This window comes from Embiotoca jacksoni, unplaced genomic scaffold (genome assembly GCF_022577435.1).
Source record: "Embiotoca jacksoni isolate LCO1_2020_lvr unplaced genomic scaffold, fEmbJac1.0.p SCAF_23, whole genome shotgun sequence".
Lineage (NCBI taxonomy): Eukaryota > Metazoa > Chordata > Actinopteri > Embiotocidae > Embiotoca > Embiotoca jacksoni.
This window is the reverse complement of record NW_027185374.1, coordinates 12,784-220,222: the sequence shown is the minus strand read 5'-3', so window position 1 is coordinate 220,222 and position 207,439 is coordinate 12,784. Positions and strand designations below refer to the sequence as shown.

Genomic DNA, 207,439 nt, shown 5'->3' with positions numbered 1-207,439 from the left:
AAATTGTTTACCTCAGTGTCAAATAAAAGCCACATTTAATTTCCTGTAATTACAGTGTTGTCACACTACAACAGGAGAGTTCCAATAAGGGTGAATACTATATCAACTTTAATGTAGATTAAACTAATTTCCGAAGTGCTATAATTAACAGAAGAGAACTGATCTCTACAAGCAATGAGCTTCAGTATTTATACACTTTTGAATTGTTTGCTGTATTGAGGCAGACTGCGCAGGCTAATCATAACTATGCTTCCATCTCAGGCTTCCAAAACCAATAATTTGAGAAGCTATGATATTTCTAATGAGCTCACATAAACATTTTATCGCTCCCCTTGGTTTAACATATACGCTACTGTAAATCTAATCAGACAGGTATTTTCCAGAAGATCTGATGTCACTCGCCTGAGACTACACTTGTTCGTGGCAGCAGAGGGCTGGTCGAGGGTAAGTATGTCATTAAACGTGCTCAGTAAGAACCACCATAAACGCCCTCAGTGAGGAAAGGCCACATCACTTCTTTGAGACTCAGCATTACACTGTGATGGCCCAGAATCATCTTTCTCTTTCTTTTTTTTTTTTACATAAAAAGTACTTTCTTTAAATTCTTTTCAGGTGAATGGTTTTGTGGAAACCATTAGATTAACAGGTTTATTATGTGCATCGAAGCCATATTTTTGGAACATCTATCAGTTTAATTTTCCTTTCAGAAGTCTCTGAACATATATCTGTTTTTTCATTATAAGAAAAAATTAAAAGGCAGTCAACTGCAACTGTAATCCATGAGGGTAGTCAGTGCGTATTTCTGTTGAATGATGCTGTTTCCATGCCTTGGTATTTGTTGTCTCATAACTATTACTCAGTATTCTCCTGCAGGTGTCTGCAATCAGAATCTCACTGTTTGCAAACCCTCATTCAACTCACTGCAGGCGTAAAAGCTTTGCATCAGACTGCTTCTCTATTAGTCCCTAAGATGAAAAAGAAACTCACTGGTGAGAGCTACTCCACAGGCAAACAATTTTTCTCATATTACATTTGCACTCATGTTTTTCATTTCATTTGTATTAGTCCAGGGTAATATATCAGCAACCTGCATCAGGTTTCATTTTCACTGGTCAGTGTTTCATTTGCAGAAGCACAACAGTATTGATTTCATTGTTTAACACATCACATTGACATCTTGAAAGGTTTCGGCATCGTCAGCTGCAAAACCATTTAGGAATGCATCTGACACGATGCACTGACCACGTAAGTTATTTGATTATCTAAATGAAAGTGTATTATGTTCTGCACATTCCATAGATTTTTGATCTGCCTTCTTGTAAAGAAGTGCAGATGTTAAGCAGCAGACGATTCTGTAAGATAAAAGTGGAAGAAGTGATATGGGGGGGTGGGGGGCATTTTTGCTGACTATATTCGGCGGGTTCAAAGCATCATCCAATTCTGCTATTTATTATAAAGTCATATTTAATCTATGTAATTATTGTCATGCAGTTTCATGTCGCTCTCCGCCTGAATCAAAGTGCTCCAAGGTGCACCTACGCAGCGGTTTAAACGTCGCTGCTGAAAAAAAAGAAAGAAAAGAAACTCATTCAGCACACAATATCGCTTCTGGAACATGTTTTTCCTCTTCTTGCGAATCTGACATCAGGGAGATTACCTTTTCCCTCTCTGAACTGAAAATATCTCTCAAACAGAGATAGCGCTCAGAGGGGTGGGCTGTTAAGCCATAGCATTATGCACGCACATTCTTATTCAAATGAATGTGTTTGACCATTTTCTGCAGGATATGAATCCATTAAAATATCCCATTTGAACCGTTTCAGGACAGACATCTGCTTTCAGTATGGTCTTCAGAGTAATATTGCATCTATGATGTGCTTGGATGGCTGTGGTTTATTCAGTTTTTCTTTCTTCGCTTTTCTTTTCTCTTATTTATGTTTTGTTTTTAGGTTTTAGTCTTTCTACTATATCTGATGTCAGTCGACAACTTTGATTCTTAGTAATACCAAAGAAAATCTATTACACTAATATTTTAAAACAAAATTGAAGCACTTGCAATTGGGACATAAATATGGAACATAATTAGCCTTAATTTGTCTTCAACTTTCATTTGTCGGTACCTGTATACAGAATACCCGATAGGGATTTCCCTATTTTTAGACGAGGAACGTGTAGACGATCCCCGTTTTAAAGGTCGAGGCAGAGGGGGAAATAGAAGGGGGAACCGTCTGTAATGCTGTCATCGAAATGGTTGGGTGTAACTCGATACCAACATGCCAGTACCTCACCGGTTGACAATCAGAGCTGGGAGTCAGATGGATGGGACACGTGAGTTTTAGGAATCACTCTGATTACCTAAAACACATGCAAACTATACTGGTGACTTTTGTCTCTCCAAGTTTATCTGCAATGAAATTGCCGGTAAATTTGATTGTGGAGCAGCTGAGAGGTCACGTTGAATATCATACTGAGTTTATTTACAGCATCCTACAAGCATGATACATGATTTAATACTATATTTAATTCAATATTGAAGTGGAAACACAGCAGCATCATACTGAAACAAACCGGACTGAACTGTTGATTTTTACTCTCCAGCTTCTATGCATGTTGGTGTATATAACTAAAATTGTTTAAAGAGGAAGTGCCCAATCTGAAGAACTTTTCTTCTGCACTGTATGCGATCCTTTAAGCAGTTTTGAGTGTTAAGGAAAATCTATACCAACATTCATCTTGCTTCCCCTCCATATCTCACAGAAGTGGTTAAATAATAAATCAAAAATACTCTCTCAGTTAGAGTAGCAACAAACATGAGCTAGCTGGATGATACTTGGCACTACGTTGGTTTTGGGATAATGAGCACAATTCTGTGTAAATGCTAATCTTAAACAGCCATCGAACGCAACACGTGGGTGTAGAAATTGGTGATTAGCCAGAAAATTCACAGCAGGTCACTGCAGAGTATCACACAGGACCGTGGGGACATGGGTGAAGGAGAGCGCATATATCTGACGGCAATTATTTGTGTGCACTTGAGTGTAGGCGGTGGGGAGGAGGGATGATGTTTGTATAGGCCGGTGTATGTGTGTGCCTGTAAATCTAAATTAAACTTGAAGTTGCATGTGTATTTGCATGTGCATCTGCTGAAGGAACATTGTTCCGCTGCACAATGCACGCCTTTGACATTCCAGCTCCACCTGTCAGCGTGAACAATGGCCCTTCTCCGAGGCTTTGACATGTGTGAATCTGCTGCTGGCCAGCAGAGATAGCAGTCCTGCATAGGACATGTGTGGGTGGACAGCCTGCGGAGTCCTCCCTGACCTCCTTCATGATCTTTCTTTCAGACTGCAGAACTTCGACAGGGGCTCGGTGGAAAACATTGCTGAAGCGGTAGCTGCACTGAATGAGTGCCCCCTCGCTAATCAAACAAACTGACAACTCATACCAGGGATTGATGCAGACACCTTTTTAGTGAGGCAACAGCGAGATGCATCACCCTTCCACATTGCATCAAAGTGTGCCAGAGTTTAAATGTCATGTTTTTTAGCTTTACTTTTAACTTCCCAGTCAGCTCATTTTCATCAAACCAGAAAGAAAACAATGTGAAAATTGCATTCTTTTGTTAAGATTTAATTTATGTGTACTGCCACTGTAACCTTTACAGTTACTGAAAACGTATTTTTCTGAGTTTGTAGTGAAGGTGACTGTGAAGGTGATTTCGGCAACAACAGCATTGATTCCCAACCAGGGCTGCTTGCACCCCGGGGACACCAGTGCTGTGACTGAGGGGTACATGGGAGGACTGCAGTGGAACTCAAGTCATTCTAAGACTTAAAATTATTGATCCTAGACTTTTTTAAATATACATGTTAATAACATCTCAACACAATCGAAATTGAGAGTACAAGAAAGTCTCAAAAGTTTCTGAAAAAAAAATACGTTAAACGCTTGAAATTGTTTGCGAAAGGTATTATAACAATTTCTGCCATTTATTCCCCGTTACTTCTAAAAATTACTTTTGCTAACTATTCCAGCCATTTCTCCATTTTTGCATTAACAGTTGAAATTGTTAGTTAAGGAGTGGATAAATAGCTGTCAAAACTAAAATCAGATGGAATAATAGGATTAAAGTAAAAGATGCTTGATTGCACTATAAGAAGGCAAACTTGCCCAAACCAACCTAACCATTGACTGTTTAGTTGTGTGAAAAAATATTATAATAATATCAACTTCTCTGTAATTAATTATGCTTCATCAAACCAATTTTAAAATTGAACATTAAAAGGGACATTAAGGGAAGAAAATGTGAAAAGTTTTGAGACCACTGCTGTGCAGTTTTTGCTAAAGTGACAAAGAGGCTTTAATCACAAGGAAGGCTTTAGATAAAATCCAGAAATATAATCCACAGCTGAGCTGAAATTAAAGGGCAGATACCTCCACCCAACAGCCAAACCTTTTTCCACATCAGCACCGGCTCACAACCAGGCTACATGTTGCTATCAATGCCTTCCTAGTCTTCATCTATTCGAGTTTTGTGATGTGGAAATCATCACTCTCTGAGAACAAAGTGTGTATGCTCATTTCAAAAAGATTCAAAAATGACAGCTGGAGCAAAGGAGCCCAATCTTAACATGAATCAACCCACAGGCTTCCATGTGAAACCTCAGACCTGACATTTGAATTAAATATGTCATCTTAATTATAGCTCTCCTACTGTGCCAGCAAATGTGTATAGGACTGTTCTATGTGTGCGGAAACTTTCATGTCACTCAGACTAATGGTGTAGGAGTTGAATACTTTCAAGCTGTGAAAATTTAACCCTTAAATATAGCACCCATTAAGCCAATTTAGAGTTCATTTTTAAACATAGGGCGCAGTGACAAAATACATCACACTTTCAAGTTACATCAAAATAAGAGCAGTAAAGCATTAAGACATGCTGTTTTCCAGACAGACTGTTAACTTTTTTATTTACATTTTCTTTAGATCGCACCCACCTGTCAAAAGTGTAAATTTACTATGATGGTTGTTTTTGTTTAACCTCCTGCCTGTTGCTTCATCCCCCTTCATCCATTACTTGGTGGGCAAGCTCATTCCGCTGAACCTCTGGGGAGTGGTGACGGCTTCTATAAAATTCAAACCCATTACAGAAACATGACCTCCAGCCGAGCAAAGCTTCTCAGGTCCCGGAGTTAGCAATATGAGACTAAGAAGAAAAAAAATCAGGCCTTTGACACAGTCACTGCTTTTAGAAATCCTGCTCAGTAGAAGGCTTTTATATGGTTGATATATTACCTCACAATTATACAGTGTGGTTACAAAAGTTACACTGATGCCATATAAAGACCACAGGCAGAGATGGAAATGAACAGCTCTCATGATTAAGTTGCTTTTATATTCACTACCATACTTCTGGAGTACCTTGAAAGTGTCTGTGGCTGCAGCAAAATATAGTGACTTTACACTGAAATTTATGGCATTATAAGTCTGTATCAGTTTTGAATACCTTCAAGTTTTCCATCCATTTTGTTGTGTTGTCTGTACACCTTTCATTAATCTACAATTTGTCTTTTCTCCTGAAGACCCTGCCCATTTTCATTATTTAAAAAAACCCACAAAAAACAACAACCTTCATTGTGATATATGGTTCTGTACCAAGGAATAAGCTACAATGCGGTCTACAGTATAAGTGAGAGAACTGGGGATGAGGGCGTTATATAAGATGGGCTTCAGTCTACAGAGACTCACTGCGCCAAGGCACAGCTCATCAAGTCAACATTTCATACATATGTCCCTTTAATAGGCACGTTTCCTCAACTGCACAGAAGGTCTTTGGAGACTATTACTGCGGTCCAATTATTTCCACGAGGGTGTTTACAATATCAAATCATCGTCGTATCATTACCCCAGATTGTGCAGGTCAAGTTTGAATAATTCAAAAATGAATAATTAATGTCTGGTTGTTTCTATTTTTGCTGAGTTTTCTTTTAGGATGATGCAACGTCTTCCGTGTTCATGAGATAAAATATTCAGTGGCCTCTTCTGTACTTTCGAAGCTTGTGTCCACAGGGGTCTGGATACCTGCCCCTCCCCTGGGATCCTTCAGTAAAGGGATGTATGTATCGCTGTGACAGGAGCGCATGGCGTTGTCCCAGACCCCCGCGCCGCAAACATGTTTATGGGCGCCAGGTGCAGCCTTTAGCTCGCCATCGCCGGTGCGCAGTGCCATCAGTTCAATCTCATGCTTGGCCGCAGTCTCCAGCACCTGTTGCTTGTTGTAGAACATGACAAAATTGTTGATGATGGGATGTATAGGCAGGGCTATGGCGATGACCCCACACAGAAAGCTGATGGCCGCGTTACACCGACCTAAAGTGGTCTTGGGGTAGACGTCTCCATACCCCACAGTGGTCATGGTGATCACAGCCCACCAGAACGACTGTGGGATGCTTGTGAACAGTGTCTCTGGGTGGTTCTGCTCCATGGTGTAGCCCAGTGCAGAGAAAAGGAAAACTCCCACCCCCATATACATGAGGAGCAGCCCAAGCTCTTTGAAGCTGCTCTTCAGGGCAGATGTGAGGGTCTGGAGTCCAGAGGAATGGCGTGCCAGCTTGAAAATGCGCGCAATGCGCATTATGCGTAAAGCCTGCACCGCCTGCTGCACGTTAGCCAACTCCATTACCCCCGCGCCGAAAGAGATCAGAATAAGCACCACAAAGAAGGGCATGATCGCCATGAAGTCGATGATGTTCATGAAAGCCAGGACGAATTTGATTTTATTTGGGGAGGAGATCAGACGAAGGAGATATTCAATTGTGAACCAGCCGATGCACACCGTCTCGATGACCTCCAGAGTTGGGTGCTCAGTGAGGTGACCCTCCGAGTCTTCCACCTGCAGGTCAGGGATGGTCCCGACACACATCACCACGGAGGAGATGAGGATAAAGATGAAAGAAACTATAGCAATTATGTGCGCAGGCAGCGAGGAATCCGGCTTCTCCATCAACCTCCAGAGGCACATCTGGAAACGCTGCCAGCCTCCTGCCGACGGATCTCCTTCTCGGTCCACCAGAATAGTTTTCACTTTCTCGGCAATCTCTGCAAGTTCATCCTCCACCTCTCTCAGATTGCTTTTACAACATTCATCCAGAAAATCGGAGCCGATTTTCCAGAACTCCATCTCCTTCATGAAACAAATTGGACAGATGCCTCGTTTCATGTGTATCTCCCCATAAAAATACAACTCAATAATGCACTTAAATGCCTCTGGGTCTCTGTCAAAATAAAATTCTTCTATGTCGGGGTCGTAATCGTCACACAGTAAATATATTTCTTCAGGAGACTTAAGTGAACAGTCCACCAGTTCTGCCAGCCGAGTGTCCGGGTAGCGATTCAACACGTCCCCATGTAACACCTGTTTCACTCCGCCGATGTTCACAACAATCTCTGTCTCTTCACTTGCTTCAGAGCCGTTGCAGTCTGCATGCCGCGTCCTCTGGGTCCCCCACATTATGTTGACAAGTCCGCCACAAAACAGCCCAAATGATCGAGATTTCCACTCAACTGTTTACTGACAAAGTAAACGCAAGTCACCAGAGGCTCTGGCGCCGTGCGCAAAGCCTCCCAAGTCTTCTCAACTCTGCGCTTTATTGGAGATAATAAACAGCCTATGTTTGCTCAGAGGTGACTGCAGCTCGAAGTCTTCTCAGTGCCATGCAGCCGTGTTTGGCAGCGGACAGTGCGCCTGTGCGCTTCCAGAAAGTTGGCATTGAAGTGCGCGTCATGTCAAGTGAGCCGCAACAAAACCAAACTGCGACTTCCGGCCTTAAATTAAGAAATAAAATACGTAATGAGTAACACGAGGATACTGTAGGATGAAAGTGTATTTCTCTTTCAAGACGATGACTAATTTAATTAAGTATGCTATAATCAAGCATTACATAAATATGAAATTACCTAGAAATTGCACAGCTTTCTACTAAATGTAGGCTACTTGTTTACCTCACCACTGCTTTGCCTAATACGTATTACTTTTGTCAACTTTGTTTACAGGCAAGTGCAACTGCTTCATTAAAACGTGTGATTGATTAACGGGGAACAACTTAAAGCAACCTGGTTTAAGTTTAAACTGTGCTCAAGGTTCTCTGTGGTTATTGTCAGTCCCTTCTACAGCTGACTATTTCAACATAGGAATAATGGGATGTCAGCAAATGTAAAAATATCATTGTGAATAAATTGGTCTGTAATTAGGCTCATTGCTATTTGACCTAAAGCGACAATTTACTTTAATATTCATGAGTAAACTCACAATGACCCTAAGTGGCCGATGCTTTTATTTTTGTGACTGACTTGTCTTCCGGTCGTGCTGTGCGCGTCTGTCGGTGTCTTGACGCAGCGCAGTGCAGCCAGGCGCAGCAGATCATAAATCTCGGCGACATGGGATGAATTATGAAGAAGCAAACAAGCACATCAGGGATGCGTGCTCCGCTGGGTTTCCGTGGCAGCTGAAAGAGCAACAGTTGGTTGACGGTATCGATTTCAGGCAGCGCCAGTCACCTTGAATTATCCCTTTTTGAACAATAATAGCCTGTAAAGCATTTTCCCAGTAGCCCAACTCAAGATGCATCAATCATCCATTTTGAATTCATCATCATGTAACTCACGAAACTAATTAATAATCACTCAATCTAAAGGTGAAGACTATAACTAGATGTTGTAAAAACATAATGATTTGTCTGATGGTGTTCCAGTCAGTGGATGTTAGGTTAGGTTAGGTTAGGTTAGGTTAGGTTAGGTTACTGTAGTAATGTGTAATGTAGCCTGTTGTGTTAATTCAGTGGGATTTCCTTAGATTTTTAGAGTATTTGTGTATCCGAGTATTTTTCTGAATATTCACGCTCATGGTAAGATTTCTTCCAGCCTATCAGTTCTGCAGTAGTCTCTACCCTCTGTTGACTGATGAAGCCAGACTGGCCTTGCATGTGTTGTTCTCTGTCTCTACCTAGTGGCAACATCTTCACAACACAGGAGGCTACCTAGCAGCCAAAGGCTTTCATTTTTCTGGTGCAACCCACAGAGAACAAAAAGTAATTAATAAGTGATCAAGAAAACAATATACAGTATAATACATTCCAGTGTTTGTGTTGTAAGCCTCCGTCAATTCTTAAAGAATAAAACAACAACTGAGGTAAAAAAAAACCTGCAATGCAGAGGAGACAAACTTGGGTCTTGAGTGTTATATACTTTCTACAAGACTGATGCAAGAACACAAACTCAGCACCTAAAAAAACATATAGATTATGTTTATGAATACTGACAATAGATTGAGGAACAAAAGGACTTGTTGACTTGAGAAAACAGTTATCAAACCGCATTAAAATATTGCTTTTCTATTATTCTATTATTATCTTATTGCTTCTGTATGCTGCTGTAGCGAAAAAATGTCCCCTCGGGGATTAATAAAGTAACTACCTAACCTAACCTAACCTAACCTAACCTAACCTAACCTACCCATTTCCTCTGAAACAAGTAATGTGACAAAGTTTACTTTCAAGTACTATAGTTGAACTTTGCCTGTTACGTGAACTTTACTTGAGTATTCCAGTTTTTATGACACTTTATATATCTACTCTACTACACTGGTGTGTGAAATGTACTGCAGACTGCTGGCTTTGCAGAGTAAGATGATACACCTGTGAAAAACAATGCACCATTAAAGGTAAAATAATGCAAATCCAACAAATGATCTTTATAATATGTAGTAACTGACAAAGGCCGCTACACTGTTTAATGACTACTTCTAATTATTTTTTTAAATTTAGGCTATATTAACATTTTGCTCAAAATATCTTAAACTTGTAATCTATATTTTGGTTATTTATTTGTTGCTTCATTGTTTGTTTGTTTTGTGTGTGTGTTTGATGTGAAATAATTACCCCAACACTGCAATTTTCTTCCAGGATAAATAATATTCTCTGTCTGTCTATGTTGCTTTGTGACTACCCACCTACTCAGCTAAGAAGTACTTTTATGATGAGGAAAAAGGTTTTAATACTTCTTCCACCACTGCAAGGTATGGTAACTTAAAACTTAAGGTAGGCTGACTTTGGCGCAGTTACATCCAGGCTTACTCTATTTAATTCAATTCAATTTCATTTGCATGGTGCTGAATGTTGTATCGTGCCCACATAAGTCATCTAAATTCAACAATTCCCACATGAGGGATAGATGGATGGAAGAAAACTGTATTTTGGGAGAAGACTCAGAGTCATCTTCCTCCACTGGTTGGGGTGAGGGGAGAGCAGAAAGAGAAAAGAGCAGCATAAAGAAACATCAGAGCAGAAACAACTCCAGCGATTCCTGCAAAAAGAGAAGCAGCACCAAACGATCTCCGTGGTGCTGGTGTGATGGACACGTCCTCCTCACGTCCTCCTCACGTCCTCCTCATCAGCATGCAGGAGTGAATCAGCCTCTCATCTCCGGGCCAGGCAATACACGGCGCACGCTGATTGGCTGAGGCTCCGCGTCACCACCAGTGGACCAATGAGCGCGGGCCACGGTGAGGGTTCGTTCCTTTCGATCCGCTTCAGAAGGAGACGCAGCGGAACCGAGCTGCTGTTGTTCCGACTGAGGAGACGAGTCCGCAGCAGCGACGACCATGAGACCACTTTTACTTGGTGAGCGACAACTGCAAACACGTTTTCTCTTTATATGAAATGCAACGTTTGTGGATTTGTTCGAGATCTGTTCGGTACGTTTTAAATGCATTTTCGCCAGTCTGGTTAGCTTGAGAAGCTAAGTTAAGGTGCAAAAGAGCAGAGCCAGGCCTCCGCTGTCTCTGAACACATTCATCATTTCACTTGCTGTAAAGAAATGTGGACTGTATGTAAGGAGGTGCACAATGTCCTGTCTGCTTATTTTATTGTCTGCTTTTTATTACGTGAGCACGCACAGCTGGAAGTAGAAACCTCCTGTCTCCTGTCCTCCTGTCTCCTGTCTCCTGTCTCCTGTCCTGTCTCCTGACCTCCTGTCTCCTGACCTGTCTCCTGTCCTCCTGTCTCCTGACCTCCTGTCTCCTGACCTCCTGACCTGTCTCCTGTCTCCTGACCTCCTGTCTCCTGACCTCCTGTCTTCTGACCTGTCTCCTATCTCCTGACCTGTCTCCTGTCTCCTGTCTCGACTCCTGTCTCCTGACCTCCTGTCTCCTGTCTCCTGACCTGACTCCTGACCTCCTGACTCCTGTCTCCTGACCTCCTGACCTCCTGTCTCCTGACCTGTCTCCTGACCTCCTACCTCCTGTCTCCTGACCTCCTGACTCCTGTCTCCTGACCTCCTGTCACCTGTCTCCTGACCTGTCTCCTGTCTCCTGAACTCCTGTCTCCTGACCTCCTGTCTCCTGACCTCCTGTCTCCTGTCTCCTGACCTCCTGACTCCTGTCTCCTGACCTCCTGTCTCCTGACCTCCTGACCTCCTGTCTCCTGTCTCCTGACCTGTCTCCTGTCTCCTGACCTCCTGTCTCCTGACCTCCTGTCTCCTGACCTCCTGTCTCCTGTCTCCTGACCTCCTGTCACCTGTCTCCTGTCTCCTGACCTCCTGTCTCCTGACCTCCTGACCTCCTGTCTCCTGACCTGTCTCCTGTCTCCTGACCTCCTGTCTCCTGTCTCCATGGTGTCCTTTCAGGGGTGCTGAGCTGCTCTCTGGTCCTGACTGTCCAAGCCTTGTACTCATCCAGTGATGATGTTGTCGAGCTCACCTCCTCCAACTTCAACAGGGAGGTGGTCCAGAGCGACAGCCTGTGGCTGGTTGAGTTTTATGCTCCCTGGTGAGTCCATAACTGTGGTGGGGACAAGTGTCCTCGGATCAACCGGTGACCGATGGTAGTTTTAAATAGGAGCGTGTGGAAGTTGAGTCTTTGACGGTTCAGTCAGCTGTTGTCGTTCTCTTCTCTTCACTTGATGTTGGAGATTGTGGAGTCTTGTATGCAAAGCTGGTCGCTCCTCTTGGGTTGAACAGCAATTACACACAGCACGATGTCCTGAAGAGAAAAGACGTCCACAGGGATCAAACATTTCAAATCATGCATACACACTCGGGTGTTTAATAGACGAGAAGCAGTCATTTCTGTAATAAACAGGCAGCCGGTGGAGACGTACACAAATACAAGGTGTTACTTATTCACTGGATCTGAATATTGGCTCATTTGTTTCTGTCATTAATAAGAGTGAAAAAAAAAAAAAGTGTGATCTATTCAGCAGGCTTTTTAAATCAATTGTTTTCTATTTCTCTCATCTCAACTGCTTGCTAACTCAAAGTCTGTGTCTATTATAAAATTACACTGGCAGATGTAAAAGGTTCTCAACCTTTTGTCACTGAGATGAATTGAATCTATTTTTCACTCCCTGAATCTCCTGGTTTTCGCCGCAGGTGTGGCCACTGTCAAAATCTAGTTCCTGATTGGAAGAAGGCGGCCACCGCCCTCAAGGTAAACAAATCATCTTCACATCTTTTAGAAGTTGGACTGTGGACTGGCTGACTGACAGGCTGTTGTCTCAGGCTGCATCCACACGATTACGTCTTCATTTTAGAGCGTGTCACTCTCTCGTCCACCGTACTCGGGCGTTTAAAAAAACAAAAACAACTGAGACTTTTACCGATTTATTTATTTATTTATTTTTTTTAAAAAAAAATTTAGTTTTGGAGCTCAGGGCAGTCGTAAACTGAGAATATTTGAATATGATGATGCAGACACTCAGATTTGCTTCCTGTTTGGGTCTTATCTGTCATGACATGTCCTTCCTTGATTCATCATGTGATCCTTTCCCTGAATAACATCAGCCTTGACTGCCACTGGTTAATTCAACATGGACCGCATTCTGAGTGTATACCTCCTAAAAATAAAATAAAATAACAGCTGTGTGTCAAGCAGATGTTTCTTGACAAGCTGACTGCAACATCTTGTTTCTCTCCAGAGTTAAAATAATACTTGATTTGTGATTTATATGTTGAGACTGCAGAGCCCAACCTGTTTGTTGTGACTCTTCCTCAGGGTATTGTCAAGCTTGGTGCTGTAGATGCCGACCAGCACAAGTCACTGGGTGGTCAGTATGGAGTCAGAGGGTTCCCCACCATCAAGATCTTTGGAGCCAATAAGAACAAGCCAGAGGAGTACCAAGGTACAGATGAAAATTGTGCAGCTGGAGTTTTGAAATGTGTATATTTGAAGTGATGTCTACAGTCAAAACCTCGAGATCTATTAAGAATGATCTTTGAGAGTGTAAAAAATAAAATACAAATTATTGTTGTAGTGCAGGTTAGAGAGGAAACGGGCAAACATTCTTTATTTAATTTGCTTTCAAAGTGGAAACTTTCCGACTGAAGTTAATAGGAAGAAAACTTTTCAATTACAGTTTTATTTTATGCTGCCATAACTGAAATCTACATGTTCTTCACATCTCAGGAGGACGCAGCAGCCAGGCCATCGTGGATGGAGCAATGAATGCTTTGCGCAGTCTGGTGAAAGAGAGGCTGAGCGGCAGGTCTGGTGGCTCTGGCTACAACAAACAGGTAGAGGAAGTCGTGAACCTGGCCAGTTGTTTTTTTATTGTTGTTGTTGCAGTTATGCAAAGTATGAAAGATAAAACAAAAATGAGTGAATGTGGTTCAGTAACACATGACTGCCTTCTAGCAGAGTGGTGGTGGCGGCGGCAGCAAGGACGACATGGTCGAACTCACTGATGACAACTTTGACAAGATGGTGCTGGCCAGTGATGATGTGTGGCTGGTGGAGTTCTTCGCCCCCTGGTGTGGACACTGCAAGAAGTGAGTATTGCACCCGACGACAGTCCATCACAGTACGAGGAAACGGTGGCAAACGATGGCAAACTGTGGACTCTCTCTTTTAAAGGAACTCGCAGAAGAGATGATATATCTGCCTCATTTCTGCTGCCACCCCAATAAAACGGAGGTTAATGGAAATTTGTTTGTCCTCTCTAAAAACAAAAGCCCAGTAATTGAGGATAAACCACAGACGTAGCTGAAAACACTTCTTTGGGACCATTACCTCGGTAGAATTGAATCCCTGTTAAAAGTATTCAGTGAGGTCTGAGCTGTTTCAAACCAAAACCATGTGAATCCAGTTTGCAACATCTCTACATTTGAAAACGGGACATTTTCTATGTGCAAAGTCAATATCTCACAAGCATTGAGTTAAAAACACATTTGCAGTGTATCATTATAAATTAGTTTCTCATTTTCAGTGACACGTGTCAAGCTTTTTTTTTTTTTTTTTTTTTTAACAGCAATCACATTAAAAGAAATGGTGCCAGCGTCATACTTTGTGAACTCTGCACAGTGGAAGGAACTCCTTGCATATATGATGGAGAGTTTTTCTTTAACCGTCACCTTTGTCCACAGCCTGGAGCCTGAATGGGCAGCTGCAGCCACAGCTGTTAAGGAGCAAACCAAGGGCAAAGTTCGCCTCGGAGCCATGGATGCTACTGTACACCAGGTTGTGTCCAGCCGCTACGGGGTGAGTTAAAAGATCAGCAACAACAACTACTCGGCACAAAACATTTCTCATTGCGAAATAAGGGAGTATGCTCTGGCTGCCTATCCCGTTCCCATCAATTCAGTTCAACTGAATTTAAATTAGTTGTCAAGTGAGATGATCACTGGCCACGAAGCCTTGGAACAAGAAGTTATATCATCGTTGCATGCGTTTGAAATGAAGTGATTGCCGTTCATTAGACTCTCAGATGCTCTTCTTACTGGTGGTGCACACTGAATCAAACTCTGCTGCCTTTTAGTAGAATATGTCTGCTAATGTTCAAGCAAAGCTATAAAATTATGTTTGTAGGATGGAGTCAGTCAGGCCATACTAATTAAATCACAACTTTGCCAGAGGAAATCCAACTTCAAAGTCAAAACTGTGACTTTGTCTTTTAATCTTCATTTCTTGATCCATATCACCCCGCAACAGTGAGAAATTAAGACTTTTTTTTGTGTGTGTGCGTCTAGATCCGTGGATTTCCCACCATTAAGGTATTCCGCAAAGGAGAGGAGCCCGAGGACTACCAAGGAGGTCGCTCCCGTGGTGACATCATTGAGAAGGCTTTGGATCTGTTCTCTGACAACGCTCCTCCTCCTGAAATGTCCGAGGTCGGTACACTTGTGTATTTCTATCACGCAGTCATGTATTAATGTGTGTAGTGCTGTTATTAGACACGCATCTGTAGAGAATGTCGTAATCCAGAAGATTATCCCTTTTTTTTTTTTAAACGTGTATTTTAAAACTGTGCTGCTGCACACAGCAGTGATTCAACACAACATCCAAAACGCTGTTACAAAGTGCTCCTTGATGTGCTGCACAATCTCACACTTGTTTTCAAACTAGACCTAAGAGGGCAAAACTGCACACTTAAACTCCCAATGTAAATGTTTGTCTCCCAGATCCTCAATGAAGACATCTTGAAGAAGACCTGTGAGGACAGTCAGTTGTGTATAATTGGTGTCCTGCCACACATCCTGGATACAGGTGAGAACACGCACACGTCTGGCTTTGACATGACGGATCGTTTGGAAGTTTGACCTTAAAGGACACTAACCCAAATCCCTGATACAGCACAGTAATGTAATGATACACAGACGCCAAGTATTAAGATTTAAGAAAGGTTTTTATGACTTTTTGTCTGCGTGACAATGAGATGAACAGACTGAAAACTATTGTGTGAAAACTCGATCAAATAGATGTTAAACGGTTTTCTGCGGGGACGTGATTTGCGGTAATAAATTGACGTAGAAGTTAGGACAACAAAATGTTACAAATCTTCATGACAGCGTTGCATCACGTGGCCTCTGGTGATTCCAATCTACAAAGTGCACCAATTTTTACAGCTAGATGTTTTGTGGAGTCATTACGACCCTACAATGCAGCTGAGGAGTGCATTACAATTCACAGGACATTTTACATCTCCACCTCTTAAGTTTTCGGGATCAATCTCAGTAGTACGTCTCAGAGTAGTTGTAAGAGGCAGTGACTGTTTGTCATGACTTCCTCACCACAACCCGTCTTTGTATCTCAACAGGTGCAGCTGGTAGAAATGGCTACCTGGAGGTGATGGTAAAGATGGCTGATAAGTACAAGAAGAAGATGTGGGGGTAAGGACCCGAGGCCGGCCGTGGATCATTATTACAGTTTGTGGCTGTGACTAATGGCTCACTCTCCCTCTTGTCAGCTGGCTGTGGACTGAGGCCGGGGCTCAGATGGACCTGGAGGCCTCTCTGGGTATTGGTGGATTTGGCTACCCCGCCATGGCTGCCATTAACACGCGCAAGATGAAGTTTGCGCTGCTCAGGGGCTCCTTCAGTGAGGTCGGCATTCACGAGTTCCTCAGGTAGGGAGGTCACAGTCGCTGATGTTTCTTCTACACCACGACAAGAATCGGAACAAAAACACACCTCACACGAGGCTGAATGGAGACACTCACCTGGCTGGTCCTCTTTCCAGGGAACTTTCAGTGGGCCGTGGCTCAACCGCCACATTTGGAGGCGGCGCCATGCCCAAGATTCATGCTGTTGAACCCTGGGACGGCAACGATGGACAGGTGAGTGGGATCATCACAAGTCTGCGGCCTTCAACCAAACGGCGCTAAGCAGTCCATATAAGTCACGCAGCACATTTTAGTCCGCCTTTATGCACGATCTACCCCTACAAGTCGTACACTTAAACTGAACAGATCAAGACCTTTACACACCGAAGGTGTGAGGAATAAATGACGTGACAAATGTGGAATACTTGCCTGTAAATATTTCACGTCAAAACTATTCACAGCAGCGATGCGGATTTGCTGCCGTTTTTCAAAAAAAGGTTTGAATCGATGAACGTTATTTTCACTGAAGAATATTTGCGTTCTGTTTGAAAGTATTCATTGCAAAAACAACAATATATATTGTGTGTGTGTATGTATGTATATATATATATATATATATATATATATATGTATATATATATATATGTAGTTGTCATTTTCAACTTGTTATGACAGATGAATGTATATGCGAGTCCCCAAAACAGCAAGGCTTGTGGTGTACTCCCAGTTGGCCCTGGTCCAAGGTAAAGCACACCATAAACCAGCAAGAGGAGCTGGCAGAAATCCTTCTAAAATTAGTGGGGATGAAGCAATTTGAGGTTGAAATGCATCTTTTTGTGTGGTGTCTGCCTGCGGTTCTACAATGAAACCTTTCCAGCATCTTACCACCTCTGTACTGCAAATATGCACCATGTCTGCACTATTATGTAACAGGGTTGTTAAATAGCTCTCAGAAAATCCAGATAAGAGATTCCTAAATTGTCTCCATCTCTGCTAACAGCTTGTCTTTTATTTTCCACTTTATGTCATCCTCAGCTTCCTGTGGAGGAGGACTACGACCTCAGTGACGTAGACCTGGATGATGACTTTGATAAGGATGAGTTATGAGTCCAAACAGGGCGGGGATCTGACCCAGACCGGCTCGCTCGGATCTGATCTGGTCCTGCACGACCCGCCTTCCCTCTCCTGTGGACGAATGGGAGGCCCGGTTGCCCGGTTACTGAAATACTCCAGAAAAGACACAAGAGACACCTGCAGTTTCTCACATCATCTTTCAGTCACGTGGGGACGGGGAGGGAGGGGATCGTGCGACGTGTCCCTGCTGTGAACTCTTTCTCACATACCTGCTGAACATCAGGAGCTGCATATTTATACAGCCGCCACCAGCTGAGGAGAGGAGGGAGGAGGTTCTGAATGTCACATTTCAGTTGTTCATTCAAGTCTTTTTCAAACATCGCTCCCTCTCCCCTCTTCAGCCACCGTCAAGCACCTATTTTAAGATGTGGACTTGTCAAATTAACACTTCAATGTCCAACCTGATGTGATTAAACGTGTTTTTATTTTGTTTTTTTCTCTTTTTAAATACCAGTGAATGAGAATTTTGGTCGGTTTGCATAATATCTGTTGACGACAAGGGGATACTGTGGGACTTCTTGTGTAGATTTTTCTTACACGACTTTATTTCAATTGTTTGAAAACAAAATGACATTTTTGTTACAAAAATAAAAAGTAATAAAAACAATCCCAACCTCCTTATTCACATAAACTGTAACAATATCAGAAGACGCATAATCACTGAGCGCATGCAATACCGAAGGCATGGAGAACTCGCTCGAAACGGCAACCTGTGCCTTTTAAACGACTTGATATCCTGAACAACAATAAACCACATTCCAACAGTTAAAGGATTAGTGTGTAAGATTTGGGGGCACCTGTTGCTGAGGTTGCAGACTGCAACCAACTGAACAACCGTTGTCTCACCCTTCCTTTCCAAGTTTGTCAGAGTATCTACGGTGGTTTGTGAAAAATGTGAAAGGCCCTCTCTAGAACGAACGTTTGGTTTGTCCCACCTGGCTTCTTGTAGAAACACGGTGGGCTCCATGGGCACGGACCTGGTACTTGTGTAGATATAAAGGACTCCTTCTAAGGTAACAAAAACACTTGTTTTTAGTTTTAAGTGATTATAAACTAATGGTTATGATTATTATATACCATTTCTGCCAATAAATCCCCCTAAAATCTAAGTCGAATCAAATTATACGAAGTGATTTAATTAGTTTCCTCTTGGTGTAACACAAAAGGAGGCGTAACACTTGAAAGCATAAAATCCAGTCAGTATAAATATGTGATATGGCACTTCACTTACAGGAAAAGGCTAACAAATATTTGAAGAAAAGAGCTTTGGAAAAGCACAACAACAGAATACCTAAACTGAAAAGCACTAAATAGTCCACAGAGAAGGAGCCACACAGACCAGAGAAGTACACATTAATGTAAACATTAAGACACGGAGTGTTAAAAGGACGGGTTTCTGGTGAGAGGGGGAGTGTGCGATGACGACCGAGCCTCTCTCAGATAAGCAGCATAAAGCTGGACGGATGTGCTGTCGAGTGTGATTCTGTCTTTGTGTCCTCAGAACTGACGAGAGGCTCCCTGATCCGACTGCAGCAGTCTGACAATGGACGGGTCGCTCTTGGCACCTTTAATGAACTCCTCCAAAGACAATCTACCTGTGGAGTGGACACCAAAAAAAGAATTCACCAGCTGCCAAACACGTGACATCGAGGTGAGTCATGCAGCAACCATGCACAGAATTCAATTAAGAAGAAGAAGAAAAAAAAGAGCCTCTGATGGTCCTTTTGAGCTCATGTGACAAACATAACCACCGCTGCCCCAGATAACACAGCGCAGGCAAAGTACACAATGTCTTTTAAAATGAATTCAAATGAACTTGGTTAACATTGAGTCACTCATATCTGTCAAGTACCATCAGCCAGCAGAGGGTGGCGCTGTGCGATTTTCATGCTATTCCAGAATTTGCTGGGAGTGTTGCCTGGCACATGCTGTTTTTTTTTTTTTTTTAATACATACAAATGCTGTTAATCAACATAATATTAATAATTGGAAATTGCAATTCTTTTTAGTAACTAATGTCAGTGTAATTATTCAGAAAGACATTAAAAATAATAATTAAGGCCACGTTTAAAATTGCCACAAAACCAGTTTGACAGAATTTATCTACAAAAACTAGTCTTTCTATTTCCTCTTGTGAAAGCTCCATTAAAAAAAAAAAACTTTGAGCAGATCTTGACTTGGAATTGTTTATCCAAAAACATGTTGATTTTATATAAGCTAAAATCCAACTGCAACAGCATTTAAAACTATAATAAACCATTTTTTTCAAGTATTAATTGAAAACAGAGCATTTTTGTATTTAAGCACTGATTACCTTGAAATTGACAGGATATTCCAAATGATTTTGCAGCAGTATAATAACCTTGAACCCTCTGAGCATCTGTATACTAATAGAAAGTGATGCAAGGATTAAAAATGACATCTCTGTCAACAAGTATTCCTGTGGCTTATGAAACTTTTTACAAGTATAAATAGTCCAACATGACACTGCGTTTTTAAGTGACCGCAACTTTGTGTCACATGTTATCGGTGAAATCTTAAAAAGGAGGGTTGACAGAGATTTGGTGGATGTACCCTCCACTGCAGCTGCAGCTTGTAGCCGTAGGCCGGGTCTGCGGCTCCACGTGACGTCAGAAAACTGAGACACAGTTGTGACCTTCAGACTTTCAGGAACCTTCTGAACTAAACTGAGCTTCCCGGTGCCACATCAACAGCTCTAAATATCGTACCCACCTGTGACAAATACACTCAAAACAGTTGAGACTTCTTAGCACACATCACATGGGTGTAACATCACCTTTTCACCCTAAAACGTCAAACCACCAGCGTCAGGGTGGATCAGCGGGCTAAGATTCAAACCACAGAGGCTGTTAACTGTCCTCTGAGTCGTGGTCATGTTTTGTCATGTTGTTGTATGATATATTATTTCTCTCTCCTCTTTTTCCTCTCTTACATCTTCCTCTGACTAAGTGGTACTTAGTGTCTAATGTGAAGGATTATGACATAACTAATCTTTCCTGATGTATTTTCTTCTTTTTGATGTGGCTGTTGCAATGACAGATATTATCACACTTTACACAATTTAACAGAGTAACCAAACCATATTGGTAAACTTATTTTTTCCAATTTCAATTTTTTTCTGGTCATTATGAACGACCAGCAGACTCATTAGACATCCACAAAAAGCTTCAAACAAAGGTTCCTGTTTTTGTGATATTGCTTACATGTGATCTGGTTCATTTTGGGTTCACATTGTAATTTTGCTCGCACGCTAAAGAACTTTGCATGACATATCTACGTCCTGTCGTCATCCCCTACGTGGGCTGCGTCTCCCTGACATTGATTGGTTTGTCGACGTCATGGGTCTGACGCAGGTGTGTTGACAATTCGGCCAGTAGGTTTTCCGTTATAATGTAAAAAAAAATTTTATTTGTAGCCTCTACATTATTATTATTTTGGTATTACTACCACCAGATTGGAATTAAATACTGAGTCTGCTCTTCTCTCTGTGGGCGACTGTGGCTCACTTTGACTTCTCTTCTGGTTCTTTTCCCTCTCTAATTGGTCCAAAAGTGCAAACAATCCAAAAAGTGTTTTTACACTGCACACGAACCAAATCATGGTTCACTTTAATCCGGACCAAGACCGTCCTTTTGGTCGGACAAAATTTTGCTCCTTTGATCTGGACCGTGGTCCAAGGCACCTTTCACACCTGCCGGTCGGACCAAACGCAGTCGCTATGAAAGAACCCTAAATCTCTATATTTATTACCTGTGAGAAGACTCGCAGCGAGCCGCAGGCATCACTCATATTTTCACTATTCACGGTGAATGCGGTTATGATATTGTTATGATATTGTTTCACAGAAGGATTTACATGTATATATATATATATATATATATAACATGGTGACAACACACCGCACTTACCATCATTGTCAATGTCCATTTGTCTGAAGATCTTATCAGTCCTTTTCTCCGGTGTTGACTCATCCTCAGGCATCTTCATCACTGATGACACCATCTTGTAAATTGCCTGCACAGGAGGGTAATAATGACTGCTGTGACATGCATATTGATTTTTAGGCAGTAAAGATGACCGCTAACTGTTCCTACATTACATATTGTTTTACATGCAGTCTTTTGTCTGGAGGCTCTGACCTGTTTTCTGTTGCTGCCTGATAATGACGGTGCTCTGCAGTTCCAGTAAGTCTCTCTGAGCGAGCTTATCAGATGCTACTCTGGCTCTATTTGTGTATTTTAAAGCATTTTAGATCAAGTAAAGGTCTTTGGCGCTCATGACAGAAATACATTTTGCTGAAAAACAGAGCACATCCTACAGTAACAACAGTACTGATGCTTTAATGGGTTTTTTCTCACATTCATTTGTATCTACAAACACAACAGACTGAGCCAACATTGATATGACCCTGCAGGCAGCTCTGCTCACCATTGGAAGAGTAAATATAGTCGCAGTGATAAGAAAAACAGAAAGGGCAGCCTCCATCCACGATGGAAGGTGAAAATATCTGGTGGATTCAGACCTGCAAATGACTACTGAACCCTAAAAAAGCCATTAACTGTCAGCTGAGATGAACTCAGAAATGGAGCTGAAACTGTCTATTCATTTTTCATCCGAAAATTGTACTATTATTGAAATCTTTAGTTTATGAGTGATATCAAGCAAAGGTTCCAAACAATCTTAAAATGCAAGTTGCTCAGATGTGAAGCTTTGCTGCTTTTGTTTGCCTTATGTGATTATAAACAAAATATCTTTATGTTTCGGACTATCGATAGAACGAAACAAGACTTTTAAGGATATCACCCTGGCCTATAGGGCTGAGCGACATTTACAAAGTAAATAATCTTGATATTTTTTAGCAAATACCTTGATGTTAATATCAAAGAATTGAATAATGGTGCTTTCACTAAGATTTAAAAATAATTCTCAGTAATGTGGATATAACTGTAGGTAAAAGAAAATAATAGAACAGCCAGAACAGACAGGGAATCTTAGAAAATGACATCTCTATATTATAATATTGATAGATTTCCCAGCCCTAAATTGCAATGGGCCTTTTTCACAATTTTCTTACATTTTATAGTAAATTTAGACAAATAATCATTATTCGCCGATATATTCCAAATTCAAATCTGTAAAGCACGTTTACTTTCTTATTTTACTATGTATCTAGATTTGGGTCATTAATCTCTGCCAATCCAAAAAAGTGTCAAAGATATTTTCCTTTTCTCTTCAGATTTTAAACCAGTTTAGTTCATATTTTTATTACACAAAACCAGTAAAAGCCTTCCTCACCTCTAACATCTCTGTCTACTATCAACTACATTCTAAGGTCTGAAAAACCTGAGTTGTATCTCGCAGCATAAGACTGATCCTGACTCAGACGAGATAAGAGACTCAAGTACACTTAAGAGAAAACACACGAAAAAGACTCAATCCCGTAGTCTGAGTCATACAACACAGTCGCCCTCACCTGAACTATCTCCAGCATCTCTGCCCGGCTGATGTATCCGTTCCCGTCCAGGTCATACATGCTGAAGGCCCAGCGCAGCTTCTGCTCCAGCCCGCCACGAGACGTCACACTCAGGGCAATGATGAACTCCCTGAAGTCAATGGTGGCATCACCGTTGGTGTCAAACGTGCGGAAGACGTGCTCAGCGAACTTGGACGCATCTCCGTAGGGGAAGAAGTTGGCATAGATCTTCTTGAACTCCTCCACGGTCAGGTGGCCGGTGGGACAGTCCTTCAGGAAGCCTCGGTACCATTCCTGCAGCTCGTGGTCGGTGAACTCGGTGTTTTCTCTCAGGTCGTTCAGGACCTCGGGCCGCAGCTTGCTGTTCTGTTTCCCCATGGCACAGCACTTTGACGGGCAGGCAGAGAGCTGGGCTGCTGTTCCGACCTTCTCCTTTCACTTCTCCACTCTCCTGAGCTTTTACTCTCCACGTCAATGGCTGCTCAGCTTCCTCTGCTCCTGCAGGGGACCAACAACCCTCATTAATATTGTTGCATGAACATCATAAATGATTCATGGTTTCAATAATTCCTCTCCATTTGCAGCGGTGTTTCATCATGAAACGTGTTCAGAAGATGCTTCTCAGGCAAACAAGCTGAGGGAGAAAATCTGGACAGTTCAGACAGTGTCCATGGACAAGAAAAAAATAGAGATAAGATGATGGCTCAGTTGTTATCAGGACACAATGTGTGTGTCTACGTATGTGTTTAGTGTCGGGGGTGGCCTGGTCTCCGTGGATACAGTATTAATGCTCTGGCACTGTGATAATTTATCGACCCTTCACTGCATGGTGGAGGGACAAGTGTCCTGGGGCACTGTAATTCTCAATAAAGCCACTTTCTAAAAGGTCAGGCTGATGCTGACTGTTGTTACTGAGAAGGCCAGACATTCACCTCTACTATAATCCGCAACCTTCACGGCAAAATTAATATTCTAATTGATTTCAAGCAGGTGGAATTCATATTCTGATAACAGGGAAACACAAATGATGGCTAAAAAATACCAACGCAAAAAAGGACAAAAACATTTGACCACCTGGGCCTATTCACCTTTGCTTTCTGTGGTTTGTCTAAATTCTGTTTCCATGGTTATATTCTGCAAGATCTGTTTATTCATGTATGCAGGGGTATTCATGATTGGGGATATGAGGATGCATAAACACAACACATCCAGAATAAAACCCTGATAGCATAACAACTATTAGATGGGACACCATGTGCATGCAAGTCTGTGATGAAGCAGATGCAAACATGTGTGTTGGGAAGCAAAAAGGTTATGACACTTGCCGAGAAAATGTGTACTGCGCATGTCGCCCTGTTTGCAGACTTCTTTTAAAAAAAGAGCAAATGTCTGTTTCATTTACAAGGAAATGACAAGTAAACTGTATCTGTCTGTATCATATCTTTCAGCCTTGACAAAGGCCACGAGCTGTTCTATATCCTACAAGTGTTGCTGGAGTTTTGACCTATATCATTTTTTTCTTTTGTTCCAGAAACCCTGATCTTGCATAATATCCTTTTAAATAACCTCAAACATTTTGCGCAGTCACCCCAGGAGTTTTAAGTTTTAGCATGTGCCCCCGTGTGACAGAAAGGCAAAAGAAACAGATCAAGTGTCATAAAAAAAACGAAGAATGTTATATGTAACACAAATTATAACAGATAAAAGCAAGTGTCTTTGACTTTTCTGTAAAACTGGGGAAGAAATTGGCTAAAACCTGAGCTAATTTTTTACATGCATCTAGTAAAAACGTGTGAGTGGGAGGGACAGAAAGAGAGATGTGCGGGGGTAGGGAGGAAGAAAGAATGGAAAAAGTATGACACATAGAAGAAAAACTATTTCCAGCCATGCTATGTGAGCTGCTTTACTAATACCAGCAGTTCAATTACATAATAATCCTTCTGAATAACACCTCCACTCTTCAGTGTTACCTATAATGTATTTATGGGAGGGGGAGCTGTATTATCCCCACGTTCGCTCTCTTTCAGTTGCTGAGATCCCACCGCTGCCGTCTTCCTGGCATCAGAAGGATTCTATCGGGCAAAGAACAAATGAGAGTGCCGAGAATTTGGATGAGGTCTTCTTCTACACGCACTCGGCCTCACTACTAATAACTGTCAGAGCTGTAACATCCTGCAGTTTTATGAATCAAAGGAACAGAGTAACATGAGAGGCAGGCAGGTTTGAAAAATAGCCAGTGAGAAAAAAAACTCCGAACAATTCTGCTCAGGCTTCTGGATGGAAAAGAAATAAATTAAAGCAGGTGCACATTCATAGAATTAACTTCTTCATGCATGTTACATTATAAAATTCAAAAGCCACAGCATTTCCATTAATGTATGAATTGGTAAAAAAAAAAATCCCATCATACCGTAAGGCTGTCATTATCCCGCAAGAGGCATGTTATTGTCTCACCATGATCTCCATTGACTGAACAACATTTATGCTCCCAGTACTAGTAGTTTTCCATCCAGTGTGCTAACATAAGTTTAAAAAAAACTTTTCGGCATTAATATGCAAATGTGTGCAGCATGGCACGCAAAAATGTAATACGATCATCTATATGGAGCACCTGATATGAGAGCATGAAGTTTCTACCACGTATTGTTCTTGAGTTATCCACAAATATGTGTCAGAGTCATAAGGTCATGGAATAACCAGAGTCCAGAAGTTTTGATGACATAATGCTCTGCATTACATAAACCATGGCTGCGGGACTAAAAAAAAAGTTACGCTATTAGGATTGCATTTAAGGTAATTCACAAATCAAATGTTAGAAAAAATGTGTGAAAAAGATGACAGATGACAAAAGTCCAATCACACTATTGACAACTATTTTCAACACTAAACAAAGCTCAGGCTGATGGGAATGTCATTCGTTTTGCAGGTTGATCACAGACCAGGCTGCTGGACGGATTCAAATTTTGACCAAATGATGATGCTCGATAAGATGTCAGAGATACAACAACATTTTTCATCTGGAAGGGAACAGGAATGTGTGGACCATTTTGCCTGACCGTCCATCCAGTTGTTGTCCAGACTTTTTGCTCAAAACCACAAATGTCCTCTTGGTGGCGTAAAAGGAAAAGTCAGGGAATCCCCAAAGTCATGCAGATTTATCCTCTGGGAATAAATTTCATGAAAATCTGTCAGATAAATTAGACTAAAGTGATGGACCAGGTGACCAGCAGAGTCATCATTGCTATCCTTTGAGCGATGCTGCTGGTCTGGCTCCACGGTTAATGACATCATCTTAATACAGAGCCAAGGAGCTCTATTGCATTTTAAAATAATAACATACTGCTGCATCACAGGACTTTATGATGTCTTATACAACTTTGTAGGAAGGTTGTGAACTTCATGCAGAAGAAGTGACCAACTACTACAGTGATTCCCAACCTGTGCTGGGCTCCACCTGTTGCTACTCAAGAGTCTTAAAACTGAATTCCAACTGGCCCAAGTTCAAAAAGATATAATTTAATATCATTAAAATCATTTGAATTAAGGGTGCTGACCCTGTTTCAACTGGACTACGTTATAAACCACACACTCCCCTACACGCTTGACCACTGTTCTTCCGCTCTAATGTACAACAGGATGAGGAAGCGACAGCACCTCCTCAGCTCTGGGTCACATGGACTTTTCCAGGACAGCTCAGTGTGCAGGCTGAGCCGGAGCAGACACAAATATGGGCGTTGCTATTTATTCCGTCAAACACACAAAGCCACATGAAACCGAACAGATTCCAGGCCAGAGAACCGAAAAGTGCTGCCCTGATGTTTCAAGAAGCTCTGAGGCAAAATTAGGTTTACTTCCAAGAGGATATACTCAAGATTTGGGCAAAAGACATTCAAACAGTGTGTTCGAGCAAAGACAAGTATCCAAATAAGGCTGTCGATTGCAAAACTTTTAAAGATTCAAGTGACCTCCTAAATGCGCACATTTTAAGCCTGAAACAAAATGTGTGCAACTCCAATTACGCCTCATTCCATATTCTTTTTTGCTTTTTTAAGATAAAAGAAAGTCGTGTGATCCATTTTATCGACCAGTCAAAAGTTGCCTTATGTGATTCCTACTCCGGCACGCAGGCTTGTATCTTAACAGGATGTTTTTAAAGTTTTCACAGCTGGGGGCCTTTTTTTTTTAAGTTGCTTCCGGGATACATTTTGCAATTCAGTCAGAAATAACTGCAAGATATCACTCTGACGTCCTTCGCAGAGAAAATCACATTCTCCCTGCCTTGACTGCTGGAGTTGCAGAGTCAGTTTGTAAGCTGCGAACGTCACTTGATACACAACAGCCCATCGAGATTGTCGTTCCACGTTCGGTGTTTGCAATTCCCCTCGATTACACAGCAACAGTCTCTGTCCTTGTCCCCAACCCCCATAGCCATCCCCGTTCTGTACAGTCCTCTTTTTCCAGTGGGCTCAGCGCCTAATGAGATTGTTTCACACAAGCTCCAGTGCAGCATGGATCCCCCCCCGAGGCTACAACGGGGTTCCTGTAAACCGCTGACCGGTTTCACTACCGTTTGCCATTTTTAGGTCACCTCATTTCCTGCGTAATGGTGTCACACCAAAGAAAGTTACTCTTTTTACCTGATGCTCATTACTTCATGCACAGCAGAAAAGAAACCCTAAAGACAGGCAGAAAAAGGAGAGATGAAGGGGCGAGATACGTACGAGTACTTGAGTGCACATTTGGGCAGTTGAGCAGCCAAACTCCCAGTAGTGCATCCATACAACGTGATACAAGGCTGATGGAGCTCATTATGCTTCTGATGGTGCACCGGTTAGTGAGTGAAGGAAGCAAAAGACAACTGGTGCCAAAGTTTATATCTGAATGTAGAAAAGAAACAAAATAAAAAGTCCTTTTTCAAGTAAAAAGATCGCTGCTTCCAGCTTCTGAATTGTGAATATTCACCAGTTTTCTTTGTCTTTAAAAGTACACAGAATTTTGTTAAGTTTTGAAGTATTGGTCAGACAAAACAAGACCCATGGAAATGTCACTTTGTATTCTGGGAACTCTGGTAATGACAAACTGATTCATTAAAAAAGTATCAGCAGCAGATCAGTTGATCATGAATATAATCATTCAGGGTTTGTTAATCGGCTAGATATTTTTTTGGTTTATGTCCGAGGGTCATCTCAAACATTTCACATCATTAACTCTGCGGAGAAAATGTTCGTCACGCTCTCTGCATCGTGCCTCTTTTAAACTGACTGTAAGTAAAACAAACCAGTGGGGTTCAATGCACAGAAAGAAAGCACACTTCCCATTTTCGTGGTGCGTGTAGCCTGCTGTGCAGTGGATGAGCAGAGCAGAGTTAAGAGTCTGAAGTACTGAGCACCGACTGGTAACTACGACTGCATCAGGTGGGTGAAGAGTCGGTCCGAGCAATGAGCAAAGACAAAGGAGAAAATGAGCTCTCCAGTTAAGATCGCTTTCAGCGCTGCTTTGTGGTTGTCTCTGAACTTGTGTCAGAGAAAATCAAGCAGTGGATCGGGATGAAGTCCCCTGACACATCAGTAGTCAAGGCAACTGGATAATAATGCTGAGGCTTATGAGAGGGAGGCAGTGTAACTATCAATCTGGGGCACACACAGGACAGGAGATATATCGAGACTCAAGAGAAACAGGAACACAAATTCTGTGTGTTTTGAATATTATCTGTTTTCTGCTTGACAGTACAAACAGGTCTACTAAATGTAGCTGTTTTGTCAGCACAAATTCACAACTGTACAATGATATTTACTTTAATAGCGAGTTTGTAAGAATAAGCTGATGAGTGGGCTTGTTTAATCATATATTTCTTCACATGTTGGCTCTCGTCTTGTTATTAAAAACTGTGAAATAAAAACAACGATTGTGGTTAAAAGTAGTAGAATGAATTAATGGCAAGACAATGTTTAGGGGATGGACGGTCTCACAGCAGGCAAAGGAACGTGACATACCGTTACCTGCAGGCCTGTATTCATCAACACTGAGTCTTTACATCACATCGTTTTCTCTTAAGAGGTAACTTTCAGCAAATTCATGTAATGATTTGTATGTACTTATATCATGTTCTACATATTTCTGTTTCCAGAGTTAAAACTTCATGCCAGCTGTAATTGACTTTGCTTCTTAGTTAAGTTTCACTTTATCTGGGAATCTTTTGCAAGAACAAATACATGTGGCAAGAGCAAGGCAGATTCATGCCAACAAAATAATCACACACACACACACACATTGCCACATCTTTCATTATTATATTGATTCATTATTGTATTTCCTTGTTCATTTTTCCAAGAATCAATGCTATGAAGAGTTTTGTTTATTTTATGTGTACATTTTGATATATTGATACAGGAAATCTGCTTATAGATATTGTGATAATTATATTGCCCAGTCCTACTTTGTCTTGACTATATATATATATATATATAGAAAATACATGCATGTTTATATGATTTACTTTTATTAAAGCGTTGTTTACAGTATGTTTCAAGCTACACGCAAAACTTGCACTGGCTATAATAAATATATTGCTGAGGCTGCAAACGGCTGAGTAATATGTGGAAACACTTTTAATATACTTTGTAGTGTAGGTGAGATGTGGGTGTGGGTGAGTCCTCTATGGGTGTAGTCCTTCTGACACCCTCCTCTGGTCTCAGCAGTCCAGAGTGGACAAACCGCCGAGGCACAGTGGACTTTACAGTTGTAAGTAATGTAATCATAAACTCATATAAACTCACCTCTTTAAGGAGTTGTTTCTGAGTCCTCCGGTTTAAAAAGTCCACTTTTTTCTTACTGCCTACTTTAAGGGCTTGTCAACAGCCTAAACTTACAGGAGTGTAAACTAACAGCTCCTCCTATTGACAAAACCTCCAAGAGGAGAAATTCAAGATGCTCGAGTGAGTCTGACACTTTCTGGAGGAAAAACAAAACAAAACGACTTTTCAGCAGAAGAGCGGGACTGTCGTTTAAAACAGCCTGAGTTCATGTAGTCGGTCCGGGCTGCCTCCACTTCTCGGTGCAGCGGCTTTATCATTTAGTGGAAGATGTGGCACAGAGCTCGGTTTTCATCCGACTCGCCCAAGTGACTAGTAAAGGGGTTTCTTTTCTTTTTCAGAGCAATTCAAGTTACCTGGTCTGCCTATCTGAAGCACTGACCACACTTTATGATAAATTCAGACGTAAGGAAATACCAGGGTGAACATAGTCATTGTTTAAAATGCATTTTTAATATGATTTTCTGATGGAGAGTACTTCAAATCCCCCCCTCCCCACCGAATGGATCCGTCCACGCTCGCTGCTTCCATCGTACAAACAGTCGCAGCAGCGTCCTGTGGAAAATTATCACTGCAGACTATTATTAGCACAATATCTTAACTAAAGGCTCACATTTGAGGAGAAATCTTGAAACTTGGGCAACCACGTGGTAACTGCACGTACCAAACACATATTATCAAGCTGAAATACATTTTTAAAAAACACAAATTGGAGGCTATGATAACATTTAAATACAATTCTTGAAAAAAGAAGGGCAAGAATGTTGAGAATATTTTTTGGGCACACCTGTTATATTGTAAATCCTGAAGGAAATATACAGAGAGTTTAGGTGTTGATATCATACCTCTTTGTTGGACAGTCCTTTTAATTACAGCCTACAAACACCAGCATAATTACAGTAAGTGTATTTTAATCCATCACAAGTTCCTCTAATGTTGTGAGACCAGTTGCGTAGCCTAATAAAGTATTAATAACCTAATTATAACCATTTTTTTCATAGATGCCTTCTCTCTGAGCCTCACTAAAGATGCCCACTCCTCCATCAGCACCTATCACAGTAACTTCTCTTGTGTCTAAAGTGACACTGTCGGAAGGATGGTGTGCATGTCAGCATTTCAGTGAGTGGATAAATAATTAACTGTGCGTGCATGTGTGCGTTTGTGTGTGCCTTCCTGAAGCCTGACACCTGTTTCTATAAGCACATGGAGTGCTTATCTCGACCTCAGAGTGAGTACAATAGAGGAGGAGGGGAGGAGGGGAGAGTTTGAGGCAGTGATAAAGTAGTCTGAGGTTGCTTTTGCCGATTTGCAACTTAATCCCACCATATTACTTTCACCCCAAACTTGAATAAAAATGTGTTTCTTTAATTTTGGTTGTAATACACAAAACAATATGCATACACAGATTCACTCCTTGTGGTCTTGAAATGTTCTTTTACTCTATGACATCAGAAATGATTTGACCTGAAGCAGCCTCATAATGAGATGTGTTTTATTTTTTACGTGATATACTGTATAATTCCAAAAACTGTATCAAAGGCATGATGTAGGTCTTTTCTAAGAGAGCCTTTGTCATCCACAATTACTCCAGCAACGACAGGTTTGTGTCAATATAAAAGCAGAAAATGTCCATTTTATTAGCTTTTTTCCAAAACCTTTGCTCAGATGAAGACAATGAAATGTGCTTCACATTTTAGAATAAAGTTATAAAGTAAATCCTGATGATCTAAATGTAGATTAACATTTTACAACTCTTGTAACAATGGAAATGTTGTTTTGACATCTTCAAATGTTGACTGCATCCATGGATGGTTGACAAATTAAATGAACTACCAATATATTAAATTGTGTATATGTAAACATGTATTTAGCTTTTCAAGGACACTACAACTGGAGCCCATGTATTTACTGTAGGAGCACTGAATTATTTTCTGCAGAAATTTTAAGATCCACTGGAGGCCACTAATAGCCCTCCAATCTGCTTGTGCTGTAAGTGTTGCTGGTTAGTTATGAGTAACAGGTCTCTCCTGAGCTCACCTGATGGCTGGGCTTCATGGGATGAGACAGATCTGTATATTTGCAGTGGGGGTGTTTGGGGCATAGTTTCCTGCCAACCAATTATTTAAGAGTATTCTGCATTTGGTTGTTGTGGTGCCATGTTGTGTCATTTCACCTTACTGCAGAAAGTTCATCCACACACACAGACTGCACCTTAAATATTTGTTTCTTTTGCTGTCCAGCTAAAAAAAAAAAAAAAAAAAAAAAAAAAAAAAACGTTTCCTTGCAAAGTGTTAGAAAATAATTTGTGATACTTTTGGTTTTATCTGCCAACAAAAGTAAATGAAATGTTACTGCAAAACAATTTGTTTTTTCTGTATGTTACCATGAAACCTTTTACACTTCAATTATCTTTTCTTCATCATATAAATTCAGTATTTCCTTTGTAAATCTGAGGGGGGAAAAGCATTAGGTCATCATTATTGGACACTGCACGCCTGAGCACTCTGTTTAGCATTCAGAGATTATCAAGTTTATCTTTCTTTTAGCAGGTCTCCCTGTGCAGAGCAAGATTTTTCATGTGTATTTTCTGGTTACTTCACTACAGCACTTTACTGTGCAATGAGTGTCCCAGCAGGGTTTCATACTGTTCTCAAAGATTAGATGAACTGAAGTTCATGTTGAGACATGTTGCAAAAACTATCCAATTTCTTAAAAAACCCTTGCTGAATCCCCAATTTTCATACATTTTGTTGACCCAATGTAATTCCTCTGTTGCATGAGTACATTTAATCTTCCACATGATTTGTGAAAAGCAGTCCCTGCAGCTGTAAAAGCAGCACACTCCTCAAATATTGATCTGTCTTTCTTTACATTAAACACAGTGAGGGGCATTGCTCCCCTCTTATTGTCCTCTGTCAATATTGAGGGAACAGGTGCTACTGGAAACAAGGTTTAACTCGATAGCAGTACATGCCTTTTAATGGTTTTAAATGTGGGGCATGATGTACATTTTTCAGTCTGCTCAAATCAACTTATTATAGCCTATAACTACAGGGTAGGTGACACATTACTCATACTACTTTCCCGAGACTCTGGGATACAGACTCTATCAAAACTAGAATTACAGAATTGCAGTGTTGACACCTGTCTTTCCAGACTTCTTCTTGAATAAGTTCTCCAAGTTTTGTCACTTGATTAAAATCAGCACAGGCACATATGCTTTTGTGAGCAGTGGTCCAGACTGGTTTGAGATTTTTTTTTTTTACACACCTAAAAGTTGAGCAGAGCGCACAGAAAAGTTTTTGACAAATTATTGGAGAACAGAAAGAAGTAGCACGGAGCCAAATCCGTCAAGTAGGAGTTGTGGGGAGCGACGATTGTGTGGAAAGAAACTAATGTGCTTTCAATACCCTGTAAGCGGGCGCATTGTCATGTTGGAGAACCCTGTTGCCATGGCGCCACAGTTCAGGTTGTTTGCACCAAATGTGCTTGCTCAGACGCCTCAGAGCATCACAGTAGAACTCCGTTTTGACGGCTGCAGACAGTAGAGTCATGCGATAGCTGTACTGATTACCTACATTATGCTGTAAAACCTCAAGCTATCTTATCATATTTGCACTACTTCACTTTTTATTGTGCTGTGTTGATAGTGGCAATGCTGAGTGGACTTTTCTAGAAGTTTCTAGATGTAGTGACTGGGAATAAAGTGACTGAAAAGCCCTGACATTGTAGTGTTCATCTATTTTTTGTCAACACAATTGTAATCATTAGTCTTTAGGAGCTGAACTCAAACCAGGAAACTCCCTTTAGTTTATCTAGAACATGGGACTCACTACTGTTCTTGTCAGGTAGGAATTAGTCGTACATGCAGCTCTGAGCTGACAATATTAACTATGATAACACATTTTGGCAGATTTTTTTTAAACTTAAAACAAGCACTAATGCTGAAAATAGGGAAACATGTAATTGTCTGTGTCCTAATTGCAAACATATACGCTACATATTTGCCCAAAAGTTGCATTTGAAGAGCCCCAAGTCCTCGTTGCCCCAGTTCCAGACTTATTATGAAACAAATTTTGACCCCAGTTATGACCCTTACCACTTATGTCAGCCTGAACATCACAGTTGATTATGTATACAGTACATTTCCTGCTGTTTTTAACCATATTTGGTTGATCCATTTATATTAACGCACTCTCCTGTAGTCACCTGAAGACAGTCTGATGTCTGATGTGATGTAATATAAAATATATTAATTATTACTATCAGTAGTATTGTCAATACAAAAATACAATCTAACTTAAAAATGTTATATATGTATTGCTTAAAAATTATTATGCATTGTGCATGTTTCCAAACACCAATTTGATATTTACCAACTAAATAACTAAACACCATTTAAAGTTTCTGCCCTCCTCAGTTTTTATTGTACCGTGCTGATATTTAATCTAAAAAAATAAATCCAAATAAATGGAATAAAAAATAATTGTTTGTTTAATGAGTCTTTTTCAGGGGTTGAATCCATAAGCAGTAAACACTTTTCTGTTGATTAGCGATAAAAATTAAAAAGGTTTTGGTGCAGCAGTGATGCTTTACAGATGCCATGTTATCATGTTATAGGCATGTGGATCCTGCTGTCAAAGTGCAAGGACTCAACAGAGGCGATAGAAAATGGACGTTCAACTGGAAGGTGGTTAAAAGAATTTGTGTGCGAGTGTGTATTTGCTCACGTGGGTAAATTAGGACAAGCTGCTTCTCTACAATCCTGAGCTCTTCTTGAAATGGGAGTCAATGAAAAACAGGAGCTCGCTGTGTTCTGTCATGCATAAAAAACAGTTGAGTCAGTAACAACACTGATGAAACAATGCATCCCTGAGAGGATATCAACACCAATGCTTTTAGTAATAATATCTCCTGTGCAATAACTATTAATCATTTATATATCATAATTTAAAGCTGGGAACAGGCAGATATTTTTTAGATCATTGTGCAACAGGTCCTTTGTTAGCACATTATATTTCAAGTGGTTTAAGAGAGCACTTCAATTCTGTATCTCCTGTTGGCTCTGTATTCAGGCTTTAGAAAATAAGGTCCTTCTCACTGATGGTTCTACAAATGTAGATTCACATCCCTTTTCAAAATTATATCAGTAGCAGAAAATCCAGGAGAAAAGGATGATATTCAATCATCGGCAACAAGCAGCACCTTTGGTTCCGTTGCACACCTGCAGAGATCCACATGGAAGCCAGGGATAGTGACAGATAGTGATGGGCTAATGGGGAGATTAGGATGACCTTTAGTATAGTTTCTTCATTTGAGAAGTATAATTGTGCGTAACAATTTTGATCCTCACCTCTATAGGAGAAAATAGCTGTGTACATTCATGCACAATATGTACTATGCTCCTGAAATTCTTTTTTGTGCTCATAATGAAATTCAAAGATTCCTGCACATGTAAATCTCTCGTGTCTTTTTATCTTTGATGTATTCTCTCTGCTCTTCTGTCGTGAGAAACTTTGTTCTGTCTTCATGGAAAGGTTCTATCAGTGGAGTGAGGTTTGGTCTGAGATGTTATCTGTCAGTTCCTGATAAAGCTGAAGAACAATATGATTTAGAGCGAACATGCTGCTTTATGACACAGCGATAACCTGTGCATGACTTCATTGTGTCTGGACTTTCAGCCAGTGTTTACTCAACCAGATTGACTAATCGGTCAGTAAACTGGAGGAGAATGTATTTCAAACTGTATTATGCCGTTAACAGTGTTGCAGGTTAATTCTTTTAATTTAATTTTGTTTGTTGGCTTTTAGTGGCAGCAAGATCCAGTCATAGTCTGAGTATCAAATACATCATATCAGGTTAACCACATTGGTCAGTGTGGTCATATAGAATATTATGCATGATATGCATAGCATCTTTGGAGAAAATCGAAATCCAGCATGGTCTTTTTTTTATCATCGTTTTGGAAAATAATTATTTATGCAAATGCTTAAGTTTACTGCATGCATGAAAACTGACTTTTGGTCATTCAATTAATCAATTTTGTTGATGCCAATAAAAGGCCAGGATTTTCTTAGGATCACTGAGAGTTAAAATATGTATGCATCCTTTCTAAAAGTTGGTACATTAGCATAATGGGATAAAAACTTTTGTGAGTGTAATTAAAAAGGGTCACACCAAGACTTTGGTAACTATGTTCATAAAAATAGTTTCCAAAAAGCAAATTTTTACTTTTTAATTTTCATAAAAAAAGATTTAAAAAAAAATAAATGAAAAGAGCACCAAAAAATCCACAGAATATTTAACTTGATAAAAGGTTTAAATCTTGCAACAGACCTAAGTCACAACAGAGTAGCACTTTTTGGAGATATTTCTGGGAGTCAGCATGACTGGTCTTAGTCTCGTGAAACTGCTGAAGTATTTTATTGCCATCCAGCACATAAACATCCTCAGGCAACATAGACAGACAATGTTCTGTTTTAAAAAAGGTACAAGAGGCAATGAAAACATTCAGAGACGGTTCCTGATGTGTGCAATTGCAGTGCAGCATCGTGGCGTGCACAGAGCAGGAGGAAGCTTTAACCTTTGTAAGTAAGGATTGGAAGAAATGTCGCTGGATCAACATCAGCACTGGAGTTACACGTTTTTGTGATTAATGGCACAGACACACCTGTGGATTTTACGTTGATAGCAACTCTGACCATATCAGTTTCTCTTATCCCTTATAGGAGCAATGCCCTGCCCACTATAGCATGCTGGCTGTATAGTTTTAGCAATAAAATGTGCAGTATTTAAAATCATTTATCATTTATCTACCAAAACAAAAGTTACTTGCAATTTCAGAGCACATTGAAAGGCTGATCATCATGTTTTCAAGACAATACTTAAGTTTTATTTAATTAAAAAAAAAAAAAAAAAAAAAAAAAAAAACATCTTGTGTGGTTGTCTGTTGTTTGATCTCATTGTTAGATCAAATCTAAAGGGAAAAAAATGAAATTCTAATTGTGACTTGAGGAGCCGATAATATTATTTAAGGTCCAATAATAAGCACACAACGTTGTGATCATTTTCCGATTGAATCATTTTGACTATATGCTATAGCAGCATTCAAAGCTTGTTTGGAAAACTACTCAGCACAATAATTCATACTGTAGGGTTGGGAAATGTGATTAAGAAGTCTACAGATAAGCACTGATTACACAGAGCAAAGCATTTGGCTGATAATATCTGAACTTCTGTATCTCCTTCAGATCGTTATGTGTATGTTATCATGCAGATCATGCAGTGTAATCCCCGTCAGGAGGCCAAATGTACTTTTCAGACTACATTTTAACAAGAGGGAATACATAAATACCACCCGTGGTCTCTGCGGATTAAACTATTGAACTTTACGCTGAACGATTGATTGGGCAAGAGTCCCTCCAGCGACTCTGCTGGGTTTCTGCACATGTCTGTCTCCATGAGGGTCACAGGGTTTAGAATCACTCTCATGGGTTGTCATTTCTTTGGAAATGGTCAGGTAAAACGAGATCGAAATTGCTCTGATCATCATAAATTGACTGTGGCCTATTTCCATTCTCCAGCTTCTCCATCTCAATGTCTTGCTTCTTTTGATTATTTTTGTATGTCATCACCAGATTTCACAAGTTCATAGATAATTGAATTGAGACCATGTTAGCTGCAGCCCACGACAACTTAACAACAAAAACATGGAAAGACAAAGGGCACCAACTGAAAATGGTTTGCTGCAAATACAGAAGCAGCTACAGAAAAATAAATTCGTAAGTAAATGATCAAGCATTCATACTGTTTGATGATTTTCTAATTTCATGTGCTCAGACTGCTTCTGGATCTCTGCAAAAATATCAGAACATAAAATAACAGCAAGGATTGCATGCTGCAATTAAATTTTAGCACTGAAAGCAGGTTTATTTAAAATAAATAAAGGGACTACGCTATGATAATACAGAGACTGTATCACAGCCCAGAGTTGGAAACAAATTTATCACAGTATGCTAATTTATCTAATTTGAATACAACTGAATGGACATCTACACGTAGCCTCTATAAAGTCCATATCACATCAAGATGTATTCGCTAACATTCGATAAACAATTTTTAAATCACAACTTTTATTTGTTGTGCGGCATGATTGAAGTACGTGGATCTTTTCACCCTTTTTTAGATGTGTTCCCTCAAAATATCATCTTTTCTTGGACAGTTAATGATCACGTGATCATGACTGCAGATGCACTGATCCTGTCTGAATGCTGCTCAGCTGCAATGAGGCTTGAAGGGATGAATCTGAGGCTGTCAGTTAAGAGGACTCTGCAAAGAACACTTGTATCACCATTTAAGAATATTTGAACTAGAACAGGCATGATTGCTTTTAAAACAAATCACCTATATTTATTAAAATGTTTAAAAATGTAGAAGTGTTACCCAACTGTGTGAATTGCAGAAGACACAAAGTGTTCAGAAGCTCAGGCCCCCTTTGGACTCTCTCTGTTTACATGTCTGCCAGTGCAAACACTGTCGGTAGCACAAACTTTTAAAAAGTACTGATCGTGATACATTGCAACAGGCCATTACACAATGTTCCAATGTAGTTATGGGATCAATGTACAAAAGAACAAAATTGAATGAAAAAAACCTGCATGTTTTATCAAACTTTGAATAGTAAAAATATATATTGACAAATACTTCAAATAAAGTTTGATAAAAGAGAAGGCTTCAGCCGACCCGAGGTTATCGCTGTTTGTTATTTTTTGACAGGGCTGTACCTGCCACAAATTGAACTGCAGCCCCAATTCAAACAGCAAATCAAATTCTGCATGAACCTTTGAATCTTTGTAGATCGAAGTTCATTGTCAAAGTTTGGCAAATGTTTTCTCTGTTCTCATTTTGGGCAGTGGGAGCAGAACAACAAGCATCTAACTCTAATTCAAGGTACTGTAAATACTATAATTATGATTATTTTTACTGTAAAGATCAGCAGCATTCCCATTTCAAATACTGAGTCGGGTCGTTTGATAAATGTACTTAAATATATCATACAATTTATGGAAAACTGACCAGAACTAACTACCGATGAAAAACAGCCTGTTGGGTAACTGGTGCATTTACACATTTTTTTGTATCAATGTGCACTGTCTCTGTTAAATTAACCATTAAATGAAATGAGCAAACCAATGCTAAAGGGCTAATGCAACATTTACAAAACAAAGGAAGTGTTTCTTGAAGGTGTCTTTTGGTGAATATTATCAGCGGATAAAGCAGCTGATAAATTTATCATCTTTTTTTACGCCAAGTGGGACTTTGTGTTGGGAGCACGCTTTGATCACTCAGTGTTCAGTAACGAGTGTCTATCAGCGACCGGATTCAGACTGGAGCTGTTCACTTGTTAACACGACTAATTGACTTTACTTTTTATACAGCAGAAGTACAAGAACATTAACCTGTGCATTGTGAATTAATTTAATCTGTGTAATATTCGATTAGTTCCATCCGTGGGTCCAGAGAACTAAGAAAGATTTGATTTTTAAAGTCCAGACCAGCTCCTTTAATCTCAGCCTTTTCAAAATTAATATTTACAGTGAATAGCAGTAAATCACAAGAAATAGAGTGATTCTTTGTGAATAAACGGCTTATTATTCAGCTGTAACTAATTTTACTAATGAATGGACAACTTTACAAATCAGATTTATGACTGTAAAGAGTAAAATCAGAGTGAGCAGTTATCGTGACCATACAAATGCCCTTCACAAATATCTGAATTACAATAAAAGTGGTTAAGTATTATAAAACCAGATAATCTGATAAGGTTAACCTTAAATGTTCTTTAATCAAAGAATATTATCCAAAACCCAACATAACTTTAAGTATCCATAAAATGTATCTTTAAATCGAGGTAAAAGAAGACTATTTTAAGCCTGTGATTTGATCTACAAGTGTCTTTCTAAACCTTTTGCCTTTGTCCCTTCACACAGGAAGGTGGGGTGGACTTTGAGCGTTCAAAGCGCTGTTGGTGCCTCCCAGTTTTCTGACAGAGCGCAGCTGAGGGTATAAAAGCCTCAAGCTGAAGCTGAGAAATCTCGAGTACTCGCCAACCCCAAGGGAGAGAGCTTCAACGAACCCATCATGGGGGACTCAAAACTTCTGCTCCTTCTCAGCATATCTGCCTTGGCTTGTGAGTAATTCTATATTTTCTTTGACATAAAAAAAAGGTCTTAATAGTGTTTAAATTTATTTATATCAGAAGTAGCAAACTTTTGCCTGCAAATACAAAAAATTCAAAATTGTACTTTTTTTATAAGCCTTAGAGGTTATGTTATAATAAACTCACAAATGTATTAATTTGTCAGAAGTGAAATGCTATTTACCTATGAGTGGAGTCATGCTACAGTGATAATTATAACCTAGGACCAATGGATGAGTGCAGTTGCAGTACATTTTATTTTATTTAACAGACATTCAGATTATTTTCAGTTGGCTTATATGACTAAAAACGAAATAATGTGATTCTCTTTGAACAGTTGCCCAAGATGAAGATCAGCCAACCTGCCTGCGTAAGTTACAACTTGCTGTTGCCATGCTTATGCTAATAAGTTGAATCTTATTGACATCCAATGTCCAAAGGCTGATTATATGACTATTACATGCAAAACTGTCTCCTCATCTCTGTAATCTCATCACTTATAGTGGCCCAAAGGTACAAGACCCTCCACAAGTACGAATACCAATATGAAGCTGAATCTCTGAATGCCATCAACGGAGCCTCACAGCTCAAGAACGGACCCAGGGCCTCATGCAAGGTGTGTAAAACATATTTTGCAACAATCCTTAGTCATCAGGTTTTCTTTTTCAATCTCATAAATCTCAGAGAAAAACTGAAACATGTACTTTCTGTCACAGGTTGAAATTGAAGTGCCTCAGACTTGTAGTTTCATCATTCGCACCACTGGCTGCAGCCTGAGTGAGGTGGTCGATATGGACGCAGAGGGTAACCCTGTGTTCAGTCCTGCTCCCAGCTCTGACGCCTTTTCTGCTGAAATGGAGCGGTATGTTACCCCATGGAAATTCCTGACATAAATTTTTTTTTTTTTTTTTTTTTTTTTTTTAATGTTTTTACCAACGGTGAAGTGTTTTTGAAGAGTGTGCACTTAAAACTAATTTAAATGTCTTACATTTTTCTTTTAGGTATCCTCTGAAGGTTGTGGTTGAGGGTGTGTACGATGTGAAACTATACCCCGAGGATAGGGAGACAACAACAATCCTGAACATCAAGAGAGGGATCATCTCCGCCCTGGCTGTGCCTCTGCTGGAGGAAGACAAGAACAAGAACATGGTACGATGTTTCGCCAAGAAAATGCAGAATATTTATCAAGGCACCTTAAAAAACATTAATATGACACTTTTTGATATTTACAAAATATTTTAGAAAAGCTTTCTATACTATGTCATAAACATGTATTTAATCATATTTAATATCTTCATTTTAGCCTACGATCCACGGGAAGTGCAAGACCTATTACACCGTCAATGCTAGAGAAGACATTGCAACCGACATCAGCCTGGACAGGGATTTGTCCAGATGTGACAAATTTGTCCCAATGAGAGATCACACCAGCCCCCTGGCTCTCATCTCTGGCATGGTAAGGCACTCAAAGGATACAGTGTAAGGCAGCAGCATAAAAGTTTCATACAAATCATAAGAGTTTATAGAAGAAAAAAAGAATGACAGCTTTGACTTTTTGCTGAGCTCTGCAGTCATTTTCCTATAATAGAAGCAATGTTGAAAAAAAAAAAAAGTAGACAGCTACAGAAAATATAAATTAAGCAGAAATATGGAAACTTTGTACCTATATAATTTTCAAAAATTCACAATGCTAACATTATCATCTGTCTGTTTGAAGCACTACCCTCTTGCTCAGCTGGTCAGAAGCTCCCAAACCTGCAACTACAAATTTGACAATGAGAAGAAACACATGACCTCCGGGTCCTGCACTGAGAACCACATCCTCATTCCCTTCTCACACAAGTAAGTCAAACCTTGCACCAGTCTCTATAAAGTGCTCTGATATGTTAGTGTACATACTGATAAGTATTGTGTGATACATTTATGGTATTTTTTTATCATGTGTTTTCCTCCTCCAGGGGAGAGTATGGAGTGACCAATGTTGGAAAGCAAGTGCTGACTCTCGTTGAAGTTGCTCCTCACAATGACAGAGTCTTTGACCGCAGTAGGTCCTTTGTTTAATGTGCATGGTTGTGATTCGAAGTTTATTCTTTTAAAATTGTCACTGAAGATAGCACTGAGTCATCGTAATGCTCTTCCTTGTGTTTCAAGGTGACATTGTCAAGGGTCTTCACATGGAGGTTGTTGAGGACAAGAGTGTTGTCCAGGATAAAGATGCAGCTCTGAATCTCCTGAGAGAATTGGCCACTCTGGCCGAGACCGAGGGCGAGAGGAGGGCCCACCTCTTCCACAAGCTTGTCACCATGGTCCGCGGACTGAAGACCGAAACTCTGAGTCCCGCCATCACCGAGGCTCTTTCAGTGTCCCGCGTCCTGACCTACCAGGTTCTGGCCCAGTGCGGAACCCCTGAGTGCAGCAGCGCCATCATGCAGATCCTCAGGACCTTTGACGCCGCCTCCCTTGAGGTTGATGCTTCAGTTTTTGCGATGGGACTCATTTCCAATCCTTCTGCCCTCCTGATCAATGACATGCTCGAGATGGCCAAATACAAGCCCAGCAAGTCCATCATGTATGCTCTCAGCAATGTTGTCAAGAGGTAAGTGACATTAACCAGACTTTATTCTAGGTACAATTTCTTCATCATATTTTAGCTTGGAGTCTTTCAACTTTGTGTAAAAAAAAGTTACACAGGTTTTAATTTAAAGGCTATTTTTTTTTTTTTTTTCGTTTTCAACAGGTTTTACAAAGCTGAAGGAAAACTGACTCCTGAGATTTACTCTGTTGCTGAGTTCATGGCAGCGCAGTTGGGTGATTGCTCTGGAGACAAGGACAACACTTTCATGACACTGAGGGTAGGCATCTGACCTAATAGCTCAAAATGGAAATGACTGACAAAATATTGACTGAAATAAAAATGTTGAACTCCTTTGTAGTAATTGGAATCCAAAGTTTGATGGTTATTTAACCTGAATTTGGCAAAATAATGCACATAAAAACAGAAAGACAGATAGGCCATTGCCACAACTGCCAATTTCAAACAAAAACATCAAAACTTTACCTAATGAAGAGTATAACGGCTTTTCTTGAATTTTAGGTTATTGGAAACATGGCTCCCGCTGTTGTACCAGCAAGTCCTGCACTGAGAGCCGCTGTGATCCAGTGTGTGAGCCAACCTGCAGCTTCGCTGGCTGTGCAGCAGGCTGCTGTCCAAGTGTACAGGCTGACTCCCGTCCCCGAGGAGGTAAGTCAGATAATAAGCCTGATATATTGTTGGAATTATCGTTTCTATTGTATACTCACCCTTTTTTTTCCCCTCCTGATTACAGGACAGGGAGGTGTTTATGCAGGTTGTTTTGGACAGCACCAGCCCCATGCAAAAGCGCATTGCAGCATATCTGGCACTTATGAAGGACCCCCAGCCAAGTGAACTGACCCAGCTGGCTAATGCTCTCCCCAAAGAGCAGGACAGACAAGTGAAGAGCTTTGTCATCTCCCACATTACCAACATCTTGTCCTCAACTATGCCTGAGACCGAAGAGTAAGTGAAGAAAAATGTTACTAAATAGTTTGCGGGTGTCCTGATTTGATGCCTAACTGTATTTTAACTGTATATTTATCTGTCCCACAGGCTGAGACAGAAGATCCGTGATGCCTTGCAGGGTAATGAGATTGGGCCCATTATGGACCCCACCAAGTTCTCTCGCAACTACAAGATTGGATCTTTGGAGGGCAACATGATCTTTGAGGGTACCAGCTACCTGCCCAAGGAGGTCATGCTTGAAATGACTCTGAAGGCATTTGGCTATGACATTGACATGATGGAGGTAAACATGTTGAGCCATTTAACCCAAAATGTGCCTTAAGACACATCTTCAGCAAGTTTTAACTGTGAAAAATGTGTCACCTTTGCAGATCGGCATGGAGGGCAAAGGATTTGAGCCAACAGTTGATGCTCTGTTTGGAAAGAATGGATTCTTCCCCGACACTGCCCTGAAGACTATGTACTTTGTCTCTGACAACATGCCAAACAGAGTCAGTGAGATCCTGCAGAACATGATGCCTGCTCTGAAGAGGAACAGGATGAGGAGACAGGTATTTACAAAATTCTTCTGTGTACATTAGTAGACCAAAAACAAGTGATGTATGGTGATAAATTGTTTTCATCAGGCAAACATTTTAAAGTGATTGCACACGTTTCTATTCAGGCCTCCCAGAACTTTATGAGAGACATCGGGAGAAACCTCAACAAACTGGTGAGGGAACTGAAGGCCGCAGAGTCTCCAGAAGCAACGGTTTATCTGAGACTTTTGGGAAATGAGCTGGGATATCTGAGGACCAATGAAATGGAGGAGATGGGCTACTCTGCTGCCATGATGATTGACAGCATGCTCAAGATGTTCCCAACTGATGTAAGTTATTTGTTATTTTTATTGATTACATTAAACAAATGCTCTAATTTAGAAATTTCTTGTGTATAACCTAAATATCCAATGTATATTTTAATTTCCCACAGTTAATGAAGGCACTGATGACCAAGGCTGACAACACAATCTTTGCCCACTACATCTTTATGGACAATGAGTTCTTCCTGCCTACTGTCACTGGTGTGCCTCTGAGGATTGCACTCTCTGGTACTTTCACTCCTGGTGTCAAGGGTGGACTTCAGATTGCTCGTGACATGGTAATTATCAAAAAATGGGTTTAAATGTGACCAGTAATTTAGTTTTTCACCGCATCAGCTCAGTTGTTAACCTTTCTCCTGTGTTTCCACACAGAGCAAAGTGACCTTCATGCCCTCTGCTGGCATTGAGTTTGTAACTCAGGTTGGCTCCCACATCCCTGAATATGTCAACTCTGGATTAGAGATGCACACCAACCTTTTCCATGAGAGTGGGCTCAGTGCTAAGATCTCCATGGCACGTGACAATGTTAAGCTGACCATCCCTGCTCCAACAAGCCCGACCAAGCTCATCAAAATTACGTAAGCTAAAGCATAATTTTGAGATATGATGGACTTTTCACAAACTTAAAAAAAAAAAAAAAAAAAAAAAAAAAAACTGACAGTGGCTGTTATGCAATTGTTGCAATGCAACTTTTAACCTAAGTTAAAAATATAAAAAAGTTAAAGTTAGCTATGTTTTTCCTGTTGCTTAATTTTTTTTTTTCTGCGTTTAACCAACTTGAATTAAAAAAGAAAAAAGCTAAAGTTACAGTTTAACTTTTCTACATTTAAACTTAGAAACAACCTGGTGGCTGTGACTGGAGCAGAAGTCAAGACCATCCCACCAATGGTGATGGACAAGGTTGATGTCACTGAGTGCACTCCCGTCTTCGCTGGAATGAAATACTGCACTGCCATGTTGTACACTGATGCTTTGTCTCAAGAGACAGCCCCATACTTCCCGTTCACTGGTGACAGCAAGTAAGTAAGACTTTCTAAATCACCATCAAATAACTGTCTCTGATTAAATTACTCAACTGAGAAAATAATGTCAAATTAACCTAATAGATTCATCATGGAGCTCCACCCTACTGGTGAAGTCACTGAGTACACAGCCACTGTTGCCTACGAGCTCCTTAAGGAGGGAGAAGAAGGCCGGCAGAAGGTTGACTCTGTGAAGTTTGTTCTAAAGTCTGAGGGTAATAAAATAGTGATTTTTATCATATTATCTCAGGCTCAATTTACAGAAGCACAAGTTGTATAGGTGTTACTGTATGTAATATTACTCTGCTGGATGGTCAATAACAGGTGCAGAGCCCACTGAAGCCAGAGCAGTCATGAAATACAACAGAAGGAAGAACGTCATCACAGCTGACATTCAGATCCCTGACTATGATTTGGAGGCTGGACTTAGACTGGGTGTTGTTGATGGAAACACCAAGGGCAAAGGAACTCACTCCATCTCTCTTGACTTAATCAACAAGAACATTCCTCAGCTTTCCCTGGTTGGCCGTGCCAAGTAAGAAATCAACTATTAATCCTTGTGATATAACATTACCGGCACACTTTTGATCCAGAGTATGCTGGCTAACTGTTACATCTTTCAGTCTGAAGGCCATGAGGGAAGGTATGCTTCAAGTCCAACTTCTGGTCCCCTCAATCAATGCTGATGCCACTGTCACAGCTAACATGAAACGTGATGAAGAATTGGAGCTTGAGCTGAAGAGTGAAATCAAGATCTTGGATGCCACCTCTAAGCAGAAAATTGCAATGAAATATGGTAATGTAGTTTTCTAGTCACCTTCCTTGTCAAAGTATTCCATAACAATTCCTTTAATAGTGAGTTATATTTGAAAATAAAATGTGGGTCACATCTTAAACGGACAAGCATCTATCATTGTAGCTAACATAACATAACATAACAAAACACAAGGGGTTCAAAACACACACAGGGCATTGTTGACTATTTAAAGGCACTTCAGTTTGATGGGGCAATTAGTGAGACAGAATAAAGATGCTGATAGCTTCTGTAAGCCATTTACAGGATACAATGCAGTAATCAAACTTGTCATTTTGTCTGACAGAAAATGCCAAATTTGATTACTTGTAAGTTAAATTTACCTCTGGTTTAAATGAAACCTGGAGTTGAGATGATTCTCTGGATCTTCTTCACTGCTCTCTATTGTTTCAGATGCTAGCAAGATGGAGGTTGAGTTTAAGTCTGATGTGAACACTAAAACCACCATCTTGCCCAATGCTGACTTTGTTGAGAAGTATGGCAACAAGCTTCTTGACATGCAGGTTGGGCAGACTGACATGAAAGTCCGTCACATCTTCAAGAAGTTTGTGGAGGTATAAATCTTTGCTCAATTAATGACAATTTCTTTGGTAAAAATGTGAACCACACATATAACACAGCTTTTCTTTTTTTTTAGGCAGCAAACAATTATATGGAAAAGTATGGTGCTGATTTCCCTTACATTCAGAACTTCAGAGTGCCTGATATGCCTGAGATTTCCTTGCCAGAGACACTATTCATGAATACGTAAGTGTGAACTTCTCCAAGGTAAATATCAAAATTATCTGAATTTTTTCCATTACATTTATATATTTACTTTTGTGTTTTCAACAGCGAGGCTAAAGCTGTCTACCACTTCAACAATGATCGCTTCACAATTACTATCCCCATGCCTCTTGGTGGAAAATCAACAGAGGAGCTGAACTTCCCACCAGTTTTGACCACTCCCAGTGTGTCTCTACCACAGTTTGGTCTGGAAATTGTCTCCATGGAGATCCACATCCCAGAGCTTGTTGTTCCCGAGAGCCTCACTCTGTCTATACCTCTTTTTGGCAAAGCTGAGGTTTCAACTGTGCTGTCAAGCAACCTGTATGACATGGAGGCCTCAATGGTTGCTGGCAAAGATGTTGTGGAAACACCAAGCTACTCAGCTAAGTTTGATGTGAAAGGAACCTCCCCCATTGACATCCTCTCAATTAAGATAGAAGGTATTTCAATGTAAAGATCATTACTACATTGAGAATTTGCCACATCATAATCCTTAATTTACAGTAAACGTGATTTATTGTCTTCGTGAAAAGAATTTCGGTTACAGTTTTCTACTTCCACTCATGTAAAACAATATGACTAAACAGATGTTACAATGTTAAAGTGATTTCTGATACTTAACTACAAAATCAGAGGTATATTTCTATTGTGTTCTATATACAAGCAAGACTCACGCTATTATGTTATTTGTCATAAATTATTTTGTCTTCTATTGTTTTACAGGCTCTGGAATGATGGTTACCACTGATTCCCTCAAGGCCCAATTGAAAAGCGCTTTGGTCCATAAATTAATTGAAGCCAGTATTAACATTGTCGAGGAGGCAACCATCACAGACAAATTCAATTTGAGATCAAGCAGCAAGATAGAAGCCACAAGTCCATTTGGTCTCAATGTTGCCATGGAGCACACTGGTATGGCTGGAGTCAACACTGAAGAATTGTCTGCTGAAAACAACTTTGAGGGATTGTTCAAGGCTGGACCCATCTATGGCAAGACCATTTCAACCCAGTCATTTGCCATCTTCCCATTCAGGCCAGAAGCAAAGATTGATTCCACTGTTCAGTTGGACTCTTCAATTGTTAAAGCCCAGAACACGATTGCAGCAACCCTGGTCGATGGCGAATTCTCAGTTGTGTCCAACACCAATGCCTTTGAAGACATCATCACCCATGTTACCGAGCTTTCCTTCAAGGACAACAAACTGTCACTGAAATGCGATGCAAATGCTCTTGCTCTTGGTTTGAAGATCCGCAACCAGGCCGAAGCTTCGGCTTGTGCCAGTGAAGTCATCATGAGGATGGAAACAAACGCAGAACATTCTGAAAACCGTGTTTACTCTCTGTTGACTGCCACTCTGGATGTCAATGGTGTGGCTGTAAACAGCGATGCCAATGTGAAGCTTCTTGAGAACGAAGCTAATCACAAGGCCACTCTGAAAATGAACAAGGATGGTTTGACCACAAGTGTAACAACTACCCTCCAGAGCCCCCTGTCCTTAGAAAACACTTTCGCTGCTGGTCTTGATGCTACAAAGGCTACTCTGTCCATAACCAACAAGGCGGCAATGGGTAATATCAAGGTTGACAACGCTAACACTCTGGACCTTACTCTCTTTAGCCTTGACTTTAACTCAAAAGCTGAAGCCATTGCAAGTGAGTATGCCTCTTACACTCATGATATCACCTTTAACCTCAAACCCTCCACTGCTTCTGCAAATGTTAACAACAACTTAAAACTTCTGGCCGCCGACTTCATTAATGAGGCACAGCTGCAGGCACAGCTTTACAAGATGGACCTGACTGGAAGCCTGAAAACCATCTACGGTGAAGAAGAGATCAAGCACATCTATCAAATCAGTTATGCTGATATGAGTGCCAACGCAAAGTGCAGCACCACTGGAAAACTATTTGGAACTCACATGAGCCAGAACACCGAACTTGAAGTCATCGGCCTTGCTGCCAGGTTCAGCAATGATGCCCGCTTCAACTCACAGCCAATGCGCTTTGACCATACCATCCGTTGCAGCATTGTTCCTTTTGATTTCAACCTTGATGCCATCTTCAATTCTGATGGAGACGTGACCATGTATGGAAAACATAGTGCCCAACTTTATGGCAAGTTCCTCCTTAGAGCACAACCCTTGGCTTTTGCCAGCACACATGAATGCAGAGCATCAGTGACCCAACAGCTAGAAAACGGGTTTTCCCTTGAGACCATATTTGACAACAAGATGGATACTGTTCTGTCACTCCCGGAGCAAAAGACCAGTTTTAGGATGAAGTCTAAAATGAACGATCATGCCTTTAATCAGGACCTAAATGTTTACAACACTGCTGAAAGAACTGGAATTGAGGTTTCTGGCACCATCCTTACAAACCTCATCAACACAGACACAGCAGAGAACCAGGAGTTCACCATATCTGGCTTCCTCAAGTATGACAAGAACACAGACAGTCATATAATTCAGTTCCCTCTGATTGAAAATCTGCCTGCCTTCTTGGAAAGCATCAAGGGATTGGTTGTGCATGTGGCAGAGGCACTGCAATATTACATCAACAATGAAGAGATGAGGGCAAAACTTGAGGCTCTTCCCCAGCAGCTAAGTGACTTCGTTGCTCAAATGGATATTGAAGGCAAGGTTATTCAAATGAAGCAGTATTTCAATGATTTTACCCAAAACTATGTTATCTCCATGGATGATGTTGAAGCCTCTTTGAGAAACCTGAAGATTACTGTTGAGAAACTACAGGCTGATCTCACTGTTTACATCCAACACGTTTCTGGTATAATGTGGCAGATTGGTGTTAGTGGCACCTTCCCTGACGCTCTTGTTCAGAAGTTGCAGGCCATTGACGAGGAGTATGAAATCAAGGCTACGGTTGTATTTCTGATTGACACCATAACAGAGATACTCAATCTGATTGACCTGGAGAAACTGAAGGGCAGCAGCATTGCATTCCTGCAAGATATTGATGCCATGTATGAAATCAAAGCTGACCTTCAGTCAATCATGAGAGATGTTAGACAATCAATTGAGACCAGTGACATGGCGGAATTTGTTGCTGAGTTGAAGAGATTCACCTCATCTATTAACTTTAAAAATTTAATTAAAAAACTGGTGAGTCCAATTCCCATGGAGGTTCTCGCTGAAATAACAGATTATATTAAGGAAAGGATTCAGGACCTCGACATCCTTGGTAAGATCAACACATTCTATGCCAAGCTGAGAGAGTTGATTGTAAAGTTTGAGGCTGACAAAATGGTTGAAGCCATCTTGGAAAAAGCTGTGGAGCTCGTTCAACAGTTCAAAATTGAGAAAACCATCAGGGCTGTAGTCAACATGGTGAAGGACGCAGACATTCCTACCAAATTCATGCAAGTCTTCCAGGATGCCATCAACTATTTGAAAGCAACTGAGGTTAAGGATATAATTCATCAGCTCAATATGTATATTGAAACTACTGTGCAGAAATTGAAGTCATTGGATTACAATGAATTTGTGGATTATGCCAACCAAATTATTGCAGAGTACACCATTTATCTTAATGACATGATCAAGACTCTTGAAATTCCCCAAAAACTGGTGGCTTCACGAGATTTTGTCAACGTGGTCATCTCCTCTGTTCAAGGGTTTATGGAACATCTGAGAGAAATCAAAGTTTCAGAAATGATCAAATCTGTAAAGGCTTTCATTGACCAGGTTGTGCTTGATAACCTTAAGAGTTTTGTTGAATTCATTAAGGAGGGATTAAAAGATCTGGATATCAAATCAGAGATTTCCTCTTATCTGGACTGCATGGACAAATACTATACAACGTTTATGGACATCATCACCGACTTGTTCACCTTTTTTGTTCAGATGACTAAGATGGTGGTACCAGGCCAAAAAATCATCCGTGAGATTCAGCAGATCATTTATGGGCTCTTTACTGAACTTAAGAAAGCTGAGATCAACACACCATCCTTCACCATTCCTCTTACAGATCTTGTTATGCCTTCCATGAAATTCAACATGGGTAACCTGAAACAGTTTGAAATCCCAACACAGCTTGACATCCCAGAATTCACCATCCTTGGCTTCTACACTGTCAAAGCCACCACAATTTCCTTTGATGATATCAAGCAGAAAATCATTGCACTTCTTGATTTAATTGTAAACTTTGAGATCAAAATGATTGATGTGGATGCTTTCTTTGGAGACCTGACTCTGAACTACCTTCCTGCAATGCCTGAGATAACTTTGCCGGAAATCAATCTTGCTGACATCTCATTCCCTACCATCCCACAAGTTCCTATAGAAAAGCTTGTTAAGTCTCTTCAGGTACCTGAGATCAAGCTGCCAAATATTCCAAGTGAGATCATGGTCCCATGCTTTGGTAAACTCTATGGCGAGGTCAGATTCCAGACTCCCATCTACACTGTCAAGACGTCTGCTGAGTTCCAGAACTCCACTGAGAATGAAATGACACCTCAGTTCACTGGATTCTTCACTTCCCAGGGCATTTCTCCAAGCTTGGAAATTCTCAATTACAAACTTGACTCCACTGCTCGCATTGCAATCCCAAAAATGAGCCGTATTGTCTTTGCAGAGAATGTTAAACTCAACCATGCTGCTCTTAGAGTTGAACATCAGACATCTGTAACCCTCTATGGCCTTTCAGCTCAGGCCCAAGCAAAGACTACAGTTAAGGTAGCCACGGCCCCTTACACTGCTAACTTTATGAACACAGCCTTCTTTGCTCGGGAAGGAGGAATGTCTGCCTTTCTTGATACAACTTACACTCATGTAGTGGACCTTCCAATTGTCGATTTCAAAAGTGAGGCCACTGTAACCCAGAAATCCATTGCTCGCCAAGATGGCTACACCCTCACTGTCACAGCAGACAATTCAGGCAATGGAAAGCTTAATGATCATAATGGAAACCACATCAGCAAGTTGCATTTGTCACTCACCCCCGGCATTGTAACCCTAACTTTCTCTGGTGACACAGACTCATCCATCCTAAAGATGAAACAGCTCATTAATGCTGAACTTGGCACCTTTGCCTACTTTAAGTTTGATGTCCGCAATGAGGCCGAGGCACCATTCATCAAGAACAGTCTTCTTGTGGCATCTGGACTTGCCAACCTTCCTGATATGAAGGTTGAACTGAAAGCAAACCATGACACAGAACTGTATGGTGCAGTCAGTGGAATCCTGTCCAATGCAATCAACAGCATAGCCCGCCCTGGTGAGTTTGTCTTTGAATTCCAAAACAAAGGAAATGGCAAGGTCAACATTTTCGAATCCCTAACAGCTAAGATAGATCTGCAGAATGATTACTCAGCCAACTTCAAGCCTGATGGCCAACAGATTAACGCATTCATCCTGGCTCGCCTAAACCAGTACAAAATGTTCTCCAACTTTACTCTTAAAAATAATATGAATGAAGCTGGCGTCTTTGTTGCCATGGAAAGTGAAGCCAATCTAGACTTCCTAAAATACCCCATGAGCATTCCTGAGATTTACCTGCCTTTTGTGGACTTCCATACTCCAGCTATCAGTGATCTAAACTTGTATGAACAGACTGGACTGCAGAACTTTCTGACTACCACCGAGCAGTCTGTTGATGTGGACACCAAGATTGTTTACAAGAAGAGCCAAGCTGCTCCCCTTGTTGATATGATGGGTCTGATCCAGATCCCCGCTGTGGGTAACCTGATCTCAGAGCTGTCTTTCAAGTCTACCATCATTAATCTGAATGTCAATGCTGGACTGTTCGCTGAAGATGATCTAATATTCCGTCTTGGGGCTACCACAGCCTCAGTGTTTGAGGGTCTAAAAGCCAAACTTGATGGCACCACTAGTCTGACCACCAAGAGAGGAATCAAGTTGGCCAATTCCTTGTCCCTTGAAAATCATCATATTCAAGGCACTCATGACAGCACCATCAGTATGAGTATTGAACATTTTGAAGCTGCCATCTCTGTGGCTACAGTTGCAAAGATTGCCCTGCCTATACTCAACCTGGAAGCAAACCAAAATCTGGTTGCAGACACCAGAACCAAAGAAAATGTTGTCTCCACCTTGAGGATGAAGGGTGATTTCAATATCCCCATTATCAAGGCTGTTGGATCGGCTGAGGCAGACCACAGTCTGAAGTTGGAGGGAACCTTTGAGTATGTTTCCATGGAATCATCCACAAAGGCAAACATGGATGGCACAGTGATGGACGACTATCTGGCTTTAGGAATCCTGGATAATGAAGCTAATCTCTACCTGAATAATAACGGTCTGCGCTCCACTTCCAAGATAATTGCCGATGCTAAACTTAACTATGGCACAACCAAAGTCTTTGGCATGGATGTAAATGAGAATCTGGCCATTGAAGCCTCCCTGAGCCGTGTGTATGCAGTGCTGAAGTATACTGGCAACAACGAGGCAAACCTGTTCAATTTCAACACCAAGGGGAAACATATTGCCCAAGCTACCATTGACTTCACACCTACCTCTTCTTTGACTGCTGATATCGAGATTGACATTTCCCAGCCAAGCAGCCTGGGTGACTTCACCATCTTTGAGAAAACTATTGCTGAAGTGACTGCTACCTGGCAGAAGATCTCTACTAATGGCAAGTTCGTCAGCCCACTGTACACCACAAACATGGCAGCTGAAGTGGAGGGCAGTACTCCTGTCTTCAAGGTCACCTTTAAGTCCTCTGCAACCTCTGCTATTGTAGTCTTGGAATATGACATGGTTGGTGAGTGGATGAAAATCCCCTGAACTTATTCATCTGTTTTATATTGCACTAAATGTAGCACTAAATCTCATCAAATATTTTCTTTCAACAGCTTCTACTACTGTAAACGTTGAGGATGAAGCTCTGAACATGATTAGCAGGGCTGTCCTGACGCATGCTGACCTGGCCATGGATGTCAACCATGTCATTACCCAAGCTTTGAGGTAAAAGTATGTGTGTGTTTACAATATATTCAACAATTGTTTACAATATTCACGTATTAATTGATATCTCCTTTACATTTTAGGAGAAAGCGCCAAGCTGACGACAGGTAAATATTCATTTACATAAATGTGTTGTGTTTGTTCATATCCTTTTGTATATAATTTAAATGTATTTGTATTAACTAACAGGTTTAGGAAGGTTAAGAAGCAAACAAAATATTTCATTTGAAATGCTTTCTTTCTCTTCAGTGCCTCTCGCCATGCATTGAACGTTGACATCACCAGTCCTACTTTCACTGATGTGAACCTCCGTTATGCTGCACGCAGAGATGGTATCAGTGCCTCAGTATCTACCCCATCCACTGGCTTCCTGGGCCTTCAGTTCAATGGCAGAGTCCCATCTCAGTTGAGTGCAAGGGTCTATGGCCGGTATCCTGTGAGTATCAATACATTGCCTCTTTGGAAAATTATGTAATGAAATCAAAATATTGCTAAAATATAATTTTTTTCTTCTTCTAGTCTGCCCCAGATGTTGATGTTGACATCTTGGTCATCAGATCCTCTTCTAAGGATGCTGATAAGATGAACCTGCAGATTGCCTACAACATGGAGGCACCCAAAGCAATGCTCTCTGAGCTCAAGATTAAACTTCCTTCTATCATCTATACATTCACACAGTTTGCTGACAAGTACCAGATCACAAGCAGCATGTTGGCCTTGAAATACTCTCTCGTTAACCAGATCAGAGATGCCTATGATGTTGCAATCAATTATGATGTTCAAATGAGCCAGTTGTCAATTTTCTTCAGGAACATCATTGTTCAGTATCAGAAAACTGTCCAAGTCTTCCTGGATGCAATTATTAAGGTCTTAAGGGAGACCCGGTTTAAACTTCCTGGGTCTGATGAAATGACCACTCTCCCAGAGGTCCTAAAGAAGCTGACCAGCAGTATTGCTGCCATGGTAGATGGAACCATCCATACTATCTACGAGAACATGGAAGTCTACTATAATGCTTTTGTGGAGAAGATCAGAAGTGTGAAAGTACGAATGCCAGTTGGTGATGCAATCAATGTAGGCCAGATCATGGACCAGGTCAAAACAACTTCCCAACAGATCTTTACTGGAGCAGTTGACTTTGTGAAAAATATGGAGAGTCTTGACACAATGCTAGTGAAGCTGGGTGAGACCCTGAAGGCTGTTGTTGAGAAATCTCAGGAGTTTGTTGACTCTGTCAAGTCTGACTATTTAGATGCAGTGCTCATCAATATCAATGGACTGTATCGCAACCTTGTCGCAGCCATTAAGAATGGAGTTGACCTGATCTCGACTTTCAACGTGGAGGAGTTCAGCATTGTGTGTGAGTCCCTTATGGTCATGTTTATAGATTTAATAGACCAATTCAATAATGCAGTTAATAGTTTGCTGCCGCAGGCTTCAGAGGAAGCTCAAGCCTACATGAAAGTTACAGATGGAAAGCTTGTGATTGACCTTCCATTTACCTTCCAACTGTGAGGAACCCTCACAGATTGAGGCCTAAGTCCATCTGAAACACTACCATCTGTTCAGGACAAATGTTTGGAAAGATAATGTACAATTAGCTCTTTAACAATATTTATAAGAATGAGTTTAAGATAAACACCTGTTATATCATTTCACTTTGGTTGGTTTAGTGTGTACAAACATTGAACATGTAACATTTTGCTGAAACTCACCTTCAAGCAAAGAGTGAAAAGCATCAATAAAAGTCATTACTGCAATCCATTAATGTCCGATTTACTGCTTCATGATGTGTTTTTTCAAACCCAAACTTTACATAAATTAGAAAATATCTTCAATTACGCAAAGAAAAAGTATTGCATAGTGTTACACTAATGTTTGTATAAATTAAAGAATTGTATTCAGAGAATTGATCATTACTTTCAAAATAGCTTAGGATTTGTAAAAATGACTTATTAGGCGTCTCCGATTTACTGCCTTGTGTTCCAACTGACATCAAGATCAAAAGTTTGATTATAAAATAGTTTCATATCATTGTCAATGCATCAAAAGCTTATATTAGCGCTAGCCTCAGTTAATAGGGCTATAGTTAGCCAAACCACTGTAGCCAGTCTGACTAACCAATAACTGAGCTGTTGACCCAGCTAACAATGATGAAATGTTCGAGAAGCGTTTTTCAGCAGGAATTTTTGTTGTTGTTGTTGCCAGAATCTTCTTCTTAAAGATTCTGGGAACATTAATAAAAGTTGGTACTAAAAACATTTAAGGAATTATGGCACAATTTTCAGACAATGTTATGAAAAAAAATTTAAGAGTGTTAACGCAATGTATTTTAGAGCGTTTCCGTTTTAGGAAGAACATTCTGAGAACAACAACACTTCCCACTGAAAGTGTTAATGTAAAACATATTCTCAAAACATTTTAAGGACATCAAAATTATAGTTGGGTAGCCATCAAACTAAATAGTTGCAAACTTATTTAAATTTACGGAGCCCAAAGTGGTAAACAGTGGTTGGTCAGTGGAAAATGGCATATGTTGTTGCAGGAGTGGTAAGTATAAAGGAGCCTGCCAAGGCATTAATCGAAACCTCTTCATAAGCGTCTTTGTAAATAATAAGTACTACAAATGCCTAATTAAGGTCTATGTGATGTTGAGTCGGACCTAATGTAGATTCCATAAATTTAAATACCTTTGCAACTATTTTTTTGTCGGATAGCTCTGGCCTGATTAGACAGACTGGCTACTATGGCTAACCGTAGCCATGTTAGCTAAGGCAAGCTTTAATTTAAGCTTCCAATGCATTGTCAAATATATTTGAAATTACTTTACAATCAGACATAACACAAGCAGCCTAACGTTATTCAATTATTTGATAAAGCAACATTCCTTAATAGACTCCAGCTCGAGATGACTAAAGCTGCTCGACTTTTAACTAAAAACAAGAAAATAGATCACATCGTGACACTTTGAGCACAACAACACTGGCTACTGATTTGTTTTAGGATTGATTTTAAGGCTTTACACGGCTAAACTCCAGAATATACTCTATTTCTATTTAGTGGCTCTCCCTCTATTAACCAGTGCAAAGCCTGAGGTTCCATAACAAAAACCCGTTGGTTATTCCTCGATTAAAATTTAAGAGAGGGGGCTTTGCCTTTGTTGCCAGGATACCTAAACTCTGAAATAATTTACCGGAGGAGCTTTGACTCACAAAAATCCTATCATCTTTTAAAACAATTTTTAAAAGTAATTTTTATTGTTTAGCAAAGTCATTTTAATAGTTTTTGTATGCATGACAAATTTCTATTATTATTATAATGTATTTATTATTGTATATGTATTTCTTTATTTTTTTCTATCTATCTGTGTTTATTGTTTGCTCTATGAACTTTGTATGACTAGTTTTGAAGGGTACTCTGCAAATAAACGTGTTCATCTAAGGGTACAATTTTCTAAAATACACAAGAAATGAAAAGACAAAAGACAAAATAAGTTTAAGTACAGTTCTAAAGTGTATGTATGTATATATGTTTCTGAGCTGTATATATGTCTATTTATGTTTTATATGACTATTTATGTCTGATTTTGTTTTTGCATGTTGAGAGAGAAGTTACAACTGGAGTCAAATTCCTTGTATGTGTTAAACATACATGGCCAATAAAGTTAATTCTGGTTCTGATTCTAAGTATGTTATTTACAGAAACTCTAAATGGCCTTTCTTCCTTTCAGGACAGGGCAGACACAGATCAATTGAATATTGTTTTTATTGACATTTAGTGGTTAAAACTGAGACTTGTCAGTCAAACTACATTATATACTGAATGGGTCCACATCAAAAACTATTACAGTTTGCCATGATGAACCTTCTTAAATTAGATATGAACAGCTTTTATAATAGGAAGCATTGACTTCCCTGAGCGGTCAAATCAGACATTTGAGTTCCCCTGTTGCTGATAGCTGTAAGTTTATTAAGAAAGTTTAACATACAGTTTACTGCTGCTATCTGGGAAGTGTAAATACATAATGTACGATATCTTATCATAGACATATTTATCTCAATTCAGTTGTTTGGGAGTGGGAGATTATACAAATAATGTTTTAAATCTTAAAATATGAATAGTATCATTATTGAGGACTTTTATGTTTATGTTTCAATCTTTATGACAATTACATACTGGTGGCACTGATAGCAATAAAAACTCAGGGTATTATTCTTTAAGTCCCTAAAAACTTGACTTTATGTTAACTTAATTCAATGAGAGTATAGTTTTTTATTTGTCAGATAATCTGCTTCATTGTTACTGTTCAGTTGTAGTTTGATCAGATCTGACTGGCATAAGCTAACAACCCGGCAGTTGATCCATATCATTTATTAATGCACAGAACTAAAGAAACAACAACATAAAATGTGTTACAACCAAAACTGTCCTCTTTTTAGCAGAAAATCCTGTGTTCCTACAGGCCCATCATTCATTCTAAATGTGGCTCTAATTTGTCTGACTACTAGTTTTGTAAAATTTGGGTCATCATGGTTTGTACATTCTTGCTATCTGTGGACCAGTTGTGCCTCAGGATGATTTCCCAATGTCTTTGCTGTGGCCTGTGTGCTCAGATCATGTCCACACAGCAAACAGAGACTGTAGTCCAATGCTCCTTCGACAAGATGCATGATAACGACCTGTCCACGTTCAATGTAATAACTCCTTATCATAACAGTTTTCTGGGTTGTGCTTTTGTATGAGGATTTTAACAGCATAGATTATGTAATGTATGGTTCCCCAAACTCACACACCAGTTAAAACTATGAAACTGAAATTGTGGGCAATGTTTTAAATCTCTTTTATGACTGTTTGACTGATTAATTATGTTGGGATTTTAGGTATACTAAACTATAATGTACAAGTTATAGAATACATAATATTGATAGATTGTAAAGCCTCTCATGCAAGAAATAAAAAATAAATTCTTGGCTTTTTCTCTGGAATGATATGCATCAGCAGTGATGTAGATTATGTGAATTGTTCTGTTATATTTAGACTAAAAACATCTCTGTTTACTGGAATATGTTTACACATTTCAGAACAAAAAGACATTCTAAAACTAAAATCGTATTCATGGAAGGTTTTATGAAACTAGTTGCCTTTGTCCCTCCACACATATGCACAGTTTGGACTTTGGAGCTGGGACAGAAATGCATGTAATTCCCATCAACCCTTCAAACACCTCTGGTATAAAAGACCTACATGGAGGTTGAGTCCTCAGTCTCATCTGAGGACTCACCAGGAGGGAGTTGCAGCATGTGCATCATGTGGAACTCAAAGCTTTGTCTTTTAATACTCCTAATCTCACCCACTTTGACATGTAAGTATGTTTTATTGTTCATCTTGTTTTGATTTGGATATCATGAATTTCATAATATAACAATATTAAAGTAAAGAAGTGAGCACTCTAGTTTCTCTTTTAAGTAAAATAGTTCACTAGGATCTGTTTCGATTGTCTTTACAGATGCCCAAGAGGAGCATGCATCCTGTCTGTGTAAGTTTGGCAACCTGTATGTACTGTAGATAGTAATTCTACCTTGACAACAGACAATAGTTTTTAACAGTTTAGAAGTACATTGAAATTTGGTGTGAGCACAGGCAAACTGTATTTTCTCTCATTTTTTTCATTTGCATAATATGATGTCATATTTATTTAGCAGTTTTAATTATGGTTTGATCGTTATTGCAAACTGCTGCAGCTGTTGTATTGTCATGGCATGCAGAACACTGTTTAGCAGATTAGATTCATATACGGGGGAATCTTGATCCTTATGGCATTTATTATTATTGAGCATATCAACGTCACCGCAGACACATTTATTTCAATATTTTAGCGCTAAATTCACAGGTCTCCCGCAGCTGGCGGCCCATCCCCATCCATGCTTCTGCTGCTGGTACCGTTGGGTCTCGTTTAGGATCGACGACCAGGGTGCAGTGATACAACAGCTGTCAGCTTTGGCAAACAGGATCTTTTAAGTTTTGTCCGGGTTGAGAGATGTCTGAATTTATCCTTACTAGTTTATCAAAAATACTTCTTATGAGCAGAGAGAGAGAAAGAATAAAACAACGGCGTTGTCGGTTGCAAGCAATAATTTAACTCAATTAGTCGCAATTAAAAGTATGTGTTCTTAACTTGGCTTAAAGTTTACTTGGGGTTAGTAAAAATATAGAGCGTGGTAACTCTAAGATGATCGGAAAGTGTGAGATTAATTTAAACAGAGAGGGACTAATGATAAATATTAACGTTGATCAGAAGAGAAAAAGCCCCTGCTCGAGCCTGAGGTTTACAGTTTTTATGAATGGCCAGGCTGGAGGTGGGGTCAAGTGTCAGATGACCACTCACTGAGCTTGCTCTGAAGAAAGGGAGAATGCTTCCTTTAAGAAAAGGCTAATTATCATTTTTGATACGGCTAAGAATAAAAGTTCATTATTCGTCCACCATGACGAAAGTTAAACACTTGGTGATATCGGTTACACAAATACTTAATACAAGTTTATATTGTTAGCTAATATGAGTAGCTAAGGACAGGCAGAGAGTATGCAGATTAACTATATAAGCAAGGCTTTTATGTCAATGATATGTACAAGTGTTATTCATTTGCATGACAAACAAACAGAGAATAAAACATTATATGTATATGTATGTATTCAAGTTTCAGCTTGAATACTGAGTTTGTCATTGTGGAGTTGTGACACTGTTCCACTATAGAGCAGCAGACATTAGTTGTCTGGATAGTTTCCCCTTGTGGGACTGATGGAAGGGTCAGAGGTCAGCTAGTTCACAGCATGAGGCAGATTCAAACCCAAGCCGATAGGGGAGTTTATATTTGTTTATTCGGCCTGGTGAGTTTTATGACGTGAAGGCTTTTTGGAGTTGATCTGTAGATCTGTGGTGTCTTGCGTCACAAGTTCTTATAACGTTAGGATGACCTGATGCTCTATGCGCTAAAGAGTATGTCTTGCTACAACTGATTTAAAATCATGATCTTTTCTTAAAGTAAACCAAAGATACAAAGCCTTTCACAAGTATGAGTACGTGTATGAAGCTGAGTCCCTGAACGCCATCAATGGAGCGTCAAATCTCAGGAACGGCCCGAAGGCCACTTGTAAGGTACATGTCACTGTGATTTAACAGCTAAATTTCATTATGTTAGAATTCTATTAAACCCATTCAACAAACATCCTTTTGTTTCTAGATAATATCTCAACGAAATGCATTAATAATCTTTTAAAACAGGTTGGAATTGAAGTACCTCAGGCATGTAGCTTCATAATTCGCACCACTAGTTGCAGCCTGAGTGAAGTTGTTGACTTGGACCCAGAGGGCAACCCTGTGTTCAGTCCAACACCCAGCTCTGATGCCTTTGCTGTTGAAATGGAGAGGTAAGTTACAGCACGTATAAACATTATTCAATGACAAAAATTGTAGGAAATGATGATAAAAGTCTTACATTTTCTGTAGATATCCTCTGAAGTCAGCAGTTGAGGGTGTGTACGATGTGAAACTATACCCCGCGGATAGGGAGACAACAACAATCCTGAACATCAAGAGGGGTATCATCTCTGCCCTGGCTGTGCCTCTGCTGGAGGAAGACAAGAACAAGAACATGGTAATTCTCCAGCTTAATACTGTACACCTACAAAAGCAGCTCTGAATTTTTAATTCTCACATTCTTGTAAGAATTGTTTCCTCAAATACAATAAAATACTGCAAGGTAAAGTGAGGTTCTGTATTGCTTTTCACACCTATTTCAGCCTACTATCCACGACATGTGCAAGACCCACTACTCCGTCAACTCCAGAGAGGACATTGCAACCGACATCAGCCTGGACAGGGATTTGTCCAGATGTGACAAATTTGTACCAATGAGAGATCACACCAGCCCCCTGGCTCTCATCTCTGGCATGGTAGGATATCCAGGGAACATGTGTGTTGGTTTGTTTTACTGGGAAATTACATTTTACAGTGAATTCTTCCAGCTTCACACACTTAAAATCCAGTTAAAAAGGTACAGTGCTATTTGTGTGTATTTGTGTGTGTAATTCTGTTCGTAGGACATATAGTCTCTATGCAGTAAAGAGTAAAATCAAACCACAACAATAGCCTTTGCATACAAAATAATGTAAAAGGCATTAAAAAAAAAAATCTGTTGAAAAGCAGATTTTTTTTGTGTGTGTCTTTCAGCACTACCCTCTTGCTCAGCTGGTCAGAAGCTCCCAAACCTGCAACTACAAATTTGACAATGAGAAGAAACACATGACCTCCGGGTCCTGCACTGAGAACCACATCCTCATTCCCTTCTCACACAAGTAAGTCAAACCTTGCACCAGTCTCTATAAAGTGCTCTGATATGTTAGTGTACATACTGATAAGTATTGTGTGATACATTTATGGTATTTTTTTATCATGTGTTTTCCTCCTCCAGGGGAGAGTATGGAGTGACCAATGTTGGAAAGCAAGTGCTGACTCTCGTTGAAGTTGCTCCTCACAATGACAGAGTCTTTGACCGCAGTAGGTCCTTTGTTTAATGTGCATGGTTGTGATTCGAAGTTTATTCTTTTAAAATTGTCACTGAAGATAGCACTGAGTCATCGTAATGCTCTTCCTTGTGTTTCAAGGTGACATTGTCAAGGGTCTTCACATGGAGGTTGTTGAGGACAAGAGTGTTGTCCAGGATAAAGATGCAGCTCTGAATCTCCTGAGAGAATTGGCCACTCTGGCCGAGACCGAGGGCGAGAGGAGGGCCCACCTCTTCCACAAGCTTGTCACCATGGTCCGCGGACTGAAGACCGAAACTCTGAGTCCCGCCATCACCGAGGCTCTTTCAGTGTCCCGCGTCCTGACCTACCAGGTTCTGGCCCAGTGCGGAACCCCTGAGTGCAGCAGCGCCATCATGCAGATCCTCAGGACCTTTGACGCCGCCTCCCTTGAGGTTGATGCTTCAGTTTTTGCGATGGGACTCATTTCCAATCCTTCTGCCCTCCTGATCAATGACATGCTCGAGATGGCCAAATACAAGCCCAGCAAGTCCATCATGTATGCTCTCAGCAATGTTGTCAAGAGGTAAGTGACATTAACCAGACTTTATTCTAGGTACAATTTCTTCATCATATTTTAGCTTGGAGTCTTTCAACTTTGTGTAAAAAAAAGTTACACAGGTTTTAATTTAAAGGCTATTTTTATTTTTTTTTTCGTTTTCAACAGGTTTTACAAAGCTGAAGGAAAACTGACTCCTGAGATTTACTCTGTTGCTGAGTTCATGGCAGCGCAGTTGGGTGATTGCTCTGGAGACAAGGACAACACTTTCATGACACTGAGGGTAGGCATCTGACCTAATAGCTCAAAATGGAAATGACTGACAAAATATTGACTGAAATAAAAATGTTGAACTCCTTTGTAGTAATTGGAATCCAAAGTTTGATGGTTATTTAACCTGAATTTGGCAAAATAATGCACATAAAAACAGAAAGACAGATAGGCCGTTGCCACAACTGCCAATTTCAAACAAAAACATCAAAACTTTACCTAATGAAGAGTATAACGGCTTTTCTTGAATTTTAGGTTATTGGCTCCCGCTGTTGTACCAGCAAGTCCTGCACTGAGAGCCGCTGTGATCCAGTGTGTGAGCCAACCTGCAGCTTCGCTGGCTGTGCAGCAGGCTGCTGTCCAAGTGTACAGGCTGACTCCCGTCCCCGAGGAGGTAAGTCAGATAATAAGCCTGATATATTGTTGGAATTATCGTTTCTATTGTATACTCACCCTTTTTTTTCCCCTCCTGATCACAGGACAGGGAGGTGTTTATGCAGGTTGTTTTGGACAGCACCAGCCCCATGCAAAAGCGCATTGCAGCATATCTGGCACTTATGAAGGACCCCCAGCCAAGTGAACTGACCCAGCTGGCTAATGCTCTCCCCAAAGAGCAGGACAGACAAGTGAAGAGCTTTGTCATCTCCCACATTACCAACATCTTGTCCTCAACTATGCCTGAGACCGAAGAGTAAGTGAAGAAAAATGTTACTAAATAGTTTGTGGGTGTCCTGATTTGATGCCTAACTGTATTTTAACTGTATATTTATCTGTCCCACAGGCTGAGACAGAAGATCCGTGATGCCTTGCAGGGTAATGAGATTGGGCCCATTATGGACCCCACCAAGTTCTCTCGCAACTACAAGATTGGATCTTTGGAGGGCAACATGATCTTTGAGGGTACCAGCTACCTGCCCAAGGAGGTCATGCTTGAAATGACTCTGAAGGCATTTGGCTATGACATTGACATGATGGAGGTAAACATGTTGAGCCATTTAACCCAAAATGTGCCTTAAGACACATCTTCAGCAAGTTTTAACTGTGAAAAATGTGTCACCTTTGCAGATCGGCATGGAGGGCAAAGGATTTGAGCCAACAGTTGATGCTCTGTTTGGAAAGAATGGATTCTTCCCCGACACTGCCCTGAAGACTATGTACTTTGTCTCTGACAACATGCCAAACAGAGTCAGTGAGATCCTGCAGAACATGATGCCTGCTCTGAAGAGGAACAGGATGAGGAGACAGGTATTTACAAAATTCTTCTGTGTACATTAGTAGACCAAAAACAAGTGATGTATGGTGATAAATTGTTTTCATCAGGCAAACATTTTAAAGTGATTGCACACGTTTCTATTCAGGCCTCCCAGAACTTTATGAGAGACATCGGGAGAAACCTCAACAAACTGGTGAGGGAACTGAAGGCCGCAGAGTCTCCAGAAGCAACGGTTTATCTGAGACTTTTGGGAAATGAGCTGGGATATCTGAGGACCAATGAAATGGAGGAGATGGGCTACTCTGCTGCCATGATGATTGACAGCATGCTCAAGATGTTCCCAACTGATGTAAGTTATTTGTTATTTTTATTGATTACATTAAACAAATGCTCTAATTTAGAAATTTCTTGTGTATAACCTAAATATCCAATGTATATTTTAATTTCCCACAGTTAATGAAGGCACTGATGACCAAGGCTGACAACACAATCTTTGCCCACTACATCTTTATGGACAATGAGTTCTTCCTGCCTACTGTCACTGGTGTGCCTCTGAGGATTGCACTCTCTGGTACTTTCACTCCTGGTGTCAAGGGTGGACTTCAGATTGCTCGTGACATGGTAATTATCAAAAAATGGGTTTAAATGTGACCAGTAATTTAGTTTTTCACCGCATCAGCTCAGTTGTTAACCTTTCTCCTGTGTTTCCACACAGAGCAAAGTGACCTTCATGCCCTCTGCTGGCATTGAGTTTGTAACTCAGGTTGGCTCCCACATCCCTGAATATGTCAACTCTGGATTAGAGATGCACACCAACCTTTTCCATGAGAGTGGGCTCAGTGCTAAGATCTCCATGGCACGTGACAATGTTAAGCTGACCATCCCTGCTCCAACAAGCCCGACCAAGCTCATCAAAATTACGTAAGTTTAGTAGGCGTTCTTGATTGCAGTCACGAGAAGATTGTTTCCTGTGTTCAGTACATCAAGACACAAGTGCCAGTAATGATTGTAACAGTGACACTAAGCGTTCAACATCATCTAGAAGGACAGTAAACTATGAACTATTCACTTCTGGTTGTGAGGCAACTGTTCACTGAGTGAAAGTAAAAAAGTAAAAAGAGACAGTAATTGAAAATAAACAAGTTATACAGTAATTAAAGACAGCTTCAATTGCATGTTTCAAAGAATATTAATTTACAGAGATACCTTCAAGTTTAATTTCACCAAGAAAGCAAATAAAATGTTCCAGGTGAAGCTACATGTACCTGATACTGGATCTGAGCACTAAACTTAAATCACATTATGCTGCTTATGCTGCTTTTCTTTTGAATTTCCATCATAGAAACAACCTGGTGGCTGTGACTGGAGCAGAAAAGAAGACTATCCCTCCAATGGTGATGGACAAAGTTGATGTCAGTGAGTGCACTCCAGTTTTTGCTTTAACCTCAAACCCTACACTGCTTCTGCAAATGTTAACAACAACTTAAAACTTCTGGCCGCCGACTTCATTAATGAGGCACAGCTGCAGGCACAGCTTTACAAGATGGACCTGACTGGAAGCCTGAAAACCATCTACGGTGAAGAAGAGATCAAGCACATCTATCAAATCAGTTATGCTGATATGAGTGCCAACGCAAAGTGCAGCACCACTGGAAAACTATTTGGAACTCACATGAGCCAGAACACCGAACTTGAAGTCATCGGCCTTGCTGCCAGGTTCAGCAATGATGCCCGCTTCAACTCACAGCCAATGTGCTTTGACCATACCATCCGTTGCAGCATTGTTCCTTTTGATTTCAACCTTGATGCCATCTTCAATTCTGATGGAGACGTGACCATGTATGGAAAACATAGTGCACAACTCTGTGGCAAGTTCCTCTTTAAAGCACAACCATCGGCTTTCGCCAGCACACATGAATGCAGAGCATCAGTGACCCAACAGCTGAATAACGGTTTATCCCTTCAGACGCTTATTGACAACAACAAGATGGATACTGATACACAATGGCCTCAGCCTGACTGGGAAGGTGGTTTTCACAAACACCGATTTCACCATGGACATGCAACCCATTCTTTCCTATACACTAAGGTAAAACCTTAACTATTGTTTGTGATATATTTTCAATTTTACTGTTATCCTTTGACTAGCATTTTACTTGTATTAAACAAAAACAAAACGTTTCATGAAAAAATCCATAACTACTTCCTATAACATAGTTGTTTCTTGGGTGAAATTAATATTAATATGGAAAAGTGACACATTCTAGCTTGTTTCTACAGTGACTCCCGTTTCACTCTGAATGTGGACATAACCAGCCCCGCCTTCACTGACATGAACTTGCGGTATGCTGTCCGCAAAGATGGAATAAGTGCTGCAATTTCTATTCCGTCCACTGGCTTTCTTGGTTTTCAGCTCCATGGCAAGCTCCCAGCACAACTGAATGTCAGGCTTTATGGCCGTTATGCTGTAAGGACCTCATACTGCTATTATATTTGCACAATTACAGCACAATTATGACAAGTTTTGCATAAAACATTTTGTATTGTTTTGTTGTTGTTTTTTGTTTGTTAAACAGTCTGATCCCAGCAAGGACGTTGATATCTTCACAATCAGAGCTTCTAACAAGGATGCCGAGAAAAAAATGACTTTGAAGATGATCTTCAACATGGATTACAGGAAAAGCATCCTGCCATTACCTCTTGTTTGTCTAACTTTGCTGAAAAACACCAACTATTTAGACATGCTACTCAGCTAAAGAATACCATTATTGACACTATTGAGGAGGCCCACAGCATTGCAAACAACCATGCCCTCACAAATGTGTCCATCCTCTTTAGGAACACTGCTGTTCAGTACCAGAAGATTGGTCAGGTCTTCCAGGATGCAATCAAGGTCCTGAAGGAGATCCAGGTCAAACGGCCTGGCTCTGAGGAGAGGATCCTTCTCATTGAGGTGCTCGAAAGGTTGACCGTTAAATGTGGTATTATGTTAGAGAGAGCAATTAATATGGTGGCTCTTCATTGTGCAATGATGCAATATTTGGCATTATCAGTGAAATCCAGGTTACAATACCCATTGGGGATGTCATGACTGGAGCCAAAGTAATTGAACACATTAAGGAGTGGAAAGAGACTATGCGTCATTCTGTTGTTTATACATATATTCAGTTCATGGACATTTTAAAAAGTTTGTCCTCTGAGAAACTGGATCACACCCTAAAATCCTTAGTTGACAAATCTCAAGACTTTGTTGACAACAGCCTAAAGTCTGATGTCCTTGATACCATTGCTTACTACATTAATGCTTTCTATGACAAACAACTAAGCTTACTGAAAACAATCACCAAGTATGCAACCTCAGCCATGACCACTGAGTCTATCAATGATACCATGGATTATATTCTGAATACTATCAGAACCACAGTGAATCAATTTAACAGAACTGTTACCGACTTTCTGCAGCAGACTCCTGCTCAGTACAGGTCATATTTAAAAGTTAAGGATAAAAAGCTGGGGATTAATATTTGATTTCACCTTCACCAGTAAGTAAAACAAATTAAATATCAAACAATTTGATTGTTGCAGTGTTATTTAAATACAAAGGTGTAAGTGTTAAATACTTTGTTTAAAAGTAAATGGAAAAATCTAGATAAACATAAAGTATCTTGTCCAGTTTTGCTTAAAAATACACTGAAAAACTGTGAATGAGCATACAATAATTACATTACATGTAACATCAGCACATTACATCTGTCTGTATATCATATGACTTGCAATTCTAATTCTTCCTTTTACTGTTATAGTGGTGTGAAATGAAGCCTGTTTAATGATCAACACTGTGCTGCAGTCTTTTTTTTCTCCAAATGTATAATGTCACTTGCTTAAGCATGGACATGGAAAACCAATTGTAGATTTCTGGAGTCTATAAACCACAATGTATGGATGCACGAACAGTTAATTCAAGCTAACCATTTTTAGCAGGTAGCAATTGAAATGACATGATCATGTTTCACTCTGTGCAAGTAAATACAATTGAACTGAATTGGACTTAAAAATTAATAAGCCCATTAATGTATTTGTCTCAAATATAAAATAAAGTTACAGTTAAGACAAAGATTACATTTACCTGAACATTATTAAAGGGGGACTTCATGGATTTTTAAACAGGCTCTCTATCATAAGAAAATATGGAATGGGAAGCATACCTCTTACTTTAAAACTCTGATGTTGGCACATTCGCTTTCTACACATTAGATAAAAGAAGATAAAAACAAAATGCCTCCAAATCCTCAAATGTAATATCTATCAGCAACCAGAGGGGGTCACTGGAGCATTTTCTTTACAAGATATATAACACAATGCTCCTACTACATGACCTTAGCAGTTGATATGCTGTTGAATCAGTCTGTGCCAAAAATAGACTGGAACCAGAGCTTATTCTTGGGGCTGAGGTTGATAAGTACGTCACAGTGGACAATATGGCTGCTTGTCTTGTGGTCAGTATTATAGAGACACTCGTTCATTACTCATTCGCACAGCAGCAGGTCACTTTGTAAAACTGGATGGCAGAAAACCTACGGTACACTGATCATCAGTAGTTCTAGCGTAACTTAGGCTAACTGTCTGTTACAGTGAAAAAGATGCATTCCAAATTATTCGAAGAGGCAACTGTACAAATCAGTATTAGATGCAAAGGGGTAACTTAAGGTATGAACTTGATATTAATATTGGGACCTAACTGGGCCTCCAGGCTATACAACTGATATCATTGTTGATTTTGCTGAACTATATGAAAATAAAACTAATTTTATAAAATATTATGTGTATAAAATGAGTCTAAACAAGTCGAGGCAAGATTTATATCAAATCTTTGAGGGTTATTGTCAGAAACTGAAACCTTTGATCCATGACTGTCTTTCCTTAAGAGTACAGGAACATGTTATCAAGTAGATCCTAAAGATATTGGAAGATACCAGACAGTGAAATGTAGGCCAATGTTTTCAAGGGGCTGCCCTGTGTTCTTTATCAAGTACATGTGCCTTTAAAAAGTCTAAATTACTTGTGAACAAATACTTTAGAATTTCAGACATTGCACAGGAGTAGCCAGCACCTCTTCTTATGTAATATTTCACAATAAATGAAACCCCTAGTAAACAGTAAACCTGCAGAGTGTAAACATAGGCATTCCTTTACTAAGCCTGTACTCACCTGTGAGTATTTAATAACTACAATTATCTATCAACTGTCAGGAATCAACATGTCTGCCTGGCTTAACTGTGCTCCACCTGTTGCACACCCTGATCTGGTGTTGCACGAACCGTGCAGAGTCACTGTCCACAAGTTCAGCCTTGGCCAAGGCAAAGCAACTGCAAAGATGTTCTCGTGAGGCTAGTTTATCTCCTGCTGTTAGACTTCAAACTGTTCCCTGACACTAATGTGGCAAGCTTCATTAGGGTTCTTGTAAAATATTATCTTTTTTAAAAAGTTGCAGCAGGTTTTTACCAACAGCACGTGCACAAATTATGAATTTTCAACATTATCACAAGAAGCATTTCAAATCTTCACACTTGAGTTGTACACTTAAGATGTGAGTCTGCCCAGACACACGTATTTCCAAATCATTGGGACAACTTCGAAGTGAACACCTTGTTTAAACAACAAACCATACAAAAGCCTTTTGACACATTTGCTCTGTTCTTAAACCTGTCCTGACGAGGACTGAGCTTACAGAATTTAGTCCTAATGTGATCGTGTCACGGCCTGTAGAACGACCCGTCATGACAGACAGTGTCATATGTCATCAGAGAAATAAACACAGGCAGAATTCATAACATTAATTATGTGGATATTTAAGTAATTAGGTCTTAAAAGTGTAAAACAGGCGAGTGTAATGGGTTTTTAAATCTTATGTAATTTGTGGCATTTCTAATGTAAAAAATATTGGAAGGCAGTGAAGAGTTCAAGAGACCAGAGATCTGGTTTTGGTTTGGTGAGAAGTGGATAGACTACACGTAAAGTTCTTACAGCTGCAAAATGTCTGTGAATACATTATCAGGCTTTAAGGGTTTGGAAAATGAAAAGACACATAACTGCCGTTGTAGATTTTCTCGCAAAACTAGTAAAAATATTATCCATCTATTCCTTCAGACGTCCCCCAAAAAAAGGGTCACATGCACAGCACCAATGGAAAACACTTAACATCAGCAGGAGGTCAATGTAGCCTATTTGTTCTTTCTTATGACCCCAGCCATGTTGTGTGCACTTTCTGAGGAAAAATCTTAAATTAAGTTGTGCTTTCTTTATCCACAGCCTAAATCACATGTGCAAAAATCACTTCATACCAAATTTCGAGAAAATAAAAGTGGCTTTGCCTTGCTAACCTGGAATTTTGACTTGTAAGTTTTTAGCTCGCAGCCACATGTACCAATACAAGAGGCCCAATCTGGTTCTGTGCTGAAAGAGACTCGGAACCGGTGCACGTTACCGGTACATGTGGGCTACGTTTTACTCTTTGATACCGTGACGCATTACGCAGGGCTGCATGGCACTAACCTTTTCCTGTTGTCGTTGTATCCAATCTTTTACTCACTGTAGAAATTCAGCTAATACTTTAGGATTTGCTGATGGCAGCTGACACACATCAACATGTGAAACGGTAATGGCACTAAGATGTTATCTCACAATGTCAAAACATAAAGCAGATATGCATTTACAAAAAATTTCCAAAACTCTCATTGGTTTTAGCATGCTGAAGCAGCCCACCTAAACGTAGGTTGTTTGGTGGTAGCATACAAGTCCTGCATCTTTAACTCTTCACATTAACATGTCGAAGTAATTCAAAAGTAAAAAAAAAAAAAATGTCAGCGCTTACATTGACTCCTGCACATCCACCGTCTGAAGAGGACAGATGGAGATGCCAGGTGAGCAACCATGATAGCTCCCTAATGCTAAATTAAAACAAATGGCCCAAATTAAAATAGAAATCTGAAACACGCACTCATGATATTAAGTTTACTTGTTGTTTACACCTGGTCGGTTGTTCCAGAAAATGCTGTAGGAATTGTCACTACATGTAGTTCTTCGAAATACATTTTCACACTGAACATGAGTAAAGCGCTCAAACTATGCTTAGTTGTCATATTATTAGGTTTACCTAACTCATACAAATCCAGCCTCAGCAACTCTGCAATAAGACAGCCTACAACAAGAAGGTTATAATGTTCAGTCGTTGAATGGTGTTGAATTGTATTAAATTCTACTGGGAAGTGCTGAGAATATTTTGTTAACCTGTCAGTTGTTGTATGCGTTACCTTTAGCCTTGTGTACCACATAAATTACCAGTGTAAAAAGCCATATAGTTCATTTAGCATCTAGTGTCCATTGAGGACACTTGGGTCTACAATATACCTAATATATGGAAACACATTTACATTTTTAAATGTACCAGTACCAAATTATAACAAATCAAAAGTTTTGTACAGTAGATCTATGGAAAATCTACAAATATTCATTTATATATTTTGTCATGTTTGACAGCAATAGTTCTTATCTGGTATAGTGACGGCAGATGCTTTTTGTTTTTATCTCTTTTCTCTGCTACTCTCTGTTTTTCAGTCTGCTTATCTTTGCTTTGTGCCAAGTCCAGAAGTTATGACTCCTACTGGATCAACAAGACGCTATCACCTCAGTCACGAAGGTGAGCTGATTTTGCTGAGTGCTTTAAAAGTAATGATGGGTCTGGCTCCAACTAATCCAGAGCTGTCCGAACCCAGCCAGTCAAAACACAATCAGTCTAAAACAGACCTTTGGATTCTTTTTTGTAAATCAGTTTTAGACAAAAAATATACTCCCTAAACTTACTCGTATGAAGGTTTGTGTAAAAGGTTTCATATTAATTCCCAATTTTCTGCTGACTATACACTGCATGTCACATTTTTGTTTACTGCTTTGCTTTTTTTAATATTATCCCTTAACCCTTATTTCTTAATGTGTTTAACAGTCATTTCTCCCTGATTATCCTCTATATCCCCGGTTCATATTTATCAGAAGAAACATCACATCCACATTGGTTTTCAGGACCACCTGACACCACGTGAAACCTACTGATTTTATGAGGTCTCACTCCTTTCACAACACAACTGAGTGAGCTCAGTGTTTGAAGTTCAGCAGATGATCAGCTTCTCAGACTGAACTTTGACTTGAGCCCAGATGTTCAGGAGACAAAGAGGCATAAATTGGGGTTTTTATTTATCCATATTGTGTGTATCATAACACTGGATTTCTTTTATTGGAGAGAAAGCAATGCAATTATAATTGGCCTGTTTTTGAAAGAAACAGACTGCCTTTAATGGTAGATTGTTTTGCCATATTTATAGAACAAATTTAATTCATTAAAAGTAAATTATAGATCATGTATATACCGTTCTCATTGATTGATTTATGTTGCAAATACCTATATTACATCACACAAAAAAAATTCAGATTTGTAATTGCCCTTTTTAATTGTTCCACTTTTTTTCTTATTGAAATTACTTTTGATCATGGCTATTCGCTCCAATTGCAATAATATATATTGTACATACTGTAATCACTGTGCAGTGCTGTTACTCTTGTGCAACATCAGACAGTCTTATTGTGTGTGATTAACTTATCTTGAGTTCACTTCTGTTGTAACACTGAATACATTGCTTTCATAGACTTCTCTTTTGAGGTGAAAGGTGAGCCAAGAACCTTAAAACACCAGAGTTGAGACTTAAATTTTGTAATTAACAAAAATTAATAGACAAAGTTAAAAGTGGATACAAAAAAATACTTCAGCTTTTCTTTACATGTTCAGCTTAAACAATGGCACAAAGGACTGAAACATTAAATACACTGCGTTTGAAATTAACTTCTTTGCTTGAGGACAGCAGTTTGAGGCGACGTTATTCGCTACTAGCACAGCACACCTAAATCTTTGACCAAACTGTTAGAGGTTGAGTTGCATTGTGGGTAATGAAGGAGCCAGGGTTGACAAAGAAGAACGTTGTGTGACATAAAAAAGACAGAAACTGTTATCCTTTTTTAAAAACTGTGTCTGTATACAGCATATATATAGTAATGCTTTTAATGTACACTGTATGCTGAAAATAGGGTTATTGAGGACATTTTGTCTTGTCATAGCAGGAAAAGCACAGCTGTAACACTAATGAATACTCCATTCAGGTGATCCATTGAGCCCTGTCTGTCCAGATGTATTCATATTCGTATTCAGCCCTTTTATATTGCTTATGCGCACTATTTCTTTATATTGGCCTAAAACACATACAGTGTGTGTGCATGTCATAAAAGACCTGAAGCTTTAAGACGAGCTCTAATATGTGCTGATATCCCGCTCCAAGTAGCAGCACAAAAGCAGCAGGTGACTCAGGTTTTGATTTTGTGTTCATATGGTCCATATTGTTTGGCAGTCATGGGGCAAAGGTTAACTTAAGTGTCTGTAAAAGGCCTTCATGTATGTTTTTTTTGGATTTGTTGAACAATGATTTTCAATGTGAAATTACAACTGAGAAACAGTTAAAATTATATCAAGTGACTTGAAGACTTTAGTTAAGTTACAATGAAAGACAGAATGACGCACAACTAAAATCACGGTCGAAAAAGTCCCTGATACTGCTAAATTAGTTTATTTGTATGCTGCCCTTTGAGCAAAACTAACAAGCAATCAAAGTTAGTGATTGGTGATATATTAGTTATTATATGACATTGATCTGATTGGAAAATGTTTTTGCCAGATCTTTATCTGTACATGTAATTTTTTTTTAACAAAAAACCTTCACATATTAATTTTGTCATTCTCCAGTAATGAGTTCAGGCTAAACCAAAGCCCCAAATGATAAAACATGAATCATTTAACTTAATTACACTGACCACCCCCACCCAGTGCTGACAGACAAGTCTTTTTACCTTTGGCCTGCCACAGGGACTGCTCAGACTTTGGAACTAGGGCAACACATTTGCAAGTCCCAGTAATTACATACAGTAAGACTGGAGAGCTATAAAAGCACTGAGACGAAAGCCAAAGATTTAGTCTTCACAGAAAGAGGAAGACTCTCCTTACCGTAAGGCTACCAGGAGCTAAGCCCATCATGTTGGGAGCCAAGCTCTGCCTTTTGCTGCTTCTGGGGACGCCCTCACTAGCCCGTAAGTATTATGGTTTTATTTTGAAGGTAATAGAATTTGAAGACAATTTTGTATTTTGTGTACAAATCTATTTAAGAAAAAAAGTTAGTGGATGTTTGTTCCTAGTATTTAAAAAGAGTTGACAATTTCCTGTAAGATGGGAGACTTTTGTGATGGACAAACTCATTACTGCAGTATTTGATACTTGTGCCTTTTTTCAACTAAAATAGTACATTATAAACATGAACTATGGGTTATACTTGTAAATACTGAGTTATGTAATTTAAGTGTTTAATTGTTTTCAATTAATTTTAAGAGCAGCTCATGTTTGCTTTTTATAACTTTTTTTCTTCCTTTACAGAGCAAGATGTGGTTGAGGAACAATCTCCAGTTTGCTTTTGTGAGTTTCTTTTTAAATCATTTGTTGGCATTATTCTATGAATTACTGTAGACATTTTATAAAATGTGATTTAACTTGAAATTACAAAACAAAAAGAGCAACCTTTGAATCCTCACTGATAATCTTACCTGTCATATTTTAGCTTTTATTACATAAAAACATGTACTGTGTATAAAACATTAACATTAAAGTGTTCTAACTGGTGGTTTAAATACTTTCTAGTGGCCAAACGATACAAGAACTTCCGACGATTTGTGTACAACTATGAAGCCGAGACCTTTAACGGTGTGAATGGAGCTTCGGTTGATAAGAGCGGCCCCAAAGTCTCCTGCAAAGTATGTCTCTCAGCCCCTGAAGCATTACTGGAAAAGCAATACTCTCATGACTCTGAATATAGAGCAGAAGTACCAACACGCATGTTTTATCTGCTGCACAGGTTGAGATTGATGTGCCCCAGACCTGTAGCCTCATCCTCCGCACAACAGAGTGCTCTTTGAGCGAGATCTTTGGCACGGATGAAGAGTTGAACCCAATGTATCGTCCTGCTGCTGGAGCTGAGGCTTTCAGAGCTGCCATGGCGAAGTAAGTCATGTTGTTGTTTTTCCAGGGACGATTTTTAATCATTTTGTTCATTGTTTATTGTTTAGTTTGAAAACTGAGCACAAAAATTCAGGAAATAAAACGAGAGCATGAGCTACGTGGCAGGTTATAAATGATGATCTGTCCACGTCCACAGAAACCCTCTGAAGATCGTAATTAAAGGACAGACTGATGTAAAGCTCTACCCTGAGGATGACGAGCCTCTCAACATCCTGAACATCAAGAAGGGAATCGTCTCTGCTCTCATGGTGCCTGTGCTGGAAGAGGAGAGGAACAAAGAAATGGTACCTCATTATCCTGTTTATAGTTTTATTCATTCTTTGTTCGATATTTTTGTCAGTTTGTAGTTACCAATTTATTCAGGCCAATCTGTTTGTGGTGTAAAGTCTGGTAAAGATAAAAAAAAAAAAAAGTTGCACAATTAACAGATAAGCTGCCCCGGTCACAGGTGATAAATACACTCCTGTAACATTATGTTCGCACAATGACAATCTTTAGCTGAAGGTCAAAGTCCTAGATAAGTTTATCTTGGTATTGGCATCACCTGGTCCATAATGAAGTAATCTTTCAAGTTCATTGATTATCTGATTGAAGGAGATAAGTTAAAGGACAGAAAGCACATTCACAACTCCAACTTGCGTAACTTTGTTTTTTGAATTGTTTGAACATCCTCAGTATTGATGAAACCTCGAATCATTTTCAGCCCACCGTGCATGGAGTGTGCTCCACCGACTACACCGTCAACTCCAGAGAGGACATTGCTACTGATGTGACTGTCAACCGGGATCTGTCCAGATGTGACTGGTTCTTTGCCAGGAGGCAGAACACCAGTCCTCTGGCCCTCATCTCTGGCATGGTAAGAGCTCAAGCAACAGCTTATCATCATCACAAAATGTCAACACCCACTCCGCACTGGAAGACAATCAGCTTTGATAAAATTTTAAAAGGCACCTACTCAGTGCAGCCATATCATATATAAGGAGTTATATTTTAATGGTATAAACCAGAAAATAAACTCTCCTATTTAAAATGTATTATAAACTGTTTTCCAGGACTCTGATTTTCTTCATCGTGTGATAAAATCATCTGATAAAACACGAATGTCGTCTTGTTGTCTTTCTACTGTCAGAACTACCCTCTGTCCAAGATGATCAGCAGCACTCAGACCTGTAACTACAAGTTTGACAACCAGAAGAAGCACATGACCCGTGGAACCTGCACAGAGAAACACATTTTCCTGCCTCTCTCCCGGGAGTACGTTTTTTTTCACTCGTACATGCCTCCAAAAAGCATTTAAACTTTCGATATGTGTGTTTGAATAATTTTGTGCCTGATATGAACATTTAATTCTGTGAAATTTAACATTAATACTTTGGGATTTTGCTCTTCTTTTCTGCAACAAGGAATACGTATGGAATCACTGCTGTGGTGAAGCAGACTGTGACTCTGATGGAGACTGCCAAGATCAACGACAGAATCTTCGACCACAGTGAGTTTTTCCGTTTTTAGGATATGATAAAAAAAAATATATTCACTTTGTCCTATCATTTTCTAATTGTTTGTGCTGTAATTCTGTGTAGATGAGAACATCAACTCCCTGCCCATGGATGTTGCTGAAGAGAAGTCCTTTGTGCAGACCAAGGACTCTGTCATCACTCTCATGCAGAAGCTGAACACTTTGTCGCAGACCACTGAGGGCGAGCATCGCGCCGGCCTCTTCCGCGGGCTGGTGTTCGAGCTGCGCGGCCTGAAGGCTGACATCCTGGCTTCTGCTACTGAGGAGATGATGGACATTTCCACCCCTCTGACATTTCAGGCACTGGCTCAGTGTGGTACCCAAGAATGCACCAGCGCCATCCTGAAGGTTCTGAGGACCTTTAATGATGATGCTCTTGAGGTTGATGCCGTTGTCTACGCCCTGGGACTGCTGCCAAACCCCTCCCGCCTCATAGTGAGTGACTTGCTGGCAATGGCTCAGTACAAACAGAGCAAACCCATCATGTATGCCCTGAGCAATGCAGTTAGGAGGTAAGTGAGCTCACGCATCATCTTTTTTAAATCTGAAGAAATCTAAAGAGCAGTGAGTGGTGGTTTCCTGCTGGAAATTAGCATCTAATCCCCAATGTCTATCTTTGTCTGTAGATTGTACAAGGCCGAGGGACTCACCCCAGAGATCACTGCTGTCTACGAGTTCATGTCTTCCCTTCTGGGTGCAGACTGTGCCGGAGAAAAAGAACTGACCTTCCTGACCCTGAGGGTAGGTAACCGGCCGTGAACATACACCTCTTAATATTAAACTTTCTGTTGCAAATTCCATTTCCATGATTTACCTGACTTTCCTTACTATTCCATGCAGGTTATTGGTAACATGGGAGAGGCAATTGAGGCTGCTGACCTTGCTATTACGACCACCTTGCTGAAGTGCATGAGACAGCCTGCAACCACTTTGTCTGTGCAGCTGGCTGCCATCCAGGCTTTCAGACGCATGTCTGTGACAGATGAGGTAACTAACATCACCTTCCATATGAACATTATCCTAGTTTCAATATAAAACAGTGGGAATACAGTGAAAACTGAAGATGAAATCATTGTTTTTCTGTCCAGATTCGCTCCAATCTCCAGAGGGTCTGCCAGTACCCCAAGGGTGCCGTGCAGAAGCGCCTGGCAGCTTACCTGATTCTGATGAGGACTCCTCAGGACAGTGACATTGAGATGGTGAAGAAGCTGCTTAAGCAGGAGCAGAACGTGCAGATCAAGTCTTTTGTGACCTCCCACATCTACAACATCATTTCCTCAACTGATTCAGAGACCCAAAAGTAAGAATGGAGCATCTTTGGACTTAATGCTTAATTGGAAATACTGTGAGGATTTGAGGACCCATCTGTTTACATTATACCTTAACTGTTTTATCATTTACTCTTTACATCAGGCTTGGTAAGAAAATAATGGCTGCTCTGGAGGACACTGATGTTGCCACACACAGCGACTACACCACCAAGTCCCGCAACTACAAGCTGGGCATGGCATATGAGAACTCACTGGCCAACATACAGGGCAACGTCATTTTTGATCCGAGTAGCCAGTTGCCAAGAGAGGCCCTGCTGGAAACTACCCTGGAAGTTTTTGGTTACAGCATGGATATTTGGGAGGTATGTAATACTGGAGGTCATAATATTAAATTATTTATTCTTACGTATCCCCAGAAACACATTACATGCATTGTTCTTTATATCATTTGCTGTGTTCCTACATCTTATCCATCTGCGACTTATCAGAGCTAAAATACATTTGTAAAATAATGTTTTTTGGCCTTTAACAAACTAAACCTGCACTGGTTTGGGATCTAATTGTTGTTGTTGTTTTGTTTCTTAGTTTGGCATGGAAGGAAAGGGCTTTGAGCCAACCATTGAAGCTTTGTTTGGAAAGAACGGCTTCTTCCCTGACACTGTGTCTAAGGCTCTCTACTTGGCTGAAGACCAGATGCCACCCAAGGTCAGAGAAGTTCTGGAGAAATGGGTTGCTCCACTGAAATCTGGAGAAAAAAAGGTATATCTTGTGTGTCGTTGTTTCTTTTAAACAATCTGAGTTGTTTTTAACATTTCCACTGATGCCATCGTAACTAATACTATGACTCTTTCCTTAGGTCCCTGAAAATCTTGTGAAGGAAATTGTTCGCAACTTCAACAAGCTGGTTAAAGATCTGCAGAGTCAAGAGACCCCTGAGGCCATGGCCTACCTGAAGATCATGGGAGTTGAGCTTGGCTACATCAAGAACAGCGACCTGAAGTTTATGGCTGACAATGCCATGATGTACGCAGATATTATCCTGAACATCCTTCCCAGAATGGTACCGTTTTGTCTTCCTTTTAGCCTTTAAAATAACGACTGTCTAGCTCTTTTTCTTTACCACAGCAAGAGAGTAATAACATGGTTGATTCTCTCTGACAGGGCATTGCTAACCTTATGTCTGGCGCTGACAACGAGATGTTTGCTCATTACATCTTCATGGACAACAAATTCATGATGCCAACAGCATCTGGCTTGCCTCTGACATTTGCTCTGTCTGGTACCTTCACTCCTGGTGCAAAGGGAGGCCTTCGCATGACTCCAAACATGGTAAACTTTCCATCTTTGTCCTCAATCTTTCCTTATTGATCTATCAAAAAAAGAAAACGAACTGCTATTTTTAGTGTTGAATTGCTACTGAGTAAATGTTTAAATTCCCGTCAACTGTTAGTAAGTAAAAAATTGTAATTATTATAAGTTTGTGATATTGTAAAGGTTGTTATTTTATATGTTTTCAAAGCTGCATCCTATTAAATTTCAATGTGATTTGTTTGTGTTCACAGAAAGAGCTGGTGTTCATGCCCTCTGTTGCAGTTGAGTTTGTGACAAAGATGGGAGTCAGTCTTCCTGAATTTGTTGCCTCTGGTGTTGAGATGCACACCAACATGTACCATGAGAGCGCTCTCAATGCCAAGATCACCATGGAGCAGAACCAGGTCAAGCTTTCCATCCCTGCTCCACAGGGCACCACAAAGCTCTTCAGAATCAGGTAACAAATATCATAAAGCATCTTACATATAATAGATTAAATATTGTAAGTTTTAGCAATAGATAGAAAATGCTAGTCTTTGTTTTTTAATGTGTTTAATTAATGTTCAAAAAAAAAGATTTTAAAAGCCACTTGTAAGGACTTTAGTGATACCGTTTTAACATTTGGTACCATGTTGCATCACACGTGTTCTTCAAAAAAAGTTATTAGAAATCTAAAAAATGTTTGCTTTTCTTCTTTGAAATAGCAACATGGTGGCGATTATGGGTGCTGGAAAGGCCACAATGATCCCACACACAACAGGTGATGTGAACTGCGGCCCTCTCTTCTCTGGAGTCAAATACTGCACCGAATTCCTTCGTGCTGACACCCGTGACAGGTCTCCTTACTTCCCCCTGAATGGACAGACTGTGTAAGTTGTAGTTTGAAGTTTATTTTTTCAGTATTATTATATAGCTGATTACAGCTGATCACATTGTTAAACCCAAAAGGAACTGTAATAATGGTGCCTCACTCATATAATGTGACATATTTCAGTTTGACAGAGAATGTGGTCAAGTAGAGTTGAAAAGTAGATGGGTTAAATAAAGATGTGAACACTGTCATCCACCTCACTTTGAACGTTGAGGAGTAACACATTTTTGACAACAGGCCAAGTAGGGGAGGAAGGAAAAATTCAGAAAAATCTGAGGTGTTATTATTAGTTGGATTTATATGCATACACGTACTGATATACAAGAGAGTGCAGTCAAATATGATCGAAAATTTGTTTGAAAACTGAGAGAGCTTTTTTCTTGTCACCCTAGGTTTGCTGTTGACATCAAGCCAACTAAAGAGGTCTCTGAGTACACCGCCACCATCGCCTATGAACTCCTTAGCGAAGGAAAAGACGGCCGCCAGAAGGTTGACTCCTTGAAGATGACCCTGAAAGCTGAAGGTATGAGCGTCGTATTTGAGAAAAATACATTATTATATGAAGAATTTCCTTCTTTTCCTTCTTTCTTGTTTTTCTTTTTAGTGATGAAGCTATACTTACTCTAACTCTGTGATTTTAGGCGCTCAGCCCACCGAGGCTACAGCCACCATGAACTACAACAGGAACAGGAATGTTTTCACCACTCAAGTCCAGATACCTGACTTTGATGTTGAGGCGGGCGTGAAGGTTGGCATGACCGACAGCAGCACCAAAGGCAAATCCATCACCTTCGAGATCTCCAACAAGAACGTGCCCCAGCTCTCTCTGACTGCCCGTGCCAAGTGAGTAAACTCAGCAATATCTTTGTTCAAACACTTCAACAAAAGATGTCATTTAGTTTAACTTACGTAGTGTACTTCCACTAATGTCCACATTTAACAGTCTTAATGCAAATGTTTTTCCACACAGACATTAACTTCTCTTTTTTTATTAATCACAGGCTTCAGGCGAAGACTGATGGCATGCTGCAGCTTCAGCTGTTAGTCCCCTCTCTCAGGACTGATGCCGCCGTCACTGCAACCATGAGCAGCGCTGAGGGACTCACCATCAGAAGTGATGTCAAGCTCCCAGAGACCTCCTCCATCCAGGCAGTCACCTTTAAATATGGTACGTCTGTTAAAAACAATGGTGATACTGAATTTGAAAGATTGATCATTTTTGGTATTTTTCCCAACACTTTCTCAAATATAAAATTAAAATGCTAAATCTTTTGTATTCCAGATAAAGAGCAGGTTGAGGTTCAGGTGATGTCCAACATGAATGCTGATACTGAGGTGCCCCTGCGTTACATTGAAGCCCTCCAGGCCTGGCTCAGGCAGTTTACAGAGGATGTTATGGACCAGCAGGTTATCAACACTGACATGAAACTACGTCACATCGTCAACAAGGGAATTGAGGTGAAAAAAAAATGATTACTACAATTATTTTAGCAGACACTGATTTAATTCTTAATTTCTAGTTTTGTCAGACTATAGCACGAGAAATGTTGTGTTTCTTTATCAGGCCGGCAATATCTGGATGGACAAGATCCCAGCTGATGGTCCCTGTATTGAGAACCTGAGGAATAATCTAGCAAAGATCGAAATGCCATCAATGCCAAAAAACCTGTTCATGAACCTGTGAGTGAAACACACATTTGAATTAGCATCTATATAATTATTATTATTACAAGAAAATTTCAACTTTATCCTGACTAAATCATAGAATAAGTCCAATATTTAGTCTGTGGTTAAATGAATATTGGAAGTTTAACAAGTTTTCTGCTTTTGTCATTTCACCAGTGAAAGCACATTCAGATACCAGTTCAACCAGGACCGTCTGACAATCAGTGTCCCTCTGCCTCTTGGAGGCAAATCATCTGAGGAGCTATGGATTCCTTCAATGGTCACCTCCCCACGCATTTCCATGCCTCAGATGGACATGGAGTTGGCCCCACGGGACATCCAAATCCCAACCTTCACCATCCCCTCTGAATATGACCTCTCCCTGCCTCTGATGGGAATGGTGGAAGTGTCTGCCAAGGTCAACAGCAACTATTACAATTGGGAGGCAACCATGTCTGCTGGTAACAACACTGCAGATTCTCCTAACTACTTGGCCAAGTTCAATGTCATGGCTGACAGTCCAATCCAACTTCTCTCCTTCTCAGCAGAGGGTAATTTATTTTCTATTCTTTAACATTCATACAACACATTTGTTATTTAACGCAACAGAAGCTGCATATGAGTTGATACTAATTGTTATTTTACTGATTTGTCTGTTTTAAAGGAGCTTCAAAGATCACTGACACAGCAGACAAAACTATGGAATTCACCCTCGATGGTTCCATGAAACACAAGCTCATCAACTCAGGTTTTAGTGTGCTGGAAACCATTGCTCTCACAGACAGTGTGCTAACAACAGGGCGCTACAACGTGTATGCTGTCGCCCCCGCGGGCCTTGATACTTCTCTGACCATTACCACCCAGTTCACCCTTGACTCCAGCATGCTTTTTGGAGATCTTAACACAGATGGAAGTGTGTCCATTGGACCCATGACTGCCAGCACCACCTATCTCCACACCTTCTCTGTTGAGCCAGCGAAGAAAGAAGCAAAAATGGAGAGCACACTGAGGATGAACTCTGACATCCTGAAGGTTGCAAACAAGATGAAGGCGTCTTATGCAAATGAAGAACTTCTGTTTGAATCTAACACCAACATGAACAGCGACCCCATCAAGCACACCACCAAAATTAACCTTGGCTACAAGGATGTCAAGCTTTCCATCCTGTCCGATTCTGTGACCAAGGCCGATAAGAGAATGCTTCGTAACCAGATGGAGTTCTCTTCCTCTGCGGGACAGGCCAGCGTCAGGATCGAGAATCAGGCCGATGATACTGAGAACCGCGCCTACTCTTTGCTTACTGGGTCCCTGAACCCCTCTGGCTTGGAGATCAATGCTGATGCCTCCATGAACATCTTCTCAAGCCTTGCCTCTCACAAGGCAACCTTTGCCCTGAACATGAATGGCCTGACCACCAGCTGCACAACAACTGCTCAGCACAGCCCACTGACATTTGAGAATGTTTTCCACGGTGGAGTTGACACATCTGGTACCACCATGTCTCTCACAACAAAGGCAGCCATTAAAGACAACAAGGCTGAGCTCAATGTTGAGGGGAAAATTGCAAGCACTGAAGTCTATCTGAACAGCGTCTTTAAGGGTAACCTCTTTGACATCAACAGCTTGAACAGAGTGAACCTCAGACTGAACGAAGATGGCCTGATCCTCTCCAACAGCATGGTTGGATCCTTCAATGAGATGAGAACAGAAAATGCCCATTCACTGTCTCTGACACTGAGATCTTTTACCCTCCAGTCCAAGACTGACAACGTCCTTGACCGAAGAAACTCCTACATGCATGATGTCTCAGTCAACATGGAGCATTTTACTGCCTCAGTTATCGTGAAGAACGACCTGAAGATCATGGACATTAACTTTGTGAATGATGCCCAGTTCAAGGCAGAGCCCTACAACATGGAGCTGGCTGGAACCATGATGGGAGTTTTCTCAGAGGAAGAGCTCAAGCACGCTTACGAAATCAAGTTTGTTGGCATGGTCCTCTCTGCAAAGTGTAATACCAACGGTAAACTCCTGGGATCTCAGATGACACATACCACCGATATGGAGGTTGATGGTCTGACCATTAAGTTCAACAATGTGGCCAACTTCAACTCACCATCTCTCCGTCTGGACAGCACAGTCAAAACTGTTGCCGCTCCCTTCATTCTGAATATCAATGCCATTTTCAACTCAAATGGTGCCATGTACCTGTATGGACAGCAGAGCGGTGAGATGTACAGCAAATTCCTCCTGAAAGCAGAACCCATGCTGTTCACACAATCCTTTGAGTACAGAGCCTCAACCACCCATGACCTGGAAGGCAGGCCCACCATCAAGACCAACATGGACACCAAGTTCAACAGCCTGGTGGGCTTCCAAGAACAGAGTGTCACACTGAAGATGACATCTCAAATGAACGAGCACACTTTTGATCACGAAATGAGTGCCTTTAACAATGCTGAAAGAATGGGTATTGATATGACAGGAGCAGTCTCAACTCCCCTTTTCAGTGAGGAGAGTCAAGATTACGCCATCTCTGGATTTGTGAAATATGACAAGAACAGCGACAGCCACTTCATCCAGATCCCATTCATTGAGCATCTGCCCGCAGTCATTGAAAATATGAAGACCACAATGATGAGCCTGATGGACAACAGCATTGAGATGCTGAAAGACATCAACACTAGGTATGAGATCAGTGCCAAGTTTCAGAGCAAAGTGGCTGAATTGAAGGAGGTCATTGACAACTTTGACTTCAACCTCTTTGTTCAGGATGTGAGAAAGTTTATCAACTCTATGGAAAATTACATCACCAACCTGACAGCCAAGTTCCCAACTGACAAAGTCATGAATCTGCTGAAATCTATCAAGGACACTATAATGGCTTGGATCAAGAAAAATAACATTTCTAACAAGTTCAATGTAATTTATGCCAAGATAGAAGAGATTCTCTCCAGCTATGAGGTTGAAAAAATGATTGGAACCATCATGGATGAGGCTGTTAAAATTATGAAGCAGTATCAGGTCAGGGAAAAGATCCAGTCTGCATTCAACGCTCTCAGGTCAATTAACATCCAGCCTGTGCTGAAAAAGGTGATGGTACCGGTGCAGGAGCTTGTGAATGAGCTGCATTCCTTTGACCTCAAACAGCTGATTAATGATATGAGTGACTATTTCGTGAGACTGGTCCAGAAAATTAGATCTTTTGATTATGACACCTTCACTATGGAGTTGAAAGAGAAAGTGGCAGATATGAGCAAGATTCCCTGCTTTGGAAAACTTTATGGAGAGTTCAGAGTTACATCACCTCATTACAAACTCAGGACCACTGCTGATCTGGAGAACACCACAACTACATCACTCACACCAGAATTCAAAATGAACCTCAACTCACAGGCTTCCTCTACTTTGAGAGTCCTTGACTTCACCATGGATGCCAGTGCACATTTTGCTGCCCCCGAGATGAGTCGTCTGTCCATCTCCGAGAACATCAAGGTTGATCAGTCATGTTTCACACTTGACCACAAGGGAACAATACATTTCTATGGCCTGTCAGCTCAAGCCTCTGCTGAAAGTACTGCAAAAGCCACAACTGAGCTCTATGTTGCTGAGCTTGTCAATAACGCATTATTTGCCATTGAAAATGGAGTTTCTGCCACAGTGGAGACTAGCTACAAACATGACCTCAACATGCCACCCCTGAACATCTTCAGCGAAACATTGATGAATCAAAAGACAGTTTTCCTGCTTGAAGCGAGCACTGCCCGTCTGACCATTAACAATCTGGCCAGTGGAAAATATGCAGTCCAGGACTTCTCAGATGAGGCAACCCACAAGAGTGAAATGGAGGTGGTCATGGATCTCCACACAACCCGGGTGACCTTCGCTGGAGAAACAAACACCAGCCACTTGAAAACGAATCAAAATGTTGTTGCTGATATTTGCATTTTCCGCCACGTAATTATCAATGCCAAGGCTGAGACAGAGACACCTTTCATGAAGGACAGCGTTGCAGAGCTCAAGTTCCAGGCTAAGCTTGAAGACCTGAAGATTGATTTTACTGCCTCTCACAATGCAGAGCTGGTTGGTCAGGTTGAGGGAACTCTCTCAACCTCTGTCCTTGCTTTGGTCAGTCCTCAAGAGCTTATGTTCGATACCAAGAACAAGGGAAATGCCAAGGTTTCCCTTCCATTCAGGCTGTCTGGAAAGATGGATCTCCAGAATGACATCGCTTTTACCCTGAACTTTGAAGTACAGCAAGCTAGCTGGACAGGTCTGGCAAGATTCAACCAGTACAAATACTCCCATTACATCACCATGGACAATGGTGACAGAGAAATTAACATGTATTGCCAGATCAATGGAGAGGCAAATCTTGATGTGCTGAAGGACCCTATCACCATTCCTGAATTACGTGTGCCATTTGTTGGTATAAGGACACCAAGAGTGAATGACTTCTCACTGTGGGAAGACACTGGCTTGGGCTACCTCCTGACCACAACTCAGCAGACGCTGGACTTTAACTCCAAGATGAAGTACGTTAAGAACCCTGAGATGATCACCATTGACATCAATGTGGCTCCAGTCATCGATGCCATCAACACCAACATCAATGCACTGGATAAGAAAGTGGTCAACAGCATGGATTGGGCTGCTACCATCCTCGCTTCATCTTATGACAAAGCAAAGGCAGAGTATGAAAAGTACAGCAATGACTTGCCTAAAACCATTACAGTCCCTGCCTACAGAGTTCCGGTGATGAACGTTGAGATGTCTACATTCACAGTTCCCCTGCCTGATTTCACTGTCATCACAATGCCCTCTCTGTCTTATCGACCTGGCTTCGTCAAGGTGGTTCTTCCAGAAATGTCTCTGCCCCGAATTCAGAACATCAAGATCCCAGTGATGGGTGATTTGACCTATGAGTTCTCCATGAAAACAGCAATGATCACACTCAAAACTGACGCCAGCATCCTCAACCAGGAAAGCATCAGCATCAAACTCGATGCTCTCTCATCCTCTGAATTTGAGATCCTGAATGGAAAGATTGGGGGCAGCACCAATGTCAACAAAGTGGGTGGATTTAAAATGGTCTCTGTCCTGTCTGGACAGCACTCAATGCTGAAGGCAAACCACGAGAGCACCATCTTCGTAACTTTTGAAAATGTAGATATCTCCATCACCAATTCAGCAAAGGTCAATCTACCTCAGATGACCATGGAAATCAACCAGGAGATCACTGGAAATCCCGAGGAAGGCCTTGTTGTCTCAATGTCCACTCCAGCTGCAGGACTCATCGCAGTTCAGACACAGACTAAGCGGCCAGCACAAGTGAAAGCAAGACTCTATGGTCGCTACCCGGTAAGAGAACATCTGAAAATCTGTTTCATAACAAATGCAGATTTTTATTTAAATGTCGATTGTGTTTTTGAAATAATTAATGGTTCTGTTTGATGTTTCCTCTTTTCAACAGTCTGAGCCAACAACAGACATTGATATCTTGGGTCTGAAGATGTCTGTAATGAACTCTGAGAAGCTGAACGTTCAGACCACCTGGAACATGGAGATGCCCTACGAGGTGATGCTGGGACTGAAGAGGCAGGTGCCCGCAGTCGTGGAAATGGTGTCTGATCCTGCTGTCAGGACATACAACAAAATCAACAGGCATGTTAGAAGCCTTGAGGGTTCCTTCGAACAGGCTAGAAAGCAGGGCAAACTGATTTTCAGGAGGGCTGTTGACAACCTTGCAGCTGTAAATCCTTCTGATGTTATGACAACTGTCACAGATAAGGCCATTTTGATCCTCAAAGAGTACCAAAGAAAAGTTGAAATTGTTCTCGATGCTGTTGTTAAATTCTTGAGAGAGACCAAGTTCCAGATCCCCGGTTATGAGCAGAGGCTCTCTGGGCTCGAGGTCTATCAGAAATGTAATGCTTTTGTCACTGATGTATCTGAGGAGGCCGTTCAAAAGATTCCAGAGTACTTTTCTTCCATGTTTGCAACAGTCCTTGATTCTTTCCAAGCCATTGAATTCACACTCCCTGGCTCTAAATACATTGTCAATGGAAGAGAAATCCTTGATGACTTGTTGGTAGCTTTGAGGAAAATCCAGAATCAAGTGATTGTTACTGTGAGGAGACTTGGAAACATCCAGCTGGAAGATATCATTCAGAAATTCTCAGCATTCATGCAGTTTACCACTGACCAAAGTGAGAAGTTTCTCCAAACTCTAAAATCTCAGAATGTACACAGGCTCACCACCTTTGTGACTGATGTATACAATGATGCTATGAACTCTCGTGTCCTGGCTGAGGTTGTCAAGCAGGTTGAAGAGGCCCGCGGAATTGTTATGGAATATCTAAATGCTGTGAAAGCCAAACTCCAGAACATTGTGGCTGACATGTCTACTGAACAGCTTAGAGCTGACATCCAGTCCTGGATTGATTCGCTGGTAAAACGCATTAATGCTTTCCACAACAATGTCGTAAGGACCCTCAAGGAAAAAAGCAAAAGTGTTGAACCATATGTGAGAGTAGGTGACAGACAGATGGAGATTGACATTCCTCTGCCATTCATTGCCAAATTCAACTAAGTGACCATGGCTGACAAAGATATAAGACAGTGTTTGTATGGACTATCTCTGTTTTGTAACCGACAAGACAATAGGGAATCTGTTGTCATAACAACCAACAAAACTGTATGCTAACAATGACCTCTGCAGGTATGATGCTTGTCTAACTGGCGTTTTTCAATTGAGTAATTTTGTTTATTATTTCACAGTAGACTCCCAGTTGTTCAGAACCTGCTCTGCTCCCTTTGTGTCTTGTACTATTTAAAACTTATGTGGGCATAAATAAATAAATACAGTTTGTACTGCATACATGTCTGTGCGTTTCTCAAATTCAACACGACTCTCTAAAAACCTAATTTCTTAGCAATCTTGTAAAAGTACGTTTCAGCTATTGTACTGTGATACACAGTAGTTAGATTTTAATATTCTTCAAAGATTTGTGTAATTCTTTTATCCAAGGTATTAAAATCAACTTGCATACACCCATTAGTCATTTGTATCCTCAGTTCTATATTTAGATGAGACGCAAATAGTTTCTGTGACACACATGCTCTCTTTTCACAAAACAATAAGTGCAGATACAGAGCCATTTTGAACGTTGCTAACAATAGTAAAAAGCCAAGCCCTAAAATGTGCTTGCCCTTTAGAATAGTTGACTTCTTCTTTTTCCAGTAAAAGCTGTTGTCTATGTGTCATCACACGCATTGGTGACATAACTACAACAATTAACTCATAAAAATGCAAAACAACAGTGCACAGGATAAAATCACCATTACAAGTATATGTTTTGCATTTACAATCGTATGTAAAAGTATTGAAATATTATAAGAAAAAACTGATTGTCAGATACTTAAAATTTGAAAAGTAAACATATAAATTAGGAAGTGGCCTCTCATTACTGTTATACTACTTTATACTGTATCCAATTTGGATATAATTATTAATGCTGTAATTCATTATTTTAACGTATTTTATTGTTGCCGGTGGCTGGGTTGTAGCTACTTAGAACTATTTTTTTACTTTGCTAAAGTAAAATGCACAAAATATAAGTGTGAATTATTGTCAAAAGAAAATGCTACAAGATGAACAAAATAACTGATGCAATGAATTCACAAAATATACCACACCAGTTGTAATAATGGCCAACGGATGATGTTTCTTTCCAATATGCTGGAAATAGTGGTAGCTGCAACAGAATGATAATGATCTATCTTTAGTTGGAGGAAAACGAGGCAAAACAATGGAAAAGTGGAGATGGTGACACACATTGACTTTTTTATTGACTTTCCCAGAACAGTTCCATTTGTTCCCTTACATTCTGTATTGTTTTTCCTCCTCAAATTTCCATTGTTTCAAATGTACCATTCTACCAAACAAAGTACCGTGTAATTGCATGAACACTGTCATAATATGATAAACTCTTACAAACATATCAGTTTGGCAAATTCAGTATTTTTCTTCTGTGTTTTTGTAAATTAAAAGAAGATGAAAACTGCACTGTCTGATCAGTGGATAATAACCTGTAAATCAGAGGCACATGAGGGGGGCCACTGTGGGAAAATTAACCAGTCCAGCACAATGCATTCCTGCCCTGTAAGTCAGCAAAAAGCCCAGCAACAGAAGCAGGGAGGAATGTGACTTTTATGCCATCGTAACTCTGGCTGGATTTATGAAAGAAAGAAAAAAACACTCTTTGAAACTCAGATGTATCTGCCCTTGGTTGCTTTCTGAATTGCAGAATAATGACATGTTTAAGGCTAAATCAGTCTCGTTTTTTTCCCAGTAAACATTAAAAGAATAACTCAGACAGCAGAACAATCAGGGCTTTACCCTGGATCCCCAGTGTAGCAACAGTCTCTGCAACTGATGTTCATAGGTGTCATCTGAACAATCATGCAAAGGGACAGTTACAGAATACTTTGTGTAGACACAGATCAAACATGAGCTGAATTTATTTAGCAAGTATAAAGTTAATTCGAATCGATTTATTTCTGTTGCCAATAAAGTTTTGGACAAAAGAAAATGGAGGTACATTCACTGTCACAATGGAAGACATTAAGGATGAAAATCAGTATTTCATGTGTTTCTCAACTAATCCGGTTTAACTTTTGTTTTGAACAGAAATCATTACTACTTCACATTTGTTTTTTCTAGTATTTCAAAGGGAACCCCTTTTTTTAAGTTTATGTACTTATCACAAGACTGTGCTGATAATAACATAGCATGATTAACTTCCACTGAAGTTTTTAATTGCCATTAGATGGCTTAATCCTATATGAGCGTGTGCTATTGGCTCATAAGCAATAGTTTCATGACCCTTTTTGAAGAAAAAAAACACGCTTGACTGAGCAAAGCACTCACATGCCAAACCATCTCACATGCTTAATCTTCTCTTTGAAACATCACCCACATAACTGGAAATGAAGCTGTAGCTAAACATAAAATGTCCAGCAGGTCATCCAAGTCTTTGAGCTGCGTCAGCCAGACGTAGCCTGAACTGTGTGTTCTTCAAATGATTTGGTTCAGGTCAGCTGTAAGGAAAAGTTGTTGTCTAGCTGTACTTCTTCCTTACAGTTCACAAAATCTTTGTATGAACTATTCAATGTGGCCACAGCTAAGTATAAAACATGGGGTAAAAGCATGCTCAGCAAAATTTAAAAAAAACCCACAGTGAATGTCCAATTTAACCGAGTACTGTCTACCTGATAACTTGAAAACCTACACTCAACAATATGGTTAGCCCTTTTCAAGACCGGCCCATGTGTAGTCTCCTAAACCCGGGATAACATTTGGCCCGTTACATGCCAACTAAAGAAAAAAAAATCAGGCATTTAATACTGCGGACTCAAAAAATAACTTTTTGAATGTGGTTCTAATAGACAAACCTGAGGCAACTGATTTCATTAACTGTAAACATAAGCTAAGCTTTGTCTAGTCAGAAATGGCGTAAAACATCACGAGTACAGAACACTGTGAGCATTGACTTGCAGCTTTATAAAACCTTCTGTGAATAACTATAGTGTCCAGATGCTGTGCAATTTCACAAACTTGATACAGTCATGTTACAAAGTGGACATAAATAACAGTGCAATTTTTCTGCTTTGCTTATTACAAAGTACAACCTCGGCACTAAGGCAGTGGCCCACACAAACACTTTTACACGTAAAAAATATGAGCAATTTAAATTTTGGCTGGCAAGCAGGCCTGTGGAAAGGCCGTGTCAACGTGAGAGGGGGCAAAAAGTCGCCCAGTGAAATGTGTCCTTTTTACCCCTCCACCAGCAGTCAGACTGGCATCATGTGACCCACAAAGAACATGCTGTAACCGGAGCATTTCACACACACGTCGATATCAGATGATATTCGAGTGCGTTGAAAACGTATTTGCAGTCATTCGTTTTGGTTTAGGTTCAAGCAACCATGGTTACTAGGGAGTGTCCACACTGTGGTCACTGCCCACACATGTCCAGACACTGTCCCAGGCGGAGGAAGCATCCTGTCTGTGCGTCACGGCCCTGCAGACAAGTCAGTTCACATCAAAACACAGCATTTGAGACAACCACCTGATGGTGTTGTTCGTTTTTGCAAAGCTGCCCGTGTTGCCGTTTCGAATACTTCCCAGATGCCATCCTTGGTTTTAGCAGAGCACTCCAGATAGTCATATGCGCCAATGCGCATGGCCATGGCCCGGCCATCCTCTGCTTTCACCGGCTCCAGCTTTAACCGAGACAACTCGTTCTTTACGTTCTCGTCGTTGCGCAGATCTTTCTTGTTGGCCACTAATATGATGGGCACATTCGGGCAAAAGTGCTTCACTTCAGGGACCCACTTCTCGGGGATGTTTTCCAACGAGTCGGGGCTGTCCACGGAGAAGCACATGAGAATGACATCGGTGTCCGGGTAGGAGAGTGGGCGCAGCCGGTCGTAGTCCTCCTGTCCAGCTGTGTCCCACAAAGCGAGCTGGACTTGCTTGTTTTCCACTTCGATATCCGCCACGTATGTCTCAAAAACAGTCGGGACGTACACCTCAGGAAACTCGTCTTTGCTGAACACAATCAGGAGACATGTTTTTCCACATGCGCCGTCCCCCACCACGACAAGTTTCTTCCGTATGTCTGCCATTCCTGCCTTTCCTCTATCGCTCCTTCAAATGTTACATCCAAAACAAAGATGTGTCCTCTCCCTTTGCTTTTATACGCTCAATGACACTGGACATACTTGTCCGACAAGCCGAACCCCTCCAACAACTCCAGAACCTTTACCAGGAACCACTGCGATCTCTTTATAAAGCGCAGGGTGGTTTCCTAAATATAGCAATCCAATCGGAAATAGGGAGATGAGATCACAGTTTGTAAAGGAAGAGGTGATTGGATCTCATCGGGTTTCCTTATGTAGGAGGGCCATGGACCACGAGGACCCACCCGATCCAGGATCAGCCCAAATCAACCAGTTCTCCCTGCATGATGATGTCTTACGCGGCGTTTTTGTGTAATTCTTATTTTAACCACTCCTCCTATTTAAGCCTTTGTCCTTAAAAATACATCCCATAACCGAAACATTATTTTAGCCTTTTCTACGTGTAAACACACGCAGCTTCACAAATGAATGAGCGCGTGTTCCAATAAACGTTCATTCAAACAAACACGCTTCACAGGTTCCCGGCTCCTTCATCACATATATCGGATGCTGGAAACAATAAGCAGAGTTGTGTTTTGTGTACAAAAGAAAGGCTCGTTTCACCGACGCGGTCCTCCGCACGGCCGCGCAGTTCCCGGTGCTTCCAGCAGGGGGCAGCAGCAGCGGCGGAGACACGGAGCGGCTCCCCGGACCAGCGCGCTCTCTCTCCGAGGAAACAAACAAGACCGAGTCGGTGACGGCGTGTTTCAGCAGAGACCTCCACACGACGACGCGTGAGTCCTCCTCCTCACAGACCTCCTCCTCAGAGATCTCCTCCTCAGAGATCTCCTCTTTATTTGTTCTCGGTCGAAGCTTTGAACGAGTGATTTGAAGGCGGTGTGAGTGTTTCCTCTTTTGTTTGTCGGCTCGGGCCCCTCTGGAGGAGCTGGAGGAGCTCGGAGGAGCTGAGAGGAGCTGGAGGAGCTGAGAGGAGCTGGAGGAGCTGGAGGAGCTCGGAGGAGCTGAGAGGAGCTGGAGGAGCTGAGAGGAGCTGAGAGGAGCTGAGAGGAGCCATGTTGTTCTGTTGTTCCGAGTGTTTGGTTGATGTTACACACAACTTGGCCGCTAGCGCCTGTTAGCTCCTCCGTTAGCCTTCGTGGTTTTATTTGGCTCGTCGTGTTCAGAAAATGTTGTAATTCGAGCGGAGAACCTGATTCGTTCCGCCGGATGTGGAAGTTCACGTGTTTGCTGCCAAACGGGAACGAATCCGCGGATTTGACTTCGATGTTTCACCGACTCACAACAAACAACAGGCCCGCTGCGGGAGCGTTAGCTGGTAGCATTAGCTGGTAGCATTAGCTGGTAGCATTAGCGGTTAGCATTAGTTGTTAGCATTAGCGGTTAGCTTCGGAGATCGTGATCACTGCCGTGGACGAACGTTAGCTAGCATGTGTTGATGTGACGGGAAGACATTCAGACTTGAAGACATTAAAAGACTTGAAGACATTCAGACATTCAGACTTGAAGACTTGAAGACTTGAATGTCCCCCAGAGTTCCGACCTGCTCGACTCGAAGCTTCAGTCTGAACATCTGCGCAGAGATCCCGTTAAACAGGTTAGCTAACGTTAGCTCGCTCGTTAGCAGCGGACTCGCTGGCTCGGTTAGCTGGTCAGGCTAGCACACAATGAGCAGCCTGTTAGCCGGAACAGCGCGTGTGTGTTTATATATGTTTATATGTGTTTATATATGTTTATATGTGTTTATATATGTTTATATGTGTTTATATATGTTTATGTGTGTGTGTGTTTATTGAGCTGTTTAATCATCATCGTAGCGTTAGCCTTATGCTAACCAGCTAGCCGTGTTGCTCCTGAGCTAACGACGGCCATTAATCGTTTTGTTCCGTTTCATCAGAAAACTTCACGTCACTTCCGGTTCGACTTCAAAGAAGAGTTAGTTAGTATCAGAGTTAGTTAACATCTCGGAGTTAGTTAGTATCAGAGTTAGTTAACATCTCGGAGTTAGTTAACATCTCTGGAGTTAGTTAGTATCTCGGAGTTAGTTAACATCTCGGAGTTAGTTAGTATCGGAGTTAGTTAACATCTCTGGAGTTAGTTAGTATCTCGGAGTTAGTTAACATCTCGGAGTTAGTTAGTATCGGAGTTAGTTAACATCTCGCAGTTAGTTAGTATCGGAGTTAGTTAACATCTCTGGAGTTAGTTAGTATCTCGGAGTTAGTTAACATCTCGGAGTTAGTTAACATCTCTGGAGTTAGTTAGTATCTCGGAGTTAGTTAACATCTCGGAGTTAGTTAGTATCGGAGTTAGTTAACATCTCGCAGTTAGTTAGTATCGGAGTTAGTTAACATCTCGGAGTTATTTAACATCTCTGGAGTTAGTTACCATCTCGGGAGTTAGTTAGTGTCTCGTAGTTAGTTTGCAGCTCTGAGTTAGTTAACATCTTGGGAGTTCGTTAGCATCTCGGAGTTAGTTACCATCTCGGAGTTAGTTAGTATCTCGGAGTTAGTTAACATCTCAGACTTAGTTAGTATCGGAGTTAGTTAACATCTCGGAGTTATTTAACATCTCGGGAGTTAGTTACCATCTCGGGAGTTAGTTAGTATCTCGGAGTTAGTTTGCAGCTCTGAGTTAGTTAACATCTCGGGAGTTAGTTAACATCTCGGAGTTATTTAACATATCGGAGTTAGTTTGCAGCTCTGAGTTAGTTAACATCTTGGGAGTTCGTTAGCATCTCGGAGTTAGTTAACATCTCTGGAGTTAGTTACCATCTCGGGAGTTAGTTAACATCTCGGAGTTAGTTAGTATCTCGGAGTTAGTTGCGTCCCAGCGAAGAATTAAATTGTTCCGTTTAGATGAACGAGTTCCTCCTTTTCATCGGTTCTCCTTCAAAACAGGGTTTGTTTACAGGGCTTGTTTACAGGGTTTGTTTACAGGGTTTGTTTACAGGGCTTGTTTACAGGGTTTGTTTACAGGGTTTGTTTACAGACTCGCGGAGGAGTTTAAAGGCGACCATGGTCACATACTGAACATTGAAGCTTTCATTACAGAAACCTCATGTTGTTCCCACAAAGATTCACACAGTCATAAAAAGACATTTTAATCAAATAACTGACTGTTCTGTGTCATAGAGGAGCTGCAGTAGACTAGGAGACTATTCAGTCATTCTTATATAGATCTATATATATAGATATGTATATCTATATATGGTAAACACAGCAGAAAAAGCCTATATCTTTAAAAAAAAAAAAAAAAAAAAAAGACTATATATTTGTGTTTCTAAACTCAATACTGGTCAACTTGAGTGACGCCTACTTGTCTAAATAATCATGTTTTGTTTTTTTAGGCTTTCCCGTGGAATGAGCGTTCCATGCAGCATCCTAGGTATGAATGACGTGGCCTGGCAGGAGACAAGAGTTGGGATGCTGCATGCAAACGGTGCTCCCGAGTCCGGGGTTGTCCGAGTTCATGGCGGCGTGCCCCTAACTACGGTTGGTGGAGCTGGGCAGGTTCCTGGAGGACCACATTTACAGGGCATGGACAGGGGCGCTAACCCTACCCCAGGTACCCCGCAGCCTCCGCTGAGTGGAAGATCTCAGGATGACGCCACGGTCGGATACTTCTTTCAGAGGCAGCCTGGAGAGCAGCTTGTGGGTTGTACACCCAGCAAGCATCGCTGGCCAACTGGAGATGCCAATCATGTTGATCAGGTAAATAGGTCTAATCGGGAGACCAGCCATTGCAATGATATTTAATGTGGTGCAGGTTAGATGGACAGACATTCATCCCAAAGCCCCCACCAAGTTTCACTGAATGTTGTGTCAATTATTAAACCAGTTGTTTTTTGTTCACTTGTAATACTTTGTCAGTGGTGGTTTGACAGAGGACTTGTGAGCTTTTGTTTGTTTTGCTTCTGGGGCGATCAAAACAAAACATGAATAACCTGTGTGCTTTCTGTGGGTACATGTTCACAAGTTAGGACTGTTCCAACAGACGTTGAGGTACTGCCAACCCCAGGAGGCAATGAAATGAAGAAAATCTAAATGAACATGAATTCAAGAACGTGCTAATTCTAAATTGAACTCCGCTTGATACCTTGTTAATGGATTTGCACCTGCTCCATAGCATCGACTCGTTTAAGATGTTGTGTTTGACCAATAAATAACTACCATGATTATTACGGTTTAAGTTAAATCATCTAGATTAATTTATTCAACAAGTTTCACAAGATGAAATGGGACACAAAATATTGAAAATGCAAACATCAGAGTAAGTGCCTTTATCTTCCAAAGACTTCCTGTGTTGGATCCTCTTGTTTCTTTACTCGAGCTTACTCACTCCTCAGAGCAGAAAAAACAAAGCTGAAAGGTCTTTAAATAATGTTCCGCATATATACACACACCATTCAAAGTCATTTATCCCAGCACACACTTGGTGAGAGGTGGAGTACACACTGGACAGATCCCCAGTTCATCACAAGGTTTTGTTAAGAAAACAATAGCATTGCATTAGATTACTGCAACCTCCTCCTTTACAGCCACAAATCCTTGATCGGAGGGCTTTGGTCATTGTGTCAGCGCAGCAGGGGTGTGAGTCTCACCATGATAACGGACCCACAGTTGTAGTATGCTCTCTGACAGAATTATAAACTGTTGCGCAGTATTTTGGCATCTGATAATACAAAAAATCTGGATGTTTTTTTTACTCAGACCGGACTTCCTGGATTGGATTTGATCTTCTTATAAGCAATACACCCACTTCACCTATCCTGTAACGCCAGTAAACTATTTACAAAAAGGCCCCAACTGATTATAATATTTGAAGCTTGGATCTTCTGGGTACAAAGCATCACTGCAAAAAAAAAAAACACAATCTTCTGTGATATTCTGGTTGCTAACTTGTCGGGGGAAAAAAATGTTTTAAATGAGCTCACAAAGTATTCAGTTTCATGAATTTTCCCTACAGAGCAACAAGGTTAATCCTCTCTTTACAAATCTTCATTTGGGGTTTGTGCAAATTGTGTGTTTTAGATTTCTTTGTTTGGATCCAGTAACTGTGCAAAGGTCCCTGTTCCGTTTGTTTGTTGGGTCCCCATTCCCCAAGCATGTCGGAGACCTTTGCTCAACAGTCTCCATGTACACAGTTGAGTGGGCATAGTGTTGTTGCTTAGCTTGATGAAAAGAAAGATGCTTACTTAGAGGGAGCTTTTCTTGTCCAGAAAATTACAACTTTACTGCTCTTTTTTTTTTTTTTTTTGCGTTGCAGGTGATGAAAACACTTTAATAGTAAAGTCAGAGTGAACACCTTTTATATTTCACACGCTCTTACAATCGGGACTGTTCACTTTGAAATCCTATGTAAAATGTTCCTGTGCTGAGTAAAAGTCTTTTCTTGTCTGATCGACCATGTGAAATGATGCATTGACCATATTTCATATCAGGCTCTTTTTATTTCACAAAACCAACATGTTAATTAATGTAAAACTAATCAAAATAATTTGAATTGCCTGTCTCGTGGCCTTGTAACAAGTCCCTTTATAGCATTCTATTTACAGTCTAAGATTTTTATTCAAATAATGTTAAATTAAATCTAGTTCATGAATTGTATCTCAAAAACCTTTTTCTTTCCTTTGTCTCAGGTCCGTGCTGCGGATGAGATGAACTATGACTTTCAAGCTCTTGCTTTAGAATCAAGGGGGATGGGAGAGGTAAGAGATTTTCTTCCCTGGCATTAGTCCTTTTCCACACTCTTGTACAGTGTTCAGTCAAGTTGAATATATGTTGGCATGAAAAGTGCCTTTTACACATCTGTATCTGTGTTTCGGAGAACATATTATTGCTACCCCCGACTAAAGATTGACCTGTTAGACTAGTAGTTGGTCTTGGTTAAAGCTAATAAATCCAATAGTGGACTAGTCATCACACAGGACTGAGAAAGTTGAATAATGACAACCATAGGCATATAATGTTCGGTTGACAGCCCTCAACTTTAATGGAAATTTCACTGGACCAAACTACCTGGGAGCTTCACGCTTGCATTCAATAAAACCAATTAGAACGGTGTGAGTTGACAGTGAGATTGAATGCCATTCACAAAGTTTCGGCCCAGCTTTACACATGCTACAGCCGACACGAAGACCAGTGTTTTGCCAAAACGTTGTGGGCGGAACTTAAAATTTTGGTTCTAACTGTGCGAGTATGTGGACATGGAGATTATTCTGGTAGTAATCCACTGGATTACTGCGCAGATCAGACTGGGGAAGTTGTATATCGAAGTCCACACCTCTAGTTTTTAATAGTGGTGTATTTCAAATACCACATAGAACTATGTCATGCAGTATTGTTAGAATTGCTGAGAAAATACAAATGTGTATTTTTTTTTTATTATTATTATTATTATTATTATATAGCTTTTGCCAGCGAAGAAGCTCTGGGATTCTGATGAGTTGGCCAAGGACGGAAGGAAAGGGATGCTTCTTGGAGAGGAGTGGAGGGACAACGCATGGGGATCATCTCGTAAGTATCTTCTATATCTTTGTCAATATTCATTTAACTTGTTTTTTTTCGAAAGGATTTATTATTTAATTTTGCTAAATGGAATTTATTCCAGTTTGTTAATTGGGAATAACCCACAGGTTGCATGGTTGCCTTTATGTAACCTGGTTTTTACCCAGATATACCTTTAAAAAATATATATATATTTATATTGTTGGAACTAGTAGAGAGAGAAAAAGTAAGTACACTCTTTATAATGATGTACATTTATGTATACATTGGTCAGATCTTGATCAGAGTTGTGGTCAGGTAGGGCGTTAAAAGTAGCATCATTCAATAGGTGAAGTACGTTGGTGGGAGCATCATGATGTTGGGCTGCTTCTGAATTTGGACATCTTGCCATCATCAAGGGAAAATAAATTCCTAAGAGCCCAGTCCGTAACCCAATCGATTTGGTGTTGAATTACGTCAAGAGCTGTTTACACCAAACATCCCAAGAATAATGTTGGGTTGAAGCTGTCCAGGAAGAACGAACGGTCCAAACTTCCTCCTGAATGTTGTGCAGCTTGATGCACAGCTACAGAAAGCATTTGAGAATATTGCTGCCACTCCTCAGTACATCTAAGGATTCACTTACTTGTTCCACCTGCACTGAATGGTTAATGGATGTGTTCCATTAAGACACCAATTAATTCAATTGTTGTTGTTGTTGTTGTTAACTTAAGCCATGTTTGTCTTTACTTTAGACTCGGATGAAAATCAGATGTCATTTTATGACCTATGAATGCATCAGATAACTGCACAGGGTTCACCTCTCTTACCACTGTATTTGATTACGGCTTTTCATTCAGATCATTCAGTGTCTCAGCCGATCATGGTACAGCGGCGACCAGGCCAGGGTTTCCATGGGAATGGTGACGCGAATTCTGTGCTTTCACCTCGCTCAGAAGGCGGAGGCCTGGGGGTGAGCATGGTGGAGTACGTCCTGAGCTCCTCTCCCGGTGACAAGATGGATGGTCGCTACAGAAACGGTGGCTATGTAAGTCAGTCCTCTCTTTGCCTGGCATATTCTAACTTCATCCTCAAGTTTGGTCGATAGTCTTACTTGGTCTTTTTTCATGAATACAGGGCGGAGGAGATGCTGACCAGGATGGGAGAGAGAAGAGTGATGCACAAGAGAAGGTCTCGCCCTTTGAAGAAGACAAGAGCCCAGAGATGAAGGTGGGAGAGGAGAGTGATGCTGCAAAAGCCAATGGAAGAGGTCTACTAAACGGCATGGACAGAGACGGCAAAGATTTCAAGTAGGTCTTCCTTTTACAGTAACATAAAGAGAACAGATGGAAGTTGTTTAATGCTTTATAACTATGGTGCCTTTCAATTGAAACTCTGAGCTGTAACTTTGTTGATGTTTTTTTTTATCCCCTTTTCTGTACTGGCTCTTTTACATAACTGTACTCTTGACACATTTTAGCATTGTAGTTCAAAACAATGAAGCCTAGACATATTGAAAAAGTCCAACTGAGTTGGGAAATATACATGCAAAGGCTTATAGTCTCATTGGCGTAGCTAGACTTCCTGTGTGAGGCTAATTTTTGTATGAATATGGTTTACATGCTGATGCTTACATTCTTTGCTTCCCAGTCCAACCCCTGGAAGCCGTCAAGCTTCTCCTACTGAGGCTGTGGAGAGGATGGGTCCCAATCAGACAGGTTTAGAGATGATGGGACAGCACCACCCCCATGTCCTCCAACAACAGCACCCCGCCCAAAACAAGGTCCAAGCTGAGGACTTCCAGAACCAGGAGGCCCAGAACATGGGAGGCATGGAGCAGCAAGCCGGTGTGGAGTCCTTACAGTTCGATTATGCAGGGAACCAGATTCAGGTGGACTCTTCCGGGACTCCAGTTGGATTGTTTGACTACAGCTCTCAGCAGCAGGTATGTTGAAGCACAAAACTTATTTAATATACAACTATAAGATTGTCCAATAGGTTGTGGTTTTTTATTTGGTATGTTGTTTGTTGTTGTTGTTGTTTTTACAGTTGTTCCAGAGATCTAATGCCCTGACTGTTCAGCAGCTCACTGCAGCTCAGCAACAACAATACGCCCTGGCTGCAGCTCAGCAGCAACATCTCGGTAAGACAGGCTCTTTGTGTAGTACAGTGTGTCATGTAATACATTCAAACTACTTTGTGTCTTAAGTTGTCTCTATCTGTTTGAGTTGCATTGGCTTTTAAATGAGATTTGATATGAAAATTTGAATGACTTTACTCTTCCTCATTTTACTCAGCTGGCCTTGCTCCTGCATTTGTGCCAAATCCTTACATTATTAATGCTGGGCCCCCTGGAACTGACCCCTATACTGCTGCTGGGCTGGCAGCAGCAGCCACGCTTGCAGGTGATCATACAGCACATGCACAGCACACCTTTTTCACTCATGAAGCTAATGTGCCAAGTTCTGGGAAACCTTCTCTTTTAATCTGTTGTGTAAAATGTAACAAATCTTTCTCTCAGGCCCCACAGTTGTTCCACCGCAGTACTATGGTGTTCCTTGGGGTGTGTACCCAGCCAATTTATTCCAACAACAGGCTGCATCTTCTGCCAATCACTCAGCTAATCAGCAAGCATCCAATCAGGGACCAGGACCTGGCCAACAGCAGGTAGGAATGGTTTACATATTTAACCCAGCCGCTTTCTCACACATTTTGTCCAAGTTGAAATATTGTTTTCATTTATCATCTTGCCCTGTGTGATTTTATATGAATGTTGTGCTTCAGGGTGCTTTTTTAGTAAAACTTTTTATAATGTATGTGAAGACCATGTTCTCTCATGCAACAAAAAAAACAAACAAAAAAAAAAAAAAAACAGAAGGGCCCATGAATACTCAAAATATTTGTTAAATTTAGAATAGTTTTGTCTTTGTATCTTTGGGTTCAAAGTGAGTAGTCTTGATTGAAAAAAAAATATATTTCACATTATTCTTGTGCACCCATCAATTACATTCAAAATGTGGTAATTGTTCTCAGGTTGTTTGTTTATGTTGCCAGGCAACTGTCAAATCTGAACAAGCCAAACAGACTTTTCTGGTGAAGCACATGAGCTGTTCCTCATTTAGTCACATGTATTTACAAAAAATGTTTTAAAACCAAGTTGAGAGAGGCACTGATTGCAGAATACACCTGATGACTTTTGTTGCTGTACAATGCAGTGTTGGTGTGATCGTATCTTTACCATTTTCTCAAGGTGATGCGCACGGGAAACAACCAGCGACCTCTTACGCCTGGACAAGGCCAACAGAGTCAGCAGGAATCTTTAGCTGCAGCAGCTGCTGCAAATCCTGCATTGGCATATGCAGGAATGTCCGGTTAGTAGAAGACTTCACACAACCACCATACCACAATTTAGCAAAAGACAGTAACAGCCAAATTATCTTTATTGTTTGATGTTAGGTGTTTTTTGTGTGTTTTTTTTTTTCAATTTACTTACATTTATTTTTATTTATAACATTTGACACAATCATCCTCAATTCAATTCCCAATCCTCCATCCAGAAAGGAATTTTTAAAGATATTGAGAAGTAATGTAGTCATCTGTTTGAAATTTATTGTATAGTAATATTAGTAATGTAGTCATCTGTAAGTACTGACTGCTCTTGATCCCTCTCGCCTCAGGTTATCAGGTATTGGCGCCTGCAGCCTACTATGACCAGACTGGAGCCCTGGTGATGGGCCCCGGTGCCCGAACTGGTCTTGGTGGGCCTGTTCGTCTAGTCCAGACCCCTCTCCTTATCAACCCTGCCGCAGCACAGGCTGGTAAGAACTAATCTAGTGCATTATAGATAATTTTGTGGATGCTGGGAATCATTAATATTTCAAATCCCATCTGTAGCCATTCAATCAATTTAAGGATTTAAAACTTGGGAATGACACCCATCCACTCCTCCCTCCTCTTCCTTGAGTCGTACCCCCTACCTCACCTACCTCACACTCTTCCCTTCTCTCCATCAGCCGCAGCAGCAGCGTCTGCATCTGGCTCCGGTAACAACATGTCTGGTCCTCCAGCCAACGGCATGTACCGCTCAATGCCTCAGCCCCAGCAGCAGCAGCAGCAGCAGCAGGCTCCCCCACCCAGCAGTGGCCTGCCCTCCAGCTCATTCTACGGCTCTGGATCTGTCCCGAACACCTCCCAGAGCAGCTCCCTCTTCTCACACACTTCTGCTGCCCCACCACCACAAAGCTCGTCCCTGGGCTTCAGCAGCACTGGCGGTTCTCTGGGTGTCGGCCTGGCCTCTGCTCTTGGAGGCTTTGGTTCTTCTGGTCAGTGGTTAATCTACAAACTACGTAAAGAAAGACACAGTTTTGTTTTTTTTAAGTTTCTCTGATTACTATCTTAATATATTTTGGTTCGCAGATTACATTGCGCCTCTTTCTTAAACTGGTTCTTGATGATCTTTCTTGCAGTATCCAGCTCTACCAGTAGCAGTGTATCTCGCAGGGACTCCCTGTTGGCAAGTTCTGACCTATACAAACGCGGTGGCAGCAGTTTAACTCCCATTGGCCAGCCGTTTTACAACAGCCTGGGTTACTCCTCTTCACCAAGCCCCATTGGCCTGACACCAGGTCACTCCCCACTAACTCCTCCACCTTCTCTGCCCTCCTCTCATGGATCCACTTCCAGCCTTCATCTAGGTAAGCTTAAAGATCCCTAACAAACATGGTTTATGGCCGATTTCCAAAACATCACAAAGTTGAATTACCCAGTTATGATTTTTTTTTTTTTTTAATGACATGTACTACTACTCCTCCTCCTCCTCCTCCTCCTTTAAGAAATCTTTGTATATGTAATATTCAGTATTAGTAATAAATAAAAAAAATCCCCCCAAAAAAATCGCAATGTATGTGTGCTCAGGGTATAACTTTCCACATCATCCTTGTGTACGTTGGATTTCTGACCACAATTAGGTTTGCTCAACACGGGAGTCAGACAGCCATACTTGTCTTTGTCTTAAACTCAGATTTTAGGTGAGCATAGAGAACCTTTACTCCCTCATTTGATGAATGTGAAAACAACTTTCAAGTGTCAATATCTGTGCACATACCGTACACTATTCATTTATTCATCATAGAGGAGGAAATGTATTTTTACACAGAGCCTCGTCGGGTTGATTTTGTTCCCCAACCCTCACTTTGAAATTGATTTGAGCACATATTTTAATGGTAACATTATGTTGTCAGTTTGAATGTTAAATTTATTTGGGTTCACTCACTATTCAGGACCACAAAAAATGTCCTGTTATATTTGACATTTTATTGAAAATCACAACAATGTCCTATCATAATGTGTATCACTGTGTAATCCAGGTGGCCTGACAAATGGCAGCGGGCGTTACATTTCTGCAGCTCCTGGAGCTGAAGCCAAATACCGGAGCACCGGTGGCACGTCCAGTCTGTTCAATTCCAGCAGCCAGCTGTTCCCTCCCTCTCGGCCCCGCTACAGTCGCTCTGATGTCATGCCGTCCGGACGCAGCCGCCTACTGGAAGACTTTAGGAACAACCGCTTCCCGAACCTTCAACTTCGTGACCTGCCGGGACACATGGTTGAGTTCTCTCAAGACCAGCATGGATCCAGGTAACCGATCTGCTTTCTGGATTAAAAATGCCACTTTAGTATCGAATCTCCAAGTTTTAGATCTCACAAAATGTTAAACTTACTAAAAGCGTAAATTGTGTTGAACTGAAATCTGACTTATTTCTTTATTCTCTCTCAACCCTTTGTTGCAATCTCGTCCTTCTAGATTCATCCAACAGAAGCTAGAGAGGGCCACTCCTGCTGAGAGGCAGATGGTGTTTGGAGAGATTCTGCAAGCGGCATACCAACTGATGACTGATGTATTTGGGAACTATGTCATCCAAAAGTTCTTTGAGGTTGGGACTCTTTAATATTTTGTCCTAGTACCTTTTCTCTACCGCACAATATATACTATAAAAGAGCTTACTTTCTTCAGCATGTATGCAAAATGTTTTGTGTTTGGTGTCATGCAGTTTGGAAGTGCAGATCAGAAGCTGGCTTTGGCAACACGTATTCGTGGGCACGTCCTCCCGCTGGCTTTGCAGATGTATGGTTGCAGGGTCATTCAAAAAGCCTTGGAGTCCATTTCCTCAGACCAGCAGGTAATTGTAAGTGAGATTTCACTACTTTTAACAGTTGTTACTTTTCAGTGTCTCATCAATCCAACATTTTTAAAACATTCAATTAAAACACGGTGACAATTTCACCTCCATTGCCTAATCTCTTCCTTTCAGAGCGACATTGTCCGTGAGCTGGACGGCCACGTGTTGAAGTGCGTGAAGGACCAGAATGGGAACCATGTGGTGCAGAAGTGCATTGAATGCGTCCAGCCTCAGGCGCTTCAGTTCATTATTGATGCCTTCCAGGGACAGGTGGGTTTGTCATTATGAGAAATGGCTCCAGTGCGAGTAATTGTTTTGATAACCTACATTTGAGCAGTCGGAAGTGGAAATTGAAATTATTATTCATTATTCCTGTATCTAAATTCACTTTGGTTTATGTTGTTTTCTTGCCTATTTAGTTTTAACTTGTTGTCCTTATGTACCGTTTGTTTGATAGTTCTTTAGTGTTGTTGACATAAAAGGTTTTCTAATAAAAGAATCAGTCTGAGGCTAAAAATGGAGATGAGGTGCATCATCAGGTTCCCCTTTAATCCAGTTCAGTGCAGCACTATTATTGTAGTTGCTGTGAAACTGCCTCTGTATTGATCTGTTCTCGCTTTTACCTCATTTTGCAGGTGTTTGTGCTTTCCACACATCCCTATGGCTGCAGAGTTATCCAAAGGATTTTGGAGCACTGCACCCAGGAGCAAACTCTGCCCATTCTGGAGGAGCTGCATCAGCACTCTGAACAGCTGGGCCAGGTGAGCACATCTGTCTGTCTGCCATTTCAAAACCCACACTGATTACAGATGTAATTTTAATGTTTCCTAGATGTGACTGCTCACTGTTGAGATGTGTCTCGTGTATTTGCATGTCTCCTTCATGTTTGAACATTTCATATTTTTAGCCTGTCATTGTTCCTGTGTAGTTGTGGTCTGCTAAGTGTAAAGTGTAAGGATGAATGTAATTGTACTGTTAGCTGTCATTACATCTGGCATATGTGATTATTTAAACATCCACCCTGCCCCCTCACTTATTCCATCTAGAAATATCAAGGCGTATCATTGGAGATGACACCCAAAACATATTATACAGTGTCCCGTGATGCACTGTTCAAGGTCAGAGCAATTTGCCTCTCTCGCAGATGTCCCCGTGCTCCCTTCCTATTTCCTCTTCTTTTTTTTTTTCTTTTTTTTTTTTAATATATCTTTTCTTCTGTAAAGAATCTAATTTAACATTTAGATAGCTGTCCAACTCTGAACTTTTACAGGCCTTTCCTAACCCACTGAGCCGCCTCTTCCTGCCTTTACCCCACTCTTGCTTTATGCCACCGAGGATTCACAAGTCTTATCTGCTGGCTGATGAGCCCTCTTTTGCCTGCAGCGTTTTCTGATCAATCTGTTTTTCTCTTTTTGGCTTCATTTCACTGAAATTGTAATTGTTTGATAAAAGTTTTCTGACTTTGAAACTCATTGGACAAACAAATTGATAATAAGTAGTGCTTAAAGCACTTCACCTTACGGTCCGAGAGCAGCATAATGCTGGTTCTTGTTAAAACAGATTGACAGGAAAAGGATTTGTCGGCAAATACTTTAAAGTAAAGGTGGAGATCACATTACCTATTTAACAAGATTGACAATTGAATGCTGTTATTTGTTGCTTGGTCAGGTGAGTTCTTGTCTCCACCTTGTCACACTAAAATTACACCCATAACTGTCTATCACCCATTTCTGAAGGGGCAAAGATGCTATTGGTTGTGTTGTCTGGTCAACAACGCTCCAAACCAGCAGCATCTCTTTTGTCTGACCTTCCGCAGTGATGGCGTAAGGGTATTTGCAACACTACAAGTGGGGGTGTCACTCATTCGTCGGCCTTTCATCGTAGAGATGCATGATTATCTCGCACCAATTAAGACCAGTGGTGAAACTAGTGCATGAGTATCAATCAGATTAAAGGGTGTCTCACTGATTCTTTATGCTCAATAGTGTAACTGTTGAAATGGCTTTACTCTGGTATTACCCCTCCGCTGCCTCCTGCAGGATCAGTACGGTAACTACGTCATTCAGCACGTGTTGGAACACGGCAGGCCAGAAGACAAGAGCAAGATAGTGGCGGAGGTTCGCGGGAAGGTTCTTCTTCTGAGCCAGCATAAATTTGCAAGGTAAGTTTTCATGTCCTGGGAGAGAAGCTGATTTTGTCGAGGACAACCTTTTACCTGTATATGCTTACAGATGTTTCATGAATCCATACACAATCACTTATTTATGTATTACATAGCAGACTCGACTATATGTTGCTACAAATTTTAGTATCCCGAACACTGTAACCAGAAACTTTAATACGACACGTGCAACAATGTTATGACGTACTCCAAGTTGACCACAAGCACATGACACGCTGTAGCGAAAAAATTTCCCCTCTGGGATTCATAAAGTAAATACCTACCTACCATACCTACCTACCTACCTGACAGGCTCAAGCTTAAGGTAACAAGCAGGTGAACGGTGTTATGAGTCAGTATGGCATGACACGACATGTTCCCAGAGTCTGTGCGAAGAGGCAAATTAGTATTACTCGTATTTAAAATGGTCTTAAAACTCTGGGACATTTTACATTTTTTACTACCTGAATTTAATTCACTCATAACAAATTAGTTAAACTGAATTTTTTTTTTTGTAGGTAAAATGTGCAGTGTAAAGGTCACAAACACCAACAATGAACAAGTAAATTGTACACAATCATATCAACTGATCTAATTAACTTGGATTACAGGACACCTCATTTTGTTTGGGTTCCCCCTAATCTTTGTCATACGGCTTTAAGTCCTGCCGTTGCCCTGCCGCTCCTCCGTAAACATCAAAAAAGGAACAAAAATGTATTTCCAATATGCCTTGCGTTCTCATTAGTTTATACACACTCCATGTCAGGTCCCAAATACAACACACAAAATCGTATTCCTAAACAAAGGAACGGCACTCTTGGTTATCTGGTAGGAACACTGATATTAATCATGGTCCCTGACCGGCCATCTCTCTGACTCCATCCGCTCAGTTCTGAACTCGTGAGTAACCGTAGCTTGTTTTTCCTCAGTAATGTCGTGGAGAAGTGTGTGATCCACTCTTCGCGTGCGGAGAGAGCTCTGCTGATTGACGAAGTGTGCTGCCAGAAAGACGGGCCCCACAGCGCCTTGTACACCATGATGAAGGACCAGTACGCCAACTACGTCGTCCAAAGAATGATTGACATGGCAGAACCTGCTCAGCGTAAAATCATCATGCACAAGGTGAGTCCATCACTAACCTTTTCAAAAGTTACAGGTTGTTTTCAAACACAGATGTTTCATATTTTGCCTCTCAGATGTGTTGATATAAATTCAAGTCAGCCTTTTCAGATGAGGCCAGATCGACTTGAATTTGCTGACCTTCTCTTCTTTCTTAGATCCGGCCTCACATTGCCACTTTGCGCAAGTACACCTACGGGAAGCACATTCTGGCCAAGCTCGAAAAGTACTACATGAAGAGCGGATCGGAACTGGGTCCCATCGGTGGCCCCACGAATGGCCTCATGTAGTCGCGTTGAGTCACGTTCCCCTGAAGAAGTGGAGGAAGTAGGAGCCCCAAACCCCCCTGTTCTGTGAGAGATGCTCCTTAGCCATAGAGGTTAGCCTTCGACGCCCTCTGTCATCCCATTTTTGGGGGGAATTACCAAAAAAAAAAGAAGAGAAAAAAGACAAGTCAACTTCACCTAAGAACGCTGTGACAACTGACCCCTGCCACTCTGCCACTCCTGATGCAGGCCCCCAGCGTGGCCCCCGGCGTGGCCCCCGGCGTGGCCCCCGGCGTGGCCCCCGGCGTGGCCCCCAGGGGACGCACAGTCAGCAGGCTGGTTTTTTTTCTTTTGTTTTGTTTTGTTTTCTTCTCCTGGGTAAAGCACAAGCCCATTGTTAATGATGTAATTGATGTATTTGACTGGTTTTCATATTATCTTGTACATTTAGTTTTTTACCTTGTAAATTCTCTGTAGAAAAAAAACAACTTATTACACATTTGCTGAAATTTAAAATTCTTACAATTAACACCAGCAAGTGACTTTCTAAGGCTAAACTGAGTGATCCTTTTAAAATACAATTCCATCTGTTTTTGTAACACAACTTATTATGTCAGCTGTTCTAATTAAGTCCAGGCAATTGAATATTATATTTGTATATTATCCCACGCACAGTAACGTGTTTTCCCATGCCAAAGCAGCTGATGGATAAGTTTTCGAATAGCACTACATAGTATGGATGGATATAAACGCCGCCGTCCACGGGCGAGTACTATGTGTCACGTGCCACAGTCACGCAGAGGTCTTCAAGACTGGTTTGCTAGCTTTGGCTGTGGGGATTGGTGCTTTAGTCTCGGGTAGTGTTTTCCAATGGTGGCTTTTTCTTGCCTCCTATTCCAGACTTGGTGGGAGCGTATGTTTACCCCAGCAGCTCACAGTATGCCAGATGTTTCGGTACTATCTATTACAGACCGGCAAACCTGAGCGGCTGCATCCGCTGAGCCCCATTTGAGCCGTCTTACTTTCCCTCATCCAGGTGATCACTTGGGGTTTACGCAAGAAAAACGCCACCGTGAACTTCTAGAAGCAGAGCATGAGGTTTGGTTGTACAGCGGGCGTGTGACCTGGTTTAATCTTAACGTGAAATGACCATAGGTGGGGTGGGGGCTTTTTGTGGGGATAGTGGGGGCGGGAGCGGGGTATGCGTTGGCATGCTGTGACAGGTTTTAATCCTTGGAATGATTTTTTTCTTTTTCATGTTTTGTGTAACATCTTATCTGTCTTGTAGTTTGAGATGAACACTGCCCTAGAAAAACGGTATCTTTATGTACTGAATAATCATCTCTTGCGTAGAAATAGTTTAGCAATGTATAGCATCTTTATGTATGAGTAAATTGTTGCTTTTGGGTTTAGGGGGGCTTGCAGCAATGATGGGACCCCCACCGCCTGAAGGTCAGAGCAGTCCAGAAAAAATGTTGTGGAGTTTATCCCAGTAAATGAACTAGAACTAGAGGCATACGTTGAAGAAAGGGATGTTGAAAGAACCTTTTTTTTAATGGTTCTGTTTTTGTTTATACATTTGTTTTCTTTTTGGTTGGTTATGCAAGTGCATTGATGGAGGCTGGTGGGGCCATCAAAAGCTATACAATTCACCTGTAATGCTCGTAGTGATGGCTTCTTTGCTTCATATGAATTGTAGAATACATGTAGTATATGTGCAGTTAATAAGTGTAAGATTATTAGTTTAACTGAAAAAAATGTCTAGTCGTGGTGTTTGACAGGCCTTGCTCTAAATTTGTAGTGATGCTTTTATTTCGTCTGTACAGTTGTACATTTGTAAACGTTTATGCTGTAAATGGGATGTCTTTTACACTTTTTGGGGAGAAAAAGGCAAAAATGTGCATTTAGATGTGTGTATATTCATCACTCCTTTCCCCTTGAATATAATGTATACAGTTTTATTTGATCAAGTGTTATTTTAAAGAAAAAAAATCTTTATGGCTTCACAATCTGGCAAGGTTTTTGTTTTTAATCTGTTATGTGAAAGGCCAGCCTCTATTTGTACTGAAGCTGTAACATCCACTGTTGATAGTCTTTCTGAAGTGTGACAGTTTAAAAAGGAAAAGTAAAACACTCTGTACTAAAAATGAGGCTGCATTTAGTCCTCTCTGCTACCATGGAAACTTCACAGGATATGACAAGAATTATTTTTGTACAGAAGAGTGCTGTATTTTGGAACAGCCGACTACCTTGTAAGCAAAAGCAATGTAAAATATTGTCAATTATATAAATATGAACATATGAGTTTTGTCACACTGTCAAAGTCATGTACATTTTCAGGTGGCCTTATGTACATTTCCAGATGTTAGATGAAGAAAACAAACTCATTTTTGGAAGCAGAATTGTGACTATGTATGATTAAACTGTTCTTCTAACATTTGAGCTGCATTGTTGTGCTTTTTCTCATGTTTGATTTTGTGGTAACGATTAAAGTCGTTTTCAGAAACAGGAATTAAATTAATTCTACTATCTGTGCCGGAAATAGTTCACGTGTAATTTACTACATTTCAGAAGAAATGAAGTGTACAGTGGGTACGGAAAGTATTCAGACCCCTTTACATTTTTCACTCTTTGTTTCATTGCAGCCATTTGCTAAAATCAAAAAAGTTCATTTTATTTCTCATTAATGTACACTCAGCACCCCATCTTGACAGAAAAAAACAGAAATGTAGAAATTTGTGCAAATTTATGAAAAAAGAAAAACTGAAATATCACATGGTCATAAGTATTCAGACCCTTTGCTGTGACACTCATATTTAACTCACATGCTGTCCATTTCTTCTGATCCTCCTTGAGATGGTTCTACTCCTTCATTGGAGTCCAGCTGTGTTTAATTAAACTGATTGGACTTGATTAGGAAAGGCACACACCTGTCTATATAAGACCTTACAGCTCACAGTGCATGTCAGAGCAAATGAGAATCATGAGGTCGAAGGAACTGTCCAAGGAGCTCAGAGACAGAATTGTGGCAAGGCACAGATCTGGCCAAGGTTACAACATAATTTCTGCAGCACTCAAGGTTCCTAAGAGCACAGTGGCCTCCATAATCCTTAAATGGAAGAAGTTTGGGACGACCAGAACTCTTTCTAGACCTGGCCGTCCAGCCAAACTGAGCAATCGTGGGAGAAGAGCCTTGGTGAGAGAGGTAAAGAAGAACCCAAAGATCACTGTGGCTGAGCTCCAGAGATGCAGTAGGGAGATGGGAGAAAGTTCCACAAAGTCAACTATCACTGCAGCCCTCCACCAGTCGGGGCTTTATGGCAGAGTGGCCCGACGGAAGCCTCTCCTCAGTGCAAGACATATGAAAGCCCGCATAGAGTTTGACAAAAAACACATGAAGGACTCCCAGACTATGAGAAATAAGATTCTCTGGTCTGATGAGACCAAGATTGAACTTTTTGGCGTTAATTCTAAGCGGTATGTGTGGAGAAAACCAGGCACTGCTCATCACCTGCCCAATACAATCCCAACAGTGAAACATGGTGGTGGCAGCATCATGCTATGGGGGTGTTTTTCAGCTGCAGGGACAGGACGACCGGTTGCAATTGAAGGAAAGATGAATGCGGCCAAGTACAGAGATATCCTGGAAGAAAACCTCTTCCAGAGTGCTCTGGACCTCAGACTGGGCCGGAGGTTCACCTTCCAACAAGACAATGACCCGAAGCACACAGCTAAAATAACAAAGGAGTGGCTTCGGAACAACTCTGTGACCATTCTTGACTGGCCCAGCCAGAGCCCTGACCTAAACCCAATTGAGCATCTCTGGAGAGACCTGAAAATGGCTGTCCACCAACGTTCACCATCCAACCTGACGGAACTGGAGAGGATCTGCAAGGAAGAATGGCAGAGGATCCCCAAATCCAGGTGTGAAAAGCTTGTTGCATCATTCCCAAGAAGACTCGTGGCTGTACGAGCTCAAAAGGGTGCTTCTACTCAATACTGAGCAAAGGGTCTGAATACTTATGACCATGTGATATTTCAGGTTTTCTTTTTTAATAAATTTGCACAAATTTCTACATTTCTGTTTTTTTCTGTCAAGATGGGGTGCTGAGTGTACATTAATGAGAAATAAAATGAACTTTTTTGATTTTAGCAAATGGCTGCAATGAAACAAAGAGTGAAAAATTTAAAGGGGTCTGAATACTTTCCGTATCCACTGTAGGTTTGTGCTTTTAACAAGGATACTTACTTTTCAGTTTATGATTCTACAGCCTAAACCCAAAACACAGCTTATAAAATTTGCTTTTATACAGATCAAATGACCTAATACAAAACTAAGTTTCCCCAGCACATTACATTAATGCAAATACCACATTAAAACCGTGTGAAATTGGTCAATCTGCATAACTTTTAATGCTTCTTGTAAGCAGACTCTTGAATATTGTACTCGGAGTACATGGTGGTATTTTATTTCTGAAGTCAGTGAGCGCTTAATATGAACCAACATCTTCCTGAGCCCGTTTCACAAACTACAAAGTATGTAGTCGACAATGCCTTGTGGATTTTGGTGTCTCAGACTGTTTTTATCCGCTTGAAGTGTTCAACTAAAATGATTTAATGGAAAACAATTAAATTGCATGCAATTTTGTGTAACAAATAGTATCCATTTGTTTTCTCTCGTTTACTACCAAGATAATCAATTTGCAAGATAACCTATTTGCGTCCCACCTGAGACTAAGGTGTTACCGAGCCCCATGTTGAGAAACCACAGGTGGAATTATTATTATTATTATTGTTATTATTGTTATTATTTTAAGGATGTCAGTTGTTAAGCTGTGTTACCTGTTATCAGCAGGACATCATAATGTCCTGGTTTTATAGATGGGCGGATCTTTGCAGCCCGTCCCGTCCCGTCCCGTCCCGGCAGAGGCTCGAGGTTCAATCAAAACACCTTCGTGGATCCTGATGAGACGAAGAGGACAGAATAAAGTGGACATTAACTCAGATGAAACATGTGGTTATCTGTGACAGCTTCTTTGATATTAATTTTGGGGTTAATGTCTGCGAGCAGCACGTCGGTGAGTCATTTTGAACTTGTTGAAGCGTTTTAAACAGCTGTGACGTTCAGACTCTCTCGTGCTCACCTTTCGCACTTCCGGATGTTCGTCAGCGTCTCCTCTTCATTTCGTTGAAGGCTTTTCAACATTCAATATTTTATACAAGGCATATTTTATTTGAGCCGATAATACTGTGATAGTACGAGCAGTCAAAGCCAGAAGTGTCCATGTCACACTTCCAATTTTGTAGATTAAAGTCACGTGATTACAGAATCTTACACGTAAGCCTTCGTTGTTTATTTTAAACTTATTTTTTTTTTCTATTGTTGGCAACAACAATGTTGGTGAAAGCAGTGCCCAGTGCTACACATACAGTTTGTCATTTTAAATTTTACTCTACTAAAAGCGGCATGATCCAAAGTGTATCAAAAGTGTAAATACTCATTTATTGCTTTATACTCTACTGTGCTTTTAATCTATAAAATTGCAACATCTAATTGCTTAACCCTTTAGTCTCCAGGCTGAAATTGACAGAATTTTTCTATATGATTGATTATGTTAAGGTATATAACATGCTGATTTTCCCATAAAATGTTTAATGTCCTATCAAATATATATCTTCTAGATGCCTTCCTCTTTATTTTCTATCTACACTTTCCCCCAAAATTCAGCTTGACATATTTCATATCTTGAGAAAAAAATTGGAATTTCTACCAGAATTTAAAATGAAGGTCCGGGGTTTGATCGATGTTTGGGAGGATCAGTGTGGGTTTCTAATGCCTGAGGCTCTGGCATAACACTGATTATAACGTGGTTTCTGTATAAATTCTTAATCTGTAAATTAAACTCTGTGTTTAAGAAGAGGAGCATATTATGCTGTGAACTGTAGTGCAGTTGAAATGTACAGTAAAATACAGCAGGTTGGAGGTACATGTGCTTAAGAATAAGAATGTGGTTATTACCTTGTTGCTGTTCTGTTGGGTACAACATGATGGTTCAGACCACAATAAGACAACATGTCTCACTCATGAGACACATTGTTTATATCAAGGTTTCAGTGTGTTCAATATTTCTGGTTGTATTCGTTCATTACAAGTAATTAACTGATGGTAACATATGTTGACAAGCTGTTTTTCCCTGATGAGATGAATTATGTTGCTCTTTCTCTTGCATTTATTGCAAGAGCTGTGTTTTTGGAAGTTTTATTGACTTGCCAATAGGATAGAGTGATATTACCATTTCATGTTCTTTATTCGTCTGATCTCTTGAGTCACTCTGGCTTTGTCAGCAACAATGTACATTTGAGGCTGTTACACCTCAGAGGGACTTTGTAGCTTTGGCATGATTCATTCCTTTATTGCTGTCTTTAAGGAAAGTACCTTCACAAGCTTCCTTCACTTCTTGTATGTTTTTTTATGTCTCACAATGGGACAGGAAACAGCATTGTGGTCTTTAAATATCCTCATTCATTTTTCTCCCTGAAACTAGCTTTCTGCCCCTCTGGTGGACTTGGAAGGATCGGGATATGACCTGGACAGTTCCGGTTCTGGTTCAGGAGATGGGTCAGAACAGGGTAATTCTGAGTAACATGTTCAGTAACTATTCAGTGTTTATGATCCACTTTAGTATCTGTTGTTTGTGTTTAACATTTTTCTAAATGTACTCGTAACATATTTCATCTTCTCTAACTGCAGTCTCATCGGGTGTTATTCAGGACCAAGCCAACAGGAAAGATGGACACATTTTTGCAGCAGATGTAGGTGCACGAAACAAAAATGCTCCCCATGAATGGCATATGACTTGTTTTAATGAGTCTCACTATGTCTTCATCTCTTAGTGTGGGTGGCAGAGCAGGACAAAAGTAACTGTTCCTCTTTTGTTGTAGGGTTCCTCAGGCCTGATCTTTGACGGGACACACGAGCCTGCAGGAGACACCGGATCTGAATTTGTCATCCTGGCAAACAACAAGAGTTTCTTGGAGCACAAAGAACTCCTTGCAGGTACTTTGAAGTATGATATACTGAATTTGACAAAGCTGTAAACTGTGAATTTGTATTGTAATCACTCATTTGTGTTTATGTTTGCAGCTGTTATTGCAGGGGGAGGAACTGGAGTTGTAATTGCAGCTACACTGGCAGCAATATTAATCTACAAGTGGCAAAAAAAAGACAAGGACGGATACATTCCAGGGCAGCTGAAGGATTCAGATGAAGGTCATCACAACATGGAAGAAGTTGTTTAACTGTCTCCGCCTCTGAAGACTGTCATACATACCAACATTTGTTTTATATCTTCATGCTACTGGGCCAATTCCTGCACATGCAGCGAATGTAAATGAGTTCTTAGTTTCCTCGTGTTTTGTAGGAGGGAAGAGTTAATGATTTTCTTGCACTTAATGAATGTAGCTGTTGTAATTCATTGATAATTTATTCATATTTACGATAAAACATGAAGGAGTCTTTTCTTTAGTGACCTTTTAGTTGCCTATCTTTTTTTAATATTTGAAATGGCTTCATTGTATACAGAGTATAGTAGTAGCTAGCACTGAGGACACTGAGGTTATATTCTGTGAAGATCAGTTTACAAAAATAGTTTAAAAGAATAATGATCAGTGAATAAATTGATGTTTATTTTGACATTTATTTCTAGCTTCAATGGTGAAATTGACCCTGTGGTGTATATGATCTTAATTCACTTCAGTTTGTGGTTGAAAGATGAACAAAAATGCAATATTTGATTAATTACTTTGTTATATAATTATTTTAAAGTGGCAGCTGTCGTTGCTTAGTGCACACATTCTTGTAGCATTTACATTTGAAAAACTATACCTTTAGAGAAAGCAGGCAAAAAAAAAAACCACTTTATCCTTGAAGGACCTCTTTTGCACTGAACGCCCTTTCAATTATTTTGGCAGGTTTGACCTCCTCTCAGGACAGAAAATTATTTTCACTGATATTTTGACAACTCACAATGGGAAAGGCACAAATAATAACATTAATGCCCAAATAATTCCATCTTGATTTTTCCGTTTCCAGATGGCAGTTTTGTGTATGTTGACTCTGTCACACTATCATGGCTACTGGGACACTTGAAGAGATGAGAGCCATCGTTAATGTCGTTAGTAACGCCTCTGCCTTTCCTACAGGTCAAAATATCTGTACCATGTCTCATGTATTAAACTTTAACAAGTGTATTTGGATGTATCAAAGTTGCATCCAGGTCTAATGGCCTCCCTATTTCTAAAATACTGGCTATAGTCTTGATTATACAAAAAATATTTGGCCAACTGGGAAAGCTAAAAGTTATTCCCAATTACAGTAATCTTAATAATCCATGTGATATAAAATAGGGGGTACATAGTACATTGAATGTAAATGTCAATGATTGGGTAATGCCAGTTGCTGTAACACAACACATAATCTTGCCCACATATATGTGCATATATTTTTGTATTCCATAATTGTTCATCAAAGAGCTTTGTAACAACTTTAACCTGTATCTCATTTGTATATATCGACAGTAGCGTATATGCAGTCTGTTCATATTTGAATATGACAATGAGAGGGTATATATGTATTATATTACAAGGTGTGTGTGACAATATAATACAGTAAACTCATTTTATTAGTTGAAAGCCTCAAGTTTTAACACTTTAAGTGAGGGCTCAAGATGGGGTCACTTATGAAGATAATTGCTTTCTAATGTAGGAAATTTTAAGTGATTGCAGTAATCGTGGTATAATTTTCACAAATGAATTTGGCATTAATTTATTTGCGCAATTTATTCTTATCCTTCAGTTCCCCTTTGTGGCCCCAGGAGAGTTTAACGTATCATCAACAGATTATTTAATCGAGGAATGAACATTAGGGGAAATTCAAAGTCGATTGAAGCTGATTGGATTTAGCTTGCAATATCGTCACGGCTATTGGTTGAAACTCCTGTCACTCAGAGCCGCGGCCCCTCCCCTTCCGGCCGGTGTTTGTTTTTGTCCGCGGTGGGCGTTCCTCCGTCGTTCGCCGGATGAGGACGTCACACAGTTTTCTCTTCCACCATCAGCTCGTCCCGATGTTTCTCCCGACGCTCGTGGAGGACATGCATCATTTCAAACCCAGTCGAGACAGACTGTACACCACCAGGTGTTGCGGGTGCTGCCATGTCCGAACCGGGACCATCATCCTGGGAACCTGGTACATGGTGCGTAAGATGGCTCCGGAGCGGCTTGAAGCTAACGCTCGCTAGCGCTGCTCGTCGACCGTGTCGAGTCTGCTGAAGGAACAATTAGCGTGTTGAATTCTACTCGGACGACGTTCAACGTTTCTGAGAATGTTTAATGAAACGTGTCAGGAGACCAAACCTGAGCTGAGATTCATGTACGACTTAAACCGTCGTTGTTTGTCGAGTTACGGTTGACCCAGCGCTAGGTTAGCATTAGCCTGCTACCGCGTAGGGTTCCGCTATTAATGTCTGCAGTTACAAGTTTTTAGAGAATCTAATAAATATAAAACTTTCACAGATTAATAAATATAAAACTTGTACAGATTAATTGGGAGGATCCACATGTTTGAAGTCTGACATTAGTTTCATCGTTATGTTCCGATATTCGGTTTTGTTGTCAATTCAAAACAAGCTCGAGATGGAAGATTCCACGTTGACAACAAAGGTTCACGTGCTGCTGATAATCTGGGATTATTATAATAATGATGATAATCTGGGATTATTATAATAATGATGATAATCTGGGATCATTATAATAATGATGATAATCTGGGATCATTATAATAATGAGATGGTTCAAAGTCATTGATATTGAGGGGCTGTATTTTATTGGCCCACCGATAGTTGTCCTCTGACCGGTCCTCTGAATGGTCCTCTGACCGGTCCTCTGAATGGTCCTTTGAATGGTCCTCTGACCGGTCCTCTGAATGGTCCTCTGACCGGTCCTCTGAATGGTCCTCTGACCGGTCCTCTGAATGGTCCTTTGAATGGTCCTCTGACCGGTCCTCTGAATGGTCCTCTGAATGGTCCTCTGAATGGTCCTCTGACCGGTCTTCTGGCGGACAGCCGCTGAGTTGATCCTCTTCTCGTTCCTCCATCAACATGTTCCAGGTTTCGGTTCTAAAGTCGCTCCGTTTGTTTTCCAGCTGGATTTCAGAGACATTAAAGCATGCGAGTCCTCTGTTGGTCTGATCGGACCCTCTCAGTGAGTCCTCTTGGTCTGATCGGACCCTCTCAGCGAGTCCTCTGTTGGTCTGATCGGACCCTCTCAGCGAGTCCTCTTGGTCTGATCGGACCCTCTCAGTGAGTCCTCTTGGTCTGATCGGACCCTCTCAGCGAGTCCTCTGTTGGTCTGATCGGACCCTCTCAGCGAGTCCTCTGTTGGTCTGATCGGACCCTCTCAGCGAGTCCTCTTGGTCTGATCGGACCCTCTCAGTGAGTCCTCTTGGTCTGATCGGACCCTCTCAGTGAGTCCTCTGTTGGTCTGATCGGACCCTCTCAGCGAGTCCTCTTGGTCTGATCGGACCCTCTCAGTGAGTCCTCTTGGTCTGATCGGACCCTCTCAGTGAGTCCTCTGGTGGTCTGATCGGACCCTCTCAGTGAGTCCTCTGGTGGTCTGATCGGACCCTCTCAGTGAGTCCTCTGTTGGTCTGATCGGACCCTCTCAGTGAGTCCTCTTGGTCTGATCGGACCCTCTCAGTGAGTCCTCTGTTGGTCTGATCGGACCCTCTCAGTGAGTCCTCTTGGTCTGATCGGACCCTCTCAGCGAGTCCTCTGTTGGTCTGATCGGACCCTCTCAGCGAGTCCTCTGTTGGTCTGATCGGACCCTCTCAGTGAGTCCTCTTGGTCTGATCGGACCCTCTCAGTGAGTCCTCTGTTGGTCTGATCGGACCCTCTCAGTGAGTCCTCTGTTGGTCTGATCGGACCCTCTCAGCGAGTCCTCTGTTGGTCTGATCGGACCCTCTCAGCGAGTCCTCTTGGTCTGATCGGACCCTCTCAGTGAGTCCTCTTGGTCTGATCGGACCCTCTCAGCGAGTCCTCTGTTGGTCTGATCGGACCCTCTCAGCGAGTCCTCTGTTGGTCTGATCGGACCCTCTCAGCGAGTCCTCTTGGTCTGATCGGACCCTCTCAGTGAGTCCTCTTGGTCTGATCGGACCCTCTCAGTGAGTCCTCTGTTGGTCTGATCGGACCCTCTCAGCGAGTCCTCTTGGTCTGATCGGACCCTCTCAGTGAGTCCTCTTGGTCTGATCGGACCCTCTCAGTGAGTCCTCTGGTGGTCTGATCGGACCCTCTCAGTGAGTCCTCTGGTGGTCTGATCGGACCCTCTCAGTGAGTCCTCTGTTGGTCTGATCGGACCCTCTCAGTGAGTCCTCTTGGTCTGATCGGACCCTCTCAGTGAGTCCTCTGTTGGTCTGATCGGACCCTCTCAGTGAGTCCTCTTGGTCTGATCGGACCCTCTCAGCGAGTCCTCTTGGTCTGATCGGACCCTCTCAGCGAGTCCTCTTGGTCTGATCGGACCCTCTCAGCGAGTCCTCTTGGTCTGATCGGACCCTCTCAGTGAGTCCTCTTGGTCTGATCGGACCCTCTCAGTGAGTCCTCTGGTGGTCTGATCGGACCCTCTCAGACCTCTTGTGATAGAACAACCAGATAAACAGCTGCTGAAGTCTGCAAATAACTTTTTTTTTTTTTTTTTTTTTTTTTATTGATTAACCAACTGATTATTATTATTTTTTTAGATTAATAGATCAGCTGTTTGGCCTTTTAAAATGTCAGAAAATGGTGAAATGTGTTGACATTAACAATGACTTGAAACGATTACCAACAAAGTTCTGTCAATCAACTAAATGATTAATCAACTAATCATTGCAGCTCTATGAAAATGTTCACTGGTCAATTTCAGACAGGCTGGAAACGTAATGCGTCAGCCAATATAACATCTCCTTCAGTGTGTGTCAGGCTCAGGTTTATTTTAGAGGCTGAGCGGATTTAAACCAAAAACCTTCTTATTCAGCTCTTATAAGGTGTTTGCAAAATGGTAGCTATGATTGCTGCTAACGCTTAACGTTGCCTGGCGAAATAACTTCACATTTTTGCCATTTTGGGTTTAATTCTTTCACTTTGTGCTTGTTGCTTTGGTTTGAAGCCATGTGAAGGAGCAGTTATGAAAAAGCCTCAGTTACAGTATTGGCATTTTAACACCTTTAAGCCTTATTAGTTAGGTCTTAAGATAGATACTAAGAAAACAAACCAGACACCGTGCTGGAAGATGATGTCACAGCTTTAATAAGGCTGTGATGGTCATGCAGGTAAAGCTGATCTTCAGCTTCCTGTGCTTGTGCTGCTTTGAAGTTATGAGAGTGGTGAATGTTTTGCCCTCAGTTGTTTCTTGGCCTAAAGTAGATCCTCAGCTTGCAGTGTTTATAACCTCTTCACCTAAATAATCTGGATTGACACTCACCAGATCATTTAATCGTCTGCTTTCCCAAATCTGTACTTATTGACGTTGTTTGAATATAAACGTATAAACTGCTAAACACTAGCGCTCCGTTTTTGGCATAAGAGTTAAATCCTGCCTGCATGAACACACATTTTTGGCAGCAGTTGTAGTTTTGTGGTGTTAGGATTTGGCTGAATGCTAGATACGATGTTGACCTTGTTTTACAGCTTAATATACATTTTCTTTCTTTTATGCCATTCTGTATCTGCTCTGTTAATTTCACTTTAACTTTTCAGAAGTTATTTGCTTGTTTAAAGGGCCATTCCCATTCATATATGTTTATCAGTATATTATTATTGTTTGTTATTGTATTACAACCTTGTGATCTTTTTCCAAATTAAATTGTCTGTCTTTCATGTAACCAGTGGTTTGAGATTATTAGGATTTCCTCTCCAAAGTATAATTGTCCTATATATATATATTTCTTTCAACAATATGCTGTATCTTGTGAATGCAGTGCTTGAATGTGGGCGTGTCCTTGTGCCCTTGAATGGTTCTCCCTCACAGCTTCATTCCCACAACATGATAAAGTAACCATGTCAAAAAAAAAAAGAAAAAAGGGGGTGATAAATTGCTCTGTAATGTTGCCTATATTTCAGTCTCTGCAAGTTGAATTTCATGAAATACTGACCAAGTGAAATCAACGCCTGCCTGGAAAGTAGGAACTTAATCTTAAATGTATTCCAAAAATGGTTGCTAATAATGTGAAAGCACACAGTAACTGAATGTTCCAGGACTATTGTAGTAACGTAGTTTTTAAAAAGCTTCTTCTTTTGTTTTGCTTCTCTCAGGTGGTCAACCTGTTGATGGGCATCCTGCTGACTGTAGCTGTGACCCACCCAGAGAACGTGCCCACCATTGACTTGCAGTATGAGGTCATTGACCACTACTTCGCCTCCGACAGGATGTCTGGTAAGCAGCAAAATCTACACGAGAATCATTTCATCATAAAAACTAAACTGATCTGATTTATAATCAGTTAATTACATGTTTACACATTCAGTAACGGTGGGTCTTTGTGTCCTTTAATGATAGCAACTTGGCCAAAGTGACATCAGTGGAAAAATATTCACTGCGTTGGATTAAGAAGTTTATCCCTGCCTTTCCGGTTTAGGGCTTTATAGCCACCCATGTGCAGCTGTTATTCTGTGGTTGATCATGTGATTCATTTTCCACTGGGAGATCAGCTGACTGCAAAACAAAACAACTCATGGGGAGAACAGAACGCTGTTGAAGTTGTTTACTTCCTGTCTTAAATGTAGTTTGTGGTGTGGCGCCAGTGATGTCGTTCCTTTTGTATTTCCTCAAATATTTATGTTTGTCCAAGGTGTTTGTACGGGTGTGTGCTGGGTCAGGGCTGGCATGACTACCAGAGTGTGTTTTTCTGTCTAGCTGGCTGTTGTTTTGTTGGTTGGCTTGGTAAAGGCCTCTTCATTTTCTAAAACAGTGACTCAGCGGGAGAGCAGGGGAAATGAAACGACCTTCCCACCGTCGGCTCCTGCCAGCACACAGAGGGCAGGGACAATGTTAACATTCAGGCTGGTTGAGTTGTCATTACTCCTGACTGTTCGTGCTGCTTCTTCAATCTGCACTCGTTTCATTCCACAATCCAGGCCAGGTTTAAAAGTTACGTAACAGGTAGAAAGAACATATGGAAATGATCCCAGGCTTTTAGTTTGGATTAAGCCGAGCATTCGTCTTTGAAGATCCCCATCAGACGTCTTTAAAATATGCAGCTTTTTTTCTCTTCTTAAAAATCCTGAATCTGGGAATATGCATTTATTTTTTTCATTTGAAAAAGTTTATGAGCTTTAGTTCGGGTTTAGGTTTTCACACCTCATCTGTCTAAAGCTGCCTGTTAGATGAGGACTGGCTTCCAAAGTACTGGTGATGTCACAAATCCTTCTTTCTGCATATTCAGCAGAAGAATTTAAAGACCTCACAAGGGGCTTTAGGAAACTGACTGTAAAAGAAAAAGGTTTATTCTCTACATTTTCTGACATTTTATTGACCAAATTATTAATTAATGAATAGAGAAAATGATCAGCAATCATCAATTGATAATGACAATAATTGTTAGTTGCAGCTATAAGTAATCATTAATAGTAATATAAATGGAAGGGAATGTATGAAGTCTTTGAACAAAACACCCTTTGCCCATTAAAATCCTGAGACTAAATACACTGCAAGACGTCGCCGTTACAAGAAACAGAACTCTTTTGACCTGAAAAAAAAAAAGATCAATAAGTTTTGAAATTTACACGCGCAAAAAAAATGGCATGTCATCAACTCCAATGTGTAGGCTGTTTTTTGTTTTTTTTTCTCGCCTCCTGAGAGATTCTTATTTCGACACACGTTGTTCTGCCAGAGCTCCTGAATAACAAAAGAATTTGTGTGGACCGCATTGCTGCAGCAGATCTCTCACAAGCTTCTCCAGTGCAACAGGCAGAATAGTTGAGGAGGCGAGAGGCTGAGTGACGGAGAGAAAAGAGGATATGAAAGGCAGACCTTTTACTTATCTCGGACTGAGTTTCATTGTGTATTTAGCAACACCGAAGGGGAGAGGCTTAATGCTCCCCACAGCTGGCCTTTAAAACGGAGTTAGCTGGAGGCACTGTATGCAAATCAAGCTGCCTCAAAGAGCACAGGCAAATACCCATTCATCCACACTCACTACACATTTACACTTAAGGCCAAAGCTGTATTTAAGTTTTGAATCTTTGTCTGTATTTAGTCTTGTGTATGTCCTCTCACTTTCTCCCCTACAGAAAATGCCTGTGTTGGATTTGCCATCTCTCTCTTGATGCTCACTATCAGCGCCATGATGGTGTATGGAGCCATTACTGTAAGTGTGCACTCTGGATATGATGCCTTTTTTTTTTTAATTCTCTTTGACAGCCTGCACTATATTTAAATCGTGGTTTCTTATGCAAATGTGTAATCCCAAAATATACATGCTTGAAAGAAGCTTTCAGGTATAATAATAGCACCAGAGCTAAAAGGTAAGAAAGTCATAAGAAGAAATACCAAAGCAGCCTCCCTGTCTTTTTTGAACTCTTGCACGTTTTACCTGGATGTGGGACTGTAGCACCCTGTGCTGTGATCTCACTGCCTGTCATCTTCACCTCACAGGCCTGCCTGATGGCATCAAGACTTACAGGTTTGATAGACTTTTGATGTGGACCTGCATTAAGCTGCTAGTTGGGATGACTGCACAGTTCAAGTATGACGCATATCTGCAGACTGGGAGCACTGAGCATGCAGAAAGTCTGTGCACGAGTTATACTTTAGCTGTGCAAGTACACACTCCCAGACAAATGTAGCAGATACCCCTTTACCAGTGTAGTGTGGCAGGGGCTCCCTTCATATACCCCCTTTGAGCAATGATCATAATATACAAAACATATTTGCAACATAACGTAGGAATGGACTGAAGTAGATTTTAGTTAAAGCCGGAGTAAACTGTGCTGTTGGTAGAAAGAACAGTGAGAATGCCCGTAGAGTTTCTTGTGACCCAGTAGGAGGACCACTTCGCTGATCTTAAACCATCTCTGAGTACTTGTCATATTAATACAAGCTGATATACTCAGTTATAATGTCAGCCGTCACCAAAGGCTCTTTTCATTTCCCCCAAATCACACCTGATGTTACAACCTGAGCAGGAGGACAAATATTTTAAATCCCAGAACCATGAAAAACAAGGTTAGAATTTGATACTGTTTTTCTTGCTGTTCAGGATCTGAGTGCACCCTCAGCTGTGGGATTTGTAGATGGTCATGAAACCTATCTTCATGTAGGAATGTTAATCTTACACTTGTGTCAGAAGATAAGGTTTAAAGAGGCATTGTGGTCCTTCCAAAATAAAAAATAAAAATCTGCCCAAAGGAGTAATTTGTCTTCATCTGTTTCCATCTTCCTCAGCACCGTGATGGCTGGCTCATCCCGTTTTTCTGCTACCAGTTGTTTGACTTTGCTCTGAGCTGCCTGGTTGCCATCAGTTCTCTCACCTACCTGCCGAGGATCAGGGACTACCTGGACCAGCTGGTCAGTCCCAACAGTGCAAAGTCTGACCCTGTTTGTTGATGTGATCTCAGTCAGACCGCATCCCTCGCATGTTTATTTCACCACAGAGACTCTTGACGACACTTTATTCTGGCTGTGTTTGAAATCAGCCCTTTGTTCACTTATTCATTACAAGCAATAAATAGTTCACTTATTCATTATAGACAATAAATAGTTCACTTATTCATTACAAGCAATAAATAGTTCACTTATTCATTATAGACAATAAATAGTTCACTTATTCATTATAGACAATAAATAGTTCACTTATTCATTATAGACAATAAATAATTCACTCATTCATTATAGGCAATAAATAGTTTGTCATTAGAGAGTGGTAGATTGAGATTTTGACATGAATCATTTTGCACAATTACTGACAGATGCTCGTTGTATTTTTACATCCTCAAAATGGAGCACATTGCATTGTGGGATTGATAGCAGGAAGGACTGTACTTTTAGGTTTTGTTGTGGAATTTTTCAGGAAACCATGAAACCATGAAGTGGATAAATTTTGACTTGAAATTCAAACACTAGAATAAAACAACAGACAGTAAATGTAGTGCACTATATAGGGCCGTTTTAATTTGATTGGTGTTTATTTAAAAGACTTACTCTATTTTTACCACAAGTCTTATTTGGCTTTAGATATTTTTTTTTTAAAGTGTCCTCTTTCAAGATCATATTGTTGGAATTTTAGAGTATTATTCCACATTAACAGAAATTGAGAAGAAAAATGTTTAAAAAGCAAATGAGCTCCTGACTATTCTGCTATCAAGAAATCCCTTAAAAATAATTAAGAAAGAGGCGGGTGGTAAACTACACTGTGTTCATAGCAAATTGTATTTTTCAATCAATGTTTTTTTTTAATCAAGAAGAAATCCTTTAGATGCAACATCAGCTCACAGTCTCAGTGGAGATCATTAAGGTTCAGGGTTTTTTTCTTCTCGTATTGATTAGATGGAACCGACAGTGACGCGAGCTTAATGAGCATTAAAAAGCTTCGTGGAGTATCCAACATTGTTTGCTCTTTTCTTCCTCAGCCGGATTTCCCGTACAAGGATAACCTCCTCTCTCTGAACTCCAGCTGCCTGCTGCTCTTTGTCTTGGTCTTCTTCGCCTTCCTCATCATCCTCAAGGTGGTACTATAACTTATTCATAGCCAAACATGGTTTATTTAGTGTGTTTGTTCATTTGTTCCAGGCCCTTCATCGTGCCTTCAAACCGCTCTGATGTAAAAATGTAGTTTGATAGAGTTTATTATTATTCTGAAGATTCTCATTATTTTGAGACATGTGCTTATTGACCAAAATGTTCGATGATGCAGGGCCAAGATTTCCTTACTTTAGCTTAATACACAGATCTGTCAGACTGTATCAACTGTAAATGTACAAACATGTTTTTTTTTGGTGGTTTTTTTTCCAGGCTTACTTGATCAACTGCGTGTGGAACTGCTACAAGTACATCAACAACAGGAACATGCCAGAGATTGCTGTCTACCCCGCCTTTGAGACTCCTCCCCAGGTACGCCAGCCACCTTACTCTCACGAACAGGAAGTACCAGCACAAAGACACACCAGCACTGCGTCTCAAATCACATACTGATGTACTAACACTCACCATTTTGGGAGCCTGAGTGCATTCACACGGTCAAATATGGAAACATGCAGTTCACTTTCAGATACCAGCATGGTGGACTCCAAACGGTCCACAGACTGAGTGTGAAACGATGGACACTTTTCACCCTTTAGTGGTTGCTTATATGGCTTCGTAGCAGAAAGAGAGGGACCAGAGTTGCAGTATTTTTAGCAATGCTAGTTGTACCCGTCCACACAACAGTGTTCACAAAGTACCACTCTACTGTTGTTGGACAGAAGCCATCAGTGTGTTTATTTTGCATCTGAAACAGAGCTTGAAAACAAATTCATTTCTGGGTTAAAATAAGCCAACAGGAACGTTGGCGGGTGATGCATTCAAAGGTTGTGGTATTTTTGGATGGATGGCAGATTGGAGATAACACTGCCCAGTGGAAATTCACGCACTACAGAAATAAGTCTAATAAGCATGTAAGAGTACCACATGGGAGTGTACTGAGGGAAGTACGTCATGTGAAGAGCAGCTCAGCACCGCAAGGTGGGGAGTATGTAATGCTGAAGTGAAGCCAGCAGGCGGCACACCGTCCTCACACTCAAGGTCTGACGGGCTGAGAGCATAACCTGTGCATAAAGTCGGCCTTCCAGCAAATAATAGTTCAACATGTCAGGAAAGAAACGTTTGTGATTTGTTAAGAATTATAATACACAAGTTGAGGTTCATTGTTTCCATCATTTATGAAAGAAGTCTGAATGCCTCAAAAAAAGATGTTTAATTGTTGCAAGAGTACAAACTTTATCACCGTTCACACTGAACTAAATTCTCTAATGATGAAATAAATTCAGAATTAGGATTAAAACAAACCCTTTTTATTATCAGTTAAATTGTATGTTATTGTCTCAATTAATAGTTTGGAAATGTATCTTGTTTTTCAAAACCCAAAGCTCGTCAGGGCGGGAAACCCTTGAAGACAAAAACAGCAACAAACATTCACATTTTAGAAACTAAAACCATTTTTTTTTCTGTATTTTTGCTTCAAAATGAAATCTCATCTCTAATTAAGTTTCAGAATAATTTCCGATTAATTTCGTTTCAGTTGACGAACTGTTTCAGCTCTGCTCAAAATATGCCCAGATTAATAAGGTGCAAATGAGTCCTTCCTCGGTATCACATCTAAAAAGCTAAATATTTGTATCAGTTTATAGCAACAGAACATGACTGAATCCAGAACCTTTTGCTCAGAAGCATTACTGTTTATTATGAAGAGCCTGCTCGGTGTTTTTCTGTCCAGTGAACCAACCTCCTGTTTTTTTATTTTTGTTCCCTCTTCTCCAGTACATCCTGCCCACTTACGAGATGGCAATGAAGATGCCAGAGAAGGAACCACCTCCCCCTTACATGCCGGCCTAAGCACCAGTCCTGTTGCCAAAACACACACACACACACACACACACACACACACACACACACACACACACACACACACACACACACACACACACACACAGCCATCATATGCATTCCTACATTCCCTCAGTAACCCTTTCCGATCACCATTACACCCCCCCCCCCCCCGACTTACTGTGTATGTGTATGGCCACCGAAGATGTTTGGTTCAACCTTCCCGCTGTGTTTCTACAGAGTGTATATAGAGTGTCATGGAGATATGAAAGGAAAAAGAGGAAATTGAAAATGTGTGTGAAAATGACTGAATAAATGAAGTGTTTTAAAAGCGACAGAAGAAACCGTTCCCCGCCACCACCCTCCTCTTGCCTTTTTTATGTCTTAGTAAAAGGGATATATGTGAAAATTAAATTGCTTGAGATGCTCTCATCAATCCAGCACCATCCCATCAATAGATTGATATATGAAGTGTAAAAAAACAACCAAATAGGACAATCCACTTATTATAGCTCTTATTGTTGAATTGTGTTGCCGTTTTCCCCTAATTATCAAGCCTTAGACTATTCCATCTCAAATCTTGAATGGAGTCTGTAGCACATTTTTTTGTTTGTTATTTATTTAGCTTTGCTGTGGTTTGGTACCCCCACCCCCCCTCAGACACCACCACTACCACCACTCTCTGCTGCCCCGATGTGTTAGCAAAGCTAGTGAATCGTTGTCCAGCTGAGACGGTGAGAGAGCGAGCAGAGGGCTCTGATGATGGGTCTCTCTCTCTCTGCTCCTGTCTCACCTGACATCTGGAGCAAACAGCTGGTCTTGTGAACATTAGTTGTTGCATGCTTATCAACACCCCTTCCTCCCATTGCTTTACTGGTAATATGATTTTATCCTATAGTGGAAATACATTTGACTTCAATAAACGATTCAGAACAATAATATATTCTTCTGACTCTTTTGTTCATGTCAGATATGCTGGATGGAAACCAACAGAGATGAATAGCAAAGGGCTGTTGATAGAAGTCTTAAACGATCTCACCTCTGGACTCTTGTCTTAAATTAACATTATGAGTAACGATTGAGTTGGCACCGTTTTAACTGAAAATTAACAAACTTTTCCTTTTTCTTGGTGCTTTACAGTTTTTATCTGTGTAGGCTGTAAAGTATCTGCTGTGGATGCTAAACAGGCCCCGAGGTGAGATTGTTGTTTTGCAGGTGCTATTTTCAAGGTCAGAAATAAATATCTTATAATTTCATTCAGTATCGTGAAGGAGTTGGCTGCCAAGTACTTTCAACATAAGTACGAGTGGCTTTGTGTGTAGTATATACTTCACATCCTCTCAACAGAGGGAAATCGTGTACTCTCTACTCTACGTTTATTTCAGTTTAAGTTACTTTTCAGATGAAGATTGGACACAATGGAAAACATTTTAAGATACAAAGATGAAACCTGTGGTTTAGACCGAAGGGGAGCCGGTCGTTTCAGAGACCCTCCTCTACATACCTTAGTTTACGGTGCCCTGAAGGTCCCGGCCCACCTCGGGGTTGGCCAGACAGTTTGACATGTTTCACTGACACCTCCTCATACGTGGAGGCGGTCTGACCCCCGCAGGGCTGAGCAGGATCCTGGTCCTCGGAGACGGAGAAGTCAGACCTCCAGGAGACTGCAGGCTGCTACGATGAGCTCTTTTCTCCGGAGCCTGCTGTCCTGCGCTGCGCTGCTGCTGTCGGATGTGTTGGCCACATACCACCTCGGCGCAGCGGACCCTCAGCTGATAGCCGCACAGAGTTATGCTCAAAGCAGAAATGATGGCCGACCGCCGATCAGGACTCTCAATCCAGCAAGTAAGTTCTCTAAAATATGTATATTAATTTTTCTGAAATATAGTTTTAGTTCTGTAGTAGTTTCTGTGTGAAAACACCAGTGGCGGGAAAGTTTTCAGGCACTTCTACTCAAGCCTATTTTATCATTTGCATTTTATGCTGCTTTTTACTTGCTTGCAGAGAAAAATATATTGTGCTTTTCACAGCCCTAGTTTTATTTCACAGCCCTAGTTTTATTTTACAGCCCTAGTTTTTACAATATGATAAGCATATACAATTATTTTCATATATACAAGTGTTTCCCCAACATCTGGGATAAACTGTGTTTGGGGCCCCCTATCTCTTTTCAGATGTTAGCTTTAACAAAGAAGCAAATTAGCAATTGTTTCACCAAAATATATAGATATTAAAATTGAGAACAGGCCAAGAAAAGAAATACCCTTCAGATGAATTTGTTGACCCTTTGGAGGGTCCCCGACCCCTTTGTTATCGTCCACCACTGCCTTATAGCTACAGTAGCTTTTTATTTTAATGTCTTGACACCAACTTTGATTTGTTCACATTAAATAAAGATTATGCGACTTGTTTGTAATTGAACTCATTCATTTTAAGAGAAAATATCAAAGTCTATAGCGAGTATAGATATTCTAGAATGATTTATTCAAACAATAAGATTAAAAGTGTTCTCAAACACAGCTGGCATGAAATCTAAAACTTTGGCTGGGAGGTTTCACAAGCACGTTACAGTTCGATCCGAGCTTGTTTGAAACACCTCAGTTGGCTGAAGAAAAAAACAAACACTCATGCTTCAACTAATCATTTGTGCTGCTAAGAAAACAAAAGTGTCAACAATGTCAACTTACACTACTTTCCTGTTACCTTCAATCAACCTACTAATGTTCTCCATCACTTTTCCTTTCTGGTGGTCCTGTAGTTCACAGAAGTGATTACACGTATAGAGGAGGGTATCACCACCACTACCAGCCACCAAGGATCCCTCCACTGGGAGTGTATCGACCTATTCCTCTGTCTCCACCAGTGACCTACCACAGACCCTCCGTCCCCGTGCCGCCCTATCACCACAGGTTCAACGGCCCAGTGGCACCACACATGCATCACGTGTACAAAGGTCTGTCTCCACCAGTAGCTCACCATCCACATTACAGAGTCAAAGGCCCCCCGTTCCCTCACAAACTGAAAGGTCCATGCCCAACAAAGTCATACCCAACAGTACCGACAACACCTGCGGTACGCCACCCCACCGTCTTTGCAACTCTACCAAAGCCAACGGTGCTGCCAACGCTGCCAGCAACTACAGCGGCCCCGGCGACAACCACCATGCCAGTGCTGGTGACCGCTGTGCTGCCGGTGGAGACCACGGCTCCTGTGACGCTACCGGTCAGTACCCAAAGCGGCTTCATCACCACCATCAGTCCTGTGGAGACAGGTAGAATATTACCAGTCGGGTTTGTTTTGCAACCCAACCAATGCTCCTCAATGCTTTCCAGGTCAGATCTTTCTGTTTAGATATAAATGAATGAATAGGTCAAAACTTCAGGAAATACACACATTCTTCTTGTTGCTGAGAGTGAGGTGAGAAGATTAGTACCACTCTCATGCACGTAAGGTGGTCAGCTAATGAGAGGACCACTATGCAAACATGCATTTAGAAAAATTATACAGAACTGAAACTTACCTCAAATTTTACAAAACAAAATGAAAAAGCATTCAGGATCTGACACCAAACTACAGAAATATAGTTCAGTATATGTGCATGCGATTGGACAGACGAGGGTCCTAACACTGTCTCCATGTTTAGGTGTGATGTCACTTTTCACCTGTTGGGCATCAAGCATCCTTTTCATTCAGGGAAATGAGATGAAAGGATATTGGCACGTCTCTGAAGGACTGTTGAAACTCTGAAATGATGCAGTATGTTACATACAGTATCATTTTAGTAGAACCACAACCTTTTATTTATGTTACCTCTGCAGTGATGCACAACAGGTTCATTTTGTTCCCGTGGGAACATGTGTTGTGCATTTCAAAGTATTCTATGCTCTGCTTTGGATGATTAACTGTTTTACTGTCACTGTGGAAGCACAAACAACAAGCTGAAATGTTTCTGTGTGATTCATGAACTGAGTTTTTAGTGTTAAATGGACTTAATCCTGCCATGGTTTGGTTGATCACCAGAGACAGACTCTCAGTGCAGGAGCCGTACCCTGGACCTGGTCTTCATCATTGACAGCTCTCGCAGCGTGCGTCCTGGTGAGTTTGAGAAAGTCAAAATATTCCTGGCCAACATGGTCAACACGCTCGACGTGGGCTCGGACGCCACCAGAGTGGCAGTGGTCAACTACGCCAGCACCGTCAAGATCGAGTTCCTGCTCAAAGACCACTTCAACAAACCCGACATGAAGAAGGCCATCTCCCGCATAGGGCCACTGGCGGCTGGAACCATGACCGGCCTCGCCATCAAGACGGCAGTGAACGAAGCCTTCACCGAGCCGTCCGGAGCCCGGCCTCGCTCCAGGAAGATCTCCAAGGTGGCCATCATCGTGACAGACGGGAGACCTCAAGACCAGGTGGAGGCCGTGTCTGCTGCAGCCCGGGCCTCGGGCATCAAGATCTACGCCGTCGGGGTGGACCGGGCCGACATGCGCTCCCTGCAGCAGATGGCCAGCATCCCTCTGGAGGACCACGTCTTCTACGTGGAGACCTACGGCGTTATCGAGAAGCTCACCTCCAAGTTCAGGGAGACCCTGTGCGGTAGGACAAAGACGGCCTGCGAGACCTTTTCCCACCGTTAACTCGGGTTCTAGTTCCTCAGTAAGGGGCACCTACAGTCTACAGGGGGGTTGTTGCAGAATGTGGAACCGCCACAGTGTTATTGGTGAAACAAACTCTGAAATGATGAGAACAAATTACCAGGGCAGAGGCTCTCAACCCCACATGGACTGCAGGTGTCGGCACTAGAACCTGCTTGTAGTTGCCAAACCCGTGTAAAGTTTTGGGGCCACGCAGCCTTAAACTTTCAGCTTCTTTTTCTTAAAAGCAAAACATATATACGGGATTTATTTGTAATTTGTTTGGCAATCAAAGCATCCACATGCTTTCATTGTGTCTCCTTAAAGTAATTTAAATGTACAGTGAAACCTCATTTTTTTTTAAATTTTTTTAAACAAAGGAGAAGAACATGAAATGTCTGCAAGCAGATCAAACATTAGAAGCAAACATTTGCCAAATGGAAAGGCTACAGCCTTCAACGACTTTCATTTATTGACAGATTTTAAAGTTAGAAGTTTAGACCGCTGAGGCTTTGCTGTAAACTTGATTTGTTTTTCTGTGTTGATGTTTGTCTTTGTCCCCTCATTTACAAAGTCATGTGTCCATGTACTGTAACTGTCATAACTCTTGTACTTCAGGGTTCTGTGATTTTACCTGTGTTGTCCAACACAGCAAATGACCTTTGCTGAGATGTGGTGAATGTGTTTGAAAGGGCAGAGTTTTCCACCACACACGGTATATCACTGATATCACTTTTTTTGAACTCACACAAGCAGAAAAAATATCTCAAGTGAAAACCAGCAACATGTGTAGTAAAATAGAGTATTTTGACTCTTTTTGTCAGCTTATATCCTCCATCAGCTAGTCTAGTGCATTTTTGCAACCTTACCAAACAAGCTACCTGCCTCCTCTACTGTATCCTAGCACATGACACTGTACCCATGCTGCCATCTTGACAGCGGCATCCCTTAATCCCGGCTCATCCTGTAGGTCTGGACCCCTGTGCCATGGGACATGACTGCGAACACATTTGTGTCAACAGCAACGCCTCCTTTTACTGCAAGTGCCAGAATGGTTATATCTTGAATGCGGACCAGAAAACATGTTCCCTGAAACGTAAGAACATACTGTGGGGATTCCTGCAGCCTTTTTTTGCTGTGATGCTATTGCTGCTCAAGAGCTAAATATATATAAATATATGTGCAGAAGATTTTTGTCTTCTAAACAGGGCTTCACAACATCACAACCAACTGTGGCATAACTGCTGACTTCATAATTTACAGTTGATTGTAGAATTTGTTGGACAATTATCGGGTAATATTATAGAACGTATAATCTGTGGTAAAATGACCATGACAAATTCATCTTTTATCTCTACAGTTTGGACTTTTTAACCTGCTGTGAAATTGAGCTTTGGTTTGTTCTTGAACGGCAGCCTAGTCAGAAGAAAGTAGTGTGGGTGGTTTTCTGTGTGCCTTCTTTTTTTTTCCCACTCTCGACATGAGCTGTCACGCTGATGTGAAATTTGCTTTCTCCCGCGAAGAGGTGAAGGTGGAGGATCCCTGTAAATGTGAAGCCAGACTGACTTTCCACAAGCAAACGCAGGCAGCCATCCAGCAGCTCACAGCCAAGCATATCCTTTCTGTTGTTTCAGATGGAAGACAGTTTATTATAAACCGTCTCTGCAGCTCATTTCACTGAGCTGACAGGTGCTTATCTCTGACTGCTGTTACTGGTATTGGGATGTAATTCAGCCGTGTGTGTTTCTCCTTCCCTTTTCATCATTGTTCTACTGTCATGTGTGTTCCCTTGACTGATCAAACTGGCCGACGTGTCTGGGAGAATGGAGCGTCTGGAGAACACGGTGGGCCGAGCATAAAGCTTTGCACACCAGTAAGTGTTGACAGCTTTTATTCATTTTTTTTCCTGAATGATTGGTAGTAAAAGCTTCCCTTTCACTGCACACTGTTTGACCGGCTGTTTATTTGCTTTCTGTACAGGCAGGGGATCAGTTCACTTCCAGTCAGAGCCACGGACGACTTCATCATGGACATGCGCTTCCTGTCATCCGCCCTCCTGTAAACTACTGAAAAGATTTCAACCACAGATTAAGTGAAGCTGTGATTCATAAACTAAAACTCCTCAGGTTACTGACTGACTCAGCATAAATATCTGCAATTAAACTTTTATAATTCATAATTTTTTTTTATAAATTCTAAATGCAGCATGACCTGTTCTTTTTGAAACTGCTGCAGATGCAACGTAGATACCTAAGATGTGCTTGTATATTCTCCTGTGCATGAATATGAATTGTTTGCGTCCTTTTTGTACAAAGATGGATGTTGTATATAGTTGGTTTTTCATGGTAAAATGTCTTACTGGATTTACTTCAATTAGTAATTAGAATGAATGTGAAAAAGAATATGCTCTAGATCACCCACCCAGTAAATGTTTTGGCATTAAGTATTTTTATATATTTTATTGATAGTAACCTTTCGGTTACTGGGTTTTGAACCCTCATGGTTGAAATGCACTTATTGTAAGTCGCTTTGGATAAAAGCGTCAGATAAATGAAATGTAATGTAATAATGTAATGTTAAAACTTTTAGATCGTCCAATTTTGTATTATATGTTAAAGATGGTAAATGTTCATCCTATGTATCTCTGAATATTATAAGAGGACATAACATTTGCTCGGATCTATAAATGTAATAAAGATGTAAAATGAGACAATAAAATAATTACAGAGAAGTTTGTTATTGTATTTTTATTTAGAGACTAATACTGACAGGATAACGTCAACATCAAACGTTTAAAGCTAATCTGGTGGTATTGAACAGTGAGGATCATATCGGATCACATTAAAAACTAAAAGTGGAGTACATGTATTCATAGTCAGGTGGAATCAGTTTTATTTATATAGCACATTTAAATGCAACACATCAAAGTGCTGTACAACATCAAACACAATCAAAACAATCAGATAGACTTGAAAGATAAGCAATAAAACAAAATATTGAATTCCTGTCAATGAAAAGGATTAGTATGATAAATTATAAATACCTTTGTGACACCAGAGACCCTCAAAAAAAAGTTCAGGTACTCAAAGGTATTTAGAAAAATATTTGTCTGCAGATACAAAGGAGGTATTGTATCAGTCTCTCTTACATAACTGTTTCTACACCATGTACCGAATGTATTTCTGGGTCAATATAGAAAGGTAAACAGGATTGAAGAGCTCTGACATTTTTATTAACAATGTGCTATAAGTCACTTTAGCTTCACAATTCGGTGGAACCCCTCTGATATCTGAGGTCGGGGAGATCACTTCCTGACCGCTGATCTTCGTCACTCAGAAACACACCATACAACGGTAATAACACAAGAAGCTTAAAGTTAATGAGGAGGGTAACTACTTCAACAACTTTCCTCCGCCACCGTCTGTTTCTGTGCCTTTTTTATCACCATCTTTTATTTTTCTTCCTACATCCTCAGCATTGCCAAAAAACAACAGGAAGAGATCATCATGTGACCTCAGGAATGAGTTGGCCTATTTGCCCCAAACATCACTGACAACAGAGCTCCTCTGTCTGCGGTGTCTGTGAGGTAGAGAGTCAACACACCAACGTTTACCCCGAGTCTGGCTTGGATCCTCCTCTCCCTCCTTCCTTTAACCAGACAGCTGTTTTATGTTTGTTTGCTATTTCAGTTCACGGTTACCACACACACCGGCCGTCAGAGAGAGGAGCTCACCAGTGTTTCTGGGGAAAAAGAAGGACGGGACTCACACGCCTCTGAGAAGTGGAAAAGACACACTCGGTGTGGTACAATGCATCCCTGTTCAGGATGTTAGTCACAGGAAAATGTTCATGTTCAACAATTTCTTACATTTTTTTCTGGGTGCTTAGTTTTATTAAAAATTTGGTCCATGTAAGAATCATAGTTCAAATGCTTCCTTCAGAATTACCATGATGCGAGTCCTCGCAAATGAATATGCTCAGTATATGAATCAATCGTAGGAAAGAATAGTTTTTTTATTAACTTTCTTTCTCAGATTGATAAGAAGATGGATACCACCATATGGACAACAACAAAAATAAAAGCAGTTAGTTCGTTAGTTCACATGCTCATTAGTATGTCAAATAAGATCAACCACACAAAATATTCCCTCCCTGAAACACAGCTCTAAGTTTCTAGTTAGTTAGTTAGTTAGTTAGCTCACTCACTCCTTCATTCATTGGTTGGTTAATACCTTGGAAATTTTTTTAAAAAAAAAGCCTCGACCACGCTGTTCATTACCAGCTGAGGAAAGGTTTATCTTTATATCTATTTTCGACAGGGTTTTTATTTACTTCTTTTTTTCTTCAGAAATCAACAAAACATGTGATTTGCCTGATGGTATGTGCAGCTAACCAGGAATTCTGTTGTGTTTACAGTTTGTTTTATGTTGTGAAGGAAGAGATGCAAAAAATATTCTGTTTCAAAGAATCTTTTTTATTTTTATTTTTTTTAACATGAATTCCTGTTGGAAACATCTTTCCTGTCTTATAATGTCAACCGCAAATGTAGCCCAGAAAACCTCACTGAAGTACAAAAAGTACACAGCTAGGAGCACAGTGCTGTGGGTCTGTTAGTGATGAAGACCCCCTGGATGAAGGTGTATGATGGATCTGGTTCTGCCAGACCAAAGTGGACTTGAATACTTTGTGTTAATTCTCTCAGCAAACAGCAAGATTTAGGGAGACGCACCGGGTCCGAGGCTGCTGAACATAACAATCTTTGCTCCAGGTTGTCCTTGCCAAAAAACAACAACTATCAGACCTTTTGTAAAAGCAGAAATAGTTTTAAATGGTGTCCAAAAAAAACCTAGAAAACCAAAATCATCCGACATTTAATGACCAACTCAGAGAGACCAGGTGATTTTGTAACATTTGATTGGATGTAAAAGCAGTTGAGTCTGGAGATTTAACACATCCTGCCGTGCTGACTCCTATTTTTACAGTACAATAAATAGTTTGTGGCCTTTTGGATGTTTTGAGCTAAAGCCTCTTTATTCATGTGATATGGGCCACAGTTGACCTACATTTCCCCTGTGAAAAGTATTATGTTATTTCCATTTTTCCTATCATTGTAAACAGCTGGTGGCCCACATCCGCTTCCTCTGGGTCAACCTGGTCTCCGTTTGACGTTTCAACTCGTCCACACAGTCTGGAGATAAATCCGCAAAAGGGAAGTGCACGGTTTCTGATCGACCCCTGGTTCCTCAAGGTGTCATTCTTCACCAGGACCGCTGACTTCTTCACCTGGGAGATCGTCGGAGAATGTTTCACCAGTTTGTTTATGGGTTGCCTCCTTGTTATATATTTACTGCAGTGACTGTTCACATTGTCCAGAGACCGGTGACAGATGTTGGAGTTCTGTTTCTTTCAAATAGAAATCACATCCATCTACACGATGTCGGATAATATAATTCCAGCGAAGAAGCCGCTGTGTCTGGATTTAATTTTCATATTTTATACTTATGTTAGATATAATCTATTGCTCCAATTGCATTTGCACTGATTTGCATCATTGAGATCAAAGAATAAAATGAACATAGGATAAATGATATAAAATGATGGGAGGTGCAACAAAGGCTACCAATTAACCTGCAGGTACTAATCAGTCTGTTAAAAAAATATATAGGCAATTAAATAAACTGTAAAAGGTGCATTCATACATCAATATCACTCTATTGCTCCCTTTACTGTGACAAAAAGCCTCTATGTCACAGTGTGACCATGTAACTGTGAAAACTCTGTTAGCGACTATTTTACAAACATTACAAAGTAGAGAAATAAAGATTATGAATGGAAAAACTATAAACGCTCTTGAGGTTTGAGGGAGTCGATGGGATTTAAAACAATAGTACAGCATGACGAAAAGGTTCCTGAAGAAATTTCCCCTCGGGGATTAATAAAGTGTATAAAATCAAATAAAAAAAAAAAATCAATCTGTTAATGTTTGTCTGTTTATTATTATTTACCTTTAAATACCTTCAGCTGAAGGTCACGTAGCCTTGCTAAGCCACGCCTACCGGTGACGTGTAGAAACACGATTGGACGTTCCATCGTACAACGTCACATCCGCAGTTGAAAAACATCATGGAGGAAAATAATTCCCGAATCCTTGAAGTCGCTCACGCTGAGTTTAAAAAGCGGAATTTTAAAGTGGCAGAAGATCTTTACACGAAGTTCATCTCCTCCTGCTTACTGTCGAGGTATCCACTGGTTCATAAAGACCTTCAGCCATCGACGGTGAACATTATTTATTGTGATCAACGGGTTGTAACTTGTATTTGTTCAGAGGATGTGAAGCTGACCATCTGTCCGCCGCCTATAACAACCGTGGACAGATCAAGTACCTCCGGGTGGACTTCCATGAAGCAGTGGAGGACTTCACTTCCGCCGTGCAGGCTGACATCCGGTCAGAGACTCCTTTCTACAACAGAGGACTCATCCACTACCGACTCGGTAAGAGGACACAGTCAACTCACCGTCGGTCTCATCAGCAGGCCACGAAGAAGAAAAGAAACCACTTCCGCTCAAAACTTTCAAAATAAACGCCCAATTTATTACGATTTCTTTTTGAGTGCAAGTACATTTGAAAACAAAAATCTATTCATGAAGGAGTCTCAGAAAGCAAAATAAATAAGGAAACAAAAATCATGTTCACCCGTAGAATATAAAATAGTTTGTGTAATAATTCAGTAGACGACAGTCGATGAGACACCAGGAAGCTGCAACGATTAGTTGATTAATCAAGTAAATAATCGTAATATGCAGTCTTACTTTATTGATGCAAGTTTATTTAAAATCCCTCAAAATGTTTCAGTAAACAAAATGAGATCATATCTTCGAAGGATGATGTTCTCCTTCACTACAGATGCTTGTAGACGAGGATACGTGAAGCTGTCCTGGCAGCTTCTGGTCGCCCAACATCTCTGGAGGACACCTTGTCTTATTCTTCCTTTTAATTTGTGGCTCTTGGTCACGGTTGTTAAGTTTAGATCAAGGAGTAAACACAGAGACATATTCACCCATCACTCAAACACTGAACCAATTTATGTTTCAATCTGTTTTGGATCAATGAAATAATGTAAAGAATTGATTCTGTAAAGTATTGTATTCGTAATTAAAGATTGTTTTTAGCAGTTACTTCTCGTACTAAGCAGATTGCATTGTTTACTTGATGGAAACGCAGTTGTACAGAAAATGCATAAGAGTTCTGTCGAACAATTTCTCAGCACATCCGGCCGGCTCTTCTGTGTAATCGGCTTTTAGTTCGACAGTGTAATTTCATAATATCTTATACTTCACACTGAGTAGCAAACCAACAAGCCCCAGAAAAGCATAAACGGCTCTCCGTAGGGAGGAGGAATTACATGAGACATAAAAAAAAGAAAAACAATCTGAAATAGAGAACAGTCTTCTTCTTCTTTTAGCTGTGCAATCACTTTGTTGTGCTCTTTGGTGCAACACTAGGTGGAGCTGTGTATTCGCAATCAAACTTTTTACTGTCCAGAACAATAAAGAACTGCTGACTCCTAACAAAGCCAGTCTAGCAGTATACTACAAAACATAACCTTGCTCTGTTGCTCTTTATTATCTTACAGGATTTTTTGACAATGCCAAGAGTGACTTCCAGCAGGCATTAAAGCTCAATCCAGATTTTGAAGATGCCAAAGTGAGCCTGCAACAGACGCTGCTGGACGAGCAGCAGAAAATAAACCGGGGATACTGACGACCTCATAACCTACAGAGGACTCCTCATATATACACTGAAGTCTGGTGGTTCAAAAAAAGTTGTATCTGTGCTCATATTGTCAATCATTGTTAGTTTGTTTTGTTAATTTCTTGTTTAACAACATGTCATAATTTTATGCTTTTTAACATGAAGCAATCTGCACAAATGAAGACAGCTGAAAATCAGTTGCAATATGCAAAATCATCTGCAGTTTAAACACATGAAAGAAAATGAACAGACATCCCACCGGACCGGGCGCGACAGTGGATGGATTTTTAGTCAGCAGAGCATTGATGTTTCTTTTCCACACAGACTTAAGATCCTTTCAGTTGGGGGGAAAAATGTAATAACCTCATAAATGAAAGGATATCGGTGTATAAACCTGTGAGTGGACAGTGCAGACTGGTCGATCCGGCCGCAGCAGGTGAAACATTGAGCCTGATAAATGTAAGTGAACTAAGATGAAGACTTGGAGAGGAGGTTTGTGAATATAAACAAACCAGAATTAGGAAGTGACATGCAGTAAATCTGAGAAGTCTCTCAGCTGCAAAGGAAGAACACGTTTTGTTTCCTGAATTTGAAGCGCAATCGCAGTTCCAAGTATTTTATACAAGAAGAGATGTCATGCAGTACACAATCTAGACTTTTATCAAATAATATATTTCTGATGTAAACACAAATATATGTATGTTTGAAATCAGTGAACAATAAATTATTTTCATTAATCACTAGTTTAGTGTGTTTTATTTACATGTATACAGATTTTCCTTGTATTTTATTTTTTTTTACTAACGTGAAGCTCCTCAGTGAGTGAGGCAGGTTAATTAGCTGATGCCGTTCACCTGTGCAGCTGTGATTGACTCCCACATAAAAGCCCTGGTGATGCCACTGTAGGTATGAAGTTCACTGCAGAGCTGGTTTGGTAGCAGGTTGTTGGGATTTCAGTGCTGAGTTCTGATCGTGGTTTGTACTTGTAATTCAGTTTTGTTTGTCTGCGTTTAAGGAACAACATGCGGAGACCTGATAACGTGTAAGTTTTTGTCAAATTTTGTTTTTATGCTCTGTAGCTGTTTGGTGTTTCTAAACTGTCCTTTTTGTCCAAGTTTTTTATGGAACTTGACGGCTGCAGTATTTGTCTTGGTTCAAGCAAGACCAAATATGAAGCTCAGTTCACAGTCAAGTAAGACCAACTCTCATTTTAAATCACTCCATCGTGTTAAGTCGGTCTGCACTCTGTCTGACCAGCATCTTCTTTAAACAGGCAGCAGTTTAAGGTCAGACTGTGCAGGTAATCTGATGAGGCTGTCGTTGGATAAGGCTCTAGCAGTGGGCAACCAGCTAGAGGTGGAAGCCATCAGTGAGTAAAAGATCAGCTAATTACAAGCAGCCTGGTTCATCAGTGGGAGAGGTGCTCATCCGCCATGTTTCCTTTTTGTCCAGATGGCACTGAGTACCATGTGTTGACACCCACTCTGGCTGCTCAGTGTGGCTACAGCATGGCGTCTGACCCGTGGGGAAACACCAGAATCTACACGTCTCTGATGGGCTGCTATGTGGACAACAAAGTATGTTGAGCTGAGGGTATTTGAAGAGGCATTTTGCCCACACGCTAATTGTGGTTAAACCACTTGGTGTGGCACATGTTCTCGCAATGTGTTGGTCAGGAGGCTAATTTTAAAATGTTTGCATGTGACCTGAAGGATAAAGTATAACTTTCTCTTACTATGAAAGGACTTGACAAAATGTTTGAGCTGCGTCTGATCTGCCAACAATTCCCTCAAATCAATGAATCATTTGGTCTAAAAATGTTAAATCATGACCAAAGGCTGCTTCTAAGGCCACTATAAACTGTCTTTTGTTCTAAGCTCTTGTGCTATTAAATTTACAATGACATTAATATGTACAAAAGTGGCACATGCTCACTGTTGAAACTACAGAATTATTTTGCTTAAAACTTAATTCTGCCAATTAACCTGCTTTTTTTTTTTTTTTTTTTTTTTTTTAATTTGTAGGATGATGCGATGTTTAACGTTGGCTTGAAGCTGCAACTGTACAAGACGAGTTCATCAGGTGTGATTAGTCATGGTGTGATGCAGACATGCAGCTACACTCGGTGGGCCTCCAAAGAGATTCTCTGTGACAGGAACTACATGGAAGTAGGTCACTTTACATTAATGGTTCTACCTTGTTTGTGTGGATTATAATCTGGAGGTTAATAACCTGCATTTCCTGTCTTCTAGGTGTCAAACTACATGGCTACACCTGAGCCTGAAACCAAGTGGCCGGCTCAGGATGTTAATGATGACTCTAAAATCAACAACATTCCTGGTGTATGTTCAAAAATGAGTTCACTTGATTTTGTGTGCACTTTTTTTTATTTATTTTTATAAATTGCTCCCTTATTACAGGCCTCTGGTGCAGCACATGGTATCTGGAAGATAACATTTCTCACTCCTGAACCGTTGTCAATGTTGCTGAGGGAGGCTGAACAAGCTGGCTACAGCGCCATGAAGACCTCCAGCCGCCTGGTTGTACGAAGCCCATACAATACAGCGGAAACTTATTCAGAGAATGTAAGCAGCACTTCCCTCTTTCAAGTATTCATTTCCATCCTCAAAGGCCATTTAAACACCACTTTTTTCTTTCTTTTCTTTAGGTTGCTGGAATCCCCATGGAAGTTCTCCGGGTCAGCACTTCCTACAAGTCACAGCACGGTCTGAGTGTCGTGAACCTGGCAGCTGCCTGTCCCACAGGTGACTCGGCAATCTGTGGATTTCACTGTAGAGAAGCAAGTCGTTTCACAGTAGAGTTGACGGTTGCTTTTCATCATTAATAGGTGGCGTCCTCTTCACTGAGGCTGTGATCTCCTGGTATGTACCTCGCCGCATCTCACACCTGATGGATAGCAGAGTCAGAATTGTAGAAGTGCACATGGGCATCAATGGGCAGAAGCTGGATAAATCTCAGATGGCCACAAGGGGCTACAGTCTATCCACCACAGATTTTCACCACATCATAGAGATCCCAGTGGGTGCTCCTGATGGATATTACAAGGTGGGAAGCCTCCACATTGGCTTTGCATGACTCTGGTCCATTTGCATGTTTTATTAAAATGTCATGAATAATTGCAGAGCCATGCCCCAGATTACCAGTACCATATCTCCTACACTGTGGAGGCCATGCTTGAGGTACTATGGAGGGCAGAGAACACCCAGGATGACACCAGATACAAGGTCTTGTTCCCAATTACAACCCCTCTGGCGCCTCGACCTCTCTTCGTTGAAGATCGTAAGTCCCACTTGCTGGTAGAAAAGGAAGAAATTCAAGCTTGTGGCAACTGCATAAACCTCACACTCTTTGATCCTCAGATACTGACGTGGCTGCTGGCACATTCAGTGTTTACTTGGGGAAATTCCTCAATGATGTGGAGCTCAGGAACATCACCTTTTCTACCGGTGTGCTTACTGTTGAGGAGAGCAATGCCAGAGGCTTCACTGTCCAGGAGCACAGCTTCCCCAACGGAACAAAGAGCTTCTCTTTACAAGTGGCCTTTAATTCTGATGTTGTCCTGAAGCATGTATGTGACATCTGATTAATTACTTCAATGCCTGCTTGTTTCCACAACCTGTGATTTGACTGAGCTTTTGCCATCTCTAGAATCCTGAGCCTGTGGCTACAACCTACTTCCTCCCTCTGACCTTTGGCTTCATGATCCTGCCAGAAGAAACTCCCTTTGCCCAATCAGTAGAGTTGCAGGCATCTCTGCAGGATGTTGGTAAGATCATCTTGCTTCAGTTCTTTGCTCTGACAATATGTATGATTGCAGTTTGCTTAATTAAATGTGACATGAAATTAAACTGACCGCTAGCCCATCTAAAATATATGAAAACCGTTGTCTAACAATACCTTTTTTCTTTTTAGTGATGCCGAGACTCACTGGCACCTGTGACCACTCTCAGTTTTACATCAGCGTTGAATACGGCAGCCAAGGCCCCAACTTTCAGACCATGGTTGGACCCCAGGAGCTAACGCCTGAGGTGGCTGACGACTACAAGTTCAGAGAAAACCAAACCCACTTTAGCCTTGTGATGCCATACACTGCTGCAGCCACAGTGTTCGAGGTATGTCAAACCATCAAATCTCTTTGGAGGTCATCTGTGCTGGATTAACGTCACTTTGTTTTACAGGTGATTACTTCAGACTCGGTCAGAGCCAGACTCGACATGCTGCTGTGGGACCCCATCAACGAATGGGTGCTTGATGATCTCTACCTGGCCTGCTACTTCCCTTTGATGACAACCAGTAAGATGTATTAGATAAAGTATTTCTGCATCTTGAGTAAAAAGACATTTTCTAAATCCCTCTCTCCTATTTTTAGCATGCTACTCCAATGGAACAATCACTGCTGTGGTTGCAAAGGTGCAATCGGTGCCCCACCTTGACCTGAATTCACTAACTTTAATGGACCAGTCGTGCAAACCAGTTTTCAGTGACAATCGCTTTGCTCATTTTTCTTTCCGTGCTGATTCATGTGGGACAACTAGAACAGTAAGTGTGCGGTCTCCTTAAATGTAGAAATGAAGGAACTTTTCTAAAATTGCTTTTTTTTTTCTTTCCAGTTCTTTGACAACTACATGCTGTATGAAAATGAGATCAGCCTGTCTCATGGAGTAGCAGGCCAAACATCACCAATTGAGCAAGAGTACAGGTAGGAGGATTTTGTTTTTAAATCAACCTCCCCCCCCCCCCTTTGAGGGTTAATCAACACTGTTTTTGTAGGCAAACTATTTCCTGCTATTACGTGGTCAACCAGACTGAGACTGTTGCATTCAGTCATAAACCCATGAGCAATGATCCTGAAGCAGAAATCGGGTTCGGCAAGCTGATGGTGCAAATGAGACTAGCTCAAGGTAAGGGTGACTTCTACCTGGACATCATACATGCACCTTGTCAATCCACAAAGCATTTTTAAATGTTCTGCTTCTTAACTGGGACTCTTCTCCTCTAGACTCTTCATACAGGCACTTCTACCAGGCAGGAGATTACCCTGTAATGAAACCCCTGAGGCAGCCTCTGTATTTTGAGGTGGAGCTCATGCAGTCCATGGACCCCCAGTTGGAGCTCATCTTGGAGAACTGTTGGGCTACTCTTGAAGAAGACCGGACATCTCTGCCCAGCTGGGACATCATTGTGGACACGTAATATAGCAGTTTCTAGAAAGCACAAGTGTACCCATTTAAGTTTCTCAACAATATCTCAATTGACTTCCAGTTAAATCACTTGGTGGGTTTGATTGTACATTTTGATGAGTGGATAAATTCATTTGTATTTAAATAGTTTTTTCTTTTCTTCTAGTTGTGAAAACCATGATGACAGCTATGTGACTGTCTTCCATCCTGTAATGAGGGACGCCAGAGTCAAAATCCCATCCCAGATCAAACGCTTCTCCATGAAGATGTTCACCTTCATCAACGGCAACAATGTTCTGAAAGATCAGGTAAAAAAACAAACAAACCGTGCACATCCCACTAACTGTGACCGCAGAACAGACTGCTGCATCAATCCCTGCATGCTAAACCATTCTGTCTGTCCACAGATCTTCGTCCACTGTGACTCGGTGCTTTGTGTCGCAAACAGCCAGGCAGACGGTGCGTGCAGAGGCCAGTGTGTGCGTCCCAGCAGCATGAGGAGCTCGACACATCAAAGAAGTAAATGTTGAATATACACACACGGGCTGAAACTCTTGTCTATCAAACTAAATCTACATGTGCAGTTGTTGATCTGGTTTTTTTTTTTTTTTCTTGCATTTCCAGAGATCAGAAGTACAGACTCCATCCACCAAATGCAGATCTCCTCTGGACCCATTCTTCTGTTCAAGTCAAACCTCTAAATAAAACAACTTCTTAAGATATATTGACCAGTATTGTTTTTTTTTTTTCTCTTTATCAAAGAGCCCACTGGGTTGAAACTCTTCAACCTGCATTATCTAGTCAGATTTTGTCCTGCAGGACCTGAAGTTAAATCTTTGAGCTGTTGAAGATTAGCTGTTGTGACAGTTTGCCTATGGATGTTGGGATGTCTCCTACCAATAAGTGTGAAGTCATATTAGGTTGTGTCTCCAAGATTAGTTATTTACACACACACTAGCATCTGATTAGCTGAAAGGGAGGTGGAGCTGTCTTAAGGCTTAAAGTCCCTTAACCTATATCGGTCTCTGCTCCTACTTTCAAATGTGACCCACAGCAGTGTTTCCTAAATCTGGGACCCTGGTTACATTTGGGCACAAACTACTTATTTGGGTAGCGCTAACAGTTTAGGTTGACATGAGCTCCCTGGTTGAGGCTCGTGTGCAAATGATCAACTCTTGCTTACCGTTTTGGCTTTCATTTATTATTTCAGTTCATTCCTTAAGCAGGTGTTTCTAAACATTGGGGGTCCTCTGGCAAAGAGGTCAAAGGAACCCCATCTAATGATTACAAAAAAAATCTGGAGATTGTTTTACAATCTCCTAAAATCCAGATCTCATGAAAGGTTTGGGTCAATCATCAGTTACTACCTGATCTTATGGCATGTTTGTATCCACAACTTTCTTGTTCAAGTTCATGACATTTGTAGTGAGTTGCATACTTTAACACGAGTCCTGTGGTGTGTTTACATTTTGGAAAAATGGGTACACTAAATAACCTATTAAGTTCCTTTTGCTCTGCACCATTGGGTGTACTGACATCTGTGTGAATTGCTTTTGATACTGAAGAAATCTTTCACCATATGATTCTCAGGGAAGTTCTGATGTTCGGTTCTGCCCCATTAGTCCACTACACCTTATCATATTTATGATATAAGGCCTCCATCTTTTCCTTGTATATGCAAAGTGCTTTTCAAGATTGGGACCCATAACCAAAAGTATATGAATTCACCTTAACGTCTCATACACGTCCACTGTTGGGCTGAGTCTATTTCTGTCCTGCAGAGGTTGTGGGTGACTGAACTTTCAAGAAGTCATTTTCCTCATTTATCCCAGGGATATATCTTGCCAGGTTTTTACCTGCCTCTTTGTTCACGAGGCAGCTGAGGCCTGGAGGTTGAGAAGCAGGAATGAAGACTGTTGGTTTGATTCCTAAGACCGGCAAGGACTAAAGTCGTGAGTGGGCGTGGCCAAATGGCTCGCTAGCGCCCCCTAAACCGATGCCCTGGTGGCTACATTTACCTACACGCACGAAATTTGGTGGACATGTCACACCTAGGTGTACAAAAAAAGTTCCAGTGCATCATTGTGTTAACTCAGGAAGTTTGCCATTTTGAATTTAGTCAGCATTTTTGGTGATTCACATTTTAACAAACTCCTCCTACAGATTTTGTTGGACCAACTTGAAATTTAGTTTGCACTCATAACATTTGGAATTAAAATCTATTAAAAGAATTTGTTTTCATAGATCGGTGCGCCCGTGGCGTGGCAGCCAAAAAGTGACGCAAAAGTCAGAATATAGCATGTCGTCCAAAAAATGACTCAAAAATGATTGTCGCTAAAAGCAACCACATGAGGAAGCGGGTTCGAACCCCGCTCAAGTTAATCAACACGGTTCACAGAGAGCTTATGGTTTTGGGTTTGCGTTGTAAATGCAGTCATACTAATACTGTATGCTATAATATGACTTTTTTTTTTTTTTGATCATATTTCAGGCGACATGCTATAGTATAACTTCTTTTCATATTTGATACTGTGACTTTCTTTGGTGCTTTTGAGGACATACTATAGTGTTACTTTTTTTCACATTTCAGTCTTCAATGTTTTTCAGGCCAAGGACCCACAAACAGAGAGATGGAGCAGGGACCCCCTACTATATGTATTGTATAAAATTGGTTTATATTAAACTGGAGTGCAGGGGGCTTGGAGGGACATGTCCAGGCTGGTCTCCTGCTGTGAGTGAACCGGTGTCCAGCTTGAGAGCTCCTGTGTGTCGCTGAATGTGTGCATTTCTGACTGAAAGATAACATCTTCTGCCTCCATTTATCTATTCCCTACAATATGTTGGATTCATGTTTACATCTACTTAAAGACATTTAAATGGGGAAAACATTTTTGAAAAAAAATTAAAACTTGTCTAATCAACCAAAAATTTCACAGACCCCCTGCAGTACCTCCACAGACCCCCTAGGGGTCACAGACCCCCTGTTGAAGACCTCTTTTACCGTGACACAGGAAGTTGATGTTTAAGGTCAAACAATGCTCCAAACCTCACAAAACTTTGCACATGCGTCAGGCACCAACTTTCATGTTTTTGAAGATCTTAAAGCTGCCAAAAAAAAAAAAAAAAAAGCATTTTTCTTTTAAAAAAGAAGAATAAAGAACGAAATTGAGGAAAAAAAAATTAAACTGCAAGCGGGGACATGCAGACCCTCGCATGCTGCACGTCAGGGAGCCGGCGGCCCCGACATGCAGCTTGCAAGGGCCTGCATAGCACTGCTTGCAGTTTTAATTAGCTTTGTAACTCGATGTTACAGCTCCTAGTCAAACAGGACTCACTATAATTTCAGTCATTTTGGTTTTAAGTAGTCACCATTTTATAGCATCTTTGGGTTCCACAATATACAATAATGGCCATGCAGCAGAGCACACTACCCATTAAATCCCTTTTTCCATCAGAATAGTTCATGTTCAGACATGCTGTTGAGTTTTTTTTTTCCCCCCATTTGGTGATATTTCTCTCAGTTGTGAGGAAAATAATCTGACAGATCACCAGCATAAGAATCAATTCTCCAAAACTGACCTCATCCCCCTGCCACCTCCTGGATAACATTTCCAAGAAAACAATGAAAGTATGAGTTCTTAAAAACCTTTTATTAGGATTAACTTTGAAGTATTGGTCCCAATGTCAACTGTTTGAATCTCTGTACATCTGAAATGGCACGTCTTTGACCTGTGGAAGAGAAGATAAGTCTTGGTCTCAAAAAGACAATAGTACCCATATTTACAAGAATGACGACAAATAAACGGCTTCAAAAGAAAACAAATCAGAGATGAATTCAGGTGCATGCCGTTGCTTGGGTACACTGTCCCGACCTTTGTCAGGTTTTCACCTAGACAAACGTAAAAAGTGACATCATACCTTTCATGCCGTTTTCTGGATTTGAGCATTGTCCGCCGCAAACTCCACCAAGTGGATTTCTGGCATCGCAGATCACAACATCACAGTGGATGAAGAGCTGCAAGATAAACACATTTACAGCTACTGGGATTGGCACTTTCACCATTTAAGAGCATTTATTCTTGCAGTTGAAAGTTACCCGACGACTCAAGTCTTCTTGATCTTTAGTAAAGGCAAACATCTGGACCTCGAAGCGCTTGAAGTGAGAGGGATGTTGAACTCTGGCATCAGCCCAAACTGGATGGAAGATCACCTGGTACGGGTCCACTGGGTTCACACAGCTGGAGAGTTTCAGAGACAGTTAACAGGGTAAGGATGTCCAAAATAATGCATGGCTGCTTTTCATCAAGCACATCCTGGCTGGAAAGTTACCCGTTAATGATGAGATTCCATCGAGGCAGGGACGTCTTGTCCTCATCCAGCGTCGCCCAGCAGTTCTCCAGCTCCAGTGATACTTTGGGATTTGTAGACCTCATCAGCTCCACTTCAAAATACAGTGGCTGCTGTAAATATTTTGCGATGGGATAGTCCTCGATCCTATGAAACACGCTGTAGGAGTCATCTAGGTGAAGGGATAAAAAAAAAAAACAGACGCAGCTCAACACCACCTGGTTCAACTGAAACCAAAACACTTTCAGGCACAAACTGGACTGCTGCTGCAGGCTACATACTGTTCGGAGTGTTTTTATGTTGTATTATATATAGTATGTGTGTGTAAGAGCAATTCGGTTCTCTCTGAACCCAGAGGTAATTTCTTTGAAGTACAAAGAGCAACAATTTATCATTATTCAATGTCCCTTTATCCACTGAAGTTTCCAGCTTGAATCTCTTTTCCTTAGTTTCTAGGCCTTTTAAAATCCCCTCAAAGTGTTATGTAAAGGGAGGGGGTGCTAAAATTGAGAAACAAATGTGAAAATAACAGGATACTCATTCATCTTTCCTCACCCAAAGCTAGTCTCATTGCAACTTGCAGTTGTCCTTTTGCATTTTCAGCATATGGTTCACTCCTGCGAGGTCTGGTGTGGAAAGCCGCAGTGTGGGTTGTGTTGATGTCATAGTAACAAGAAATCTTTAACCTAAAGAGATAAACCACAACAGACTGTAAAAAAAAAAAAACTCCCCATTTTATGTGGGCAATAAAATACGTGCGAGTCATTTAGCAATACATTCTCATTAATCTGTCAATTGTTTTGGCTTTGTGCTTTAAATTTTGTCAGTTAAAAGTTCAAGGGACACTCACTCATACTCGGGCTCCTCTGTTTTTGCTTGTCTTTTCAGTTCAAGCTCATCTGGCAGAGCGATTTCATTTTCATACAGCATCATATTGGGCAAGAACTAAGGGAACAAAGCAAAAAGTAATGAATCGGGTCGATCAGTTCCGTGATGAAAGGCTCCATCAGCAAGTTATTTAGCAGCACCTTTCTGGTGGTTCCACAAGAGTTCCCAGAGAAAACAAAGTAAGCATAGCGTTCGTTGCTGTAGGAGGGACCACAGGTTGGGTCTCTGAGGGTGAGTTGACTGGGGTTCAGACTGGGGACCACCTCCAGTTTCACAGCCAGAGCGGTCATGGTTCCATTTGGGAAACACTCTGAAAGAAGTGGATTGAACATTTAGTGTGTGGCAGGCGTTTGACAGGCACAGAAAAGTAGTTCTCTGAAAAACAAACCGGTCAGTGCTGTGAAAAAATTGCAAGCCACGGAGAATTCTTTGAAATTTGTGTTTGTTTCTGGATTCCTCAGAACTACATCAAGTCTGCTCCTGACAGACGCCGACTCAATAGCCTGAAAAGTGGTGGATAAAGTTAAAGACAGGAGACAAAAATGACCATCGAAGATATTATTTGCAGCAGTGTCAAAGATAAATCCCTTGATTCTACAAAAGTCTTACCTCAAACATAACATCAGGGGCTGAAAACGGCACAACAAAACTGAAGTGTGTGCCATTCTCCGTGAAGCTGTACTGCCGAGCCAAACTTGGGGTCAGCTGTTGTTTTCCCACCATAGTCTGAAAGTTGAAGCCTTGATTTCCATATTTCACGAGAATGTAAAAATTCTGATAATCGCAGCCACCAGAGACAGAAGGGGGAGCTGCAGATGGACAAATATACAGATTTTGAAAATAAACTTAAGTTATTGTGTTAGAACAAGATGACAATTAAGGCCCCATTATTTGCTTAAGTACAGTGAACTAGTCATTCCTCCTTTTATGATATGAATAAATCCAGCAGTACAGACCTATGTCTACTAGAGTAGCTGCCAGAGAAGCAGTGTGAGAAAATTTTAAAAAGTCATCCAGCACCAGCAGGCCAAAGGTCAGGTGAAGAGAGTAGACTGTAATCTCCATTTCCCTCTGTTGGGAAATACACATTATCAGCCAAATTAAAACGGCACAATGTTTTATTTCCCAACTTGAAATTAAATCTTACCCTCTGTTGAACAACCGGGTCTGTGAAGGGCACTTCAAGTGAGAAGACCTTCAAGCTGCTGTTTGGGGACGTGAACGCCATGATGTTAAATCCTCTGACACTGCAGTCCGTCGTGGACAAAACCTCAGAGGAGAAGGTAATATTCACCAGAACCACGTCAGGGGCAAAATGCCCGAGCACAATCTTAAACAGCCGCTCCTCTGGAACGGTGTCTGCAAGGCAAGAGGACACAGATGAAGGCACCTGGCAATTTCTTACAATATCAAAAAATATGCTGGAGAGACGCACTGTCGATAACTTGAGGAGGTCGTGATAGTAACGGCGTTGTGATGGGGAGAAAGACTTTGTATCTTGTGTCCTCGAGTGTGGCTTCAGTCCAGAACATCTCGATCATGGGCTCGACCGTGTAAGAGACGAGGTACTGGTCATCCTGAACATGACTCTGCAAAAACCAGACACACTCAATCAGTCTGTACCAACATAAATCTCTCCAATATGAAAGTTTGCTGCTTTAGTTACACAAACAAAAAGGTTTGGTTCTCAAACACATGTAAAAGGATGTTTATCGAGAACAGCCGATCCCAGACTTTACGGACCAGGTACCAAATCAAGTACGACTGCGTAAAACTTTTACAGCAAGATTCATTTTAGTGAATGCTACTTTTCCAAAAATCCATTACATTTACATCCCTTGCTAGAAAAAGGTGCCACTCGGCAGCTCAACTTCCAACATTGGAAAGTTCATCCAACCCGGGTTAGGGTTAAAAACAGTTCCTTAAAAACAGAGAAGTCATAATTCGAATGTCTTAAGCTAATGATAGCATAATGCTGGGTCAGACGTGACATCCCTCTACTTCGCTCAGCACAAGCAATTGGTATTTGTAATATATTGAAACTCAGTTTTACGTTACTGTAATGTGTAAGGACTTTTGTTATTGGGCCAATTGAAATTGATCTCGAGGACAAAGATCTTTAGTTTTACAGAGAACTGATATTCTGGGTTACGGGAGCAAAATTGTGACGCATTCAATTCAGGAAAAGTTGGAAACATGGACTGTTTACTCCAAGAACTAGTTTTGTAAAGGTTTTAGACAATACTAGTCAGTTATCTTTGGAAATGGTACTATTATTGTTTGAACACAGCACCCCTGATCTGGCGTATGAATTTTTTTGACATCTTGTAAGCTCATGCAGGCTAAGAATAGCTGCATGACACAATAAGAGTGTCATTCAGCTCAGCCATTTTAATCCTTATGCCACCGACCTTGAAGTAGCCACCGACAGCCCCAACTGGGATTTCAACGACGACGTGCACATCGTTGACAGACATGGAGTATTGTCTGGCATGTAGCTCAGCAGGATTGAGCCTCTGGCCATCGATTCCCATGTGTACCTCCAACAACTTAAACTGGCCGGAGGAAATCAGCGGGTCAATGCGGCACGGCAGGTACCAGGTGATGGTCTTTGGAGTGAAGGAAACGCTGCCTATACGTGAGGCAGAAAGTAGGAAAAAGAAATTCAACTCCAACCCATTTAAGGCTCACATGTTAGGCCTGTAGGCAATACTGCCGTCATAAATCAAACTACTTCCACTCCAGAAAATTTATAAAAAAGGCAAGTTTTATATTTATTCAGTTTAAGAAAGGATGTTTGAATGGGGCTGTGTGCTGATAACAATATCAATTTCATCTGTATTAAATTAGAGGCCATTGCCAGGAGATGATTAGTTTCGCATAAAAGATGTCCAAAAAAATTTTCTGCTAGCACTTCGACACCTCAATTAACATCTTTTCTAATGTGTTATTCTTTTTTTCATACAAATAAAGTGTAAAATTTGTACTAGGCTACTTTTTAGTATGGTGCAATGCTAGGCTATTTTTTTTTTTTTTTCAAGCTTTATGCTGAGCTAACTGGCTTCTTCGAGCAACTTTATATTTACTGTATAAAAGTGGCACCAGTCTTTTAAACTAAAGCAAATGAGTACATTACTGGATTTTCTTTTTCTGCAGCAATTCACTTCTAAAAATCTTATTTGACAGATTAAATTCAAACCCTGCCAGGAATTAAATTAAGGAAAGAAGTCTGTTGACTTTGAAATTAAGTGTTCCACTAAAGTAAATACTGAAATGCACCTATAAAATACCCACCATGTGCAGGTTTAACTGATGATCATAAACGCCCCAAAGATTGCTGAAACCTCTAACTCTCAGAAAACACTCTCCACTCTGAGGACATAAAGTTGCCTGCAGCTCTCAAAAGATGATTCTTACCCTCCAGTATCGGACAAGCAGCTGCTGCATCAATCTGAGTCGCCAGCCACTTCTTTTCAAAGATCATAGAGGTTTTTAACACACTCATAGGCACCCCTGCCACCTGCGGGGGAAAGTTAAAGGTTATCACGAAGAAGAGTTACTTTTTAATGATTTAAAAAGGCAAAATATGAGTTCCATTGGAACCAAGACATTTCTGAAGGATGTGGGTGATCCGACATGGTGGATGCAAATATTTAAGTAGTCTGTCAATTTTCATTACTGTGCCAACTGGATTTGAAACAGCGTAATCAGTTTAAAAGGCAGTTTGATCACATCATTTGATTTAAATCCAATCAGCTCCTGGCTGCAAGTGTAAGCAAGTAGTAAGTTATCCACTGGCTTGCAAAACCAAAGCCTGTCTGGCAGGGACAACATGAAGTCAGGGTTTTCTCAGACCAAGTGAGCTGTTGTTGACTCACACTCTGGGTATATGTCTCGGGTGAAGTCTTCGGGCTTCGCAGAAGCAGCCTCGACGGAGTGTTTGTGATCCCATACCCGCTTCTCTGGGCCTCGGCCACTTTCATAATCTTCTCCTCAGGTGTGAAGAACACAATGGTTCTGATTCTGAATCCTGGATCCAAACGCCATTTCTGTGAGGCAAATGTTAAACTTGTTACTTTACATGCAGAGAAGATGGCTCCACAATATTTTAAACACTGGGAAGAATTAATTCATCTAACCTCTGCAGCTCGTCGAAAATGACCAAACTTTGGATTAGCCTCTGGGAAGGGATGGTCAGGCAGAGCATAATCACCTGGAGCTGCCCTTTTCACTGACACCTAGAAATGAGGCCACTCCATAAGTCATTATCCATCTCACCCTCTCCCCTCTGCAGGCACATCAACTTTACAAGCCTTGATGCTCAAATGGGCCACAGAGCCTCTTATCATATAGACTGGCACAAGACCCCTGCTGCATTCACTCGCCTCCATATAGTTGTGGTCACAGATAATTTCTCTTGATGCCCAGGCAGTGTAGCGGCAGGTTTCAGCCACCTGATACAACTCATCTTCAACCAACCGGTTCCCATGCAGCCGAAGATGCAGCGCAGTTGTGAATATTTCATCTTTCTACAAACAAAACCAAAAAAACAAACATTTGAAGTGAACAGCACATTAGAGCGCACACACATTTCTCTGCTCTAGAAAATTATATCGCTAGTCTCGTTACCACATTTTGAGCAAAACAGTTTTGAATGGAGGCATAGATCATGGCGTTCCCCAGCTTGTCGATCTTCATGCTGAAGCCGCACTGAGACGCCACACTTGGTGTAAGAAGAACGGCAGAGTTATCTGGAGGATTAAAAAAAAAAAAAGAGGAGGACTGTTAAGAAAAAGTGAGGGCTTAGAACAATTTGTAAGAAATGAGCCATAAACTTCAACTTACTCATGACAACAACTACTTCCAGAAGATTTCCTCCAAGTGGGCCGACATCCACACGCATGACATTCCCCAGACATTTTGAGCTGATATCTGGAATTAAATATTTATATTAAATAACCAGCAGTGTGTTCAAGGGATCATGTTGAGGGAAATAAAAACTTACTTAAAGAGGGCCTCTTTTGAGCCTCTATATTTGCAACTGCTATCAAGAGAATGAACCACCTGAAAAAGATTGAAACATTTTTCAAGAACCCAAACCTGAATGGGTGAATTAGGAGAAATGGATTTAAAATCTAAATTAAAACGACAAACCCCAAGCCAAACAAATGACCCATGGCAGAAGGCACAAGACACAGGAAACTGGTAACCTTAGAGTTCCTGTTTTCCGCTGTTTTTAATCCAGTTTGTGGTGGCGATAAACTCCACAGGTCAACTAAGATGTGGGAGGTTCCTGCTCAACAAATACAGCCACACACAGGTGGATCCTATTACAGCCTGATGAGGATAGTTGGTGGAAGGGCTGGCCTGCGTCCCAACAAACACTGCAGAGAGATTGACTAAACTTGTTTTACTTGACCTACATTTAAATAAACTCATCATTATAACGTGTTCATCAAAATCAACTAGCTCAAAAGTACGAAGCGTAGCATTTATAAACTATTGGTATGAACAACAGAATGAAATGCAGAAGAAAAAAACACATGTTTTAAATGCCTGTGGGTTTTCATGAACCAAATCCTTTTATATCCAAATAGAAAATCACAGCAGACATAAGGTGTCTGTAGCCTATCAGCTGAATCGTCCTTGGAGAGCGTTTCTACACTCGCGAAGAGTCCAGAAAGTGAATTAGTGAATTAAATGCCTTCGATCTCTGTCTTTCTCTACTTTCTGCCTCATTTCTCCACATTCAAAATGCCTCCCAGTCTGACTTTAATATCACGTTGTTTCTGTTTCCTGTCCGACAGGGCCGCGTGCTGAGCTGCGTCGCTCTTCTCCTTTCTTTTAATTGCACTTTCAACTGTTTTAACTGATTCTCACTTAAACTTCCATTTGAAGGAAACCCCAAATCAACCCATTTTTGCATTTGATTCAAACTGCCAGGATAACGTTCTGACATAAATTTACACAAAGGTGGCAGGACATTAGTACCATGGTTTGCAACAGTCTCCCCTTCACTCTGAACGCTGCCCATTCTCTCGTTATCCGTCTATTAACCCGGAGTGTGCGTCAATGAATCTTCAGGATTCACCGGATACATACAACTCGGGAATAACGCTCCAGAAAAACCTTGACACGTCTGTCAACAACCCTAAAAATAGTTTGTGAGGAATGGCCAATCAACCCTTTTTTATGACTCTGTCTGACCCAAAATAATTTAGATTTCTCACCGCGTTTTCTGTTGTTAGTTCAACTGGATTGGATCAGCAACCCGGGCTGCGCTGGACGGCAGCTTCTCACCCTCAGGGAGGAATCACCTATCGTATGGCCTTCTGTCCGTCAGACGGAGTCCAGATCACGCGTCCAATCCCGTCCTCGCCGCCAGATTTGTGGTGGAAATTAATGTATTTCCTTGTGAGAAATCAAAAGTATTTCGAGCTCGCTGTCGTTTGAGTATTTATTACAAAATGAAATATGGAAAATCATAAGAGCGTACAAATCATCAAACATGAACCAAGCAAGTACATCAGATTTCAACAGAGTCACAGAAACACTTATTCAGCTGAATCGTCCTTGGAGAAAGTCGGACCCCCTTCTTGTGAAGAGAGCGGCCTTATATCCACATAAGGAGGCGCCCTCTTCTTCACCCCTCAGGGCGCTCAGCATATACATCGGTCATCTGCACATATGGTCCGCGTCTTCTCGTTGAGAAAGGTCATCTGTGTGCCCCGGGGCAGAAAAACACTGCTGGACACAGACCCCATTGATTACGAGAACGCCCTATTGTCCCGTGGACCTCGGGTCCGCTACAGATCAGTTACAGAGGAGGAATTTTCCTCCGACAGTAACGCAAAGTAATGAAAAGTAACGACTGTTACTCGTCGAGTGACTCGTCGATGACTGTCGTCATCCAACCCGTAATCCACCTGAAAATCTACCTGCAGCATTACAGGGAGGATTTTAACGGACTTCCTGTGTTCCTTTACATCCTGCGCTCTTAATTTGGAAAAACAATGTTTGCTCCTTTATTGTTTCATTCATGTTTCAGTTGTGTAAATATATTTCTGTGACACACTAATCCTTGGAAAATGGAGGACAAGCTGTTTTCTATCTGATTTAATCTGTTTACTGAGAAAACATCTGTTACTACTTAAAATACTACTTAAAGTACGACTTAAAGTACTACTTAAAGTACGACTTAAAGTACGACTTAAAGTACTACTTAAAGTACGACTTAAAGTACTACTTAAAGTAACGTAGCAACAAAGTAACAAAACATTAGTACTTCCACCTGTGCTGCGAACAGATCGGGTCCAGTCTACATCCAGGACAACCTTTCACTCTCCTCCTCCTCCTCCTCCTCCTCCTCCTCTACATCCAGGACAACCTTTCACTCTCCTCCTCCTCCTCCTCCTCCTCCTCTACATCCAGGACAACCTTTCACTCTCCTCCTCCTCCTCCTCCTCCTCCTCCTCCTCCTCCTCCTCTACATCCAGGACATGGTCCAACCTTACACCCCAGCCCATTCACTCTGCTCCTCCTCCTCCTCCTCTACATCCAGGACAACCTTACACCCCAGCCCATTCACTCTGCTCCTCCTCCTCCTCCTCCTCCTCTACATCCAGGACATGGTCCAACCTTACACCCCAGCCCATTCACTCTGCTCCTCCTCCTCCTCCTCTACATCCAGGACAACCTTACACCCCAGCCCATTCACTCTGCTCCTCCTCCTCCTCCTCTACATCCAGGACAACCTTACACCCCAGCCCATTCACTCTGCTCCTCCTCCTCCTCCTCCTCCTCTACATCCAGGACATGGTCCAACCTTACACCCCAGCCCATTCACTCTGCTCCTCCTCCTCCTCCTCTACATCCAGGACAACCTTACACCCCAGCCCATTCACTCTGCTCCTCCTCCTCCTCCTTCTCCTCCTCCTCCTCCTCTACATCCAGGACATGGTCCAACCTTACACCCCAGCCCATTCACTCTGCTCCTCCTCCTCCTCCTCCTCCTCTACATCCAGGACATGGTCCAACCTTACACCCCAGCCCATTCACTCTGCTCCTCCTCCTCCTCCTCCACATCCAGGACATGGTCCAACCTTACACCCCAGCCCATTCACTCTGCTCCTCCTCCTCCTCCTCCACATCCAGGACATGGTCCAACCTTACACCCCAGCCCATTCACTCTGCTCCTCCTCCTCCTCCTTCTCCTCCTCCTCCTCCTCTACATCCAGGACATGGTCCAACCTTACACCCCAGCCCATTCACTCTGCTCCTCCTCCTCCTCCTTCTCCTCCTCCTCCTCCTCTACATCCAGGACATGGTCCAACCTTACACCCCAGCCCATTCACTCTGCTCCTCCTCCTCCTCCTCCTCCACATCCAGGACATGGTCCAACCTTACACCCCAGCCCATTCACTCTGCTCCTCCTCCTCCTCCTGTTGTTCTGGTTTTGAACCCTCATTGTTGAAATGAACTTATTGTAAGTCTCTTTGGATAAAAGAGTCAGATAAATGAGATGTAATGAAATGTAATGTTACGTTACGTAAAAGTCACTAATATAGCATGTCGTCCAAAATATCATTAAAAAGTCATACTATAGCATGTTGTTTAAAATATGATAAAGTCATACTATATAAAGAAAACAAATTATTTCTCAGTGCAAAAAAACAAAAATGTTCAACTGTCAAACTATCAGGATGTTAAAAATGTTGTAACCTTCATTTTATTGATATACATTAATGATAGTGCCTTATGTATTCTGTAGACATTTTAAATATGTTGCCGAGTCAAGCAATGTACTATATTTTTCTTGTTCTATTCAAATCAAATGAAAACCAAAACCAACAATACTTATTTAACTGGTGGTTCAAGGTGGCCGATATCGCCCGGAAATAAGAAAAAGTACGACAAAATACCGAGAATAATATTTCATTAATTTCCCAAACTTAAAATGTTACCAAACTAAGCGTTATATTTTAAATGCCCGCATTTAAACGTAACCGTTTGTCTTTAAATATGAAGTGAAAAGTCAAATATTCCTGTGGTTTGTGGTACGTCGGCTCTTCTGCAGCCAAACCACCTCCCCGCTCCCTTTGTTAAACCACCGTGTCCACCGGTGAGCCGCTTCCAGCTCTGCTTATTGTTACTAACATACCTGCGGAACAGGTTTACATCGGTACATCAAGTCAAAATGTTATTCATAAATTATCACAATATGAAATTCTTTTCATCACATCACAACTCATAACAATATCACACTGAAGGATCAATTTGGCACATTCTTGCTCATAATGATTAGAGTTTAGTTTTCACCTGAAGGTATCGAGAGCCGACTGACGCCGTATAAAAACATGGAAAGACACTTTGCAGGAAGGAGTTCATCAAAATGTTTCATCGAGGAAATTTCACAACCAGTTTATTGTAAGAAAATATTGGTTAGAGTTGCACTCGCAGCTGTATAAGCTGTATTTCCCCTTTGCTGCCAAACACAGTTAGTGCATTATCTGGCTCTTAGCCTGCAAGCGGTGCTTTCACACAGACGATTGAAATATCAGTCTGATCTTAGACTTTTTACTCCCTCAGTGTGCAGACAAGCTGTCTTTGGCTGCAATATTTAACTCGGATAGAAAAGGGAATTTTTTAAACGTTTAACATGCATTTCAGGTGGTTTTAGGTGGAGCCTTTACAGAGAGGACGTCCTGTCTTCCTATAATAAAACATAAGTAGCCTATATTGAGGATATAGGCATATTACACGTAAAAGGACTATGCAGCCAAGAATTCCAGTGTTTCTCCATCTGTGCAGTGTCTCGCCGCCCCTCTCCTCCCCTCCCCTCCCCACTCACCCCTCCCTGTTCCCAGTAAAAGGGAACAAACCCACCGCTGCTGTCCCGCCTCCAGCTCTTCTCGTCCCGTCCGTGAAGCTGCGTCACCGCACTCCCCTCCACCGACCTGCTGTGTGCAGCATTTTCCGAAGAACGTGAAAACAAACACTGACGGATAAAAAGTTATTTTCATGGAAAGAAAGGCTCCAAGTACAGGTAGGGTTAAGCTTTGCATTTTGCATTCAGTTTTAGTAAAAAAAAAAAAAAGTAGCCTAAAACAGACTTAATGGCAAATAAGGATTGTAAAAGAAAAAGTCAGCAGAGTTCACGCAGGCTGGTATGGACATGTAGGAGAGCTGCTAGAGAATATGCAGAGAATATAGAAATCACATGCTGGAAATCAGTCCCTAATAAAAAAAAAATTAAATGATGTGTGGGTTCAGTTTCAACTTGTTGCCTCATTTCCTCTTGAGTTAGTCTAGTCCACTCTGTAATTTGATTCCTTTGGTGATATTCAAGTATTTGAGCCCTCAAAGAAGTGACATTATCTCACGCTTCTTTGCTCACTCCAGCACAAGCCATTTCCTGTGTGCTGTATTGATTTTTTTTTTTTCTTCAGAGGACTAATGTACACTGCAGTCAAATATGTTTTGATAGACATATTTTCATATGAATGTGTCACTTACAATCCTGACTGGAAATGCTTTTCCTCTCATTAGAACAATCAACAAAGATTAAGTGGCTTCATTTATCTTCATGATGTTTCTGTGTCTTTTACCAGGACCATGGGGTATGGGCAAATCCTCCACCGGCGTGGGAATGAGGAGGACCAGGTCCACCTTAATGTGGGAGGGGTGCGGCATGAAGTGGACTCGGACATGCTGCTCCGCTTCCCTCACACACGCCTGGCTCAGCTGCTGCGCTGCCAGAGCGAGGCGGCGATCCTGGAGCTGTGTGACGACTACAGCTCCACTGAGAGGGAGTACTACTTTGACAGGAATCCCCGGGTTTTCCTCTGCGTGCTCAACTTCTACCACACCGGACGCATCCACATGATGGAGGAGCTGTGTGTCTTCTCTTTCAGCCAGGAGATCGAGTACTGGGGAATCCAGGAGTTCCACTTCAGCCCCTGCTGCAGCAACTGGTACCACGAGAGGAAGGAGTACATCACGGACAGAGACTGGGACATCAAGAGTGATGACCAGCAGCCGAGCTTGGACTCCTCCTTCGAGGAGCTGTCTGCTCTCGATAAAGATCTCGCTAAGTTCAAAGGGGCCTGGTGTGCAGAAGTGAGGAGCTACATTTGGCTCAGACTGGAGGATCCAGGTCACTCCACAGCCTCAAAGATCATAGCTGTGGCTTCCCTCAGCATGGTGTTGACCTCTATTGTTGCCATGTGTGTCCACAGCATGCCCGAGTTTCAGCGTGTGGACGAAAACGACAGGCCCATTGAGGACCCTGTCCTTGCCGTCCTGGAGGAGATATGCATTGCCTGCTTCACCGCAGAGTTTATCATCAGGCTGATTGTCGCGCCCTCTTGTAGGAAGTTCCTGGGAAACACCTTGAACATCATCGATGTTGCTTCCATTTTGCCATTTTATGCCACTTTAGCTCTAGAGACAGCCGACGAAGAGAGAGCGGAGGAGAACGAGGACCTAGAAAACGTGGGGAAAGTGGTGCAGGTCCTCCGACTCATGAGGATCCTCAGAATCCTTAAACTGGCCCGCCACTCCATTGGGCTGAGAGCGCTGGGGGCCACCGTCCGCCACAGCTACCACGAGGTGGGCCTGCTTCTCCTCTTCCTCTCGGTGGGCATCTCCATCTTTTCTGCCCTCATCTACTTTGCAGAGAAAGAAGAAAAGAACACAGACTTGGGGACCATCCCTTCAGGATGGTGGTGGGCCACAATCACAATGACTACAGTCGGTTACGGTGACACGTGCCCGGTGACGCTGCCGGGGAAGATAGTGGCCACCTTGTGCATCGTCTGTGGCCTGTTAGTCGTGGCCCTGCCCATCTCCATCATCTTCAATAAGTTTTCAAAATACTATCAAAGAAACAAAGCCATGGAGGAGCAGTGTATCACCAAGCCTGAAAGACAAGACCCAGAACTCCCTTATTATAACATCAGAGACTTGTTCACAGACAGCGTCTATCCCTTTATCGGAGGCATCGCCTTCAGGAACAGCGAGAGCAGCGAAGGGGACGAAACGGACGCATCCAGTCTTCAGGACATCGAGGTGTATGAAAATGATACTTGTGAAAATGGGGCAGCCAAATGACATTCCTGCCATTTCACTCCCTTTATGACTGCAAGTCACTCCGTGCCTCTCAGGACAGAGCGCTCCATCACTGACCCTGCCTTCCTGCACTATCTTCCTCCTGCAATTTGACAGAGAAATATTGTGGCTATGAAGTCTTTTTTTTTTTCTATAGGGGAATAGCTTGTGAAATATAGCCGACAGCGTCGCTAAAATCAGGAAAATCTAAAGGGAATTATCTGAGCGTTGCTCAGAGGTTTGAAAGCCCATTTTCTGCTTGAGAAAACTGCAATGATGCATGTAGGAGGCCATAATGTTAATGTTTTTCAAAGTAATGTCCTTTATTGATTTGTCTGCTCGCTGAAAGTTCAGACTGAGAGTTCGCTAAATGTAAAAGTCTAGAATGACAACAACGCTGTTTGTTGTTTAAAAATGGTGTTATAGATCTCTACGTTGATTGATGTTACACAAGCTGCATGAACAAAAATAAATGCATCTTGAAAGAAAGTCATAAAAAATAGTTGTGTAGAATTATGAAATTATTATTGATGCAAATGAAGAGAGGCCTCAAGTCTCTCTTGGAGAACTGATGTGCCAGGTTGTTGTTAAGTTTTTGTTTTGGACAGTTGTTTTGGCATGCTGGGAGGGAAGGTGTGTGTGTGTGTGGGGGGGGGGGAGGGGGGGTATGTGGATGTGAAATATAACTCAGAAGAAGGATGCTTGTCATTTATCATCCTGTGTCCAAACATATATCAGGTAAACAATGTTGATTTCAGTGGTAAAGTGCAGTGAAAATGCAAAGGAAACTATCCTCACGCTTTGCTGTTCCTGAGAGGATTGATCTCCTGTCCACTCTTTTAACTTCCACTTGGATGAGCTGCTGTGCTACAAAAGCAAGACACGTAAAAAAAAAAAAAGGTCTTTTCCCTGCAGGGCTCTTCAAGGTGCTCATGCAGTTGACCAGAAGCATTTTCTCAAATAGAAAAATGCAACTTGAAGCATTTATTTTCTGACTGGATTTAAAGTTCAGCTGGTTTCTTATCTCAGGACTGAATTTGATGGCAGTTGAGGAAATAAAACCTGTTAAAATGAGCGTATGAATGGCCGTCAGCGAGGAGCCGGGGCGGTTTGTTTCTCACGTCACAGCAGGTCGTTTAACCTGAACACATAAACCCAATTAGTCTCTGATTATTCATTAACAGTAGTAAATGAGTTTCGATCACTGGGTGTCCTGTACCAAGTATGCATCACTTAGCAGATTAGCATATTGCTTTATCAACACTTTGCTTTTTTACTTTCGTCAGTTTATTGTAATGACAGACCCAGAGAATTGGGACTGACACCTACTGATTATCAGCAAATTTATATACAGGTGTAAAGAATACAGTTGATACTGTACAGTACATGTCAGTGTCTTTGCAGGTAAGCATCTTTAGATGGATAAAACTTGATATGTTTGTCAAAATGTATATCTCAAGAAAACTGATGGGCCACCTGATAAAGACTGGGATAAGAAAATGTGTTGTTTGTTGGATCATTTCAACCCTCAATTCAATTCTTGCTGCTCTTAACTCGTGCTCACTGATGCCACAAGCTGTGATGGGGAGTCACAAGTAGACTTCATTCAATTCAAGGCCTCACAAACCAACCAATAACAAAATAAAAGACAATAATAATAGACTGTATGTGAGGCACTGCTAAATTATTGGCTGAGGTGATGATGGGTGAATGTGATGATCATTGTTGTTACTGTACTGACACACTGAATAATACTTACTATAAAAAAAAAAGACTCATTTAACAATGTGGAAGTCTGTGAAAAATGTTAACACATCACCGTATGTGAGGTACACACAAGGAAAACAATATTGGTGGACTGTTGGCAACAGATAATAATGTGTTCCTCACCATTACTCCCATTACTTCCATTACTTCCATTACTCCCAGGCTTGTGGCTTGGGGCATTGGTTCTGATGAGGGAAGTCCATTTCGATATCCTGTCATTTAACTGCCAACAAAAAAAAAGCATTCACTTACTGTGCTTATGTCAGGATGTGTGTCTCCCTACATTTCCCGTAATTTCCCACAGCAGCTGCTGTACCAAAAAGCTTGGTGTTTTAAAAGGGTTGTTTTAGTTGCTCCAGTTTAGTTTGCACAGCAGAACAACTTGTAATATTTACACTCAAGCTGAAATGATGAGAAGTTGTTCAGTTATATTAAATTATAAATATTCTTACATACATTTGTGTGGGAGTACTTAAATTATCACATACTGTACACCAAACATTAGACAGTGGAGTATTTCTGTGCAAAGGCACGGACACAAGTGTTACACGGAAGCTCAGAGGAGAGTCAGCAGTCCTTCCATGATCTCTGTGTTTTTCAAAATACAAAATTTTGCAGCTGCTTTTATCAAACATTTTGATGCAATTTACAAAACAGACCACATGACGTGTGGCATTTTCTGTGAAAAATAAATGTTTTGTTTTGACAGTCTTTGGGCCGTAATGCCTTCAGCAGAACTTCTATTATACATAATTACAACCTCTTGTATTAATATTGCGGAGATGGGTTGAACTTGCATTAATTACTCCTATCACAAGACAGCGATTTCCTGGAGGGATAAGTTCACAGTTTATTCTTTGTACTATCAGCTCCTGTCTCATGACAGTTTACACACCATTCTTCTTTTGTGGTCAAGTTTATACTCCTATATGACTGAACTGAATTTTCCTCCATTTTGAATTCTGCCGTAACAAAGTAAATATGACCTGTTATTGGTCAAAGGCACAAATTCGTGCATCAAAATTAAACTTAACAAGATTTGCACAGACCTGCCTCACCCACCTAATAAAATACATAAACTGCTACAAGTTAATTTAATTTATTTTGCAGTCAAATTTTATTGTTTTAAATGCTAGTGTGACCACCTACAAATGATTTATGTCCAAGCTTTCCCAGCAGGTTCAGCTGGCCCTGCATCAAACCAAGTCCTTATAAGCTCCGTATGGACCTATCTGCGTTTTATTATGTTTCTCCACTCAATTCCTGTAATAAAATTCCCCACTGATGGAGAAGTTTACTTATTACATGAATATAGTGGCCATTTTGGTGTATACAGGACTGGATGACATTGGTCTGGGTGTTGTTAATGTATATTAAAAAAAATGGCAATTACCTATTAAGGTTATATTGAGTGTGTCAGCACAAATGCCACGGCTGCAGGAGTGACTTAAGGAGTTGTGTTTCAAACTTCCCCTTTGGGCTTTTTTTTTTCTTTCAATGAAATAACCACCTTCATTGCATTAAGGCTGAGAGGAAGCTGCTTACCACAATACTTCTGCTGGGTGAAATGAAATCTTAATCCAAGTTGATTGGATGTGGTGGAGCATTAAACCACCTGGATAAAAGGTGTCACTGAACAATTGGATTCCTGTCAGAAACACTGTGATCACTTTCATGAGTGGGAAGTAAAAAGAAATCGATAAAATGTATTTAGGCTGTATTCTTTTTCCTCTCTTAGATTTATATTTGTAATCACCAGGCAGCACTTTGACGTTAATTTGAAGTGAGTTGTTTGTGCGCAGACCAGAGACAGTGATGCTGTCAGGGTGCAGCAGCAGAGTCTGGTGGGACATCAATGTGAAACACAAAAGTCACTGCAGAGAATGATGGAGAGAGCAGAAGCATTGCAGGCTTTCACACTTATCCACGCGTGTGGTTTCAGTACACTTCAAGTTTTTGAAGAGAAAACATAAATCTTTCCTTGAAAAGTCTGACATTTGACTTCAGGTAAGAGTATGAACTTGCATAATACATAAAGCCTCAGGGTCTATAAACACATTTGTCCCTGAACCTCAGAAGGAAAAGGTCACTGCATGCAGTGATGAATGTGCAAAAAGTAAAGGGGGGTTTTATGTTCTATGAAATTCTGCTGTAACCAGCTGTACCAGCCCTTCGTAGGCTCAGACTCAGCTTCATTATGAAGTGTTTAATAAGTGAAGATGTACACTTAATTACACTCCATAAAAATATGAATGCAACACTTTTGTTTTTGCTCTGTCTTATTCATGAATAAAAATGAAAATTCCAAGGTTTTATGCACACAAAAGGTTTATTTTCTCTCAAATTTTGAACACATATTTGATATTTGTGTTAGTGAACACTTAACTTTTGCCAAGAAGATTCATCATGCTGACTGAACACCATGATCATTGCACAAATATGCCTTGGACTGGTTCCAATAAAAGGCCCACACAATTTACAAGCTTGCACGTGACATGCTGACTGGAAGAATGTCCACCAGACCTGTTGTCAGAAGATAAATCAAAGTTGTTTCAGAGAATTACGCAGTAGATCCAACTGGCCTCACAACCACAGACCATGTGTCACCATGGCAGCCCAGGACGGCTACTCCTGGCGTCTAAACCTGCAAGATCGTCTAAGACCAGCGACCCAGGCAGCAACAGTTGGTTTGCACAACCGAAGACGAAGCTGTCACAAACTGTCTCGGGAAAGCTCATCTGAGTGCTCGTTGTCCTCACCGAGGTCTTCATCTGACGACAGCTCGTAATCGTAACCTCACCTGAGCAGTGAGTAGATTACTAATTAGAAACTAGCTAGTGGTTACTAAGCGTAATCAGCTTTAAGAGAAATGTGGTGGCGGTATAGTGAAATGTAGTAGCTCATGCTTCAACATTTGGCAGATAATGATCCAAGTCTAAAAAGAAAACACTTTAATGTTTCTACATTTGTGAAATGTTAATGAGCTGGAACCTGACTTTGTTAGGCCTGTCTGAAAAACAAAGAGACAAATGGAGGTGTCCTTTGTTGTTCCTGAGGTGAATCAAAGACTTCACAAACCCCCGCTGGGACAAACAGCTTTACTTTTTCCATTAGCTTCTGTATTTAAATGATCCTGTAATGTTTGGATCAGTCATTATGGTACTACTCACTGCAGGGCACAGTCAGATCACTTTCACCCAGCTATTACCAGCAGCTGTGTGGTTTCAACTCGAACAGATATTACACAGAAACTACTCATGGTGGATGGATTGTGATTGTATGCATATAATCATTTATTACACTGACAGAAGTTGAGGTTTTGGCTGTACAATAAATCTGCTGTTATTCAGTCAACATACATGTTTTACATTTATTTACATCAAAATCCCTGAATGACTGGCGTTTTCCTTTAACTTCTTCATTTCAGATTTAGAAAAACTTTATTTTCCATCACAAAACAGTTTTTAAACTCCCAGGGTTCATACTTTATCTTTCTTTGCCTTTCCTCTTTCTTGTTGTTTTGCAGTCACTTCCTGTTTTATTTTGTAGTCACTCATTTGTCACAGCCAGTTGCACTTTACTTCCTATCTTTTTGTAGTGGTTTCCTGCCACTTCCAGTACTCACCTGTACTCACCTGTACTCACCTCATTGGAATCAGCACGTGTTTGTTTAGCCCCGCCTCTTTCCTCTTCAGCTGCCTCCTAATCCCAGTGAGTACTTTGCATTAGTTTCCTCCTGTTCTTGTTATTTTTTAACTGTTTGTTGGCATGCGAGGTTTTGAATAGTTTGTTACCTACAGTCTTTAAGTAAAGCTCACTCTTTTATTTCAACTTCCTGCCTCATATTTTTGGGTCCTCCTTGTTAAAATCCAATATATTTATCTCCTAAAGTTTTTTTTCTTCCAGTTCCTAATTTATGAACCCAGAAACTCAGAGAGGTTTCACTATAAAACGGTAAAGTTTAATTTATAGTTTTGCCTGAAGCTTTCAACACTATTATAAGGTTGTTATTTGTGCATGTAGTTTGCCTTATTTGCCATGAATGCAAATATGTGGACTTGGAGGTTATTAGCTTTTATGGTTTAATTCACAGCACAGCTCTTTTGTTAGTTTAGATTTAAAAATGAAAATTGGAAATGGTCAGCTTTATCTCCTTGACTCAGTGAACTACATCCACAGATGAAGACTTTGATGTAGATAAGCTGAAAGTACCTTAAAAAATAGCTAATTAATGGGCGTTGAGTTGGAATTGATTTGTGTTTTTCCTCGTGATTTTGCCGAGACATTGCACACAAATACAAGTGTGGAAAAGATCATACGAAAACTACAATAGTGTGCTTTTTCATGATTATTCCCCCCTAAATATATTGCACTTAAAAAAATAATTTTCAGTAATTGTTTTTTCTTCTTTGAAAAATTGTGTCAGTGTTTCAGCGAAGGTCTGCTAAAATCACAATTTATTAGCTTTTTGTGTGGGATGCACTTTGAATCAAAAGCCTGCAGTATTGGCTCAATTTAGTTTAGTGTTACATAAATATAGATAAAAACTGCATAAAGAAAATTATAAACAACAATATAGCAAATGCCTCCGATGTTATCTGTCTAATGACCAAACTGGATTGAATGAGGGGGAAAAAAAATAATGATCATGGATTGTCCCAAGTGCTACAAAAATTAATCAACTGAGGCCAAACTCCCCTTCACCTCACCTTGCACTGCAGTGTGACTCATCCCATTTAGAACAAGGGAAGACGGAAGCATTTCAGTAAGCCTTGTTGGACATGCCTTTTGTCCATTATACCCAGGAAACCCTCAGCAATTATGAAGGCAGAGATAAACAGATAATCCAGAGTCCCATGAGCAGCCTGATGTCCCTCTCAGGCAGCTTCAGCTCCTCTGGGATCTGTGGTATTTGCCTTTGCAGGCACATTCAGTTCCTGTTTGTTTGGACAGGTTACGTGAGGTTAAGTCTCAAACAGTGCAAGGTTGTTGCAAAGCTCAAAAGGGAGACTTTATTAGCTGTAGTCCCACTTCATTATTTACTCCAACAATGTGTACATAGCAACAAACACATTCTAATAAAATGTCCCTCTGCAGATACAAGAAAAGCAGGCTGGATGTAGTTGTTTGAGCCTCAGACAAACTGCATCTCTCCGGCTGTTAATCACAGGCTCAGTAGCGTCATATGAATTGAATTTACATTTCATTGGTAGGTTTTGGAGTGACAGAGAGCTGAGCTGGGCAGGACCGGGCCTGAGTGAAGATGAAGTGGAGAAATGTCAACAACCCATTCCACAGCTCTTAGCTTGGATGATGAACTGACGCACCGACAGTTGCAGTGAGGAGAGCAAAGATTTAATGGAGGCAGTAAAAGAAGGCAGGAGGCCTCCGAGTCCTGGTAATGAATCAGAGGAGGAGACGAGGAGAGAGAAGGACCGAGCAGAAGAGCGATGAGCCAGCAAAAGACATGACGACGAAAACACCTCATGGTTCGGCGGAGCAACGCCCAACAAGGATCCTCGAATCTTTCTGCTCGTGTGGAGGTACGCAATAAATTAGTACAGCTGTAGGTGAGGATTGGTTAATCTGGTCTCTTAAACATTTTAAACATCATCCCAATTTTCCAGACTTTACATGTTTTATCCAAAACCAAAAGACATTCAGTCACTCTAATTTAATGTCACGAAAACTCACAAATTCTTACCAGACTGAGAAACTTTAATTAAATAAATGAAGTTGAAAGGCATTGGGTTTAGTTTGATGAGCTGTAGGTGTTTTTTTGTTTTGTTTTCTTTAACCATTTTAACTATGACCATATATTCTCAACATCATTTCTCCACAATGGCAACATTTTTTGCAAATTTCTGGAAAACATAAACATATAAATTTCCTACAATTAAACACTGAAAACCTGCAGTATGCATTTCACCAGAGAAAAGGCAAATCCAGATGAGGTGCTCTGGAACGTGCATACATGTTGCAGGCACATAGATTTCATTATTTTAATTTACATGTGCACACACAAACACAATCAAACACTCAAACACACAAACACAATCAAACACACAAACACACAAACACAATCAAACACAATCAAACACTCAAACACAAACACACAAACACAATCAAACATACAAACACACAAACACAATCAAACACACAAACACAATCAAACATACAAACACACAAACACAATCAAACACACAAACACAATCAAACACACAAACACACAAACACAATCAAACACACAAACACACAAACACAATCAAACACTCAAACACAAACACACAAACACAATCAAACACACAAACACAATCAAACACACAAACACACAAACACAATCAAACACACAAACACAATCAAACACACAAACACACAAACACAATCAAACACACAAACACACAAACACAATCAAACACTCAAACACAAACACACAAACACAATCAAACACACAAACACAATCAAACACACAAACACACAAACACACAAACACAATCAAACACTCAAACACAAACACACAAACACAATCAAACACAATCAAACACACAAACACAATCAAACACACAAACACACAAACACACAAACACAATCAAACACTCAAACACTCAAACACAATCAAACACTCAAACACAAACACACAAACACAATCAAACACTCAAACACAATCAAACACTCAAACACAATCAAACACAATCAAACACACAAACACAATCAAGCACAATGACTGTGGGTGATGACAGCAGCCTGGCCCATGTATTGCATGTGCTACATAATTATGTCCACTCAGCCTTTCAGGGCATCAATAAATGTCTGCAAATTAAAAATCAATGAGACTCTATACCTTTTATATTGAATTCTGTTTCATCTGTTGTCCAGTTAGTCTTAAACAACATGAAATAATCTCTCTAATCAGCTATTTGACTTATAGAGTTGTGTGTCTTCACTGCAGCATCTTCAGTAAATGATTTTAGAGACATTTTGGCCATTTAATTAAACAGAACTTAATATAGATTAATACTATGATAAATGCCCTCAATCTTCACAGAAGGGTTTTAAAAGAGATTCACAGTAGGTTTTGAATGAGGGCCTGTCCTCTATTTCTACATCTATGAAAAGTAATGAAACCTGTGTGGGTTCTGTGGGGGGGGGAAGCCCCTTCTACTGTCATTGGGTGTCATTGAGTGATAAAGTGAGCTATAAAAACTACAAATCACACAGAAGCAATGTGAAAGTGAGTGAACCTGACAACTTAAATGGTGACAAACTATCAGGTGTACCCCCCCCCCTCCCACGCCCACTCCCACTAACCACAGTAATGATGGTGAATGCTGAGAAAGGCTCCATTATTTCCAAAAAGTTTCCTTTATATCAAGTTTTTTGAGGGCAGGTTGGCCTCTGTCTCATCATCTCTCTCTCTAAATTGCTTCTTTCTACGCTGATTGTTATGACAGAAAACTCTACCCGCAACAGCTTTCAGTGTGTCAGTTACTTTGTGCCGTTCATTTGACATTAAAATGGGAATTGACTTTGGTGTTGCTGTGAGACTAAAAGCCCTTAACAAAGCTCTCAAGACATTATTCAGTGAGTAATTGGCCGCTGCATCACTAAGCAGGATTGTGCCCGAGTGATTGCTTTGATTAACCCAAAATGACCTTGGGGATAATTGATTTGTGAATTTTATTTCTTGCAGAATGATTACTTGTACCTACTTTCTTTTACCTTTAAACATAAGATAACTGAAAACAGCAATGTCATTTAAAATAAAGCACAGCCATCTTGGACTCCGGTTCTGGTCTGATGAGCCATAAAATTATTTCTGGGGATCTTGCCAGAATGATTAATCAGAAGGATACAGCATTTTCTTAAGATATAGCCTCACCCTTAAAGCAATTTCACATCTTCTTGATTAATCTAATCAATTTACAGTTGTTTCTAATCAAATATTTTCCTCAGATTTCAGCAGAGGCTAACTGCAGTGCACAAACAAGAATGACCTCATTGCTCCCTTAGTCTCTTATTTGCTGGATGGAAAAAGTTACCTGAAACATTTAATGCAAGAGAGTATTTTATTATTCTGTGCCAGTTTAACTTCCTGTTGCTTATTATTATTCAGTGTGTCATGCATTTAATCAGCAAGAGGAGACAGTTGAAGATGATGTTAGGACTGTTCATCCTCATGACATTAATAGTGTATTACATAACATGTTTCCAGAATCCATACACGGGTACAAACACAAATCTGCTGTAGCTGCAGGGAATGAGCATGGCTTTTTATGTTGGAGTGAGTTGTTGGAGTTGTCAGTTCAGTTTAAATAAGAGCCCAGAGAGCTGAACAGGACTCTCTCTGTGTAATGGACAGCGACATTGTATTTACCTGAATATGTAAATGGGGAAAGCACTCTTGGACAGAGCGATTGCCTTGTCTCATAACACACAGGCTGCACAATGCAGAAACTGAAATAACAGCAATCTGTGTGGTCGTTAAGAGACAATAAGTCTGATTCAGATCGCTCCCAGGCACCAGAATTTTTTTCCCTAATGATCGATTGTACGATAACAAAAACGATTTATGTGGTATCGTCTTCATCTCTGCATACAAATGTGTCAAAATATAGAAATTAGCCGTGTTTATGAGCAGAATGTTGGCCAATCAGTCAACCAAAACAACCACCCGTTATTAGGGATGTTTTTATTGATTTTAGTCAAACAGCTGTTTCTGTTCCTGGCTTGAAAACTACAAATGACATAAACTGCTTAGAGCAGAAGTTGGGCTGTAAAGTTGTAAACTCAACAAATAAAAAAATAAAAAACTGGTTTTATCCTTGAAATACTAAATAAAGTACAACATCATATTGTTGAAAGAAGCACATTCGGTTTTGTGTGCAACTCCCTTCACAACAAAGATCTGAAACATGGAAACTTAAGAGAAATAGTAAGATTACTGTAAAACTGTGAAAGCTCTGATTGACTCAACGAGCAAAGAGGTAAGCAAAGCAAAGATATAAGCCAGATGGTTGATTTAAAGGACCTTGCTGGTGAATTTCCAGGTTTTATCCTTTAAATAAATTAAGCAAATTCAGCCTTAACAATTCAGGCCTGTAAAGTATACAAACCATCCTCTAAATAAGTAGGTAATCCACCAGTTAATATTGAGACGCTTTTGTTTTTTAGTCAAAGTTGCATTATTGCTGCAAACAGGGACTGAAAATCTTCTTCAGTAGTGTGAGGACACTCCTTGCAGATACACATATTGGACAATTAGAAAAAAAAGAATAGATTAATCAATGTCAGTATCAATAAACTAATTTGCAAAAGTCAATGAAGACAGGATGAAAATCTAGACAAAGTGCTGGCATTAAAGAAAATTGAACATCTGTGCACCGACACGCTGCTCAAGGATTACATGTTATTGAAAGCATTCAGCATTCATGTAAAGACTGTAAACAAGGAGATGTACGTGTAACACGTAGTGTTTCAGCTGCACAGAAAATTCAAACCAGGGAAGGAAAGATTAAATAAGTTAAATAAAAACAAGCTGCTAACAAACACTTGATATAATGCGCTAACTGAAGGTTTGCAACTTTTAGCAGCTAAGCTAACTGTGGTAAACTTTAGCGTTCAGGTTTGTTCTTTACTTCTTGAAAACGTTAATGAGATGATTTCTTGTTATGGATTTAAGATGTTTTGCAACATCATATGTATGAAGTTTGATTTCCAGTAAATGAATCATCCCACTGTCCTTAAATGTCAACAAAGTGCTCAGGCATCATATGATTAATGGTGAGACATGTTGTATAACCATGTTGTAGCCTCCGTCTGGCCTGATGTGCACATTCATATATAATAGCCAAAACACGTATATTAAAATACATATATTTGCTTCCGAGTCTGTAATAAATACAGTATTGATATTGATTAAAACCTGCAGAAGGTTACTGGTTTGAAAATGAATGCTGACGTTGTCAAATTGTTGTTCTTTATATTTTGACGTGGCGATCAAGTGTGTAATCAAAGAAAACACAAGACTGAAGATTAAAAGCTAAAAAAAAAACCTGAAAGAAAATGTTCCTCTGGACAAGACATTTTCTGTGGAGAAGTCTGTAATCCAGAGTATTTTGTGGTAAACAGTCTAAAAGAATGAATTTAACTTCATTTTGTGTCAGCATGTAGCACCTGTTTTAATACTGTGCGTATTTTATTTTGAAGTGTATCTTCTTTACACTGAGACACTTCTAAGAAAAAATGGACTATCCCCTGTGACTTTATACCTCTCTAATAAAACAGGAAAAAGGCCCATATAAAGAATTGAATTAATGTACAATTTAATACTGATACTTTAATAAAGATGTCAGATGCAAACTAAGGGGAAGCCCCAGCGGTCCCTCATCAGGGCTCTCGGTTCAGTACGTCCACTTATGGAGCTCTGGCTGAGTGCCGGAATCGATCACAAGGCCTTAATGCTCAAGAAGTCTTGATTTCAACAAATCAGAATCCATCCTCCCATTTCCATCCTGGCTGATACACACTGACACTCCATCATGTCAGGGTGCAGGAGGGCGGGTTATTCATGGGGGCTGCGGTGGTGTTGGAGGGCAGGTGTCTGTGAGACGGACAGGGCGAACAGAGAAAACAGTAAATCACACATAAATCTGAGCCTCCTGACTTCTACATCACCACCCTTCAGAGAGGAGAAGGCTGCATGTTGATGACTTTATGATGAATGGCTGGTTCAGTATCCATCGGATCTCGTGATGGATCGCAGCACAATTGAACAGGACATTGGCCAAGCTCAAAACTGTCAGCTCAGGGATTTAAAGGGGAACATACTCATGCAGAGAGGAAACATGCTGAGGTGGTTTATGTGCGTATTTTAAAAGTGACTTCAATGGAGCGTGTGTTTGTCTTGTGTGATTTGTCATATTTCCACTTAACAAATATCTTTAGGATAGAATTAGACAGTAAACACCTGGGAGGTTTTATTCATAATGCATTCAATCTCTATACAAGTGCAACACACAGGATGTAGTGAGTCACTGAAACCACCTCTAAATCCAATCATATTTGTCAACTGTCTTTTCAGACTGAATACACTTGCAAAATTAATATTAAACAGGTGCAGGTTGTGTGAGGATGTATGGCCTGTGAAGCTTGAACAAAATAGATGAGAGTATAAAGGCAATCCATCCCTAATGATCATCACTTGAAGCAAGACAAGCGTATTTTTACAGCGTATTTCATAAAAACAATTAGATAAGCCTTTGATAATGGGTTAGGGACATTAAATAACAAGATGTGAGACACCCTACTCCGTTTCAACTGTTGTCATACGGTCAAAAAAGCTTCAGGAACCTTTCACAACTTTCTGATGTCATATAAGAGGTGCAGAAAACACTTTGTATTTAGTCAATTTATAGCATAACCCAGGCAGTCTACTGACATCCTCGTGGCTCTTTGCTTGCATTTGTACACATGAGGCTGATGAGAATGTCTTTAGGTTTGATTTGACAAAGGCATCAAATGAAAAGTCAGGAGATCGCAATGGTTGTTACAATCCTTAGGAAATGTCCTGGAATTACCAAAGTTGGGAGGATTCCTCATTTGAGGACAAATAATATACACACAAAATGTTGTGCCTGTACATCCAGTTGTTATAGAGATATTTCAAATTGGACTACAGTGGTGTGCCAACTTATCAACACTGGCATCCTTACAGCTAATACTTGAGTAATACTGGACATTTCTGTGACATTTACTGCTGCAAACACTTAAAGAATTACCTTTAAAAATGAATCACAAGAGCACGACTTAGTGTCCTTCATGGTATTCGTTTAGCCATTTCTAGTGACGTAAGGCTGTTTTATGGCAGCGTAAGCACTAAATAATATTTGTTACAGCTTTGACTCGATGGGCCAAAACCTCTTGTTCTCATGGGAAGATTGGCGGGAGTCAGGAAATGAGGACTGAATTGAGAGCACTTACAGCGAATGCATTTGGCAGGGCTACAGCCGCAACTTCTTGCACTCGCAGATAATTTCAAAATTTCAGCTTGGTGTCCTCCCGAGCTGCTTATTTTTGCAGCGTCAGAACAGAGGAAGAGTCTCTGGTAATAAATAATAATTGGCTTTATTGGGGAGGACAAGGTAGATGGGAATAGCTTCTGTGATATTGGTGCTGCAGTGACTTCAATCATCCTGTTTTCAATGTGTCTCCATATTCAAGCTAGATTAAATTCCAATTCCCTCATCCTCCACACCTTGTGGGTGCATTGAAAGATTTAAGCATTTACACATCTCATTATGGCACTGTGCCTCTGCAAAGTAATATCTGAAGGAAAAATTTGACATTTTGCAAAATATGGTTAATCCTCGTCTTGTTGATAGTTAGATGAGAAAAATGACACTGCTGTAATGGCAACGGGATCATTTAGTTTAATACACATGCGGTGTGACTAAAAAGTTCTGAGACTTTGAGACTTTGCTTTGATTAAAGTGCAGCACAGTAACACGCACAAAGCAGAGGAAAGCAAAACCTTTAAGTATTTCAAGTCACGTTGCTTGATCATAATCAGCACCTGTGTTACACACATTTTCTGTGTGCACTGGTAACTGCACATTTGGGATTGCACCATGAACCTGAACACCAGGCTGGAGTTCAAGAGGCGGTGCAGCGGCAGGCGAGCCAGCTGACAATGTCAGAGTTGTGTCTATTGATTGATTTCTGGATAGAAGATGAAGCTTTTTGAAGTGGAGTCAGTCGGAGCAAGCATCAAGCAGCCGTCAGTGGCGATGTACTTTACTTCTGCATTGGTGTCTGCCTCAAGCCATAGTTGCTGCTTGGCTTAGCATAAAGACTGAAAGCATGGCGAAACAACTGGGCTGGCTCTGTCAAAAGGTTTGAAAAAACCCCAGTTTAAAAGGTTCTAGTTGGCCTAATGTGTGAGATTGAGACAGTTTCCAAGCTGTTTCCTCCTGTGTTTCAGACTGGTGTTATTAATCTTCTAATCTAACTGCTGGCAAGAAAGTGAATAGAGATATTTCCTAAATATCGAACTGTTTCTTTTAACTGCTGGAAGTCAATATTGAGCCTTGGGGAGGATTTGATGGACTTGGTACCTTGAATAAGGTAAAAATGTCCTCTTGTTGCAGCTGACAGCAGAGAGAAGAACCTCTTCACTCAAACAATAGCAGAGGCGACACTTCCCAATGTTACTCGAGGGGCGATATCTATTTTTAAAAATAGATATTATTAAAATGAGCAGAGATATAGATCTCACATAACATGCCAGTGTCAGTCACACACAACGCTTTCTGAGGCACCACTGCCCCGCTGCTCTGGAGATGAATGGACTCTGGTGAAGTGGCTATTTGCATAACCATGAGAGAGTAACGCTGCTGACTCTAGAAAAAATACAGACAGATGGGTTTAATTCCATTAAGTGAGCCACTGTGCAAGGATAGAGTAGCAGCTGATCTACAGCAGAGCCAGAGGCTCTTTTATGTCCGTTTGGTCATGACTGGAGGCCTGAGGTTTGTACGCTAGATTAGATTTGGGGAACAAATTCAATGCTTTATGATCAGTTACATGTTAATCAGGTAAACCTGCTGTGTTTCATGCTTCAAGTCACTGTTGTCTTTTTCTATTTCGAAAATTCAGATACGTTCATTATCAGAATTTATCTTTTTTTTTTGCTTTGTTGCAAATTAAAGCAGCCCTCCTCCTGCAGCTCTCGCTGTCAGAAGGCCCTCCCACCAAACGCAAGCACTAAGTTCTCTCCATCTCTGTAATGCTTTGCCAATACTAACACGTTTCCTGATGTTCAGTGGTGCACTGGCTATAGTACAACGGGACAAATCCCGTTGTGCCACTGCGTCTATGGGCTGGTGGACATTAAAAAAATCCATAAAGTTTTTAGCGGCCCTGTCTGTCTCTACTCTCCATCTCTGCGCCTGCCATACCGGGTGCACATCTTCAGTGCTGCGGGTCGTTCGCTTCCAGCCTATAAAGCCTGGACGGAATTTCTCTGCCAGAACACTCTGATTGCGTTTATTGTCGGGCTCTGTTTCAGACATCCTTTTTAATAAGTCTCTTTTTCAGTGTAGGCAGTTGTTGCACGTGCTGGCAACTTTTTCCACAGCATTTACCACCACTGAACATGAATGGATGTGCATGCAGTAGCTGTGTTTGTTGAACAGCCAATAGGAATCCTTTACCTGTGAACTGACCCATGATTGGCCTACAATCTCTGTCACGTGCCAGATTTTCTAAAGCCTTGTATAAAGAGCGAAGAGCAGGTGCAGAAGTCTGACGCTCTCTCACGACTGACCAATGATGGCAAAAAAAAAACAAAACACCACAGCTTCAGTCATAAACAATCAGGGTTGCAACGTGGTAATTTTTCAACATATTAACAACACAAACTAGAGCTTGGCTTTTTTTAAGGTGAAATATGAAGCTGCAATTGTACTTTTCCAAAGGTCCACTTTGTGTATTGATTTATACACATTTGTTGTTTGTTGAAAAAAGGTTTGAAACGTAATTTTTTTCAGCTGATGGCACTTATTGATGTATTTGCATTTATTAAATTTTTTTACTTTTTTAAATTCCTTTTTTGTTTTCTGTTATTTTATAGCAGCAATAAAGAGATCACATGCAATGTGAGGAGAGAGAAATAGAGATCAACATGCAGCAAAAGTCTCACATAAACCGGTGACAAAGAAGGCTGTTTCCATTTGGCTATTTGAATGTAGCCTGAACAGATAAGAGCTAAATGCAGTGGGCCTGTTAACCCCTTCAAGCAACCAGAGTGCCCCAGTTTTTATGGGAAACCTCTGTATATTTAAAACCAAGACGTTATATATAGTATAGAATTGTGCCACAGTTCAAGTGTGATGTGCTCAGTGGATAAATTCAGTGGCACAGCAACACAACCCATCATATGTGTCATATTTGCACCCATTTTGAAGGACAGGAAATTTCAGACAAGCTGCTGTTTCGAAACTGACAGTTTAACTTTCAAAGTTGCTGTAAGAAAAGACACTTTTCTCACATCAAGAAATGCTGCCAGACTCATATGTTCTTTCAGAGATGGATCAGAGAGGCAAGTGGAATCCCTGTTGTCTCGATACATATATATTTTTTTAATTCATTTTCAATCAGTAATTAGCTTTTTGTGTCTTGGAACTTGCTCTGTGTTGGCTGTAATTGTTGTGCGATTTTAGATTTACTTCAATAACAATTAAAGAAAAAGCGTCATCCATAAAGGCCACTTAAATTTATCTGTGGAAACATAATCAAACAAAAATCTTTACTGTCTTTTGGTGACCAAGAATCTTCAGTTAAATTAATAATGATTGCTTTATTTCATTTCAGTTTTTAAATGCAACACTATTCCTATTAGTTGATCTCTGCTGTACGTTGCTGTGTATTCTCCCAGTTTCTGTATGAGCATGCGTTAAACTCTGACCTCTGTGTCCTGCCGTCGACTCACTGCAGGAATGACATTGACCTGCAGCCTCGCAGGTCACACCCAGAAAATAATCAAAGTTTTAGAGCGGAATGGCTGAACATAAATGATCTCAATGTACATTTCTGCTTTGTGTCAGACTTAACCTCGGCCACGCTGGAGAGGAACCATTGATCCTCTCGTTCGTCTTCCAGACATTTAGTGACATTGATTCAGTGTTTTGCCCTTGTCTCCATCCTACCACACCAGCCTGCCTTGTAATGTCTTCATCTTCTCCTCCATCCCTAACCTATTTTACGGTGTCCATGTAGCTGGGATTCTAATGGGGCCTTATTAGCGGGCCCGCGCTCAGGGAAGACATCTGATCCTCATTGTAAACCCGCAATGCTTTGTCACAAGACCCAGGGCAAAACAGACCCTCAGAGAACATTGAGTACACCACAGTCAGCTGTATTTCACTGCACACTGCAGCCACACTGAAAATTGTGCAGTTTAAAAAAAGAGGTTTCATAAGCCGAGGCATAAGCTTTAATTGGGGATAAAACACCTCAGAATCTAATTCACGTCTCTTTTTTTGTGTCATATTTAGTTAAAGTGAAAATATAGTTTGTAGAATAAGAGAACAGACAACAAGTTAGCACCTGAAATTAATCGCAGAATCCCCAATAAACTACGGGAATATACTAAAAGTTTTGGCAGGGTGTAAAAAGGTGGAAGGCTGTGTTTTAATGTCCCACCAACATGGGGTATTATGTGAGACATTATGCCGCCATGTTGGCGTGGACACAATGTTGTGAGGACAATAATTCAAGACATAAAATCAAATTCATGCCAGAGGTGCTTCAGATGATCTGATTTGATTTTGGAGCTTTGTAATGGTAGATTATTCTGCAGGAGGTAGCCATTAAAAAAATACATTTCAAACTGCAGCACACGGTCAGCAACAATGCTCATATAGGCTGTGACATTGATACCATCGTTAATTGGTACTAAGAGACAAGAGAAGTGTGGCAAGAAAATTGTTCCCACGTCACTGCACCATCACTACCAGCCTGGACTGTTGACACGGCAGGTTTGGGTTCATTAAATTCATCCTGTTGTCACCAAATTCTGAGGTACGATCTGCAGCCTCAGCTGAACTGAGGCTCATCACACCCGTCTGTTTTTCCACTCTTCAGTGTTCAGTGTAGTTTTGGAGATTTCCGTCACGCGGTGACAGAAGAGGAACCTTTTTCTGCTCACTGCAGTTGTAAAGAGCGTTTGTTTTAGTTACCGCAGCTTTTACAACAACTCCACCCAGTCGAGCCATTCACCTCTGACCTCTCTCATCATCAGGGTCTTTCTGTTCGCAGAACTACGCCCTGCCAGATTTTGTTTGTTTGTCCGTTGTCCGCACCACTCTGAGTAAACTCTGAAACCCATCAGGCACCAACTAACATGCCAGTCTGGTATGTTGAAGTTCCTGACATTTATCTGCGGGATTTTATGCACTGCTGCTATGATTTACTGATTTAAATAGCTGTTTGAATAAACAGGTGTAGAGGTGTTCTTAGTTTAAGTGTTTGGCTAGTGTGTAATTCTGGATTAAAATTCATGTCCCATTCGTATCCTAATCATTTCTGTAGTCCCAAAATTAGGCCTGATTTTCTGACAGGGTCATGTTGAGAGCACCACCAGTAACAAAACGTGATACGGTGGAACAATGGGTTCAATATAGAACATTTGGATCCACCTTTTTTTGTTTTAGATTTTTTTTTTTAAAGATCACACTACAGAATTAAATGAGGAACTAAATGAGTGATAACTCTCCTCTGTTGTGTTTTTTTCTTTTGCTTACCTAGACTTAAGGTTAACGTGTAACGCAGCTTTATGTCTACTGCAGTAGGAAAGTAAATGAGAGCCAATCAGTGATGAGTGGGAGACAGAAGCAGGAGCACTTTGATGTCCATAATCTTAGAGAAATATGCAGTGCATCTCATCCCCTGGGGGCAACTGGCAGCTTTTCCCTTTACTGAACACTCTTAAATGGCTGCATTATGTCACCACTGATCAATGTGAAATTTCACCGCACCCCAGAGTCTGAAGACGAGTCGGCTTTCCACCCTTAAATCTGAAAATGATTGGACTGTGGAACCTGTCTGGAATACTGTATGAGACCCGAGTGCAGCACTGTAGGTAAATGCCTATTGCTTATTAGGTATAGAGTTCAGATTTTATGATTTAAGGGGGTAAGTTGACAAATAAATCCTGACGCAAAATGAAAGAATTTCAGCAACTCTTATCTGAATCTATGCAGATAACAAAATTTCCATTTATCTACACACCCATACATGAAGGAAACATCTGTACCACACTGAACCTGTGCTGCCATCTGCTGGTTCGACCATGCACTGACCATTTCACGAGTCCAAAAAAACCAAACATGCACTCCTCAAAATAGTACACTTTTTAATAAAATTTTTCAACTCACCAGTCATATTGTTGCCAACACGATCATTTTTTATATTACCAAAATCGTTGCAAAATGCAGTATTATAAATATATGGCAATCTTATATATATTTTTTTTTGTACATATTCATTTCAAAAGGTCCCTTAGTTGTAAAAAAAAGAGTATACAACCAACCTAAAAATCTGATGGAAATCTGCAAAATAGTTTTCTTAGAGAAAGATTCTACATAGAAGCTCTTCTTAAAAGGCCTTAAAAGGCTTTCTTCTATCAAGTTTTGATCTTGTTTTATAACTGGAAAGAGAAATCCTGATTATTTTTATGAAATATCAAATAACCATTAAATCCACGTCATGGAAATACATAATATTCTGGCGTGTATTCAATTAAATAAAAGGATATAAAATGGCAAAAGCAGAAGCATACAGTATAAGTACATTTACAAAAAATAAACTTACTCTGAATATTTAAAAGATACAAATGTGAAAATGTGGAGTGTGTCTGCCCGGCTGATGGTGTAAAAGCTGAATAAACTGTCAAACAGAGACAGTTATGGAGTGTGAAGATTAACAGGAAGACGTTTCTCTTGTGCTTATTCTGCTCCTCATGCGGCAGTACATCATATTTCATTTACCCATCATTCTTTCTCATCATGAACTTTTCTCCTGGCTTTGTGGTGTCTCAGTGCCAGTCTTCATCACCATCATCCTCCCCCTCAGACGAGTCTTCCTGGCCGCTGACCTCCGCCTGCTCCATCACTTTGTTGCCGTTTCCTCCCTGGTGAGCCGCTGTCGCTGCCGCTGCAGCCGCTGCCGCCGCCGCCGCAGCGGCCACCACAGCCGCCTTCCTGGCTCGAGCTTGAGCTGCTGTGTGTTCCTCCTCCTCCTTCTGACGCAGCGCTGCAGCCTTCTTCTCCTGCTCGGCGTGACTCTTCATGTGGGCACTTCGACTCTTCACTTTGTAAAACACTCTAGAAGGGATGAAGACTATGCAGCTTTATGCACAAAAGCAGCTGCTTGGAACGCAGCAACATTACGTGTCTACTAAACTCCTGTAACTGTAACTAACATACTGATGGATCACTGTCGCTGCAAATCGCACACGAAATAAATAAAAACAACATCAATCTCTGCGATGATTTGGTCGTACCTGCCACATTTCTTGCATGGAAATACTGCATCAGGATCCTGCGGTGGCTTCGTTGGCGCTCTGCTCTTCTTTGCTGCGGGCTCGGCCCGAGGCCTATGATGTGCTGCTGGATGATGAGCCTCCTTATTCACCGTATCTGGCTGTTTGAGCACCAGCACTGTTCCTGCCTGCACCGACACAAAAACGTTGGTGTAGAAAAACAGCTGTACGAGGTGTACGATCAGTCCATGAAAAAGACTATGAAGTGAGATACTTACGTAGTCGTGAGCCTGTAGAGACTGGGCGACCCTCGCCTGGTGCCTGCTCTCAAGGCTCTGGTTGTAGGAAACCTCCTTCTTGTTATCGCCATCCTCTCCTTGAGTTAATTTAAACTGCTGTGAACTCTGTAATATATCACACCAGAGAAATTAGACAAATCATTGCAGATATTATTAAGATGATATGACACTTAGTTGTAAATTCACCAAGAAGGATGTGTCTTTGTCCCTCTCCGGATGAATATGTGCCGTTTATGCTGCTCTAATTTCTTTGTCACTTCTGCTTTCCCGCACTGTTATAATCCCTTTATTCTCATCTATCCAAGTTACTGGCTTTTAAAAAAAAAAAAATATTAAATTGTTATTCACATTGTATATAGCCTCTGATACATTTGTTTACAAAGCCTCAAAGACAAACAGAAATAAAATGTTGACTTGCATGTTTCAATACTCGATGCTGATAAATGGCCCTTTCGCTTCAAAAAGTGTGTATAATATTGAACTGTGATTTAGCTTGTACTATAATAGTGGCATGAAATGAACAGAAAAAGACAATTAAATCGTTATTTGCAATTATTTGCATAACAATTAGGTACTAGTTGACAAATTATCAACAAAAATGTCACGATCATCACCGTCCTACCTGTCTGACCTTCAAAGTGCTTTATTTCATAGTGAGTACAATCATTAGAATCTTTCTCTTATTCCTGAAATAAACTTTGTTATTCACTTCTAAATTATCTCGCTTGTCTCAGTCCTCCTCATGACTGAACAGAAAAATCTTTCTTGTAACCTGACTCAGTCTGAGAAAGTACTGTTTAACAGAATAAAAGCTCTATGTAACCCCAAATCCAAATGACAGATCTGAGCCACTGCACTCTACCTTAACATCCACCACGGCCTCCGTGTGCTTCTCTACGGGTGAATCTGGAGGGCCGAAGGTTAAAATACCATTGCGAGTGATCTTCACCTGCTTCTTGTATGTGTAGTAGAACTCCACACACTGAGCCACAGTCTTAGTCCGCACCTTTGAAAGGTCAGAGGAACACACACATGCAGAGTTATATTAGGATGAGGTGAACCCTTTCATTTTCTAACACAAAATTAAGAGGACATTTACGTGTAAATGTAATGACATGTAATATGTAAATTAGACCAGTCTTTGGATGATTATCGGTCTGTTTCTCATACCACTGCTAATCTTTCTATTAACCACATTTCCTGTACCTTTAGTTACTTTCTGCTACAAAGATGACGTGAAGTATTTCAGTCTAAATTTCTTCTCTGCCACAGACTTTGTAAAAAAAAAATTCTGTGTGCGTTGAGAGAAGAACATCCTGTTCCTGTTTGCAAAAGCACTTTTACCAAGACATCTGATTCCAGCGTCATTTGGCTAAAAATCTCAACTCTTGATAGTCTTGTTTGCTCTAAAGTAATTATACTACTGCCTCAGTGAGAGTAATATGGATTTATCAATGCTACACAAAGTACATTTAATCATATTCAAATGCATTTTTAGATTTATTTACATTGATTTGCAATCCTTCACGCTGAAGGGTAAAATTAACGAGCGTACCAGTTTCTGCACCAGAAAGAAGTCCTTCCTGTAGGCAGAGATCCCCTTATTGAAGTAACGCTTCTCCTCTGCAGTCCAGCTGTCGGAGCCTGTCAGAAGAACAGACGCAGTAAAATTAAACTTATAACTACCAGTGAGTATAAGGAAACATTTAGCCTATACTGTGTACACAGGAAGAAATAAAGCTGATGAGGAACAATGTGAGAGTTGATACCTGAGTAGTGATAACCTGCCAGGTAATGGCCTTTGGGGAAGACTGGTTCCTGAAGCATCAAACGTTCCAGTGTTTCCTAAAAATCAACAAAACGGTGAGCAAAGCCGTCGTTGGGAGTGCTTCAACAGTAAAAAGTCAAAAAAAAATAAGACGGTTCGAATCATGTAATATCGAAAAAATGCTTGATAAAAAAAATACATTGAGATTTTTCTGCTGTTTTATGTTGTTCTGTGAAATGTCTTGCTTATCTGAATTTTATGAGTCTCTTTACTCACAAGGAAATCACCTCCACATTCATGTAAACAGTGTAAAACCAGCTCCTGATTGGTTCCTCCTCCCGCGAGAACACTGGAACATGCCATGTTCATCAGATCCACCACTAGAAAAAGAAAAAGAGGAGTGTTTCAAAGAGTGAGCAAAGAGGAGAAAAAGCTGATTGAAAAATCAATAAAAGAGCTGTTAGTGGACCACGTGCTATCGGAGATACTAACAGCTCTCTTGGTCAGCATGTTTAAGGTGGGCGTCGTCCAACGGAAGCCAAACCAAGTCAGCTTTGTGCGGGTCCGACTGGGAGGAGAGTTGATCTCGCAATTCAGGGATTTCTGCCTGGTAGTACTGCCCAATGTTGATTCGCCTGGACGCCGACACAAAGTGTTGAGTTATGGAGAAGAAAGTAATGTTGTGATGAGGAGAAGAAACCGCTGCGCTGCGGAGATGTTCGAGGCGGTACTTACGGTTCAAGGCTAACGGGTGTGGCATCGATCAGGGGCAAGACAGGGGGTGTAATATCTGAACTCGCTGAAAGATACAAAAGAAAAAGTTCATTCACATTCTCTGAGAGCCTCCTTGGTATAATTAATTGGCCTAAGCAACAACAAGAGACTTACTGGAACGCAGCAGGCTGCGTGTTGCAGACTTGGGCGTAGCCGGCGGTGGCAGGATTTGGTTGCTCACGGCTATGTTGGTCAGGAAGGTGGAGAAGTAGAGTCCGGAGCCCTCTCGCACAGGAGACAGGATGGGTGGAGGCGTGTACGGGGGCAGGCTGAGGGGGTTGTCCGGCAGGCGAACTGGAGAGCGCAGGTTACTCTGATAGGAAGTGATGCTGGAGTAGACGGACGGAGTGATGAAGGTGGATGGTTTGGGAGGTGGGATGATGAGAGGTTCGGGGCGAGGCCGGCGCTTAAATTTTGCTTTTCCGTCCTCATCCAGCCCTGGATCGTTTTCCCCATCCTGGGTGGAGGATTGAGGTGCATTTTACATTTTAATCACACCAATACTTAGTTTACTCAGACGCGTGTGTGTGTGTGTGTGTGCGAGATGTACTTGGTAAGTTCAGCAATTCATCGTGAATGGCTAAAAATGACGATCAGTGATGTTTTCATGAACTCAAATCCTGGTTTTATACCATCTTTGGTCAAACTTTGTCCATCAGGATCATTCTGTGTGTTTGCACTCTATAATCAGCTCTCTATATAGCAGCTCTTTAATTGTTAATGCCTCTCCCACACAGGATTTAAAGATTCTTTAAATACACAAGGGATTCACACAATATTTCTTTTTTTAAAAAGCAGTTTATAAAAAAAAAAGAAAAAGAAAATCAGGTCACAATTTGCAAAAGACGGTCACACAATGATAATAAATTCTTCCATTACATTTTTATTTAAGATGTCAAATAATCTTTGTTGCAATTATCTGCTTTTGGTGACATTTGATTTTTGTTTTCCAATTGTGTTTTTATGTTTTCTAGATTTTAAATTTGTATTGTAGAGTTTTGCAATAAAAGTTGTGTTTTTTACTTTTTAGCATCTAGTGACCATGTTGGAAATAAGTGTCTTTACTTTAAAATCCACCAATCAATTGCCCCAGAAAGCACCTCACAATTCTCCTACAAATTAGCATCTGAATAACCATGAACATCAGAAAGTGATACTTGTTGAATCTGGCTTCACTGAGAACCTGGAAACAGTTTAAAACAGATGTTCATGTGGTTCAGGGTTTCGGAATTAGTGAGTCACGTTATCATCTCATCCCACACTGCAGATTGGTTCCTGCTTCTGCACTACATCTCTGGTTCTCCTCAGCAGACGTTTTTAGGACTAAAAGTTTTCAAATTTGACCTCTGTGAGGCTTCTCGTACCCACGAAAACTTGATCTTAAAGGTTTGTTGCGTAACTCAGTGGGATTACATTGTCTTTGCTAACAATTTTGAACAAACTTGCATAATAAGAGGGTCTCGAGGTTTTTTCATTGTACAATGTGCAAATGAATAATCTGACGGTTCCTTTACAAGTTGATAAATAACACGACTAACTGATTACTCTACATTCACACAATGACTCTGCGACTTCCGCTGATTTCAAAGCAACTGGAATGAGAGCAATGTGAGAACTTACCTGTCCAAAACTCTCCGTCATGGAGTTTCTGAGCGATCGCCGACGAGCCACAATGACAGAAGGTTTGCGATCGGACTGTCCCGCAGGCCGCTCGCCCTGACCGAGACGTCCCTGAGTCCAGCCGCCCTGAGGCTCTGTTTGAGTCTTGTGCACTGGCACAGACACGGGGATAACCAGGGGCACCATGCTGGTCTGTCTGCCTGACAGAGAGTCTTCCTGTTTAGGTACAAAAAGGGAAAGAAGCGTTAAGATGAGAGAAGATGAGAAAGGGAAAGAGAAAGAGGGAGGGAGAGGAAGTGGCAGGGAAAATAGAAAAGGGATTCGTAAAGAGGAAGATGGTGTGAGTGTACATGATCATCTACACACAACAGCAGTTTTAAATCTGATTTCCACTCAGATAAACTTTTTCTTGTTCTATTTAACAATGATTTTTTTTTTTTTTATAAGATATTAATATATGAACTATTTTTTTTAATTAATTTTTCATTTTTGTGTCTGTCGTTTGTGAAAAGTAAAAAATTTTAAAACATGCATCACATTACCTGTTCAAATGGCTCGAGAATAGAAGATACTCAACGTATGATACAACACATTATCACATTTAAAATGCTTGAAACAGCATTTTTGGTTGATTAAAAGCCTAATAAATCAATTATCAAACTTGTTGTTGATTATTTTACCATAGAATAATAACTGTATTAATGAACTAATTATGACTCATTATATCAGCATTAAATGCCAGAATTGAGAAGTAATGGAAAGTTATTCGCTACTTCACTTTAAATGTTTACTGCACTGAGCAGGAAATTGAAAGACTCTGACATGAGGATTACACTTTTTTTCTTTTTTTTTTTTTCAAATAAATGAACCCTGTTGTTTCATCACCACATATTTCAACAGTCTTTTAGACATGTGCACACGCCTCCCTAGTATTTCTGGTCGAGCTGATAATATTTTCAGCGATCCTAAATTCTGCTAGTGGCGGTGAAAAGTATAAATCAGTTTTACGATTTATATTTCAGGTAAAATGAAGAGCTAAGACAGAAATCTCATCTGCTGAACCAGAAAAGTGCTGCATTTGTAAATCACAATGCAACAGGTCGAGCTGTCGACTAGCTATATTAAACCTGTTTGGCGTGTGCTGGGGAGAATAGGAGTGGAGTTTTTGCAGGTTGACAGCTCGGCCCCTCCCTGACTCTGCTCGCTCAATGACTGGTAAAAGGCCTGAGGAATGTGGAGGTGTGCAGACATGCAGCTGCTCCAATTGTACTTCCAGCGTGCTCAGTCTGCACAAAAACCTACGACAAGCCTTGTAAACCCCTCAGGGAAGAGTACTACCTGTCCCTGTGCAGAGATATAAATGGACATAAACTGAATTTCACAAGTGTTTCTGTTTACTGACTGTGTAACACAGCTAAAGAAGTAGTGGGTGTGCCACTCAGAATGTAAACATTATACATCGCCAGGAACAAGGTTAAAAGGTATCATCTTTCTTAGAGCGATAAAATGAGTGCAAGCTTTCAATTCCAAAAGCAGGAATGTTCAATAATAGCTGATATTCAGTTTGCACCAGAATGCGCTGTATAGTATGACAGTACACACATCTAAAACTTCCTGCAATAGCGGACAGCTGTGGGAATCAAGTAAACAGACCCGAGAGAAGGATTCCGTGAACTGTAGGGAACTTCTGCATAGAAACAAGGTTCTTCCTCTTTGTACAGCAGCTTGCCAACTTTGCCACAGGAGTACATTTGCTCTCCTGAGCAGAAACTGTCTGTCTGTCTTCAAATAAACTGAGCCTACAGCATGAGTTGAAATGGCTGTTTTACTGTGTTAGTGTCATAAAGTAGTATTAAAGTAGCTACAGCAGCAGTGTAATGATGTAATGTATCTTTAACCTTGGAGATGTGAGCTGGTGCCATTTCTGAGGCCTTCTGGGCGAGGGTCTCCAGGTTGATCTCCTTGGACGCCCTCCTCCTCCTGCGGGTGATCTGGATGACCCCTCCGGTTGTCACTTGGCGTTCCCCTCCTCTCGTAGCTTGCGCACCCGTTACTCCATTCTGAGAAGGTGGAGGTTCTTTAGAGGCCTGAGACCAGATGTTGGTTGAAGGAGGATCTAGCGGGGACTGTCCGTCTCTGGAAAGGCGCCGCGAGCGTCGGGGGGCAGCTGCTGACGCGCTTGGAGAGTCTGCAGGACTTGTGTCGTCCTTTTCAGGGCCCGGGTCAGGTGCATCTGTTGCATCGCAGGTTTGATCCTCTGGTTCCTGTTGCGGCTCCACTGACTGGACATCATCTTTTTTAGACTCGTTGTCAGACTGACCAGCCTCGGGAGGCTGATAAGCTACTAAGTTTTGGGTCTGTTGCTGCTTTGGTTGCCCCTGTGGTTGTGTTGTCTCTTGCGGAGGCACGTGTTGTTGCTGCAACTGCTGTTGCATTTGCTGAATTTGTTGCTGTCGCTCCTGTAGCTGTTGCCGGTGATATTGTTGCTGCATTTGCTGCATCTGTTGCTGTTGCATTTGTTGTTGCTGCAGCTGTTGCTGCTGCTGCATTTGGAGGTGATGCTGCTGATGCAGCTGTTGTTGTTGTTGTTGTTGTTGCTGTTGTTGTTGCTGCTGCTGCTGCTGCTGCTGCTGCTGGTGATGGTGATGGTGATGCATTTGTTGCTGCTGCTGCATCTGGTGTAGAAGTTGCTGTTGAGTTTTAGGCTGCTCACTGTAGGCCAGGTTTGGCATCGCCTTGTTTCCTGGAAAAACCGGGTAATACCCGGACGAGAACTGCTGCTTGTTGGGCCTAAATGTTGTCTGGAAGGGCTGCAGCATGGACTCCTGCAAACTGTGAGATGGCACATGTGGCTGGCCCTGGTGCTCTGCGCCTTTGTGGCCATGTTGATAGGCTTGCAGCTGAGCCTGTTGCATTGCAGCCGCGGCGTGCTGCTCCCACTCGAGCCCTCTCCCCTGAGCTTGAGCCTGGTTAGCATCTCTATAAACCTCCATAGTTCCAGGCAGATGATTCTCTCCTGCCATCGGCAGAGCTACACCTTCATGGACGCCTTTCTGGAACGCCCTCTGACCCCTGACGTTCACTCCGCTCATGTAGGGGCCGAAGTTCTGCCCCCAGGCCGGCACAGGAGCGTCTTGAGACCAGCCGGGGGCCTGTACGGAGTCCTGGTGCATCCATTTTACTGGAGTAGCCTGTTGGTAGTGCGGTAGACTTTGGGGCGCTTTCTCTGGGTTGTAAACACCCGAGCTGCTAGCAGAGTCACTGTGGCTTGACTGTAAAGCTGGAGGTCCCACACCATAATAAACCTCCCCTGAATGCTGCACAGCCTCTTTCATGGCGCCAGCCCGATGCTTACCACTCTTATCAGTATTAACTTGAGAAGGAAGACTCATAGTAATATTATGAACGTCTGAAAATGTCGGTGTCAGAGCTCTCGACCTCTGAGCGTACAAAATTAGAGCCTCTGTAGTGTGTTTTTACGGCCTGTGGTTAATTGTGTATTCAGAGATATCTGGAAGGAAACATAAATCCCAGACGAAAGTGCAGGGTGGGGAACATGCAGCCCTCCTTCACGAATCAAATCTGACGTTTGCTGTCCATTCTTCTCGTCCTCTTTATGGTGCCACACCTTTATAAAAGAAGAACAAGTTAGACACTCAGTTTCCTTGGAAGATAAGCATATCAAGTTTTCAGTCGTCTGCAGCAAAGAGGAAACTGAGGCCTTCACTAGCAAACAGCCCTGACAGTGAAGTGAAAGATTATAGGAGAGCATGCCTGTTGTGCAGAGAAAAGACAATATATCGATATTTACGTCCAGGTGAGTGCAGAAAAGACATTACAAGCAGAAGTTTTGAGGCAGTAAGGACGCGCTTCCAGTACAGCTGCCATTTGGCATAACGAGAAATACAGGAAACGAAGGGGCTCGTGCAATCACCCGAGTCATAGCCAGTGATGTTATGTTCACAAGAAGCAATAAGGAAGCGTCCGAGGAGCCCAGTGGCTTCAGCTTAATGCGCATTACTTCAACACAGTGAATGTACCTGATCAATGGTGCACAGAGCTGTCCATGGCCAGCTCCATGGACTCTCTCTGGTTCCGATCAAAGTCGACTGCATGCAGCTCCATGAAGGGATCGTGCGCAGCAAATGTCATAACTCTGACAACTTTCCTTCGACTTTCACAGCGCACAATATGGCGAAGGGGAGTGGACGATCCCACGGAGACACTTCAGAGTCCGGACAGCAAGCTGGAGAGGCTCGTTAACGCTGCAGTTTCAATAGTGCTGACCGTATCTGTGGAACCGTGCACTTCCAAGCAAACATGTCCACAACTTTCTCCCTGCATCAGCGGACGTGAAGCACACGACACGGTGAAGGTGTGAAGCTCCGCCCCGCGGCGGGCTGCGCTGCTGTTCCTCAGATTCAAACGCTGCTGCGGAGCTCCGCGGGTTTGAAGCTGATGTTCGTGCAGGTCCGAAGTTTGGAAAAGACGGCAAAACTGCGCAAACAGCCAGAAAGTTGTGCACCCCTAAACGCACCGCCTCACCCCGAAACAGCGCAACTCACATCCTGTTATCCAATCCGATCGTCTGACTCCGCCCATCGCGGTGTCCGTGTACGTTTGTTTTGCTGTCCCGGCTGCCCGGAGAGCGGAGTCACACGGAGTTTGTTTCTGATCAAATCAAGGCCACAGACTCAGACAAACAGCTGCCCATCCAAACAGATCATTTACGACAGACCTGACAATTCCTTGAAATGTTGTTTTGCAGGCCTTTATTTGTCCTACTTTAAGTCGGTTGGTTAAACATTTCCATTAAATTGCCAGTGAAATTGAATTTCCTTTAACACAAGTTAATGAAATATTTTCTTCAGCAAGACTTCAGTGGACTGTCTTCTGTAATTATTGACTCATTCATCCCTTTCCTATTTCTTGGCCTAAAGCTTCAATTCAAGGAAACTGAGTCTAAAAATAAATGTTGTAAAAAGTAAAAAACAGTCAAATATGATTTGATCTTCAGTCAACCTACAGTCCCCAAAACAAATACACTTCCCATGACGAGCCTGCCCTCATACCGGGAACTAATACTAATACTAATACTAATACTAATACTAATACTACCTAACTATGAGTTGTAAGCCAGTTTACTGGTCTATGTATCCAAACCCATAGAGGCGCCGTGACGTTTGACCTTTTACCACCCAAATCTTATCAGTTATTAGTTCAAATAATTGTTTGTGCTGCATTATAAGAGATTTACTGAAGGTGTCTTTGAGATATGATTTATAGTCTTGGTGTGGAAGGTCGAAGCTTCCTGATCCATCAGTGGGATGAAAAACGAGCTCCTCAGCTTTCCAAATGTTACTGAATGTCTGTTTCTGATCATAAATCGAGGGATTTGAAAGGATTTGTGTTTTCCAATGATTGTGTAGAGAAACGCATGTTGGACCTGTGTGTCACGTGATGAATGCAGAAGTTGAAGTTGATCAGTTTGGCCACATCACCAGAGCTGTTGCATCAAGCTGCTTATGACAGCAGTGATGATCACAGTCCAAGAAGAGCTGAATGAAGATTTATTTCATCAAACATTTCTGTTTCAAGGTCAAGAATGAACCGTCACCTTGAGTTCAATGGTTTAAGGAATGGTTATTTATTTTATGTAAAAAACACACGTGTGTTGTTGCTGTTGAAAGAGTGTGTGTGTGTGTGTGTGTGTGTGCGTGTGTGTGTGCGTGTGTGTGCGCGCGCGTGTGCGTGTGTGTGCGTGCGTGCGTGTGTGTGCGTGCGCGCGCGTGTGTGTGTGTGTGTGTGTAGGTTAAATATTATCAACATGGTGTCATTCAGGAGTACCGGGATCCCCCGCTGCGTCGCGTCTCTCCGTCTCCCCGCTGCGTCCCCCCGTCTCCCCGTCCCCCCGTCTCCCCGCTGCGTCCCCCCGTCTCCCCGTCCCCCCGTCTCCCCGCTGCGTCCCCCCGTCTCCCCGTCCCCCCGTCTCCCCGCTGCGTCCCTCCGTCTCTGGTGCACCAGCTTTACTTCCATCATATTCAGGACACATGATGTGAGTGAAGCTGGTGGGCGTCCTGTTCCTCCCCTGCAATGCTCCCTGAAGTCTTTCTGTCCATGTCCCTCCCCTGCAATGCTCCCTGAAGTCTTTCTGTCCATGTCCCTCCCCTGCAATGCTCCCTGAAGTCTTTCTGTCCATGTCCCTCCCCTGCAATGCTCCCTGAAGTCTTTCTGTCCATGTCCCTCCCCTGCAATGCTCCCTGAAGTCTTTCTGTCCATGTCCCTCCCCTGCAATGCTCCCTGAAGTCTTTCTGTCCATGTCCCTCCCCTGCAATGCTCCCTGAAGTCTTTCTGTCCATGCAGAGCGTCATCCCTCACCGACAGGGTCTCGGGGATGCAGGAGTTTGCGGACCAATCAGGAGACGCCAGCCCCGTGACGTCAGCACCGCTGCTGCGAGAAAGCGCACGGGATGTCGTTGCCCACCATTAGCAGGCTAGCTGGCTAACTAACTCCAGCTGTGGTCCACCACCGTCTCCTTCCTAAAATAAAGCACCGCCCGGAATGACTCGCCAGTCGGAGCAGACTGGGAACATGGCGTCTGTTTGGCTTTTACACGAGCTGGAGTCGCAGCGGTGAGTGGTCGGCTGTCCAACGGTCATCATGCTAGTTAGCTTGTTCACAGGAGCTCGGTGGCCGTTAGTGATCGACAACAGCCGGTCAGCTGGGTTGTTGTGACTCTGACTCAAACAGCCGGTCAGCTGGGTTGTTGTGACTCTGACTCAAACAACCGGTCAGCTGGGTTGTTGTGACTCTGACTCAAACAACCGGTCAGCTGGGTTGTTGTGACTCTGACTCAAACAACCGGTCAGCTGGGTTGTTGTGACTCTGACTCAAACAGCCGGTCAGCTGGGTTGTTGTGACTCTGACTCAAACAGCCGGTCAGCTGGGTTGTTGTGACTCTGACTCAAACAACCGGTCAGCTGGGTTGTTGTGACTCTGACTCAAACAGCCGGTCAGCTGGGTTGTTGTGACTCTGACTCAAACAGCCGGTCAGCTGGGTTGTTGTGACTCTGACTCAAACAACCGGTCAGCTGGGTTGTTGTGACTCTGACTCAAACAGCCGGTCAGCTGGGTTGTTGTGACTCTGACTCAAACAACCGGTCAGCTGGGTTGTTGTGACTCTGACTCAAACAGCCGGTCAGCTGGGTTGTTGTGACTCTGACTCAAACAACCGGTCAGCTGGGTTGTTGTGACTCTGACTCAAACAGCCGGTCAGCTGGGTTGTTGTGACTCTGACTCAAACAGCCGGTCAGCTGGGTTGTTGTGACTCTGACTCAAACAGCCGGTCAGCTGGGTTGTTGTGACTCTGACTCAAACAGCCGGTCAGCTGGGTTGTTGTGACTCTGACTCAAACAACCGGTCAGCTGGGTTGTTGTGACTCTGACTCAAACAGCCGGTCAGCTGGGTTGTTGTGACTCTGACTCAAACAACCGGTCAGCTGGGTTGTTGTGACTCTGACTCAAACAGCCGGTCAGCTGGGTTGTTGTGACTCTGACTCAAACAGCCGGTCAGCTGGGTTGTTGTGACTCTGACTCAAACAGCCGGTCAGCTGGGTTGTTGTGACTCTGACTCAAACAGCCGGTCAGCTGGGTTGTTGTGACTCTGACTCAAACAGCCGGTCAGCTGGGTTGTTGTGACTCTGACTCAAACAGCCGGTCAGCTGGGTTGTTGTGACTCTGACTCAAACAGCCGGTCAGCTGGGTTGTTGTGACTCTGACTCAAACAGCCGGTCAGCTGGGTTGTTGTGACTCTGACTCAAACAGCCGGTCAGCTGGGTTGTTGTGACTCTGACTCAAACAGCCGGTCAGCTGGGTTGTTGTGACTCTGACTCAAACAACCGGTCAGCTGGGTTGTTGTGACTCTGACTCAAACAACCGGTCAGCTGGGTTGTTGTGACTCTGACTCAAACAGCCGGTCAGCTGGGTTGTTGTGACTCTGACTCAAACAACCGGTCAGCTGGGTTGTTGTGACTCTGACTCAAACAGCCGGTCAGCTGGGTTGTTGTGACTCTGACTCAAACAGCCGGTCAGCTGGGTTGTTGTGACTCTGACTCAAACAGCCGGTCAGCTGGGTTGTTGTGACTCTGACTCAAACAGCCGGTCAGCTGGGTTGTTGTGACTCTGACTCAAACAGCCGGTCAGCTGGGTTGTTGTGACTCTGACTCAAACAGCCGGTCAGCTGGGTTGTTGTGACTCTGACTCAAACAACCGGTCAGCTGGGTTGTTGTGACTCTGACTCAAACAGCCGGTCAGCTGGGTTGTTGTGACTCTGACTCAAACAACCGGTCAGCTGGGTTGTTGTGACTCTGACTCAAACAGCCGGTCAGCTGGGTTGTTGTGACTCTGACTCAAACAGCCGGTCAGCTGGGTTGTTGTGACTCTGACTCAAACAGCCGGTCAGCTGGGTTGTTGTGACTCTGACTCAAACAGCCGGTCAGCTGGGTTGTTGTGACTCCGACTCAAACAGCCGGTCAGCTGGGTTGTTGTGACTCTGACTCAAACAGCCGGTCAGCTGGGTTGTTGTGACTCTGACTCAAACAACCGGTCAGCTGGGTTGTTGTGACTCTGACTCAAACAGCCGGTCAGCTGGGTTGTTGTGACTCTGACTCAAACAACCGGTCAGCTGGGTTGTTGTGACTCTGACTCAAACAACCGGTCAGCTGGGTTGTTGTGACTCTGACTCAAACAGCCGGTCAGCTGGGTTGTTGTGACTCTGACTCAAACAGCCGGTCAGCTGGGTTGTTGTGACTCTGACTCAAACAAACCACACGATGCTCCATCTTCTGAACGTCTGCTAGCGTGGGTTAGCGTGTTGTCTGAGGACGTGAGGTGTTTCCACCATTTAAATAGTCCACATGTTTCTGTCCGGGACCACCAGGTGTCCTCTGATCCAGCAGAGACAAAACTGAAGTGAATGAACTGTAGATCCTGATTTGAGTGGAGCTGATGCCAGGTGGAGGTTCAGGTGGAGGTTCAGGCGGAGGTTCAGGATGAGTGGAGCTGGAGAGCACGCGGACATCCTGTCGGTGGGGGACGTGGTCCGGGACAGATGGAAAGTGGTGAGTGTCCCTCGAGGGACGAGAAATCACGTCAGCATACACGAAGTCACAACAGCGTGATCAGTTTCCTTTCAGGAAGAGTTGTGTGAGTTAAATAATAAATATCACTCTGTTTTCAGGCCAGGAAGATCGGAGGAGGAGGGTTTGGGGAGATCTACGAGGTCCTGGACCAGCTGAGCCAGGCCACCGTGGCCCTGAAGGTCGAGTCTGCTCAGCAACCCAAACAAGTGCTGAAGATGGAGGTTGCTGTGCTTAAAAAGCTCCAGGGTGAGGCTGTCCTCCGTCTCTGACGGGCTGTCCTCCGTCTCTGACGGAGTAGTTGAAGAGAGGCGAAGGTGGCCACCATGTGATCGACATTTCCGTCAGTTTAGTTGATGATTGTCAACAATACCTCCAACATTTACCATGTGAAATACTTCCTCTTCCCTTTTTTTGAAGACGAATGTTTTAGTTCAAATCCATGTTTTAATGACAGCAGTGGTCGTCATGGTTTCAAAGACCTACAGCTGTCATGATCGGACATTTTATCATCATCGTGACGATTTGTCTTTTTCTGTTCATTTTGTGGCTCTAATAGTTTTTGCCTAATTATAGTTTAATGAAACACTGATAACAAATAAAAAAGAAGAGCCACTTGTGTGCTGTTTGGCTTTGCAGCTAAACCCGTGATGCTAATGTCAATGGATGCTCTCAAAAAAGCGGTAGATTGAATATTAGAAGTGAAGCGCCTCGAGGTAATCAATTACGGGCACTAACTTTCCACTTGTGCTATTTAATCATTGTAGAAGAAGGTGATGCAATGAGATGACGTCTTGTGACAAATGTGACATTCATTATTTCCATTCAGCTGTTTTTATTCAGATGGATGGAAATGATTCAAACAATTATGCAAAATGATCGTGATCGGCTCAAATAATCCCAGTCAGGCGATTATGTAATAATCATGACAAGCTGCACTAGAAAACCATGCAGGAACCGGCGCTGTATTCAGAATCATGCTGGAAAGCTTCTTAAAACATGAATGAAGGAGGAGTTTATAGTTTCTCCAAGTCAGTGATGAAATATTTCATTTATGATTACATGAATTCACACAATTAGTGTTTGAGTTCATATTGAAACCAATGTATGACATTTGTGTGGACGTATTTATTAAAACAAAATGTGTGCTTGTTTCATATTCATATAAATCCTGAGAAATGTAAACATCTGACGAACAGAGATTTTGTTTGTTATGATCAGCAGAGTAGGCGATGATCGATCTTTGTACCGATAACTATTTCTTTGACAGGCAAAGACCACGTGTGTCGCTTTGTGGGCTGCGGCAGGAATGACCGCTTCAACTATGTGGTGATGGAACTCCAGGTGAGGTCCTCACCAGTCGTTGCTTGTCAAGTATTTCATTTGATTTGCCTCCAACGTCACCTTCTGCATCATGAAGTTGAACGTGCGACACTCATTTCCTGTCTGGTAGGGAAGGAATCTGGCAGATTTGCGCAGAACAATGAGCCGCGGCACCTTTTCCGTCTCCACCACTTTGAGACTTGGCAAGCAGATTTTAGAGGCCATTGAAAGCATCCATTCTGTAGGTTTCCTGCACCGGGACATTAAACCAGTAAGTTGAGCCATGAGTTACATATTTTTTTTAACTGCCTATTACAAACACATTTTCTGTAACTTTTTTATGTCACCAACAGTTAAACTCATTTGTCTCTGTTAACATTGCAGTCAAACTTTGCGATGGGGAGACTAGCCAGTACCTGCCGATGCTGCTATATGCTGGATTTTGGTTTAGCGCGTCAGTTCACAAACTCCAGCCAGGAAGTCCGTCCGGTAAGTAATGTTTGCTAAATTCACTAAAAGAGTTGTTTTGGCTTTTTAAATCAAAAAACGTTACTTATTCTTATATACTTAGAATGGCTGTATGATATTGTGTACATTTAAAATGCTTTGCTTATTGTTAGGGAAGAGAATATTGATCCAGGGTTACTCTGCACCAGAGTGTCATCCAGGTGATTAGATATCTAGAATTACAAAGGCAATGTTCAAACTGTCACTCAAAATAGGATTTATGTGCACATCTCAATAGAACCCCAAAATCATGAGATCTGATTTTTACAAATTAGTTTCAAACCAATTTTATATTTGGTTTAAAATACAATTTAATTCACTTTTTTTTTTTTGTTTTTTTTTTTTAACAAATCTGTTTAGATCTGACTGCTTTGATTGGATTTCAGTTGTTTGTTTGTTTTTTAACTAAAGTGACCCTTGAAACCATGTAAAGGTCACATGTACATCAGACATATAGGAAGTATGCTGGTGTTCTGGTGGAGGTTCCAGTCACAGCTGGTCTGTCTGGACCTTCTTGCTGGACCGTGGTGAAATAAATGGAAGCAGGGAGACCTCTGTTTCTGACTCGATTTAATTCTTATCATAAAACCTGCGTGCATAAAATAAGACAGTCTGAACATCGCCAAAGTTAGAGGCACACAGAGTTACAAAATTCACATATATGAACAATGTGTAGTCTTATGACTAATGTAACTCGTGACATCTGTTGCTGGGACTCCAAATCAAATCTGAAAACAGTAAATTCAGTTTCCATTTTGTATAGTAGTTATAGAAATATATCCAAATGTTGTTCAGGGCCTATAAACCTGGTTTAAAATGCAAAGAAGGTTATTATGTGTTTTAGTTTCTCCTTATTTAGTGCATGTTTTCCATTCTACTAAACCTCTGTTCTCTTGCAGCCTCGTCCTGTGGCAGGTTTTAGAGGAACTGTGCGATATGCTTCAATCAATGCTCACAAGAACAAGGTGAGCTTTGACCTCCAGACATATTGAACTGTGTGTGTGTGTCTTTTCCTTTTTTATGCCCCCTCAACATGGTGGCAATGAGGGACCGCATGATGATAAACTGCTGTTTCTGTGAGCATACATGTTCTGTAGTCATGTAGATCATGACGGGCGCCTCTGATCATTAAGTCCTAGTGTTACCTCGTTCTTGTGTGTGTCTGCAGGAAATGGGTCGTCACGATGACTTGTGGTCCCTCTTCTACATGCTTGTTGAATTCATGGTTGGTCAGCTTCCCTGGAGGAAAATCAAAGACAAAGTATGTGTCTCCATGGCTTCCTCGTATTGATTTCTGATACACAGTAATGTTATCCACTCACGTATCTCTCCTCTCGCCTGCCCAGGAACAAGTAGGAAATCTAAAAGAGACATATGACCATCGACTCATGCTTAAGCATCTTCCCTCTGAGTTCAGCACCTTCCTGGATCATATCTTGACTTTGGACTACTTCACAAAGCCTGACTACCAGGTAGGGCCTCTCGTGTGTGGTATGTTCTGCATACACAGTTTATTCCTCTCGAGCTGTTAAATGCTGATCCATGTTTTTTTTTTCTCTCTGACAGCTCCTGACGTCAGTGTTTGAGAATGCCATGAAGAGCCACACTGTGCTGGAGAATGACCCTTATGACTGGGAGAAATGTGATTCAGAGGATATGCTGACCATCACTGCCACAGCAACCACTGCTCAGCAGCTCACTCGCCTCACACCAGCTTACTTGGGGTACTTGCAGCTAAAAGAAAGCTGTCACCACTGGCATTTAGTCCTGTGGTTTTTGAACTGCTGTAGGCATTTTCACTTGCGCTGTCCGAAGTTCGTTCACACTTTGCTGGATATGTGCTTAAATATATAGCTGCAGCTTTTTTTAGACGACAAATGTGCACAGTCAGAGGTCCCTGTGAAATCACTGCTCTAAATTGTGCTGTGGAGATGAGCTGCAGGGTGACCTTCCCTCTCCTCCACAGCATGGCCAATGCTTCGGTGCTGCCAGGCGAGCTGCAGAGGGAGAACACTGAGGATGTCCTGCAAGGGGAACGCCTCAGTGACGCCGACAACTGTGTCCCCATCCCCACCCCGACCACCCCTGGCGCAGATGTATGGGAAGAGATGGACCGCAACCGAAACCATAAACATGCGCCGCCGATGATCAGGAAGGTCAGGGGAATGTCGTTATGCTCATATTTTATTCTCATGCAACTGCTTCTCCTCTTCTGCAGTGAGATGCGAAGTTTAACTTCAGTGCTTTGGAAGTTCACATCCCCCCTAGTCATGAATATATCACCAAGGAGTTTTTACATGAATATAAATTTAAGACTGCATTCACTTTGCCTGGAATAATGGCGTCCTAACCTCTATTACTACATCTACTTCTGCTCATCTTTAATAGAACCTGCTACTGCCACTCCCTGTCTTCCTGATATTTAAGTAAGGAATGAAAATAGACTGCCTACCTCTCTGTTTAAAGACACAGATGTCTTGCTGCAGTTTTGTTGGATTCAACTGCTTTATTTAAGTGTTTTGAACCTCGTTTTCATTCATTCTTCTCAGGTGGTGAGTGAAGATGAACACAGTCAGAACCAGGGGAACCAGAGTCCGAACACTGGCTCCATGCAGAGTTCCCCCAGACGAGTGCGATCAGAGACCATGTTCTTGGAGCGGGCTGCACCGCTGCTCCGGAGGATGAGACACAGCCAGAGTCTGGCATTTGAAAAGAGGCTCGCGCCCGAACCCAAACCCACCATCGAACGCTTCCTTGAGGCCTAGTTAGTACTCCGTCCACGTTACTTTAAGCAGAGACTTTAATTTAAAACAGACAGAAACTCACTTACAATATTCCTACAATGTCTTGTTTCAGTCTGGGCAAACAGCGTCCTCTCCTTTCTCAAGTCGGGGAGACATCCATTCCTGAGAGGGGACACGAGCAGCAGACTCCTTACTGCAACGAGGAGCAGTCTGGAACAGCGACCCCCGACCCGGAGGAGGGCGCAGCAAGCAGCGGCTTCGTTGCCGTGAACTTCAGTCCTGTGCCTCAGGAGGGAGACTCCCAGGAGTGGGTGATGCTGGAGCTGGAGCAAGGCAGCGGTTCTGGAGGAAGCAAGCCTCCAGCTGAAGCACCGCATGAGGACAAACCCGCGACCCACGTCACTGCTGGGACCGAGAACCAGTCCTCCGAGCCGCAGGACGGCCAGTCCTCTGCGGTGCCCGGCAGCCCCGTCATGTCCCAGATGGCCATGCCCGGCACGTGGTTGCTGGGCCACAGAAGGCTGCCGGGGATGCTGGGACAAATGCCTTCAGTCATCATGGGACGATCCCACATGGAGCAGGTAGGAGTCACACATTTTATTGTACATGAACTGAGAGCAGCACTGTGAAAATAGACTCGACAAAACAGTCCAATTCAGGACTGCCACTCACTGGTTCTGGATCTTTCCATCTGGTTAGAGGTTCTTCCTCCTTTAGTGCTTATGTATGTGATTTAAATATTTCTACTGATGAGATAAATCAATAGGTCTAATGCAGTTTAGATATGTACAGAATTTAGAGCTGCAAATAATCAATGAATTCATTTGAAGGCAAACACAAAATTAATCATCAACTTATTTTATCAATAACTTATGAAGGTAATTTTTTTTAGTAAAAGAAATGTGACACTTCAGAGTGTTCAAGTTTGAGAATTTGCTGCTTTTCTTGACATATTACTGTAAATTGAATACTTTTGGATTTTCATGTGATCAGAACAAAACATTTGATGATGTCACCTTGGGCTTTGACATTTTTTTATGTTTTGTATACCAAATTATTAAGTGAGGAAATAATAATAACAAAATAGTAATTACTGAACTCCTCTCAGTCCTCCAGCTGTGCACCGCAGTCACCTGTACAGGAGAGGAGTGATGCAATACCACTGGAGGCCCCGTCGCGTAAGTCTGAGGAGGTCGTAGAGGAAATCTTAAAGGATGGAGGGAGGTTGGACTTGGCTCCAATGCCAAGCCCAGCCAAAGGCCTCGCAGCTCATCTGACTAACGACAGAGACCCAGAGAGCGATTCTGGTCTGCCTGATCGCTCCTCTGAGCCCAATCAGCAGCCCCAAGCCGACCCGGCGGGAGGCGCCATGGAGAGCACCGTCACCGTCTCCTCCTCTCCTCCTCCAGCTCTGCTCCGGCGAAGAGACTCTCCCTCGTCCCCGAGATTCAGCCGGATCCCCATAAGAGAGCCCAGCAACCCCCTGGACTCTCCCAGCAGGGACCTGAACATGGAGAGACGTCACCGCTGGAGCAGTCCAGTCCCCGGCTCCCCCACCCACTCCCCCTCTCCATCTCTGTCCTGTGATAACCTGCCCTGCGCTCTGCCGAGAGACAGGCTGTCCTCGGAGCGAGGCTCCAGGTCCGAGTGTGCGGGAGAGGAGCCTCTCTCCTTGTCCTCCTCATCGGGTAGTAGAAGTAAGATCCCGCGTCCCGTGAGCGCCACGTTTATACCGGAGCAGCTCACCAGCAGGTTTCTGCCTCGACCACCTCCTGGGAAACCGCCCATCCGCCCGTGTGTGGACAACAGGTATGTGTAAACATTTGAGACATTTGTCCGTTTTTATGAGATGTTGGACATTCGAGGTTAAAGCTATCAGGTCGATTTAGCAAAACAATGTTACTTTCATTATCAGTAAGTGTGGTTTACAGCAGCAACACTCAAGCGTTGCTTTGCTGACAAGTCTGCACCTTAATAGCTCGCTGCAGATGCTCCGTCTTCTTCCACTACTTTCTGCTGTCAAAAAAATATAAAAACACATCATTTCTTGTGAGTGCTTCAAAATACAACTTTGAATCTGGCATGAGAGTGTCATACAATGACAACTAGTCCATAGAGAAGTACAGTGGTGTGAAAAAGTGTTTGCCCCCTTCCTGATTTCTTATTTTTTTGCATGTCTGTCACTTAAATGTTTCAGATCATCAAACAAATTTAAATATCAGTCAAAGATAACACAAGTAAACACAAAATGCTGTTTTTAAATGAAGGTTTTTATTATTAAGGGAGAAAAACAATCCAAACCCACATGGCCCTGTGTGAAAGTGTTTCCCCCTCCTGTTAAAACATAACTTAACTGTGGTTTATCACCTGAGTTCAATTTCTGGAGCCACACCCAGACCTGATTACTGACACACCTGTTCTCAATCAAGAAATCACTTCAATAGGACCTGCCTGACAAAGTGAAGTAGACCAGAAGATCCTCAGAAGATAGACATCATGCCGAGATCCAAAGAAATTCAGGAACAAATGAGAAAGAAAGTAATTGAGATCTATCAGTCTGGAAAAGGTTCTAAAGCCATTTCTAAAGCTTTGGGACTCCAGAGAACCACAGTGAGAACCATTATCCACAAATGGAGAAAACATGGAACAGCGGTGAACCTTCCCAGGAGCGGCCGGCCGACCAAAATTACCCCGAGAGAGCAGCGACGACTCATCCGAGAGGTCACAAAAGACCCCACGACAACATCCAAAGAACTGCAGGCCTCACTTGCCTCAGTTCAGGTCAGTGTTCATGACTCCACCAGAAGAAAGAGACTCGGCAGAAATGGCTGCATGGCCGAGTTCCCAGACCAAAACCACCGCTGAGCAAAAACAACATTAAGGCTCGTCTCATTTTTGCCAGAAAACATCTTGATGATCCCCGAGAGACTTTTGGGAAAATACTCTGTGGACTGACGAGAAAAAAGTTGAACTTTTTAGAAGGTGTGTGTCCCGTTACATCTGGTGTAAAAGTAACACCACATTTCAGAAGAAGAACATCATACCAACAGTAAAATATGGTGGTGGTAGTGTGATGGTCTGGGGCTGTTTTACTGCTTCAGGACCTGGAAGACTTGCTGTGATAAATGGAACCATGAATTCTACCGTCTACCAAAACAATGTTTAAATTTTTTTTTCACACCACTGTATAAACTGAGTGATGTAAATGTTGTTGCCTCCAGACGGCGGCGGTTAAGGGTGCGCGCCAGCAGCACCAGCGACGCCGACTTCCTGGCCAGTTTGACCCAGCTGATGCAGGACCGCGGCGGGATGCTGTTCAGCCCGCCTCCTCGCCCTCGCAGCTCCTCCTCCTCCCTGCAGCGCTCGCTGAGTTCCTCCCCCTCCCGCCAGGAGCTTCGCGAGGGCGCGGCAATGCTGGGACGCAGCCGCTCTCCGTCGAGCTTCTCCGGCTCCCCGCCTCCGCGGCACGCTCACCCGCAAGACCGGTCCGGCGGGCCGGTTCAGTGGAGCCACAGCTCCAGAGGAAGAGGTCCGATCTACGACGGCAAAGGCTCCGGGAAAGTGACCCGATGACTGTATTTTCATACAAATAACTGATCGTGTAGCGAGAGGCTGCCTCACATCCAGTCCCTGATAGCATGTGTAAATACGGTATTTACTCAAGGGAATGTACTGTATGTAATGTAAAATGTATGATAAATTGTATTTATTTATTTATTTATTCATTTGTTGGATGTGTCTCTCAAAAACACTTGACATTGTGGCTTGATACCTGCAGCTGAAAGAAAAAAAACGTCGAGAAAATCTTGAGATTGCCAACTCTTACCTCTCATTTTGCTCCTCTTAACACTCCATGTAGGCCTACTATGAGACCAAAAAGATCATGTTTAATACTTGAGGGATGTAAAAGTTGTGCTAACTGTAGATATGTACCATTAGAAAAATGGTATACACTAATAGAAACCATGTAAGAGCACTGTAATAGTAAATAACACCACGAGCAGTATATCAACATCAGCATTCATGTACAGAAGCAGGGCATGCAGTCCCATGTTGACCTCACTCCTGTAAAACTGATAGATTAATTATAGTACGTAACGATCCATCGCTCAATTCAGCATATCGCCGTGTCGTCGTGTGCTTTTACTTTGCTAGAAAAATATTTGTCAAGCAGAAAGGCATCAGCATATTAGAATGTATATGTCAAGTGCACTCACACTTTGAAGTATTGTATACGTGCATGAGTTCCATTGTAAATGTTTTTTTTATTATTTATTTGTACAATCAGCTAAAGCATCTGTATTTTTATTGAGCCGCAAAATACATCATAAATATAGACCAGCGACGACTCGCATTTTTATTTCACATGAAAACAGAAAGTGCGGAGTCTGATTGTTGCAGCATTTCCTTCCTACTATAATTTCAAGTCAGTAATTTCAGTATATTTTATTTGAATTAATCTGAATAAATGACAATTCAAAAATAGTGGTTAGGATCTACACGTGTAGTTTTTATTGTGCTTAAAGGTCAGCTGACCTAAATTTCTTCACCGTTTCTTGACTTGTTCCCTGCAGTGCCGATAGTTTTTAATCTATTTCTTTTACCACCCCAGTTTGTTGCGCTCACGACAATCAAAGCCGACATTTCCAGAGTTCAGCGGTGTCCAGGTTCCTGTGGATAATCCACACACATGGCTGCAAG

The 207,439-nt window shown here is 41.4% G+C and overlaps 18 protein-coding genes across 28 annotated transcripts; 13 read left to right on the top strand and 5 right to left on the bottom strand.

Annotated features, from left to right (window-relative positions):
• Window positions 1-4,335: 4,335 nt before the first annotated feature.
• LOC138203333 (voltage-gated potassium channel regulatory subunit KCNF1-like) lies at window positions 4,336-7,759 on the bottom strand. Its single transcript, XM_069158092.1, has one exon. It carries the CDS (start codon window positions 7,508-7,510, stop codon window positions 6,014-6,016), a length of 1,497 nt encoding a protein of 498 aa, XP_069014193.1. The 5' UTR covers window positions 7,511-7,759; the 3' UTR covers window positions 4,336-6,013.
• A 2,808-nt stretch (window positions 7,760-10,567) lies between these two features.
• On the top strand, window positions 10,568-18,108 carry pdia6 (protein disulfide isomerase family A, member 6). 2 transcript variants are annotated; one of them, XM_069158088.1, is made up of 13 exons: window positions 10,568-10,676; window positions 11,680-11,821; window positions 12,424-12,481; window positions 13,046-13,172; window positions 13,457-13,563; window positions 13,688-13,818; window positions 14,413-14,527; window positions 15,016-15,156; window positions 15,448-15,532; window positions 16,083-16,155; window positions 16,233-16,391; window positions 16,505-16,601; window positions 17,403-18,108. In XM_069158088.1, exons 1-13 carry the CDS (start codon window positions 10,658-10,660, stop codon window positions 17,472-17,474), a joined length of 1,326 nt encoding a protein of 441 aa, XP_069014189.1. In that variant the 5' UTR covers window positions 10,568-10,657; the 3' UTR covers window positions 17,475-18,108. The 2 variants fall into 2 exon arrangements, with proteins under 2 accessions (XP_069014189.1, XP_069014188.1); XM_069158087.1 differs by having other exon boundaries at window positions 13,685-13,818.
• hpcal1 (hippocalcin-like 1) lies at window positions 17,921-30,049 on the bottom strand. 3 transcript variants are annotated; one of them, XM_069158090.1, is made up of 5 exons: window positions 29,772-30,049; window positions 24,966-25,067; window positions 22,996-23,493; window positions 21,431-21,536; window positions 17,921-19,096 (listed from the first exon to the last, which is right to left on the bottom strand). In XM_069158090.1, the coding sequence occupies exons 3-5, from the start codon at window positions 23,371-23,373 to the stop codon at window positions 18,999-19,001; spliced, it is 582 nt and encodes a 193-aa protein (XP_069014191.1). In that variant the 5' UTR covers window positions 23,374-23,493; window positions 24,966-25,067; window positions 29,772-30,049; the 3' UTR covers window positions 17,921-18,998. The 3 variants fall into 3 exon arrangements, with proteins under 3 accessions (XP_069014191.1, XP_069014190.1, XP_069014192.1); XM_069158089.1 differs by lacking the exon at window positions 24,966-25,067; XM_069158091.1 differs by lacking the exon at window positions 24,966-25,067 and having other exon boundaries at window positions 22,996-23,487.
• A 9,844-nt stretch (window positions 30,050-39,893) lies between these two features.
• apobb.1 (apolipoprotein Bb, tandem duplicate 1) lies at window positions 39,894-55,720 on the top strand. The gene is made up of 29 exons (XM_069158086.1): window positions 39,894-39,996; window positions 40,343-40,375; window positions 40,509-40,621; window positions 40,722-40,867; window positions 41,007-41,154; window positions 41,309-41,461; window positions 41,723-41,847; window positions 41,964-42,049; window positions 42,157-42,601; window positions 42,743-42,857; window positions 43,100-43,246; window positions 43,332-43,543; window positions 43,634-43,829; window positions 43,918-44,097; window positions 44,211-44,414; window positions 44,519-44,686; window positions 44,781-44,986; window positions 45,245-45,427; window positions 45,515-45,645; window positions 45,755-45,965; window positions 46,054-46,226; window positions 46,638-46,798; window positions 46,882-46,991; window positions 47,079-47,452; window positions 47,736-53,753; window positions 53,845-53,956; window positions 54,040-54,063; window positions 54,206-54,392; window positions 54,476-55,720. Exons 1-29 carry the CDS (start codon window positions 39,948-39,950, stop codon window positions 55,469-55,471), a joined length of 11,406 nt encoding a protein of 3,801 aa, XP_069014187.1. The 5' UTR covers window positions 39,894-39,947; the 3' UTR covers window positions 55,472-55,720.
• Window positions 55,721-60,185: 4,465 nt separating this feature from the next.
• On the top strand, window positions 60,186-63,537 carry LOC138203750 (apolipoprotein B-100-like). The gene is made up of 9 exons (XM_069158760.1): window positions 60,186-60,198; window positions 60,997-61,109; window positions 61,236-61,381; window positions 61,521-61,608; window positions 61,754-61,906; window positions 62,184-62,308; window positions 62,425-62,510; window positions 62,618-63,062; window positions 63,204-63,537. The coding sequence occupies exons 1-9, from the start codon at window positions 60,186-60,188 to the stop codon at window positions 63,328-63,330; spliced, it is 1,296 nt and encodes a 431-aa protein (XP_069014861.1). The 3' UTR covers window positions 63,331-63,537.
• On the top strand, window positions 63,381-65,318 carry LOC138203749 (apolipoprotein B-100-like). The gene is made up of 7 exons (XM_069158759.1): window positions 63,381-63,414; window positions 63,587-63,699; window positions 63,785-63,996; window positions 64,087-64,282; window positions 64,371-64,550; window positions 64,664-64,867; window positions 64,972-65,318. Exons 1-7 carry the CDS (start codon window positions 63,381-63,383, stop codon window positions 65,161-65,163), a joined length of 1,131 nt encoding a protein of 376 aa, XP_069014860.1. The 3' UTR covers window positions 65,164-65,318.
• A 9,327-nt stretch (window positions 65,319-74,645) lies between these two features.
• On the top strand, window positions 74,646-88,905 carry LOC138203325 (apolipoprotein B-100-like). Its single transcript, XM_069158077.1, has 26 exons — window positions 74,646-74,700; window positions 75,041-75,079; window positions 75,302-75,414; window positions 75,516-75,661; window positions 75,816-75,963; window positions 76,383-76,535; window positions 76,809-76,933; window positions 77,083-77,180; window positions 77,260-77,707; window positions 77,822-77,936; window positions 78,036-78,182; window positions 78,284-78,495; window positions 78,609-78,828; window positions 79,052-79,225; window positions 79,323-79,526; window positions 79,628-79,795; window positions 80,029-80,234; window positions 80,482-80,646; window positions 81,041-81,171; window positions 81,290-81,491; window positions 81,650-81,816; window positions 81,931-82,106; window positions 82,213-82,328; window positions 82,491-82,864; window positions 82,978-87,674; window positions 87,787-88,905. The coding sequence occupies exons 1-26, from the start codon at window positions 74,646-74,648 to the stop codon at window positions 88,903-88,905; spliced, it is 9,918 nt and encodes a 3,305-aa protein (XP_069014178.1).
• Window positions 88,906-90,137: 1,232 nt separating this feature from the next.
• On the bottom strand, window positions 90,138-93,154 carry LOC138203328 (rho-related GTP-binding protein RhoB). Its single transcript, XM_069158084.1, has one exon. It carries the CDS (start codon window positions 93,003-93,005, stop codon window positions 92,415-92,417), a length of 591 nt encoding a protein of 196 aa, XP_069014185.1. The 5' UTR covers window positions 93,006-93,154; the 3' UTR covers window positions 90,138-92,414.
• A 521-nt stretch (window positions 93,155-93,675) lies between these two features.
• On the top strand, window positions 93,676-110,386 carry pum2 (pumilio RNA-binding family member 2). 6 transcript variants are annotated; one of them, XM_069158082.1, is made up of 23 exons: window positions 93,676-93,793; window positions 96,364-96,727; window positions 98,656-98,724; window positions 99,427-99,532; window positions 100,459-100,550; window positions 100,640-100,812; window positions 101,153-101,447; window positions 101,552-101,645; window positions 101,800-101,907; window positions 102,024-102,169; window positions 102,753-102,873; window positions 103,180-103,320; window positions 103,516-103,824; window positions 103,969-104,196; window positions 104,869-105,136; window positions 105,303-105,432; window positions 105,550-105,684; window positions 105,811-105,948; window positions 106,314-106,439; window positions 106,725-106,796; window positions 107,718-107,839; window positions 108,769-108,961; window positions 109,117-110,386. In XM_069158082.1, exons 2-23 carry the CDS (start codon window positions 96,377-96,379, stop codon window positions 109,246-109,248), a joined length of 3,549 nt encoding a protein of 1,182 aa, XP_069014183.1. In that variant the 5' UTR covers window positions 93,676-93,793; window positions 96,364-96,376; the 3' UTR covers window positions 109,249-110,386. The 6 variants fall into 6 exon arrangements, with proteins under 6 accessions (XP_069014183.1, XP_069014180.1, XP_069014179.1 ...); XM_069158079.1 differs by having other exon boundaries at window positions 100,363-100,550; window positions 105,550-105,678; XM_069158078.1 differs by having other exon boundaries at window positions 100,363-100,550.
• Window positions 110,387-114,166: 3,780 nt separating this feature from the next.
• On the top strand, window positions 114,167-117,767 carry LOC138203690 (syndecan-2-B-like). The gene is made up of 5 exons (XM_069158705.1): window positions 114,167-114,302; window positions 115,770-115,854; window positions 115,976-116,037; window positions 116,167-116,281; window positions 116,369-117,767. The coding sequence occupies exons 1-5, from the start codon at window positions 114,237-114,239 to the stop codon at window positions 116,521-116,523; spliced, it is 483 nt and encodes a 160-aa protein (XP_069014806.1). The 5' UTR covers window positions 114,167-114,236; the 3' UTR covers window positions 116,524-117,767.
• A 519-nt stretch (window positions 117,768-118,286) lies between these two features.
• laptm4a (lysosomal protein transmembrane 4 alpha) lies at window positions 118,287-129,768 on the top strand. Its single transcript, XM_069158076.1, has 7 exons — window positions 118,287-118,475; window positions 122,565-122,685; window positions 124,542-124,618; window positions 125,695-125,817; window positions 126,879-126,974; window positions 127,261-127,359; window positions 128,764-129,768. Exons 1-7 carry the CDS (start codon window positions 118,302-118,304, stop codon window positions 128,836-128,838), a joined length of 765 nt encoding a protein of 254 aa, XP_069014177.1. The 5' UTR covers window positions 118,287-118,301; the 3' UTR covers window positions 128,839-129,768.
• A 740-nt stretch (window positions 129,769-130,508) lies between these two features.
• Window positions 130,509-136,114, top strand: matn3a (matrilin 3a). Its single transcript, XM_069158704.1, has 6 exons — window positions 130,509-130,674; window positions 132,850-133,425; window positions 134,434-134,559; window positions 134,987-135,076; window positions 135,267-135,336; window positions 135,444-136,114. Exons 1-5 carry the CDS (start codon window positions 130,509-130,511, stop codon window positions 135,320-135,322), a joined length of 1,014 nt encoding a protein of 337 aa, XP_069014805.1. The 3' UTR covers window positions 135,323-135,336; window positions 135,444-136,114.
• A 3,467-nt stretch (window positions 136,115-139,581) lies between these two features.
• Window positions 139,582-141,953, top strand: ttc32 (tetratricopeptide repeat domain 32). The gene is made up of 3 exons (XM_069158075.1): window positions 139,582-139,702; window positions 139,789-139,955; window positions 141,098-141,953. Exons 1-3 carry the CDS (start codon window positions 139,587-139,589, stop codon window positions 141,223-141,225), a joined length of 411 nt encoding a protein of 136 aa, XP_069014176.1. The 5' UTR covers window positions 139,582-139,586; the 3' UTR covers window positions 141,226-141,953.
• A 285-nt stretch (window positions 141,954-142,238) lies between these two features.
• Window positions 142,239-147,118, top strand: LOC138203687 (uncharacterized). Its single transcript, XM_069158703.1, has 21 exons — window positions 142,239-142,258; window positions 142,332-142,408; window positions 142,490-142,585; window positions 142,669-142,793; window positions 143,241-143,384; window positions 143,469-143,558; window positions 143,637-143,801; window positions 143,885-143,981; window positions 144,065-144,282; window positions 144,360-144,516; window positions 144,597-144,805; window positions 144,886-145,003; window positions 145,150-145,349; window positions 145,416-145,530; window positions 145,607-145,776; window positions 145,848-145,936; window positions 146,008-146,138; window positions 146,237-146,426; window positions 146,584-146,725; window positions 146,825-146,936; window positions 147,042-147,118. Exons 1-21 carry the CDS (start codon window positions 142,239-142,241, stop codon window positions 147,116-147,118), a joined length of 2,742 nt encoding a protein of 913 aa, XP_069014804.1.
• A 2,957-nt stretch (window positions 147,119-150,075) lies between these two features.
• On the bottom strand, window positions 150,076-156,580 carry LOC138203685 (uncharacterized). The gene is made up of 19 exons (XM_069158701.1): window positions 156,498-156,580; window positions 156,282-156,403; window positions 156,038-156,181; window positions 155,792-155,890; window positions 155,531-155,701; window positions 155,070-155,172; window positions 154,064-154,284; window positions 153,088-153,241; window positions 152,800-153,011; window positions 152,609-152,723; window positions 152,262-152,461; window positions 152,041-152,155; window positions 151,793-151,962; window positions 151,615-151,709; window positions 151,320-151,450; window positions 150,747-150,936; window positions 150,514-150,655; window positions 150,336-150,432; window positions 150,076-150,146 (listed from the first exon to the last, which is right to left on the bottom strand). The coding sequence occupies exons 1-19, from the start codon at window positions 156,553-156,555 to the stop codon at window positions 150,076-150,078; spliced, it is 2,610 nt and encodes an 869-aa protein (XP_069014802.1). The 5' UTR covers window positions 156,556-156,580.
• A 5,049-nt stretch (window positions 156,581-161,629) lies between these two features.
• Window positions 161,630-164,372, top strand: LOC138203686 (potassium voltage-gated channel subfamily S member 3-like). The gene is made up of 2 exons (XM_069158702.1): window positions 161,630-161,697; window positions 162,263-164,372. Exon 2 carries the CDS (start codon window positions 162,267-162,269, stop codon window positions 163,761-163,763), a length of 1,497 nt encoding a protein of 498 aa, XP_069014803.1. The 5' UTR covers window positions 161,630-161,697; window positions 162,263-162,266; the 3' UTR covers window positions 163,764-164,372.
• A 19,043-nt stretch (window positions 164,373-183,415) lies between these two features.
• On the bottom strand, window positions 183,416-193,588 carry mideasa (mitotic deacetylase associated SANT domain protein a). 2 transcript variants are annotated; one of them, XM_069158073.1, is made up of 13 exons: window positions 193,068-193,588; window positions 190,926-192,655; window positions 189,028-189,243; window positions 187,522-187,864; window positions 187,369-187,432; window positions 187,126-187,268; window positions 186,910-187,013; window positions 186,635-186,710; window positions 186,421-186,509; window positions 185,728-185,871; window positions 184,845-184,970; window positions 184,588-184,754; window positions 183,416-184,408 (listed from the first exon to the last, which is right to left on the bottom strand). In XM_069158073.1, the coding sequence occupies exons 2-13, from the start codon at window positions 192,417-192,419 to the stop codon at window positions 184,120-184,122; spliced, it is 3,255 nt and encodes a 1,084-aa protein (XP_069014174.1). In that variant the 5' UTR covers window positions 192,420-192,655; window positions 193,068-193,588; the 3' UTR covers window positions 183,416-184,119. The 2 variants fall into 2 exon arrangements, with proteins under 2 accessions (XP_069014174.1, XP_069014175.1); XM_069158074.1 differs by having other exon boundaries at window positions 185,815-185,871.
• Window positions 193,589-195,423: 1,835 nt separating this feature from the next.
• ttbk2b (tau tubulin kinase 2b) lies at window positions 195,424-207,083 on the top strand. 2 transcript variants are annotated; one of them, XM_069158070.1, is made up of 15 exons: window positions 195,424-195,660; window positions 197,966-198,146; window positions 198,266-198,413; window positions 199,435-199,508; window positions 199,618-199,758; window positions 199,872-199,976; window positions 200,894-200,959; window positions 201,163-201,255; window positions 201,341-201,466; window positions 201,561-201,718; window positions 201,961-202,150; window positions 202,544-202,758; window positions 202,851-203,319; window positions 203,847-204,547; window positions 205,960-207,083. In XM_069158070.1, the coding sequence occupies exons 2-15, from the start codon at window positions 198,078-198,080 to the stop codon at window positions 206,309-206,311; spliced, it is 2,907 nt and encodes a 968-aa protein (XP_069014171.1). In that variant the 5' UTR covers window positions 195,424-195,660; window positions 197,966-198,077; the 3' UTR covers window positions 206,312-207,083. The 2 variants fall into 2 exon arrangements, with proteins under 2 accessions (XP_069014171.1, XP_069014172.1); XM_069158071.1 differs by having other exon boundaries at window positions 195,424-198,146.
• Window positions 207,084-207,439: the final 356 nt, after the last annotated feature.

Coding starts and splice junctions, on each gene's coding strand:
- LOC138203749 (XM_069158759.1), top strand. CDS start 63,381: ATGTTGAACTCCTTTGTAGTAATTGGAATCCAAA. Junction 63,700..63,784: donor TGACTCCCGTCCCCGAGGAG/GTAAGTCAGATA, acceptor TCCTGATCACAG/GACAGGGAGGTGTTTATGCA. Junction 64,283..64,370: donor ATGACATTGACATGATGGAG/GTAAACATGTTG, acceptor TCACCTTTGCAG/ATCGGCATGGAGGGCAAAGG.
- LOC138203687 (XM_069158703.1), top strand. CDS start 142,239: ATGCGGAGACCTGATAACGT. Junction 142,259..142,331: donor ATGCGGAGACCTGATAACGT/GTAAGTTTTTGT, acceptor TTTTTGTCCAAG/TTTTTTATGGAACTTGACGG. Junction 143,982..144,064: donor GGCAGCTGCCTGTCCCACAG/GTGACTCGGCAA, acceptor CATCATTAATAG/GTGGCGTCCTCTTCACTGAG.
- ttbk2b (XM_069158070.1), top strand. CDS start 198,078: ATGAGTGGAGCTGGAGAGCACGCGGACATCCTGTCGGTGGGGGACGTG. Junction 198,414..199,434: donor TGTGCTTAAAAAGCTCCAGG/GTGAGGCTGTCC, acceptor TTTCTTTGACAG/GCAAAGACCACGTGTGTCGC. Junction 201,467..201,560: donor TCACAAAGCCTGACTACCAG/GTAGGGCCTCTC, acceptor TCTCTCTGACAG/CTCCTGACGTCAGTGTTTGA.
- laptm4a (XM_069158076.1), top strand. CDS start 118,302: ATGAGGACGTCACACAGTTTTCTCTTCCACCATCAGCTCGTCCCGATG. Junction 118,476..122,564: donor TCCTGGGAACCTGGTACATG/GTGCGTAAGATG, acceptor TGCTTCTCTCAG/GTGGTCAACCTGTTGATGGG. Junction 125,818..126,878: donor GGGACTACCTGGACCAGCTG/GTCAGTCCCAAC, acceptor TTTCTTCCTCAG/CCGGATTTCCCGTACAAGGA.
- mideasa (XM_069158073.1), bottom strand. CDS start 192,419: ATGAGTCTTCCTTCTCAAGTTAATACTGATAAGAGTGGTAAGCATCGG. Junction 187,865..189,027: donor TGACGGAGAGTTTTGGACAG/GTAAGTTCTCAC, acceptor TCCTCCACCCAG/GATGGGGAAAACGATCCAGG. Junction 186,510..186,634: donor GGCAGGTTATCACTACTCAG/GTATCAACTCTC, acceptor TTCTTCTGACAG/GCTCCGACAGCTGGACTGCA.
- LOC138203750 (XM_069158760.1), top strand. Junction 61,110..61,235: donor GCCCGAAGGCCACTTGTAAG/GTACATGTCACT, acceptor CTTTTAAAACAG/GTTGGAATTGAAGTACCTCA. Junction 62,511..62,617: donor TGACAGAGTCTTTGACCGCA/GTAGGTCCTTTG, acceptor TTGTGTTTCAAG/GTGACATTGTCAAGGGTCTT.
- pdia6 (XM_069158087.1), top strand. Junction 13,173..13,456: donor CAAGCCAGAGGAGTACCAAG/GTACAGATGAAA, acceptor TTCACATCTCAG/GAGGACGCAGCAGCCAGGCC. Junction 15,157..15,447: donor CTCCTCCTGAAATGTCCGAG/GTCGGTACACTT, acceptor TTTGTCTCCCAG/ATCCTCAATGAAGACATCTT.
- LOC138203328 (XM_069158084.1), bottom strand. CDS start 93,005: ATGGCAGACATACGGAAGAAACTTGTCGTGGTGGGGGACGGCGCATGT.
- hpcal1 (XM_069158090.1), bottom strand. CDS start 23,373: ATGGGGAAACAGAACAGCAAGCTGCGGCCCGAGGTCCTGAACGACCTG. Junction 21,537..22,995: donor AGATGCTGGAGATAGTTCAG/GTGAGGGCGACT, acceptor CCTCCTGTGCAG/GCAATTTACAAGATGGTGTC. Junction 19,097..21,430: donor AATGGACATTGACAATGATG/GTAAGTGCGGTG, acceptor TCCACTCCACAG/GTAGATTGTCTTTGGAGGAG.
- LOC138203685 (XM_069158701.1), bottom strand. CDS start 156,555: ATGCGTGTGGATGTCGGCCCACTTGGAGGAAATCTTCTGGAAGTAGTT. Junction 154,285..155,069: donor TGCTTGTCCGATACTGGAGG/GTAAGAATCATC, acceptor CCTCACGTATAG/GCAGCGTTTCCTTCACTCCA. Junction 153,242..154,063: donor CTGTCGGTGGCTACTTCAAG/GTCGGTGGCATA, acceptor TGGTTTTTGCAG/AGTCATGTTCAGGATGACCA.
- matn3a (XM_069158704.1), top strand. CDS start 130,509: ATGAGCTCTTTTCTCCGGAGCCTGCTGTCCTGCGCTGCGCTGCTGCTG. Junction 133,426..134,433: donor GTTCAGGGAGACCCTGTGCG/GTAGGACAAAGA, acceptor CTCATCCTGTAG/GTCTGGACCCCTGTGCCATG. Junction 135,077..135,266: donor CCAGCAGCTCACAGCCAAGC/ATATCCTTTCTG, acceptor GACTGATCAAAC/TGGCCGACGTGTCTGGGAGA.
- pum2 (XM_069158083.1), top strand. CDS start 94,541: ATGTCCCCCAGAGTTCCGACCTGCTCGACTCGAAGCTTCAGTCTGAAC. Junction 101,908..102,023: donor AGCAGCAGCCACGCTTGCAG/GTGATCATACAG, acceptor TCTTTCTCTCAG/GCCCCACAGTTGTTCCACCG. Junction 103,321..103,515: donor CCCTGCCGCAGCACAGGCTG/GTAAGAACTAAT, acceptor TCTCTCCATCAG/CCGCAGCAGCAGCGTCTGCA.
- apobb.1 (XM_069158086.1), top strand. CDS start 39,948: ATGGGGGACTCAAAACTTCTGCTCCTTCTCAGCATATCTGCCTTGGCT. Junction 41,462..41,722: donor TGGCTCTCATCTCTGGCATG/GTAAGGCACTCA, acceptor GTCTGTTTGAAG/CACTACCCTCTTGCTCAGCT. Junction 47,453..47,735: donor CCTCTCAATTAAGATAGAAG/GTATTTCAATGT, acceptor ATTGTTTTACAG/GCTCTGGAATGATGGTTACC.
- LOC138203333 (XM_069158092.1), bottom strand. CDS start 7,510: ATGTGGGGGACCCAGAGGACGCGGCATGCAGACTGCAACGGCTCTGAA.
- LOC138203690 (XM_069158705.1), top strand. CDS start 114,237: ATGTGGTTATCTGTGACAGCTTCTTTGATATTAATTTTGGGGTTAATG. Junction 115,855..115,975: donor AGGAGATGGGTCAGAACAGG/GTAATTCTGAGT, acceptor CTCTAACTGCAG/TCTCATCGGGTGTTATTCAG. Junction 116,282..116,368: donor GCACAAAGAACTCCTTGCAG/GTACTTTGAAGT, acceptor TTATGTTTGCAG/CTGTTATTGCAGGGGGAGGA.
- ttc32 (XM_069158075.1), top strand. CDS start 139,587: ATGGAGGAAAATAATTCCCGAATCCTTGAAGTCGCTCACGCTGAGTTT. Junction 139,703..139,788: donor TCCTCCTGCTTACTGTCGAG/GTATCCACTGGT, acceptor GTATTTGTTCAG/AGGATGTGAAGCTGACCATC. Junction 139,956..141,097: donor ACTCATCCACTACCGACTCG/GTAAGAGGACAC, acceptor ATTATCTTACAG/GATTTTTTGACAATGCCAAG.
- LOC138203325 (XM_069158077.1), top strand. CDS start 74,646: ATGTTGGGAGCCAAGCTCTGCCTTTTGCTGCTTCTGGGGACGCCCTCA. Junction 74,701..75,040: donor GGGGACGCCCTCACTAGCCC/GTAAGTATTATG, acceptor CTTCCTTTACAG/AGCAAGATGTGGTTGAGGAA. Junction 75,415..75,515: donor GCCCCAAAGTCTCCTGCAAA/GTATGTCTCTCA, acceptor TCTGCTGCACAG/GTTGAGATTGATGTGCCCCA.
- LOC138203686 (XM_069158702.1), top strand. CDS start 162,267: ATGGGGTATGGGCAAATCCTCCACCGGCGTGGGAATGAGGAGGACCAG.